Source organism: Hypanus sabinus, chromosome 9, assembly GCF_030144855.1.
Source record: "Hypanus sabinus isolate sHypSab1 chromosome 9, sHypSab1.hap1, whole genome shotgun sequence".
Lineage (NCBI taxonomy): Eukaryota > Metazoa > Chordata > Chondrichthyes > Myliobatiformes > Dasyatidae > Hypanus > Hypanus sabinus.
The window spans coordinates 9,296,523-9,584,880 of NC_082714.1; the positions used below are offsets into that span (position 1 = coordinate 9,296,523).

Here is a 288,358-nt window from a genome sequence, read left to right on the forward strand (position 1 = left end):
AAACAGTTCTGCTGAATCGTACAAAGCTACTTTTTCTAACTAATCAATAAAGCGACATTAGCAAATGGCAGAAATTACTTTCTTTGTCACATGCACTAAGTGCACAGAATCATAATCAGAAGCACAATGAAGGTTTCTTCTCACTGACAGATACTCCGTGGCCACTTTATTAAGTATCTGTACACCTGCTCGTTACTGCAAGTATCTAATTGGCTAATCATCTGGCAGCAACTCAATGCGTAAAAGCACGCAGGCCTGTTAAGAGGTTCAGTTGTTGTTCAGACCAGACATCATAACGGGGGAGAAATGTGATCTCAGTGACTCTGACCGTGGAATGATTGCTGGTGCCAGATGGGGTGGTTTGAGTATCTCAGAAACTGCTGATCTCCTGGGATTTTCACATACAGCAGCCTCTAGAGCTTACAGAGAATGGTGCAAAAAACAAAAAATACCCAATGAGTGGCAGTTCTGTGGGCAAAATCACCTTGATAATGAGAGAGATCAGCGGAGAATGGCCAGACTGGTTCAAGCTGATAGGAAGGTGACAGTAACTCAAATAAACACATTGTTGTGCAGATGAGCATCTCTGAATGCACAGCATGTCGAACCTTGAACTGGATGGGCTACAGCCGCAGAAGACCACGAACATGCTCTCAAAGGGCACTTTATTAGATTCAGGAAATAGACAATAAAGAGGCCACTGCGTGGCTATCATTGTGAAATTTGTTATTTTGTGGCACCAGTAGAGTGCAATACATAAAAAATACTGCAAGTTATGTACAATAAGAATATATAAAACTCATAAGCTGAAATCCACTTCTGAAATCAGAATTGGTCACCATGGAGTGTTTCAGACCGAAATCCTTGACAATTCCTTCCCCTCCGCAAACAATGCTCAACCCCCCTGCGTCCCTCCAGGAGATTATGTCTTCTTTTCTCATGCTGGTGTTGAGGGTAGCAATAAAGATCCTCAGTCTGGCTTTGGCCACTCAAATGTAGAAGGATTCTTCATGGCTGTTTCCATCACAGTTTTGTTTTACCCATCAGGGTTGTTAACCCTGAGCCGAACTCCCGAACCTGGAGGACTGGTGGACCGCTGTTCGTCTGGCCTCTACACTTCGACCTGTTTGACATGGGCGGTCCTATCAACAGCCAAAGCACAAAGCTTGAAGTAATAGTATTTTCTTATATTTTATTGTCTGTAAGGAGTTTGGATGCTCTCTCCGTGACTGTGTGGATTTCCTCCAGGTGCTCTGGTTTCCTCCCACATATTAAAGATGCACTGGGTAATGACCTTCTCATCCAGCCAACAATCTCCTTGACCCCCTACCATCAGGTTGGAGGTACCATCGGGCATTAGGACAAAAACTGTTAATATGGGCAACGGCTTATTTCTTCAGGCCACGAGGCTACTGAACTCCCTGCCACCAGCCGGGTCTCATCACATATGAAGCGCCAGTAGCGTTATATAGTTTACTTTTTGACCTGTACTTTAAATGACCCTTATTATTTGTTAGTTATTTGTGGTAATATAATTTTGACTCTGCTGAAGAAGAATCAAAACAGATTCGTGGTGTCCCTGAGAGTGAGGGAAGTCCTGGTGACTGATCGAATAAAAGGGCCAACGCGAGGAAATCTGCAGATGATGGAAATTCAAGCAACACACACAAAATGTTGGTGGAACGCAGCAGGACAGGCAGCATCTACAGAGAGAAGCACTGTTGATGTTTCGGGCTGAGACCCTTCGTCAGGACTAACTGAAAGGAAAGATAGTATGAGATTTGGAAGTAGGAGGGAGAGGGGAAAATGTGAAATGATAGGAGAAGACTGGAGAGGGTGGAGTGAAGCTGAGAGCCAGAAAGGTGATTGGCAAAAGGATACAGAGCTGGAGAAGGGAAAGGATCATGGGACGGGAGGCCTAGGGAGAAAGAAAGAAGGAGGGGAGCACCAGAGGGAGAACAGGCAGAGTGATGGGCAGAAAGAGAGGGGAAAAAAGGAGGGGGGGATAAAAACTAAATATATCAGGGATGGGGAAAGAAGGGGAGGAGGGGCATTAATGGAAGCTAGAGAAGTCAATGTTCATGCCATCAGGTTGGAGGCTACCCAGCCGGTATATAAGGTGTTGTCCCTCCAACCTGAGTGTGGAATAAAAGGGGCCGATTTGGTAAGATTTGGTACTGGCTGAACCGTGGCACCAGGGTTCAGCCCCCAGAGCAGTCCAAGAACGAGGAACAACCCAGTGTGTGGATTATTCAAGTGCAGGACCAGATTGAGAAGGTCAGGGACTCAGTACCAGAGGTGAGGTGAGGGCTGGTTCTGCTCAAGTTACTCTGCAACGTTTACTCGGCTTTGCGATGAATTGAAGCTGTGGCCTGCTCCATCTGCAGTGATGCCTGCCTTTGAATCTTTGGTCAAATTTCAATTCTGAAACTTTTATTGTTTGCACAGTTTGTTTTGTTCTCTTTGAGTATTGGGTGTCTGGCAATCTTTTTTAAGGGTTCTCTTGTGGTTTGTCTGTTTTGTGGTTGTCTGTAAGGAGATAAATCTCAAGGCTGTATAATGTATACATACTATAATAGTAAATATACTTTGAACTCTTGAACGTTGAAGTTTGAACTTGGGATTTGTGTGTGAGTTAAATGTTATATATTCTGTGTTATCTGCCTTGGTCTGGAAGAATGTCGTCTCGTTTGGTGGTATAGGTGTATAGAGTTAAATGACAATGAAGTTGAACTTGTTCGTAAGTTATTTGTCACATGGGTGTTTAATTGGGTGGTGCAGGCTCATTAATCTGACTGTATCCCTATATAGAAACAAATAGCAGAATGCAGAATAAAGTGTAATAGCTGCGGAGAAAGTGCAGTGCAGGCAGACAGTGAGGTGTAAGGTCATAATGAAGTAAACTGTACGATCAAGAGTACCCAGTGGCAGTTAAAGATGGACAATAAATATTCCAACAAAGTCCAATTATGTAAATGAACTAAAAATGAAGAATTGAGAATACAGTAAACTTCTCCTGCAGGACATAATAAATTAAAAAGTATCCCCTGTAGAGGAGAAAGCAACTAAAAAATAAACCAAGAAATAAATAGAAAAACATAAAATTAAAATAATATTACTTCAAGTGTCTGCTCTTGTGCACTAGAGGATGTGAGTCTGAAGACTCACACTCTATGACTTAGAACCCCCCTCTACCATTGGATTTCTGAACAGGCCATGAACCCATCTCATTTTTGTGACTTTATTTTGTGGATATAGCACAGTCAACCATGGGTAAAGCCCTCCCAAACACTGTCACAGGAAAGCAGCATCCATCATCAGGGACCTCCATCACCCAGGTCATGCTCTCTTCTCACTGCTGCCATCAGGCAGGAGGTACAGGAGCCTCAGGACACACACCACCAGGGTCAGGATCAGTTACTACCCCTCAACCATCAGGCTCTTAAACCAGAGGGGATAACTTCACTCAACTTCACTTGCCCCATCACTGAAATATTCCCCCTTTCACAGACTCCATCTCATGTTCTCAATATTTATTGCTTATTTATTTATTATTATTCCTTTCCTTTTGCATTTGCACATCTTGTTGTCTCCATGCATTCTGGTTGAGTGGCATGGTCTTGCGGTGAACTACGTATACCTGTCTGGACACGCCCCCTCCCCCCCCCACTGACTGCTCCTGTGGCTCCTCCCACTGATCCCGGTATAAAGGTGATTGGGGCCTGAGCCCTGCCCTCAGTCTCCAGGATGCAGTGTGGTGGTCAATTGCTGCTTGTTCTTTCTTCCAGCCAATAAAAGCCTATATCTCGCCTCACGTCTCTAAGAGTTATTGATGGTGCGTCAGGTCTATCATTGATTTTAATATGGCTTTTATTCGATTATGCATTTATTGAGTATGCTCACGAGAAAATGAATCTCAGGGTTGTGTATGGTGACATATACTTACCTTGATAATAAATTTACTTTGAACACGAATTACATTCTTTTAAGCACTATTTATTTAATTTGTAATTATAGCAATTTTTAAATACTTTTGCACTGTACGGCTGCCTCAAAACAACCGAATTCAACCCTGGTCACCAGCATAGCTTTGCACCACTATGATCACTGTGCACAAATAGGGGCTTGGTTTGTTTTCTACTAATTACTGTGCTTTTTCTCTTATAAAAATTGTCAATAATTTACACTTAATTTATGTTTTCGCATGAATGCTGCTTATGCGTTTCTATGTTCCTGTGATTCCGATGCAACTGAGTTTTCTCATTGCAACTGTCCAATGAATAAAACTGTCCAACACACCACTGGCACCGGCCTACCCATCGTCAAAAACCTACAGAATATCCAGAAAAGGGCCAGTAACATCATGAAGAATCCCACCCTCCCTGCTCATGACTTTTTCTCCCACTCCCAAAGGGAGGAGGCTACATAGCATCCACACCAGGATCACTAGAGTCAGAAATGGCTACTTTGCCCAAGTAGTAAGGCTGATCAACACCTCCGCCCACCAACCTGTTTCCCAGGGATGAAATGTCTAATACCAGAGGACATACATTAAAGGTGGGTTCAAGGGGGGTGTGAGGGGTAATTTTTTTAACTCGGTGGATGTCTGGAATGTGCTGCCTGGTACTGTGGTGGAGGCAAATACATTAGAGGCTTTTAAAAGACATTTGGATAGGCACGTGAATGTAAGGAAGATGGAGGGAAATGGACTTGGAGCAGGTGGGAGGGTTTAGTGTTTGCTTTTTAGCTTGTTTAGCACAACATTGTGGGCCGACTGGCCTGTTCCTGCGTTGTATTGTTCTTTGTTCTATGTTCTAACCCACCCCTCCACACCCCCAACCACCACTACTTTATCATTTCCTGTCAGCCACCTTACATTTAGACACTCCTGCGCCTGCCATCACTTTATGGACATACAATTAATCTATGCATACAAGCTATCTTACGTTCTTATATTTATTGATTTTTTTTTATTGTCATCGTGTTCTTTATCTTTTTGTGTTTCCTGTACTGCATCTGATCTGGTGTAACAATTATTTTGTTCTCCTTTACACATGTGCACTGGAAATTACATTAAGCAATCTTGAACCTGCATGTATTTGTGTACACTATTTGACAAAAGAAAAACTCCACTTTGATTTTGACTTTGATAAAGAACCTGTTTCCAATCCTGATACAGAGTGCCAAGCGTCGAACAGCCTGTGGCTGGTGCGGGTGATGTGAACCTTTAAGTATCAGGGATCTTTCTAAGCAAGGAACTTTGATGCTGGAAATAACTACTTCAAGTATTCCGAAAGTGGGCCAGTCTCTGTAAAATGTGCCGTGTGTTATAAACAGAAAACATCAATAAAGGATGTGGTTTACCGTTTGAATCCCACAGAAACCAGGCAAACCCTATGGCCTCATTCAATGACAGGCTCAGTGGAGTTCCTCCGATCTTAATGTCAGCAGTCTCCAGGAGAACTGTCTTTTCCATAAGTGGTGATATATGATCTGTAATTAAATGCATCCTGCTTTGAGTAAATGAGAGAGCAGAGCAGTAATCTGGCCAGTTGTCTGAGATGCAAGGCTTTCCTTTTTCCCTTTCTGCCCTTCCGGCCCTTCACACTTGCGCCGCACAGCAATCCCCCGATTTAACCCCAGCCCAATCACAGGACGATTTACAGTGACCAATTAACCAACCAACAGGTATGTCTTTGGAATGTGGGGGGAAACTGGAGCACCCGGAGGAAACCCGTGCAGTGACGAGAAGGATGTACGAACTCCTTACAGACTGCAGCGGTAATCAAACCCGGGTCACTGGTACTGTGCTCACCTCTACACTGCCACGCCACTTTAGATGGCGGGGTTGATTTTCAGTGGTTGACACCAAGCTTAGCTGGGGACATGAACATTTTCACTGCAACCATTCCCTGTCCTTTCACACAATCAATGTCACACTGCTACCAAGGCCAGTATTTATTCCACCGTTCCAGGCTCCACAGACTAGAGTAACAAACAGCCTGCTAAGGGAATTCAGTGGGGTCCAGCAACATAAGACCATAAGACATAGGAGCAGAATTAGGCCACCTGGCCCATAGAGTCCGCTCTGCCATTCAATCATGACCGATCCTTTTTTTTTAATCTCCTCCTCAAACCCTGTTCCCAGCTTTCTCCCTGTAACCTTTGATGCCAGGTCCAGTCAAGAACCTATCAATCTCTACTTTAAAAACACCTAACGACCTGGCCTCCACAGCTGCACGTGGCAACAAATTCCACAAATTCACCACCCTTCGGCTAAAGAAATTTCTCCACATTTCTGTTTTGAAAGGGCACCCCTCTATCCTGAGGCTGTGCCCTCTTGTCCTAGACTCTCCCACCATGGGAAACATCCTTTCTACATCTACTCTGTCCAGGCCTTTCAACATTCAAAAGATTTCAATGAGATCCCCCCTCATCCTTCTGAATTCCTGCGAGTGCAGACACAGAGCCATCAAATGTTCCTCGTGGGATAACCACTTCATTCCTGGAATCATCCTTGTAACCCTCCTCTGGACCCTGTCCGATGCCAGCACATCTTTTCTAAGATGAGGGGCCCAAGTCTGTTCACAATACTCGGTGAGGCCTCACCAGTGCCTCACATCAGCATCACATCCTTGCTCTTGTATTCTAGACCTCTTGAAATGAATGCTAACATGGCATTTGCCTTCCTCACCACCGACTCGACCTGCAAGTTAACCTTCAGGGTTGCTCTGCACAAGGACTCCCAAGTCCCTCTGCATCTTAGATTCCTGGGTTTTCTCCTCATTTAGAAAATCGTCTGCACATTTATTTCTATTACCAGTGTGCATTTTCCAACATTGTATTTCATTTGCCACTTTCTTGCCCATTCTCCTAATCTGTCTGTCCTTCAACACTACCCGCCCCTCCACCAATCTTCATACGATTTGCGAACTTGGCAACAACTATTCCGTCATCTAAATCATTTATATACAGCATAAAAAGAAGTGGTCCCAACACCGACCCCTGCGGAACACCACTAGTCACTGGCAGCCAACCAGAAAAGGATCCTTTTATTCCCACTCGTTGCCTCCTACCAATCAGCCAATGCTCTAACCATGTCAGTAACTTTCTTGTAATACCATGGGCTCTTAACTTGGTAAACAGCCTCATGTGTGGCACCTTGTCAAAGGCCTTCTGAAAGTCCAAATATACAACATCCACTAAGTTCCCTTTATCCATCCTACTTGTAATCTCCTCAAAAAATTCCAACATACCTCATGGAGAGCACGACAATGCAGAAAAACATCGTTCAGCCCATCTAGTCTGTGCTGAACAATTACTCTGCTTAGTCCCATTGCTCACGTTTGGACCATTGGCCTTATTCGGATTGTCGAAAGTCGTCTTGTCACGATTGGTTAGTTTAGGAACTGATACTGCCTTTCCCATTGGATAGCTGCCTGGTGTCCAGTTCCAAATATCCTGGGTATATAGAGAGCACGTGTGGGAGATTCTCTCTCTTTCCTTTGTTTAAAATGTGGCATATAGCCATTGGGAAGGCATACTCTGCACATGCGTTTAACCGAGTATGATTCTTAAATGTATGTATATTTGTTGAATATCCAGTTTTCTAGTTTCTGCAACTTGGGGAACAAAAATGTTTGGTTGAATTTTTACTGATTGTAAATAAATGATTAACATACCTATTCACAGAGAATGCTTTCTGTCTCACTTGCTAAACCCGCGGCCCTGATTCAACATTACAAACATTGTCCTCCAGATGTATGACAGAAATATAAGAAAGACTGCATAGGAATGTTAGAGAGCATTAGGAAACCAGGTGTGCCTAAAGATTAAAGATCTTGTGTCTTAAATAAATAAATTGTCTTGCTGAGCTATTCCAGATAGCTTAAAAACAAGTGTAGATTTGTGTTTAAGAAAGACTGGGTAAGAATGGTAGGTGAAGAGGGCAATAGTAAATCTTATCAGCTTTTGTAAATAGCTGGTAGTTTTACTAGTCAAGTTTTTTGTCATATGCACGACCCACCACCAGGTTCAGGAACAGTTCTTACCCTTCAACAATCAGGCTCCTCAACCAGTGTAGAGAACTTCACTCACCTCAACTCTGAACTGATTCCACAACACATGGACTCACTGTCAAGGGCTCCACAGCTCATGTTCTCAGTATTATTTATTTTTTACTTGCACATTTTTTGTTCTTTGTGTGAAATTTTTCAATAATTCTATTCCTTGAATGCCTGTAAGAAGATGAAGCTCAAGGTTGTACATGGTGACATAGGGATGATTGTCCATCATGTCCAACAATGTCAGGAAATCTGTGCGGGAGAGATTTTAAAGTGGAAAAGCTGTTGTTTTGGGGCAGTTCCACTCCCTCAACCCCTGAAGTCTGGATCCAGTGGTACAAACAAGCGTCACAGACTGCTGTCTTCCTTGGTTGCAGTGGATAACCATGACTTCTCCTGTGTCTTGTCGTCCCCTTCGCTTTGCATGGAGCATTGTAGTGCTGCCTGCCTGGCTGGTGGATTTCACTATAGATCTCCATCAGCCCAGTCTGCTGGAGCCGACTTCATGTGCTGGGACGGGCGTGTCCCTGTCTCACCAGGAGCATAAGACCAGCAGCTCCCCTCACCTGGTTGAGCCCACCTGGCAAAAGGTGTGGCGGCTAGTGCATGCAAACAGCTTCTTGGAGCCACAGGTGGGAGCTGAATGAATGTTGGGGGTGGGGGGGCAAGCCTAAGGTGAATGAGTTGTCCCAGAATGGACATAACAAGCCCCTTCACCAGAGGTGCTACCCCTCCCTGGATATCTCACACACCCATGGTGACATACACATACTTTGATAATAAATTTATTTTGAACAAGTATGTTATGCACAGATGCGATGAAAAACTTACTTGCAACAGCAATAGGCACAAAGCATCGGATAAGCAGTATTCACAAAAAAATATCAATTATACACAGTTTGTATAAGAATGAACATGGGTTAAGGGTGAAAGATGCAATATATAAGGGCAACCCAAGGGCCTCCTTCTTTACTCAGAGTGTGGTACGAGCAAGTGATGAATGTGGCTTTGATTGCAACATTTAAGAAATGTTTGGATAAGGGGTACGGAGGGTTACAGTCCAGATGCGGGTCACTGGGACGAGGCAGAATAATAGTTTGGCATGGACTCAATTGGCCAAGTGGCCTCTTTCTGTGCTCTATGACTCAACGATTTGAATTCATGCCTGCAGATAATCGCCCCAGTCTTCACTAACACAGTTGTAGAGTTATACTGTACCAGTGGAAAACATCAAGTTATGGAATGAAAGTTTTTCGAGGTCTCAGTGGAGGAAGAGAATGTGCGTTACTTTAGAACAGCTTGCCAGTATTTCTCAAGAGTTTGTGAGCCATGCAAATACTCCCTTTATCCCACACTGAGCAGCAATTGCTTCTATTTTCACTGCAAAGTTTGTCAACGTCATTCTTTCTAGCAACCCCCCTATAGCTCTTCCTAACAGACACATCCTCTCTCTCGCTGTACTGGTTGAAGTAGCAAAGAGTTTTGTGGTTTCAAAGTGCCAATGAGAAGTTTGCATAGATTTTGGCAAGTCATCAAAAACTTCTATAAATGCAGCGTGGGGAGTATCCTGACGGGTTCCACTGTGGCCTAGTATGGGAAAACAAATACCCAGGAATGGAAAAGTCGACAGAAAGTGTTGGATACGGCCCAGTCCATCACAGGCAAAGCCCTCCCCACCACTGAGCACATTTACAAGGACTGCTGCCACAAGAAAGCAGCCTCCGTTATCAAGATCCCCCACCATCCATCCAGGAGATGCTCTCTTCCCACTACTCCCATTGTGCAGTAAGTCCAGGAGCCTTAGGTCCCACTCAACAGCTAAAACCCTACAGCCATCAGCCTCCTGACTGGTATGGATAACTTCACTTACCTCAACACTGTACAGATTTCACACCCTATATTCTCACCTTCTAGGCCTCTACAACTCATCTTCTCAGTATTATTTATTTATTTGCATAATTTGTCTTCTTTAACACATTAGTTTGTCTTTATGTATAGTTTTTCACAAATTATATAGCATTTCTTTATTTTCCTGTAAATGCTTGCAAGAAGATAAACCTCAAGGTAGTGTATTGTGACATAAGACCATAAGAATGTAAGATATAGGAAAAGAATTAGGCTGTTTGGCCCATCGAGCCTGCTCTGCCATTTCATCAGGCTGATCCGTCCCTCTCTCAGCTCCGATCTCCTGCTTTCTCCCCATATCCCAACATGCTCTGACTAATCAAGAATCTATCAACCTCTACATTAAATATCCCCAAAGACTTGGAGTCCATAGTAGCCTGTGGCAATGAATTCCACAGATTCACCAATCTCTGGCTAAAGAAATTACTTCTCATCCCGGTTCTAAAAGGATGTCCCTCTATTTCGAGGCTGTGTCCTTTGGTTTTAAATTCTCCCACCATAGGAAACACCTTCTCCATGTCCACTCTAAAGAGGCCTTTCAACATTTGATAGGTTTCAATGAGATCTCCCTCATTCTTCTGAATTCCAGTGAGAAGAGGCCCAGCACCTCATGTGGTGAGCCTGTCAATCCTGGAATCATTTTTGTGAACCTCCTTTGAACCCTGTCCAATGTCAGCACATTCCCTTCTTAGATAACATACATGTTACATATGCATACTTTGATAGTAAACTTATCTTGACTTTGAAATATTTCCTTTACTTCACACTAAGTTACAGAGTGGCATTTCCTTCTATCTACATTGAATTGTTTGGAAATGTTATTCTTTCTGGCAAGCCACCTATATTTCTTCCTAAAGGATTTAAGACCACAAGGTGTTGGAGCAGAATTAAGCCATTCAGCCCGTCGAGTCTGCTCTGCCATTCAATTGTAGCTCTCAACCAAATTAACTATGATTTTTTATTCCTCTCAATCCCATTCTCCTGCCTTCTCCTCAAAACCTTTGACACCCTGACTAATCAAGAGCCTATCAACCACAGTTTTAAATATACTTGGCCTCCACAGCATTCATGGCAATGAATTCTACAGATTTACTACCCAACTGGCTAAAGGAATTCTTCCTCATCTCTGTTCTAAAGGGACAATCTTCTATTCTGAGGCTGTACCCTTTGTTCCTAGGCTCTTCCACTATAGGAAACATCTTTTCCACATCTACTCTATCTAGGCCTTTCAATATTCAATAGATTTCAATGATCTCCCACCTCATTCTTCTCAGCTACAGTGAGTACAGGTCCAGATCCTTCAAAGGCTCCTGATACATTAACTCTTTCATCGATTATTCTTGCTTGCTAGATTGATTGAATTGTCCCTTGAGGTAGCAAAGTGTTTTGGTGGAATCAAAGTGCCAATTGACCTGTAGTATTGTGTAGGGGAGACAATAGGATACATAAGAAATGAGATCTCCTTAAGGAGGCTAATCAGGACCTGTCGCTTGTCACCCTGAACATTTAATAACTCACGATGTACATCAAAGAACAGAGATTTCAGAAGAATTTTCCAAAGAAAAAGGATTTACTTGACAATGTTTCAAAATCCATTATATTCAAGTAGGTTGATCGTGGGAGGATGCATTGTTCATTAAAGGAATGTTAAGCAGCGTGTAAAATCTAGACAATTGTTGCAAATATCTAAATTCTATTTCTATTACAGATCATTCTGGGATTTTAATTGTTATTAAAAAATTATGTTTCTTTACTGCAAATACTCTTCTCTGAAAATCTAATATGAACAATCTATACTTAAAGTCATAAAGTCATAGACTACCACAGCATAGAGAGGCCCTTAAGCCCATTGGCCTGTACTAAACTATTATTCTGCCTAGTCCCATAGACCTATACTTGGACCATAGTCTTCCTTATCCCTCCCATCCATGTACTTATCCAAACTTGGCTTAAATGTTGAAATCAAACCCATATCCATCACTACATACACAATACCCTCTGAATGAAGAAATTACCCCTCATGTTCCCCTTAAATATTTCACTTATCACCCTTAACCCATGTTAAGGCTCCAGTGAGGCACTTAAGACAAGTTCTAGTCTCACCTAACCTCGGTGGAAAAAACCTGCTTGCACTTACATTATCTATACCCCTCATAACTTTAAATAACTCTCATAAATCTCCTCTTATTCTCTTAAGCTCCAGAGAATAAAGTCCTAACCTATTCAGCCTTTCCCTCGACCTCAGATCCCCAAGTGCTGGCAACATTCTTGTAAACTTTCTCTGTAATCTTTCAATCTTATTGGTAACTTTCCTGTAGGTTGGTGACCAACATTACACACAATACTCCATATTAGGCCTCACCAACGCCTTATGTAAATTCAGCAGAACATCCCAACTCCTGTACTCAGTGGTGCCAAACATATTCATACAGTGGTATGTACTCTTTGTTGCCTTCATGTAAAAACAATGGGTACCAATAGGTAGTGTGACACATGGTGAGTTTGTTATATTTACATCACCTTCAATCTAGCTTTGTGAGATGCTATTGTTGTCACACAAGCAAAATCACCAAAGAAACACAGAAGCTGATGGATATAGAAGTGTTTTATTCAGCGAAAGCAAACTGCAGGCATTTTATTGAGACACTCTTAGAGGAAGAGGCCTCCAGACCCAATATTACATGACATTTTTATATGCTAAATATCAACGGTAATAGCAGGACAATTTTACAGCTACAATGTATCTACACTGCTTCCTTTGAATTACAAGTAGTTTTCACACACCTCCTTCTTAGCACCCACACTCCAGACACCCAAAATGAATGTTAATTAGGGTTGTCTGGTTTGCAATCAACTCCAGTCCTCAGTTGCAGGAAAACTATTGTTTTGGGATGCATTTTAAATTCAATCTACAATCCACATACATGTCTGAAGCAACACACACAAAATGCTGGTGGAACTCAGTTAGTCCTGACAAAGGGTCTCAGCCCAAAACGTCAACAGTGCTTCTCCCTATAGATGCTGCCTGGCCTGCTGTGTTCCACCAGCATTTTGTGTGTGTTGCTTGAATTCCCAGCATCTGCAGATTTCCTCGTGTTTGCATGTCTGAAGATTGGTTGCTGGTGAAATTAATATTTGACATATACCCTAACTCCAGAATACACCCCAACAACATTGCAAAGTATATCTGTTTTCATTGTGGACGTTAAAGATATCAGATACTGAAAAAAAATGGCAATTGGTTTATTTCCCATCACGCATTTTAACACAAAGTTCACCAGTCCTCTCTTTATATCCCTTACTTAATTACACTGAATTAGGTTTATCTAGACTTATTATTAGTAGTTACTTTAAGCAATCTCCTTAGTTTTGTTTTCTATATCCCTGACTCTTCCACTCAATATCTAGTTGTACTTTGAAAGATTGAGCAAAGCTAAGTGCATCCAGGGAATGTCAACAGCATTTCCGAGGAACAAGTTAGTCTGCCTCTATGAAGTAAAGATGCACTGGTTGGAGGATCAAGGTGACCAGGCCCAAGCCTGCTTCGGTTCTGAGATCAAGAGGAATTGTGCACTTCTGTTCAGGGTACCATTCTCCGAGGATCGTCACCTTGTCATGGTGGAGGCGCTTGTGAATTCCTGAGGTCCTGCGAACGATATCGTCCGGGGCCTAGCTCCTGGTGGGGGTCACCCGTGGTGGTAAGGATTCCAACAAAGAGCAATCCAACCAAGACCTCAATGGTGGAGCGGGCAGATGATGATAACACATCGCAAGGGCTGTGAAGGCGGGGGAAGGCAGCAACAGTGAAGGGTCCCCAGTCACCTTGCACTCCATGTCCCTGGACCCTGACCCCGATCTCTCAAGGACCGTGTGCTGGCTGTCCGTGCATCAGCCACCCACATTAAACAAAGTCACGCACAGGCGCTCTCTGTTAAGGGAATAATAGACAACTCCTTAGGAGGACATCATACCCGACTCGAGTGACCGCATTACTAATTACTACCAACAATTCACTTCCTTCTGACAGCATCATATTGATAGTACAAAAACATGGAACTGTACAACACAGGAACGAAGTTCAAAGGAAATTGATTACCTAATTACATATATGTCACCATCTACTACCCTGAGAGTCATTTTCTTGCAGGCATTCACAGTAAATACAAAGAAACACAATAAAATACACACAAAGATGGACAAACAACCAATGTGCAAAAACAAAAATAAAGAAATAAAGATAACTTAATAAATAATGTAGCGAACATGAGCTGTGGAGTCCTGGAAAGTGAGGTCTATAGGTTGTGAAATCAGTTCACTGTTGGGGTGAGTGAAATTATCCACACTGGTTCAGGAGCCTGGTGATTGAGGAGGTAATAACTTTTCGTGAACCTGGTGGTGTAGGACCCAAGGCTCCTGCACATCCTTGTGTTTGTGCTCAGTGATGTGGAGGACTTTATCTTTGAAAGCCCTTCACCCTATAGTGCTATGCCAAATATGATGCCAAATTCTTTCTGCTTTTATATGATTCCTGTCTCTCCACTCTCCAGTTCTAAAGACCTCTTAAATATTACGGTTGTAGAATACCATACAATACTATATCACGTCTGGCAACACCTGTGTACAAAGCTTGCCCCAAACATGCACAAAATACTCAAGGAATTTAGCAGGTCGAGTAGCATCAATGGAGAGGAACTAGCAGCTGACGCTTTGGGCCAAGACCCTTCATCACTTCCTGAACAGTTGAAACGATGACTGTTTATTCCTCTCCACAGATGCTACTTGACCTGCTGAGTTCCTCCAGCATTTTATTTATTCACTTATTCATTAAGATACAGTGTGGAACTAGTCCTTCAGTCTACAACCTCCAGCAGCCCCCAATTTAACACTAGTATAATCACAGGACAACTTACAATGGCCAATTAAACCAACAGCAGGTGCACCTTCGGAACGTGGGAGGAAACCAGAGCAGCTGGAGGAAATCCACGTGCAAACTCCTTGATTGTACCTGGGCCGCTGGTGTTGTAAAGTGTTGTACTGACCCTTAATGTGTCACCCCTTTGTGTGTTTTACTCTGGATTTCCATCTTCTGCAGCATCTCTTCAGTTTATCCTTTAAACTTTCGCTGTCTCATCTCAAATGCATGCCTTTCATAACTTTATATTTCTAACCCAAACCCTCAAGGTCCTGCACCAACGTGGATAACCTCAACACTCAACACTGAACTGATTCCACAATATACAGACTGATTTTCATGGACTCCAAACTAATGTTCCTAGTATTGTTGATTTTTTAAAAAATTTTCACAGTTTGTCGTCTTTAGGAGATCATGTAGTTTTTCATAAATTCTATTGTATTTCTTTATTTTAAGACCATAAGTTACAGGAGCCATTGGTCCATTGAATCTGCTCTGCCATTCCATCATGGCTAATCCATTTCCCTCTCAATCCTAATCTCATGCCTTCTACTCGTATCCCTTCATGCCCTGACCAATCAAGAACCTATCAGCCTCTGTCTTAAATATACCCAATGACTTGGCCTCCACAGCCATGTGTGGTAATGAATTCCACAGATTCACCACTCCATGGCTAAAGAAATTCCTCCTCATTTCTGTTCTAAATGGACAGTCCCTCTATACTGAGGCTGTGCGTTCTGGTCTTAGACTCCCCTATCATAGGAAACATCCTCTCCACACCCACTCTCTTGAGGCCTTTTACCATTCGATAGGTTTCAGTGAGGTCACCCCTCAATCTTCTGAATTCCAGTAAGTAGAGCCCCAGAGCCGTCAACTGCTCTTCATATGATAAGCCTTTCCTGTAAATGCCTGCAAGAAAATGAATCTCAAGGTAGCATATGGTGACATATACATATTTATTTGATAATAGATCTACTTTGAATTTTAAACTTACTTTGATTTTTAACCCTGGGAAGTAGAATTCTATCAGGATTCCTCTCAGCCTCCAACACTGTTGAATAAACAAACTACATTTGTCTGACCTCTCCTTACAACTCTTGCCCTCTAATCTGGCTGAAAAAAAAAGCCCTGTTTTTTCTGTTCAGAACACCTGACTTGCACTCCAGTGACTGGAGTGTCGAAGCTTGGTCTGACTCTTACCCAGAAGCACACTCCATGTAGCTATGTGAAAAATGTAGAATTGTTGAAGATAATTGGATCTGAACTCTGAATAATAAACTATTCTGACGTCCTCATTTGGCCAATATGAAAGATTTACAACCACAGTAAAACATTGTTGGAAAATTCCAAACAGCGTGAACACTGCCAGGATTTGCCAAGGCAGTCATTGTCCAGAAGGCAATGATTTAACATAATAATGACTGCCAGGTGGGACCAATCAGACCCAGTAATTCAGACCAACAATCAATCGCATAAAATGCTTAAAGCCTCAACACCTGATTGTAATTCTGTGCAGTTCGACAAATAACTTGTTCCAGTATAACCTGCTTACTAAACCAGCTGAATAGTCCATGAACGCTACCCCGTGAATTCTCTTTTACAATGTTATTTATGTTTATTGTAACTTCAAAATCAGAAGCAGACTCAGATTTAATACCACTGGCACATTGTGAAATTAGTTCTTTTGCTGCAGCAGTGCAGTACATAATAATAGACTATAAATTACAGCAAGAAATATATGTTAAAAGATTAAGTGAATTAAGTACTGCAAAAAGAGATAAAAAGAAAGAAGGGAAAAATAGTGTGTTAGTGTACATGGGTTCATGGCCCATCCAAAAATGTCAAGGCGGGGAGGAAGAAGCTTGTCCTGAGATGTTGTGTGTGTGTCTTCAGGCTCCTGTACCTTCTCCCTGATGATAGTACAATAATAAGAACAGGGAACTTACAGTAGATTTTGTGTTTTGCATTGTACTGCTGTCACAAAGGAACACATTTCATGACATACAGAACTGTTTAAAAGGCTTAGGCACATATATAGGACTTTTGCACCATACTGTATTTGTCAACATGGAGTGAAGTTTGTAAATCTGGTGTGAACAATGGATATTCAGAATGGTGAAGGGTGAGAGACGGGTAGCAGAGAGGGAGTGCCAGGGACAGGGGAAGGTGAGGGTGCATACACGCCCAGCCCTGAGACACCAGTCAAGGACATTTGATTCCAAACAATTGGTTTATTGACCGTTACAGAATGTCTCTCTGGTGCTTCCCACTCCCTTCCCCTCTTTCCAACCATGATTCCCCTTTCCCTGACCCCTTCCCACTCTCAATCAACAATAGACACCCATATCAGAATCAGGTTTATCAGCACTCACATATGTCATGAAATTTGTTTTTGCAACAACATTACAGTGCAATACATAAAATTACTACAGTACTGTGCAAGAGTCTTAGGCACCCTGGCTATATGTATATGTGCCTATGACTTGCACGGTCCTGGTGTCAGTGATAATAAACCTGATTCTATTTCCTAGAGAACTGACTGTCAGACAAACACCTACATTTTTGTTTCCTTCCTGTAAGATGGTGAGAGGCATAGACAGAGTGAACAGCCAATTTTTCAAAGGGTCGAAATGTCTGATACCAGAAGTGTGAAGGGGAAAGTTCAAAGGAGATGTGCAGGGTGGGTTTTTGACACAGAGTGCGATGGGTGCCTGTGTGGTGGTGGGAGGCAAGGACAACAAATGTGTCTAAAAGACTCGACGGTTGAACATGAACGGTAAATCTGTGGAATTTGATGCCAAAGGCGGCTGTGGAGGCCAAGTCATTGGGTATATTTAAGGCAGAAGTTGAGAGGTTCTTGATTGGTCAGGTCATGAAGGGATACGGGTGGGGGGGGGGGAGGTAAGCAGTTGGGGCTGAGAGGGAAATGGATCAGCCATGATGAAATGGCGGAGCAGATTCGATGGACCAAATGGCTTAATTCTGCTCCTATATGTTATGGTCTTACGGAATATGCAAACAATGGAGGGATAAGGACATAGTGTAGGTAGAAAGGGATTGTTTTGTATGGCATTTAAATTCTAATTTAATTAATTTGGCACAAATAAAGCTAATTTCTGCACATTGAGCATTGTATGATACATAGAAAGACTCCACAGGAAAGAGGGTTAAGATATTACAGCAATGAGAATAACTGATGAAGAAAAATATTTTAAATAAAATATTTCTTTAAGGATATAGCACAGTAACAGGACTTCCTGGCCCAATGAGCCCACACCACCTATTTACACTCAATGACCAAATAGCATACTAATTATAATTGGTTGGCATTGAATAATGTTGTTTTGAGGCCATCCAGACAGATTATTCTACAGAGACACAAGGGATTCTGGAAATCCTGAGCAACACACACAAAACGCTGGAGGAACGACATACGCAAGTAGATCGAGGTAGTACAAAAGGAAAAACAAGGGAAAACCGCCATTGGTGGCCACTTTATTTGGCATCTCCTGTTACCTGATAAAGTAGCTACTAAGTGTTCACGGTCTTTTGCTGCAGTAACCCATCCACTTCAAGGTTCGACATGCTGTGCGTTCAGAGATGCTCTTCTGCACACCACAATTGTAACGTAGTTATTTGAGTTACTGTCACCTTCCTGTCAGCTTGAACGTGTCTGGCCAAACTTCCTCATTAACAAGGCATTTTCACCCACAGAATTGCTGCTTGCTGGATTGTTTTTTTTTGTTTTTTGCACCATTTTCTGTAAATGCTTGGGACTATTGTGCATGAAAATCCCAGGAGGCCAGCAGTTTCTGAGATACTCAAACCACCCTGTCTGTCACCAACAATCATTCCGTGGTCAAAGTCACTTAGATCACATTTCTTTCCCATTCTGACATTTGGTCTGGACAACAACTGAACCTCTTGACCATGTCTGCATGCTTTTGTGTATTGAGTTGCTGCCACATGATTGGCTGATTAGATATTGGCATTAATGAGCAGGTATACAGGCGTACCTAATGAAGTTGCCACTAAGTGTATAACAGAATACAGGATGAAGTGTTACACTTACAGAAAGAGTGCAGTGCAGGTCGACGATAAGGTGCTTGGTTATGATCAGATAGATTGGGAGATCAGGAGCCCTTTATCAAACAAGCGGTCCGATCAAGAATCTTATAACATTGGGATAGATGCTGTCCTTGAGCCTGATGGTGCGTGTTCTTAAGCTCTTCGATCTTCTACCCAATGGAAGGGGAAGGCAGAATGTCTGGAGTGAAAGATTATTGAAATCAGAATCAGGGTTAATATCGCTGACATTTGTCGTGAAATTTGTTAACTTTGCAGCAGCAGTACATTGCAATACATAATATATTTTAAAAACAATTACTGCATATTTTTAATAGTTAAGTTAAGTAGTGCAAATGTAGAAATAAAAAAAGTAGTGAGGTGGTGTTTGTGTGTTCAATGTCCATTCAGAAATCAGATGGCAGAGGAGAAGAAGCTGTTCCTGAATCGCTGAGTGTGTGCCTTCAGGCTTCTGTACCTCCTCCCTGATGGTAAAATTAATGAGGGTTTTCCCTTCTCATTGTCACTGCTTTTTGGGGCTTTCCCAAGGCAGTGGTAAGTGAAAGCAGGGTCAATGTTGGGGAGGCTGCTTTTCGCGATGGACTGGGCTGTGTCCACAGCTCTCCAGAATTCACTGGTACACCACAAAACTCCTGGTTCTATAACCAATCCTGAATCAACAATAGCACATGGTTATGTCTTAGAGAGCAATATCTTGGCAGAAGATATCACTGATGGTTTGGCTATTTTAAACAAAATGATAAATCGGGCCTTGTGTAAAGCTCTCATCAGATCGCCTCTGGAGTAAAGGCTGCACACCTCAGGATGAATTAATTGGTCCGAGAACAAAGTTAGTCCACTCCCACCCCAATGACATCAAACCTGCACATGAGAAACGAGGGCAGATGGGCAGCAGTTGGCTTGAAATCCACTGAATTCAGCACCTTAATTAAGTCAAAAAATGATTAATTTCATAAGAAGGGATAGGATAATGAAATTAAACAGAACACGCTTGAAACACTCAGTAGGTTGGCCAGAGCCTGTGGAGAGAGGATCAGAATTAATGTTCCAGGTCAATGGCAAAGAAACAATGAAAACTTCACAGTGATGGTTCTTGAGTTTCTAATACAGGGCTGTGTGCAACTATGCACACTGTTCATCACAGTAAATGCTTAGGGTGGGTGAGAGGCAGACTGGAACCTTGTGCTCAGTTTCCTGGTCTAGATTGAGTGGAAGGTGGATAGGTGTGATAAACACAAAGAACACTGCATATACCATCTGGGTAGTCTCCAGCCCCTTGGTATGAACATTGAATTCTCCAACTTCCGGTAATTCCCTCCCGCTCTCTTCCCCCATCACACTTTCACTCTGTCTCCTCTTCTAGCTGCCTATCACCTCTCATGACTCACATAGTGCTTTCCCCTTAGATTCCTTCTTCACCTTTCCTGCCTTTCCCCTCCCCCACTGCTTGATCTTTACTCTGATTGATTTTTAACCCGGCACCTACCAGCCTTCTCCTTCCCACCCTCCCCCCCACCTTCTTTATGGGGCCCCTGCCCCCTCCCTCTTCAGTCCTGACAAAGGGTCTCGGCCCGAAACGTTGACTGCTCGTTTCCACGGATGCTGCCCGACCTGCTGAGTTCCTCCAGCTTGTTTGTACAGATAGATGTGATAGGATTGAAAAGCCTAGAGAGTGGATGTCAAGAGGATGTATCCTGTAGTGGGTGGGTCTAGGACCAGAGAGCACAGCCTCAGAGTAGAAGGATGTTCCTATAGAACGGAGATAAGGAGGAATCACTTTAGCCAGAGGTTGGTGAATGTGTGAAATTCATTGCCATGGATGACAGTGGAGACTCATTGGGTATACTTAAAGCTGAGGTTGACGGGTTCTTGATTAGTCAGGGTGTCAAAGGTTACAGGGAGAAGGCAGGAGAATGGGGTTGAGAGGGATAATAAACCAGCCATAATGGAATGCCAGAGCAAACTCCATGAGCTGAAAGACCTACTTCTGCTCTGCTACCTTGTGGTCCATTGTGTGGTAGATAGATGGAAGCTAACAGAAGTAAAAGGAGGAGCAGCGAATGGAATCAGTAAGTGGGAAGGAGGAGGGTGAAGGTGGAGGCAGTGAGTGAAAGATGATTAACAGGACCATGAAGGCTACTGGTTCTGGAATCTGATGAGTAAGGAAGGTGATAAGGGCTCAAAACATCAACAATTCCTTACCGTCCCACCATTGCCAGCAGATGCTGCTCAAAACATTTAAGTATCTCCAGCAGGTTCTTTTAGGAGGACCATTGATGTAGGGTTTGGTGCCTGGTGTGTCTCAATAACCTGGAGAGCTACGTTGGCTGGAGTCAGGGCTTTGTGCTTTAGCTCTTGGTAGGGTCACCCATGCCAAACAGATCAAAGGGTAGAGGCCAGACTAAGAGTGGTCCACCAGTCCTCCAGGTTTGGAGGTTCAGCTCCAGGCTAAAAACCCTGAGTGGTAAAACAAAGTTGTTACAGAAACAGCAATGAGGAATCCTTCTACATCAGAATGTGACAGTATTCCTGAGTCTCCATCCAGGTCTTGCATAGCTGACAGCTGTGAAAACCGAGAGGGAGCTATCAAGACCAAAATTGATTTTGATGACCAAGGACAGAAAAAGATGGAGGACCTTCATTGCTGGCACTAAATGTCAGTGGCATAACAGGCAGTAGGCTAAGCTCCAGCAAGTTATTTCTTGCTCCAGATTTTAGCGGTCTCTTGTGTCTTCTTCCCTTTTTATTCAGGACACATTTGTAATTCTGTTCCAATAATTAACAACTTTTGTATATTCAAGTGTCACTTTTCTGTTTCAGACTTTCAAAACACAATCATGTTCCAAGTTTATATCTTTTATTTGGTCTATTTATTTATAGATTTTCATAAATTCTATTGTATTTCTTTATTTTCATCTAAATGCCTGTTCAGACAAGGTGACATATACGTACTTTGATAATAAATTGACCTTGACTTTAGAAGTTCAAAGTTCAAATTAAATTTATTATTAATGTACAGATACTGTATTTCACCATATACTACCTTAAGATTTATTTTCTTGCTGGTATTTTTCTTGCAAAGTTAAAGTTTTGGCAGGATTTGACTTTGACATTAATAAATATGTTGCCTGGTGAACACAAAGCGGAAGAGGCGGAAAGATTTCTGATATCAGTACACCAATGGTCAAATGGTTCAATTGTTCAATTTAATATCAGAAAATGATGGAGTGGAGAGTCCGTCATCATGCCTGACGCCGTCCCCCTAGGCCCGAGTCAACGTAGTAGTAGTATACAGTACATAACCTGAAATTTGTACACTTCACAGACATCCATGAAACCGAAAAAAACCAAAAGAATGAATGACAGAAAACATTAGAATCCCAAAGCCCCCTCACCCCCCCCACTGCACAAACAGCAGCAGAAACATTAACCCTTGCCCTCCCCACCACATGGTCCAGAGAAAGCATCAAACCACCCCCTCCCAACACCACACACCATGCAAGCGATCGCAAAACCCACAGAAACCCTGACCATCAACAGCCTCTGTCCATCCCAACACTTCGACGCCTCAGAAACTGCTCCTGCCACAACGAGAAGGCGGCTTGCTGTTTCCACATTACAATCTGCCACGCCGCTTGCCCAAATTCCCCTGATTCGAGAATCAGTGGACTGTCACTCGCCAGTGACATTAAGTTACTGTGGGTACACTCAAATATCCTGTTGTGCGTGAGGTGTTCAGTGGAGTGTGTACGATAATGGCGTTTTATCAGTTACTATAGGTGAAGAAGCAATTTGGTTTGCAACCAGCTACTGTTGTTGATGTTATATGACTATATACCCTCTGACAGAATAGACTATCTCATCTGCTAATGCATTCTCAGATGCAACAGTAAAAGTCAACAATTGATATATTCGCAGACACATTGGTCTATATCTTTTATTAATACATTGTCGGATGGTGTTCTATTTGTCGTGAGTTAATATATCCCCAGACAAAATGTCATACTTTGTGTATTTATATAACGCCAGACACAGTCACATATCTCGTGCTTTGTCATTCCATCAAATGCACCATACTCGTGAGGAGTAAAGAATTTTTTGAGAACTTTTTCTTCAAAGGATGGGGGAGGGGTGATCCGGAACTCGCTCTTAGAAAAGGCAGTGAAACAGCGTTGGTAATATAAGTTTAATTTTATTCCTGACACTGTCTATAAGGAGTTTGTAAGTCCTCCCTGAGGAATGTGTGGTTTTCCACGGGCTGCCCAGGTTTCCTTCCACAGTCCAGAGACATACCATTTAGTAGGTTATTCAGTCATTGTAATTGTCCAGTGATTCGGCTAGGGTTAAATTGGAAATTGCTGGGCGGCCCAGCTCAAAAAGTCAGAAAGAACTACTCTGCATAATAGGTAAATCTCAATAAATAAATAAAATAAATTGCCATTCAACCATGCACGTGTATACAGCTACATGAAACATTCTTCCTCTGGGACCAAGGTGCAAATCACAGTACACACCGTCACACACATCATATAGTTACAATCCAGCGCATAGTCACAAAATAATATCAGCACAAGTCCCTGAGTGACATGGCCTGAAGATTGACAGGCTAGCATAAAGTCTGAGGTTAATAGAAACATAGAAACCCTACAGCACAATACAAGCTCTTTGGCCCACAAAGTTGTGCCAAACATGTCCCAACCTTAGAAATTACTAGGCTTACCCATAGCCCTCTATTTTTCTAAGCTCCATGTACCTATCCAAAAGTCTCTTAAAAGACCCTATCGTATCCGCCTCCACCACCGTTGCCAGCAGCCCATTCCACACACTCACCACTCTGAGTAAAAAAATTTACCCCTGACATCTCCTATGATTTATGTTTATGATAGACAGTACAATGTTAATGGCACTATTATAATAAAACAAACACTTGTATAAATATGTGAAACAGCAGCAATAAAAGATGAAAAGTGCCCAGAGCAGGACGAGAGTGAGTTGGGGAGTGAGGGTGGGGAGGGGGGCAGTCGGACAGGGTGTACATGTGTGCTGGATGGCAGCGGGGTGTTAACAAGTCTAACAGCCTGGGGTAAGAAGATGTTTCTCAGCCTGATAGACCATAAAATATTGGAGTACAAATGGGCTATTCAAGCCATCAAGTCTGCTCTGCGTATACAATTTGCAATATGATATAGATAAATATCAGCACTTTAAGCAGTGTGTTAAAGGACTGTGAAGAGAGAGCTGGGAAGGGAGAGAAATCTAAATATCTCCACTCTCAAAGTCAAAATAAACTTATTAACAAAGTAGGCATAACTAGTACATGAGATTCATTTTCTTGCAGGCATTTACAAAAATATAAAATAGAATTTATGAAAAAAGAACATAAGCTGTAAGAGGAGAATCTGGCCTTCGACCCCATTGAGTCTGCTCCACCACTCTATCAACCCCATTCGCCTGACTTCTCCCTGTAACCTTTGATGTCCTTGCTAATCCAGAACCTATCAACTTCCATTTTAAATATACCCAATGATATGGCCTCCGCAGTCCTCAGTGGCAATGGATTCCACCAATTCACCATCCTCCGTCTGAAGGAATTCCTCCTCATCTCTGTTCCGAAGGGACATCCTTCTATTCTGAGGCTGCGTCCTCTGGTCCTAGGCTCCCTGCACGAGCCCTATGGACCTCTGCAGCTTGAGTAGAGCACTGGATTTCCAGGTTTCTCAGCTAGCTGTATTCACTAATTGTTAGAGCTGTTAAGCCCTGGTGGTTTCCGTTTAATATTGTCAAGTTAATTATGACTGGCACAGGTTTTCCACTTTCTATAATTATTTAAAGGGGACTCTTGTTTACCACTGGGTCAAGGTCCTTGCGTAAATGGAGAATGATTTGTCTCATGGTGTTACTCGGCTCTGTTGGTTCCTATTTCTAACCGTTTGTTTCCAGCTCTACGTGGGCGTTGGCTATTCCTCCCCACCCCCCCCAGATTGAGTCATTGCCAGCACTCCACCATATCAGAGGTTGCTGTTCCTCCGCACCTGGGTCCAGTTCTGCGAGCGCACACCGTGACAGATGAAAAGATCGATATACAAACAAGAGATGACAAACAACCAGTGTGCAAAAGAAGACAAACTGTGTAAATAAAAGCATAGGTAATTCTGAGGACATGAGTTGTAGAGTACGCAAAAGTCAATCTGTAGTGTGGTGTAGTTTTGCTGAGTGAAGTTATCCAAGCTGGTTCAGAAGCCTGATGGTTGAAGGGTAATAACTGTTCCTGTTGTTGTGGGACCTAAGGCTCCTGTACCTCCTCCCTGATGGCAGTGGCTGGATGGTTGTGGACTAGACCAGTCACGATGGGCTGATGGTCTCCTTCTGTTTCCTAAATGTCATGGTTTCATCACGATTTATGAACTATTCACCATTAGGTTCAAAGTACAACAAGCGTTACTTCATGCTCAACATCTGACTTTCTGTAGATATTGGTTCATTATAATTAAGCCATCAAAAATAACCTACAAAAATTGAGTTATTGTTGTGTGCACTAATTGTACAATCACTTGAGTCAAGTACAATGTTCTCCTAAGGGGTTGTCTATTGGTGGGATTTCAGAGGACTGTAGAAGCTGATCCAGGATCCACATGTTCTGGTGCAGTGTGGGCAGAAATGGCAGCTGTGGTTGTGGTTGGGCCTTATGGTAGTTCAGTCTGTCCTTTCACAGCCGTCACTTGTTCTCTGGGGCACAGCGGAGGTCACTCTCCTACAGTGCAGCTCCCTCTTGAACAGATTTCCTCCAGGTGCATCTGCGGAGTGCAATGTCTTCCCAGTTTTTAGATTTATTGAGATACCGTGCAGAGTAGGTCCTTCTGGCCCTTTGAGCCACACTGCACAGAAATCCCCCAATTTAATTCATGCTTAATCAAGGGACAATTTATAATGACCAGTTAACCTACCAACCGTTGTGTCTTTGGACTGTGGGAGGAAACCGGAGCACCTGGAGGAAACCCACGTGTTCATGGGGGAAACATACAAACTCCTTACTGGTAAGGGTAGGAATTGAACCCAGGTCACCTGTGTTGCAAAGCGTTGCACTATGTGACGGTGTCGCCATTGGTTTTCTTCAGGCTGATTTTGACATTATGTTTAAGACACTTCCTTTGCCCACCAGGGCCTTGCTGACGTGCCTTCAACTGGGAGTAAAGGATCTGTTGAGGGAGACATGCTGACGTGATCTCGCCATCAGAGACGGCGTTGCATTATCGCGGTGGAGATGCTGTTCCTGTTGACCTCCTCCAGTGGTGTGTCTGTCCTTCCAGCAGATCCACAGAAGCTTTCAGAATGATCGTTGGTGGTACTAGTTTGCAGTAATACAGTGAGGTACAGACACAATGAAAAGATTGCTTGCGGCAGCCTCACAGACGTGTAGGTACAGCCAGTGCTCAGGACATAAATACGTACATCGTACATCAAATTATACAAGACAATGAAAAGAACTACGCAAAAACAAGGTATCAGTCCAAAAATAAGAGGTCAGTTATTTGAGAATAAGAGGTCAGTTATTTAAAACAGAGTTGAGGAAGAGCTTCTTCTCCCAGAGAGTTGTGGAGGTGTGGAATGCACTGCCTCGGAAGACGGTGGAGGCCAATTCTCTGGATGCTTTCAAGAAGGAGCTGGATAGATATCTGATGGATAGGGGAATCAAGGGATGTGGGGACAAGGCGGGGACTGGGTATTGATAGTGAATGATCAGCCATGATCTCAGAATGGCGGTGCAGACTCGAGGGGCCGAATGGTCTACTTCTGCACCTATTGTCTATTGTCTATAAAACACAATCAGAGACAAATCCAAAATAGTGCAAGGGGTGCTCTCTCTCCAATGTTCTGTTGCTGAGGTAGGGTAAGGTCCATTCAAGAAACTGTTCCCTGTTGGAGTGTAGCTGTCCCTGAACCTCATGGTGTGGGACTTCAGATTTCCGTACTTCCTGTCCAAAGTGGCAGTGTGAAGAGGGCACGGCCCAGATGGTGAAAATCTTTGATGATGGAAGCCACCCTCTTGAGAGAACAGCTCCTGTCGATTTTGTCAGCGGGAGGGAGGGCTGAACTCCTGATGAACTGCTCATCCAGCTGAATGTGACAGCACTTGATTGGCCGTGTTACTAGAGAATGTGTGAATTGCTGCATCAATGCAAGGTTCCCCTTCTTGTGTGACATCATTCCATTTACCCTTATCTAGGTTGGGCGGAGAAAACAGACTCCTGGGGGTAAAAGGCAGACTCTTGGGGGGGAAAATATTTAAGTCCAAATAACAAAACTGAAAGTCAAAATCAAAGTTCAATGGTTCCGTTTATTATCAGAGAATGTTTACAATATACAACCTGAAAGACTTGGTCTTCACAGACATCCACGAAAAATGGAAGAACTTCAAAAGAATGAATGACAGAAAAATATTCCAACTGCAAAGTCCCCTCAACCCCCCCCCCCCGCACAAAGCATCGACCCCTCCCCCTGGCTCATTTCAGAAAAAGTGTCAGTTCCACCACCCACCAAGCAATAGCAAAGCAGCCAAAGAGAGACCATGTTCTCCAGTCAACAAAAACTATTGCAGTTTATCACACCACAGGCTCCCTCTCTCACCGCAAGAACCAGAGACGTCACCCATTTCACAGTGACAGGGGAGACTGACAGTCGCTGTTATGATATCACAGCCTCTGACTGCAGATTCTCTGATTCTCCAACTCAAGAATCGCCAGCAAACTCTCCCACCATCAGGAGAAAGAGAGAATGCGACCGCTTGACTACAGAGGCTCCGCCCGTACACCCGTCGCAGCAAAATCCTGATGCTCTATCTCCCACGATGCCTCAGTCAGCAACGCCGGCCTAAAATCAGTCATTCACAAGGCTGCACAGGACTGCGTCCGGAGGCGCCATCTTCCAAGCCATGCCTGGAGAACGTTGGAAAACGGTCGTCAGGCAAACTCCAGAAACAGAAACTCATCCGCCATTTTAAAAAAAACTCAGTTTCAGGACCGCGATAGAACCTCAACCGCCTTGAAAGGAAAAAAAAGAGGCATTAAAGAGGGGAATTTAAGCTGTTTTCCGCAGGTGAGCTGCAAGAAACAGCCACTTGGCACCATCTTAACTCCACCCATTTATAATCAAATACAAACAGTATGTGTGTGGTGAACTACATATACCTGTCTGGACATGCCCCCCCCCCCCCCGCTGACTGCTCCTGTGGCTCCTCCCACTGACCCCTGTATAAAGGCGATTGAGCCCTGAGCCCTGCTCAGGTCTCCAGGATGTAGTATGGTGGTCACTCACTGCTTGTTCTTTCTTCCAGTCAATAAAAGCCGATATCTCGCCTCACGTCTCGGAGAGTTATTGATGGTGCATCAATGTGTACCATATACTGTTTAATTTTCTTGCAGGCATTTGTGCTGGAGGACCGAGGCAGGTCAGTCAGCATTGATAGAGGGAAATGTTTATGATTTGCTGCTCCACTTTGAGGACTCTGAGGTATGCCTATGCAATTTCTCCCTTTAATAGGAGTTCAGTGAGACCTCTCTCACTGCTCCCCCTCCGTCATCTCTGCTGCTCTCTAACTCTTTAACCATGTGCTCACCCAGACTTGCTACAGTTCCTGACTTCCAGCAGTGGGAAATATCCATCATATAGTCATAGGGTTATCTTACAGTCTAGATGAAGCGTCTCAATATGAAATGCCAACACTTCATTTCCCTCCATAGACGCTGCCTGACCTGCTGTGTTCCTCCAGGACTGTGTGTGTGTGTGTGTGTGTGTGTGTGTGTGTGTGTGTGTGTGTGTGTGTGTGTGTGTGTGTGTGTGTGTGTGTGTGTGTGTGTGTGTGTGTGTGTGTGTGTGTGTGTGTGTGTGTGTGTGTGTGTGTGTGTGTGTGTGCATCTCTTGTGTTTATGATTTTGTTAAGACATAGATTACGTAAGAGGACTGTGAGAACTGGAATACACCCAGTGCCCATTTTATTACCTACCTCCTGCACCCAATGAAATGGCCACTGAGTTCATGGTCTTCTGCTGCACTTTAAGGTTCAACGTGTTGTGGATTCCGAGATGCTCCTCTGGACACCACAGTTGTAACACGTGGTTTTTTTAGTTACTGTCTCCTTCCTGTCAGCTTGAACCAGTCTGGCCATTCTACCCTGATCTCTTTCTCATGAACATGGCGTTTTCACCCAGAGAACTGTCACTTACTGGACTTTTTTTGTTTCTTTCACCATTGTCAGTGAACTTTAGAGACTGTTGTGTGTGAAAATCTCAGGAGGTCAGCAGTGTGTGAGATACTCAAACCTCCCTGTCTGGCACCAACAATCATTCCATGGTCAAAGTCACTTAGATCACATTTCTTCCCCATTCTATTGTTTGGTCCGAACACCAGCTGGACCTCTTGACCATGTCTGCATGCTTTTACATATTGAGTTGCTGCTACATGATTGGCTGATTAGATATTTGCATTAACAAGCAGGTAAATGGGTGTACCTAATAAAGTAGCCACTGAGTGTATAGTGAGTGACTGCAGTGAGACAAGTTTCCTATCATCCTTTGTTCCTCCAAAGACAGAAATTGCTAAACAATAACAGCCTAGCCTGTTGTACATGTGTCTGGAAAGAAAAATGCCCCAGGCAATTTTAAGAGAGGCATGGAACTCTTGAAAGCTTACCTCGTTTAATTGCAAAGGCAAGAGGTTAATGATTCCACAGGATTTATTGCTGCCTATACCATGCTTTTAGCTGGAGTTTTGGAAATCGCTTTTGGGCTGATTGCCAATGTGGCAGATAGAGGGAGGAATTTATTGCTCCCTCACTGAGTGTAATGGGCAACGAAGCAGGATTTCCTACTGAATATACACTCAGAGGCCACTTTATTAGGTACACTTGTACACCTGCTCATTAGTACAAAAATCTAAGCAGCCAATCATATGGCAGCAGCTCAATGCATAAAAGCATGCAGACGTGGTCAAGAGGTTCAGTTGTTGTTCAGACCAAACATCAGAATGGGGAAGATCTGAATGACTTTGGTTGTTGGTGTCAGACAGGGTGGTTTGATTGTCTCAGAAATTGCTGATCTCCTGGGAATTTCACACACAACAATCTGGAGAGTTTACAGAAATTGGTGAGAAAAACAAACAGTCCTGTGGGTGAACGGCAGTTCTGTGGGTGAAAGTTCCTTGTTAATGAAACAGGTCAGAGGAGAATGGCCAGACTGGTTCAAGCTGACAGGAAGGCGACAGTAACTCAAACGACCAAACGTTACAACAGTGATGTGCAGAAGAGCATCTCTGAATGCACAACATATGGAAAATTGAAGTGGATGGGCTACAGCAGTAGAATACCACGAAAATACACTCCGTGGCCACTTTATTAGGTACAGGGGCACTGAGTGTACAGTTACCATTACACTTTTCATTCACAGAATAAACAAATGATATAATTTGTTAAGCAAATTAATATTTAACAAAATGTGAATTTTTGTTAAAGGGGGATTCCTTTTTCAGGAAATGGCTGAGAAACTTAAGAGAGTTAAGACGGAGCGGAGGACTTCTTAAGAAGAATGAAGAAAGTATCAAAGACAATGAAGCTCATCGGTTTCAACTGGATAATTTATGGGAGTAGTCAAGATTCTAATCAGGATAATTTATGCTAATATAGAGGAGACTGTTAAAATCATTTGGATAATTATGCTAAATTGAAAAGCTGATTGGGTCTACCAGGATAATTTATGTATATACTGAGACAATATTCAACAATATCGATGCTAATATTGGGAGGCCAGTTGGGTTTATTGGGATAGCATGCTAATATTTGGGCTTTTCAGTATAATTTATGCCAATATTACTTTTGTGCGTGTATCTCAAAAATGCGTGTGAATACAGAGAAATTGTCTGTGTCGGAACCATGTGGGCCCGCAGAAAAAGAATCTCGGTTGTACGCAGTGACATGTACGTTCCCTGATAATACTGAGGTTTAAAACGAGAAGCTAATGGATGCCCTGATATCGTGGCGAATGTTTACAAACAGCCGACTGGGGCAACGTGCCAAACGTCAGCCTCGGAAGTTTGGAAGTGAGTTCCACGCGTCTTTTTTTAACGAGTTCAGACGTGGGTCGCTGCAGAGCCGAGGACTGAGGCGCACTTGGCTTTAACGCAGACATTACCGCCCCAGTCTCTGAATCATGGATCAGTTCACTGAACAGATAAAATGTACGATGTCTGTCGTTGAGACTTAATTACAGATTCTCCGCTGTCGGGATTACGTAGATCGCAAAAACTTTAACCCAATCTCTTCCTCGCCGTGGGAGAAGTTAAACCTTTTCAGCGGGCCAACTCGGCTGAGGAAGCCCCTCAATTATTGTAATGTGTCACCCCAATGTGGCCACAGTCCGTTTGGTTTTAAGGAATGAAATAGAACACGGTTGAAAGCATTGACTATGAAATGTGAGAATGAAAGAGCATGGTGCTGTTTGCTCTTGCAAATATTTTCATTAGGAATTCAAGATTCAAGGGAGGTTCAAGACTGTTTAATGTCACTTCCAATACACAAGTGTAAAGGAGAAATAATTGTTAATTCGGATCCACACACAGAACACGCCAAGATAAAGAACATAATTTTTTAAAAAACAATATAAATAGATAAGATAGCTTGTATACACAGCAACGCGCACAAAATGCTGGAGGAACTCAGCAGGTCAGACGGAATGAATGGAAGGGAATAGTCGACGTTTCAGACTTTCTCCGGACTTAGATACATAGATTGATTGTGCACATAAAGTTTATTTTAATAAAAACGTTTCCATCTATTACGCTGCATTTAAGAGTTACAGTAAACTGTGGCGGAAGGGGGTCTGGATCTCGTCCCGAAAGGGCAACTTTGCCTCTGTAGCCGCTGCTCGATCTGCCGAGTCTCTCCTGCCGTCACGATGAAGGGTCTCGGCCCGAAACGTCAACAGTTTATTCCCCTTCATACACGCTGAGTTCCTCCAGCACTGTCTGCATACTCTTGACACGTCGATTAGGAAATGTTAAAGGATTTAAGAGCGCAGAGGAAGGACAGAAATGTAACCAAGAGCCAGAGAGAGCGAGGGGATCTGGTGGAGATACCGAGCAAACCTGTATGTTCAGGAACCCGCGCGTAACCAAACTACCATCGCCCAAAGAACTGCCTTCGCCGTTTTGAGTTCAGGCAAATAAAAATCAGTTCGCCCGCTTGAACGGAATCAAACAAGCAGACTGTGGCAAGTACAAAACAAACAATAGACAAGGGGGGAAACTTGGGACATCACGGTCTGGTGGGCAGGCTGCGCCCGTGCTTTCCGCTGTTGGCAATGTACTCGGGCCGCGTTTCGATCTCAACTCGAAATATATATTCAGCATATAAATCATTTCCTCCCGTGTGGGCTGATCGGGCGGCTGGCGGTGAGACTTGCTCCTGGAACCAGCTCCGCACAAGGCGGCTGTGCCGGTGCCCTAACGCGGCCGGCTCCCTCTGCCGCTTACGTCTCTCTCTCCAAAACCTCACATCTCTTCCTCTCTGACTACCCCTCCACTGGCCTGGCTGCCTTCTCTCCCCCAATCACCCCTTCTCTAACCGTCTTCTCCGCCCCCACCCCCGTCACTCCCTTTTCCTCCTGTCTCTCATTCACTCTTTGTCTTTCTCCTGTCTCTACCCCAAATTCTCTTTCTTCAACACTCTCTCTTTCGCTGTCACTTTCACATTCTCTCAGTCCCTCTCTCACCCTTTGTCCCTCTCCCACTCTATACCCCCTTTCTCCCCCGATTACTGTATCACCGTCTCTCACTTCATTTTCTTTCCTGTCACCGTCCTTCTCTCTCCCCCCTCCTATGTCGACCCTCCCCCTCTCTGTCTAGTCTTCTCTCTGTCAGTGATTGCTCTCTCTCTCTTCTGTCCGTCAGCCTCTCCCCTCTTCCTTCCGTAGCTCCCCTATCTCTAACATTCTCTCTGCCACGGTGAATCTCTCTATATATCTTTGCCCCCTAGTTATTATCTGTATTGTGATTTCCCCCCTCTCGTTCCCTGACGGGGGAGGAGGAGGAGGAGGGACGAAGAGGTGGGTGGGGATTAAAAGCCGCCCCTTCGCTCTGATTGGAAGCGGTGGACCATTGCAAGTGGCCAGGGGTGGGGGAAATCTTCCAGCTCCGGGGATCATCCCCACCCAGATCTTTCCCCCTTCCCACCCCCTCTTTCTGGGACAAGACTCCGCCGGGACGGGAGAGCCGATTGGGGTACAGTTCGTCCAGACAACCCCTTCTTACCACCCCCCCCCCCCCGTATCCCTGTCTCTGGAGAAAGGTAGGGTTGGCTTTGTGGCGGGGAGTCACCATTACTCCTCCCATCCAGGGGAGGGGAGAAGGTTGAGAGTGTATGTGTGTGTGTTCGGTCTACTCTCCCCGACGCTGCCGGAGAGAGCGGCCGCCGGATTTCCAATCAGTGAGTGGCTCTGCGTCTGATGCACCTTCTCGGAACCCGCTGGCAGGTTGAGAGCGAGAGGGAGACACTTCCACACACACTGCGCCAAGACAGATGAGCCAGGAGCGCCAGGACTTGGAATGTGAAGCCGCTTCCAGATGACACGGCGCTGATCGGAGCGCTGCCCGCCGGTTGAGGGTTTGGAATCCCGCCTCCCTCCCCTCCTCTTGCTTCTCGTCCAATACCTCCTCTCTCTTTTTTTCCTCTCCCTCTCTTCCCATTTCTCCTCTCACTCCTTCCTTTTATCTCCCCGTCCCTCATCTCTTTTTTCCCTCCCCTCCCCTCCTCTCCCACCCTCCATCAGACAACGATGCTGCCGCGGAGGTTCCGGGTATTGGTCGTAACCGTCTTCCTGGTCGCCTGCACCATGCACATCCTGACGGACTTGCTGCCCCGCCTGGAGAGGAGGTCGGCGGGGGGAGCCTCCGGCGGGCCGGGGGCAGCTGCGGCGGCCGGGGGAGGAGGGGGTGAGGCCGGCTGCCCCTGCCAGCAGCACCGCCCGCCCGGCTGGAACAAGCACACACTGCGCATCCTGCAGGACTTCGGCACGGCGCCGGCCGCTAACCGCAGCGGCAAGCGGCTGGTGTCCGAAGGCGAGCCGCGGGCCGCCGCTCGAAGCCGCCCCTCCAAACTGGCCGCCCTCTTCGGCCACCCGCTCTACCAGAGGCCGCCGCCGGCACTCGGCACCCAGGACATCCTCTTCAACGTCAACTCGGACATCAGGTTCAACCCCAAGGCCGGCGACCCCCGAGACTGGTAAGTCCTTGAGAGGCTGGGGTGGGGGGTGTAGGTGGTGGTGATGTTTGTTCCTTTCTTGTCGGCTTTCGGCCCATCGGATTAGTCCGGGTTTCTCCCCTTAACCTAACATTCCCCTCAAATTACACCCGCACCCACACACATTTGGGACAATTTATAGTGTTAACCTACTCCGTACAAATCCTGTGTTTATTCCCCCCCCCCCCCCCCCCCCCACTATTAACTCCCCTCAAATTCCACTATTCGCCTCCACACTCCGGGCGAGTAGCAGTGGCCGATACACCGGCACTGATTTCTACTTCATTCTCCCGAAGTTTGCATGATTCTCTGCCCAACCTGCACGCTGGAAGCAGTTCACAGCGGCCAGTGAACCGGCACTCACTGTGACACCCACTTTCACCTTCCCGTCAATAGCCCCAATTGGCTTAAACACTTGGGTCAATTTACAGTGGTCATTTTTAAGTTACTCTCCCTATGATCCTATAAACTTCCCCACCCCACCCCCCCCCAAAAATTCTACCCTTTACTAACCCGTTAGTCTGTTTCTCTTTAGCAGAGAAACAGGTCCTTTGGCCCCAAACCAGGGCTAATTTATTCTACTTTAATATAATTATTTGGTTATCTATCTGCCTATCTATCTATCTATCTATATATCTATCTATCTATTTATTTATTTATTAAGAGTGGGGTCCCCATCCTTTTTATGCCATGGACCCCTACCATTAACTGAGGGGGTCTGTGAACCCCTGATTTAGAGATACAACATGGGATAAAGCCTACGGGCTCAATGAGCCACATGAACCAACAGCCCACTTATTTACTCCAAGCCTAATCGCAGGACAATTTACAATGACCAATTAAACTACTAACCGGTCCGTGTTTGGACTGTGAGAGGAAACGGGGAAACCCCACGCGGTCACGAGGAGAATGTACAAACTTTCTGACAGAGGATGCTGGAATTGAACTCTAAACTCTGATGCCCCAAGCTGTACCTGTGGCATCTTCCCCCCCCCCCCCCCAGAGTCTACCCCTCACTTACACACTTGAGGTCTGTAACCGATACTTATTCCATTTCATCCTCGCCACGTCCCCATCGACTCTCCCCAGGTCCTACCCTTCACCTACACCCAATATAATCTGTTCTTTCTTAAGGAACTTTCAGTCCCAATTTTCCTGCCATCCACCTGCACAAAATTTAGTGTCCAATTGACCCAAGACCTGCACACACCTCCTGTGGGGGGAACTGGAGTTCCTAAGGCAATGTCCCTTTAAAACAGAGACGTCCTTTTAGAACAGAGATGAGGAGAAATTTCTTCAGCCACAGGGACGTGAATCTGTGAGACTCATTGCCTCGAATGGCTGTGGAGGTCAAGTGGTTAGGTATATTTAAAGTGGAGGTTAGCTTGTTTTTGGTTAATCAGGGTGTCAAAGGTTACAGAGAGAAGGCAGGAGAAAGGGGTTGAGAGGTATAAAGCAGTTATGTTGGAATGGTGGAGCCGAGTCCACTGAACCAAACGGTTTGATTTCCGCTCCCATGTCTTATAGTTTTATTGAACCTCCCCCCCCCCCCCCCACCCCGTCAGAGGGAGAATATGCAAACTCCATGCAGTCTGCTCCCAAGGTTGAGACTGAACCAGTGTTTCTGGAGTGCTTTGTCTCTGGTTACGACAGTGTACCCCCTTCTCACACCCGGAGTATTCAGAAGATGAGGATCCAAGAGGAGAGAGTCGGCAGGCATGAGGGTTGAGTGTTGGTCTTCCCGATCTATCGCTCTCTGCTGAAGGCAGAACAACCAAAAGTGAGGAGGAAGAGATGTTTTGTCGACTCGCTGAGTGGTTGGGGGCAGGACGACAGATGAGTGGAAAGACGAAAGGGTTTTGGACCGAAGGCAGATGAAAGTTGAGTTGACTGGATGGAGGTGAACTGTGGGGTGTGGCAGTTACGTAGCAGTTAGTGCCACGTTGTTCCAGCTCAGAGTTCGGAGTTCAGTTCCGGCGCAGTCTTTGTGGAGTTTGCTTGTTCTCCCAGTAAGCACATGGGTTTCCTGTGGTGCTTTGGATTCCATTCACAGCCCAAAGACGGACTGGTTAGTATGTTAGTTGGGCTTTGTAATTAGACCGGCGTTTAATTGGGGGTTGCTGAACAGCACGGCTTGAAGGGCCCAAAGGGTCTGTCCCATGTTGTTATCTCTAAATAAATCAAAAACTTATTCCCTGGTGAGAAGGGAGAAATAACAATTACAAGAGAGCATGATTGGAGCAAAGTATGGGGTGGGGTGGGGGGGGGATGATGTCAGAGGTAGTATTTTCACACGGAGAGGTGGGTGGGTAGGAAACGATGCCAGGGGTGGTGGTAGAGGTAGAAACATTAGAGAACATGGAGCACTACATTTGGCCCATGATGTTGTGCTGACTTTTTAACCTATTTTAAGATCAATCTATATCTTCCATCCAAAATAGCCTTTCATTGTTCTAATGGAACAGAGACATTTAAGAGCAATGTTCCCTCTTAATATTTTTTTACAGCTGTGCGGACTAACCGCTGCTCTGCGCAGGAAATTTTTACATGGCCGGAAAACTCTGCAGCACTTTAATTTTTTTTTTGGTAACGTGTACAATGTATATTTAGAATGAGTAGCTGTGTGGTAACAAAGACAAAGTGCACAAGAGCATTTTAGTTACTGCGCTGCCGCGCACCTGCATAGATTAGAGGGATAAGAGACTCATAGGTAGGCACATGGATGACAGAAAAATGGAGGGCTATGTAGGAGAGAAGCATTCAATTAATCTTCTTTTAATAGGTTAAAAGTTTGGTGCAACTTCATGGGCTTAAGTTGTACTGTGCTGTATTGTTCTATGCTCTAAGGCAGCTGATGAAGACAGACAGGGTTGTTCTAACATAGAACCAATACTGCCTCGATGGGCAGAATGGCCCCTGTGTTACTTTTAACCTTGTGATTCAGAGTGGAGGGAGGGATCCCAGTTTGGATCTAGGAGCAGAGGGAGAGAGAGAGTATTCTGTCACCTCTTTCAGTCTATAGAGAGACTGCCTCAGACTTCTCTCTGCCTACTCTGACTATCTCTCTCTTCCTCTCTCGTCTTACCTACTCTCTCACAATCCCTCTTTCTCCCTCACTCCCCCTTACCCCCTTGTTCTCTCTCCCCCTTGCCACCTCTGCCTCTCAAACTTTTCTACCCCTGCCCCTTCTCTCCTCTGTGACCGCTCTCCTATCCCTGCACCCCCACTCTTCCCCCCCCCCCACCCATCACAGAGATTTAGAGTCCTCGGTGGTGAGGACAGACTGGAAAGGCTGAGGCTCGTATACCTTCTTCTGAATGGTAGCAGCGCAAGGAGACCGTGACCTGGTTAGTGGTGGGGGTCTTTGATGATGGATGCTGCTTCCATGTGGATGTGTTTGTGGTTGGGGGGGGGGGCTTTACCCATGATGGACTGGGCTGTATCCATTACTGTGTAGAAACATAGAAAACCTACAGCACAATACAGGTCTTTCGGCCCACAAAGTTTGCCGAACATGTCCCTACCTTAGAAATTACTAGGGTTGCCCGTAGCCCTTCATTTTTCTAAGCTCCATGTACCTATCCAAAAGCCTCTTAAAAGGCTCTATTGTATCCGCCCCCACCACCATTGCCAGCAGCCCATTCCACGCACTCACCACTCTCTGAGTAAAAACTTACCCCTGATGTCTCCTCTGTACGTACTCCCCAGCACCTTAAACCTGTGTCCTCTTGTGGCAGCCATTTCAGCCCTGGGAAAAAGCCTCTGACTATCCACACGATCAATGCCTCTCATCATCTTATACACCTCTATCAGGTCACCTCTCATCCTCCATCGCTCCAAGGAGAAAAGGCCGAGTTCACTCAACCTGTTTTCATAAGGCATGCTCCCCAATCCAGGCAACATCGTTGTAAATCTCCTCTGCACCCTTTCTATGGCTTCCATATCCTCCCTGTAATGAGGCGACCAGAACTGAGCACAGTAGGATTTTGTAGGATTTTCCTGTAAAGAGCATTGGTGTTTCCATACCAGGCTGTGATGCAGCCAGTAAATATACTCTCCATCGCACATCTATAGAAATTTGGCAAAGTTTTAGATGTCATGCCAAATCTTTGCAAACTCCTAAGGAAGTAGATGTGTTGCCATGCTTTCTTCATAGTTGCACCTGCGTGATGGGCCCAGGACAGATCCTCTGAAACGATAATTCCAAGGAATTTAATGGTGCTGACCCTCTCCACCCGTGGCTCATGGTCTTCTCGGTTTCCTCCTCCCGAAGTCAATAATCAGCTCTTTACGTCTTGCTGATAATGAGTGACATTGAACTGGCAGTCAGGAAGGGGGAGAGGAGGCAGAATGTTCTATCACATTTGCACAGGATTTGAGAAAGCCATGAACTGCGAGGCTGGAGATTGGGATGAGTCTAACATTCAGATGATGGACTGAGTGGCCTCCTCTGTCTCATGAACATTCAGTGATACTATGTTGAAACACTTAAGGGGAAGGTGAGAAGCATGTTTTGCACAATGGTGAGAGGACACTTCCTTGGAAGGGTGGTTTAGACTGGGTCCTCTGTGAGCTTAACCATGATGTCTTACTGCCAACATGGGTTGGAACTGGGGTTAGGAGATATGAGAGACTGCAGAAGCTAGAAACTGAAGAAAAACCTAAAAAATGCTGGAGGCCCTTTAAGGATCTCGATTCAAAACATCTCCCTTCGTGGATGCTGATTTCCCCTAGCTTTGTAAATGTTGCTCTGGATTCTAGCCTCTACAGTTCCTTGAAAGGCCTTGGCCGGAAATGTCAACTGGTTATTTCCCTCAATAGGTTCCCATTCGGTTCCTCCAGAGCTTTGTGCAGAATTAGACTTCGTCGGACTGAACCTGATGGGCAGCACCTCAGTCTCCCCTGCTGTTAGAAGAGGCAGAGGGACCGGGGAGAAAGAATGGGGGGGGAAGAAAAAATTAGATGGGGGAGAGAGAGAGAGAGAAAGGAATAGAGATGGAGAGGGAAGTAGAGAGACAGATAGGGAAATGGGAGGGAGGGAGAAAGATGGAGAGAGAAAGGGAGGGGAAAGAAAGAAGGTGCAAGAGAGACAGGAGGGAAGAAAGAGAGAGAGAAAAGGGGGAGAGACAGAAAAGCAGAGAGAAATAGTCAGATGAGACAGAGAGAGATCACGAGAGAGAAGGGCAGAGAGGGAGAGAGGAGGAGACAGCTGGAAAGAGGGGGTTAAAAGTGACAGGGAGAGGGTAGACAGTTGGAAAGGAGAGAGGAGCAGATATCTTGGCCTGAAATCTACAGCTTGTCCCAATCTTATTTTTCTTGTGTGTTGTCCTTGGTGATGCTTTGACACGGAGACAGTCACTCCCCCTGCTCTCAGTCTCCTCTGGAAAGGACTATTGTTCTTTCTGGCTTCAGCGCTTGCCTTCCTTTATTGAAAAAGACTCGTATTCTGTAGCCTGGTGGCAGCAGAGGCTGGATCTGGGAACAAACTCTGCTTGTCAGTCCCTGTGGCAGGCAACAATTCATCTTTGGGTTAAATAAACACAGACATTTCCCATTCTCTCTCCTCCACAGATCTGTCTCTCTCGCTCTATCACAGTCCCCACTGTGCTCACTTTGCAACCCCCACCCTCTCGCACTCTTGACCCTCTCTCTCCTCTGTCACATCCTTCAGTTACCACAGGCAGCCAGCCCGTGTCCCTGTCTCAGGCCTCTATCAGTCTGGTCATCCCCCTCTCTTTCTCCCCCCTCTCCCTCTCTGCCCCCTCTCTCCCCCCTCACCCCTTCACCCTCCCTCTCTCTCCCTCCTCTTCAGTTTTCTGCCTCTCAACTGATCACCCCCCTCCCTTCCGACCTCTCCTCGTGGATCACAACGTAACCCCTCTCTGAACCCTGCTCTGCCTCTCGACCCTTCACTGCTCCATCCTACTTTACCCCAGGCACCTCTCTCTCCTCTCCTGTCACCCTGCGCTCCCTCTCTCATCCCTGCCCACTGCCCACATGGGTATCACCCCTCCTCACTGCCCCTTTTTCTCTGACTATGGCCCCATTTTTGACATTGGGATTTCCCTGTCCACCATGTGTGTTATTACCCTGTCAGGTAGGTTGAAGAAACAAGGTAAGTGTTGTCTTCAGTGGGGACAACTTCCTGACTGAATTTGCAGCCTCTGTCCTTCCTCAGTGTGACATTGGGATCCGAGGACAGGTTGTCAGATTTTCTAGCCACACGCTCAAAGCTCTCATTCCTTTTCCCCAGAACGTAGGCTCTGTATAATTTTCCAATGACAGATCATTTGCTAAATCTGGCGCGACGATCATTTGTGCAAGAGTCTCTCCTGTTACGTTCCTTTTCAACATCCCTTCCCCACTTCTCTCTTTGTGCTTGTTCCTTCTCCCTGCCACGTTTCCATCTTCCAATCTCTTCCCCTTCCCCCACCCTCACTCCATTTCTCTTTCCTGTGTAGAGTCACAGATGCTCGCTCGTTAGTAGGAGCACAGTGATGTTAAGAGCCTCGTTACATTATTTATCTGGAAACAGAGTGCGGAATAACCCCTTTGAGCCAGGCCGCCCAGCAACCCTCTGCTTTAACCCTAGCTGAATCACAGGACGATTAATAATGACCAATTAAACTTCTAAAGCGTACACCTTTGAATGTGGGAGGAAACCGGAATGCACACGGGAAGGACCGCTCAAACTCCTTACGCACAGCGACAGGAATCGAACCCGGGTCACTGGGGCTGTGAAGCGAGGCGCTGACCATTTCGTTACCCCACCGCCACCCTGAGTGACAATCTACACTCCAATCCAACGGCTGTTACCATGCTGCGATTGAAACTCGGGCCTGAAGGTTCCAGTCTCAAGCTTCTGTATTGCTAGTCAGCTGACTTAACCAATAACCAGCCACTGCACTTGTGGGCAGTGCTATTGGCATAGTAGTTTCTGTGAAGTTATTAAAGAGCCAACAACCCATTGGTGTCGTCCAGGCTCTCCGGTTTTTCTTTCACGTTCCAAAGACATACAGGTTAGATTTAGGGTTAGTGAGATGTGGGCATGCTATGGTGACATCAGAACATACATTTGCCTTTACTTAAGGTGGTACAGTTGGGTGGGGGTGGGATGTGGCAATGTGCCTCTTCCACAGGACGTGTAAGGTGCCTCTTTCATCTACAAGCCTGCAAGTCACTCTTGGGCAAGGTGTAGCACCTGCTTAGCCTCCTGATCGGGGACATCGTGAAGCCATGGGAGCAGGTGGTGGATTGTTTTATGAGTAGATGATGCATATGACAAGTCCTGGTTCTGTGACCACTAACACCAGGCAGACAATCTCTGAAAAGAATTGATAATGGCTGGGGCAACTTCTATAGATAAATTTGCCAAAAACAATCATTGCCACAGAACGACCATGATTGCCCACATCGTACGACATAACGATCAGTAGTGTAACAGTAAATGTTATGTTATTACAGTGTCAGTGACCCTTGTCTGTAAGTAGTTTGTATGCTCTCTGATTCGCTGTGTGGGTTTCCTCACGGTGCTCCAGTTTCCTCCCACATTTCAAAGACGTATGGGTTAGTAGATAAATTAGCCTTGTGCGTATGATTGAGTGGAGTGAGATTGTGCTGCAAGGACCTGTTACCGTGGGTATAATTGGGTGGAGTGAGCTGATTGTTCTGCAAGGACCTGTTACCGCGGGTATAATTGGGTGGTGTGAGCTGATTGTGCTGTAAGGACCTGTTACCATGGGTATAATTGTGTGGCGTAAGCTGATTGTGCTGCAAGGACCTGTTACCGTGGGTATAATTGGGTGGTGTGAGATTGTGCTGGGGGGACCTGTTACTGTGGGTATAATTGGGTGGTGTGAGATTGTGCTGCAAGGACCTGTTACTGTGGGTATAATTGGGTGGAGTGAGCTGATTGTGCTGTAAGGACCTGTTACCATGGGTATAATTGTGTGGCGTAAGCTGATTGTGCTGCAAGGACCTGTTACCGTGGGTATAATTGGGTGGTGTGAGATTGTGCTGCAAGGACCTGTTACCGTGGGTATAATTGGGTGGAGTGAGCTGATTGTGCTGCAAGGACCTGTTACCGCGGGTATAATTGGGTGGTGTGAGCTGATTGTGCTGTAAGGACCTGTTACCATGGGTATAATTGTGTGGCGTAAGCTGATTGTGCTGCAAGGACCTGTTACCGTGGGTATAATTGGGTGGTGTGAGATTGTGCTGCAAGGACCTTTTACTGTGGGTATAATTGGGTGGAGTGAGCTGATTGTGCTGTAAGGACCTGTTACCATGGGTATAATTGTGTGGCGTAAGCTGATTGTGCTGCAAGGACCTGTTACCGTGGGTATAATTGGGTGGTGTGAGATTGTGCTGGGGGGACCTGTTACTGTGGGTATAATTGGGGGTGTGAGTTGATTGTGCTGGGGGGACCTGTTACCATGGGTATAATTGTGTGGCGTAAGCTGATTGTGCTGTAAGGACCTGTTACCGTGGGTATAATTGGGGGTGTGAGTTGATTGTGCTGGGGGGACCTGTTACCGTGGGTATAATTGGGGGTGTGAGTTGATTGTGCTGGGGGGACCTGTTACCATGGGTATAATTGTGTGGCGTAAGCTGATTGTGCTGTAAGGACCTGTTACCGTGGGTATAATTGGGGGTGTGAGTTGATTGTGCTGGGGGGACCTGTTACCGTGGGTATAATTGGGGGTGTGAGTTGATTGTGCTGGGGGGACCTGTTACCATGGGTATAATTGGGGGTGTGAGTTGATTGTGCTGGGGGGACCTGTTACCGTGCTGTATCTCTGAACAAAAGTAAAGCCTTCAGCAGGTCAGGCCGCATCTGTAGAGATAAATCAGAGTTAATGTTTCAGATCTGACACCCTTCATCAGAACCTGCTTCTCATACCTGGAACATCAACTCTGCTTCTCTGCAGATGCTGCCTGACTCAATGAGTACTTCTCACATTCTCACCACCCTCTGAATGAAGAAATTGCCCCTCAGGTTCTCTTTAAGTATTTCACCTTTCACCTGTGACGTCTATTTCCACTCTCACTCAATATTAGCCTTCTTCCATTTACCCTTTATAATTTTGTATCCCTCTATCGAATCTCTCCTCAATCTAGTATGCTCCAGGGAATGAAACCTAATCTATTTGACTGTTAGGTCCTCAAATCAAATCCCGACAATGTCCTCCTAAACTTTCTTTGTTCTCTTTCTACGTCCTTCCTGTGGGTAAGTGATAGGAACTACACACATATTCCAAATTAGGCCTCGCCAATGTTTAATACAACTTCAACATAACATCTCAACTCCTGTACTTTGATCTACCTATGAAGCCACTTCTAAGGATTTATGGATCTATACTCCCTGATCACTTTGTTCTTGGCACTCCCCAGTGCCCTATCATTCGCTGTGTAAGTCTGACCCTGCTTTGCCATCTGCAGTGAATGCGGGACGGTACCTACTTGGTCACGGTGAGAACATACAAACTCCACACAGACAGCACCAGAGGTCTGGATCAAACATGGCTCACTGAAACTGTGAGGCAACAGGCCTACTAACTCTGCAAATTTTGTCACCGCAAATCCCCTTTGCCAGCGTGCCCTTGAAAATTGAGTCCTGATGAAGGGTCCTGATGCAGAACACCAGCTGTTTATTCCTTTTCGGAGATGCTGCTGAGATCTACTGAGTTCCTGCACTTTGAAAATGGATTGACAGGTTTGACCGTCTAATCCTTTCTGTTTTCAGGGCAAACGAAGAGGAAGGTGACCTCTCGGCCCCCAGTGAAACGTCAATCGACTCGTACCCCAACTGGTTAAAATTCCACATCGGGATAAACCGTTATGAGTTGTACTCACGGCACAATCCGGCGATCGAGGCTTTGCTAGGGGACCTGGCCACTCAACACATCTCCAGTGTGGGTGAGAAAATCTCTCTTTCATTTATCAACTCTACCCCTCTATCCCTAATCACTACAGTGGAAACACAGCACATATAATGTGTCTTTGTAAGGAGATAAGTTGAGAAAGTGACTTTGCAATTTCGGATCTCTCTGTGAAGGTATGCATAGCGGTGTCTTTATTAGGTACACCGGTATATCTGCTTGTTAATGCAAATATTTAATGCGACTGAAAGTCAGTGGATAGAAGCACGCAGACGTGGTCAAGAGGTTCAGTTGTTATTCAGGCCAAACATCCGAATGGGGAAGAAATGTGATCTGAATGACTGTAACTGTGGAATGATTGTTGGTGCCAGACAGGGTGGTTTGATTATCTCAGAAAGTGCTGATCTCCTGGGATTTTCACAAGTAATAGTCTCCAGAGTTTACAGAGAATGGTGCAAAAAAAAACCACAGAACATCCAGTGAGTGGCAGTTCTGTGGGTGAAAGTTCCTTGTTAATGAAACAGGTCAGAGGAGAATGGCCAGACTGGTTCAAACCGACAGAAAGGTGACAGTAACTCAAATAACCACACATTACAACAGTGGTGTGCAGAAGAGCATCTCTGAATGCACAACACATTGAACCTTGAAGTGGATGGGCTACAGCAGCCGAAGACCACAAACATACACTTTATTAGGTAAAGGAGGTGCCTAATAAAGTGCCATTGGGCGTAATCTGTCTTTGTAAGGAGATAAGTTGTCCCTCTGAGAAAGTGACTTCGAGATTACAGATCTGTGTGAAAATAATTCCTTGTCTTATTACCTCAAATAAAAAAAAACTGCATGAAGATGGAGGCGAATGAATAAAATCATTCTGGGACTAGCCAGTCCAACAGAGTGATTAAAGACTGATGTCTCAAGGGAGAGGTGCTAACAGATATAGCAGAATACCATTACAAATGCACCTTAAGTTAAATTTGCTGAAATCGTGGGCCAGATAACAAGCACTGGCAGTTGAGAAAACAATATAAATGCCTCCAATTTACACAATGCAATATTCTAAATAACATCAGGGATTGTGTCAAATTAAAGTTGTTTCTCAAAGAGCCAACATATTTATTCTGAGGCAGTGTTGAGTCAAGAGCTGAATTGCATACAGAATGTGCTGCTATTCCTCATGTATTATTATGGGGAGCTAGAATATTATTCATTATTATGTATTTTTTGTGGCTGGCATGATGGTGGTTAGCACAATTGCTTCATGTCGCCAGTGATCACTGGTCAGCACTGCTCCCTCTAAGCTGCATAGTTACATGGCTGCACAGGAACCACAATGCTCCCACACACATAGCCTTCATTGTCACATGGCTGGAATTTTCTGTTATATATTGTGAACATAATTTTAAATTGTGTTAATATAATTTTGAAATCTACATTAATATAATTGTGAAACACCCTGTAATTAATTATATATTAGTAAATACAATCCATAAGTTTTTAAAATAATAAATGTATCACAACCCTTACTTTGAAACATTTTAGAGCTTTTATGTATTTGCATTCTCAGTGTTTCAAGTTACAACACTGTTACTAAACAAGAACCTATCAATCTGTGCTTTAAATATACTCAATGGCTTGGCCTCCACATCCGGCTATAGTAATAAAGAAGTGATTGGGATTTGAAGGACACTCTCGGTCGAAGGCAATACTGACACACTGTTCCTTCTAAGTCACGCAGTCACACAGTAACTAAAAAGCTCCCGAGCACATAGCCTTCGGAATAAAGGCAGATGAGAAAATGCATACGAAATGTGGAAGATTTTCTTTGTGCTGTATTTCTTTATACTCTTGAATTAATAAATAAAATCAAAAGTATTTGATTTTTCAATTTTCATTCTTAGTACGTGTAGAATGCATATATCAAAAAGCACATTTAAAGTGCCACGCAGTTTTCAAGCTGTGTAAAAAATTTCCTGGTTAGAGCAATGGTTGGTCCATGCAGCTGTAAAAACAATTAGCGGGAACGTTGCCAATCATGGTTGGATTTCCAGTGCTGTCTGTATGGAGTTTATATGTTTTATTTAATTAATTAATTTGTTAATTCAGAAGCAGAATAGGATGCACCAAACCACAACAATCAGCTACCCACCAAGTTAACCTCAGTCTAATCACAGGAGACCTTACAATCAGCCCACTAACTGCTACATCTTTGTTCTGGGAGATGAAACTGAAGCACCTGGAGGAAACCCAGCCACGCACAGGAAGAACATAGAAACTTTCTTACAGCGGACGTCGGAATTGACCTCCGATGCCCCGAGCTGTAACAGTGTCACGCTGACCACTGTGCTATAGTGGTGCCCCGTGACTGTATTGGTTTCCTCCGGGTGCTCGTGTTCTCTCCCGCGTTCCAGTAGGTTGTGGGGGTGCTATGTTGGTGCTGAATCGTGGTGAAACTTGCTGGGCTGCCCCAGCATGTCTGCAATGCAAGTGCTGTATTTCATTGTATGTTTTTTGATGTACATGTGACCAAGTAAGCTGATCTTTAGATCTTGAATCGTTATTTTGTATGAAATGGGAGGAGATTCAATCTATTGAATCAATGCCAGCTTTCAAAGGAATCCCATCAATCTCACTTCCTGTTTATTCTCTCTCGCGTGCCTCTAAACTCCAGCCCAATTATTCTATTACCCAGCTACACAAGGGTTAATTTTCAATGGGCGATTAAACTTCCAACCCCCATACCTTTAGAGTGTGGCAGGAAATCGGAGCACTGTTGGGGGGGGGGGACGCACAAACTCCACACGGACAGCACCTGAGGTCCAGGATCGAATCCACGTCTCTGGAATTCTAAGGGAGAAGTTCTATATGTCATCCCACTGACATTTCGAGCAGAGAAGGCTGAGAGGGGCCACAATGGAGGTCGATACATAAGAAAATAGTCATACAAACAAAATGCTGAAGGAGCTCAGAAGGTCAGGCAGCATCTATGGAGAGGAATTTTAGCCCTTCACAGCCTAGGTCGACAACCTAAAATCGACATTTTAGCCCTTCACAGCCTAGATGAGATGAGGCCTGCGGTGGCTGACCTGCTTCAGGCCTCAACTCCTGTGTCAGTTTCCCACAGCCTTCAACGCCTTGATCTTTACAAAATCTGTCTGCTTCCTCACTAAATCCAGGCACGGCCCTCTGAAGCAGAGCATTTCAGGGAAGCACCACCCTCTGTGAGAAGACGTTCTCATGCACTGCAGCTGTGTAACACTGTCCCATCGTGCGAGCATCACTTGTGAAGTCAGAAGTGGAAAGAATGAGCAATTTCAAGTTCCTGGCTGTCCACAGCTATGATAACTGAACCTGGCCCCACCATACCAACGCAGCTATAAATAAGGCAAGGCAGCAGCTATGTTTCATTCGGAGTTTGAAGAGATTTGGTTTGTCCCCTAAAACACTCAAAAACATCTGCAGATATGGTGTGGAGAGCATTGTGACTGACGGCATCACTGTCTGGTATGGGGTGAGGGGCGGGGGGGCTACTGCACAAGATCGAAGTAAGTGCAAAAAATTGTAAGCTTAGTCAACTCCATCGTGGGTACTAGTCTCAGAAGTATCCAAGACAATTAGTCTTCCGAAACACTTGTTGCACCTGTCAGCTACTTGTAATTCATGACCAAGCACACCTAGTTCTCTTTGTAATTCACACCTGCAGTCTCTCATTTAGACAATAATCTGCCGGTGGATTCCTCTCACTGAGTTGCGTGATCTCACACTTCACCATGTTATGTGCCATTTGCCAAGTTTTCAATGACTCCCTGAACTGACAAATAACCTGTCACAGTGTTCACAACATGTTCTTTCACCTGCTTTCATGGAAACCTGATAGTTCTCCCCTTCCATAGGTCATGAATATAAACTTGCAGGTCAAGATCTGACCCTTCAGCTTGAAGAAGATCAATTGTATAGATACACGAGCTGCTGGAAATCTTGAGCAAAGCGCAAAGTGCTGGAGGAACTCAGCAAGTCAGGCAGCGTCTGTGAAGGGGAATCCAAGAAGGGAAGCTGGGATAATCCTGGCAGAAAACAACGATGGTGAATCAGAATCAGGATATTTATCACCGGCATGTGCCTTGAAATTTCTTAACTTAGCAGCAGCAGTTCAATGCAATACATAATCTCGAAGAAGAAAAAAAGTAATACATAAATAAGTAAATCTTACTCAGTAAGATTTACGTATATTCACGTATATTCAATAGATTAAAAATAGTGCAAAAAACAGAAATACTATATATTTTTTTAAAAAGTGAGGTAGTGTCAAAAGGTCCAATGTCCATTTAAGAATCAGATGACAGAAGGGAAGAATCTGTTCCTGAATCACTGAGTGTGTGCCATCAGGCTTCTGTACCTCCACCCTGATGGTAACAGTGAGAAAAGGGCATGCCCTGGGTCCTGGAGTTCCTTAATAATGGATGCTGCCTTTCTGAGACACCGTCATGGGTACTTTGTAGGCTGGTACCCAAGCTGGTGGTGGTAGAGGCAGGAGCTTCAATGACTTTTAGATAGGTACATGAAGATGAGGTAAATGGAAGAACATGGACATTGTGTAGGCAGAAGAGATTAGTTTAGTTGGCTATTTGATTATTATTTAATTGTTTTGGCACATCATTGTGGGCTGAAGGACCTGTTTGGCGTTGTACTATGTTCTAAATAGTTGATGCTTTGGGGTGAGACCCTTTAATAGGCCTGCCCTGGTGAAAGGTTTCGCCCCAAGATGTCCACTGTTTATTCTTCTCCATACTTGCTGCCTGAACAACTAAATCCCTCTAGCATAGGGGTTCTTAATCTTTTTTTTATGTCATGATCCAGTGAAGTCTATGGAACCCTTCTCAGAATAATGCATTGTAACAACTGTAATATGGTATGAAAATATCTGTGATTTCTATTGGTGACAAAGTCACAGCCACTGCTAATACTACCAGGCTTTGCTGCCTACATTCATCATTGAAGAAAAAGCTAAATTTCAGTTAGAGATCAGGGAAAATAAAGAGGTAAATTTTCTCCCGTCCAAGTTTGTGCGCCCCAGGTTAAGAAACCCTTCTTTAGCACTTTGTGTGTGAAGACTCATTATATCCGCTTGTGTGAAAACCAGTCTTCAATGCATGTTCATAAACTTCTATTTGTAAGGTCGCAGCCCCAAACATGCACTATCTATTTCCCTCCATAGATGCTGCCTGACCTGCAGCGTTCCCCAGCATTTTGTGTGTGGTGCTCTGGATTTCCAGCATCTGCAGAATTCCTTGTGTTTACAAGCTATTTATACAATTAGCAGTTGCCTTCTGGGTAGAATGTCGAACAGTGCAGCATGGGAACCTCACAATTAAACCAACTAAATTAGAAAATAAATGTCCAATGAAACTAAAGCCTTCCACCTACACAAGTTCCATAGCCTTCCATTCTCTGAACATTCACGTGTCTAAATAAACACCCCTATTGTATTTTCCCCCGTCACCACCCCTGGCTGCACATTCCATACACCTGCCACTCTCTGTGTATAAAAAATACTTGCCCTGTGCATCTCCACTGAACACCACCCCCACCCCCACCATCACCTTAAATGCATGGCCTCTAGTTTTAGACATCTTTAAGAGATTCTGACAACCTAAGCTATCTATGCCTCTCATAATGTTGTGAACTTCTATCAGATCTCCTCTCGGCTTCCGCCACTCCAGAGGAAACAGCTTGTCAAGCTCCCTCTTACAACTCATACCCTCTAATCCATTTAAACCTCTTCTGAACACTCTCCACATCCTCTCTATATTAAGACTATCCTCCCCGTAACTTTGACGCCCTGACTAATCAAGAACCTGTCAACCTCCGCTTTAAATAGACCCAATGACTTGACCACCACAGCCGTCGGTGGCAATGAATTTCCCAGCTTCACCACCCTCGGGCTGAAGAAATTCGTCTGAAGTGCACCACTGTAGCGTAGCGGTATGTGCAATGCTCTTACAGCTTGGGGGGTTCAGAGCTCCATTCCAGCTCCCCCTGGGAGGAGATGCTGCGTTCTTCCCCATGAGCGTGTGGGTTTCCTCCCACAATCCAAGGGCGTACCGATTTTTAGGTTAATTGGTCGTTGTAAATTGCCATGTGATTAGGCTGGGGTTAAATAGATGGACCAGGAGGGCCTGTTCCAAGCTGTACCTCTAAATAAATAAATAAAATGATGCCCTTGTATTCTGAAGCTGGACCCTCTATTCCTACAGTCCTCCCCTATTGGAGTCATCCTCTCCATGTCCACTCTGTCGAGGCCATTCAATATTTGGTAAGCTTCAATGAGATCCCCCCCCCCCTTTCATTCTTGGAACTGAATGCACTTTATTAAAATCCACTTCCTTATGAAAATCCATTTGGTGCTGATAGAGTTAACTGAAGAGCAACTGTTTTGGAGGCAGACTACAGGAAAAGACAAGGATCTAGGTTGATTTGGCAACATTTGTGGAATACCCCCTGACAGTGAATTATGTTATAGATTGCCTAGCTCATCAGGAAAGTGGAAGACCATTCAACAGAATGTGCGAAGGACAATTGGACGCATGCTTAGTGAGAAAATGATGGGGCTTCAAGGAAAGGGGAGGGCATTGGACTAACTGAATAGCTCTACCAGAGAGCGTTAATACTCATTTTATTTATTGGCTTCCTTCTCTGTATTGGTGGAGCACTGAAACAGGCCAATTTTCCAACTACATTACAGGTTCATAGGTTGAACTTCACACCGTTCCATTTAATCCCCTCTAATACTGGTATAGATTACCAACAATTGTATATCTGCTTTTGAATTGTACACATTCATAACAGGTTATAATCAGATTGGATTTATGTCAGCAAGTTTTCTTTTACCAATTTAAATTCAAGCAACATTTGCTACAGAATTCAGTAACAGAATTGTCTGTTTTGCTGATGATGGTGATTTGTGGCGTTTCTTTGTGCTCCCTTGTGTAAGCTATCATAATGAGTAAGTTCACTCTATTAGTTACTTGATATTGATTGACTGTGCTGGGCATTGTTCATTAAGTGGGGCGTTTCTAAGATTAATGTGCACAAGTCAGGCAGCATCTATGGAGGAATAAAGAACTGGCATTTCGGGCTGAGAAGAAGGGTCTTGGCTCAAAATGTCGCCTCTTTTATTCCTCTTCCTAGATGCTGCCTGACCTGCTGAGTTCTTACACATCTTGAGTGTGTTGCTCTGGATTTCCAGCATCTGCAGAATCTCTTGTGTTTGTATTTCTAAGTTTGTTGCCCATCTCCTAACTGGGTACCTAATTCCACCCACTCATCAGTCTAAGCTCACCGATCTGCTGGGTAAACCAGCCTCATGGAGAGGGTGAGCAATTTCAACTTAGTGGGTGTCAATATCTTTGTGGATCTAACCTGGTCTCAATATACTGAAGCAGCTATAAAGAAGGCAATTCATCAGGGATTTGAGGAGATTTGTTTTGTCGCCTAAAATGCATGAAACCTCCACAAATGTACTGTGACAGGCTGCATCATTGACTGGTATGGTGGTGGGGGGGGGGGGGGGGCTACTGCACAGGATCGAAAGAAGCTACAGAAAGTTGTAACATTACTCAGCTCCATCATGGGTACCAACTTCCATTGTATCTAATTCATCTTCAAGGAGCAGTGCCTCAGAAATGCAGCATCCGTTACTAAGGACCCCTATCACCCAGGATGCACCTTCTCTTTGTTACCATCAGGGAGGAGGTACAGATTCAGGAACAGACTCTGCCCCTCTGTAGTCAATTTCTAAATGGGCATTGATCCCATGAACACTATTATTTCTGTTTTTGTGCTATTTTTAATTTAGCTATTTAGTAGACATATATATTTTACTGTAATTCATTGTTTTCTATATTTATCTTGTACTGTTGCCACAATATTTGTCAGTGATATCAAACCTGATTCTTGTTTGGATTCTGTCTTCTAGGTCAGAAACATATAGAATTAAAACTCCTCAACTATGTTTCAGATCTCTCCTTGGTCTCATCCTTCCCCCTCTCTCTTAGCTTCAGCCTGTTGTGTAGCACCCTGTCTCTAGGATTTCCTCTAGATCTCCCAGGTCTCTGTGCTGCTTTTTTGGCCAGTTACACATCTCTGATTGTTATTGTCATGGAGTCGTTTGTCTCTTCTGCACAACATGTTCATGCCATCCTTATCTCAGTTGCCAATACCTGTCCTGCACCAACCTTGAATCCATAGACCCCTCCATTAACGGTAGGGGTCCATGTCATAAAAAAGATTGGAAAACCCTGGTCTGCAAACTATCAAATGCTCTGTGTGTCTTCATCACTCCCTCAGGACGGGTACTCCAGATTCCAACCAAACATTTGATGTTCTTCCTCAGACCCCTTCCAGATTTAATTTCCCTCCCACATAGCTCTCCATTTTTCTTTCATTGCCTACCTAAGAGGTTCTTAAATGCCCCTAATATATCTGCCTCTACCACCACCCCAAGCAGGCCATTCCATGCATTCACCACTCACTGTAATAAAATCTATCTCTCACATCCCCCTATACTCTCTTCCAATTCTGCCCTCTTGTATTAAAGTTTTCTGCCCTGGGAGAAGTCCCTGGTTGTCCATTCTATCTATGCCTTTTATCAACTTGTACATCTCAATCAGGTCACTTATCCACCTTGGCTCCAAAAAGAAAAGCCCTTTCTCACTCAAACTTTCCTCAGAAGACATGCTCTTGATTCCAGGCAGCATCCCTGGTAAATCTCCACTTCCTCCTCTCTAAAGCTTCCACATCCTTCCTTTCAAGAGGTGATCAGAAATGAATACGGTGCTCCAAGTGTGGTCTAACTAGGGTTTTGCAAAGTCGTAACGTTACCTTGCAGCTCTTGAACTTACTCCTCCTACTAATGAAGGCCAACTCACCATGTGCCCTCTTAACCTCAAAAGTCTTCACCTAACCAATCTCCTTATTCTCATTTTCTGTGGGTCAGCTAATGAAAGCAAGGATTCTTTATGCCCTCTTGTTCAAGCTGTGTATGAGTGTTGCATCTTTCAGAGGTCCCTGGAGTTGTACACTACGTTCTTCTTGTTTCTCAAAGCCTTCTCAGTCTGTACTGTTCCTTGTGTCTGTTCTATTGTTAATAGTTCTCCCAGAGTGCATCACCTTGCACTTACCAACATTGTTCAAGTTCATTGTCATTCAACCATACACATGTATACATTCCTCTGTAAAACACAGCATATATATCACATGCAGTACATAAAATAATCAGAATCAGGTTTAGTGTCACCAGGATATGTCGTGAAATTTGTTTTAACGTGGCAGCAGTACAATGGAATGCATAGTAATAAAAATTATTATTGTAAATTATAGTAAGAATTAAACACATATTTAAAAAGTTAAGTTAAATAAATAGTGCAGAAAGAGGAAATAAAGTAGTGAGGTAGTGTTCATGGGGTCAATGTCCATTCAGAAATCGGATGGCAGAGGGGAAGAGGCTGTTCCTGAATCACTGAGTGTGTGCCTTCAGGCTCCTGCACCTTCCTGACGGTAGCAAAGAGAAGAGGGCATGGCCTGGCTGATGGGGATCCTTAATGACGGATGCTGCCTTTTTGAGGCATCGTTCCTTGAAGATGTCCTGGATGCTGGGTAGACATGCCCATGATGGAGCTGACAGAGTTTATAACTTTCTGCAGCTTATTTCAATCCTGTCCAGTGTTCCCCCCCCCCCCCATACCAGAGAGTGATGCAGCCAGTTAGAATATAAACACTGAAATAATATTAGCACAGTAACATTAAGAGATAATTGAAAGGATCTGTTGATGTACAAGTTGACATAAAGTGCACAGATGACTGTCATGTTCTGTTATCTACCCATTTGTTCAGTATCACACCATAGTCTACAACTATCCTCCTTTGTTATCAGCAACACCATCAGCTGTTCATATCATCTCCATTTTGGACTTTCTCTTTCCCCCTTCCCATCGGGCAGAAGATACAAAAACCTGAAATCACATAACACTAGGCTCAAGGACAGCTTCTACCCTGCTGTTAACAGACTATTAGACAATTTACTAGTACAATAAGATGGATTCCTGACCTCACAATCTACTTCCCCTCGCCCTTACTGTCTGCCTGTAACTGTTACACTTTTTTTTTTAACGGACTGATCTGATTACATCTGGATGGCATACTAAATAAAGTTTTTTTTATTGTACCTCAGAACATGTGTACAATTCTAAAACAAGGAGTAATTTGCAGTCATATGGAATCCATTCACTTTACGTCCCCGTGGCACGTACCACCAATTGCTGACAGGTTTCCAAAAGCAGCCCTCCACCATTACCCTCTGCCTCCTATTAATCATCAAATATGACAACATGTCCAGGACACGACCGTAGGGATATTGAAACACGCAGTGAAATGCGTTGTTTCTGTCAATATCCTGAGGGCACCGTGCTTCTGGCTCCAGCAAGGGATGCCCACAACTCACGAACTTTAACCTGGATTGAGAGAGGAATTTGGCGCACCCAGAGGAAGCCTGCAGGGTCGCGGGGTGAATGTACGAATTCCCCGAGGCAGGGGTGGGAGTTGAACCCTGATCGCTGTCACGGTATGCAGTCCATTATTAGCTTAGTGTTGTCATGTGTCCCTTTTCGCATTTGGCAGAAGATACCGAAGCCCGAAAGCACATCGTGCGAGGCTCAAGGACAGTTTTCACCCCGCTGTTAAAATGGTTCCCTAGTACAAAGGAAATATAAGTTCTCATAGAAGTCATGAACAAATCACTTGGCACCTCACTGGGGTGCAAGTCCATAAGGAGTTTCTGTGTCCCCCCACCCCTGATCGCGTGGATTTCCTCCTGGTGCCCTGTTTCTTCCCACATTCCAAACAGAAATACAGGTTAGCGTTAGTAAATCGTGAGCACTCTATGCTGGTGGCCAAAGCATGGCGACAGTTGCAGGCTGCCCCCAGCGTGTCCGCAGACTCTGTTGGTCGTTGACGCAAACGACACATTTCACGAACACAAGAAGCTCTGCAGGCGCTGGACATCCAGAGCAACAGACACTCACACACTAAGTGCTGGAGGAACTCAGCAGGTCAGGCAGCATCTATGGAAATTGATAAACTGGCAACGTTTCAGGCCAAGACCCTTCATAAGTGCTGATGAAGGGCCTCGGCCTGAAACGCCATTTCCTAGATGCTGCCTGACCTGCTGAGTTCCTCCTGCATTTTGTGTGAGTTGCGACGCATTCCTCTGTATGTTTCGATGTTTCAATATACATGTGATGAGCAAAGATGATCATCATCTCTCTTTAAGGTCTTGCCCTGCAATGTATTGCCCCACATAACACTGACTGGAAACGGTTTCTAATCAAATGCATTTCGGTCTGAATTAGCCATCGACCGCGGCAAATAATTTTTCTAAAAAAAAAGAATCCACCACATGGATGGTTGAAAAGAAATGCATTCTGTTTGCCTGCAGCAAGTCGCACAATACAGGGTAATAATATTGCCGGCAAGCTATCTTCAAAGGCAGGTATAAAATAGCAAAGTAATGGAAATAAAATGGGAGTTAGGAGGTTGCATTTCAATCAGGGTGTTTTAATTTCACACCCATCTGCGAGAACGCAGGTCACAATGCTATCTGATGGAATAGGTGCTGTTTGTGATTTTGAATTAAAAAATAAATTGGGAGCGCACTGCTGTTAGAGTGCAGGCTTTACGGGGACTGGTTAGCATGCTGCTAATGACATGACACTGTGGTTGATTCAACATCTTGCTGATGGACAGACTGTAACTGGTGATTGGCAGATGGGTTCAAGGCGACAGAATGACGGTGACCTTGTCCTGAATTACCGTCAGTTCTGACATTGTAGAATTGCTAATTCTCCCTCAGACTATATTTCCTCATCTTACACTAATGCTGTTCTTTTTTATTGCTTTTTAATCATGAGCGTAGAGCATAGAACATAGAAGTCACTTTCAAGGACTCTTCATCTCATGTTCTCGATATTTATTGCTTATTTATTTATTATTACTATTTGCTTTTTTGCATTTGAATAGTTGTTGTCTTCATCACTCTAGAGAACACCCTAGTTAGGTAGTCTTTCATTGATCTTGTCAAAGTTATGACTCTATAGATTTATTGAGTATGCCTGCAAGAAAATGAAAATCAGAGTTGTATGTGGTGACATATATATACTTTGTTAATAAAATTTACTTTGAACCTTGAGCATTACAACATAGTACAGGCCCTTCAGTCCACAATGTTGTACCAACTACATAAACTACTCTGGGATCAAGCGTCGCCACGCTTCTAGCACCAATGGAGCATGCCCAGAACTCACTAACACAAACCCTTCTGTCGTTGGAACGTGAGAGGAAGGCAGAGCATCTGGGCAAGCCCACGCGGTCATGGGGGAGTCCGTACAAACTCTTACAAGACAGCGGCGGGAGTTGACTCTCTACTGCTGTAAAGATTATTAGGGCATGTACCTTGTCATGCATCATGATCTCAGAGTAAGTCATAAAGTCATAGAACATTATTGCACAGAACCAGGCCCATCAGCCCACAGTGTTACACCAACTTTACAAACTTCCCTTCCACATAACCCTCCACTATTCTATCATCTGTGTGTCTATCTAAGAGTCTTTTAATGCCCTTAAATGTACCTGCCTCTACTACTGCCCATAACGGGGTGTTCTATGCACCCACCACTCCGTATAAAAAAAATCCTACTTCTGACATCCCTCCTTTCCTTTCCTCCACTCATCTTAAAATTATGACCCTCATATTAGTCATTTTTGCCCTGGGAATAAAGTTAATTTATGAATTAAAAATTTGTTGTGAATTACTAATCTATAATTAATTTATTTCTTGTTAATTTATGAATTAAATTAATGTGTGTTAATTTAAGTTGATGTAATTTATATCTGTAATGTAGTGACCTGCTGCTGCAGAAGGCTAATTTCAGTGGTATTTGTACCCTGGGTATTTATGCCTACAGCAATGAACTTGATCTGGATTCAAGGGAGGACAGCCCTTTGGACTTCAACTAGTCCTTCCAGTCAGCTAAATCATGGTTGATATATGTCACAAATTCATGTCCAATCTCTGCCCCAAGTCCAACCTGCACACACGTCCCTGCCTATGTCCAAGACTTTCAGTGTCCATTTACTACCCAGAGCTCAATATTAACATCATCCAATCTCTGTCTTGCCTCCAGCCTGCAATCCAATCCCTGGCCTGTGCTCAACACTGCTATCCAATCAATCTCTGTCTTGTCCCCAACACTGACATTTCCCAATCCCTGCCCTGAGCTCAACACTAACATCATCCAGTCACAACCCTGAACCTAACACTGCTGTCCAATCACTACCCTGTGCCATATCTTGCAGTCCAATCCCTGCTTTTAACCTCAAAACTTACATGCGATCCCTTCCCTGAGCCCAACACCGCCATCCTTTCCCTGCACTGTCCAACACTGCAGTCCATTCTCTTCCCCGAGCCCAACAATGCTGTTATCCAAAACTCCAGCAATGCCTTGGTTCAGCCTCCCCTGCACTGGATGTGCGGAGGTACGTGCGCTGCCGAGGACCCGTGACTCCGCCTTCAGAGCAGGCGGCAAGGCAGCCCTAACAACAGCGAGGGCCAAACTGTCCCGGGCCATCAGAGGGGCAAAGCGTGCACATGCCCAGCGAATCCACAGCCACTTCCAGGACAGTGGCGACACGCGGCGCATGTGGAAGGGCATCCAGGACATCACCAATTACAGGACAACATCACCTGGCTGTGCAGGTGATGCCTCCATCCCAGATGCGCTGAACAACTTCCATGTTCGTTTTGAGGCGGAAAATGACGTGACAGTGAGGAAGTCCACACCTCCTCCTAATGACCAGGTGCTGTGTCTCTCCATGGCCGATGTGAGAAGAACCCTGTGCAGGGTCAACCCACGGAGGGCTGCTGGACCAGACAACATTCCTGGCAGAGTGCTCAGAGGATGTGCAGAACAGCTGGCAGATGTTCTCACTGACATCTTCAACATCTCCCTGAGCAGGTCCAACATTCCAACGTGCTTCGAGGCCGCCATCATCGTCCCCGTGCCGAAGAAGTCTTCAGCGTCCTGCCCCAATGACTACCGTCCCGTTGCACTCACATCCATCATCATGAAGTGTTTCGAGAGGCTCATCATGAGGCATATCAAGACCCTGTTTCCCCCCTCACTGGACCCCCTGCAGTTTGCGTACCGTCCCAACCATTCAACAGACAACGCCATTGCCATCACCCTCCACCTGGCCCTGACCCACCTGGACAAAAAAAGGCACATTCGTTCGAATGCTGTTCACAGACTTCAATTCAGCATTCAACACAATCATCCCTCAGAAACTGATTGGAAAGCTGAGCCTACTGGGCCTGAACACCTCCCTCTGCAGCTGGATCCTAGACTTCCTGACTGGGAGATCTCAGTCAGTCTGGATTGGGAGCAGCATCTCCAACACCATCACATTGAGCACAGGGGCCCCCCAGGGTTGTGTGCTCAGTCCACTGCTGTTCACTCTGCTGACCCACGACTGTGCTGCAACACACAGCTCGAACCATATCATCAAGTTCGCCGATGACACGACCGTGGTGGGTCTCATCAGCAAGAACGATGAGTCAGCTTACAGAGAGGAGATGCAGCGGCTAACGGACTGGTGCAGAGCCAACAAACTGTCTCTGAATGTGAACAAAACAAAAGAGATGGTTGTTGACTTCAGGAGGGCACGGAGTGACCACTCCCCGCTGAACATCGACGGCTGTTGGGTAGAGATCGTTGAGAGCAACAAATTTCTTGGTGTTCACCTGGCGGAGAATCTCACCTGGTCCCTCAACACCAACTCCATAGCAAAGAAAGCCCAGCAGCGTCTCTACTTTCTACGAAGGCTGAGGAAAGTCCATCTCCCACCCCCCCCCCATCCTCATCACATTCTACAGGGGTTGTATTGAGAGCATCCTGAGCAGCTGCATCACTGCCTGGTTCAGAAATCGCACCATCTTGGATCGCAAGACCCTGCAGCGGATAGTGAGGTCAGCTGAGAAGGTCATCGGGGTCTCTCATCCCGCCATTACAGACATTTACACTACACGCTGCATCCACAAAGCAAACAGCATTATGAAGGACCCCATGCACCCCTCATACAAACTCTTCTCCCTCCTGCTGTCTGGGATAAGGCTCCGAAGCATTCGGGCTCTCACGACCAGACTATGTAACAGTTTCTTCCCCCAAGCTATCAGACTCCTCAATACTCAGAACCTGGACTGACACCAACTTACTGCCCTCTACTGTGCCTATTGTCTTGTTTATTATTTATTGTAATGCCTGCACTGTTTTGTGCACTTTGTAAAGTACTGGGTAGGTCTGTAGTCTAGTTTTTTTCTGTGTTGTTTTTATGTAGGTCAGTGTATTTTTTGTACTGCTTCATGTCTTATTTTTACTGTGTATGTACCAGCAGTTATGGTCAAAATGACAATTAAAAAGTGACTTAACTTAACTTCCTTCCTTCTCATATGAGGGGTCTCAGCACAGTGATGGGATGGGGAGGTGGACAGTAACTCTACCGCAGCGCCCTTTCCTTCCCAGACAAGAGGGTAATTTGTTGACCTCCCCAGTCCCCTCTCAACATTCCACAAACACCGAGCACCATCAACGCCTTCTGATTCATCACCTTTCATCACTTCCAGCTGGAACCTCTGTCTGTGCTAAGGTTTCTGTCACACTTCCCAACCTTCCTGAATCATCTCCTCCCTTGGAGTCAGTCAGTTTGTGTACCCTCCCTTCGTACATGTAGTGACCCACCTTGCTGTGTTCCCGCAGCGCGTACCACTCCCTTTGTATGATTATTAACCAGAGCATAACAAATCTCAGCAGGCTGAAGAATGAATTCTCTCCTCCACATGGCAACAGCAGAACAGAATCGGGCCCTTTTGCCTCAACAAACTCATGTGAGTGTTTCTGTCTCCTCCTGATTTCCTTTCCCTCTAACACCACGTCTCTATACCCCTTGTGTTTACTGAATACACCACCCCCACACCCCTGTAAGAAATCTATAGGGCTCAGCCTGCCCCTAGGAGTGAGTTCCATCCTTTCTCCACACTCTCCTGAATTCCATTTCCGGTTTTTAATGGCATGTCGAAACATTTCACACTCACCCAGTTCAAATGTGTTTATAATTTCATACATCCCTCTCAGGTGCCCTTCACAGTTCTTCCTCTTAGAGAAAGGCATTTCCAACTTGTTTAATTCCTCCCCATGGGATTGATTTCCTTTCGCCGTTACGTTTCCTGAAAACAGTTTCAAACCTGTCCCAGATCTGTGTGTTGTGAAGGAGACTGTTCACAGTGTTCAGCTGTGGTTACAGTGACGGGCCGTAGTGAGTCTCTGGGCAAGGTGTCCAGCTGCGGACATGCTGGGTGCGGTGTCCGGCCGTGGTCACTCTGGCTGGGGGTCTGGCTGTGGTCACTCGGTGCAGGATCCAGCTATGGTCAATCTGGGCACTGTATCTGGCCGTAGGCATTCTGGGTGTGGTGTTCGGCCATGGCCGCTCTGAGTGCAGTGTCCGGCCGTGGTCACTCTGGGCACAGTGTCCGGCCGCGGGAGCTCTGGGCACGGTGTCCGGCTGTTGCTGCTCTGGGCACGGTGTCCGGCTGTTGCTGCTGTGGGCACGGTGTCCGGCTGTTGCTGCTGTGGGCACGGTGTCCGGCTGCGGTCCCTCTGGGCATGGTGTCCGGCCGTGGGAGCTCTGGGCACGGTGTCCGGCCGCGGTCGCTCTGGGCACGGTGTCCGGCCGCGGTCCCTCTGGGCACGGTGTCCGGCCGCGGTCCCTCTGGGCACGGTGTCCGGCCGCGGTCCCTCTGGGCACGGTGTCCGGCCGCGGTCCCTCTGGGCACGGTGTCCGGCCGCGGTCCCTCTGGGCACGGTGTCCGGCCGCGGGAGTTCTGGGTACGGTGTCCGGCCGCGGTCCCTCTGGGCACGGTGTCCGGCCGCGGTCCCTCTGGGCACGGTGTCCGGCCGCGGTCCCTCTGGGCACGGTGTCCGGCCGCGGTCCCTCTGGGCACGGTGTCCGGCCGCGGTCGCTCTGGGCACGGTGTCCGGCCGTGGTCACTCTGGGTGTGGTGTTCGGCCGCAGGAGCTCTGGGCACGGTGTCCGGCCGCGGTCCCTCTGGGCGCGGTGTCCGGCCGCGGTCCCTCTGGGCGCGGTGTCCGGCCGCGGTCCCTCTGGGCGCGGTGTCCGGCCGCGGTCCCTCTGGGCGCGGTGTCCGGCCGCGGTCCCTCTGGGCGCGGTGTCCGGCCGCGGTCCCTCTGGGCGCGGTGTCCGGCCGCGGTCCCTCTGGGCGCGGTGTCCGGCCGCGGTCCCTCTGGGCGCGGTGTCCGGCCGCGGTCCCTCTGGGCGCGGTGTCCGGCCGCGGTCCCTCTGGGCGCGGTGTCCGGCCGCGGTCACTCTGGGCGCGGTGTCCGGCCGTGGGAGCTCTGGGCACGGTTGTCCGGCCGTGGGAGCTCTGGGCACGGTTGTCCGGCCGTGGTCACTCTGGGCACGGTGTCCGGCCGTGGGAGCTCCGGGTGTGGTGTCCGGCCACGGTCACTCTGGGCACGGTGTCCGGCCACGGTCACTCTGGGCACGGTGTCCGGCCGTGGGAGCTCTGGGCACGGTGTCCGGCCTTGGGAGCTCCGGGTGTGGTGTCCGGCCACTGTCACTCTGGGCACGGTGTCCGGCCGTGGTCACTCTGGGCACGGTGTCCGGCCGTGGGAGCTCCGGGTGTGGTGTCCGGCCACTGTCACTCTGGGCACGGTGTCCGGCCGTGGGAGCTCTGGGCACGGTGTCCGGCCGCGGGAGCTCTGGGCACGGTGTCCGGCCGCGGGAGCTCTGGGCTCGGTGTCCGGCCGCGGGAGCTCTGGGCACGGTGTCCGGCCGCGGGAGCTCTGGGCACGGTGTCCGGCCGCGGGAGCTCTGGGCACGGTGTCCGGCCGCGGGAGCTCTGGGCACGGTGTCCGGCCGCGGGAGCTCTGGGCAAGGTGTCCGGCCGCGGGAGCTCTGGGCACGGTGTCCGGCCGCGGGAGCTCTGGGCACGGTGTCCTGCCGTGGTGTCCAGCTCTGGTCACTCTGGCCGAGGGTCCAGCCGTGTCCATGATGCCATGGGAGCAGGTGGTGGACGGTCGTACAAGCAGCCAGTTCATATCACAAGTCCTGGTTATGCGACCACTGATGCCAGGCAGACAATCTCTGAAGAGTATTGATCATGGCTGGGGTCACCTGTCTTGTAAAGACACTGCCTAGAAGGCAATGGAAAACCACTTGTGTAGGGAAAAGTTGCCAAGAGCAATCATGGTCATGGAAAGACCATAATTGCCCACGTCAGACATAATGAAGGAACCAGAATTTGTCCTTCAGCATGGTAGTATGTGCTTTCAAGGTTTTGTATCTTCTGCCTGACGGGAGAGGGGAGAAAACAGAGTGACTGAGTTGGGAGGGGACCATGACCATGTTACCTGCCTTGCTGAGGCAGTGGGAAAAGGCAACGGGTCAATGGAGAAGACGTTGGTTTGCATTCACTCGGCAGTGCACTCAAAATACTCAATATGTCTAAGACTTTTCCCCAGGTATGGTAAAAATTCTCTGCAGTGTCCAGATGTGTTGAGGCTGCATACAGTCCAGATAAGGTCATAGAATTTGCGATGTCCAGATATGAGCCATTGGTGGTGTCCAGGTTTGTGCAAGTTGTTCGCAGTGTCCAAATGGGATTGAACTGTTGATGGTGTCCAAGCTAAAAGGATAGTTTCCTAGAACAATAAGTTTTGGAGCTAACAGGAAAGAGGCAGTCTTAGTTCTGGTTATGATACAGAATGAGTCGAGGTCAAAGTGGAGTTTATTGTCATCTGCACAAGTACATATCTGATACCGGTGATGCTGCTGGGGTCTGCATTGCACCTCTGCATACATATGACCTGCCTCTGCTCCTGTCTTATTCAAAGATTCAAGGGACATTTATTATCAAAGTATGTGTACAGAATACAACCCTGAGGTTCGTCTTCCCACAGACAGCCACGAAACAAAGAATCCATTTAAGAAAACATCAAACACATTGAGTAAACAGCAAGAAGTGAGCAAACAACACATGGAATATGAAACAGCAAACCACGATAACAGGAGTATTCAGTCCAGCTCAGTTTAATTGGGTTCAGCGTCGCACCGCTCACTGACTGCCGGCCACGGGGTCTTACCTATGCACAGATGCAATGAAAAACTTGCTTGCAGCAGAACACAGGCGCAGAACGTCAGATAATAGCATTGACAAAAACATCAATTATATAATTTAATAAAAAAACATAATGAGAGCATTTGGTTTCTATTAGTAACTGTGTTGGTCACTGTTATTGTCTCTGTCTTGGTCAATTTATTGATTTGTTTTAGAGATGTAGCACAAAACAGGCTCTTCAACTCACAGCACCCACCTACTTAACCCTAGGCTAATCATAAGACAATTCATTCATTTATTTATCTATCATCTCTCTCTGTCTCCGTCTCTCTATCTGTTTCTGTTTATTTATTTATTCATTCATTCGTTCGTTCAGACAGACACACAGTGTGGAACAGGCCCTACAGTCCAATGAGCTGTGCCACCCAGAAACCCGGCTATTAACCCCAGTCTAATCGCAGGACAACTTACATTGACCAGTTAACCTACTAACTGTTATGTCCTTGGACTGTGCGAGGAAACCGGAAGGAAACTCACAAGTACACAGGAAGAATTCACAAACTTCAAGTTGTCACTTTTATTGTCATTTTGACCATAACTGCTGATACAGTACATAGTAAAATGTCAGGACCATGGTGTTACATGACACAGTACAAAAAACTAGACTGAACTATGTAAGAAAACAACACAGAGAAAAAAAAACACACACAACTACACTAGACTACAGACCTACCCAAGCCTGCATAAAGTGCACAAAACAGTGCAGGCATTACAATAAATAATAAACAATAGGGCAGTAAGGAGTTAGTCCAGGCTCTGGGTATTGAGAAGACTAATAGCTTGGGGGAAGAAACTGTTACATAGTCTGGTCGTGAGAGCCCGAATGCTTCGGTGCCTTTTCCCAGATGACAGGAGGGAGAGGAGATTATATGAGGGGTGCATGGAGTCCTTCATAATGCTGTTAGCTTTGCGGATGCAGTGTGTAGTGTAAATGTCTGTAATGGTGGGAAGAGAGTTCCCGATGATCTTCTCAGCTGACCTCACTATCTGCTGCAGGGTCTTGTGATCCGAGGTGGTGCAATTTCTGAACCAGGCAGTGATGCAGCTGCTCAGGATGCTCTCAATACAACCCCTGTGGAATGTGATGAGGATGGGGGGGGGGGGGGGTGGGAGATGGACTTTCCTCAGCCTTCGTAGAAAGTAGAGATGCTGCTGGGCTTTCATTGCTATGGAGCTGGTGTTGAGGGACCAGGTGAGATTCTCCGCCAGGTGAACACCAAGAAATTTGGTGCTCTTAACGATCGCTACTGAGGAGCCGTCGATGTTCAGTGGGGAGTGGTCGCTCCGTGCCCTCCTGAAGTCAACAACCATCTCTTTTGTTTTGTTCACATTCAGAGACAGGTTGTTGGCTCTGCAGTTCTTACGGAGAATGCCAGGATTGGACTGCAGACTCTGCTACCCTGGGCTGTAATAGCATCTTGCTAACGATGGCACTTCTTGGTTGTAGTATTGTAGAATGTAATTTGTAAAACACGTCAGAATCTGAAGCAATAAACAATCTGCTGGAGGAACTTAGCGGGCTGAGCAGCATCAATGGAAGCCCCTGCTTTAGAAGGTGATAGGTGAAGCCAGTTGGGTGGGAAAGGTCAAAGGCTGGAGAAGAAAAAATCTGTCAGGAGAGGTGGGTGGCGCAAGGGGAAGAGGAAAGGAGGAAGGGAACCGGGGGGAAGTAACTGCAAAGTAAGAGGTCTGAATGGGGAATAGAGGAATGGGGGCACTTTCTGTAGGGAAGGCAGTTTCATTCTTCCCACTGATACAGCTCAATCCACTAATTTCCCCAGCAGAGTGTGTGTTGCTACAATGCAAATTTCTTTCTTGTAACAAAGAAGAGAGACCTGGGTCTCAACTCCATTGCTGCCTGTAAGGAGATTGTACATTCTCCCCATGACTGCATGGGTTTCTTCTGGGTCCTCTGGTCCCCCCCCCCCCATTCTGAAGACCTGTGGGTTAGTACAAACATTTACAGGTTAGTTCGTCACACTGGGCAGCACAGGCTCATTGGGCCAGATGGGCCAGTTACAGTACTGTATCACAAAATAAGACATTTCAACCGTCCCCATTAAGACAGTAATGCTGGGGTTGCACTAAATACTATCACCATCATCTGCTCCTTCGTTATGATGTAGGCGATTATGATCTTTCCTTGACTGTGATTGTTCCTGGCAAATTTTTCAACAGAAGTGGCATTGCCTTCTTCAGGGCAGTGTTTTTAAAAGATGAGTGATCCCAGCTATTATCGATATTCTTCAGAGATTGTCTGTCTGGTGTCAGTGGTCGCATAACCAGGACTTCGATCTGCACCAGACGCTCATATGACCATCTACCACCTGCTCCCATGGCTTCACATGGCCCTTACCAGGGGATAAGCAGGTGCTACACCTCACCCAAGGGTGACCTGCAGGCTAGCGGAGGGAAGGAGCGCCTCACACCTCCTTTGGTAGAGACACATCTCCATCCCACCACCCATTGTACAATTGATATTAGGCATGTTTTGGCACATCTGAAGGTTTTAATCCTGATAAATGCTTTGGCTCAGATGGCTTATATACTAGGCACTTTATGAAGTGTCCAACAAATTAGTGGATATATTAGTTATAATATCCCAGACATCCCCAGGTTCTGGAGAAAAGTCAGGCCAAAAAGGCTGGCAATGTTACATCAGTGTTCTATGTTTTAGGGACAGCTTCTTGCCCTCCGCCATCGGATTTCTGAATGGTCCATGAGCCACTATAAGACGTGACTGAGGCTTTGGTTAGACAGCACACGGAGAGTTGTGAGCAGTCTTACAAACATCGGAGGAGAATTGGGCCATCGCGTCAGAAGTGCACGACTGGCAGTGGAGACTCAGGAATACCATTGCACTCAGATGCAGGATTCTTCATTGCTGCTTCAGTAACAGTTTTGTTCAAGGGTTGGTAGTCCTCGAACTTGGAGGACCAGTGGACCACTCTTAATCTGGCCTCTATCTTTTGGTCTGTTTGCCATGGGTGACCCTACCAAGAGCAGAGCACGAAGCTCTGATTCCAGCCAGCTTAGCTCCCTGGGTCGTTGAGGGACACAAGCCTCGAAAACCAAAGGCTGTAGTCCTCTTGGAGGATGTTCTTCTATATGAGGAAATGAGTGAGAAGCTCCAGCTGCATTCCTACAACGTGCAGGTCTTTCCCAGCTCATCATTACCTGAAGCTCATCGAACTGAACATCACCAACAGCCTGTCCTGATCCAGCCACATTGATATCATGGCCAAGAAAACTTATCAACGCCTCTACTTCCTCAGGAGGCTAAAGAGCTTTGACTTTTCCCTGTTGACTATTACTGATTTTTGTCGAAGGACCATAGAGAGCATTCTGTCTTGGACGGCAACTGTTCTGCCCATGGCCACAGGAAACTGCAGAGAGTTGTGGGTGCAACTCAGCACATCACAGGAGCAAGCCACACCCCTCCATGGACTACCTATATTTCTCATTGCCTCGGTAAGACAGCCAGCACAATCCAAGACACCACCCACCAGGGCATTCTCTACTCTCCCCTCTCCCATCGGGCAAAAGATACAAAATTCTGAAAGCTCGTACCACCAGGCTCAGGGACAGCTTCTAAGCCACTGTTATCAGACTCTTGAATGGACTTCGTGCAATGAGATAGATTCTTGACCTTACAGTCTACCTCATTATGATATTGTTTCCACATACTGCAACTTTTTGGTAGCTTTTGCACTTTGTTTGGCATTGTTACTGGTTTCTTATTCTAGCTCAATGTACTGTGTAATGATGTGACCTGTATAAACATCATACAAAACAAGCTTTTCACAGGAGGATCTCCATACATGTGACATTAATAATCCATACCAAAACCAACACCAAAGCTAAGCCTCCCTTGACATCCTTACAAGGATGTTGCCAGAATTTGAGGATCTGAGGGGTAGGGAAAGGTTGAGTAGGTTGGAACTTTTTCCTCCAGGAGTGTGGAAGGATGACGGAAGGCATACCAAATAAATAACTATATTGGTTTATTTATTGATTGATTGATTGAGATACAGCGCAGAATAGGTCCATCTAGCCCTTCGAAATGTGCCCTCCCGCAACCCCTGATTTAACCCTAGCCTAACGACGGGACAATTTACAAAGAGCAATTACCCTACCAATCAGTACGTCTTTCAAATGTGGGAGGAAACTTGCACAGTCACGGGGAGAACGTACAAACTCCGTACAGACAGCAGTGGGAATGGAACCTGGGTTGCCAGAGCGTTGTGCTACCGTGCCAGGTACAGATAGGATAAATGCAAGCAGGATTTTTCCACTGAGTTTGGGTGACCCTTGAACTAGGTTCAGGGTGAAAGGTGAAATATTTAAGCGTCAGAGGGTGCTGAGAGCGTGGAATGAGCTGCTGGCAGAAGTGGTTTAATTTTATCATGTAAGCTAAATTTGAATGAGAGGCATATGGTCCAGGTGCAGCTCAATGGGACTAGGCAGAATAACAGTTCAGCATAGACTAGATGGGCTGATAGGTCTGTTGATGTGCTGTCCGTTTCTATGACTCGAAGTGAGTGCAATATCAGAACAAGTTCATGCTCGACATGGGAGTTGGCCAAACCAGCTTTAAGAACTGCACAATGCGGTCTCAAGCCCTTTATCTTCATGTGTTGCAAGCAATGAGTTTTGTCAGTAAACTGTGCAAATAAATTTCACGTTGAAAGGTTACCTTTGTAGGGCTGGGAGCCAAGTACTTTCCCTAAAGACTCTGAATCACAGATGAGGGAGTAATATTTGAATCTTCTGTTGGTACTGAGCTCCCGCTGAAACCTGCCCAGACAGACCTCCAAAGAAATCAGCTTTATTTACATAAAATTATCCAGCCATTGATCCTGCTTACCTAGGGTCTCATTGTAGACTTTGGACCGTGATCCTCTTGCATGCAAGCCACATCTTTTTTGGAAAGGAGATTGCTTTAACCTGTGCAATAATTACCCAGCAAATCATTAGAATTGAAGCCCTTGTTTGAAATTCACTCCCTACCCCTCGGTAAGGGCGGCATGGTAGTGTTAGCAATTAACGCAATGCTTTACTGTGCTGGCAATCAGGGTTCAATTCCTGCCGCTGTCTGTAAGGATTTTGCATGTTCCTCCCAGGACCAAGTGGGACCTGATGAAGGGTCTCAGCCTGAAATGTCAGCTGTTCATTCCCCTCCATAGAGGCCTGCTGATCTGCTGAGTTCCTCCAGAACTTTTGTGTGTGCGAACTGCTCTCAGTACTCCAAGTGCAGTCTAACTAGTGCCTTATAAAGCCTCCACATCACATCCTTGCTCTTATATTCTAGTCCTCTTGGAATGAATGCTAACATTACATTTGCCTTCCTCACCACTGACCGAACCTGCAACTTTAAGTTTCCCTTTAGGGAATCTTGCAGAAGGACTCCCCTCCCCGTCCACCTGTAATTTTTAAATTTTCTCTCCTTTTAGAACATAGTCAATGTCCTTATTCCTTCTACCAAAGAGCATGACCATACACTACCCTGCATTATATTCCACCTTCCATTTCTTTGCACATTTTCTGTTTCCTCAACTACAGCTGTCCCTCCGCCCATCTTTGTATCGTCTGCAAACTTGGCCACAAAGCCATCAATTCCGTCATCCAAACCATTGACAGGAGATGCAAAAGGAAGCGATCTCAATTACCGACACCTGCAGAACACCACTAGTCACTGGCAGCCAACAAGAAAAGGCCTCCTTTATTCTCACTTTTTGTCTCCTGCCAGTCAGCCAAAATTCCATTTATGCTTTACTTCCCGAATATAACTTCCCTTGGCTTGCTTGGTTGCATGCCCTGCCAGGTAGGAATGCCAAAAGGAGCAGATGGTCCCACAACTAAACCCAGGCAGCATTTAAGTAGATAGCTATCACGTAGAGTAAAGTAAAAAGCAACGGCCATCTCAGAATCATAATCATGCTTATTATCACTGACACATGACAGGAAATGTATTATTATGCAGTAGTAGTGCAATGCAGTACAGCCTCAAACTTACAAGTCACAAAATTAAATACATAGTGCAAAAACACGAATAATGAGATAGTGTTCGTTGGTCCATTGACTGTTCAGAAATCTGATGGTGGAAGGGAAGAACAACACTGAGTTTGTGCCTTCAGGCTCCTGTACCTCCTCCCTAATGGTAGAAGTGAGAAGAGGGTTTGTCCTGGATGATGAGCCTCCTTGATGATGGATTCCACCTTCTTGAACTACTAACTCAAGGGCTGACGAACAAGGAACCTAATATGAAAAGACAGTGGACCATAGAAGAAAAGGAATGAAGAAGGGAACGAGAGGAAAGTGATGGACAGGTGAGGAGAATGACTGAGAGGAAAATCAGAAGAGGAATTGAAAAAGGGAGAAGGTAGGAGAGAATAATGGATCATTGACAAAAGGGCTGCTTACTTTTTCTCTCCTTTCCTGCCCACCCAAATTCCCCCTCATCTGGTCTCACCCATCAGGACGGTTGCAAAAGTCTTAGGCACTGTAGCTAGACTGCCTAAGACTTTTGCACAGTGCTGTATTTGTCAATGTGGAGCGGAGAGCGAGTTTGTAAATCTGGCGGGAGCAAAGGATGTTGGGAATGGCAATGGTGGAGCACCATGGGAGATGGCAGAGAAGGAGTGCCAGGAGTGAGGGGGTGGGGGTGCAGACACACCCAGCCCTGAGACACCAGGCAAGGTCATTTCATTCCAGACAATTGGTTTATTGATCATTATAGATTGTGTCTCTGGTCATTCCCGTTCCCTTCCCCTTTTCCCAACCATGGTTACCCCTCACCCTGCCCCCTTCCCACTCTCAGTCCACAATAGAGACCCGTATCAGAATCGGGTTTATCATCACTCATGTATGACATGAAATTTGGGGTTCTTTTGCAGCAGCAGTACAGTGCAATATATAACATTTCTACAGCGGCTGTCTGTCATGTCTGACAATACAGGAGACCTGTGTGGGAGAGTTTTTAAAGTGGAAAAGCTGTTGCACTGGGGCAGTTCCACTCTCTCGATCTCAGAATTCCAGGTCCAGTGGTACGAACAAGAGTCACAAACTGGGGTCTTCCCTGGTGGCGGTGGACGGCCATGACATCTTCTGAGCCTTGTCATGCTCTGCATACACGGAGCGTTGCAGTACTGTGTTCCTGGCCGTAGGACCTCGCCGTAGGTCTCATCCGCCCAGTCTGGGTGGAGCTGACTTCACAGGCATGTCCCTATCTCACAGGGGTATGAGGCCTGCTGGCTACCCTCACCTGGTTTAAGTCCGCCTGTCGGAGCAGTATACCGGGGAGTGGCCACGATCGTGTGCAGACAGCTACTTGGAACCACAGGTGAGAGCTGCGTGTCCGGTAGGGACCAAAGGTAAGCAAGCTGCCCCAGAATAGCTGATACAGTGCAAAAGCTCAGGCCCTTAGCAGAATATATGTGCCTAAGACTTTTGCACAGGATTGTGTATAAAATTGTGAGAGACATGAATAGAGTAGTCACAATCTCTCCCATGCTAGGCATATCAAAAACAAGAAGGCAGAGTTGTAGTATGAGAGGGAGGAGTTTTAAAGAGGATCTGTGGGATGAGGTCTTTTTTTATACAGAGTATGGTTGATATCTGTGAATGTTTTAGCAGAGCTGCTGTATCACTGGATTTAGAGTCCTGGGTTCAGATGCTGTCTTTGTGGAGTTTGCACTGTAGGCATTTTATGTTTAAGAAAAAACTATAACAACTCATTTATTGAACTCCAAAAAACTGAAAACAAGGTCTGCACAGAAGCGCCAGCTGTAAGATTGGGGTTCAATTCCGCTGCTACCTGTCATCATCATTATGTGCCGTGTCATATGACATCATCGTCATGTGCCATGTCATATGACATGGACAGTCATGGTCTTTCCATGACCATGATGTTCTTGGCAAATTTTTCCACAGAAGTAGTTTGCCATTGCCTTCTTCTGGGCAGTGACTTTACAAGACGGGTGACCACAGCCATTATTAACACTCTTCAGAGATTGTCTGCCTGGCATCAGTATTTTCATAACCTGCACTTGTCAAATGCACCAGCTGCTCATACGACCATCCACCACCTACTCCCATGGCTTCACAGGACCTGGTGGGGGATGTTAAGCAGGTGCTACACCTTGCCCAAGAGTTACCTGCAGGCTAGCGGAGGGAAGGTGTGACTTACACCTCTTTTGGTAGGGACTTATCTCCACCCCACCACCCAAGCCCGTAAGGAGTTTATACATTCTCCCCGTAACCTCACGGTGGCTCGGGTTCCTTACACACTTCAATGACATCCAGGTTGGTGTCAAAGGTCACAAGCTGGTAACAGAAGTATAAAAACCTACGTGGGCTGCCCCCCACAACTCACCCCGAGTGCGTTGGTCGCTGACACGAATGACACATTTCACTGTATGTTTCGATGTGCGTGTGACAAATAAGGTGAGCAGAGTTCGGCCATTGAGTCTGTTCCACCTTCAACTATGGCTGATTGATTAACCCTCTCAACTCCATTCTCCTGCCTTCTCTCCATAACCTTTGACATCTGGACTGATCAGCCAACCTCTGCACTTCCTCTGCATCATGTTCCATCTGCCAACCCACACTGCCCACTGCGGAAGCAAAAGAGGAAGCCATCTTGTCTTCTAATCTATATTATCTTGGGCTGCGCAGTTGCTACAGCTGGTAAAGGCGTTGCCCCCTGCGTTCTAACTTCAGGGGTATTGGTATTGTCACCAATATACAGTGAAAAACATGTCCTGTTTATACTGATCAGATCATTACACAGTGCATTGAGATAATACAATAAATATTCAAAGTAAAATTATTATCAAAGTACATATCAAAGACCATATCCTACCTGAGATTCATTTTCTTGCAGGCATTCATAGTAGAACAAAGAAATACATAGAATCAACAAAAATCTACATACAAAGACTGACAAGAAAGAAAGAAGACAATCTGCAAATTTAAAAACTAAGTAATTAATAAATGAGTAAATTAATAAAACTGTGAACATGTTGCAGTTTCTTTGAAAGTGAGTCCATTAGTAGTGTGGACAACAGGATGTCTCCACACATACACTGATGCCTAAAATCAAAGTAAACACTGATGCAGGAGAGAACAGGGTTCTGTTCAAAAGAAAAGAGTTAGCACCATGGACCAACACCACTTGTACATTTTATAAATCATCCATTGCTGGCTGATGGTGCAGTGGTATCAGCACTGGACTTTGAGCCAAATGGTCCCGAGTTCGAATCTGGCTGGCTCCTTGCATGCTTTCTATCTGTGCTGTGTAGTGCTTGCAATTCAGCCTCATTAAAAAAACGGTCAAATGATTTTTGACAAAAATGCTGCCCCATGCACGAGAAGGAACAACAACAACAAGAAATCGTCTGATGCGACATCAGATCAGGAGGCCCTGTGCTCAGTTGCCTGGTTTGCTTCACTGATTCTTCCAGGGATATCCAACTTGTCTCCAGTTAATTAAAGATGACATTTTCATCTCCGGAGAACAGAGCACAGATTGCTTTTCTCTCCCCTAAGGTCAGCTGCTAATATCATATGCTGCATACGAAGGGGAGAAAAGCCTGCTGTAATATTTATAAAGCCCACCAGCCGATCTCCATCTTCCCCATCATTACTGAGTGAAGATAAGAGATTATATACATTGGCAAAATGCCAGAGTCAGCCTGCTCTAAATATGAAAATCTATCTTTTTAATCTTAACATGAACAAGGATGTAATGCTCAGGCTTTCTGATGCATTGGTCAAACTGCATTTGGAGTATTGTAAGCAGTTTGGGGCCCCTTATCTAAGAAAAGATATGCTGACACTGGAGAGGGTCCAGAAGTTCTGGACCTTTTCTTGATAGAGTTTAGAAGAATGAGAGGGGATCTTATTGAAATTTATCAAATACTGAAAGGCCTAGATAGTGTGGATGTGGAGAGGATAGTTCCTGTAATTGGTGAGTCTACACCCAGACGACACAGACTCAGCTAAGACCATAAGATATAGGAGTAGAATTAGGCCATTTGGCTCATTGAGTCTGCTCTGCCATTTCATGATGGCTGACTCAATTTTCCTCTCAGCCCCAATCTCCTGCCTTCCCCATCTCCCTTCATTCCTTGACCAATCAAGAATCTATCAACCTCTGCCTTGAATATACCTAAAGTCTTGGCCTCCACAGCTGCCTGTGACAAAGAATTCCACAGATTCATCACCCTCTGGCTAAAGAAATTCCTCCTAACCTCTATTCTAAAGGATGTCCCTATATTCTGAGGCTGTGTCCTCTTGTCTTAGATTCTCCCACCATAGGAAACATCCTCTCCACATCCACTCTATCAAGGCCTTTCACCATTCGATAGAATTCAATGAGGTCACTGCTCATTCTTCCGAATTCCAGTGAATGAGTGGTGACCTCATTGAAACCTATCAAATGGTGAAAGGCCTCGATAGAGTGGATGTGGAGAGGAGGACATTCCTTCAAAACAGAGCTGAGGAGGAATTTCTTTAACCTGAGTGTGGCAAATCTGTGGATTCACTGCCATAGACAACTGTATTGGCCAAATCTTTGGGTATATTTAAAGCAAAGGTTGATATGGTCTTTAATAGGGCATTAAAAGTAGAGAAGGCAGGAGAATAGGATTGAGAGAAATAATAAATCAGCCATTATAGAATGGTGGAGCAGATTTGATGGGCTGAATGGCCTAATTCTGTTCCTATGCTTTATGGTTGTATCGTCCCATGGTATAATTTTATGTTGGATCCCCAGTCCCTTGGCTAATAGTTATCCCATATCAATATTTCTTCAAAAAGAAAGCTCCTTGTTGATATCAGGGCTGAGATTGAGGATCAGTTAAGTTTGCTGTTTTTTGATAGATCTTGCTATGTAGAGTTTGGGGCCTGCATTTCCCACATCTCGACCTTATCTACATTGTCTGTCTACACTGCACTTTCTCTGTACCTGTAGCCCCTTATCCTGCATTGTTACTATTTTCCCTTATATTACCTCAATGGGCTGATGTAATGGATGGTGTGTAAGACAGTGGATTTTCATCGTACTTCAGTGCACGTGATAAGAAACTGATTAAATTTACCTACGTTTCCACAATAACAACAAACAAAAGATTCTGCATTAGTGTGTCAGTAAATTTAATATCAAAGTATGTATTTTTCACCAGAAAAATAAAAAAATAAATTTTATGAAAAACTATACATAAAGACTGGCAAACAATCAATGTGCAAAAGAAGACAAATTTTGCAAATAATAAACAATAGTACTGTGATCTTGATTTGTAGAGTCTTTGAAAGTGAGTCTGTCGGTTGTTGAATCAGTTCAGTGTTGAAGTGAATTAAGTTATTCACACTGTTTTAGTAGCCTAATGGTTGTAGTTAAATAACTGTTCCTGAACCTGGTAAACACAAGAAGCAAAATCAATGCCCACAAAATGCTGGAAGAACTCAGCAGGTCAGGCAGCATCTGTGGAAATGAATGAACAATTGATATTTCGGGTCTACAGGGGCACAATTGAGAGCATCCTGACTGGCTGCATCACTGCCTGGTATGGGGACTGTACTTCCCTCAACCGCAGGACTCTGCAGGGAGAGATGCAGACAGCCCAGCGCATCTGTAGATGTGAACTTTCCACTATTCAGGACATTTACAGAGACAGGTGCATAAAAAGGGCCCGGAGGATCATTGGGGACCTGAGTCACCCCAACCACAAACTGTTCCGGCTGCTACCATCCAGGAAACAGTACCACAGTATAAAAGCCAGGACCAACAGGCTCCAGAACAGCTTCTTCCACCAGGCCATCAGTCTGATTAATTCACACTGATACAATTGTATTTCTATGCTACATTGACTGTCCTGTTGTACATACTATTTATTACAAATTACTATAAATTGCACATTGCTCATTTACAGTAGACAGAAACGTAATGTAAAGATTTTTACTCCATGTATGTGAAGGATGTAAGTAATAAAAGTCAGTTCAATTCAATGAACACTAGAAAATCTGCAGATGCCGGAAATCCAAATAAAACACACAAAATTCTGGAGGAACTCAGCAGGTCAGGCAGCATCCATGGAAAAGAGTTCAATCAACGGGCCGAAATGTTGAGTGTGCCCTTTTCCATAGACGCTGCCTGGCCTGCTGAGTTCCTCCAGCATTTTGTGTGAGATATTTCGAGTTAAGAATCTTGTGGTGTGGGTCCTAAGGTTTCTGTACCTCCTTCCTGATGTCAGCAGGGAGAAGAGAACATAGCCTGGGTGGTGGGAGACCATGATGGTGGATGCTGTTTCATGTAGATGTGCTCAGTTTGGGGGAGGGCTTTACCTGTGATGGACTGTGCCATATCTACCACTTTTCCATTCCATTAGTGATTCTATACTCTATCGGATCTAAGAAAGTTCTGGAAGGGTTGTGGATTGCTCTATGGAATTGCAATTCACTTTCTTCCATCCTCAGCTTGCTGAATATCAGTTTACTCTTCATGCATTTTAGTTAACTCTCACTTTTTTTTGCCCCTTACAGCCATGAAATCCGGAGGCACGCAGCTGAAACTTATCATGACATTCCAAAACTACGGACAGGCTCTCTTCAAACCAATGAAGTGAGTACATTTCAGTGTTTTCTATTTGTCCACCAAATGTACTGGTCAACAGATGCATATCAAGTTCAAGTTTAATTGTCGTTCAACCATACATGAATACTCATGAATACAGTACAAATGAAACAGCATTACTCCGGGACCAAGGTGTAAAACACAGTACCAACAGTCACACACTGCACAAGGCACACATAGCACATGTAAGACAGCAGTCAAACACAGTCACACAAAAAATAGTCCAAGTCCCTCAATCCATGAATGTTGCGGTAGTCTGCAGTTGAGCATAATATACCGAGCACACACCACCCCCCCCCGACCCTGACACACCACCCCCCCCGACCCTGACACACCACCCCCCCCGACCCTGACACACCAGAGAGCAGCACCCAATCCAACGTGCATGCTGCACCACACCACCTCTGGCACTCCACTGGAGCACCCGACCCTGACACACCACCCCCCCCGACCCTGACACACCACCAGCCCCCCGACCCTGACACACCACTCCCCCCCGACCCTGACTCACCACCCCCCGACCCTGACACACCACCCCCCCGACCCTGACACACCACCACCCCCCCGACCCTGACACACCACCCCCCCCGACCCTGACACACCACCCCCCCGACCCTGACACACCACCACCCCCGACCCTGACACACCACCACCCCCGACCCTGACACACCACCCCCCCCGACCCTGACACACCACCACCCCCCATCCCTGACACACCACCACCCCCCATCCCTGACACACCACCCCCCCCAACACTGACACACCACCACCCCCGACCCTGACACACCACCACCCCCGACCCTGACACACCACCCCCCCGACCCTGACACACCACCACCCCCGACCCTGACACACCACCACCCCCCCCGACCCTGACACACCACCACCCCCCATCCCTGACACACCACCATCCCCGACCCTGACACACCACCCCCCACGACCCTGACACACCACCACCCCCGACCCTGACACACCACCACCCCCCCATCCCTGACACACCACCACCCCCCGACCCTGACACACCACCCCCCCCGACCCTGACACACCACCCCCCCCGACCCTGACACACCACCCCCCCGACCCTGACACACCACCACCACCCCCGACCCTGACACACCACCACCCCCCGACCCTGACACACCACCCCCCCCGACCCTGACACACCACCACCCCCGACCCTGACACACCACCCCCCCGACCCTGACACACCACCCCCCCGACCCTGACACACCACCACCACCCCCGACCCTGACACACCACCCCCCCCGACCCTGACACACCACCACACCCGACCCTGACACACCACCACCCCCCATCCCTGACACACCACCATCCCCGACCCTGACACACCACCCCCCACGACCCTGACACACCACCCCCCCCGACCCTGACACACCACCACACCCGACCCTGACACACCACCACCCCCCATCCCTGACACACCACCATCCCCGACCCTGACACACCACCCCCCACGACCCTGACACACCACCCCCCCCGACCCTGACACACCACCACCCCCGACCCTGACACACCACCACCCCCCCATCCCTGACACACCACCACCACCGACCCTGACACACCACCCCCCCGACCCTGACACACCACCCCCCCGACCCTGACACACCACCACCACCCCCGACCCTGACACACCACCCCCCATCCCTGACACACCACCCCCCCGACCCTGACACACCACCCCCGACCCTGACACACCACCACCCCCCCGACCCTGACACACCACCCCCCCAACCCTGACACACCACCCCCCGACCCTGACACACCACCCCCGATCCTGACACACCACCACCCCCCCGACCCTGACACACCACCCCCGACCCTGACACACCACCACCCCCCCGACCCTGACACACCACCCCCCCCGACCCTGACACACCACCCCCCGACCCTGACACACCACCCCCCGACCCTGACACACCACCCCCCCCCGACCCTGACACACCACCACCCCCGACCCTGACACACCACCCGCCCCCGACCCTGACACACCACCACCCCCGACCCTGACACAACACCCCCCCCGACCCTGACACACCACCCCCCCGACCCTGACACACAACACCCCCCCGACCCTGACACACCACCCCCCCCGACCCTGACACACCACCACCACCCCCGACCCTGACACACCACCACCACCCCGACCCTGACACACCACCCCCCATCCCTGACACACCACCCCCCCGACCCTGACACACCACCCCCCCGACCCTGACACACCACTACCCCCAACCCTGACACACCACCACCCCCCCGACCCTGACACACCACCCCCCCCGACCCTGACACACCACCACCCCCGACCCTGACACACCACCCCCCCCGACCCTGACACACCACCACCCCCGACCCTGACACAACACCCCCCCCGACCCTGACACACCACCCCCCCGACCCTGACACACAACACCCCCCCGACCCTGACACACCACCCCCCCCGACCCTGACACACCACCACCACCCCCGACCCTGACACACCACCACCACCCCGACCCTGACACACCACCCCCCATCCCTGACACACCACCCCCCCGACCCTGACACACCACTACCCCCGACCCTGACACACCACCACCCCCCCGACCCTGACACACCACCCCCCCCGACCCTGACACACCACCACCCCCGACCCTGACACACCACCCCCCCCGACCCTGACACACCACCACCCCCGACCCTGACACACCACCACCCCTCCCGACCCTGACACAACACTCCCCCCCGACCCTGACACACCACCCCCCCCGACCCTGACACACAACACCCCCCCGACCCTGACACACCACCACCCCCCCCGACCCTGACACACCACCCCCCCCGACCCTGACACACCACCACCCCCGACCCTGACACACCACCACCACCCCCGACCCTGACACACCACCACCACCCCCCCCCCGACCCTGACACACCACCCCCCCGACCCTGACACACCACCACCCCCCCCGACCCTGACACACCACCCCCCCGACCCTGACACACCACCACCCCCGACCCTGACACACCACCACCCCCCCCGACCCTGACACAACACCCCCCCCGACCCTGACACACCACCCCCCCCGACCCTGACACACCACCCCCCCCGACCCTGACACACCACCACCCCCGACCCTGACACACCACCACCACCCCCGACCCTGACACACCACCACACCCCCCGACCCTGACACACCACCCCCCCGACCCTGACACACCACCACCCCCCCCGACCCTGACACACCACCCCCCCCGACCCTGACACACCACCCCCCCCGACCCTGACACACCACCACCCCCGACCCTGACACACCACCAGCCCCCCGACCCTGACACACCACTCCCCCCCGACCCTGACACACCACCCCCCCGACCCTGACACACCACCACCCCCCCCGACCCTGACACAACACCCCCCCCCGACCCTGACACACCACCCCCCCGACCCTGACACACCACCCCCCCCGACCCTGACACACCACCCTCCCCGACCCTGACACACCACCCCCCCCGACCCTGACACACCACCAGCCCCCCGACCCTGACACACCACCCCCCCGACCCTGACACACCACCCCCCCGACCCTGACGCACCACCACCCCCAACCCTGACACACCACCACCCCCCCGACCCTGACACACCACCCCCCCGACCCTGACACACCACCACTCCCGACCCTGACACACCACCCCCCCGACCCTGACACACCACCCTCCCCGACCCTGACACACCACCCCCCCCGACCCTGACACACCACCAGCCCTCCGACCCTGACACACCACTCCCCCCCGACCCTGACACACCACCCCCCGACCCTGACACACCACCCCCCCCGACCCTGACACACCACCACCCCCCCGACCCTGACACACCACCCCCCCCCCGACCCTGACACACCACCCCCCCGACCCTGACACACCACCACCCCCCCGACCCTGACACACCACCCCCCCGACCCTGACACACCACCCCCCCCGACCCTGACACACCACCACCCCCCGACCCTGACACACCACCACCCCCCCGACCCTGACACACCACCCCCCCGACCCTGACACACCACCACTCCCGACCCTGACACACCAACCCCCCGACCCTGACACACCACCCTCCCCGACCCTGACACACCACCCCCCCCGACCCTGACACACCACCAGCCCTCCGACCCTGACACACCACCAGCCCTCCGACCCTGACACACCACTCCCCCCCGACCCTGACACACCACCCCCCGACCCTGACACACCACCCCCCCCCGACCCTGACACACCACCACCCCCCCGACCCTGACACACCACCCCCCCCCCGACCCTGACACACCACCCCCCCGACCCTGACACACCACCACCCCCCCGACCCTGACACACCACCCCCCCGACCCTGACACACCACCCCCCCCGACCCTGACACACCACCACCACCCCCGACCCTGACACACCACCACCCCGACCCTGACACACCACCCCCGACCCTGACACACCACCAGCCCTCCGACCCTGACACACCACCAGCCCTCCGACCCTGACACACCACTCCCCCCCGACCCTGACACACCACCCCCCATCCCTGACACACCACCACCCCCGACCCTGACACACCACCCCCCCGACCCTGACACACCACTACCCCCAACCCTGACACACCACCACCACCCCCGACCCTGACACAACACCACCCCCCGACCCTGACACACCACCCCCCATCCCTGACACACCACCCCCCCGACCCTGACACACCACCCCCGACCCTGACACACCACCACCCACCCGACCCTGACACACCACCCCCGACCCTGACACACCACCACCACCCCGACCCTGACACACCACCCCCCATCCCTGACACACCACCCCCCCGACCCTGACACACCACTACCCCCGACCCTGACACACCACCACCCCCCCGACCCTGACACACCACCCCCCCCGACCCTGACACACCACCACCCCCGACCCTGACACACCACCACCCCCGACCCTGACACACCACCACCCCTCCCGACCCTGACACAACACTCCCCCCCGACCCTGACACACCACCCCCCCCGACCCTGACACACAACACCCCCCCGACCCTGACACACCACCACCCCCCCGACCCTGACACACCACCCCCCCCGACCCTGACACACCACCACCCCCCCGACCCTGACACACCACCCCCCCCGACCCTGACACACCACCCCCCCCGACCCTGACACACCACCACCCCCGACCCTGACACACCACCACCCCTCCCGACCCTGACACAACACTCCCCCCCGACCCTGACACACCACCCCCCCCCGACCCTGACACACAACACCCCCCCGACCCTGACACACCACCACCCCCCCCGACCCTGACACACCACCCCCCCCGACCCTGACACACCACCACCCCTCCCGACCCTGACACACCACCCCCCCCGACCCTGACACACCACCCCCCCCGACCCTGACACACCACCCCCCCCGACCCTGACACACCACCACCACCCCCGACCCTGACACACCACCACCACCCCCCCCCGACCCTGACACACCACCCCCCCGACCCTGACACACCACCACCCCCCCCGACCCTGACACACCACCCCCCCGACCCTGACACACCACCACCCCCGACCCTGACACACCACCACCCCCCCCCGACCCTGACACAACACCCCCCCCGACCCTGACACACCACCCCCCCCGACCCTGACACACCACCCCCCCCGACCCTGACACACCACCACCCCCGACCCTGACACACCACCACCACCCCCGACCCTGACACACCACCACACCCCCCGACCCTGACACACCACCCCCCCGACCCTGACACACCACCACCCCCCCCGACCCTGACACACCACCCCCCCCGACCCTGACACACCACCCCCCCCGACCCTGACACACCACCACCCCCGACCCTGACACACCACCACCCCCCCCGACCCTGACACAACACCCCCCCCCGACCCTGACACACCACCCCCCCGACCCTGACACACCACCCCCCCCGACCCTGACACACCACCCTCCCCGACCCTGACACACCACCCCCCCCGACCCTGACACACCACCAGCCCCCCGACCCTGACACACCACCCCCCCGACCCTGACACACCACCCCCCCGACCCTGACGCACCACCACCCCCAACCCTGACACACCACCACCCCCCCGACCCTGACACACCACCCCCCCGACCCTGACACACCACCACTCCCGACCCTGACACACCACCCCCCCGACCCTGACACACCACCCTCCCCGACCCTGACACACCACCCCCCCCGACCCTGACACACCACCAGCCCTCCGACCCTGACACACCACTCCCCCCCGACCCTGACACACCACCCCCCGACCCTGACACACCACCCCCCCCGACCCTGACACACCACCACCCCCCCGACCCTGACACACCACCCCCCCCCCGACCCTGACACACCACCCCCCCGACCCTGACACACCACCACCCCCCCGACCCTGACACACCACCCCCCCGACCCTGACACACCACCCCCCCCGACCCTGACACACCACCACCCCCCGACCCTGACACACCACCACCCCCCCGACCCTGACACACCACCCCCCCGACCCTGACACACCACCACTCCCGACCCTGACACACCAACCCCCCGACCCTGACACACCACCCTCCCCGACCCTGACACACCACCCCCCCCGACCCTGACACACCACCAGCCCTCCGACCCTGACACACCACCAGCCCTCCGACCCTGACACACCACTCCCCCCCGACCCTGACATACCACCACCCCCGACCCTGACACACCACCCCCCCCGACCCTGACACAACACTCCCCCCCGACCCTGACACACCACCCCCCCCGACCCTGACACACCACCACCCCCCCGACCCTGACACACCACCCCCCCCCGACCCTGACACACCACCCCCCCGACCCTGACACACCACCACCCCCCCGACCCTGACACACCACCCCCCCGACCCTGACACACCACCCCCCCCGACCCTGACACACCACCACCCCCGACCCTGACACACCACCACCCCCCCGACCCTGACACACCACCCCCCCCGACCCTGACACACCACCCCCGACCCTGACACACCACCACCCCCCCGACCCTGACACACCACCCCCCCCCGACCCTGACACACCACCCCCCGACCCTGACACACCACCACCCCCGACCCTGACACACCACCCCCCCGACCCTGACACACCACTACCCCCAACCCTGACACACCACCACCACCCCCGACCCTGACACAACACCACCCCCCGACCCTGACACACCACCCCCCATCCCTGACACACCACCCCCCCGACCCTGACACACCACCCCCGACCCTGACACACCACCACCCCCCCGACCCTGACACACCACCCCCGACCCTGACACACCACCACCCCCCCGACCCTGACACACCACCCCCCCCGACCCTGACACACCACCCCCCGACCCTGACACACCACCACCCCCCCGACCCTGACACACCACCCCCCCCGACCCTGACACACCACCCCCCGACCCTGACACACCACCCCCGACCCTGACACACCACCACCCCCCCGACCCTGACACACCACCCCCCCCGACCCTGACACACCACCCCCGACCCTGACACACCACCACCCCCCCAAACCTGACACACCACCACCCCCCCGACCCTGACACACCACCCCCCGACCCTGACACACCACCACCACCCCCGACCCTGACACACCACTCCCCCGACCCTGACACACCACCCCCCCCGACCCTGACACACCACTCCCACCCGACCCTGACACACCACCACCCCCCCGACCCTGACACACAACACCCCCCCGACCCTGACACACCACCACCCCCCCGACCCTGACACACCACCCCCCCCCGACCCTGACACACCACCACCCCCCGACCCTGACACACCACCCCCCCCGACCCTGACACACCACCACCCCCGACCCTGACACAACACCCCCCCCCGACCCTGACACACCACCCCCCCGACCCTGACACACAACACCCCCCCGACCCTGACACACCACCCCCCCCGACCCTGACACACCACCACCACCCGACCCTGACACACCACCCCCCCCCGACCCTGACACACCACCACCCCCCGACCCTGACACACCACCCCCCCCCCGACCCTGACACACCACCACCCCCGACCCTGACACACCACCATCCCCCCGACCCTGACACACCACCCCCCGACCCTGACACACCACCACCCCCGACCCTGACACACCACCCCCCCGACCCTGACACACCACCCCCCGACCCTGACACACCACCCCCCCGACCCTGACACACCACCCCCCGACCCTGACACACCACCCCCCCCGACCCTGACACACCACCCCCCGACCCTGACACACCACCACCCCCGACCCTGACACACCACCACCACCCCCGACCCTGACACACCACCACCACCCCGACCCTGACACACCACCCCCCCCCGACCCTGACACACCACCACCCCCGACCCTGACACACCACCCCCCCCCGACCCTGACACACCACCACCCCCGACCCTGACACAACACCCCCCCCGACCCTGACACACCACCCCCCCGACCCTGACACACAACACCCCCCCGACCCTGACACACCACCCCCCCCGACCCTGACACACCACCACCACCCCCGACCCTGACACACCACCACCACCCCGACCCTGACACACCACCCCCCATCCCTGACACACCACCCCCCCGACCCTGACACACCACCCCCCCGACCCTGACACACCACTACCCCCGACCCTGACACACCACCACCCCCCCGACCCTGACACACCACCCCCCCGACCCTGACACACCACTACCCCCGACCCTGACACACCACCACCCCCCCGACCCTGACACACCACCACCCCCGACCCTGACACAACACCCCCCCCGACCCTGACACACCACCCCCCCGACCCTGACACACAACACCCCCCCGACCCTGACACACCACCCCCCCCGACCCTGACACACCACCACCACCCCCGACCCTGACACACCACCACCACCCCGACCCTGACACACCACCCCCCATCCCTGACACACCACCCCCCCGACCCTGACACACCACCCCCCCGACCCTGACACACCACTACCCCCGACCCTGACACACCACCACCCCCCCGACCCTGACACACCACCCCCCCCGACCCTGACACACCACCACCCCCGACCCTGACACACCACCCCCCCCGACCCTGACACACCACCACCCCCGACCCTGACACACCACCACCCCCCCCGACCCTGACACAACACTCCCCCCCGACCCTGACACACCACCCCCCCGACCCTGACACACAACACCCCCCCGACCCTGACACACCACCACCCCCCCGACCCTGACACACCACCCCCCCCGACCCTGACACACCACCACCCCCGACCCTGACACACCACCACCACCCCCCCCGACCCTGACACACCACCCCCCCGACCCTGACACACCACCACCCCCCCCCGACCCTGACACACCACCCCCCCGACCCTGACACACCACCACCCCCGACCCTGACACACCACCACCCCCCCCGACCCTGACACAACACCCCCCCCGACCCTGACACACCACCCCCCCGACCCTGACACACCACCCCCCCCGACCCTGACACACCACCCTCCCCGACCCTGACACACCACCCCCCCGACCCTGACACACCACCACCCCCGACCCTGACACACCACCACCACCCCCGACCCTGACACACCACCACCCCCCCCGACCCTGACACACCACCCCCCCCGACCCTGACACACCACCACCCCCCCGACCCTGACACACCACCCCCCCGACCCTGACACACCACCCCCCCCGACCCTGACACACAACACCCCCCCGACCCTGACACACCACCACCCCCCCGACCCTGACACACCACCCCCCCCGACCCTGACACACCACCCTCCCCGACCCTGACACACCACCCCCCCCCGACCCTGACACACCACCAGCCCCCCGACCCTGACACACCACCCCCCCGACCCTGACACACCACCCCCCGACCCTGACGCACCACCACCCCCAACCCTGACACACCACCACCCCCCCGACCCTGACACACCACCCCCCCGACCCTGACACACCACCACTCCCGACCCTGACACACCACCCCCCCGACCCTGACACACCACCCTCCCCGACCCTGACACACCACCCCCCCCGACCCTGACACACCACCAGCCCCCCGACCCTGACACACCACTCCCCCCCGACCCTGACTCACCACCCCCCGACCCTGACACACCACCCCCCGACCCTGACACACCACCACCCCCCCGACCCTGACACACCACCCCCCCGACCCTGACACACCACCCCCCCGACCCTGACACACCACCACCCCCCCGACCCTGACACACCACCACCCCCCCGACCCTGACACACCACCCCCCCGACCCTGACACACCACCCCCCCCGACCCTGACACACCACCACCCCCCGACCCTGACACACCACCCCCCCCGACCCTGACACACCACCACCCCCCCATCCCTGACACACCACCACCCCCCCGACCCTGACACACCAGCACCCCCCCGACCCTGACACACCACCACCCCCCCGACCCTGACACACCACCCCCCGACCCTGACACACCACCACCACCCCCCGACCCTGACACACCACCACAACCCCCCGACCCTGACACACCACCCCCCCGACCCTGACACACCACCCCCCCCGACCCTGACACACCACCCCCCCGACCCTGACACACCACCCCCCCCGACCCTGACACACCACCACCCCCCCGACCCTGACACACCACCACCCCCCCGACCCTGACACACCACCCCCCCCGACCCTGACACACCACCACCCCCCCGACCCTGACACACCACCACCCCCCCGACCCTGACACACCACCACCCCCCCGACCCTGACACACCACCACCCCTCCCGACCCTGACACACCACCACCCCCCCGACCCTGACACACCACCCCCCCCGACCCTGACACACCACCCCCCCCGACCCTGACACACCACCACCCCCGACCCTGACACACCACCCTCCCCGACCCTGACACACCACCACCCCCCCGACCCTGACACACCACCCCCCCCGACCCTGACACACCACCCCCCCCGACCCTGACACACCACCCCCCCCCGACCCTGACACACCACCACCCCGACCCTGACACACAACCACCCCCGACCCTGACACACCACCACCCCCCCCGACCCTGACACAACACCCCCCCCGACCCTGACACACCACCCCCCCGACCCTGACACACCACCCCCCCCGACCCTGACACACCACCACCCCCCCGACCCTGACACACCACCTCCCCGACCCTGACACACCACCCCCCCCCGACCCTGACACACCACCACCCCCGACCCTGACACACCACCACCACCCCCGACCCTGACACACCACCACCCCCCCGACCCTGACACACCACCCCCCCCGACCCTGACACACCACCACCCCCGACCCTGACACACCACCACCCCCCCCGACCCTGACACAACACCCCCCCCGACCCTGACACACCACCCCCCGACCCTGACACACCACCCCCCCCGACCCTGACACACCACCCTCCCCGACCCTGACACACCACCCCCCCCGACCCTGACACACCACCAGCCCCCCGACCCTGACACACCACCCCCCCGACCCTGACGCACCACCCCCCCGACCCTGACGCACCACCACCCCCGACCCTGACACACCACCCCCCCGACCCTGACACACCACCCTCCCGACCCTGACACACCACCCCCCCGACCCTGACACATCACCAGCCCCCCGACCCTGACACACCACTCCCCCCCGACCCTGACACACCACCCCCCGACCCTGACACACCACCCCCCCCCGACCCTGACACACCACCACCCCCCTGACCCTGACACACCACCCCCCCCGACCCTGACACACCACCCCCCCCGACCCTGACACACCACCACCCCCCCGACCCTGACACACCACCCCCCCGACCCTGACACACCACCCCCCCGACCCTGACACACCACCACCCCCCGACCCTGACACACCACCCCCCCCGACCCTGACACACCACCACCCCCCCATCCCTGACACACCACCACCCCCCTGACCCTGACACACCACCACCCCCCCGACCCTGACACACCACCCCCCGACCCTGACACACCACCACCACCCCCCGACCCTGACAGACCACCCCCCCGACCCTGACACACCACCCCCCCCGACCCTGACACACCACCCCCCCGACCCTGACACACCACCCCCCCCGACCCTGACACACCACCACCCCCCCGACCCTGACACACCACCACCCCCCCGACCCTGACACACCACCCCCCCCGACCCTGACACACCACTCCCCCCCGACCCTGACACACCACCCCCCCCGACCCTGACACACCACCACCCCCGACCCTGACACACCACCCCCCCCGACCCTGACACACCACCACCCCCGACCCTGACACACCACCCCCCCCGACCCTGACACACCACCCCCCCCGACCCTGACACACCACCACCCCCCCGACCCTGACACAACACCCCCCCCGACCCTGTCACACCACCCCCCCGACCCTGACACACAACACCCCCCCGACCCTGACACACCACCACCCCCGACCCTGACACACCACCACCCCCCCGACCCTGACACACCACTCCCCCCGACCCTGACACTCCACTCCCCCCCGACCCTGACACACCACCACCACCCCCGACCCTGACACACCACCAGCACCCCCGACCCTGACACACCACCACCCCCCCGACCCTGACACACCACCCCCCCCGACCCTGACACACCACCCCCCCCGACCCTGACACACCACCACCCCCCCGACCCTGACACAACAGCCCCCCGACCCTGACACACCACCCCCCCGACCCTGACACACAACACCCCCCCGACCCTGACACACCACCACCCCCGACCCTGACACACCACCACCCCCCCGACCCTGACACACCACTCCCCCCCGACCCTGACACACCACTCCCCCCCGACCCTGACACACCACCACCACCCCCGACCCTGACACACCACCACCACCCCCGACCCTGACACACCACCACCCCCCCGACCCTGACACACCACTCCCCCCCGACCCTGACACACCACCCCCCCGACCCTGACACACCACCACCCCCAACCCTGACACACCACCCCCCCCGACCCTGACACACCACCACCCCCGACCCTGACACACCACCCCCCCCGACCCTGACACACCACCCCCCCGACCTTGACACACCACCCCCCCCACCCTGACACACCACCCTCCCAACCAACCAAGCGGTGCAAACAGGTGACACCACGGCTTGAAGCCCATCTTCACCACCACATCTGCCCCCACCGTTCACCACCAAATCAGTGAATCGAACTTGCAGCATTCCACCTTAACAATATCCCGCAGAGTCGTGCGATCAGTAGAAAAAGGAACCTGGACAATGACTCACTTTTGGGGGGGGGGGGGGAAACACCAGCTTCGCCCACCAACTCCGAGTTTCCCACACAGGGGCAGCAGCACGATCTGCACCAAGTCCAGTTCCATCGGTTTCTCCGCCAATAAGCAGCTCATTGATGGGATAGATCCGCAGTAGTTTAAGTTCTTAATCTCCAGCAGGGTCTTGCTATAATAAAAAATACATTTAAGGGAGACTATAATGCCTTTGGTTGTCCCATTGAAGCCGCTGCTTCCGACTGCGTCACCATCTAACTATCTTATCAATAACGGTGCTCCTTTGATGTTACTTCCAATTACTCTTCCATTCAGTTCATCAGCCAATACTCTTGCTTTCCTCGTGTTTCAAGTTGTTTGCACAGTTTTCTTGACAACAAAAGCTTGCATTTGCATAATGCTGTGTGTCTGGGTGAGAAAATTACAGAGCAGTGTAGCCGGCAGAGTCCTACCTCAGAACTTCAGGCACCCGGATTCAATCCTGATCTCTGGGGCTGTCTGTGTGGAGTCTGCACGTTCTCCCTGTGACCATGTGGGGTTTCTTCTAAGTGCTCCAGTTCCATCCCACATCCCAAAGACATGCAAATTGGTCAGTTAATTGGCTGCTTTAATCAATTTTTCTACCTCTTCTCTTTTCCTCACCTGCCTATCACCGTTTGGTGCCCCTCCTCCATCCCTTTCTCCCATGGTCCACAATCCTGTCCTATCAGATTCCTTCTTCTTCAGCCCTTCACCTTCACCTATCTCCTCCCAGCTTCTCACTTTATGCCACTTCCTCCACCCACCCACCCACCTATCTTCCCCCTCACCTGGTCTCACCTATCTCCTGCCAGCTTGTACGACTCTCCTCCCACCATCTTATTCTGGCTTCTTTTCCCTTCCCTTCCAGTCCTTGATGAAGGGTGTTAGCCTGAAACGTCGACTGTTTATTCATTTCCTTAGATGCTGCCTGACCTTCTGAGTTCCTCCAGCACTTTCTGTGTTGTTCTGGTCTGTTGTTGCTGCTGTTTGTGTCATTGTGTGTTGTGTCATTGTTGTAGTCATGTTGTAGTTACATTTCCGTAATTGCTGCCTGACCTGCCGAGTTCCTTCAGTATTTTGTGTGTGCTTCCATCATCTGCAAAATCTCTTGTGTTTTCCCTTAGTGTGTAAGCGTTGGTAGCCTGGGGCGAGTGTTAATGGGAATGTTGGGATGCTGGCAGTTGATGAGAGGAGGCACAGCAGCACAATCTCTTTATAGCGCCAACGATCATTGATTTGGGTTTGATTCCTGCCGCTGTCTGTAAGGAGTTTGTATGTTCTCCCTGTGACCATGTGGGTTTCCTCCAGGTGCTCTGGTTTCCTCCCGCAGTCTAAAGACTTACGGTTAAGATTAGTGAGTTGTGAGCATGTTCTGTTGACGCCCAAAGCTTGGCGACACTTGCGGTCTACCACGAGTACAATCCTCGACGATTTGGTTTGATGCAATGGACACATTTCGCAATATGTTTCGATGTACGTGTGATTATTAAAGCTCATCTAAAGAATACTTATTTAGAGATACAATGCGGAACAATGAGCTGCACTACCTGGCAACCCACTTATTTATCTGTAGCCAAATCACAGGACAATTTACAACGACCTATTAGCCTACTGACCAGTACATCTTTGGAATGTGGGAGGAAGCAGGAGCACCTGGAGGAAACCCATGCAATTACAGGGACAACAAATGGACTCCTTATTTGAGCTCTGAACTCCAATGCCCCAAGCTGTGACAGAGTCACACCAACTGCTACGCTACTGAGGCGAGACTAAAATAGGATTCGGAGCGACAAGCAATCTGCAGGAGGAACACAGTGAGTCGAGCAGCATCTGTGGGGGAGGAGAAGAATTATCCATGGTTCACGTATTTAGAAGCTGCATGTGTGACGTAGGGACCCGTAGGGAAACTTCTCTAGCAGTTTCTTGCTCCAGGTTCCCACATCTGCTGCCTCTTGCATCTCCTCCATAGAAAAGTATAGGTGTGTGGGATTGAGTGGGATCAGGATAAGCCATGTGGCAAAGCAGACTCGATGGGCTGAATGGCCTAATTCTGCTCCTTTGTTGTATGGTCTTATAAGAGCTGTTTCCATGAGCAGGGGTCCAAGGACCATTGGGGAAAAGATTTAACATTTTAAGATAAAAATATTGGGGTGAGTGTGAGCAAGATCTTTGACTGTGCAGTCAATAATTACTGTCTGCAACTTCTAACTTTGGTGTGCAAGGTCATAGTTCTCTGCAGGGAGCAACACACATCAGGCCATCACCCTACTGGGGATTGGCTGTTGATGACAGCTCACCAGAGTCCTCTGCCCTGGGCCAGTCCTTCAGATTGCCAAGGTTCAGAAGCCTGGAGTCGGAGCATGAGCCCACGATCGATTCCGTTTCTTGCCGACTGATGTGTCGAGGAAGATTGAAATCAATGAGGACGAAAGCAGAAGGCAGGCAGTTGTTCAGCATCGTCTGCCTGCATGTGTCCGCTTTCTCTCTCCCTCTCTCCCCCTCGCTAGCTGCTCCTGTAGGACCTGACGGTCTCTCTCCTTTTTGCCCACTGTTCCCAGAGGAAGTTCCCTGCACACGAGTGGTCTCTCTCTCCCCCCCGCTCGATGCTGCTGGAGTCCTGAGTCTTGGGCAAGTTTTAATCGATGCCGTTTGTGCATTGGACTCCATAGTTCACGTAGTGACGTGTTTCTGATTTCCAGTCACTCCTTTTCTTTGTTGCTATTTTGATTGGGCCAGACTGGCTTTGCATCCTGCGGACAATGAACCACACAGCATCAGATTGCTCTGAACTGAATATGCCTGGACTCTGTCGATGGCTTTATGATGTTTTAAAATCGTTTAATTTAGCGTTTCCACAATTTGCTTTTTGTGCACTGAGGGTTTGATGTGTTCCTTTGAACAGGTTTCGTGGTGTTTCTTTGTTTCATGGCTGTCTGAGGGAAGACAAATATCAGGGTTGTGTACGGCATACGTAGTTTGATAATAAATGCACTTTGATTCCTTGAACGAGTCGCCCATCCTGTCGTTCCTCTACCATGGATGAGGTCTTTGAAGCTTCTGGCGTTCTGGGCTTTTACAGGATGGGGTTGCTGGCCCCATGCAAAGCCCTCCTCCAAGCCCACAGCCGGGCTTGGGACCGTCCTTGTCAGAGTTGATCGTGTGGTAAAGGAGGCATACGGCACACTTGTCGTCAGTGGTCAGGGCACTGAGTATAAAAGTTGGCAAGTCATGTTGTGCCAACATAAAGGTTTCATTCAGCATCAGATTAGTTATCACCGAGTGGCGTGAAATCTGTTATTTTGTGGTAGCCATACAAAATAAAAGTACAAAATTATGATGAATTACACAAATAAATAGTGTAAAACAAAAGGAATGATGTGGTAGTGTTCATAGACCGTTCAGAAATTTGATGGCAGAGGGGAAGATGGTAGTGTGGTCACTCTAGTCGGGTGTGATGTACTCTGAGGAGGTTGTCTGTTGGTGGCCAGTCCAGATTCCACGCATTGTTGTGCAGTGTGGGAGTGAGCTGTCCCTGAATGAGTACATGTGGATCTTCAGGCTGCTGTTCTTCTACCTCCCTAATGGTGGTAATGAAAAGAGGTGACCTGGTTGCTGAGAGTCCTTGAGGATCGATACCACTTTCCTGAGGCGCCTCTTCTTAAAGATCTCCAAATCACAAAGAGAAGTTTTCTAGAATCTAGCACTCAGCAGGTCAGGCAGCGCCAATGTTCGCTCTAATTTTTCCCTACAGCCGTGCAGACCAGCCATTGCTCCGAGCAGTCTGAAAACTGTACAGCTCTTCAATGAGGTATTATATTAAATAAATTCCATCCGGGCGGTAACAAAGGCTATGTGCGCGGGAACATTTCAGCTTCTGCGTGGCCATGTGCCTGTGCTGCTTAGGCGGAACGGTGGAGGTCGAAACAGATTTCACGTTTCAGATGAATGATGCTTCATCGGGCCACGGGGTGCAGTGGGTCTGTTTCCAAGTGTGTGACTCCGACTGGAAACGTGAGAAGACAGGTGTATTTAAGATGCGAGGAAGGCCAGAGAGGTTTGTCCATGAGAGTCTGGAGACCGAGGGTGCAGATGACATTGTGGGGAGAGGGAGAGGGAGAGAGAGAGAGGGAGAGAGAGAGAGAGAGAGAGAGAGAGAGAGGGAGAGGGAGAGGGAGAGGGAGAAAGGGAGATATGAAATGCAGAACGCAGCAGTTGCTGGGAGAGAGAATGTAGCAGAACTGACAGCTTCTGTGCTCAGACAAAAAACTGGGCTAACGTTACGTCTCGGTGATCTCACTGTGACAGCCGGCCAGTCCTGACTCTAGCAGTAAAGGACGGCCATCTGCAAAGGGGTGACCCACTGTCTGCGGATGCTTGCCGTGCCCCAATCACGGGCTGAGCTCTGAAATGCCACAGACCCTGCAGTGAGACAGCGAGGGGCTTCGCAGCACTTCTGGCGTGGATGTCCTGTGAACTGTAGAGGAAGGAATCACAAATTCAAGAGATTCTACAAATGCAATAAGCAAACACAAAATGCTGGAGGAACTCAGCAAATCAGGCCGCTTCTATGAGAGGAGTCAACAGCAGAAGCTTCGGGCCGAAACACTTCATCCAGACTGGAAAGGAAGGGGGAGGGATCCAGAACGAGAAGGTAGGGGGCAGGTAAGGTGCTCAAGCTGTTAGGTGAGAGGGAAGGTGGAGGGTGGAGGAGGGGATTGGTGGAAGAGGTTTAAGGGCTGAAGAAGAAGGAATCTGATAGGTGAGCAGAGCGGGCCAAAGGGGTAAAGAAAGGAGGGGCATCAGAGGGAGGTGATGGGCAGGTGAAGAGAAGAGAAAGGGTGGGAGGGTAGTCAGACTGGGAATGGGAAAAGAGGGAAGGGGGGTGAAATTATCAGAAGTTAGAGAGCTGATGAATAAATGAACTATTCATTTGTGAGAAGCATGTACATCTTCAGCATGTATCAGCTAACGTGACCCAACGTGGAAGTTTCCGATGATACAACGTCAGCATGTTTGCACCATGGCACAGGCTGGTGGTCACTTTAACCTTCACATCTTTGTTTTCTTTGCTTCCTCACTCTCTGCCCCAGTTTGTTCTCCCTCCCATCTTGGCTCCCGGCCAGCGTTGGCTTATCAACTGCTGCTGGTGTAGATTAGAGAAGGGTTGTCCACCTGGTGCTGGCACTGCGTGGAGAAGCGAAGGTGGGAGGGGGGGGGAGATTGGGGGAGTGCAGAGAGAGGTCCAACACAGAAATGGGCCATTTGGCCCATCGAGTCCAACCTGACCATCAGCCATCCATTTCCATTCATCTCTGAAGCTGCATTGTTGTCTGCCTTGTTGTACCTCAGTGCACCATGTAATGATCTGATCTGAATGAACAATATGCAAGACAAGCTTTTCACTCAGTAGATGTGACAATAATAAAGCTAACTAAACCAAACCAATCCTACACTGTCTCTATTCTCCGTGCATTCTCCCCAACTTTCTCCTAACACTTCACCGACTCTTCCCTTTACCCGAAGGAACGTTATTCAGTGATTACAGCAACACAGCCTTACAGTATTACAGTGAAAAGGGATCTCGTGCTTTCACACGTTTCAAAGGTACATTTAATGTCAGAGAAATGTATACAATATACATCCTGAAATGCTTTTTCTTCACAGCCATCCACTAAAACAGAGAAGTGCTCCAAAGAATGAATGACAGTTAAATGTTAGATCTCCAAAGTCCTCCGCAGATCCCCCCCCACACGTAAGCGGCAGCAAGCAACAATCCCCCCCCCCCAGTGGCAAAACGAATCATCAGCACCCACCACCGAGCACGCAAGCGTGCAGCAAAAGCAACAGCAAAGACACAGACTTGCAGTGCTCCAAAGATAATGCGTTCACCCAGTATACGACATACCACAGGTTCTCTCTCTCCCTAATAAGGGAGGAAGAGGTGTCTCCATTTCACAGCGAGGTGGGGGAGACATAACAATGTTAAAAGTCCGTTGCGTCGCTTTTTCCGAGCTCTGTGCCCAAAGATCTCGGGCCTCTGGGCACACAGCCAAAGGTTTTCTGGCTCCCATGACACTCCGGGTCTGTCGGGACACCGCCCGTCTCCAGATCCCCGAGGCCCTAGGCTTCCAAAGGTGAGCCCGACTCTTAGGCCGCACCCTTGGCATGTCGGATAACGGCCCGAGTGCGGGTCATATTCCCACAAAAAACCGTAGTCAGTGTGTAACTCCAGATCAGAGTCTTCAAAAGAAAGGGAGAAATAGAGATATTAAAGATGTAAATAGAGCTGTCTCTGAAGATGCAAGCAAAGGAGTCGCCATTTAGCGACATCTTGACTAAGTTCCACCCTCCGAAACTAAACTCGCCCTCTGAATATATTCCTGGCATACATGACGAATAAACTCTTCTCGGGCTTCCAGCCTGGTATAAGTATTGATTAGAACTGACATTCCAATGACTAATCTTCATCAGGATGCCTGGGCATGGCTAGTCCAGTGGAATTTATAACCCTGTAGTCTCTCCTTCCTGATTGGTGAGTCCTCATCCAATCAGGTTTCTGCTCTTCCACCTTGTTTACAATCAAGTTTCAGTTCTTACTTTGAGCGAGACTTTCGTCTTTGTTAAAAAATAAATTTCTTAACAGTGCTCCATGATTCACATTGTTTACAGTTTTCAAATTATAACATAGTCATCTCTATCAAAGTCAAATTTATTATCAAAGTACGTATCCACTTAGTGGTCACTTTATTAGGTACACCTGTACACCTACAATGTTAATATCAAGTCAGCCAGTCATGTGGTAGCAGCTCAATGCAGACATGGTCATGAAGTTCACTTGCTGTTCAGACTAAACATTAGAATGGGGAAGAAATGTGATCTAAGTGGCTTTGACCGTGGAATGATTATACATGCCAGATGGGGAGGGGGGCGGGGTCTGACTTTCTCAGAAACTGCTGATCTCCTGGCATTTTCACACACAACAGTCACTAGAGTTTACAGAGAATGGTGTGAAAACCAAAATAAAAACATCCAGTGAGCAGCAGTTCTGTGGGCAAAAATATCTTGTTAATGAGAGAGTTCAGGGGAGAATGGCCAGATTAGTTCAAGCTGACAAGAAGGCGACAGTAACTCAAGTAACCACACATTACAACAGTGGTGTACAGAAGAGCATCTCTGAACGCACAACATGTCGAACCTTGAAGTGGATGGGCTACAGCAGCAGAAGACCATGGGCATGCAGTCAGTGGCCACTTCATTAGGTACAGGAGGGACCGAATGAAGAGGCTACTTAGCACAGTGAAACGCACCGTTTACGTTAACAGTCAAAGCACCTGAGGGATGCGCTGGGAGAAGCCCTCGGGTGTCACCACACAGTCTGGCATCATTATAGCCTGCTCCACAGCAGAACAACATGAGGGATGACCTTCTCACACTCAGACAGTTGTGTGAATGAGGAATGAGGAAATGCCTGAGGCAGGTACCACAACAACTTTTAAAAGTCAGTAGGATGAGTACATGGATTGGAAAGTTTCAGACGGGTATAGGCCAAATGCAGGCGAATGGGATTAGCTTGGGTGGGCATCTCAGTACTCAACGTGTTGGATGACTCTGTATCCCTAGACCCCCAAGGGCTGAGGCTTTACAAGGCAATGGTTAGACCGTACCTGGAGTACTGCGAGCAATTTTTGGCCCCTCGTGTCCAGAGGAGGTTCAGGAAAACGATCTGGAGATGAAAAGGGTAATGTACAGGACTGTGCAAGAGTCTTTGGCACATATGTATAGTTAGGGTGCCTAAGACTTTTGCACAGTGTTGTAATAATGGTACGTACTGCTGCTGCCGCAATAAAAAAAAATCGAATTTCATGATATGCGTGAGTGATGATAAACCTGATTCTGATATGGGTCTCTATTGTGGACTGAGGGTGGGAAGGGGACAGGGAGAGGGGAAGAAGAAGGAAGTGCCCAGAGAGTCTGTCTGTAATCATCAATAAACCAATTGTTTGGAATCAAATGACCTGGCCTAGTGTCTCAGGGCTGGGTGTGTCTGCACCACGCCACCCCGTGCTCCTGGCACCCATCCCACTCCACGCTCCGCACTCGCAATTCACAATATCCTTTGCTCCCGCCTGATTTACAAACTCACTCTCCTATCTATTGTGGACTCGTCTTAGCTACACTAGGTAATTATATCTCCTCAGTACTGTATGAGGAGCATTTGATGGCTCTAGGTGTTCACTTGCTAGAGTTTAGAAGAATGATAGGTGGAGGGGAATTTCATTGAAACCTGTCGAATTTTGGAAGGCCTAAACAGTGTGGATGTACAAAGGATGTTTCCTATAATGGGAGAGTCTAGTACCAGAGGGCACAACCTCAGAATAGAAGGACGTTCCTTTAGAGATGAGGAGGAATCCCAGTAGCTGGGGGATAGTGAATCTGTGGAATTCATTGCCACAGATGACTGTGAAAGCCAATGTGTTGAGTATATTTAAAGCAGACCTTGATAGACGTTTGATTAGTTGGGGCATCAAAATTATGGACAGAAACCAGGAGAATAGGGTTGAGAGGGATAATAAATCAGCTCTGATAGAATGGTGGAGCAGACTTGATGGGCTGAATGGCCTAATTCTGCTCCTGTCTTATGACTTTGACAGTGAGGGGACAGTGCACAGAGTGGAGATGACAAAGTACAGTTATGATGAATAATTTCTTCTCAGGCTTCCAGACAGGTACAGATATTGATTTTAACCGACATTTTGTTGATGAACTCCACCATCTCCATCAGGGCTGAAGCCTGGGCATGTCTAGACCGGAAGTATTCATCCCCCCCATCATCCACTCCTTTTGATTGGTTAGTCCTCATCCAATCAGGTTTCCGCTCTCCAACCTTGTTTACAATTGAATTCCAGTTCTTACTTAGAGCAGTGGTCCCCAACAAAGCATGTGCTACCGGGCCACGAGGAAACGATATGACTTGGCGATGTGAAATGATATGAGTCAGCTGCACCTTTCCTCATTCCCTGTCATGCGCACTGTTGAACTTGAACCCACGCGAGGTCACTACCCACGTGTCGTCCATGTCAGCACGGGAAGAAGATCATCTCCTCAAGCTCGCAAATGATGGTAGGGTGAAACGTATGTTTGACATAACATCTCTGCCGGCATTCCAGATCAAAGTCAAGGCTGAATGTCCTGACATAGTCACAAAAGCACTGAAAACATTGCTTTCATTTCCAACATCATATCTCTGCGAAGCGGGTTTTTCTGCAATGAATGCAACAAAAGCTAAATTGCGGAATAGACTGGACCCCTTCGAGTATCACTGTCTCCTATCACCCCTCGATGGGACCGTCTTGTTGCAGGGAAACAAGCCCAGGGCCCGCACTGATTCAGCGATATTGGTGTGTTGCAATGATTTTATATATTCATAAGGGGAAAATATGCGAAAATATTAAATTTGTTAGATAAACCTTTTTAGAAATGAAATTAAGTGTATTAGCCACTTATAAGTGACAGTTGACTTATCATCTATATTCCAGTCATGATTAGCCCCACCCCCACTCCACCGGTCAGCCGGTCCGCAAGAATATTGTGAATATTAAACCAGTCCGTGGTGCAAAAAGGTTTGGGACCCCTGACTCAGAGCGAGACCTTTGTCTTTGTTACAATTCTTTTCCTCTAGTTTTATTTCAATGTCTTCCTTCACCAGGCAGTCCCAAAGGCCATTGGCGCGGCACAGTAGTCTTGTTCTGGTGAAATCAGTCCTACAGCCATTGCAAATACAATATTCTGCTACCGCTGATTCCTCCGGGTAACCCAAGTGGATACACCTCCTGTGCTCCTGGATGCAGGTTCCCATCTTGTGTCCTGTCCACACTGCTCCACTCTCACAGGGAATCTTGTACATGTCAGCTGACCTGAGTCCCAGGTCATCTTGGTCCCACATAAGCTGTGATTGGAGCTTCCTTACCAGTTTGTGGATGGCATTCATCCGGAATCTCTTCAGGATCCTAACCAGTCAGGAGGGATAGACTGTGGGGTACAAATCAACCAGACTAGCCATACCCAAGCATCAGTCCCGATGAAGGGGGCATAGCTTGTCATTGAAATGTCAGTTAAAATTGGTACCTGTCGCTGGCTGGAAGCCCAATAAGAATTTATTTGTCATATTCACCAGAAAAGCACTGTATCCTTTTTGACGATAATGATGTCACCTTCTCGCCAGGCAACCAATGGGAACAGATACTGGAACGGGTTCCTATCCCCTGCCCAAATTCTGTCCCCCTGAAAGTGCAGCCAGTGAACGGTGCGATGTTTGAATTATATCACAGGCCCTCAGTGTAACGCCAGTGTGTTACTGCAAAGTAGAAAACTCAGGGAGAAAAGATTGCATTGTGAGCAAAGTGCCCTAGGGTTGGTGTGGCACCAAGCCAAAACATCTCAAATAACGCCTCAGAAGATTAACTCTAAGATGCTTGGACTAACATTTTGACAGCATTCAAACTGACTTTTAGTGGTATAGAACTGCAGCTGTGCCGAAGGCTGTTCAGCCCATTGAGTATATGCCTTGCCCTTGTGAATCATGTCCTATCCTCCAGCTCATTTCGTAACCGGATCATCCAGTTTTCTTTGGAAGGCTGCAGATGAACTTGCAAATGAATTGTAGCCTCCTATCTGGTATGGAGACGCCACTGCACAGGATCAGCAAAAGCTGCCGAGAGTTGTACCCTCGGAGTTTATCTTCAATAGGCGATGCCTCAAGTAGGCAGTCTCCATCATTATGAATCTTCACAGTCCAGGACGTGCCCTCACTAATACCCATGCCGCCCTCTTGAGGCAAGGCCTTTGAAAATGCCCTCGATGGTTGAGTTAGTTAATTAGTTGACCCTAATCCACTGCAGCCTCTTTCGGTCCTGTGTATTGGACCCTTCTTAACAGGTGGTGGTACAGCAAGTTGGAATACTCTGCATGCATCACGTGGAGAAATTTGCTAGAGTATTTGGTGATTTGCCAAATCTCCTCAAATCATAGTGACTCACTGCCCTCCAGCTCTTCCACTAGCTCAGCGCCACCTTTGTCGTGGCAATTTGGCCCATTGCTCAAGGCCCTAACAAAAAGGATGTGATGGCGTCAGTAAGGGTGCAGAAATTTTCAAGTATGTTGCCTGGGTTGGAGAATAATAATGACTAGGAGAGACTATCTAGTGTGGAGTTGTTTTCTATGAATGAATGAAGGTGATGAGTGATTTGTAAAACTTGGAGAGGCTTAGACGAGGTACACAGACCTAATTTATTTACCTAGTTTTCAGTAGGAGGGATTTGAACAAGCAGAAAAAGTTATAAGACAAGGTGTTAGTATTGTCTTCTTCTGTACAATTGCAATGCTACACAATCAGAATGGCCTCCTTCCTATGGCCTTAAAGTACAAGTGGATATTACATTGTTTGATAAAGTGCCACCGAAAAGATTTGCCTTGTCAGTTTCCATATCAAATCTCTTATGTGGCCTCCCGATGTGAACTGGCAGTCCTGAGTTCTTAAGGCCTTTGATCTATTTGATTATTACAGGGAGGTTATAAGTGCACAGCTTTTCTTTGAAGACTGATTTCCTTTTGAAATAATGAGCTAAAAAAACAAGCTCTTCTCACTGGGGAAGGAGGTACACTTGGGCCCCACAGCACCGGGTTCAGCAACTGCTATCACCCTACAACCATCAGGCCCTGAACCAGTGTGATAACGTCACTCACGGCAGTGCTAAACTGATTCCACAACCTACTTTCAAGGACTCTGTTGAGAAAGGAATGGGCTCACCCACCAGTGGTTGGAAGGGAACCAGACCAGGTATTAGTTAGAAGAGCCTTGATCTGCAAGACCACAGACTGAGAGATGGGAAACAGGGCAATCTAGGAGGCAAGTCTTAGGCTGCCATGAACAGGATTGGCTGAATGCCCTTCTGTGCCATAAATTTCTCTGGCGTTGCCCGAGCATCATCGCCTTGTTGTGGTGGAGAGGTCTGTGTGCTCCTGAGATCCCAAGAGTGATGAGGTCTGGAGTTTAGCCATATGGCATTAAGTTCCTGGGTGGGTCACCCATGGTGGTAAGGTCAAGGGAGAGGTTCCAGACAAAGAACAATCCAACCAAGACCTCAACGGTGGGGCTGGTGAGAGATGATGACACATCACAACAGCAGTGAAGGAGGAGGAAGGCTGCAGTGAAGAAGGGTCGCCAGTTACCTTGCACTCCATGCCTCTGGACCCTGTCCCCGATCTGTCAAGGACAATCCGCCTGTGCAACAGTCTTCCCACGTTAAACAGTCACACACAGGCATTGTCCATTAAGGGAAATCCCTTCATACTCAACTTAAATGATCGCACCAGTTCAGGTTTAATGCCATTCAACTATATACATGTATACAGCCAAATGAAACAATGCTCCTCTGGACCAAGGTGAACAACGCAATACATATAACTTTCACACAACTCTTAAAATAATATTACCACAAATAACAGCAAATAATGAAATATATTCCAGAAAATTTACATTAGCATAAGATGACTCTACATCATTGTCTTCATCATCATCATCACCATGCGCTGTGTCATATGACATCATCTTTATGTGCAGTGTAATAGGCGATCATGGTCTTTGACCATGATTGTCCTCGGCAAATTTGTCGTCAGAAGTGGTTTGCTAATGCTGCCTTCTGGGCAGTGTCTTTACAAGACGGGTGACCCCAGCCATTATCAATACTCCAGAGATTGTCTGCCTGGCGTCAGTGGTCGCATAACCAGCTGCTCATACAACCATCCACCACCTGCTCCCATGGCTTCACATGTCCGCGATCGGGGTGCTACACCTTGCCCAAGGATGACCTACAGACTAGTGGAGGGAAGGAGCACCTTACACCTCCTTTGGTAGCGACTTATCTCCACCCCACCACCATTTAGATAGATAGATAGATAGATAGATACTTTATTCATCCCCAAGGGGAAATTCAACATTTTTCCAGTGTCCCATACACTTATTGTAGCAAAACTAATTACATACAGTATTTAACTCAGTATAAATATGATATGCATCTAAAATCACCCTCCCAAAAAGCATTAATAAATAGCTTTTAAAAAGTTCTTAAATAGTTTACTAAAGTGCATTGAGAGGAAACTTAAGCTCAGTCCTAACCCCGGCACTTTAACATGTCTTGCCCCTGGTGGTTGAATTGTGGAGCCGAATGGCGTTGGGGAGTAATGATCTCTTCATCCTGTCTGAGGAGCATTGCATTGACAGCAACCTGCTGCTGAAGCTGCTTCTCTGTCTCTGGATGGTGCTGTGCAGAGGATGTTCAGGGTTTTCCATGATTGACCGTAGCCTACTCAGCGCCCTCCGCTCTGCCACCGATGTCATACTCTCCAGTTCTGTGCCCACGACAGAGCCCGCCTTCCTTACCAGCTTATTAAGACGTGAGGCGTCCCTCTTCTTAATGCTGCCTCCCGAGCACGCCACCACAAAGAAGAGGGCGCTCTCCACAACTGACCGATAGAACATCTTCAGCATCTCACTACAAACATTGAATGACGCCAGCCTTCTGAGGAAGTACAGTCGACTCTGTGCTTTCCTGCACAGGGCATCTGTGTTGGCAGTCCAGTCTAGCTTCTCGTCTAACTGCACTCCCAGATACTTGTAGGTCTTAACCTGCTCCACACATTCTCCATTAATGATCACTGGCTCCATATGAGGCCTAGATCTCCTAGTCCACCACCATCTCCTTGGTCTTGGTGATATTGAGACACAGATAGTTTGAGTTGCACCATATCACAAAGTCCTGTATCAGTTTCCTATACTCTTCCTCCTGACCATTCCTGACACACCCCACTATCGCCGTGTCATCAGCGAACTTCTGCACATGGCAGGACTCCGAGTTATATTGGAAGTCTGATGTGTACAGGGTGAACAGGACCAGAGAGAGCACGGTCCCCTGTGGCGCTCCTGTGCTGCTGACCACCGTGTCAGACCTACAGTCTTCCAACCGCACATACTGAGGTCTGTCTGTCAAGTAGTCCATTATCCAAGCCACCATGTGTGAGTCTACTCCCATCTCCGTTAGTTTGTGCCTTAAGATTTACAACACTAGTTAAAAAGTAAACAGTATAACAATATTGTGCTTCATATTGGTTAGACCTCAAAGGCTATAGGGACAGATACGATAGTTGTTTGAGAGTCTCTTAGGCTGCATCCACACTAGACTGGATCATTTTGAAAATGCCGGTTTCACATAAAAACGATAGGTGTCCACACTGTGTGTTTTTAAAAGTATCTCTCTTTACATTAAAAAGGAGATTTCGGCATATCTCCTCCTACTGTGCATGCACAGGACACATCTACCGAAAACAAGCGATGTGTTTGGTGTCGAATCTTGGTGTGAAAGTGCACATTTGTGTAGTTACAGAAAAACTTAAAACAATAGACAGCTGTTGGATCTCACGCAGGAGAACTTAAAAGTGAAAAAAAGATACTGGAGTGTACGGAGGCAACCGACAGGGAGTTCACGGACAGATTGACCTGGCTGACTACGAACATTGAAAAACTGACTATCTCTATTACATTAATAAAGCACCTTGTTAAATGCTTAAAACATGTCTGCATCAGTGTTATCTTGTATTTCCATATAATGTTACATTAGGCTGTTACACATCTATTGTCAGAGAAGTACTTGCATAAATAGGTAAACCACCTTCATACGAGCAAGGACAGAAAACAGGGCAAAGTGAGTAAACTTATTTATTCAGTAAGTTATGAGTCAAAGTATTTGGTGAGTACATTTCTAACTCTTCTGGTGTCACTTTCATTGCCCTCTGTTCTGAAATTGTTAGGTTGCGTTCAAGAAAACAATGAAACAGCGCGCTGCCATCTGACAGCGTTTTCAGAAGTCTCCGGTTACCCCGTCCACACTGATCTGCCCGAGTAACATTTTCAAAAATACCCACCCTGGAAAGCGTTTCTGAAAAGCTCTGGTTTTGGGGGAACAAAAACGCCGTTTTAGTGTGGACGGAGGGTAAAAACGAAGAGAGAAAGCTTCGGTTACGGATTTATCCGGCGTAGCGTGGACGTAGCCTTAGACAGATACAGTATATGAATGTGCAGAGAATGCAAGGATGTGGATCATGTGCAGGCAGAAGGAATCAGGGTAATTAGACATAATTATCTTAATGAGTTTGGCATAACTTCTTAGGCAGAAGCATCTGTTTGTTTCATGGTCTTTCTGTTTACTGATTAGGAATGCAAGTAGCACGTCAGGACATGGGTGCCCACTGGCAAACTGGTCGATTGGTTTACTATCGCTGAGAAGTGATTACATGGAGGTGTGTAAGACGATTAGAGGCATAGATTGAGTGGATGGCCAGAGACTTTTTCCCAGGATGGAAATGGCGAATGCTGGTGGGGGGGGGGGGGCATAATTTTAAAGTGATTGGTGGAAAATATAGCAAGGATGTCAGTTTTTTTTTACATAGAGAGTGGTGGGTGCATGGTAGAGGCAGATATATTAGGGACATTTAGGAGATACTTAGGCACGTGGATAGTCAAGTTTATTGTCATTTAACTTTATAGAGGTATACCGCCAAACAAGATAACTTTTCTCTGAACTAGGGTGTAAAGCACACAGTAACTTAGGAAAGTAAGAATAAAGTCTGCAAATGAATCATGCATAAAGAAAGTGCATAAATTACATATTATAGGGTACAGAACAAATTAGCAGTGACACTTTGAATCACTTTGTATGGATGATAGAAAGATGGAGAGCTCTGTGGGAGAGATGGGTTAGATTGGCATTGGAATAGGTTAAAAAGTTGGCACAACATTGAGCCCTGAGGTACCTGTACTATGCTGTAGTGTTTTAAGTTCTGTCGTCACATGTACTGACTTGCTGTGAAAAGCGTTGTTTGGCATGTCACACAAAACAGATCATTTCATCACATCAGTGCATCGAGGTGGTACAAGAAAGATCAGAACAGAGTGCAGAATGAAGTGTTACAGTTACAGAGAAAGTGCAGTGCTGGCAGACAATAAAATGCAAGGTCACAACAGGTAAATCAACAGCCCACCTTATTGTACTAGGGACTGTTCACTTAGTCTTATATCAGTGGGGTAGAAGTTGTGTTGAGGCTGGTGTTTTGGGCTCATCTACAAGGAACAGTGCTACAAGAAGGCAGCACCCACCATCAAGGACCCCCACCATGTTGACCATGTTCTTGCCTCGTTGCTGTCATCGGGCAGGAGGTACAGGAACCTTAGGTCCCACACCACCAGGTCCAGAACCCTCAACCATCAGGGTCCTGAACCAGCATTGGTAACCACTCACCTAAACTCTGAACTCATTCCATTACCTGTGGACTCACTTTCAAGGACCTCATGTTCTCAGTGTTAGCTATTTTTATTTGCAAAAGGTGTCTTCTTTTCCACCTTGGTAGTTGGTCAGACTTTATTTCTGTATAATGTTTTAATAAATTCTATTGTGCTTCTTTATTTTCCTGTAAATGCCTGCAATATGCAATAAGTTGATTCTCAAGGTAGTACACGGTGACATATTCGTACTCCGATAATAAATTTACTCCAGCTTTGGTGGTCCGTGCTTTCAGATTTTTGATTGTACGGGGTAATGTTCACGAGTGCAGATGAGGGGCAGGTTTTCAGAGGCCCAGGGTCAGGTGAATCAGGCAAGTTGTTAATACTCCTGGAACAGCAATGAGGCCCAGACAGTCAGCTGTACATTCCCTGCCCCAAACCTAATCCTCACAGTAAAAATGGCCCCCTAAAGAGTCATCACATTAAGCAATTTAGTATGTGTTGTTAAGTAGCTGAGTTGTTGGTCTGTAGTGTTCTCTCTTTGTGCCTGAGCTGACATAATATATCTTCAGCCTGTATGTGGAGCAAGGTTCCTTTCTGTAAATGAACAGCCAGTCTGAGCCAAAATGTGGAGCCAGGATACACAGCCAGAAGCTGGAGCTGGATTCCTTTCTGTAAGTCAGCAGCCAACCTGAGCCAAAACGTGGAGCCAGATTCCGTTCCATATATCTGCAGCTAATCTGAACCAAAACCTGGAGCCAGGGCAGAGGGCCTGAATCTAGAACTGGGTTCCTTTTTGTAAATGTGCAACGTTCGAGAGTTCAAAGTAAATTTATTATCTCATACATACAATATATGTATGTCACCATACACAACCCCAAGATTCATTTTCTTGCGGGCTTACTCAATAAATGCAATTACCATAATAGAATCAATGAAAGACTGCAGCAACTGGGCATACAACCAGTGTGCAAAAGACAACAAACTGTGCAAATACAAAATGTAACAAGTAGTAAATGAATAAATTAGCAATAAATATCGAGAACATGGGATGAAGGATCCTTGAAAATGAATCCACAGTTTGTGGAAACAGTTCACTGTTGGGATGAGTGAAGTTGAGTGAATTTGTCACCTCTGGTTCAAGAGCCTGATGGTTGAGGGGTAATAACTGTCCCTGAACCTGGTGGTGTGAGTCCTGAGGCTCCTGTACCTCCTTCCTGATGGCAGCTGTGAGAAGAGAGCATGACCTGGGTGGTGGAAGTTGCTGATGATGGAGGCGACTTTCCTGTGACAGCACTCCATGTAGATGTGCTCAGATATGGGGAGGGCTTTCCTTGTGACAGACTGGGCCACATCCACACTTTTTTGTAGGACTTTCCGTTCAGGGGCATTGGTGTTTCCATACCAGGCTGTAGTGCAGCCAGACTGAACTAACTCTGGAGCCAGCGAGCTGGGTCTGGTGTTTTAGGACAGCAGTAGTATTTTTGTTCTGCATTCTGCTATAAAGCATTTGATCTTTTTTTTCCCTCCCAGATGATCTGAGACACGTGGGTTGGAAAAGCTGTGGACAAATTGCTAAACTTACGGTGGCTGAGCTGAATGTTTGCATTTTCTTTTTGAGCAAAACCGTGCACATCTTTAAATGAAAAATGACAGTAGTGTATCCACAGGAGACCGTTAAACCCAGATATCTAGTCCCAGTTTCCATAAGACTATAAGATGTAAGGTCAGAATTAAGCCATTCAACCCATTGAAATGCTCCGCAACTGAATCATGACATTTTTTTGCCCCCATTCTCCTGCCCTCTCACTGTAACCCTTAATACTTCTATCACACAATAATCTATTAATTTCTGCATTAAGTACACTCCTCAGCTGTCTGTGGCAATGAATTCCACAGATTCACCACCTTCTAGCTAAAGAAATTCCTCCTCATTTCAATTCTAGAGGGACATTCTGAGGCTGTGCCCTCAGATCCTAGACTCTCCCGCTAATGGAAACATCTTCTGCACGTCTGCTCTATCCTGGCCCTTCAGTATCCAGAAGGTTTCCGTGCGATTCCCCATTATTCTTCTGCACATCAAGTACGGGCCCAGAGCCAATATACACTCCTCATACATCAAGCCTTGCATTCCTGGGCTCATTCTTGCGAACCTCCTCTGAATAATTTCCAGAGCCAGCTCATCTTTCCTTAGATGTGGGGCCCCAAACTGCTCTCAATATTCCAAATGTGGTCTGACCAGCATTTTATAAAGTCTCGGCAGTACACCCTTGCTTTCTACGGCAGAGTAACAGGCCCTGTACCTACTTAGTTCATGCCAACCTCATCTTCTGCCTAATCCCATCAACGTGCATATATTGATCCCATCAATATACGGGTCCAAACTTCTTCTACATTCTCGTCCTCTCGAAATGACTACTGCCGTTGTATTTGCTTACCTTACTGTTGATTCCAGCTGCAATTTCATGGTCAGTGAATGCTGAAATAGCTCTCTTTTCTCCTCTGATTTCTGAACCGTGTCCAGGGTAGAGATGGTCAGCACTTCCTTTGGAGTGGGGGGGTGGGGTGGGTGTCCAGCAAGTGGGAGGGTAATTAGAGTAATTTCCTCATTTAGCCTACATCTTTATTCTTCCAGCCAAAGTGCTTAATACCACACTTGGTGGCTCAGGCATAGTTTCTTCATAGGCTCAGTAGGCCATTCAGCCCTTCAAGTCAGCTGTAACCATTCGATCATGGCTGAGTTATTTTTCCTCTCAACCACATTCTCCTGTGTTGGCGCGTGCAAGTGGTTAAGGCTTTGGGCTGGCAATCTGAAAGCCGATAGTTCGAGCCTCAGCCAAGGCAGCGTCTGTGTCCTTAAGCAAAGCACTTAACTACACACTGCTCCTGCACGTTTATAGCCCAGTGGTGGCGGCTGGTGCAGTATGGTCAAGACAAGACTGCCTCCTCCCCATAACCTTTGACACCCTGACTAATCAAGTACCTATCAAACTCTGCTTTGATAAAATGATGAAGGGTATAGATAGCGTAAATGCAGGCAGGCTTTTTCCATTGAGGTTGGGTGGGACTACAATCAGAGGTCATGGGTTAAGGGTGAAAGGTGAGAAGATTTTAAGGGGAAAACGAGGGGAAACTTCTTCATGAGAGGAGAGTGTGGATTGAGCTTCCAGCACAAGTGGTGCACGTGAGCTCAATTTCAATGAAGTGAAGTTTGGATCAGTACATGGATGGTAGGGGCATAGAGGGCTATGGTGCTGGTGCAGGTTGATGAGAGTAGGGGGTTTAAATAGACTTGGCATGGACTAGATGGGCCGAATGTTCTGTTTCTGTGCTGTACTTCTCTATGGCTCTAAATATACCCAATGAATTGGCCATATGCCATATGTGGTAATGATTCCATAGATTCACCTCTATCTGGCTAAAGAAACAACTCCTCATCTCTGTTCTAAAGGGACGTCATATTCTGAGGCCATGCCCTCTGGTTTCAGACTCTCCCACTATTGGAGCCGGTGTCTGAAATAACATACGATTTATTATGAAGCTGGTGTGCACAGGAGACAAGTCGAAACTGCTCTACCTGAGCATGAATTTGGCAGAGCTTTCACATTCTCAGTGAGACTACATTTTGATAACAGAAGGTGGCTATTGAAAGACTTAATTAAGTAACAAACTAGGTCATGATTACAGAAAAAAATATTATTCACAGGTCCACTGCAAATCCAATTTTCTATTACAACAATGGTGCGCGCTGTAACACAATTATTGAATTTCCTGGAACGGAGGTGTCCTGAAGTGTCACTGGACAATAGTCAGTGAGGCAGGTTTGATGGAGGTATCTCAATGGGGGGGAGATTTGATGGAGGCATACAAAATTATGAGAGGTATAGGTAGGGTAAACACTGCCATTTTCCAGTGAAGTTAGGTGAGACTAGAACTAGAGGTCATGGGTTAAGGGTGAAAGGTGAAATATTCAAGGGGAACCTGTAGGGATCTTATATACTCAGAGGGTGGTGAGAGTGTGGAATGAGCTGCCAGCAGATGTGGGTTTGACTTTGAAGTTTGGATAAGTACTTGAATGAGAAGAGTATGGGAGGGTAGTTGGGCTATGGTCCAGGTACTAGTTGGAAGGACTAGGCAGAATAATGATAGCTCACAGACTAGATGGGCTGAAGGATGTGCTTCTGTGCTGTAGTGACTGTATGATGCTGAGATACATCCTGGAATGTGCTGGGACACATGATCAGTGATGTAACCTGGAGTCATCAGGTCTTTCATCATTAGACACTCTCACCCAGGCACCCAGCCAGGGCTGATCAGGCCCTGGCTTGTGTCCCAGCAGGTCCATAGGTCACACCTCTTGATCCATAGCCATCTGGAGGCTCGCTTAGCAGCCTCTGCGACGGTCCTGATGGCTCTTCGCAGCCCCCATAATGCCAAGGAGAGAGCAGGTTCTGTAGAGCAAGCAAAACCTCTGCATCCCAACCTCGATATGAGTCAATGTGTTGCCTTTTGAAATCTCCCATGAAATGTGTCTCCAACTCCTCTTCAGCTGTTTTTTTGCTAACCTCGGTGTGCCTCTAGGCAGGGGAATTGCTACAGATGCTCAGTGGTGTTAGACTGGGAGGGTGCAGTGCAAAGTGACGTTCGATAACTGATTTGGTAATTGGTTTATTATTGTCACATATACTGAGATACAGTGAAAAGCTTGATTTACATGCCATCCAGACAGATCATGTTGCTCAGAAATACAGTGAGTAACAGAGAAGGAAAAAACAAGAACAGTTATGGAAGAAGCACAGTGCAGGTTGGCACATCAGGCCCACCTTGAGGCAGAGGAAGAGGTCAAGATTCACAATGGTTTAATGCCATTTCTTGTACGCAAGTGTAAAGGAGAACAAAATAATTGTCACTATGGATCCGATGCAACACAAGATAAAACCACAATAAGATAAAGAACACAAACATAAAAAAACACAATAAATATACATAATAGTTTATATGCAGAGATCGATTGTGTGACGTCTGTACATAAGAAGACTGACCTTCGGAAGAGTTCATCTTTACTGCAGTTGAAATCCATTCAAGAGTCTGATATCAGCGAGAGAAAAGTTATCCTATATTCTGTGTCCTATGTTCTGTGAGTGAGTCATCCATAAAAGACCATAAAACATTACCAAACAGTACAGGCCTTTTGGTCTGTGATGTGCTGACCTTTTAACCTACTCTAAGATCAATCTAACACTTCCCTTCCAGATAGCCCTCCATTTTTCCATTAACCATGTGTTTATCTAAGAGCCTCTTAAATGTCCCTAATGTACAATACTGTGCAAACATCTTAAGCACATATTGTGCCTATAAAAAGTATTCACTCACCCCCCCCCCCCTGGAAGTTTTCAGGTTTTATTGTTTTACAACATTGAATCACAGTGGATTTAATTTGGCTTTTTTGATTCTGATCAATAGAAAAAGACTTCCATGTCAAAGTGAAAGCAGATCTCTACAAAGAGATTAAATTAAATACAAATACAAAACACAAAATAATTGATTGCTTAAGTGTTCACCCCCTTTAATATGGCACACTGAATCATCACTGGTGCAGCCAATTGGTTTTAGAAGTCACATAGTTAAATGGAAATCACCTATGTAGTCATGTTGTTTCAATTGATTGTAGTAAAAATACACCTACATCTGGAAGGTCCAACTGCTGGAGAGTCAGTATCCTGACAAAAACTACACCATGAAGACAAAAGAACACTCCAAGCAACTCTGTAAAAAGGTTATTGAAAAGCACAAGTCAGGAGATGGAAACAAGAAAATGTCCAAGTCACTGAATATCCCTTGGAGAACAGTTAAGTCATTCATCAAGAAATTGAAAGAATATGGCACAGCTGTAAATCTGCCTAGAGCAGGCCGTCCTCAAAGACTGAGTGACCATGCAAGAAGGGGACTAGTGATGGAGGCCACCAAGAGACCTGTGACAACTCTGGAGGAGTTATGAGCTTCAATATCTGAGATGGGAGAGACAGCATGTTCAACAATTGTTGCCCGGGTGCTTCACCAGTTGCAGCTTTATGGGAGAGTGGCAAAGAGAAAGCTTCTGTTGAAAAAAATTCACATGAAATCTCGGCTAGTGTTTGCCAGAAGGCATCTGGGAGACTCTGAAGTCAGCTGGAAGGAGGATCTATGGTTGGGTGAAACCAAAGTTGAGTTTTTTGGCCATCAGACTAAACGCTATGTTTTGGCGTAAGCCAAACGCTGCACCTCATCAAAAACACACCATCCCTACCGTGAAGCATGGTGGTGGCTGCATCACGCTGTGGGGATGCTTCACTGCAGCAGGCCCTGGAAGGCTTGTGAAGGGAGAGGGTAAAACGAATGCAACAAAATACAGGAAAATCCTAGAGGAAAACCTGGTAGTCTGTAAGAGAACTGCATCTTAGGAGAAGATTTGTTTTCCAGCAAGACAATGTATCCGAGCATAAAGCCAAAGCTACACATGAATGGCTTAAAAACAACAAGCTTAATATCCGTGGGTAGCCAAGTCAGTGTCCAGACCACAATCCAGTTGAGAATTTGTGTCTGGACTTGAAAAGGGTGTTCGTTCACGATCTTCATGCAATCTGACAGAGCTTGAGCAGTTTTGTAAAGATGAATGGGGAAAGGTTGTAGTATCCAGATGTGGATTGAGACCTACCCACACATATTCAAGGCTGTAATTGCTGCCAAAGGTGTATCTACTAAATATTAACTTGAAGGTGGTGAATCAATTATTTTGAGTTTAATATTCGTGATTAATTTAGATCACTTTGCAGTCATCTGTTTTCACTTTGACATGGAAGAAGTCTTTTTCTGTTGATCAGTGTCAAGAAAGGCCAAATTAAATCCATTGTGGTTCAGTGTTATAAAACAATAAAACATGAAAACTTCCAAAGGGGTTGAATACTTTATGTCAGTGTATATATAGCTACGATGTCTATATATATATATGCTGATCCTTAAACCCTGCCTCCCATATAACCCGCCCACCTTAAATTCCTCCGTATACCTGTCTAGCATGCTTACAGGAAGATGGAGAGCAGAAGTGCATGTGGTAGTTCCAACTTGGATCTTGTGTACAGTACGGTGACTCGTGTACAGAACTATTTGCCAACATAGACCGGAGAATGAGTAAATCTGCTGGAGCAAAGGATGTTGGGAGTGGCGAGGGTGGAGGGCCACTGACAGGTGGCAGAGGCTGCTTGCAGACAATCCCATTTCTGAGACACCAGGCAAGGTTTGTTGATCATTACAGAATGTCTCTCCGGTGCTTCTCTCCCTTCTCTTTTTGCCAAGCATGATTCCCCATTCCCTGTCCCCTCCCCACTCTCAGTCCACCATAGAGACCCATATCAGAATCAGGTTTGTCATCACTCACGTATATCATGGAATTTGTTTTCTTTTGTAGAAGCAGTACAGTGCAATGCATAAAATTATTACAGGACTGTGCAGAAGTCTTGGGCTCCCTGGCTATATACAGTATGTGTGCCCAAAACTTAATACAGTACTGTAATTTTGAGATTATGCTAATATAATTGTGAAAAACCCTGTAGTTACGGCTACATTTACAGATCCCGCAACCCGCCTGGTTCTTGGGGCGCTGTACAGACGAGTGCTGCACCAGTTGCCTCCATCTCTCATCGCTGGGGGCGAGTGCCTGGGCTGTGGCAAAGCTCTCTCTGGTCCACTCTGTGATGTTGTCTGTTCACTTCTTCCTCTGTCTGCCCCTTTTTCTTCTCCCCTGCACCGGTCCCTGAAGAATGGTCTTTGAGAGTCCACTTGATCTTCTTATGTGGCCGTACATTCTCAATTTCCTCTTTTTTTTACTGTGGACTGTAGATCTTCGTAGTGTCTCATGGGCTGGGTGATGGTTCTCTGTACTGTTACGTACCCCTGGAACTGGGTCACTTACCAGCAAAGATAGAGAGGTCCGTTGAAGTCTGATGGAACTATTTTTAACGGTATTTATTGATAAAAGTACACAGAAATAATATCAATGCAAACATGCATATAATATACGTCGTCAATACTAAATCTAAAAGCGCGGGTATAATAATAATCAATTAGAAATAGCTCTATCGTTGTCTAGGGGATAATGTATTGTCCGATGGAAACATAAAAGTCACTTTAGTTCATTCAAGCTGTAGCTTTTGGTTGGAGAGAGAGACGGATTAAAACTTGCCCATTCCTTTTATGATGTCAATCCTTCGAGAGTCGTTGGGGCTGAATTCCCCAATTGGGGAATTGGCCCAATTGGGCCGCCTTCCGTGGTAGGGCCTCAATCCCGGGGCAACGGGAAAGGACACACGTGGGCCCTCCACCGGCGATTGCTATTAAACGCCTTCACGGAACTTCTGGCGTTTCTTCTGGTGCGTCTAAAGGGGCTGTTCCCCAGACCCTCTTTTATCCCCACTCATGGGGTCTCAGATGTCAATCAGGGTGGAATGATGCCATCCCCCAACCAGCCCATGTTGCCTGAGGGCTTCCATGAAGTACAGTATTCAATACACAATTCCGTCTCCGAGAGACAATGACCTGTTCCGTGGCTTTGTATCGCTGAGGGCCAGGACATTCCAAATGTCTCTCTCTCACTTCCTGGGTCTCCTGCCCCGACTTAATAGCGATCTTGCGATTCTCAAAAAGGAGGGGGGGTGCACAGGTGTAACAGTACTTCGTCAGTTGAGAGATGATCTGTATGGAGGTGCCAAGGGGCCTTTGGAAGCTTTGCATAGAACATAGAACAATACAGCACAGTACAGGTTCTTCGGCCCACAATGTTGTGCCGAACCCTCAAACCCTGTCTCCCATATAACACCCCCCACCTTAAATTCTTCCATATACCTGTCTAGCATGCATACAAGAAGATGGAGAGCACAAATGCATGCAGTAGTTCCAACTTGGATCTGAGGGCCATGTTATTGTCTCTGCAGATTGGTTTTAGTTTAGTCAGCATTGCGATCATTTGGGCTGTCCTCACAAGGACTTAAGGCTTTGATCCTTCTTGGTTGATGATGGCGCCAAGATACCTGTAATTAGTTATGTTAATGAATATAATACATAGATTTTCAAAATAATAAACGTGCCATAACCTTTATTTGAAACATTTTAGAGCTTCAAGGTATTTGCGTTGTCAGTGTTACAAGTTACAACACTGTTGCAAATTGTAACAATAAACACAGAATGGAAGTCGGTAGCTCATTGCTAATAAACTGCCAGCCTCCCGAAAGCTGATGCCATCAGGCGAGATGACGTTTATGAATGTGAAAGATTTTCTTTGTTATATTTTATTTCATTGTACCCTTCAATTCATAAATAAAATCAAAATCGTGATTTTTCAATTTTTGTTCTAAATATTCATTTGGAATGCAAACTACAAAAAGAAACGTTTAAAGTGCCGTGCAGTTTTCAGGCTGTGTAAGAATTTCCTGCTCAGAGCAATAGTTGGTCCGCGCAGATGTAAAAAAATAGAGGGACCTGGTGATTAGCACTTTGTCGGTTAGTTCAAGAGCTAAGTGGTCGAAGAGAAGTAGCTGTTAAACATAGAACAGTGTAGCTCTTCGCCCCATGATATTGTGCTGACTCTTTTACCTACGCTAAGATCTATCTGACCCTTGTCTCACACGTAGTCCTCCGTTTTCTTTCATCCATGTGCCGAATCTATCTGCCTCCATCACCACCGCTGGCAAGACATTCCACACAGCCACCACTCTGTGTATTTTTTTTAAAACTACCTCTCTACGCCCTCCCACACTTTCCTCTAATTATCTTAAAATTATGTCCCATGTCTTATCTCATACACCTCTACCATGTTTATTTATTTATTTAGCGAGACAGTGCGAAGTTGGCTCTTGTGATCTTTCGAGCCACGGCATCCCAGCAACCCCCAACAAACGCAATTAACCTAACCGTGGGGCAATTTACAATGGCCATTCGGCAAACCCACTACGCCCTTGGACTGTGGGAGGAAATTGGAGGACCAAGGGGAAGCTCACACATTCCACAGAGGGAATATAAAGACTCCTTTCAGAATGGCACCGGAATTGAACTCCACACTCCAGAACACCCGGAGCTGTAATGGCGTGGCACTATCTGCTAAGTTAAGCTTGAATCTGGTGGTATGGGGTTTCAGGCTTCCATATCTTCTACCTGGTGGTAACTTCGAGAAGATGGCATTGCATGGATGGTGGGTGGGGCTGTTTGATGATGAAGTTGCCTTCTTGAGGCAACACCTCCCAAAAGACATACAGATTAGTCATTAATTGGCCCAGGTAAATTGCCCCAAGAGCGTAGTAGGTGGTAGAACCTGTCGGGAGATGTGTGAAGAATGTGGGATTGGAATTACCTACCCAATTTGGAAAGGCCCGTATAGACGGGATGCATTGAGTATGATCCCGGCAGTAAAAGGGTCCAGGATCTAAGGCAGTGGTTTGCAACCTAGGGTGTGTGGACCCTTGGTTAATGGTAATGGTCCATGGCATAAAAATGGTTGTGAAGCCCTGATCTATCCATATACCTGACAAAAGGATCAGCATCAGAACAAAGGGACATTTTTTTTAGAACTGAGGTGAGAAGGAATTTCTTCAGCCAAAGGATGGTGAATCTGTGGAATTTATTGTCAAGAGTTTTGGGGGTTTAAAACCAAAAGTTGATACGTCCTTGATTGGTAAGAGGGTTAAAGGTCTTGGGGAGGCAAGAGAATGGGGTTCAAAAAACAAGCTTGATTGAATGGCAGTATAGACTCGATGGGCCTAACGGTCTAATTCTGCTCCAATATCTTATGGTCATGTAGTGTGAGTAGTTAGCACAGACTGATGGGCAGAAGGGCCTGTTTTGTATTTTTTGGTGATTTGCAGAGTGTCACAGCCCAAGGAATCCTTCCAATTGAGAATCGATGATTGTTTGGGTAACATCATTGATTGGCAAAATTGATTCTAGTCAGCTCGGCTGCTTTCTAATTGGTTAGTTAATTAGTCAATGACTAGCAGCCAGAAGGTAAACGAGCAATGAACACAGGGTGGGATGTGAATATCGTTGAGCATTAATCAGTAGCTTAGAGAGTGGGCTGAATAATAATTGGTATGTGGATGCTTCATGCTGTAGTATGAAGCTCCTGTGAAATGTGTTCAGTTCAAAGTTCAAAACAAAGTTGAGTTTATTGTCATGTGCTGGAAAAACTCAGCAGGTCAGGAGGCAGCTATGGGCAGCACGTTAGGGTAGTGGTTAGTACAACAGGTGATTGGGGTTCAATTCCTGTTGCTGCCTGTGAGGAGTTTGTACATTCTCCCCGTGACCACGTGGGTTATCTCCAGGCGCTCCGCTCCAGTTCCTTCCCACAGTCCAAAGACGTACTGGTTGGTAGGTTACTTGGTCATTGTAAATTGTCCCGTGATGAGGTGAGGGTTAAATTGGGGGCTGCTGGGCAGCGTGATTCGAAAGCCAAATCTTTATGTATATTTAAGACAAAGGTTGATAGATTCTGGACTGGTCAGGGCGTGGAGAGATATGGGTAGAAGGCAGGAGATTATGGCTGTGAGGAAAATTGGATCAGCCGTGATAAAGTGGCAGAACTTGCTCGATGGACCACATGGCCTAATTCTGCTGCTAAATCTAATGGTCTTATGATCTTATTATATTTAAAGTGTTGATAAGCTTGAGAATAGTGAGGGCATCAGATGTTATGGGGAGAAGGCAGGGGAATGGGGTTGGGAGGGAAAATAAATCTGCCTGGATTGAATGCCAGGGCGGACATAATGAGCCAAGTTGCCTAATTCTGCTCCTATATCTTATGGTATACATTTCAGGTAAGAATTCAAGGGAGATGTGTGGGGCTGTGTGATTATAACAGATTGACGGGTGTCAGAGATGGTGGTGGAGGCAGATACAACAGATTCAGATTTAGTTACCTCGTGTGCATCGAAACATAGTGAAATGTTTTGTGTTAACGACCCACACAAGCAGCAGGTGTACAGGGGGGCAGCTCGTAAGTGTCAGCTCACATTCCGATGCCAGCACCGCATGCCCACGGTGTTCAGCAGGATGACACAAGCAATGACAACAACGCAACAACAGAAACGAAACAAAACAACAGGCAGACCAAGCCCCTTCCCTCCCTCGCACCCAGCCACCCATACACGGATGGGCCTTCAACCCTGGGGCAGGCCACCGCTGTGCCTCCTGCTTCCAGTGGACCCACAGACATCGGGCCTCTGACTCCCCCAGTGGACTCGCAAAACCAGGGCGTTGGCGACTGGGCCTCCAGGCGCACTGATTTCGGCCTTCGACCTACTTCAGTATCAACCCTAGGGCGCACTGATGACGGGACCCTGAACTCGGGGCCTCAAACGGACTCGACAGCTTGCTAGCCCAGAAGGGCACTGGACCTCGTGCCTCTTCCCTCCTTTAGGAGCCTCTCATTTACATGCATGAAGCAACATGGACATTGTGTAGGCAGGAGGGATCAGCTTCGTTAGGCATCTAATTTCCAGTTTAATTACCTCTGCGCCATATCGTGGGCTGTAGGGCCTGAGCCTGTCCTGTACTGTTACTCATTCTCGGAATCCAGAGAATGCGTCACCAAAGTCTGATCAACCCTTTCATAGAACACTGAGTTAATTCTTCTGTGAATTATAACTTGCAGGGAAAAAAACAACAAAATGGACACATTAATAAGGGAAAGGAGGCAAGTCTTCCCTGAAGTGTTATCTCATTGGCGAATTTGATACCTTCATTAGGAACTGCCTCTTCCCCTCCCTCCTCTCTGTCAGATTTCTGAGCAATCCCTGAATCCATGTACACTACCTCACGTTTATTTTGCTCTCTTTTTGCACCACTTAAAGTTTTTAATCACAGTTCAAAGTTCAAAGCAAATTTATTGAAGTTATAACAGTGCTGTTTACAACCTTGAAATTCATCTTACATATATATATATATTTCGTATTGCAGTTTATTTTTTTATTATGTATTGCATTGTACTGCTGCCGCAAAACAACAATTTTCATGACATATGCCGGTGATATTAAACCTGATTCTGACTTTTCTGAATTTAATTAAGCCATACAGTTTGAAAAACGATGCCCTGGTGCAGGACACTGGGCATTTCTCCTCAGCAATGTAATTAAATTAAGCCAAATGCCCAGCATTGTGATGGGTTGACTGAATTCAGAATGGCACAGTTACAACCAGTGAATCGCTGTTAGGACATCCTGGGTTACAGGCTTAGGTTCTGAGTGCCCTGTGGGGTCAGTCTCCTTGCTCGGAGCAGAGCGCTTAACCAGCCTGTATAGTGGCAGACCCACAAACAGTGTGTGGCACCAGAGGGGATAACTTCACTCAGCTTCATCTGCCCCATCACTGAAGTGTTCCCACAGCCAATGGACTCACTTTCAAGGACTCTTCGTCTCATGTTCTCGATATTTATTGCTTATTCATTTATTAATTTTTTCCCCCTTTTGTATTTGCACAGGTTGTTGTCTTTCTCACATTGGCTGTTTGTCTGTCCTGTTGAATGCAGTCTTTCGTTGAATCTGTTGTGCATTTTCTTGGATTTATTGTGTATGCCCGCAAGAAAACAAAATTCAGAGTTTGTACGTACTTTGATAATAAATTTACTTTGAACGAGAGGGGCGCCAGCAATTGTGTGCAGGACTGGAGGTGATTTTAGGCCAAGAAACCCCAGAAACAGACATGGATTCCAAGTTAGAGTTACAGAGTTATAAAGCACAGAAACAGGCTCTTCGGCCCCACTGGTCCAGTAACAACGATAGGAGGCTATGTCTTTGAAGGTGGGAGTCCTTGATAATGGATGTTGCATTCTTGAGGCAGTGATCGCTGTACGTAGATGTGCTCAATGGTAGGAGAGGTCCTCCTGTGATGGACTTAGTCTGATAAATAGAGATAAAGATTAGTTTTATTTGCACATGTGCATCAAAACATGCAGTGAAATGCACTGTTTGCATCAAGTCAAATCAGCAGGGATTGTGCTGGGGGCGGGCCGCAAATGTTATCCATGCTGCCAGCACCAGCATGGCATACCCACAACTCACTAACCCTAATTTGTATGCCAGAGCAGACTGGATGGGCTGAATGGCCTGATTCAGCTCCTGTGTCTTATGGTCTTTGGACTCTAGAGGGAAATTGGAGTGCACAGTCTCGGGGGAAAAGAGGGTAGTAAAGAAAAGTGGGCATGCCCTGGATTGGGGGGGGGGGTCCTTAATGATGGACGATGCCTTCTTGAGGCATTACCTTTTGAATATGTGCTTGTTGGTGGGGAGGCTACTGCCATGATGGGCCTGGCTGAGTTTACAACCCTCTGCTGCTCTTTACGATCCTGAGCATTGACGGCTCCATTCCAGACAGTGATGCAACAGGTCAGAGTGCCCTCCCCAGTCCCAATGTGCCTGGCCTCTCAGGCACTGTGAGATCCCAACGTTGAACTGCTGCGGTCTCTGACCTGCCCTAACCTTCTGGCTCAAGCTGTGTGGGTCCTGAGCAGAATTTATACAGAGTCTTTCAAACGCACTCACATTAAAAAGGCGAGATAGTCTCAGGGCCCTGTGGGATCCATCCAATACAGAAACAACTCTAATTGTACTTTGGAAGCAAGTGTAAGGGGAATCTTCAGAGCACAAGGACAGACGATTCCAGCTCCCTGGTTGATAAACTATTTCACTTGAATTTCTCAGTTGAGTTATTCTGCTGAGTTGTGAGAAATCAGCCAAAACTGGTGAACCCAATGTTTAATCCTCTGGCTGTCATACCACACCCGGTAATTGTTATTCCATATTTTGCATGCCACCGTTTGACTTTTTTATATTTTATTGAAGCTGGTCTTTATTTTGAACGTTTTCACTGTGTAAGGCGATGCTGGAGGTGTCTCCGGTCTGAATTGCCTGCAATCTCTGATGGTTGGCTTGTGTCCCCCTCAGGCCTCTGACCCCTGCTGTCAGACACCGAGAGGAGACAGGACAATGTTGCTCATTCCTTAGCAACACAGCAGTCTCACATACACACACACACTCACACTAAACCAGATCCATCTATCGATCTCCTCTCTCTCACATACACACACATACGAGATCTATCTATCGATCTCCTCTCTTCTCTCTCACATACACAAACACTCACACACCAGATCTATCTATCTGTCGATCTCCTCTCTCTCTCTCTCTCTCTCTCTCTCATACACACACACTGGCATACCAGATCTATCTCCTCTCTCTCTCTCGCTCACTCGCTCGCTCACTCACTCACTCACAGTCACACAAAACCAGATCTATTGATCTCCTTTCTCTCTCTCTCTTACTCACACACACTCACGCACACATACACCAGACCAATCTGTCAATCTTCTCTCTCTCTCTCTCTCTCACACACACGATTACCAGATCTATCTATCTCCTCTCTCTCTCTCTCGCTGACTCACTCAGTCACACAAAACCAGTTCTATTGATTTCCTTTCTCTTTCTCTCTCTCTCTCTCTCTCACACACACACACACACACACATATACACAGTCCCCTCTCTCTGTATCACTCACTCTCTCTTATATATACACGCTCTCACCTACATATCACACTCAAACACACACCTTCTCTCACAATCCCTCTCACGCACACAGACTCATTAAAATACACAAACAAGTATACACAGACACTCATAAACATGGGCACATATATACGTAGGCACACACATACATTTGAACTGAATTGACTATTATTTATATCCTTCACATATATGAGGAGTAAAAATCTTTGTTATGTCTCTGTCTCAAAGTGCAATTTGTAGTAATTTATAATAAATATTATGTACAACAGGACAGTTAATGTCTTCCTGGTGGAAGAAGCTGTTCTGGAGCCTGTTGGTCCTGGCTTTTATGCTGTGGTACTGTTGCCCGGATGGTAGCAGCTGGAACAGTTTGTGGTTGCAGTGACTCAGATCCCCAGTGATCGTTCGGGCCCTTTTTACACACCTTTCTTTGTAAATGTCCTGAATCATGGGAAGTTTACATCCACAGATGTGCCGGGTTGTCTACACCACTCTCTGCAGAGTGCTGCAATTGAGGGAAGTACAATCCCCATACCAGGCAGTGATGCAGCCAGTCAGGATGCTCTCAATTGTGCCCCTGTAGAAAGTTCTTAGGATTTGGGGGCCCACGCCAAACTTCCTCAACCGTCTGAGGTGAAAGAGGGGCTGTTGTGCCTTTTTCACCACAAACAGGCATACGCACACAAGCACACGAGAGATGCATATATATATATATATATATACAGACACATTCAAAAGGGAAGTGTCACAGACACACATTTTCTCCACCTCTCTCTCTCAGACACACACATGCAGACGTGAAGGGACGGGACTGTGCAGCCTGTGAGACTGGCTGACCTCTCACTGCAGAGTGCGATCCCGGCTCGCCAGCACCACCCAGTGGCAGGCCGGGAGTCCAGCAGCGTCCGGGTACCAGCGCCCTGGCTGGATGAGGAGAACTGAGTCCGCACATTCCTGGGTGGGGTCTGTGCCTTATCACACAGCACTTCCACTGACAGCTGCTTCCAAAGTCACTCCACTAGTAATTGAAAGGATAAAAATGCTTACAAAGATTAGCTTTATTTGTCACATATGTATCAAAACGGAAATGCGTAATTTGCTTCAACAACCAACACAGGTGAGAACGTATTGGGGCGACCCACAAGAGTCACGGTGCTTCCGGGGTTAATGCAGCATGCTAGCAGCTCGCTAACCCTAACCCTTATATCTTTGGAAAGTGGGAGGAAACCCACATGATCATGCAAACTACCAACAGACGGTGGCGGGATTCGAACCTTTCTCACCGGCACTGTGACAGTTTTACAGCGCACTCATCCCCCAGTCCAACGGTGCCGCTCCAGATTTTAAACTCTACTCTCTGGAATGGGATTAGAACCCGCAGTCGTTTGACTCAGAAGACAGAAGTGCAAACCGCTCCACCCCCAGCTGACACCCAGACCAGAGCTGTCAGTATTTGATTTAAAGCGTTCACTCACTTCGCAAGCATTTAAGTCCCCACGGTGGAGCAGTTGTTAGGAAACTCATGTGCTGTGCCGGGGACGAGCCAGTGGTAAGGAGGCACCAGGCAATATTCTCCTCCACCCAGCTCGATCAGCAGGGACATGACTGATAGAGTGGTGTAAGAGACCCCGGTTCGGTCCCCACCTCCTGCGCTGTCTATGTGGAGTTCGCCCTGTGCCCGTCCTCGTTTCATCTTCACTACTCTGGCTTCCATAAGACATAGGAGCAGAATCAGGCCATTTGGCCCATCGAGTCTGCTTTTCCTAGTTACCTTTGACATCCTGACTAATTAAGAACCTATCAATGTCTGCTTTAAGTATACCTAATGACGAAGTTTCCACGGCTGTCTGTGGCAATGAACTCCTCAGATTCAACACCCATCCCAAAGATGTGCGAGGAAGGAGATTATTTTTTCCACGTAGAAGATGTGTTCTTGAATTCTGATATCATTGCTCCACAAATTCAGAATCAGAATCAGGTTTAATATCACCGGCATATGTCATGAAATTTGTTGTCATTTGTGTCATACAATGCAATGCATAAAAATTTAAAAACCTGTTTTTTTTTGGTAAATTAATTAAGTGCAAAATGGCAAAAGAAATAGTGAGGTAGTGTCCATGGGTTCAGTTAGTTGGTTAAAGTCTGTTCCAGTGCATCAGGTGCTCATGCTGGTTTCCGTGGTGTGAAGCGACTGGCACTCCCCTCCCCCAGATAGGACATCAGTCTATCGTGAGGTTAATCCCCAGCATTTTGCCAGTCCATTTGGTGGACTGGAGTAATGTGTGGTTCAGTGCCTTGCTCAAGGATACAACAAGCTGCCTCAGCTGGGGCTCAAACTCACAACCTTCAGATCACTAGTCCAATGCCTTAACCACTTGGCCACACGCCACACATGGGTTCAGTGTCCATTCAGAAATCGGATGGCAGAGGGGGAGAAGCTGTCCCTGAATCTCTGAATGAGTGCCTTCAGGCTTCTGTACCTCCTTCCTGATGGTAACATTGAGAGGAGAGTATGTCCTGAGAGGTGGGGATCCTTAATGATGGACATCGCCTTTTTGAAGCCTCACTCCTTGAAGATGCCCTGGATACTATGGAGGCTCGTGTCCATACTGAAGCTGACAGACTTGTCAACTTTCTGCAGCTTATTTCAATCCTGTGCAGTGCCCCCTCCCCCATCCCCCACCTGCTAGATGGTGATGCAGCCAGTAAGAACGCTCTCTGGTACATCTGTAGAAATTTGCAAATGTCTTTATGACATACCAAATCTAATAAAACTCCTAATGAAATGTAACTGCTGTCCTGCCTTCTTTGTAATTGCATCAATATATTGGGATCTGGATAAATCCTCAGAAATGTTCTCTTGCCAATGCTACAAATTTATCTTCTGGCACGTTAGTGGGTATGAACTCCTTAAAGACAGTGGTGGGAATTGAACCCTGATCGCTGGCACTGCAAACCTTTGCACTAACCACAGTGCCACCGTGGCCATGGGAAGAGAAAACTTTTGCATCTTCTGCCATGAAAGGGGGAACAGTTATTACTCTTCAACCATCAGGCTTCCGAACCAGCACGGACAAGTTCACTCACCTCAACTCTGAACTGATTCCACAGCCTCTGGACTCACTCTCAAAGACTCCACAACTCATGCTCTCAGTATTATTTATTTATTTACTCGTTTATAATGATTGCATATCATAGTATTTGCACAGATTGTCTTCTGCAAATTGGTTGTTTGTCAGTCTTTGTAGATCTTCACTGATTATTATATTTATTTATTCTACTGTGAATACGTGTAAAAAAAAATGCATCGCAGGGTAGTGTATGGTGACACTCCATGGTCCTGGAGAAACGTCGTTTCGTTTTTACTGTGTACTGTACCAGCAGTTTATGGTCGAAATGACAATAAAAAGCGACTTGACTTTGATAATAAATTGACTCTGATCTTTTAAGAAGAGCAAATGACAGGGATGGAAAGAGTCCTTGATTGTGTTCACTGCTACCCGAGGCAGCAGGAAGAGCTGACAGAATCCATGTAGGGGAGGCTGGTTTCCTGAAGTTTGGAAGGTTATGGGTCAAACATGGGCAAGTGGGATGACCTTAGATGGCCGTTCAGGTTAGCATGGACCATTTGGGCCGAAAGGCCTGTTTCTGTGCTCTGTGACTGTAATTTGGATTCCAAGTCATTTATGGACTCAGGGTCTTGGGCTAATACTGTTTTTTTGTGTGACTGCATTTTACTGATGTCTTATATTTGCTATATGTACCCTTGTGCTGTGTATGATTGTTGGTACTGTGTTTTGTACATTGGACCCCGGAGTAACGCTATTTCAGACAGACAGACGTACTTTATTGATCCCGAGGGAAATTGGGTCTCGTGCTGTATTCATGGGTGTCCATGTATGGTTGAGTGACAATTAAACTTGAAACAATCACCTTCAGTCCTGAATACAGTCTCTGGTCCCCCTCCCTCACAGGAGCTTGGTGCCTTGCACTGTTTGTGGGTCTGCTGCTATACGGGCTGGTTAAGCACTCTGCTGTGAGCAAGGAGACTCACCCCACAGGGCATTCGGAACCAGGAGATTGAAGTACAGAGGTTCCTGAGGTTCCCACACAGTCTGGATGTGGAGAGGATTTTCCAGGAGAGAACCCTGAGGTTCCCACACAGTCTGGATGTGGAGAGGATTTTCCAGGAGAGAACCCTGAGGCTCTCGATAGGCTCGATGTGGAGAGGATATTCCAGGAGAGAACCCTGAGGCTCTCGATAGGCTGGCTTGATGTGGAGAGGATATTCCAGGGGAGAACCCTGAGGCTCTCGATAGGCTCGATGTGGAGAGGATATTCCAGGAGAGAACCCTGAGGCTCTCGTTAGGCTGGCTCGATGTGGAAAGGATATTCCAGGAGAGAACCCTGAGGCTCTCGTTAGGCTGGCTCGATGTGGAGAGGATATTCCAGGAGAGAACCCTGAGGCTCTCGATAGGCTCGATGTGGAGAGGATATTCCAGGAGAGAACCCTGAGGCTCTCGATAGGCTCGATGTGGAGAGGATACAAGATTGTTTAATGTCATTTCCAGTACACAAGTGTAAAGGAGGCAGAAATAATTGCTACTCCAGATCTGATTCAGGACAAAAAAAAACACGATAATTTAATAATATAAACATGAGAAAGTCTGCCAATGCTGAAAATCCAGAGCAGCACACACAAAACACGGGAGGAACTCAGCAAATCAGAGCGCATCTGTGGAAATGAACACACAGAAGACGCTTTGGACCGAGGCCCTTCTTCAGAATGGAAAGGAAGGGGGAAGAGGCCAGAATGAAAAGGTGGGGAGAGGGGAAGGAGGACTGGCTGGGTGGTGATAGGTGAATCCAGGTGGGTAGGAAAGGTAAGGGGTTAAAGAGGAGAGTGTAGAGAAATATAAATACATTGGATAGCCTATACAGAGATCGATTGTATATCCATAAAGTGACAACGGGCACAGGCTTGTACATTGGATGACACTGACAGGAAATGATAACGCAGTGATCGTGGGGCATATGGAGGAGTGGGTAGTGGGCAGAGATGTTGATTAGCCTCACTGTTTTTGAGGCTGGTGATCCTGGTGTGGATGCTACGTAGCCTCCTCCCTGATGGGAGTGGGGCACACAGTCCGCGAGAAGGGTAGATGAGATTCTACATGATATTGCCGGCCTTATTCCTGAACCGTTTCTGTATATATGGCCATGGTGGGGAATAGGCTGGTGCTGGTGATGTGTTGGTTAGTTCCTGGTCAGCTGCAAGGTAGATTGATTGAGGCAGATGCAGTAGGAGCACTTGGATAGGGGCAGGACTTTGAATGATCTGGACCAAGCACAGGACATGGGGACTAGCTGGTTGTGCTCTGTGGTCAGCATGGATTGATGGGCCGAAGGCTCTGTTTCTGAGATGTTGTTGCTCCATGACTCTATAGCACATTGAAAGGTAAAGTAGAGGCCCTTTGGCCCATTATGACTGTTCTGACCATGATCCCAATTTAAACCACAGCACTTCTGCCTGAACATAGTCCATCTTCATCCACTCACTGCCTGTTCATGCGTCTGTTTAAATGCCCCTTAAAGTGACTCAAGAAGGTAGCATCTATCATTAAGGACCCTCACTAATCTGGTCATGCCTTCTTCTCGTTACTACCACAAAGGAGGAGGTATAGGAGCCTGAAGACACGCATGCAGTGTTCTCCACCATCGGATTTCCAAATGGGCAACAAGCCCATGAATGCTAACTCGCTACTTTTCTTTTGCGCGATTTGTTTATTCACTTGTTTGTTTGTTTAGAGATGCAGCACGGAACACCCAGCAACCCCCCCCCCCCCCGATTTAATCCTCACTTAACCACAGGACACCGACCAATTAACCTACAACTGGTCCGTCTTTGGGATGTGGGAGGAAACCGAAGCCCCCGGACGAAACCCACACTCTCATGGGAAGGACGTACAAACTTCTGTCAGATGGCATTGGAATTGAACTCTGAACTGCACTGCCCTGAGTTGTAATAGCGTCGCACTATCCGCATGCTGCTCTTCTACGATTTGGTTCAGTTCTGCGTCTTTGTACCGTGTTCCTTTTGAATTAGAATATTTAATCAGTGTATTTATGCAGAGATACTTTCCGAATTTTACTGTAACTTACAGTAATTTTTTAATACGTTGCACTGTACTGCCAGGCTTGGCAGTGTACTGCTGCCACAGAACAATTTGCATGACATACGTTTATAGCTGGGGGCCTGAGACTTTTACACAGTGCTGTATTTGTCAGTGTGGAGTGGAGAACGAGATTGTAGATCTGGGTGGAGCAAAGGATGTTGGGGATGGTGAGGGTGGGGTGACATGGGAGCGGTGTAGGACACGTGGCAGAGAAGGAGTGCCAGAGGTGGTGGGGGGGGGCGGTGGGCAGTGGCATGGGTGTAAACACATCACGCGCTGAGACACCAGGCAAGGTCAAATGATTCCAAACAATTGGTTTATTAGTCATTACAGAATGTCTCTCTGGTGCTTCCCACTCCCTCCACAATAGAGACCCATATCAGAATCAGGTTTATCATCACTCACATGTCATGAAATTAGCTTTTTTTGAGGGGCAGCAGTACAGTGCAATACATAAGATTACTAGAGTGCTGTGTAAAAGTCTCAGGCAGCCCCTAGCTGTACATACAGTATGCGCCTAAAACTTTTTCACAGTACTGTGTGTCAGTGATTCTAATTCCGGCTCTTCTGAACAATGACAGATGGGATTTACTGCTGACAGATGTGAAGCAATGGACTTGGAAAGGTTAAGTGGGCTAGGACATGCACAGTAAATGGCAAGACCCCAGGGAGCGTTGATGAACAGAGGGAGCTTGAGGTCCCTGAAAGTAGCAGCACGTAGGTAGGGTAGTGAAGAGTGCATATTAACATATATTTTAAATATCTTGAATGTTTCAACCTTCAGTGACTGCGACAGAGTAGAAGAGCAGGGACAGCCTGTTACAGTTGGTTAGGCCACACCTGTGATGTTGTGTGGAGTTAGATTCATAGATTAATACAGGCGCTTCAGCCTATCTAGCCCATGCCAACCATGGTGCCCAGCAAGGTAATACCTCTTTCTCATGTTAGGCCCATATCCCTCCACAGCACACTCGTGTGGTGGCTGGCACAGCGCTTTAAAGTACAAGCAACCCAGGCTCACTTCCTGCTGCTACCTGTAATGAGTTGGTACATTCACCCCATGACCGCGTGGTTTTCCTCCCACAGTACAAAGGCATACTGGTTAGTAGGTTAATTGGTCACGATAAATTGTCCTGTAATTCGACTCTGACCAAATTGAGGAAATTGCTGGCCAGTGCAGCTGGAAGGGAAAGAAGGGCCTATTCTGCGGGGTATCTCAATACAAATAAATAAACCCCTCCCATCTAAATGTTTTGAATGTTGCTATTGGTATCTGCCTCAACCATTTTCTCTGACAGCTCAATTCATATATGCACCGATCTCTGAGGAATTTCACACACACCCTCCACACAGGCCCATTTTAAATCTTCACCCTTTTGTCTTAAACCGATATCCTCTAGTTTTTGGCTTCCTTTCCCTGGGAAAAAAACTGTGCATTCACCCTATCTATGGCCCTCATTATTTAACAAACCTTCTGGTCGCCCCTCGGCCTCCTAGATTCCAAGGAATAAGGCCCCGGCCTGTGCAACCTCTCTCTATAACCAAGGCCCAGGAGTCCTGGCAGCATCCTCTGCATTCTTTCCAGATGAACGATGTTTCTTTATCACCGTTCCATTCACGCTGCTGTAGAATGTGGGTGATGAGGGTGGAGCAGAGATCCAGCGCAATGCAGGGTTTCGACCTGAAACGTCGGCATTTCCTTTCCCTCCACAGATACTGCTTGGAGTTGTTCCGGCTATTTTTTTCTCTCACAGCAGAAACAGCCTCCCCCCCCCTCATCTGCTCTCACCAGCAGTCACTCATCACCTATTGGTTTCTACTCCCATTCCAACATGTCAGTCCATGGGATCCTCTACTGTCACGATGAGGACACTCAAGTTGCAGGAGCAACACCTCATATTCCGTCTGGTTAGCCTCCAATAATTTCTCTCCCCTCCCTCTTTCTTTTTCCATTTCCCATCCCGGCTCACCTCTCACCCCCTCTCTTCTCACCTGCCTATCATGTCCCCCTGGTTCACCTCCTCCTTCCGCTTCTCCCATGGTCCACTCTCCTGTCCTATCAGCTTCAGCCTTTACCTATTCCACCTGTCACCTGCCAGCTTCATACTTTAACCGCATTCCACCCCCCACCCACCTTCCCCCTCACCTGGTCTCACCTGTCCCCTGCCAGCTTCATACTTTAACCGCATTCCACCCCCCCCTCACCTGGTCTCACCTGTCCCCTGCCAGCTTCATACTTTAACCCCATTCCACCCCCCCCACCCACCTTCCCCCTCACCTGGTCTCACCTGTCCCCTGCCAGCTTCATACTTTAACCCCATTCCACCCCCCACCCACCTTCACCCTCACCTGGTCTCACCTGTCCCCTGCCAGCTTCATACTTTAACCCCATTCCACCCCCCACCCACCTTCCCCCTCACCTGGTCTCACCTGTCCCCTGCCAGCTTCATACTTTAACCCCATTCCACCCCCCCACCCACCTTCCCCCTCACCTGGTCTCACCTGTCACCTACCAGCTTCATACTTTAACCCCATTCCACCCCCCCCCCACCCACCTTCCCCCTCACCTGGTCTCACCTGTCCCCTGCCAGCTTCATACTTTAACCCCATTCCACCACCCACCCACCTTCCCCCTCACCTGGTCTCACCTGTCCCCTGCCAGCTTCCTACTTTAACCCCATTCCACCCCCCACCCACCTTCCCCCTCACCTGGTCTCACCTGTCACCTGCCAGCTTCATACTTTAACCCCATTCCACCCCCCACCCACCTTCCCCCTCACCTGGTCTCACCTGTCACCTACCAGCTTCATACTTTAACCCCATTCCACCCCCCACCCACCTTCCCCCTCACCTGGTCTCACCTGTCACCTGCCAGTTTCATACTTTAACCCCATTCCACCCCCCACCCACCTTCCCCCTCACCTGGTCTCACCTGTCACCTACCAGTTTCATACTTTAACCTCGATCCACCCCCCCACCCACCTTCCCCCTCACCTGGTCTCACCTGTCACCTGCCAGCTTCATACTTTAACCCCATTCCACCCCCCACCCACCTTCCCCCTCACCTGGTCTCACCTGTCACCTACCAGTTTCATACTTTAACCTCGATCCACCCCCCCACCCACCTTCCCCCTCACCTGGTCTCACCTGTCACCTGCCAGCTTCATACTTTAACCCCATTCCACCCCCCACCCACCCTCCCCCTCAACTGGTCTCACCTGTCCCCTGCCAGCTTCATACTTTAACCTCATTCCACCCCCCACCCACCTTCCCCCTCACCTGGTTTCACCTGTCACCTGCCAGTTTCATACTTTAACCCCATTCCACCCCCCACCCACCTTCCCCCTCAACTGGTCTCCCCTATCGCCTGCCAACTCCTACCCCTTCTCCTTCCTCTAGCTTGCTATTCTGACTTCTTTACCCTTCCTTTCCATCCTTGTGATGGGTCTCGGACGCGAAACACTGACTGTTTTTTTTCCCTCTCTATGGACGCTGTCTGACCTGCTGAGTTCCTCCAGCATTCTATGTGTGTGGCTTCATTTGTTTTTCTGCCGAAGATTCCGGTCTCTTGTGTTTCTGCGAGGATGTTAACCCGGGGAGGAGCATTTCAGTTTAAGGAGAGATGGGATAGACTGGGTTTCTTTTCCATGGGGTGGAAGGGATGCGTGACAAAGTTACATAAAACTATGAGGGAGATACGTAGGTATAGCATGAAATGAACGAGAAGATTGGTGCTCAGGTTGTTTGCCGAGCTTGGAGGTTTGGTCACAATTGTTTCATCACTAGACGAGTGTGGGTTTTGCCGAGTGCTTGTGTTTATCTGGGTCTGACTCATTGATCTGGTTGGTTGACTGTCACACGAACAATGGTCTTACCAATGGTCCAATGGTTCAATTAGCAGGGTTCAATGCTTTAGAAAGCCTCAAGGTCCTGATAGAAGAAAGGACTATTTCTGTGCTGAATCTGAAGTTTGGGGGGGGGGGGGGATAGGGCAGGGTCACAGCTTAAAATTAAGGGATCCCAATTTAAGACATAGTTTAGCAAGATCACATATCTTTGGAACTCGGGATGTCACGTGTGTAAGGAAGAGGCGGAAGGATTCGTGAAAATCATGAGGATGAAAGGTGGGCGGGAATGCAGAGCTGAGGTTGCAACTGGATCAGCCGTGACTTGACTGGATATTGCAGAAGGTTGAAGGATCTATGTGGCTCCCTGCTATTTCCTGAGCGAAGTTTGGATAAGTACATGGATGGGAGGGGTTTAGAGGGATATGGTCCAGGTGCAGTTAGACGGGACTAGGCAGAAGATTGGATCAGTATGCTCTAGATGGGCTTAGGGGCCTGTTCCTATGCTGTAGGGTTCTATGACTCTATCTGTAACTGCCTCTGGCTCCCAGCTTCCAACTATGGTTCAGATTTTAATCGCATTAAGGCATGTGTGGGTGACCCCGTACTGCACCGGAAAGCAGGAACTGTTTTGTTCAGCAAGAAATTGTATATTTGCATTCTGCTAATAACCATATAACAATCACAGCACGGAAACAGGCCATCTTGGCCCTCCTAGTCCGTGCCGAACCCTTAATCTCACCTAGTCCCACCTACCCGCACTCAGCCCATAACCCTCCACTCCTTTCCTGTCCATATACCTATCCAATTTTACCTTAAATGACACAACTGAACTGGCCTCTACTACTTCTACAGGAAGCTCATTCCACACAGCTATCACTCTTTGAGTAAAGAAATACCCCCTCGTGTTTCCCTTAAACTTCTGCCCCCTAACTCTCAAATCATGTCCTCTAGTTTGAATCTCCCCTACTCTCAATGGAAACAGCCTGTTCACGTCAACTCTATCTATCCCTCTCAAAATTTTAAATACCTCGATCAAATCCCCCCTCAACCTTCTACGCTCCAATGAATAGAGACCTAACTTGTTCAACCTTTCTCTGTAACTTAATTGCTGAAACCCAGGTAACATCCTAGTAAATCGTCTCTGCACTCTCTCTAATTTATTGATATCTTTCCTATAATTCGGTGACCAGAACTGCACACAATATTTGGTTTCTACAGTTATATTATATTAAAAGCAAGAGGATAGTGAGGGATAAAATTGGCCCCTTAGAGAATCAGAGTGGTCAGCTATGTGTGGAACCGAAGGAGATGGGAGAGATTTTGAATGATTTCTTCTCTTCGGTATTCACTAAGGAGAAGGATATTGAATTGTCTAAGGTGTGGGAAACAAGTAAGGAAGTTATGGAACCTATGACAATTAAAGAGTTGGAGGTACTGGCGCTTTTAAGAAATTTAAAAGTGGATAAATCTCCGGGTCCTGACAGGATATTCCCCAGGACCTTGAGGGAAGTTTGTGTAGAAATAGCAGGAGCTCTGATCTTTAATATGTCATTAGAAACGGGGATTGTGCCGGAGGATTCGCGTATTGCTCATGTGGTTCCATTGTTTAAAAAGGGTTCTAGAAGGAAGCCTAGCAATTATAGACCTGTCAGTTTGACATCAGTGGTGGGTAAATTAATGGAAAGTATTCTTAGAGATAGTATTTATAATTATCTGGATAGACGGGATCTGATTAGAAGTAGCCAGCATGGATTTGTGTGTGGAAGGTCATGTTTGACAAACCTTATTGAATTTTTTTGAAGAAGTTACGAGGAATGTTGACGAGGGTAAGGCAGTGGATGTAGTCTATATGGACTTCAGCAAAGCCTTTGACAAAGTTCCACATGGAAGGTTAGTTAAGAAGGTTCAGTCGTTAGGTATTAATGCTGGAGTAATAAAATGGATTCAACAGTGGCTAGATGGGAGATGCCAGAGAGTAGTGGTGGATAATTGTTTATCGGGATGGAGGCCGGTGACTAGCGGGGTGCCTCAGGGATCTGTTTTGGGCCCAATGTTGTTTGTAATATACATAAATGATCTGGATGATGGGGTGGTAAATTGGATTAGTAAGTATGCCGATGATACTAAGGTAGGAGGTGTTGTGGATAATGAGGTGGATTTTCAAAGCTTGCAGGGAGATTTATGCCGGTTAGAAGAATGGGCTGAACGTTGGCAGATGGAGTTTAATGCTGAGAAGTGTGAGGTTCTACATTTTGGCAGGAATAATCCAAATAGAACATACAGGGTAAATGGTAGGGCATTGAGGAATGCAGAGGAACAGAGAGATCTAGGAATAACTGTGCATAGTTCCCTGAAAGTGGAGTCTCATGTAGATAGGGTGGTGAAGAGGGCTTTTGGAACGCAATAGAAAACTCAGTTTCAATAATTTTGTCAGAAAATGGTCATCTCTGTCTCGTCCCTCATCACGCTCATTCCACTACATTAATTTACAACCCCCCGAATTAACAGAGCAATTCCGACCTCTCCTGGTGAGTTGCTGCTGCTGGCAACTCCGGTTGTGAAGTTGGCATCTGAGCCTCATCATTATCACGCAGAAAGGTCGTCGAAGCGAATTTATTATCAAAGTACGTATGTGTCACCAGGTCCTACCCTGAGATTCACTTTCTTGCAGGCATCCACAGGAAAGTACAATTTCTAAAAACTGTCCAAAAACAAAGACTGACTAATAACCACTGTGCAAATGAAGACAAATTATGAAAGTAAAAAAATAAAATAATAATACTGAGGACATGGGTTGTGGAGTCCTTGAAAGTGAGTCCAGAGGTTGCAGGGAGGAGGTACAGGAGCCTGAAGGCACACACTCAACATTTCAGGAACAGCTTCTTCCCCTCTACCATCCTCGTTCTGAATGGACATTGAACCCATGAACACTACCTCACTACTTGTTGAATTTAACTATATATATATTTACTGTAATTCACAGTTTTTCTTGTTATGTATTGCAAAGTACTGCAGCCCATTACAACAAATTTCATAACATCTAGAAACATAGAAAATAGGTGCAGGAGTAGGCCATTCGGCCCTTTGAGCCTGCACCGCCATTGAGTATGATCATGGCTGATCATCCAACTCAGAACACTGTATCTGCTTTCTCTCCATACCCCTTGATCCCTTTAGCCACAAGGGCCATATCTAACTTATCTACTGGTGATATTAAACCTGGTCCTGACCTGTTCAGTGTCGAGATGAGTGAAGTTAGCCACACTGGTTCAGGAGCCTGTTGGTTGAAGGGTAATAACTGTTCCTGAGCCTGATGGTGTGGGATCTCAGGCAATTACACCTCCCTCCTTCTGAATGGTAGTAGTGAGAAGAGAGCATGGCCTGGATGCTGCATTTATAATCTCATTGACACCAGCCTTTGTTCCCTCCGTCAGGGAATAAACTGCTCTTTTCCTTAAGGAAGTGCCTGGGTGGCTTTTACCTCATGCAGAGGGTGGTGTGCTTATCTCTCTGCTCTACTCCCTTTACACTTATGGCCATGTGGCCAAATAGAGCTTCAAAGTCATATTTAAGTTCGCTGACGACAACCACTTTCATCGGCAGAATCAAAGGGGGTGATAAATCAGCATACAGGAAGGAGATTGAAAATCTGGCTGAGTGGTGCCACAACATCAACCATTTACTCCATGTCAGCAAGACCCAGGAGCTGATTATTAACCTCAGGAGGAGGAAACCAGAGGCCCATGAGCCAGTCCTCATTGGAGGATCAGAGGTCAGCACCTTTAAATCCCTCTGTGTTGTCATTTTGGAGGACCTGTCCTGGGCTCAGCATGTAAGAGCAATTATGAAGAAAGCACTGTAGCTCCTCTGTTTTATTAGGAGTTGTGAAGCTTCAACATGCCATTAAAACTTTGACTAACTTCTATAGATATGTGGTGTAGAGTATATTGACTGGCTGCACCACACTCTGGTAGGGGAAACACCAAAATCCTTGAATGGAAAGTCTGACAAAAAGTTGTGGATATGGCCCAGTCCGTCACAGGTAAAGCCCTCCCCACCATTGAGCAGCATTGTTACTGGAAAATGGCATCCATCTTCAGGAACCCCACCACTCAGGACATGCTCTCAACTTGCTGCTGCCATCAGGAAGAGGGTACAGGAGCCTCTGGACTCACTCCACCAGTTTCAGAAACAGTTACTATCCCTCAGCCATCAGGCTCTTGAACCAAAGGGGATAACTTCACTCAACTTCACTTGCCCCATCATTGAATTGCTCCCACAACCTCTGGGCTCACTTTCAAGGTCTCTTCATCTCAGGTTCTCGATATTTATTGCTTATTTATTATTATTATTATTATTATTATTATTATTGTTGTTGTTGTTGTTGTTATTGTCATCCTTATTTCATTCTTTTCATATTTGCACTGTTTGTGTCTTTTGCACACTGGCTGAATGCCCAAGTTAATGTGGTCTTCCATTGATTCCATTATGCCTTTTATTCTGTTATGGATTTATTGAGTATGCCCACAAATAATGAATCTCAGGGTTGTGTATGGTGACATACATACAGGGCTGTGTAAAAATCTTAGGCACTATAGCTAGATATATGCGCCTAAGGCTTTTGCACAGTACGTACTATCTTGTCAACGTGGAGTGGAGAGCGAGTTTGTAAGTCTGGCAGGAGCAAAGGATGTTGGGAATGGTGAGGGTGGAGGGGTGAGGGACAGGTAGCAGAGGCGGAGTGCCAGAGGTGGGGGTGGCGCGAGTGCAGACACACCCAGCCCTGAGACAGCAGGCACGGTCATTTGATTTCAAACAACTGGTTTATTGATCATTACAGAATTCCTCTCTAGTGTTTCCCACTCCCTTCCCCTTTTCCCAACCATGATTCCCCCTTCCCACTCTCAGTCCACGACAGAGACCCATATCAGAATCAGGTTTATCATCACTCCCATATGTCATGTTTTTTTTTATTTTGCAGCAGCAGTACAGTGCCATATGTAAAATTGCCACAGTACTGTGCAGAAGTCTTAGGCACCATAGTTTTTGCCCAGTACTGTATGTACTTTGATAATAAATTTATTTTTCACACTTTTAGTAAAAGTAAACAGAGTCTCCTGCCACAGACATGTCTCGTTAAACCTTAGTGTTTTTTCCAGGCAAACCAGGGAGCAGGAGACTCCTCCTGACTTCTTCTACTTCTCCGACTATGAGAGACACAACTCGGAGATTGCTGCCTTCCATCTGGACAGGTAAGACTTCCGCACCTCGCACCGTACAGCACAGGAACAACCCTTTGGACCACAAATCTCTTCTAGGTTCATACAACATCGAAATGAAAACACAACAGCGCAGTACAGGCCCTTCAGCCCACAATGTTGTGCCGACTCTTTAATCTACTCTAAGATCAATCTAACTCTTTCCTCCCACATAGCCCCCCATTTTTCTATCATCTATGTGCATACCTAAGAGTTTCTTAAATGTCGTTAATGTACCTGGCTCTATCACTGCCCCTGGTAGAGTGTTACTCGTGTCCAACACTGCGTAAAAAACCTACCTCTGACATCTCCTGTATGCTTTCCTCCAATCAGCATTAAATTATGAGCAAGACAGCCAAAATGCTGGAGGAACTCAACAGGACAGGAAGTATCTCTGGAAATGAACTAACAGTTGATGTTTTAGGCCGAGACCCTTCAGGATTGAACCATCATCTGTTTATTCCCCTCCATAGATGCTGCCTGAGCTGGTGAGTTCCTCCAGCATTTTGCGTGTGTTGTTCTAATTTTCAGCATCTGCAGAATCTCATGTTCACCTTAAAATTGTGCACCTTGGTGCACTTTAAAATTTTTCCATCCTGGGGAAAATAATCTCCGTATGTCAACTCGAACTTTGCCTCTTAACATCTTGTACACCTCTATCAAGTCACTTTTCATCCTCCTTCACTCCATAAAGAGTAACGCCCTATCCTCATAAGCTATGCTCTCTAATCCAGGCAGCATCTCCCTCCATTCCCTGCACCTTCATGTACCTATCGGAAAGCCTCTTAAATGCCATTATCACATCTGCTTCCACCATTACCCTTGGCAGCCCATTGCTGCCCCCAACACCTTCTGTGTAAAAACCTTTCCCTGCAATATCTGTAATCTTTACCCCTCTTCACCACTAGTTGCCATTTCTACCTGGGAGAAAGATTCTATACTTCTCATAGTTCTATCACCTTCTGCAAGGTTTCTCCTCAGCCTTTGATGATCTGAAGAAAACAGCTCAAGTTTAGAACCATAGAAAAGTACAGCACAGAACCAGGCCCTTCATCTCCTCTAGTCCGTGCTGAACCATTTAAACTGCGTATTACCATCAACCTGCACCAGGACCAAAGCCCTCCTTAACCCTACCATCCATGTACCTATCCAAACTTATTTTGAACATTGACATCGAGCTTGCATACACCACTTGCACTGGGAGCTCGTTCCACACTCTCATAAACCTCTGAGTGAAGGCGTTTCTCCTCATGCTCCCCTTAAACGTTTCCCCTTTCACCCTTAACCCATGACCTCTGGTTGTAGTCCCACCCAACCTCAATGGAAAAAGTCTGCTTGCATTTACCCTAGCTACACCTCTCATAACTTTGTGTACCTCTGTTGAATCTTCCCTCAATCTGCTACATTCCAAGCAATAAAGTCCTAACCTAATCAATCTTTCCTTCTAACTCAGGCCTTCTAGTCCTGACAACATCCTTGTAGATTTTCTCTGTACTCTTTCAACCTTATTTACATCTTTCCTAACCGGCTCATAGCTCAACTCCTCTAATGCAGGCAGTGTCCTGATAAACCCCTTCTGCACCGTGTTAAGTGCCTCCGCATCCTTCCCGTAATGGGGTGACAAGAACTGCACACAGTATTCCAAGTGCGGCCCAGCCAAGGTTTGATTAGCTGCAATATGGCTTCCGTGCACTTACCCTCCAATGGAGACAAGTGCCCCATGTGCCTTCTTTACCACCCTGTCGAGAGTTAAGTGCGACTGAGGGTTTATTTTGCTGTATTGATTGTGCCACCCCCTTTTTCCCTTTTGAAGGATCCTGGATTTCCGACGTGTGCCCCCGGTTGCTGGGAGACTGGTCAACATGACGAGGGAAATTCGAGACGTTACCCATGATAAGAAACTGTGGAGGACATTCTTTATCTCACCAGGTGAGGCCCTCGCAACGCCACATCCCTTCTCTGCATCGCTCCTCACTCACGTCAGTAGGTAGACTAGGGATAGAGGGGAGGGGATTGTTGGAGAGGAGTGTCTGAGTGGCCTCTGGCCGAGTCATCCTTGGTGAATCAGTTGAATCAAACTGCAGAGAAGCACACCAAGGTCTCTAATACTTCAGAAGATTGAGGAAACTTGGCTTGTCCCTGATAACCCTCACCAACTTTTACAGATGCACCTTGGAAAGTATCATGTCTGGATGCATTATGACTCAAGACCACAACAAACCCAATCTATCACACAAAACTGCTCCCTCCATGGACTCCCTTCACTGCCTCAAGAAAGCAGCCAACATTATCTAGGACCCCTCCTATCCTGGTCATTCTCTCTTCTCCCCCCTTCCATCAAGCAGAAGATACAAAAGCTTGAAAGCACATACCACCAGGATTTGAGTCATCACTATATGACGTGGGTGATACGGTCTTTCTATGACCATGTTCCTTCTTGGCAGAGTTTTCTACAGAAATGGTTTGCCATTGCTTTCTTCTGGGCAGTGCCTTTAAAATATGGGTGTCCCCATCCATTATCAATACTCTCGAGAGATTGCCTGCCTGGTGTCAGTGGTTGCATAATCAGGATTTATGATCTGCACCGGCTGCTCCCATGGCTTCACGTGACCCTTATTTTTTGGGGGGGGGGGGGGGGTTGCTAAGCAGGTGCTACACCTTGTATATGTAGCAAATCTATAGAACAGTAACCATAAACAGGATCGATGAACACCAAACTGTGCAAATGCAAATATAAATAAATAGCATTAAATAATGAGAGCATGAAATAACAGGATAAAGAGTCCTTCAGTTGGGAAACACTAGATGTAGAATGAGTGTAGCACTCTTTGAAGGTGTCCTGGATATTATGGAGGCTAGTGCCTGTGATGGAGCTGACTACGTTTACAACTGTCTGCAGCTTATTTCGATCCTGTGCAGTAGCCACCCCCACCCCCATACCAGATGGTGATGCAGCCTGTCAGAATGCTGTCCTGTCTTGTAAAGACACTGCCCGGAAGAAGGCAGTGGCAAACAAGTGTTTTACACAGAGAATGGTAGGCACTAGAAGGCAGTGCCAGCGTAGGTGCTGTACACGGATATAAGAGGCAATTAGACAGCCCCATGAATGTGCAGGGAACGGGGATATGGATCATGTGGCAGCAGAATAGATGGGTTTAATTCGTCATCATGGTGAGCGCAGATATGATGGGCTGAAGGGCCTGTTCCTGCAGTTCCATACTGGCATCCACCCGCTTCCCATGTAGGAGCCCACGATACATTTATCCCCTCCACACGCCACCTGTGGTAACCTGGCTGACTGGCACCCTCCCTCTTTCTCTCTCTCCTGGCCCCCCCCCCCCCTTACCAAACCCCACCCCTCCTCCCCGAGCAGCCAACAACGTCTGCTTCTACGGAGAGTGTTCCTACTACTGCTCCACCGAGCACGCCCTGTGCGGGAAACCCGACCAGATCGAGGGATCGCTGGCGGCCTTCCTGCCGGACCTGGCCCTGGCCAAACGGAAGACGTGGAGGAATCCCTGGCGACGGTCCTATCACAAACGGAAACGAGCAGAGTAAGTCTGGTGGGGAATATGGTGCACGCAGTTTCCGAAGGGACTAAAGTGGGAGGGGAGGTGACAACAAAGATGGCGGCTGTGGTGTTCCGGTGCTTTATTCAATAATAATATCCGTTGATCCTCTCGGGATTACATATTCATGGGAAATGCTCTTGTACATTCATGGATTTATCCACATTTTATTCCACATATATACCCACACACACTTTAATCTGTAAATTGATTTTTATATAATTCTTTATTCTTTATAATGGTTAAATGTTGATGTTTTCTATTACATGTCACACCAACACACCACAGCTAATTACTAATATATGTAAATGTATCAAGTTGATCGTTGATCACTGAGAGAGTCTTATCCACTGTCAATGGGCGATTAGACTTGAAGGGCTTTGGAGCGACTCAGATCACGTGCAGGCTGAAGGGATTAGTTTAATTTGTCACCACAGTCAACACAGACATTGTGGGCCAAAGGAGTTGCTTCTCTGTCCTGTTCTATGTTCTAAGTATGTTAGACATTGTACAATTCACTGCTGATTTTCCATTATTGATGCATATTTAACAAAACTTTATCTCAAGCTAGGAAACTGAAAAGAGTAAAAACAAATACTGGAAATGGTTACTGGAACCTAATGCATTTCGAAACTAGAATGTGGTTTTATTATTTAATTTTGACCTAAAGTTCAATGGGGAAAAAGCCTTAAACCCATGGGAGGGGGGGGGGGGGTGATTTCCTAGCACTGAAGTCCATAACAAAGCAGGAAGTGGTGGGGAACATGAAAGGGGATCTTATACTCTAGTATGAATTATATACCAGATAATACTGTAAATAAACCCTGGGATAAACGGTTGGAGGAAGAAAGGCAGGGAATAATTTATACATCTGTATGACTTATATACCAAACGTTATGGTAATAGACCCAGGCATCTGGTGTTGTTGTTAGAGGGGGTAGGGTTGCCAAAATAGATTATATACATCAGTGTGCACACTACAGTACTGTGCAAAAGTCTGAGGCACATCTATATAGTTCGCGAGCCTAAAATTTTTGCACAGAACTGTATACTGGTTAAAATAGGAAGGTGGTTGGGAAACAGAATTAAGACTATTTAGTTTTGCGTTAGCTTAGTAGTATTAAGTGTAATTTGGTAATTGGAGAGGCATAACATACAGAACTGTGCAAAAGTCATAGGCACCCCAGCTGTATATATGCCGAAGGCTTCTGCACAGGCCTGCACTCCGGATGTTACAGTATTAAAGGTCCTTGGATAGACCTTGGGCTGTTATATACCTGGGATTTATACACTAGATGTCACGTTAAGTAGACACTGGGATCAGCAGTTGTTTGTTGGAGGGTCATCTTATGCTTAGTATGGCTTATACAACAGATGTTATGGTACGTAGACCCTGGGGAGCAGTTTTTGCTGGGATAGAGAGCAGGGGTGACTTATTCAACAGATGTTGTGGTACATAGATCCTGGGGATCAGACAGGGGTTGACTTGCACACCAGTGTGACTTATACAACAGATGTTAATGACATTTAGACCCTGGGGAGCAGTTGTTATAGACAATAGACAATAGGTGCAGAAGTAGACCATTCGGCCCTTCGAGCCTGCACTGCCATTCTGAGAACATGGCTGATCATCTACTATCAATACCCAGTTCCTGCCTTGTCCCCATATCCCTTGATTCCCCTATCCATAAGATACCTATCTAGCTCCTTCTTGAAAGCATCCAGAGAATTGGCCTCCACTACCTTCCGAGGCAGTGCATTCCAGACTCCTGCAACTCTCTGGGAGAAGAAGTTTTTCCTTAACTCTGTCCTAAATGACCTACCCCTTATTCTCAAACCATGCCCTCTGGTACTGAACTGTCCCAGCATCTGAAACATATTTCCTGCCTCTATCTTGTCCAATCCCTTAATAATTTTATATGTTGCAATCAGATCCCCTCTCAATCTTCTTAATTCCAGCGTGTACAAGCCCAGTCTCTCTAACCTCTCTGCGTAAGACAGTCTGGACATCCCAGGAATTAACCTTGTGAATCTACGCTGCACTTCCTCTACAGCCAGGATGTCCTTCCTTAACCCTGGAGACCAAAACTGTACACAATACTCCAGGTGTGGTCTCACCAGGGCCCTATACAAATGCAAAAGGATTTCCTTGCTCTTGTACTCAATTCCCTTTGTAATAAAGGCCAACATTCCATTAGCCTTCTTCACTGCCTGCTGCACTTGCTCATTCACCTTCAGTGACTGATGAACAAGGACTCCTAGATCTCTTTGTATTTCTCCCTTACCTAACTCTACACCTTATAATACACCAGATAATAATCTGCCTTCCTGTTCTTACTCCTCACACTTATCCACATTAAACATCATTTGCCAAGTATCTGCCCACTCACTCAGCCTATCCAAGTCACCCTGAATTCTCCTAACATCCTCATCACATGTCACACTGCCACCCAGCTTAGTATCATCAGCAAACTTGCTGATGTTATTCTCAATGCCTTCATCTAAATCGTTGATGTGAATCGTAAACAGCTGTGGTCCCAATACCGAGCCCTGTGGCACCCCACTAGCCACCACCTGCCATTCCAAGAAACACCCATTCACCCCTACCCTTTGCTTTCTATCTGCCAACCAGTTTTCTATCCATGTCAATATCTTCCCCCCAATGCCATGAGCTCTGATTTTACCCACCAATCTCCTATGTGGGACCTTATCAAATGCCTTCTGAAAATCGAAGTACACTACATCCACTGGATCTCCCCCGTCTAACTTTCTGGTTACATCCTCGAAAAACTCCAATAGATTAGTCAAGCATGATTTGCCCTTGGTAAATCCATGCTGGCTCGGCCCAATCCTCCCACTGCTATCTAGATATGCCACTATTTCATCCTTAATAATGGACTCTAGGATCTTCCCCACCACCGATGTCAGGCTGACAAGTCGATAGTCCTCTGTTTTCTCCCTCCCTCCTTTCTTAAAAAGTGGGATAACATTAGCCATTCTCCAATCCTCAGGAACTGATCCAGAATCTAAGGAACGTTGGAAAATGATTACCAATGCATCCGCAATTTCCAGGGCCACCTCCTTTAGTACCCTAGGATGCAGACCATCTGGACCTGGGGATTTGTTAGCCTTCAGTCCCATCAGTCTATTCATCACCATTTCCTTCCTAATGTCAATCTGTTTCATTTCCTCTGTTACCCTATGTCCTTGGCCCATCCATACATCTGGGAGATTGCTTGTGTCTTCCCTAGTGAAGACAGATCTAAAGTACTTATTAAATTCTTCTGCCATTTCTCTGTTTCCCATAACAATTTCACCCAATTCATTCTTCAAGGGCCCAACATTGTTCTTAACTATATTCTTTCTCTTCACATACCTAAAAAAGCTTTTGCTATCCTCCTTTATATTCCTGGCTAGCTTGTGTTCATACCTCATTTTTTCTCCCCATATTGCCTTTTTAGTTAAGTTCTGTTGTTCCTTAAAAATTTCCCAATCATCTGTCTTCCCACTCACCTTAGCTCCGTCATACATTTTTTTAATGCTATGCAATCTCTGACTTCCTTTGTTAACCACTGTGGCCCCTTTCCCCCCTTTGAATCCTTCCTTCTCTGGGGGATGAACTGATTTTGCACCTTGTGCATTATTCCCAAGAATACCTGCCATTGCTGTTCCACTGTCTTTTCTGCTAGGATATCCATCCATTTAACTTTGGCCAGCTCCTCCCTCATGGCTCCATAGTTTCCCCTGTTCATCTGCAACACTGACACCTCCGAGCTGCCCTTATCCTTCTCAAATTGCAGATAAAAGCTTATCATATTGTGATCACTACCTCCTAATGGCTCCTTTACTGCAAGATCACTTATCAAATCCTGTTCATTACATAACACTAAATCCAGAATAGTCTTGTCCCTGGTCGGCTCTCGTACAAGCTGTTCCAAGAATGCATCCCGTAGGCACTCTACAAACTCCCTATCCTGGGGTCCAGCACCAACCTGATTCTCCCAGTTCACCTGCATGTTGAAATCCCCCATAACTACTGCGACATTACCTTTGCCACATGCCAATGTTAACTCCCTATTCAATTTGCATCCAATATCCATGCTACTGTTTGGTAGCTTATAGACAACACCCATTAAGGTCTTTTTGTCCTTACTGTTCCTCAGTTCTATCCACACAGACTCTACTTCTCCTGATCCTATGTCCCCCCTTGCAAAGGACTGAATCTCATTCCTCACCAACAGGGCCACCCCACCCCCTCTGCCCACATTTCTGTCCCTATGATAGCACGTATACCCTTGTACATTCATTTCCCAAGAAATGAATTGTTGCTGGATAGAGAGGAGGGGTTAATGTATACCCTATACAGTAAATGTTGTGGTACAGAGACCCTGGGAAGCAGTTCCCGATTCACTGAGAGGGGTTTGCGTGTGATTTGTACAGCAGATGTTACGGCAGAAAGACTTTGGGATTAGGGGGCTGGGGGGTCGGGAGGGGCAGTTCGGTGTGAGGGAGATTTGCGAGGACACTACAATCACTGGCTGTGCTACTAACAGGAGTCTCTGTTTCCCCCGAGCAGATGGGAGGTGGATCCTGACTACTGCGAGGAAGTCAAACAAACGGCACCTTACAACTCCGGCACACGGCTCCTCGACCTCATCGACATGACTATTTTTGACTTTCTCATGGGTAAGGAAGGCTCTCTGTATGTGGTGAGATTGTACAGGATGGGAGTTGGCCCTCCGGGCTATAGGGCCAAGCACCGTGCACTCCCAGTAAATTATGGTGTTCTTGCCTGGTGACGATCCCTGCTGTGATTGTGCTAAATCATCTGACATTCGGCAGCCTCAGAGATCAGCTGGTGGGTATATTGAGTTATGAGAGGTACAGTATTGATGGGCTGAATGGTTTCCTCTTGTATATCAGCTGACTTCTGAAGGGATAGAAGCAGGGGCAGGCCATTTGCTGCTCAAACCTTGATAGATTTTGGGATATGCAGGGTATAGTGGTTTCTTTCGAACTAATGGTTTTTTAACATCTTTGGACAATTTTTACTGTGCCCATGGTCTGTTTTTTTAATCAATTATGCTATTGTTTGCACTGTTGTAACTATGTGGTTTTGTGCAGGTCTTGTAGCTTTAGTTTTTGGTCTTGTTTTTGTCTGGTGGATTTGGAGCTCCTTTCCAGGAAATGCGCTAAGATGGTAGCGCGATATTAATACGCAGCAGCCTCTCCGGACTCTGGATTGGGGATTGCCAAACTTTATGTGGATTTTCTGGTGTAGTCTGTTTTGTCATGTGCTTTTGTGATATCATTCTGGAGGAACGTTGTCTCATTTTTTAACTGCATTGCATTTGTGGTTTCTAAATGACAATAAACTGAATCTGATCTGATCAGATCAGACATGTTTTGAGGAATAATTTGTGTGGTTTAGGGGAAAGAGTAGAGGAAACTGATCATGAAGGCCCTGTCTTTGGCTGACTGTTTCTCTGCTGCTCTCTCAACAGGTAACATGGATCGGCACCATTACGAGACATTTGAAAAGTTTGGGAACGATTCATTTATCATTCATCTAGACAACGGCAGAGGGTAAGGAGAGGGAGATATTCTGACTTCCAATGGGACGGGCAAAAGTGTGTGCATGTGTATACGTGTGCATGCCTGTGCGTATGTTATGTGTACGAGTGTGTGTATGTCTGCATGTTCACCTGTGTGTGTGTGTGATTGTGCAGCTGTGAGTGAACACATGACAGACCCAGAGAGAACTAGTGCTACCTTCATACATAAAATGACAGCATGGGTTAACAATTCACATATAGGTGCAATAACATAATTAGTTTACCACAAAACTATCTACTTTAGCTGTTGTTGAATCCAGTAAGTCACCTCTCCAGGTCAGTCTCATACATATTTCAAAGTACATTTATCACCAAAGTGTGTGTCTGTCACCAGATACAACCCTGAGAGTCATTTCCTAAGCACCATTCGGAGTAAGAACGAAGAAACACAATACAATCATTGAAAAATGCACACAAAGCCGAACAAACAACCAATGTGAAGAAAACATCAAATTGTGCAAATACAAAGATGGAAAAACAGAACACAAAGGAAAGAGATCTGGCCTGTATCCTGTTCTATGTAATCATTTCATTAGCATAATTACCAGTGTTTGTGAAACAATTAACTGCCCTTGTTTTTAATATAACTTACATAAAGCTTAACATGAACATATATGAACAAATTGCTAGAGGAACTACGCAGATCATAAGAGGTAGGAGCAGCATTAGGCCATTCAGCCCATCGCGTCTGCTCTGCCATTTCATCATGGCTGATCTATTATCCCTCTCAACTCCAATTTCCTGCCTTCTCCCTGTAACCTTTGGCACCCTGGATGATCAAGAACCGATAACTTCTGCTTTAAACATACCCGATGGCTTGGCCTCCATAGTGGTCTGTGGCAATGAATTCCACAGATTCACTCAGACGCTGCTTGACCTGCAGGCCAGGGGTTTCCATTCTTTTTTACGCCTTGCACCCCAGCCATTAACCCGGGGTCTATGGACCTCAGATTGGGAACCTCTGCTCTAGAAATTTGTTTTTGTTGCTCACAATCTCCAGCGGCTGCAGAGTCTCTTGTGTTTAACATATAGTATGATTGATAGGCACATCAAACACTACCTGACCTGCTGAGTTCCTCCAGCATTTTGTGTGCATTTCTCTTAATATCGCTGACATAGATTGTGAAATTTGTCATTTTGTGCCATAGGTACAATGCAATATATAAAATATACAATAAGAAATATATAGAATATAACTAAGTAGTACAAAACCACAGTAGCGTAACAGTTAGCACAAGGCTACAACTCAGGGCATCCAAGTTCAGAATTCATTTCCAGCGTCATCTATAAAGAGTTAGTATGGCTTTCCTGTGGAATGCGTGAACTTCCTGCAGGTGCTCCAGTTTTCTCCCACAGTCCAAAAACGTACTGGTTAGTAGATCGTATTGTAAATTGTCCTTTGATTAGGCTCGGGTTAAAATTGGGGGTTGCTGGGCAGTGCAGCTGGAAGGGCCAGAAGGGTCCAGTCAATGCTGTATCAATTAATCAATCAATAAACAGCAAAAATAGGTAGTGTTCATGAGGTAGACATCATATAAAAGTATCAATCATTTCATTCTTCTTTACACTAGGGTAGTGACAAATAACAAAGAATTTTGAATCTCAAACTGGTTCATTAGATGTATGATGTACTTAACACAGTTCTGATCAATTCCTTTCAGAGGAGGTGCATGTGCCTTTAGAGGGAGCATGGTTAAGGTTCAGGAGACTGAGTCCTGGGGTGATGGGGACTGTCACATCATGAAGGATTGGATCAACTAGGCATGGCGCTGACAGAAATTGAGTACAGGCTTTGGAAAGTTATGTTGACAATGTATGAGATTTTGGTGAGGTCAGATTTGGAGTACTGTGTGCAGTTGTGGTCACCGGGGAGAGCTTGGGTGGGGGGGAGGCGGGGCAAGAGTTCTTCATGTGGAGGGGAGGAGGGGTTAGAGTGGAACAAGCTGCCAGCGGAAGTGGTGGATTCCAGTTTCATTTCAACATTTAAGAGACGCTCGGCTAAGTACATGCACCGCGGAGGGCTATGATCCGGGTGGAATAGGTAGAATAACAGTTCGCCAAAGGACCAAAGGGCCTGTTTCTGTGACCTACCATCAGAAAGACAGCAATAAGACTGAAAAAGTACAGAGAAAATTTACAAACATGTTGCTGAGACTTGAGGGCCTGAGTTACAAGGAAAGACTTAAATACATTAGAGCTTTATTCCCTGTGTTTGGCTAGCAGCTTCATCTAGGGGAAGACAGCCCCCGGCCCAGCGAGACTTAAAGAAACCTTGTTTGGGTGGATGCTGTGTGATGTGTTCCCCTGTTACAAATCAGTTCCATGAAATAACAAACAGTACACAATATGCGATTAAATGATTGAGCTTTTTAACTCTTAATTTGACTGTATGGTTAATAAAGAAACAAAAAAAGGGCCCATTCTCATGAAACTGTCTAATGCGCAATGTTGGAGCTCACGTTTCTGTTCATTTGTTCCCCGTCGACCTTCTCCAAGCGTAGCTGACCCTCGGACCCTCACTCCAAGTCCACTCCATCCAGCGGTCTACCAACTCTCTCCATTCGCGTCTTCTCTCTTCAATTCTCCCCGACAAAAGACCGCAAGATCCCTACTCTCAGAAACATGCCTCTCATTGGATAGCACACATTCCAAAGCCCCCATTACCTCCAGTCATAACCCAAACACTGCTGCTACAGACGATTACCTTAGCAGTGAAACCTTACAACACGTTACTCCTGGAGTGTAAGGGAATGTTGTTCCAATCTTTTAACCTACTCCAAGATCAATCTAACTCTTCCCTCCAGCATAACCCTTTATTTCTCTATCACCCATATGCCTATCTAAGTCAATTAAATGTCTCTAATTATCTACCTGTCCCACCATCCTTGGCAGGGCATTCTAAGCACCTACCTTTTTTTACACTGTGTGTAAAAAGAAACCTACCTGTGACATCTCCCCTAAACTTTCCTTCAACCACCTCAAAAGATGTCCTCTGGTATAGGACAGAGGTGACAACAAATATCTTGACTCAGAGGGAGGTGGTCCTGTGGAATTATCTCCTTGGAAAGCTGTGAAGATCAAGTCTCTGAACACATTTCTGAAAGAAGGTGGATTGTGTATTAGGCACAGAGATAATAGACAATAGGTGCAGAAGTAGACCATTCGGCCCTTTGAGCCTGCACTGCCATTCTGAGATCATGGCTGATCATCTACTATCAATACCCGGTTCCTGCCTTGTCCCCATATCCCTTGATTCCCCTATCCATAAGATACCTATCTAACTCCCTCTTGAAAGCATCCAGAGAATTGGCCTCCACTGCCTTCTTTTTTTTTTAGATTATTTTTTTGATCTAATCTAATAACTATAACTAATAAGTAATATAAAAGAAAAAAAAACAAAAAAGAAGAAAAAAAAAACGGGCTGTTTATAATATCTCACAAAAATAAGTATTCATCAATGCCGTCACTTCCGGTCCTCTCAAAATACATAAGCTGAAAACTGGGAAATCAAATGAACTTGGCACAGGGTCATATTACATCATATGAAAATGTTGAATAAATGGTCTCCATAACTTTTCAAATTTAATAGAAGTCTCAAAAGTACCACTTCTAATTTTTTCTAAATTTAAACATAACATAGTTTGAGAGAACCAATTAAATACAGTGGGAGGATCAATTTCTTTCCAATTCAACAATATAGATCTTCTAGCCATCAGAGTTAGAAATGCAATCATTCGACGGGCTGAAGAAGATAAATGCAGTGAATCTAACATTGGTAAACCAAAAATTGCGGTAATAGGATGAGGTTGTAAATCAATATTCAAAACCGCAGAAATAATATCAAAAATATCTTTCCAATATTTCTCCAAAAATGAACACGACCAAAACATGTGAGTTAAAGACGCAATTTCAGAATGACATCTATCACAAATAGGACTTATATGAGAGTAAAAATTAGCTAATTTATCCTTGGACATATGGGCCCTATGTACGACCTTAAATTGTATTAATGAATGTTTGGCACATAACGATGATGTATTAACTATTGAAGAATTCTATCCCAATTCTCACTAGAAATACTAAAACTAAGCTCTCTTTCCCAATCCTGTTTAGTCTTATAAAGAGGCTCTGAACGTATCTTCATAATTATATTATAAAGTTTTGAAATAAGCCCTTTTTGAAAAGGGTCTAATTCAAATAAACTCTCCAAAGTATCTGAAGGCACAAAATTTGGAAACGTAGAGAGTACAGAACTTAAAAAATGTCTAATCTGTAAATATCTAAAAAAATGAAATCTAGGCAAGTTATATTTGTTGGATAATTGTTCAAAAGACATGAAACAATTATCTAAAAATAAATCAGAAAATCTTAGTAATCCCTTAGTTTTCCAAGCTGAATAAGCTTGATCTATAATGGAAGGGTGAAAAAAACAATTAGATACAATAGGACTATTTAAAACAAATTGAGTCAACCCAAAAAATCTCCGAAATTGAAACCATATACGCAATGTATGTTTAACTATCGGGTTGTCAATTCGTTTCGGCAAGTTAGAAAGAGCAAAAGGGAGAGAAGTCCCTAAAATAGAGCCCAAAGCATAAGCTGATACCGATTTAGTTTCTAAACTCACCCAACAAGGGCCAAAAGATCCACCCCCATCTTTCAACCAACATAACAAATATCTAATATTAACTGCCCAATAGTAAAATCTGAAATTAGGTAATGCTAACCCGCCTTCCTTTTTTGTCTTCTGTAAATATGTTTTACCTAACCTGGGATTTTTATACTGCCATATATATGAAGAAATTTTAGAGTCAACATTAGTAAAAAAAAGATTTCGGGATAAAAATTGGTATCGCTTGAAAAATATATAAAAACTTAGGTAAAATAACCATCTTAATAGCATTAATCCTACCTATTAGGGATAGAGACAAAGGTGACCACTTAGTAAACAAACCTTTAATCTGATCAATTAAGGGTAAAAAATTAAATCTAAACAAATCTTTATGGTTTTTTGTGATTTTGATCCCTAAATAAGTAAAAGAGTCATTAACTAATTTAAAGGGTAAATTTCCATAAATTGGGACCCGTTTATTCAATGGAAACAATTCACTTTTATTAAGATTTAATTTATACCCAGAAAACTCACTAAATTGAGCCAATAATGATAAAACTGCTGGAATGGATTCCTCCGGGTTAGAAATGAATAATAATAAATCATCTGCATACAAAGATAACTTATGAATATCTGTCCCACGATTAATACCCAAAATATCCTGTGATTGTCTGATGGCAATTGCCAAAGGTTCTAAGGCAATGTTAAATAGTAATGGACTAAGAGGACATCCCTGTCTAGTGCCCCGAAATAGGCGAAAAAAGGGAGATCTTTGATTATTGGTAACCACTGAGGCTACTGGAGTATGATAAATCTATTTAATCCATGATATAAATATCGGACTAAAATTAAACTTCTCCAACACATTAAATAAGTAAGGCCATTCAACTCTGTCAAATGCTTTCTCCGCATCTAATGAAATCACGCATTCTGAAGTATCATGTGAGGGAGTATAAACAATATTCAACAATCTCCTAATGTTAAAAAAAGAATAACGATTTTTAATAAAGCCAGTTTGATCATCTGAAATAATTTTGGGTAATACCTTCTCCAATCTAGATGCCAGTAACTTAGAAAAAATCTTGGAGTCTACATTCAATAAAGATATAGGTCTATAAGAAGCACAATTAGTAGGGTCTTTATCTTTCTTCAATATTAGAGAAATGGAAGCTCTATAAAAAGATTGTGGCAAATTCCCTAATCTAATGGCCTCCTCAAAAACCTTACCTAACCAAGGGGAAAGAGTAGCGGAAAAAAATTTTAAAAATTCAACTGTATAACCATCTAGACCCGGTGCTTTCCCAGAATTCATTGAGGAAATAGCCCCCTTAATTTCTACATCCGTAATAGGAGTATCCAATATCAAAAGATCATCAGATGATAACCTTGGAAAATTTAATTTTCCAAGAAAATCATACATGGTATTATAATCGAGGAAATTCAGATTGATACAGGGAGGTATAGAAATCTTGAAATGCTTTATTTATCTCATCATGATTAACTGTCAGATTCCCATTCTGCTGACCAATCTTAGTGATTTGACGTTTAACCAGAGCATTCTTCAATTGACTAGCTAACAGTTTACCAGATTTATCTATGTATATAAAAATCAGATTTAGTTTTCATTAATTGATTTTCAATCGAGGATGTAAGTAATAAACTATGTTCCATTTGAAGTTCAACCCTTTGTTTGTAAAGCTCCTTACTAGGAGCAATCGAATATTTCTTATCAATCTCTTTAATTTTATCAACCAATAAAAGAGTTTCCATCTTGATACGTTTCCTCAAACCAGCAGAATAAGAAATAATCTGTCCACGTATATAAGCTTTAAAAGTGTCCCAAAGTGTTCCGCAGGAAATATCATCTGTAGAATTAGTTGAGAAGAAGAAGTCGATCTGCTCCTCCATAAATTTTATAAAGTCAGAGTCTTGCAACAAGGTAGAGTCAAATCGCCATTGTCTAGCATTAGAAGCTGTATCCGTAAATTTCATAGAAAGTAATAACGGAGCATGATCAGAGATAGCTATAATATCATAGTTACAACCGATTACCAATGGAATAAAACAAGAGTCTACAAAAAAATAATCAATTCTTGAATAAGAGTGATAAACATGTGAGAAAAAAGAAAACTCTTTGTCTTTAGGATACCGGAATCTCCAAATATCAAAAACTCCATTGTCAGTCAAAAAAGAGTTAATACAAGTGGCCGACTTATTAGGTAAAGTCTGAATAGATAAAGATTTATCCATCAGAGGATTTAAACAACAATTAAAGTTACCACCCATTATTAACTTATATTCGTTTAGATTGGGTAAAGAAGTAAATAAAGACTTAAAAAAGTCAGGACAATCCACATTTGGAGCATAAACATTAACCAAAGCAACCTTTTTATTACAAAGTAAACCCGTAATTAACAAAAATCTGCCATTCGGATCCGAAAAAATATCATGTTGAACAAATGAAATAGAGGAGTCAATAAAAATTGAAACTCCTTTTACTTTAGCATTCGAATTTGCGTGATACTGTTGACCCCGCCAAAATCTAAAAAAACGAAATTTGTCCTCCCTCCTCACATGAGTTTCTTGTACAAAAATGATATGAGCATTAAGTCTTTGGAATACTTTGAAAATCTTCTTTCGTTTAATTGGATGATTTAAACCTTTAGTATTCCAAGACACAAAATTAATGGTCTGAGCCATAATTCTAAAATCAACCCTTTGGTATAGAAAGGGTTAACCAACTTATAAACTCATGCACCCGGAAGAGGAACAAAAGTAGTGAGAAAACCCGGAAGTGACGACAACACAGACATATTTGAAGTTCAAAAACAGCCCGAATAAAAAAACTAACACAAACTGGTACAAAAAAAATAGAGTTAGAAAACAGACCATCCCCCACCCCCCGAGAAAAAGAGAAAAAGCCAAAATATGACTTAAAAAGAGAAAAAGTAAGACTAATCCTACCCCCATGTCAGCTGAAGAACACTCCATATAAAAAGGATATATATAAAAGAATCACCCCAACTTTAAAAATAAAATCGCTATAATAAAAACCATATTTCTAAGTATAGTTAGTTGTAAAAAGAATAAAAATATAATCACTAAAAAACAATTATAACTCGGGCTCTGGCCCAGACAAAACAAAAAATATTTAAGCTAAGATAAGCGATGCCTTGTACGGAAGAAACGCGAAAAATATAAACATAATGCCATCTTAAGCAAAACCAAAAATCTTTTCCAAAAAACCACCATCTTAATCAAGGAAAAATTTACCTTCAAAGAATTAAAAATATACCTTCAAAGGAACAAAATTAATAGACAAGTATGTAGTTAAATGATTAAAGTGTATAAGGCAAAACAATTAGCATGACGCAAACACACTTTAACTTGAGTATAAAGTGAAGGATGAACCTACACCAATAACCAGATTTTAATTCTGGTTTAAGAGATCGAGAACCATCTTACACGATCAAAATCATTCATTTATTAAAGACTAGTGTCTGTAGCAGTAGGGAAGTTCTCCTCCAGATATTTTCTAGCTTCTGAAGTTGAAATGAAAACCTGTCGTGGAGCATTCGACGGAGAAATTCGAAGCTTCGCAGGGTATAGAAGCGCAGGTTTCAGATTTTTCTCATAACATTCAGCCATCAACGGTTTAAAAAGAAGCCTTCTTTTTAAAAGATCTGAACTAAAATCTTCGATCAGGCGGAAGCAAAAATCTTTGATTTTAATCATTCCTACCCGACGAGCTGCTCTTATAACTTGTTCTTTGTCATGTACATAATGGAACCGGACAATTACCACCGAAGGTTTGTCTGTAACACTCGGTGATCGACGCCGAATTCTATGTGCCCGATCCAATAAAGGGGGGTTATTCGGGAAAATCGTCGGAAACGCTTCTTTTAAAAGTTGAGTAAAATATTTCGAAGGCTCATCTTTTTCTATGCCGTCTGGAAGACCAAGTATACGTAAGTTCTGTCTTCTGGACCGATTCTCAAAATCGTCACTCTTGGCTTTAAGGGCTTCCATCAGCTTAATGGTCGAAATTAAATCCTGTTGCAGTTTTCCAATAGTCAAATCTCGCTTCCGAGCTTCTTCTTGCAGAGACGCAATAAGAGCTTGTTGCTGTTTAATTACTGAATCCATCTTAACCATGTACTCTTGAAAAGCCTTTATATCTTCTTTAAAAAATTGTTTTAGTTCAGCAAATTTTTCATCCAAAACCTCCATAAACAATTCAAAAGTTAATTGTGTTTGTTGTGTCGGAGCCTGCTTTTTTCCGTTACCGTTCGGATTACGTCCGGGATCCCGTCCCTTAGACCTGAGAGACATTTCTGTTTGCATATCTTCAAAAGTTCACAACAAACTCTTGGCAGTAAATCCAAAAAAAAGAATAAAGAAACTTTCGATATAGGTAAAAATAAGCTGAATAAGGGTGATCAAAGGTTAAAAAAAAGTAAAGGTTATGGAGCGAATCCAAAACGGTACTCACTCCATGAGCGTCTCCAGTGCATCTTGAAACGAGGAAGTCTGAAGATGTTGGAAATCCAAAGCACCACACACAAAATGCTGGAGGAACTCAGCAGGTCCGGCAGCATCTATGGAGAAGAGTAGACAGTCAACGTTTCAGGCCGAGACCCGTCAACAGGACTACTCCTGACAGAGGGTTTTGGCCAAAATGTCAACTATTTGTTCATCTCCACAGATGCTGCCTGACCTGCTGAATTCCTCCAGCAATTTGTGTGCATTGCTCAGGATAGCTACACTCGGTACACCCGTGTACCTGTTCGTTAATGCAAATATCTAATTAGTCCATCACGTGACAGCAGCTCAATGCATGAAAGCACACAGGCATGGTCAAGAGGTTCAGCTGTTGTTCAGACCAAACACCAGCATGAAGAAATGTGACCAAAGTGACTTACATGATTGGTGCCAGACGGGGTGGTTTGAAAATCTCAAACTGCTGATCTCCTGATTTCTATGCAGAACAATCTCTCGAGTTTACAGAGAGTGGTGAGAGAAACAAAAAAACAAAATCCAGTGGGCAGCAGTTCTGTGGGTGAAAATGCCTTGTTAATGAGGGAACGGCCAGACTGATTCAAGCTGACAGGAAGGTGAAGGTAATTCAAATAACTACACATTACACACAACACGTTGCACCTTGAGGTAGATGGGCAACAGCAACAGAAGGCGACAAACGCACACTCAGTGGCCACTTTGAACAATGTGGCCAGAGTGTGTGTCACTACATACTACTTTGAGAGTCATTTTCTTGCAGGCTTATACAGGGAAATAAAGAAATACAATAGAATTTATGAAGAACTATACATAAACAAAGACTGAGAAATAACCAATGTGCAAAAGAAGACAAATTGCACAGATAATTTTAAAAAATACTGATAACCTAAGTTGTAGAGTGCTCAATAGAGAGTCTGTGGGTTGAATCAGTTTGGTCCCAATGGATAGCAGAACAACTTTGAAGGGATGGTTTTGTACTTGTCTGTAGCATCCCAAATTCACGGCTAATGTGGTCCCTGTGGGTTTCCTTGTTGTTCATGCAAGTCACATCTCTCAGGCGAGACAGAACGGAACAGACTCTACTGAAGCCAGCCATCCGCCACAGCTAAAGAGCGGTAACAAGTACAACAATGATTCAAGGTCACAACAGAGGGTACAATCAGTTTTTGGAGGTCATCCATTCTTCTCCACAGTGCGAGTGCCTTTTTGTGTGTTTGTGAATGCTGATAAAATCAGTGTTTAATGTTCTTAACCTGATGGCTTGGCCACTGTTTACCTCTGAGACACGTCTGCAAAACTGGATGAAAGGTAAATACTGAGGCCCTGGGTGAAGCAAACCCAGATATTGTTCAATTGCCAGTGTCTGATGCGCTGCTCACCTCTCAGACTGCACTTGGAGTATCATGAACAGTTTTGGGCCCCTTATCTAAGAAAGGATGTGCTGGCATTGGAGAGGGTCCAGAGGAGGTTCAGGAGAACGATCCCAGGAATAAAAGAATTGACATATGAGGAGCGTTTGATAGCTCTGAACCTGTATTCCTTGGAATTTAAAAGAACAAGGGAGATCCCATTGAAACCTATTGAATATTGAAAGGCCTTAGAAAGGATGTTTCCTGTATTGGGGGAGTCTAGGACCAGAGGGCACAGCCTCAGAATAGAAGGCCATCCCTTTAGAACTGAGAAAAGGAGTAATTTCATTAGCCAGAGTGTAGTGAATCTGTGGAATTCATTGCCATAGGCGGTCATGTAGGCCAAGCCATTGGGTATATTTAAAGCAAAGTTTGATAGGCTCTTGATAAGTCAGGGTGTCAAAGGTTATGGGAAAAAGGCAGAAGAATGGGGTTGAGAAGGATAATAAATCAGCACTGATGGAATGGTGGAACAGACTCGATGGGCTGAATGGCCTAGTATTGCTCCTGTGTCATTTGCTATTATGGCCTTGTGGAAAGAAAGATTCTAAAATATTTCCTCAAGGTATACCTTTAAAATTCCTGTTGCGAAGGAAGCCTGCTCTGAGGTCTACTGGGTCACCATGGAGACTGAAAGTTCTTGCCTGGAGGATTTCTGACCCTGTATAATACCACTCACAGCAGTGGGCTTGTATGTCACTTGCACAAAATGCTCAACACATTTAATTGGCCTGAATCACTAGCCAACCATCAGGAGAGTTAACCCCGGGTAATTTCAATCCCGTACATCTTGGACCCTCTGGTTTGTTCTGTCCCCATTCCAACCAGTCCCACGATGGGACAGATCTAGGACTGTCTCAGACTGCCCTTGAAACTTGAAAGATGGTCCCAGACATTGTTTAATCCCTGATGCTATCAAACAGCTAACTCATTGCATCACTGGTTATGATTATCTGCTCGACTGTGAAATCTCCCTGCCCGCCCTGAAGAAGTTTTTATCTTCTCAGTCAGACCCTCTCTCACTGCTATTCATCTGTGGTCTGTGCTACCCTCCAACCCTTTGACTACATGCTCACCCGGACTCGCTCACCTTATCACTTGTAAGTTTGTATTTTTACCCCTCCCCACACCCTTCTTATTCTGGTTTCTTCCCCCTTCCTTTCTAGTGATGATCAGACCAAAGCATATTCATTTCCATAGATGCTGCCTGACTTGCTGAGTTGCTCCAACATTTTGTGTGTGTTGCTCAAGATTTATAGCATCAGCAGAACCCTGTGGTTGTGATTTGCTAGCTAAGTAAATTTTGGAGAGAGCGTCAGGGCTCCTACGCAACAAACTGTTCCTTGATGCTATATGTTAACGTCACCTTATGACAGTGTAGGCAGCCATTTAGCCCATGAAATCTCTGCCTATCTCTATCATTCTCATTCAAGATTGAAGTTTATTTGTCTCACGTACCGACAATGAAACAGTGAAACATGTCATTTGCATTAACAACCAGCATACCAGAATTACACATTTTGGTGCCAGCATAGCATACCCAACATGCTTGGCATAACAACACAGAACACAAGCAACAAAACAACATCAAAAATAAGCCCATTCCTGCCTCCCACCTACACATATACACAGTTCTTTAGCCCCAGTACAGTTCTCCTACTGATTTCCATTTAGACCATAAACATGCATCACCACCCCCAGCTTCTCCTGTTTACAGAAAAGTCAATCTACAGGAAATGAGATAAAAGCTGGAAATCAATAAAGTTTCAGGCCAGTTCTGAAACACTAGGTCTGCTTCCCTCTCCACAAATGTTGCCTGACCTGCAGAGTATTTCCATTGTTTTCTGTTTTTATGATGGACAGTTTTATTTAACATGTGAAACACTTGTCTGCCATACTGTTCATTAATATCAGCTTCCATCACACCAGGAGCTTTAATGGAATTGGGACTGGAATTGGCATTGGGTTTGGAATGGGGATTGGTGTTGGGATCAGGATTGGAATGGGGACTGGGATTGGTTTTGGGATTCAGATTAAAATTGAAATTGGGAAAAGGATTGGAAATTAAATAGGGATTAAATAGGTGATTGTTATTGGGATTGGGATGGAATTGGAGCAGAGATTAGAAATGGAATTGAGAATTTGATTGGGATTGTGATAGGGATTGGAATTGGTTTATTGTTATTGTACAGAGATGTATCTCACGTGTATGGAGATACAGTGAAAAGCTTGTCTTGCATACTGTTCGTACTAATCAAAATAATAGCTGAAAGATTGAGCTAGAACAATGCGATGGATTCTATTACATCATTGTACGACAATGATGAATTGTCTATTGGTTCAATTCCCACAGCTGTCTGTAAGGAGTTTGCACATTCTCCCTGTGAACTGTTACCATACTGTATCTCTGATGAAGGTTAGGCTGGAGGAGCAAAACCTCATATTCCATCCGGATAGCCTCTAACCCAGGGGTTCCCAACCTGGGGTCTATGGACCCCTCGGTTTATGGTAAAAAAGATTGGGAATTCTTTCTCTAACCTGATGGCATGACCATTGATTTATCCCCCTACGCTTCTCTCTTTTTTCATTCCCCATTCTGGCTCCCCTTTCACCCCTTCTCCTCATCTTCCCAACACCACCTTCTAGTCCCTTTCTCCATGGTCTATTGTCCTTTCCTATCAAATTCCTTCTTCTTTAGCCCTTAACCTCTTCCACCTATCACCTCCCAGCTTCTCACTTCATCCCACCTGCCCCCTCACCTGGTCTCACCTATCTCCTCCCAGCTGCTCACTTCATCCCACCAGCCCCCTCACCTATCTCCTGCCAGCTTCTACTCCTTTCCCTCGTCTTTATCTGGCCTCTTCCCCCCTTCCTTCCCAGTCCTGATGAAGGATCTCAGCCCATATTGTCGACTGTTTATTCCTCTCCAGATGCTGCCTGACCTGCTGATTTCCTCTGTCATTTTGTTTGTATTACCCTTAAATTGTCATTTTGTCAGGTTCTGCCGCTCACCCGCAACCTATAAAAGTTCTGCGTAAAAATTGCAGAGGGAGTACTCCTTGAAGCCAGTCCCAGATTCAGCATATCTAGGATGAAGGTTGCCTGGGAAGAAAAATAATTGTTTCGTGGTCTCCTTATGAGACGCAGTTCTCCTGCATATCAGCCAGATCTGTGAAAGGGCTTCCTAATGTTTGACTTTGTTTCCTGCACAGGTTTGGCAAACATTCGCACGACGAGCTTTCCATCCTCGTGCCCCTGAGTCAGTGCTGTCGGTGAGTCCTGAGGGCGTATCGGAAACTGGTTTATGATTGGGTTGGCTCGTGATAGGAAGGGTGGAGAAGAGGTTTACCAGGATACTGCTTGGATTAGAGGGCACGTGCTGTAATGAGAGGCTGGACAAACTTGGGTTGTTTTCTCTGGAGCGGCAGAGGCTGAGGGGAGATTTGATAGTGTCACGACGTGTGCTGGCAATATCAGAACCCGTGCAGAGGAAAGACAGACTCTGATGAAGAGAGGGCAACGAGAGTTTATTTATAATAATTCCAACAGAGCATCGACGGCTTGACCAAGCAACACCGTAAAAAGGAACATTCTCAAAGCTAGGACCCCACGATCAGCACTAATCAGGCAATCACCTAAATATTACAAGTAATAGGGAATCCCCAAACCTATCAAAGTAAACTCAAGCTTAAACAGAAAACACCAGGAGACTACATTATAAAGAGCGAGTCACTCAAGAAAAACACAAGGAAATCTAAACAATCAATGGCTCTCGTTAAACAAAAATTAACCATTTCAGGTGCTCTAATGACCTCAGAGCCCAACTGTCTCCAGCACCCCACACAGGTCTGAAGAATTCAAGGTTTGTAAGATTTTGAGAAACATAGACAGAGTAAACAGACATTATCTTTTTCCTGGTGTTGTAATGTCTAGTGCAGCGAGCATGCATCTCAGCTGAGAGGGGACTCATTTCAAAGGAGATGTGAGAAACAAATTCTTGTTTTACACAAAGTAGTGGGAGCCTGGAACACACTGCCTGGGATGGTGGGAGAGGCAGGTACATTAGGGCAGGGGTTCTGACCTTTTTTATGCCATGGACCAATGCCTTTAAGCAAAGGGTCCATGGACCCCCAATTGGGATCCACTGCATTAGAGAATTTTATGAGACATTTAGATAGGCAAATGAGGGAAATGGAAGGATATGGACATTTTTAGGCAGAAGAGATTAGTTTAGTTGCTCATTTGATTACAAATTTAAATGGTTCAGTGCAATGTTGTGGGCTGGACACCTGTCCCTGTACTGTACTGTTCTATTGTCATGCCTACCAAGAAACAATAAAAAGCTTTAGTTTGCACACAACCCATACAGATTATTCCATAGCTAAGTACATCAAGACAGTAGAAAGAAAAAGAGGTTTGCAGGTTCAGAGAAAGTGCAGTGCAGGGGCTGCAACAAGACAGATTGGGTGATCACGAGTTCATCTTCCAGTGTGTGGGAGGAAGAGTCTGAGAGCAGTGGGATAGAAGCTGATGGTACGTGTTCTCCGTCTTCTGTACCTTCTGCCCGATGGGAGGGTGGAGAAGAGAGTATGTTCCGAGGTGAGAGGAGTCCTTGATTATGTTGGCTGCTTTCCTAAGAGAGTGGGAGGTGCAGATGGGGTCAGTGGTGAGGAGGCCGGTTTGTGTGACGGGCTGGGCTGTGTACACACCTCTCCACAGTCCGGGGCAGAGTAGTCACCAAGCCAAGATGCGATGCATCCCGAGAGGATGCTCTCTGTGGCTCACTTGTGAAGATTAGTGAGGGTCTCTGTGGATCTTCTTAGCCTTCTGAGAAAGCCCTGTTGGTGTGCTGTTTTAGACGCAGCTCCCATGTTGCTAGACCAGGACAGGGAACAACAGGGATGGTCCCGGGGACAAGGACATGGTGGGAAAATAAAGGCATGGATTCGAAAAGCAAGGCCCAGGGACCAGTTTGGGTTTGTGGGCACAGGGGGAGGAGAGAGAGTGGGCTTGGTGTGGTGTGGGAGACAGCGTCCGGAGAGGTGGGAGAACTTCAGTGTTGATAGGGGCTGGGCCGTGAATTTTCAGAGCTAACACCCCACCTTCTCCCACTTGCGTAGAATCAAGCAATCGACATACCTTCGACTGCAGCTCCTGGCAAAGGAGGAATACAAGCTGAGCGATGTGATGGAAGAGTCGCTGATGAGAGACAAGCTCTCTCCGATTTTGATTGACGCCCACCTGAAAGCAATGGACAGGAGAGTGAGAATTGTCTTAAAGATGGTCAATGACTGTGTGGAGAAGGAGGGTCACAACAACGTGGTGGCAAATGACATAGACTTCAAAGTCAATTTAGCCTCCTCCAAAAGGTAGTAGAGGGACCCCAAAGACACCCGTCTTTTTTTTTTACGCATCTAAGTAAAAAATAGAAAGTCTTGAAGAGACTGGTGATCTATGTTACTTTTTGAATTCAATGAATTCAGAACAAAGATGTAATTGTTTCCAAATATGTAAAGTATAGACTCTGGCGCAGATTATTATAATGAAAAGTTTCTAAGTTAAGGCACTTACTTGATTTCTTTTTCACTATTGAATCCAATCCTAAGATGTGAATATTGAACAGCTGTGCAATTCCAAAACAGAAGAAGCAAAAGACTTTAAAATATATAAATCTTTAAATATATATATATATATAAATGAAAGGAAAAGGACTCTTCCCGCTGTGTGAAAACTTGAAAGTCGGTTTCATTGGCCTGAGAAAACTGGGCTCGCGTTTGAAGACAAGGATGGCGTGGGGAATCTTCCTGACAGATTGATACCAGTGTTGTTCTTAACTCTTTGTGTAAAGGTAGGGACGGGGGCGGCTGATGTCTGCGTCTGTGGCTCCAGCCGACTCCGTTAACGGTGTTCCTCAGCTTTAATTTTGTGGTAATTGTTTTTTGCGACCTGGTGAAAAGTGCAATAAAAGTAATGGCAACAACTCGCTCCTGTCCCGCGTCTCTTGAGGTTCAATTCGAGGCGAGCGGCCCTGAGGTGGGAGGCCGGTGAGGTTACACTGCTCTTTCAAGATACGGACACAGGAGCAACATGCACAAAATGCTGGAGGATTCCAACAGGCCAGGCAGTGACTCTGGACCGGCCCGTATTTTGTGCTGAGACTCTTCATCCAGAGATCTTCTTGGGAACACTCACCTTCTGTGTGCGTCCCAGAGGCGCAAGAGGCTGCAATTGCTGGAGTCCGGAGAAGCGCACGCACACACACACACATACAAGTAACATACTAGAAGAACTCAGCAGGTCGGGCTGCATCTGTGGAGGAAAATGGACAGTCAACAAGGGGTCCCTACCTGAAAGGGGAAGGACTTTTGAAATTATCACTTGGATTCGGATAGCTATGCCCTAAGGAGGCTCTGGTAAGGTGTGTTAAGTAAGTAATTCCGCAAACACATGGCCATTTGTTAAATGCAACTATCAAAATATGCAGCCATGTCAGACACAGTGAGAAGCTTCACAGGCAAGTAATCCAACAGAAATGGACTCCAGACACAATCAGAGATCCTAGGGCAGTTGAGCAGAAGCTTGACCAAGGAGGTTGGTTTAAGAACATAGAACATTACAGCACAATTCAGGCCTATCAGCCTGTGATGTCATGCTGACCTCGTAACCTGCTTTAAAATCAGTCAAACCTTTCCCTCTCACATAGCCCTCCATTTCTCTATCATCCAGGTGCCTATTCAAGAATTTCTTAAATGCTTCTAGTATATCTTCCTCAACTACCACCCCGGCAGGATGTTCCACACACTTACCACACTCTGTGTAAAAACCTACTCCTGACATTCTCCCTATACGCTCCAATCACCTTAAAATTGTGCCCCCTTGTATTAGCCATTTCCATCCTGGGAATCGATCTCATCTTGTACAGCTCTACCAAGTCACCTCGTCACCTCTCATCCTCCTTCACTCCAAAGAGAAAAGTTCAGCATATCCTCATGCTCTCTAATCCAGGCGGCATCCTGGTAAATCTCCTCTGCACTCTCTCTAAAGCTTCTACATCCTTCCTATAATGAGACAACCAGGACTGAACAGAATATTCCAAGTGTGGTCCGAACAGGGTTTTATGGTGCTACATTAACTTGTGGTCCTGAACTCAATCCTCCCACTAATACACCTACACCTTCTTAACAACTCTATCGACTTGCATGGCAACTCTGAGCGATCTATAGATGTGGATCCCAAAATCCCTTTGTTCATCCACACTGTTAAGAATCCAGCCAATAACCCTGTATTCTGCTTTCAAATTCTACCTTCTAAAGTGAATCACTTCACGCTTTTCAGGGCTGAACTACACTTTTCACAATTCTACCAACCTTTGTGTATTATGCAAATTTACCAACCTGCCCTACCACTTCCGCTTTCAAGTCAATTATAAAAATCGCAAAGAGCAAAGGTTCAAAGGTGCAATTATTATCAAAACATGTATCCAAACACAACTCTGAAATTTATCTTCTTCAGATAGCCCATGAACATGAAAGTCGTTCAGAGAGAAGCATCAATCCCCCCCCCCGCACAAAATGGAACAAGAGCATTGACCCCCAAAACATAAAAACTAACAGAACACAACTGAACATCAACCCCCAAACCCCCACCGCTCGCTCAACAAAATGGAACAGAACAGGCACCAGAACAGATCCCTGTGGAGAAACCTCTGGCCACTGATCTCCAGGCAGAATATACCCCATCTACAACCACCCTCTGCTTTCTATGGACAATCCGGTTCTGTATGCTCACCTAAGTTTCCCCAGATCCCATACCTCCTGTCTTTCTGAATGAGCCTATCATGGGGAACCTTATCAAACTCTTTACTAAAATCCACGTACACCACATCCACTGCTCTGCTTTGTCACATTCCCAAAGAATTCAATCAGGCTCGTGAGGCATGACCTGCCTCTCACAAAGCCATGCTGACTATCCCTAATCAGACTGTACTCCAAATGCTTATAAATCCTGCCTCCAAAGTCTTTTTGAACAGTTTGCCCACCACAGCTGTAAGACTCACTGGTCTATAATTCCCAGAGTTATCCCTATTCCCTTTACTGAACAACATTTGCCACCCTCCACTCTTCTAGAACTACTCCTGTGGCCAGCAGTGGCAAAAAATTCATTGCTAAAGGTGCAGCAACCTCTTCCATCGCCTTGCTAGGTATATGCCACCTGACCCCAGGGACTTGTCTATCCTAATGATTTTCAAAAGGTCCAGCATGTGGGAATCTTGGTCAGCATAGACCAGTTGACCCAAAGGGCCTGCTTCTGTTCAATCTCACTCTGTTTCTATGACAACGATTTGAATTGCCAGGACAAAACATGCTAAGGACTAGGCAAAATAACAGTTTAGTACAGACTAGATGGGCTGAAGGGCCTGGTTCTGCGCTGAAATGCTCTATGACTTTAGGACAGTGCTGGTGAATGGGATTAGCTTAGATTGGTACTTAATGGTTGTAACAGACTTGATAGGCCGAAGGGCCTTTTTCTATACTGTAATGTTCTGTGATCTTCTACCATTAATCACATAAAGCTAGGCTCATGCTAATTGAAAGGAGATGTAAAGGGCTTTGTAAAGCATTGTTTTGGGGTATATTGTTAACTAGTTTTAGATTCAGATTTATAACTTACATCGAAACAGAGTGAGATGCAACACACACAAAATGCTGGTGGAACACAGCAGGCCAGGCAGCATCTATAGGGAGAAGCACTGTCGACGTTTCAGGCCGAGACCCTTCGTCAGGACTAACTGAAAGGAAAGATAGTAAGAATTTTGAAAGTAGGAGGGGTGAGGGGGAAATGCGTAATGATAGGAGAAGACCGGAGGGGGTGGGGTGAAGCTGAGAACCAGACAGGTGATTGGCAAAACGGATACAGAGTTAGAAAAGGGAAAGGATCATGGGACGGGAGGCCTAGGGAAAAAGAAAGGGGGAAGGGTGCACCAGAGAGAGATGGAGAACAGGCAGAGTGATGGGCAGAGAGAAAAAAAAATACTAAATATGTCAGGGATGGGGTAAGAAGGGGAGGAGGGGCATTAACAGAAGTTAGAGAAGTCAATGTTCATGCTAACAGGTTGGAGACTACCCAGCCAGTATATAAGGTGTTGTTCCTCCAACCTGAGTGTGGCTTCATCTTGACAGTAGAGGAGGCCATGGATAGACATATCAGAATGGGAATGGGATGTGGAATTAAAATGTGTGGCTACTGGGAGATCCTGCTTTTTCTGGCGGACAGAGCGTAGGTGTTCAGCGAAACGGTCTCCCAGTCTGTGTCGGGTCTCACCAATATATAAAAGGCCACACCGGGAGCACCGGACGCAGTATACCACACCAGCCGACTCACAGGTGAAGTGTCGCCTCACCTGGAAGGACTGTCCGGGCCCCTGAATGGTGGTGAGGGAGGAAGTGTAAGGGCAGGTGTAGCACTTGTTCCGCTTACAAGGATAAGTGCCAGGAGGGATGCATCGTTTGCATTAACAACCAACACACCCAAGGATATACCTGGTGCAAGTTTCACCGGACATTCTGACACCATCGTAGCTTATCCACAACGTTCAGCAGAACAACTCAAGCAGCAACAACAGCAAATCATAAATTTGTAGTTTCCTTCACTGAGGACCCTCTCCATCTGGGACATGCCTTCTTCTCATTACTGCAAACAGAAAATGAAGACCCACACTCAACAATTTAGAAACGGCTTCTTCCCCTCTGCCATTAGATTTCTGAATGAGTCAAGATGAAGGGTCTTGGCGTCTTGATGAAGGATCTCAACATCCATGGATGCTGTATGACCTGCTGAGTTCCTCCTGCATTTGTGCGTGTCCAATAACAGTAAAATGAGCCACTTTTTCATCCACAGACAGGCCTCCATTGACACACACACACAGGCAGGCCAACAACCCCAGGACAGGCCTCCTGTCCTTGGCTCCAGGTATCAGGCCTCAACCTACTCCAGGACTTGCTGATTATGGGACTTGACCTTCAGGCCTCCACCCTGGCTGCACGATATTGTACATCACACATGGTTTTACCTATCCCTTTTCAGCTCAGTGATAAAGAAAAGGAGAGGCATTGAACTTTCCTGGAACACCACTGTAAATGAATTCCTGCCTACGTGTGGCTTAGCACCCTAAGGAACACGTTACATCTTCACCGTAGCTGCAGCACACACTGGACTGGTCTAATAAAGGAAGTTGATGAAAACGTAATGGATCTCCTGGAGTGAGGTACAAGTTCAGATCTAATTGAGAACATCAGATGATTTGATATAAATCACTGGCAGGAGTTCAAATCATTTATACACAGAATAATGGATATAATTAAGACTGATTACCAAGCAATAACCAAATTGTGCAGGTACAGCTGATACTATGAAATATAACTGGAGAGTTTGAACAGTTTATTACTGACATCCAAACTCAGTGATGGATTATAATCTTCATCCCCCCCCCCCCCACCCCATGGTTGTCCACTGGGTCATATCTTGAATTAGACACTACAAGCTCCATGTGACCTGTCCTTGGTGACCTCCCGTAGAAAAGCTGCAAGATTGAAGTGCGATTAGAGGGATTAGTTATCAAATTCACAGAGCATTGATCACTCCATTCCCTCACCCCTTCCCACTGCAGGCCAGTCTTACTTCACTGTCCAACTCAGCCAGCTCCTTCGGGGGCACAACCCTCCCCATCATCGAGGGCATCTTCAAGAGGCAGAATCCATCACTAAGGATCCTCATCACCTGAGACATGCCCTCTTCTCATTGCTACCATCAAGGAGAAGACCCGCACTCACTGACTCAGTAATAACTTCTCTTCAACCATCAGATTCCTGAACAGCCTGTTTTCGTTGTTCCTTTTTTTTTGCACTTTATTCATTCTCAGAGGACACTTTATTAGGTACAAGAGAGTATTCAATCAAGTGGCCTGTTGATGCTCTTCTGTTGCTGTAGCCCATCCTCTTCAAGGTTCAATGTTTTATGCATTCAAAGATGCTCTTCTGCACACCACTGACTGTAACATATTTGAGTTACAGTCAGCTTCCTGCCAGCTTGAACCAGCCTGGCCATTCTCCTCGGACCTCTCTCATTAACAAGGCATTTTCACCCACTGAACTGCCCCTCACTGGATTTTTTTTTTGCACCATTTCCTGTAAACTCAAGGGACTGTTGTGCATGAAAATCCCAGGTTCTGAGATACTCAAACCACCCCATCTGGCACCAATAATCATTTCACAGTGAAAGTCAAATCACAATTCTTCCTCATTGTGATCTTTGGTCCGACCAACAACTGAACCTCTTGACCAAGTCTGCATGCTTTTATTCACTGAGTTTCTGAAACATGATTGGCTGATTAGGGACTGCATTTGCGTTAATGGGCAGGTGTGCGTAATAAAGTGGCCACTGGCTGTATTTTGTAGTCTGTGGTAAGTTTGCCTTCGCACTCTACTGCTGCCACAAAACAACAAATTTCACATCATCTAAGTTGTGAAAGTAAGCCTGATTCTGATCCTTAGCAAGGCAAGACTACTGCAGATGTTGAAAACCAAATGAATCTCAAGGTGTATATGGTGACATACGCATACTAAGAACTTTGAAGATTGGACTTTGAAGGTCAAAGGAGGAAAACTCAATGGATCAGGCATCATCTGGAGGGGAAACAGAGGGCACATTTTCCATCAGCCAACAAGAGCTCACAGAATTGGGCAGATGGATGAAGGCAGTTTCTCACTCAAGGGTGCTCAAGGACCAGGGGCTCAGGTTTAAAGTTGTGGACAATGTTTTTTGGACACATGGATATCAGAGATGATCAGGGTCACTCCTCTGCAGGGGGCCGGGGAAATACGAGATCAGCCCAACATCAGGGGCCATAGGGCCACCACTATATTGTAATATTCTACACTCGGTGGCCACTTTATTAGGCACACCTATACACCTGATCATTAATGCAAATATTTCATCAGCCAATCACATGGCAGCAACTCAATGTATGAAAGCAGACAGACATAGTCAAGAGGTTCAGTTTTGTTCACCAAGTAAATATGATTCTGATTTTGGTCCCCTGGTAACAATATTGTTTAATGTCATTTCCAGTGCAGAAGTGACACTGAGTGAAATAATTGTCACTCCAGATCCGACGCATCACAAAAAACTCATGATAAGATAAAGAACATAATAATAATAAAGCACAATAAATATAAATATGCACATAAGATAGCTTTATACATTGATTTATTGTATGTCTCTTTGGAAAAGCTAATTATTTATGTAGAGATACAGCATGAAGAGGCCTTTTCAGCCCACCAAGCCATGCCAATTTATCCCTAAATCTAATCATAGAGTAAGTTGCAATGACCAATTAACCTACTATCCAGTACGTCTATCAACTGTAGAGGAAACTGGAGCACGTGGGAGGAAACCCACGCACACATGGGAAGAATGTATAGACATTTGTACAGGGGATACCAGAACCAACATCCTGAGATTTAATACTGGAATTGAATTCTGAACTCCGATGCTCTGGGCTATAATAGTGTCGTGCTAACCGTTACACCCTGGGCTGTAATAGTGTCACATTAACCGTTACACCCTGGGCTGTAATAGCATTGCACTAACCACTATGCTTCCCTTATATTTCCATTGAATGTAGTTCAGGATCACGGGTTGTCTCCTGACAGAGGATTCAACAGCTTTAGCCTTTTTTCACGAGAGAAATAAAAGGCCAACTTATTGAGACAGAGAATTTGACAAATTGGATGCTCAGGAGGTTTACTGATTGAAGTCAGACAAACACAGCAGCAGGGATTTGAGAGAGGGCTTTGACCAGAGGCCCTGTCAGCCCCCTAGCAGAACAACATAGATGACACATCCCAGAGTGGCACAGTGGCACCATTAGTAAAATGGATGACTCCACAGTTCCGGCGTGCCTGGTTCGATCCTGACCTCGGGCACCAACTCCGTGGCTGCATGGAGTTCCAAAGACATGGAGACAGGGAGGTTAATTGCCCCCTAGTGACTGGTTGAATCTGGAGAGAGCTGATAAGAACATGAGGAGAGTAAGGTTGGCACAGTATTGTGGGCCGAATGGCCTGCTCTTTGCCTTTATGTTTTACGTTCAAATATAGAATATGGTTACTGTAGACGGTGGTTGATGGTTGGCATGGACACTGTGGGCCGAAGGGCCTGTTCCCCTATTGGATCTCTCTTTGACTACGTCTCCCTTCCAGGAAAACCTGGAACTTGGGACAGTGTTTCAGAATAAGAAGTGATCTGATTAAGCTGGAGATCAGGCACTATTTCTTAACATAGAACATAGAGCACCACAGCACAGTACAGGTCCCTTGGCTCACAATGCCATGCAGACCTTTCAAAGTACTCCAAGATCAAACTAACCCTTCCCTCCCACATAATCATGAGGTAGGAAGATTCTAGGCAGTTTCTAGAGTAGTTTACATGGTTGGCACAACATTGTGGGCTGAAGGGCCTGTAATGTGCTGTAGTTTTCTGGGTTCTATGTTCTAGTCACCCTCCATTTTTCTATCATCTATGTGTCTAAGAGTCTGTTAAATGTCTGCCTTTACCACCACCCCGGCAGGGCGTTCCACACACCCCCCACTCTGTGTGAAAACCTACCCCTGACATCTCCCCTATACTTACTTCCAATCACCTTAAAATTATGCCCTCTGGCCGACTGGTGGCTTAATGGCATCAGCACTGAACTTCGGGGCAAGGGGTCCTGAGTTCAAATCCAGCCAGCTCCCGTTAAGAGCTGGTGATCTCTTAAAAAAAACCCTCACCCAGCAGAAGGCAATGGCAAACTGCTGCTGTAACTTGCCTAGTACACGATCTCCCAATACGTCAGAGTGGCGTGGAAGGAAATCGTCCCCTACCTGGAAATAATTCCGGATACAGCATACCTTTTTTTTTAATTAGGAATCCACCCTGGGAACAGGTCTCTGGCTGTCCACTCTGTCATGCCTCTTACTAATTCTACATCTCCGTCAAGTCGCTTCTCATCCTCCTTCGCTCCAAGAATGTCATAAATCTCTGCGCAGAACATCATAAACCTTTAACATGAGAAAGTTTGCAGACGCTGGAAATCCAAAGCAACGCACACACACAAAATGCTGGAGGAACTCAGCAGGTCGGGCAGCATCTATGGAGAGGAGTAAACAGTCGACATTTTGGGCCGAGACCCTTCTTCGGCACTCATAAAGCTTTGGAACTTTGCCCCAGGAAACTATGGGTTCGCTGAGCATAGTCAAGATGAAGCTGGGTAGATTTTGAACTTCATGGCTTAGAAGGGCCAGGCAGGAGAGCAGAGCTGAGGTGAAGATCATATCAGTAGTAAACAGGGGAAACAAAGGTTCCACCTAATGTCCAAATCCTTGCTCCTTTTTCTATTTTACTGTCCTTAACAAGAGCGAATAAAATAATTGCAAAACAAAATGCTAATGTTTGGAATGACAGGACTGATTTAATTTACTCTGTATTGTCCGCGTGTGGATGTGCTGTCAGATTTATGTATTTATCTGTACCTGACTGGCTTCATTCGCCTCAGCGCTGAACTGGCTGTGCGGCCGTGGACTCAGTTTCGCGGACTCTGCGGTTTATGATCTGTGTGTAATTCATATGCTTTTTCGTATTGTGTTCTTTTTTCACATATTGGATGATTGTCAGTCTTCGTGTGGGTTTTTTCATGGATTCTATTGTGTTTCTTTGTTTTATGGTTACCGACATGAAGATGAGTCAAGGGTGGATATGGTGTACTCTACATGCATTGATAATAAACTTACTTTGAAATTGAACTTGATTCCATTTATACGTGACTTTATTTCTGCCCAAGTCTGATTACCTGGCTTCTCGTACTCAAGTAAATCTGATCACTTTCACGTTAATCAGCACCATAGAAGGAAAATAGTGCAAACTCGTGTTGTAAAGTGTAACAGATGGGATTAAGTACTTCACATGATGACCCCTGCTGCCCTGGTTGGTGCCCCTACTGCTTGCGCGTGAGCGCGCGCACTCACACACACACAGAGTCATACTGCACAGAAATAGGCCTTACAGCCCATCTGGTCTATGCTACCCAAATTGCCATCCATGTTAGCCCCACCTGCCTGATTTTTCCCCATATCCTTCTAAACCTCCCCTATCTATGTCCTGCTCAACTGTACTTTAAAAGTCATTATTGCACCTTCCTCGACAATGTCCCGTGGCAGCTCATTCCACATACACACCACTGTTTATGTAAAGCAGTTGCCTGAGTTCCTACTAAGTCTCTCCCCCTTCACCTTAAACCTGAGCCCTCTTGTTCTTGATTCCCCAAGCCTGGGAAAAAGACTGTTTGCCTTCATTGTATATGCAACCTTCATGATTTTACCTCACCTCTATAAAATCACCTCAGTCTCCTCCACTCCAAGGAATAAAGTCCTTTGTCTCTCCAACGTCTCCTTATAACCCAGTGCCTCAAATCCTGTCAACTCCTTGTAAATGTCCTCTCGTTCTTTCCAATTCAATAACATCTTTCCCAAAACCAAGCACAATGCTCCAAAATAGGAAAATGGAGGGCTATGTAGGATGGAAGTATTAGATTGACCTTAGGGTAGGTTAAAGGGTCAGCACAACATTCTGGGCCGAAGGGCCTGTACTGTGTTGTAATGTTCTACACTCAGTGACAACTTTATGCCTGTATACCTGCTTGTTAATGCAAATATCTCATCAGCCAATCATGTGGCAGCAGCTCAATGCATACAAGCATGCAGACGTGGTCAAGAGGTTCAGTTGTTGTTCAGACCAAACGTCAGAATGGGGAAGAAATGTGATCTAAGTGATTGCTGGTGCCAGACAGGGTGGCTTGAGTATCTAAGAAGCAGATTTTTACCCTCAACAATCTCTAGAGTTTACAGAGAATGGTGCAAAAAAGTTTTTTAAAAATCCAGTGACAGTGGTGAAAATGCCTTGTTAATAAGAGAGGTCAGAGAAGAATGACAAGACAGGGTCAAGCTGACGGGAAGGTGACGGTAACTCAGATAACCATGTGTTATTACAGCAGTGTGCATGTCTGAGCACTCAGTGCATTGAACCTCGAAGACCAACAGAAGACCACAAACCTATACTCAGTAGTGACTTTATTACATACAGGAGGTACCTAATAAAGTGGCTACTGAGTCTATGTCCTATGTTTTAAGTGCATATCCTCAGCAGCACCTTGTACAACTAATCAGGAGTAGTGGGAAACAGAGTGACTCTCCAGCCTTCCAGGGACTCAGAAGGTGAGGAGAAGTCCCAGCCAGTCATTCAGAGGCTCCAGTTGTAAAGGCAAAGATTGCAGGTTAACATCAATGCATATAAATACCATCGACAATGGGGAGAAAGGTAGCCACAATGAGCTAAATAAATTTGGAAGACCATCAAATTTGGATCATTAACTTTTATTGTATTAGTATGTAAGGTAATTAGTTACAAAGGGTTCAGTCTTAGCGAATAGCAATGTAAGCCAAGAGTGTCATTAGTGTGATAAATTACTACCCCTGCTTCTGAAACTACACTTAGTGGCCATTTTATCAGGTACACATGGCAGCAACTTAGTGCATAAGACCATGCAGACAAGTTCAAGAGGTTCAGTTGTTGTTCAGAGCAAATATCAGAATGGGGAAGAAATGGGATCTAAGTGACTATGGCTGTGGAATGATTGTTGGTGCCAGATGGGGTGGATTGAGCATCAGAAGCTGCTGATCTCCTGGGATTTTCATGCATAATGGTCTCGAGAGTTTACAGAGAATGGTGAGAAAAGCAAAAACTTCTGGTGAACGAGAGTTCTGTGGGTGAAAACACCTTGTTAATGAGGGAGGTCAGAGGAGAATGGCCAGACTGGTTCAAGCTGACAGGGTGACAGTAACTCAGATGACCACACGTTACAACAAGAGGTGTGCAGATGAGCATCTCTTAATGCACAACATATAAAAAACTTGAAGTGGATGGACTACAGCAGCAGAAGACCACAATTTATTAGGCACAGAAGGTACCTAATAAAATGGCTATTGAGAGTAGTTTCAACTGCACTCAGTGGAGCTGAGTTTTGGAAGCAGAGTTTAATGCAGAAATATTATAGGAAAAGGCATATAAACTCTTCTGGGCTTCCAGCCAGGTACAGGTGTCGATTTTAACCAACATTTCGATGACAAACTCTGCCAGCTTCATTAGGGATGATGTCTGATCAGGTGGTGTATATATACTCAACTCCCATCGTCTGTCCCTCCTGATTGGTTAGTCCTCAACCAATCAGGTTTCTGCTGTCCCATCTTGTTTAAAATCATGTTCCAGGTCTTATTTAGAGTGAGATCTTCATCTTCTCCAGTCTTATTTCAATGGCTTGCTTCACCAGGCAGTCCAAAAAGCCATTGTTCAGTCCCATTGAAGTCAGTCCCATGACATTGCGAATACAATGTTCTGCTACTGCCGATTTCTCCAGATAACCCAAACAGATACACTTCCTATGCTTCTTGATGCGGGTTTCCACCGTGCATCCCATCTGGCCGATATACGCATACTGCGTATTCACAGGGAATCCTGTAAACGCCGGCTGACCTGAGTTCCAGGTCATCTTTGACCCTCATAAGCTGTGATTTGAGCTTCTTTATGGGTTTCTGGATAGTATTGATCTGGTATTTCTTCAGGATCCTAGCAATCCTTCCAAAAAGCATGGAATTATAGGGAAAACAGGCAGTAGGGATGGGTTCCTCCTTGTTGTTAGATTTCCTGGTTTTTACATTGGCCTTTTTAAAGGCCCTAATAGTCATTCTGTAGGAACATCATGTATCATTGTCTTATTTCCTCCGGGAGACTCTCCAGATCTGAAATAGCTTTCACACAGTTAGTCAAAGTAGAAAGAATCACTCTATGTAGGGAGGTATGATGGTGACTGTTATTGTTGGGGTACAAGTCCGTATGCGTGAGCTTCTGATAGATGCCATGTCCATGGCTTTTGGGACCACCTGAAGAAGAAAACTATTGAAATAAGGTTAAAGGCTGAGAATTTCAACGAAGAGGTAAATTCACTGAATGTGCACCAGGTGGTTTGTGAACAGGACTTGAACCATTTGTGCTGTCCTTGTATCTTGTAGAGAAACAACAATGTCCAAAGACATGAAGCTTTTGAAGATTTCAAGGCCAGGCTTTATGCCTCGTGGGCAGTCATGGGCCATCTAGCCTGGGCAACACAAGATCAAGTTACACCACCAAGACTGTGGTATTGTCTTAGAGTTTTGAACTCTTGGAGATCATAATATCAGAGACTGTACTGAGGGAGCAAACCCAACATCAGATTTATTATATTTGCAAGTATACTGGAGGAACTCAGCAGGTCTGGCAGCATCAGTGGAGGGGAATAAACAGTTGCCGTTTCAGACCAGATCCTTCATTAGGAAACATTGACTATTTATTTCCTTCCATAGATGCTGCCTGACCTGCTGAGTTCCTCTCGCATTTTGTGTCTGTTGGTCTAGATTTCCAAAATCTGCAGAAACTCGTGTTTATGGTATGCACAGATGCAATTAGGTTCCTTAAGGTTGTTAGAGCCGGGGGGTGGTAATGGAGAAAGCTCCCACTACCGATTAATGCTCCCAATGGCATGTGTCTCAAATAGCCTCTGACAAACACATCCCACTCCCGCCCTTCACGTGTGGCTTAGCCACTAAGCCTGGCAGAACCGTTTCTACTGACAGGAGAGAGGGCAAAGGCTGGTAACTGGCGTCGTAATCCAGTCACTTCGGGCAGATGGGGCTCATCGAGGAGAACGAAAACTCTGATCTCAAACCTCCGCTGCCTTGTGGCTATACCCCCTCAGGAGTAAACCCTGAGGGAAAGATCTGGAGCTGGAATCGCTAAGGCAGTCCTACACTGAGTTCAATGTTGACTGGCAACTTCCGTGACACTGCTGGTACCAAACTATCAGTCTCTGCTTTTCCTTCGGTTCATCAGAGGTGTGGAGAGGGGGAGCTTGTTACATGGGCAACAGCTTGCCCTCCATATTGTACTGCCCGGGCTTGCATATCTAAACAGCTAGGATGCCACCTCCATGGTTGACCCTGACCGACGGAGGCCAAGAAGAAGAAGTAGATGCAATTAAAAGCTTGCTTGCAGCAATATCGCAGGCACAGGTCATCATTCTCAAGAAAAACATCAACAATTATTACTAGAAAGAAAACAATTAACACATAAATGCAATTTTAGTGTAAAGTAATCAAAGTGGTCACCGTATTTTCAAGGTTTTGTTTTAGAGGTTTAGAGTTACAGCACGGCAACAGGTTATTTGGATACAATGATCCTACACCATCCAGTTACACCATGCGACCAATTAACCTACTAACCCTAACTGTACGTCTTCAGAATGTGGGAGGAAACCAACCCAGTCATAGGGAGAACGTACAAACTCCTTACAGGCAGCAGTGGAATTGTTGTTAACCTATCGTAATTGGGGTTTTGCCGGCAGGTTCAAAGAGTTAAAGATTTAATTATTAGCATTATTCGTCACACGTACATTGAAACATACAGCAAAATGTGTTGGTTTTGAATCAAATCAAATCAGCAAGCATTGTGCAAGTGCACCAACATAGCATACCCATAACTCACCTGGACTATTTCCGAGACTAAACAACCTATCCAATCTTCACAATGGCTCCAATCCAGTCAACCACAGAATGGTGGAGCAGTACAGTTCTCTGGCCCTAGAGTGTGACCTACTCTAACATCAGTCTAACTCTGCCAACAATTTTTCTATCATCCATGTTCCTTTCTAACATTTTCTTAATAGTTTCCAAATATATCTATCTTTATCCCTGGCAGCACATTCCACACACCCACCACTCTCTGTGTGTAATACCTACTGCAGACGTCCTCCCTGTACCTTCCTCCAATCACCTAAAAATTATGCTCCCTCATATTAACCATTGCACCCTGGCAAAGAAGTCTCTGGCTGTCCACTTGATCTAAGTCACATATCATCTTGTAGACCTCCATCAAGTCATCTCTCATCCTTCTTCACTCCAAAGAAAAAAGCCCTAGCTCACTTGCTGTATCACCTGCCCATGCCCCGGCTATCATTTCAGGACATTTTACAGTCCCTCCACATTCTTTCTGCAACATTCTCCATCCCAGGGTTCACCATGATCATGGCTGATCCATGCTGGCTCCAATTACCCTCTGTGTAGCTGTCTGTCTGACTTTGTGCTGTGTTGGTTGTTTGGGCATCTTCGTTGTGTGCAATTCTTCATTGATTCTATAGTGTTTCTTTGCGTTTACTCTGCATGGCCACAAGAAAATGAATCTGAGGGTAGTATATGTTACGAGTATTTTGATAATAAATTTACTTTGACCTTTGAATTTTGAAGTGCCTCGTTCCAAAACATCAATTGTTCATTCCCCTTCATAGACCTGCCCAAGCTGCTGAGTTCCTCCATCACTATGTGCGTGTTGCTTGAGATTTCCAGCGTCTGCAGAATCTCTTCTGTTCATGATTTCATGACCTGAGATGCCTCTTCCTCTCTTATTTTGTAAGTGTATGTGTGCGCGCGCGCGTCCTTAACTCCTGGTGGAGTCGTCGGGGCGTCATCATGACAAACTTTTTGCAGCGATCTTTTTGGTGATTGCTCATCATACAGCTTGTGTTGGGCATCTGAAACCTGGCAGAGCCCCTCCCTCTCCAGGTTTTTTTGGTAAAGTGGTAAGTGTTGGTATTTAATAGTCCTGCTACTCTTTGTACTCTGCTGTGGGATGGCCAACATCTTTGGTCGATGCAGCTGAGTACTGGCTCTTCTGAGAAACTGCAGTCTGATAGCTCCATCTAGAGCTACAACCAGGAAAGAGTAGCCACAGAACAAAATCCAAATCCTTTTCCACAGAGTAACCGGCAAACTGAGAGGCTGATTAGGCAAAACTGACCTTTCATTTCCTTCTTCAGAAGCTACCTGAGCTGCTGAATTTCTCCAGCACTGTTCCCTCTAAGCTGAGCGGCTGTGTGGCTAAATGAAATTCTCCCCTGGACATAGACTTTGCTGCCAAGCAGCTGGAGTTCTCTTTTACATAATGTTAATGTTAATATAATTGTGAAAAACCCTGTAATTAATTACCTGTTAATGAATATAGGATGGCGAGGTACAGGTATGTCCCTACCAAAGGAGGTGTAAGGCACTCCTTCCCTTCGCTTGCCTGCAGGTCACCCTTGGGCAAAGTGTAGCACCTGCCAAGCTCCAACACCAACGCCCCCCAACCCCTACCCACTGATCAGGGTCACATGAAGCCTTGGGAGTAGGACGTACAAGCAGCTGGGGCAGATCACTGACACCAGGCAGACAATCTTTGAAGAGTATTGATAATGGCTGAAGTCACCCGTCTTGTAAAGACACTGCCCAGAAGAAGGCAACGGCAAACCACTTCAGTAGTGTTATGAGAACAGACCTGATGGAAATGGGGTGCAGAGTTAACCATTCCCCCCCCTTTTGAGAATTATGAACTATTGCTATTGCTATGCTGCTAATGAGAGAGAGAGATGAAGCAGAGAGGCAGGAACATCAGCTACAGATAAGAGAGAGAGAGACAATTTTGATTTATGTATTATGGCTTCTTCCTGGATTGTTTACCTTTCACTGCAAGGACATTACTTTGCTCTTTAACATTCTTACGGAGACAGCAGGAGTGGCCTGATTTGATGGACATGGTCATTTTGAGTTGATGGATGGCTGATACCCCGTCAGTGGGGATAAAAGACAGGTGTGGGGAGACAGCCTCAGACACACCAGTGGACACCGACTGAGTGTTGTGCACCCACAGGAAGGTGGGGGCTTCAAGGACCGAACCAGGAAATCGGTCAGCAAAGCTCACAGTGTGACAGCAGGGCCAGTGGGGACTTGTGTGAGTGTCCACGCATGCCAGAGTGACGAGTCCACCACAGAAGAATGGTCTAGCCGAGGATGGAGGGGTCATAACTGAATGACCACAACCGTACAACAGAATCAGAATACAACAGAAGGTTTGCTGGCTGCAATCTTTGTGTCTACATGACTGACCGCTTGCTTAAAAAGCGAGACTAGGGAAAGATCCCTTAAAGTCCTAGGGTTGGATGTCCGCTAGGAATATGATACATAACTTAGATTATGACAAAACTAAAACACAAGGATAGCTGTATAGACAAGCAGCATTGTAGTAAAGAGAACAGGTTCAAGTGCAAGTTTAATTGTCATTCAACTATGCACATAAATACAGCCAAACAAAACAGTATTCATCCGGGGTCAAGGTGTAAAATGCAATACCAGAACATAGTACACAGCACAAAGCACGTGAAGCTATAATAGCAAAAAAAACATATGGTCACAAAAGAGTCCCTGAGGAGAGTCCCCTGTAGATTGATGGTTCATGGAATGGTGTCCCAGATCCATGTTTCTGCAAGAACCAGCACACAACAGTTCCTCCTCACACAAAAGAGTGGCTGCAGGCAAACACAGCCCAGCTTCCTTCCACCCAGCAAACACAGGGGAGTTGCGCCAATGGGCGGGTCCAGCCTCCAACCCAGCGCGGACTCCAGCTGTGGCTCTGCTCTCTCCCACACTGCCTCTACTGTCTCCTCCCCTGGGTGGCCATGGCACGAGGGCCTGGTCTGCACAAAAACCGATGCCACACAGCTCCCTGTTGTTGATCTTTCCGATGAACCAAATTTGTAGCATTCCACATCACTAATGTCCAACAGGGTCCTGCGATTACAAGAAAAATGTCCGAGACAATCACTTGCACAGTTTGATGGACCGCGCACCACCTCTGATGGTTTCATTCCTGGGTGGCTGTAGCAGGCAACAACACAGAAAGCAACAATTCCAGCTCCATCAATACTCAGCAACTCACTAGTTGGGTGGACCTGCAAGTACTGTTGTTGTTAATATTCAGCAGAGCCTTGTAATCATTAAAGAGATGGAAAGGACGAAAGGTTACACCATTGGTTGGACCAGGAGAGGCTGCTGCAACCAAATGCATTGCTATCTTACCACAAGATCTCACAGCATTTGTAAACCAAAGGCCATGGACTTTCTCACATGCACTGGCTAATTATAGGGACTATGGTACAATGGTAGTTAGCCTGCAACAGACCAATCATGGAGAATTTTCTGATACTTTCTACCACTGGGATAGAGTTTAAGGAAGAGCCAAGACTGCCTATTTTATCACTGACGGTCACATGTTTGCAGTATTTGTGGTATTGGGGTATTTCTGTACCAGCTGAATCAGTCTTCATAATACAAATTTTATGACTGTCCAAAGCATTTGCCTTCAGAAGCTTTTAGAACTTTGGTGTGAATGATCAGAATGAGGCTCATTATCAGGTTTATGTACTGTGTCATATGACATAAGTGATCATGACCTTGACCATCACAAACAAGAGAAAATATGCCAGTGCTGGAAATCCAACCAACACACACAAAATGCTGGAGGAACTCAGCAGGTCAGGCAGCGTCGATGGAAAAGAGTAAACAGTCGACGTTTCAGGCACCAGCTGCTCATATGATCATCCACATCCTGCTCCCTTGGCTTCACATGACCCTGATCGGGGGCTAAGCAGGTGCTACACCTCGCCCAAGAGTGACCTGCAGGCTAGCGGAGGGAAGGAGTGTCTCACACCTCCTTTGGTAGAGACGCATCTCCACCCCACCACCCTAAAAACATTACTATAAATTGTAAAAAAATAAATAAATATCACAATAGTGGTGTAATGAGGTAGTGTTCATAGGTTCATTCAGATAGCTGATGGTGGAGGGGAAGAACTCAGCCTTTTCTCTTTGGAGCGACAGAGGATGAGAGGTGACCTGATAGAGGTGTACAAGATGATGAGAGGCATTGATCGTGTGGATAGTCAGAGACTTTTTCCCCCCAGGGCTGAACTGGTTGCCACAAGAGGACACAGATTTAAGGTGCTGGGGAGTAGGTACAGTGGAGATGTCAGGGGTAAGTTTTTTTAAATATACACAGCAGGTGGTGAGTGAGTGGAATGGGCTGCCGGCAACAGTGGTGGAGGTGGATACGATAGGGTCTTTTAAGAGACTTTTGGATAGGTACATGGAGCTTAGAAAAATAGAGGGCTATGGGTAAACCTAGTAATTTCTAAAGAAGGGACATGTTCAGCACAACTTTGTGGACCGAAGGGCCTGTATTGTGCTGTAGAGTTTCTATGTTTCTAGCCCCTAATTGCAGATGCCACCTTCTTAAGTCACTGCCTTCTGAAGATGTCCTCAGTGGTGGGGAGATGGTGGAGCTGGCTGAATCTCCAACTCTCTGCATCCTCGTGTGATCCTACACATTGCAGCCCCCTTCCCAGTGGTGGTGCACCAGTCAGAATATTCTCCACTGTACATCTACATTGTTTGATGGTCTTGTCAGTTAAACTGTGCTCCCACTATAAACTTGATGGAACTATTCATCTGCACCTGAAGTATTAAACTTTGTAATTCTAGCTATTAAAATTGCACTCAATAACATGCCATTATCTTTGTTCTTAAGGAATATAAAAAGGCCATGTACTTTTGAGTTCAAAGAGATTCTCACAAGGGTTTTCCTCAGGCGACCTACCCTCCATTTCTCCTAATGAACACCTGCTTGTGTATCTGGTCGAGCCCCAGTATCTATGTGGTGCACTTAAAGTCACAATGTTATGAGTGAGGGACAGACCTGATGGACAATGGGGTGCAGAGTTAACCATCCCCCCTCCCCCCGAGAACTACGAACTATTGCTGTTGCTATGCTGCTATTGAGAGAGAGAGATAAAGCCCAGGCAAGAACATCCGCTACAGATAAAAGGGGGAGAGAGACTGTTGATTTACTGTATTTTGACTCTTCTTGGATTATTTACCTTCCACTACAAGGACTTTACTTTGCTCGTTAACATTCCTCAGGAGACAGCAGGAGTGGCCTGATTTGATGGTCATTCAGAGTTGATGGATAGCTGAGACCCCGTGAGTGGGGATAAAAGACAGGTCTGGAGAGACTCCCTTCAGACACACCAGTGGACACTGACTGAGTGTTGGGAACCCACAGAAAGGTGGGAGCTTCGGAGACCAAACCAGGAGATCGGTCAGTAAAGCTCACAGTGTTACAGCAGGGCCATTGGGGACTTGTGTGTGTGTGTGTGTGTGTGTGTGTGTGTGTGTGTGTGTGTGTGTGTGTGTGTGTGTGTGTCCACTCATGCCAGAGTGACGAGTCCACCACAGAAGAATGGGCTAGCTGAAGACCAGAGGGGTCATAACTGAATGACCACAACAATACGACGGATTAAGAAAGCCACAAAAGGTTTGCCTGCCGCAGCTGTTGCTGTTACATCTCTCTCGCTCTCTCTCACAATTTCAATACAACAACTATAACCACCTCAGCATTTATGAACTGAACTCTATACTTTCCTATGACAATTCATTTACCCCTAGACATCGATAGAGCTTGTTTATTATTGATTATTATTATTCCTACACTTAGGTTTATTACTGCTAACTTGTTTTATATGTATATTTGCATTTTTGATATTGTATTGTGTAGTTTACTAATAAACACCTTTAGTTTTGGTACCACCAGACTCCAACAGATTCTTCTTTCTCTGCTGGTCAGACACCCAGTTACAGGGTACGTAACAACAGCAAGCCTTCTCCACCAACGTGGCTGGTCTCTGATCACACTCTCCTCCTCCGTCACTGTGAAGTTCAATCACTGTAGGCAAAAATTCTCTGTCAGCCTCAGATATAGAATATTACAGAGAAATACACACATCTATGGAAATGAATAAGCAGTCAAAGTTTCAGGTCGAGACCCTGCATCAGGACTGGCAAGGAAGGAGAAAGATGCCAGAGTAAAAAGGTGGGAGGGAAGGGAAGGAGGACAAGCTAAAAGGTGATAGAACCATAGAACATTACAGCAGAGAAACAGGTCTTTTGGCCCTTCCGGGTGAAGCTAGGTAGATGAAGATAAAAAGCTGGAGAAGGAGGAATCTGATTGGAGAGGAAAGTAGACCATGAGAGAAAGGGGAAAAAGAGGGGCACCAGGGGATGGTGATAAGTGAGGAGAAGGGGTAAGAGGATAGAGTGGGGAATAGAAGAGGGAAGGGTGAGGGAAAGAAAAATTATCAGAAGGGGAAAAAAATTCAACCATCATGTTGGAGGCTACTTAGACAGAAAATGAGGTGTTGCTCCTCGATACTGAGAGTGGCCTCATTGTGGCAAAGGAGAAGGGCATAGACCATCACATCAGAATGGGAATGGGGATAGGAATTTGGGAAATACCACTGTTGACAGATGGAGAACACTCCAGCACTGTACAGACCACTTGGCTCACATTAATGTGCTGACCTTTCAACTTACTTCAAGATCAATCTAACACTTACTTTCCACATTTCCCTCCATTTTTCTGTCATCCATGTGCCCATCTAAGAGACTTTTAAATATCTAATGCATCTACCTCTACACCCTGAAACGGTGTTACACACACCCACCTCTCTCTGTGTAAAAAAAACAGAACTCTTAACATTACCCTATACTTTCCTCCAATCATCTTAAAATTATGCATAGCCATTTCCATTCTTGGAAATGTATTAGTCATTTCCATTCTTGGAAATAGTCTCTAGCTGTCCACTTTATCTATGCCTCTTGTACATCTCCCATCCTCCTTCACTGCAAAGAGAAAAGCCCAAGCTTTTCCTCATAAAATATGCTTTCTAATCCAGGCAGCATCCTGGTAAATCTCCTCTGCACTCTCTCTAAAGCTTCCACATCCTTCCTATAATGAGGATATAGTTAATGTTTTAGTCTCTGAGATACTGAGTTCCAAAGGCACATGACACTCAGAAAGAAAAACTTCTGCCTTACCTCAGTCAGCTTGGTGATCCCAAATGCTAAGCCCTCTAGATCTACACTCAGTGCCCACTCATTAGTTACACCTGTACCCCTGCTTGTTAATGCAAATATCTAATCAGTCAAGTGTCTGCAGCTCAATGTAAAAAGCATACAAGCATGGCCAAGAGGTTCAGCTGTTGTTCAGACCAAACATCAGAATGGGGAAGAAATGTGATCTAAGTGACTTTGACTATGGAACGATTGTTGGTGCCAGATGGGGTGGTTTGAGTATCTCAGAAACTGCTGATCTGCTGGGATTTTCATGCACAATAACCTCTAGAGTTTCAGAATCAGATTTAATATCACTGGCATACATCATGAAGTTTGTCAACTTTGTTTACAGAGAATATTGCAAAAGGTTTTTTTAAAATCTAGTGAGTGGCAGTTCTGTGGGTAAAAATGTCTTGATAATGAGAGAGTCAGAGGAGAATGGCCAGACCTGTTCAAGCTGACAGAAGCTCAAATAGCCACATGTTACAAAGTGGCGTGCAGAAGAGCATCTCTGAATGCACAAGACATCAAACCTTGCAGAAGATTGACTATGGCAGCAGAAGACCACGAACCTACACCCAAAGGCCACTTTTACAGGAGCTACCGAATAAAGTGACCATTAAATGTAGATCTCCCATCAGGGAAACATGCTCACAGCAGCTCCCCCATGAAGGCCCCACAGAATCTTAACAAAATGTTGAAGTGAGACTACATCTTATTCTTCCTAGCTGGATAGATAGGATAAATTACGGCATAAAGGCATATATGACACATACTTGGAAATCATCACAAGAAAGTGCGAAGCTTGGAAGATGTGTTCAATGGAAACTTTCTAATACCCTCAGGGTAAACCACAACACTGCTTTGAAACAGATATCACAGAAGATTCTTGAGAGATAAATCAGTCAGAGGGATTGAAAATAGATTCTAAATGTACAAAGTTAATCAGAAAATGAGAGAATCTACAACATTAGTTAAACTTAACTTTTGGAAAAACAATTCAAAAGTATTTTTATGAGGAAACCCAGTAAACATTCAATTGCCTAAGCATCAGAGAAAAGCAATTAAGTTAACGAAGTTTCCGTGTAAACTATGAATTCAATCTGGTGTTCATCAAGCATATTTTATGGTATACAACATTGTAGAGAGGTGAAATTAGACTTTGAGCATTCAGAAGAGAGGCATTGTGCTACACAATGACTGAAAATTATCCTGTGGAACAATTTAGAAGGAAAGTACTTCCTCAAGATTGTAAAAGCTACAGAGGATGGTAGGCTCAGCCATAGTCATGGCTGAAACAATCCTCCCCAACATCAAGGGCATCTACAAGATGCAGCATCTACCATTAAGGACCCTCACCATCCAGGATGTGCCTCCTTTGCACTACTACCATAAGAGAAGAGGCACAGAAGCCTAAAGACTCATACTCAATGCACTAGGAACATCTTCCCCTTTACCATCAGATTTTTAAATGGTCCATAAACTTAATAGAATCTAATCTAGTGCCCATGATTGGAGCTGGCTGAGTTTACAACTTCCTGCAGCTTTTTTCAATTCCCCTTTTCCCTCTCTCACCTTATCTCCTCACCTGTTCATCGCCTCCCTCGGGTGCTCCTCTCCCTTTTCTTTCTTACATGGCCTTCCGTCCTCTCTTATTAGATTCCCTCTTCTCCATCCCAGTATCTCTTCTACCAATCAACTTTCCTGCTCTTAACTTCACCAGTTCCACCTATCACCTTGTGTTTCTTCCTCTCCCCACACCCCCTCCACTTCTAACTCTGACTCCTCATCTTCTTTTCTCCAGGCCTGATGAAGGGTCTGGGCCCAAAACATCGACTATTTGCTTTTCCATCGATGCTGCCTGGTCTGCTGAGTTCCTCCAGCATTTTGTGTGTGTTGTTTGGATTTCCAGCATCTACAGATTTTCTCTTGTTTGTGGTCCTTCTATTCCAGGTGGTGATGCAACCAGTTAGAATGTTCTCTATGGGACATCTGTAGAACTTTGTAAGATAGCAAATCTTAACCTCCCCAAATCGGCTCGGCACCCAAAGTGATCTAATTTCACCTGATACTTGACACCCTGCCTTTCTGCCTATCTGGGCCAGCCTTTAGATTATCCAAACAGTGTATTGTACACATGAGGAAATTTACAGGTGCTGGAAATTCAAGCAACACACACAAAATGCTGGTGGAACGCAGCAGGCCGGGCAGCATCTATAGGGAGAAGCACTGTCAACGTCTCGGCCCGAAACGTCGACAGTGCTTCTCCCTATAGATGCTGCCAGGCCTGCTGCGTTCCACCAGCATTCTGTGTGTGTTGTCAGTGTATTGTACCTTGCCTTAGGATCTGGGCCTCACTGCAGTGAATCACTCTGGGCCTGGAACATACCGTCCAATGGTTTGCTTCAGACCTGGATTTTGCTGCCATTTCCCATTGCTCTCTCGGCCCGAAACGTTGACTGTTTACTCTTGTCCATCGATGCTGCCTCTCCTGCTGAGTTCCTCCAGCATTTTGTGTGTGTTGGTTGGATTTTCAGCATCTGCAGATTTTCTGTTCTTTCTGATTGGATCTGCAGAATCTCTTGTGTCTTACTCCCTTACTACCTTTCCTTTCAGTTAGTCCTGACGAAGGGTCTCGGCCCGAAACGTCGACAGCGCTTTTCCCTATGGATGCTGCCTGGCCTGCTGTGTTCCACCAGCATTTTGTGTGTGTGCTAGAGTTTCCAGCATCTGCAGATTTCCTCGTGTTTGTCTATGATCCACTGGTTCTATTTGCATATTTTCCCCAAGACCTTTTCCACCCATGTACTTGTCCAAAAATCTTTTAAACATTGTATTTGTTGTACCCACGTCTAACACTTCCTGTGGCAGCTTATTCCATACACCCACCACCCTTTGTGTGAAAAAGAATCCCCTCAGATCCCCTTTAAATCTTACCCTTAAACTCCCCTACCCTCTAAAAAGACAGCAACCTTATCTATACACGTCCCGGTCATTTACACCTCTCTCTTCAGCCTCCTATACTCTAGGGAATATAGTATCAGCCTATCCAGTCTCTCCATATGACTCAAGCTTTCCAATCCCATTAACATCTTCATGAATCTTTTATTTATTTCTATCTTATTTTTCATTTAGAGATACAGTGAGCCCTTCCAGCCCAATGAGCCACACCTCCCAGCAACTCACCCACTTAACCCCAGCCCAATCACAGGACAATTTACAATGAGCCAACTAACCAGCTTGTCTTTGAGCTGTGGGAGGAACCCGTAGCACAGGAGGAAAACCACACGTTCACAGGAAGGATGTACAAACTTCTTACAGAGGACGCTGGATTTGAACTCTGATACCCTGAGCTGTAGTAGCATCGCGTTAACTGCCATGCCATCATGGTGCTTCCTATTCCCATGTAATGACATCCTTCCTAAAGCTGTGTGACCAGATTTGCAGACAGCACTCAAAGTGTGGTTAGCGAACGACTGGCACAAGTTACAACATGATGTCCCAATTCCTGTAGGCCTTATGGGCATTGACTAAATTACAACAGTGACTTCATTAGGGAGCAACATCATTAGCTGTGAAGTCTTCTTCCATCAAAGCATGATGGAAACCATTCTTTGATTCGGATTACTCTCTCTCCAACTGAGGATGAGCCGTTTCCTTCTTATTGTGGAACAGATGGATGGCTAACTCGTTCAATCTGTTCTGAGCATACTCCATTAGCAGTCCAAGGTTTAAATCACTTTAAGATGTGTTTGTTTATATGCTGACATATAAAACCAGCAAACATCACCCAGTATGAATATTGTGATGAGGTTCCAATTCTATTATCCAGATCTTCTCTTCTGCAAGAACCGCTTAATAACAGTTTATATTAAACTGAATGAAATTAGTGTACTTTCATTAAAAGTTCAGGAAAACTTTCAACCTTTGGATTTCTTTCAGTTGATTTTACTAGGACTTTTTCTATTGAATTCCAAATTTGGAAGGTTGATCAGAGGTCAGGAAGTCAGGAATTTGAGGCCCGATGACAAGAACATGGGTCCTCGTATCTCTGTGCCTCCGCCGGAGAAGTCAAGACCCAGCGTTGCCAATCCACAGGTCTGGTGGAGACCAAAGAAGATGGCTTGCCTTGGCAGTAGAGGACTATGCTTGTGTGCAGGCTCGGGGGGAGGGAGGAGGAACAGGGCTTGTTTTGCTATTGTTGTTTTGCTGCTTTGTGTGTTCTCTTTTGTTCAAGTTCAAGTTGAAGTTCATTGTCATCTGCCTGGACATATACACAACCAAATGAAACAACATTCCCCAGGGTCATGGAGCACCCACACTACATATATCACACACAGAACATAAACAAACTATTACCACTAATAAGTTGATTAAATATAATTCAAAGTGTTGTAGTGTGTAGCACAGGTAAACAGTAAACAGCTCACTGTCCTACTGATGAGAGCTTGGTGATGGCAGGGTATTCATCAGTCTCACAGCCTGAGGGAAGAAGCTGGTACCCAGTCTGGCCGTCCTAGTCCTGATGCTCCTGTATCTCTTTCCTGATGGGAGTTGGTCAATGAGTGGTAGGGACCCTCAACTATGCTTCAAGCCCTTCATATCTAACACTTCTGGTAAAAGTCACAGATAGTGGGAGGGAGATCCCGATAATCCTCTCAATAGCTTTTACTGACCCTTTGTAGGGTCTTGTGGCTAAGGTTGTGTCCTGAGTTGTTCTGCCGAGCGTTGTGGGTATGTGACGTTGACACCAGAGTACCTGGTGACAGTTATGGGCTGCCCCCAGCACATCCTTGTTTGTTTGTTTGTTAAAGCATTTCACTGCGTGTTTTGATGTAAAACATCTGTGATAAATAAATCTGAATCTAAATCTAAATCTAACTCCAGCATTAGATAAAGGAGTTAATATTCATTGAATGTAATAAACAATAACAGAGACTTGCACTTAGAGGACCATAGCATCATTAGGCCATTCAGCCCATTGAGTTTGCTCTGCCATTTGATCATGGATGACTTATTGTCCCTCTTAAACCCATTCTCCTGCCTTCTCCCTGTAAGCTTTGATGTCCTGACTAATCAAGAAACTATCAGCATCTGCTTTAAATATACCCAATGACTTAGCCTCCACAGCTGCCTGTGGCAATGAATTCCACAGATTCACTACACTCTGGCTGAAGAAATTCCTCCACAAGGGATGTCCTTCTATTCTGAAGCTGTGGCCCCCCAACTTTGCCCCCCAACTAAAGAAAACATCCTCTTCACATCCACTCTTTCAATGCTGTAAAACTTCTCAAGATGACCTCATCGAGAAGCAGAAAGTGAATATAAAGAGATTGGAAAGTGGCAACCCATCTCTTGTTAAATGTGGATCAGAAGATTCCGTCTGAAGGCCATTGCTAAGTGAGTCAAAGCTGCTCTGATCCACTGAGAGGACAAGGAAGGCATGTGTAAGGGACTTGTTGTTGGACATTCAGTTGGAAACATAGTACGTAGTCATGGAAATTTACAGCACAGAAACAGGCCTCTTGGCCCATCTGGTCTGTGCAGACCATCCATTTACACTAGTCCTAATTAGGCGCCATAAGACCACAAGACATAGGAGCAGAATTAGGCCATTCAGCCCATCGAACCCACTCCACCATTTCATCATCATAGCTGATCCCAGATCTCATTCAACCCCATACACCTGTCCTCTCACTTTATCCCGTAATGCCCCGACCAATCAGGAATCTATCAACTTCTGCTTTAAATATATGCACGGACTTGTCCTCCAACACAGACTGTGTCAGAGCATTCCACAGATTCACCACTCCTTGGATAAAAATATCCCTCCTTAGTTCTGTTATAAAAGGTCAACCCTCAAATTTGAGGCGGTGCCCTCTAGTTCTGGATACCCCCATCAGAGGAAGCATCCTCTCCACATCCACCTTATGTAGTTCTTTCAACATTTGATAGGTTTCAATGAGACCCTCACACAGTTCTCTAAATTCCAGTGAGTACAGGCCCAAAGCTGCCAGACGCTTCCCATATATTAACCTCTTATTTCCCATATTCATCCTTATGAACCTCCTCTGAACTCTCTTCAATGACAACACATTCTTTCTGAGATATGGGGCCCAAAACTGTTGACAATACTCCAAGTGCTGTCTGAATACATTTACACACTTAGTCCAGGCATCGTGGAGCATACGGATCCCTTCTTTGTAGAAGTCGGCGTCTTGGATCTCCAGAAGTGGTCCACAGCGGGGGGTGATTGATACGTTTGTGGCCTAAGGTAGGAGATGAGATATACAGCAGTTCAACTGAGTGATTATGCAGAAAGTTTAAAGTTAATAACTCATCTCCTTCTATCTTATAATGCTCACCTAGCAAATGGAACCCATCCCACCACCATTCTGCTGGCTTCACTCACCTCAGCGCTGAACTGCCTCTGCGGCTGTGGGCTCACTTTCGGGGATTCTGGGCTTCACGTTCTGTGTGCTATTTGCATACTTTTTTTAATGTTTGCATGATTTATTCTTTTTCACACACTGAATGTTTGTCGGTCTTTGTCGTGTGTGTTTTTTAATGGATTTTATTGTGTTTTTTTTTATGGCTGCTGCAAGTTGAATCTCAAGGTTGTATATGGTATCCCTACTTTGATATTAAATGTCCAGTACTGTGCAAAAGTCTTAGACACATATATATTTAGCAAGGGTGCAGTGCAAAAGTCATTTTATGTACTGCTGCCACAAAAAAAACAAATTCCATGGCATCTGGGACTGACAATAAACCTGATTCTGATATGGATCCCCACAGTGAACTGAGAGTGAGAAGGGGGCAGGGAGAGGGGAATCATGGTTGGGAAAGGGGAAAGGGAGAGGGGAGGAGTGGGAAGCACCAGAGAGACATTCTGTATTGGGCAATAAGCCAATTGTTTGGAATCCAATGACCTTGGGGCTAGTGTCTCAGTGCTGGGTGTGTCTGCATGCGTGTCACTCCCCCCCCCACCCCAGCACTCCTTCTCTGCCACCTGTCCCACACCCCTCCTGCAGCGCTCCACCCTCACCATTCCCGATGTTCCCGCCAGATTTACAAACGCGCTCTCCACTCCACTCCACATTGGCCAGTGCAGTACTGTGCAAAAGTCCTAGGCTCCCCAGCTGAATATACAGTGCCTGCCTAAGACTTTTGCACAGTTTTGTACTTTCAGCCTTGCACTTTGAGCACTCCTGGCTCACGCGTTTACTGCCAAGGCATAACCTCAGTGCCTCACCCCAGGCTACAGATTATCAAGTGCTTTTTAACACAGGCACTGACAATGGCTTCAGTCTGTTTTTGCTCTGGCCATTAGCATCATCTGAATCGGATTCAGGAGACGAAATCTGATGCCTATAAATGGAGAATTAAATAACACAGATATGATTACTTCAATGAGATGAAATGACCGTAACTCCAAACCAGCCTTAATTTTAAAACCAATAATAGGGTTGTATACCTTATTCCTTCAATCAAATCATGGCTGTTAAACTGCACTGAAGTGATTGTATATTTTAACTGGGGATAAATTGTCTCATTTCAAAGTGTAGACTTTAAGTTTATTATTGGAGGATGTGACATGGCTCTTAATTAAAAATAAATGCCGAGAAGCTAAACAATGAAGGAAGATAATCTGTTCAGAGCCAAAGCCTCAGAAAATACTCTAAATATGGCAAAAAATTTCAAGACACCAATCCCAAAATAAACTAACAAGCCAATAAGTTAAAGGAATCTGAGTTATAGGGAAAGGTTGAATAGGTTAGGACTTTATTCCCTACAGAATGAGGGGATAAAGTCTAAAGTGCTGGAATTGAACTCTGAACTCTGGAACACCCCGAGCTATGATAGTGTCAGCTAAAGTACTGGGGAGAAATGTACATAATTAACAAACACTGACGTTGAGATGGGGTTTCGCTTTAAGAGGCTCGTCATACATGATGACCTTGTGACGTAAGGATTTTTAGCGCGCTTTGGTTGTGTAGGTTTCGGACTTCAGGAATACGTGTTACAGGTTTCGTTAAACATAAAACTCCTCACTTCATCTTAATTGCCTAAACCTATATGCTAGGCGCTACACTTTTGACGCAAACCACCATAAGATCACAAGACCATACGGCATAAAAGCAGAATTGTGTCTTTCAACCCTTCGAGTCTGCTCTGCCATTCCATCATGGCTAATTTATTATCCCCCTCAACCCCATTCTCCCACTATCTCCCCATAATCTTTAACACCCTGACTAATTAAGAACCTATCAACCTCCACTTTAAGTATACCCAATGACGTGTGCTCCACAGCCATTCGTGGCAATGAATCCCACAGATTCAACACCCTCTGGCAGCACAATGCTGTACTGGTTAGCACAACCCTTTACAGTACCAATGACCCGGGTTCAATTCCCACCACTGCCTGTAAGGAGTCTACATGTTCTCCCCATGACCACGTGGGTTTTCTCTGCGCGCTGCAGTTTCCTGCCACAGTCCAAAGATGTACCAATTGGTAGGTTAATTGGTCATTGTCAATTGTCTGTGACTCTGCTAGGGTTAAATTGGGGTTTGCTGGGTGGTGTGGCTCAAAGGGCTGGAAGGGCCTATTCTGTGCTGTATCTCAATAAATAAATAAATACGGAAAGAAATGCTAACTTGTTTAAGAAATTCCTCCTCATCTTTGTTCTAAAGAGAAATTTTACTATATATTTTGATGTACCTGTAAAAAAAAGATAATCTAAGGTAATCTGAAATATTCTAATCTAATAATTGACTATTTTACAATCTTTTGAACCAGAATGAAATAAATATTTGAAAGAAGCTGTCAGCATCCACTCTGAAGTACCATCCCAGTCAGCTTTCTCCATGTTGTAGTACGTTTATTCCAAAGAGAGTGCTAAATAAAAGAAGGGTTAGATAATCTCCCTCTCACAAGATGCTCACTTCAACCTGAAAAATGGCCCAATAGCCTTTGGCTAGCAATACCCTGGAACATCTGCATCTTCTGTCACAGTTGAAAGTGGGAAGGAAATTGATGCTAACATTAGCACGGAGATCAAAGGAGGAACGGGATATTGGAAGGCTCGGCTGGTGGAGGTCCTGGAAGCCCAGCTGTTACTCACAGGATGAGTGAGATTGAGGTTATGCCAGCTTGGAAATGCTTTCTGCTGTGAATTACGACACTCGGGACCATGATTGAGGGCAAGTAGCCGTGGGCATGCTATGTTGCCACGGTGACACTTGCTGGCTGCCCCCAGCACAGTCCTCACTGATCTAATTTGATGAAAGCAACTCATTTCACTGCGTGTTTCGATGCTTCCATGTACAGTACATGTGACAAATAAAGACCGTAAGACCATAAGAAATTGGAGCAGAATCAGGTCATTTGGCCCATCTAATCTGCTCTGCTATTTCATCATGGCTGATTCTTTCCCTCTCAGGCCCAATCTCCTGTCTTCTCCGTGTATTCTTTCATGGCCTAACCAATCAAGAGTCTATCAATCTCTGCCTTAAATATACCCAATGACTTGGCTTTCACAGTCAACTGTGGCAAAAAATTCCACAGATTCACCACTCTCTGGCTAAAGAAATTCCTCCTCATCTCCTTTCTCCAGTAACTACCTGCACAGCAGGTCCACTGCATCAGTGGACTGCTCATTGTTCAGAGCAGCCAGCCGGGGTGTCATAAGAGCCAGCCAATAGTTCAGAGAAGGCTAGTAGGCCCGTTGGGTCGATTAAGTTGAGAAGGCAGTTGGGCCGTAGAGTTCAAGTCGGCCCATCGGCCTGGAGATTTGAGCCAGGCCATCAAGCTGGCCTGATGTTGGATCAGTGGAATTACAGGCCTGACTGCCTGGAACCACTAATTTGCAGGACTTGTACTCGGGGACGTGGACTAAAAATTTGTTTTCTTATGTGACTACGTTCTCTTTTTCCCTTTCTCGCTATTTTGAATGCACCTGTGTCGTTTTTGCATCTTGGTCCCACAGGAACGTTGTCTCATTCAGCTGTATGACAATTAAACCTGATTTGATTTAATTTGATTCTCAATGGACGTCCCTCTAGTCTGAGACTCCCCCACCATAGGAAACATCCTCTCTATCGATGCCTTTCAACATTTGAGTCGTGACGAAGGGTCTCGACCCGAAACGTCGACAGCGCTTCTCCTTATAGATGTTGCCTGGCCTGCTGTGTTCCACCAGCATTTTGTGTGTGTCCTTTCAACATTTGATAGCTTTTAATGAGATCCCCCTACATTTTTCTGAATTCCTGTGAGTACAGGCTCAGAGCCATCAAACACTCTTAATATGACAAAACATTCAATCCTGGAATCGTTTTCATGAACCCCCTTTGAACGTCTCAATGTAGTATGTCCTTTTTTTAGATAAGGGGCCCAAAACTGCTCACAATAATACTACAAGGGAGGCCTCACCAGCGCCTCAACATTACATCCTTGCTGTTATATTCTAGTCCTCTCAAAATGAATGTTAACAATTGCATTTACCTTCCTTATCACCGAATCAACCTGCAAATTAACCTTCAGGGAATCCTGAACAAGAGCTCCCCAGTCCCAAATAAAGCTGATCTTATCTCTTTAGCAGTGATGCACCATCAATAACTCACTCTGAGACGTGAAGGTGAGATATCGGCTTTTATTGACTGGAAGAAGGAACAAGCAGTGGTTGACCACCATACTACATCCTGGAGACTGAGAGGCTGGGCTCAGGCCTCGATCGCCTTTATACAGGGGTCTGTGGGAGGAGCCACAGGAGCAGTCAGCAGGGGGCGTGTCCAGACAGGTGTATGTAGTTCACCACATTCACCACCCCCCCCCCCACCTTTGGTTTTAAAAAGAGTCCCCATGTGGCGAAGTTTCTTACAGGTTAAGTCTATTGGGTGGTCGAATCTGTCGCTGTGATCTACGTAGCACCGGCTGTGATTGCACAGGTGCCGGTGGTGGTGATTACACAGATGCCGGTGGTGGTGATTACACAGATGCCGGTGGTGTTGATTGCACAGGGGCCGGTGGTGGTGATTGCACAGGAGACGGTGGTGGTGATTGCACAGGGGCCGGTGGTGGTGATTGCACAGGGGCCGGTGGTGGTGATTGCACAGGTGCCGGTGGTGGTGATTGCACAGGAGACGGTGGTGGTGATTGCACAGGGGCCGGTGGTGGTGATTGCACAAGAGCCGGTGGTGGTGATTGCACAGATGCCGGTGGTGGTGATTGCAAGGAGACGGTGGTGGTGATTGCACAGGGGCCGGTGGTGGTGATTGCACAAGAGCCGGTGGTGGTGATTGCACAAGAGCCGGTGGTGGTGATTGCACAGGTGCCGGTGGTGGTGATTGCACAGGTGCCGGTGGTGGTGATTGCACAAGAGCCGGTGGTGGTGATTGCACAGATGCCGGTGGTGGTGATTGCAAGGAGACGGTGGTGGTGATTGCACAGGAGCCGGTGGTGGTGATTGCACAGGTGCCGGTGGTGGTGATTGCACAGATGCCGGTGGTGGTGATTGCACAGGGGCCGGTGGTGGTGATTGCACAGGGGCCGGTGGTGGTGATTGCACAGGGGCCGGTGGTAGTGATTGCACAGGGGCCAGTGGTGGTAATTGCACAGATGCCGGTGGTGGTGATTGCACAGGGGCCGGTGGTGGTGATTGCACAGATGCCGGTGGTGGTGATTGCACAGATGCCGGTGGTGGTGATTGCACAGGGGCCGGTGGTGGTGATTGCACAGATGCCGGTGGTGGTGATTGCACAGGGGCCGGTGGTGGTGATTGCACAGATGCCGGTGGTGGTGATTGCACAGATGCCGGTGGTGGTGATTGCACAGGGGCCGGTGGTGGTGATTGCACAGATGCCGGTGGTGGTGATTGCACAGATGCCGGTGGTGGTGATTGCACAGATGCCGGTGGTGGTGGTTGCACAGGTGCCGGTGGTGGTGATTGCACAGATGCCGGTGGTGGTGATTGCACAGATGCCGGTGGTGGTGATTGCACAGGTGCCGGTGGTGTTGATTGCACAGGGGCCGGTGGTGGTGATTGCACAGGAGCCGGTGGTGGTAATTGCACAGGTAACGGTGGTGGTGATTGCACAGGAGCCGGTGGTGGTGATTGTACAGGGGCCGGTGGTGGTGATTGCACAGGAGCCGGTGGTGGTGATTGCACAGGAGCCGGTGGTGGTGATTGCACAGGAGCCGGTGGTGGTGATTGCACAGGGGCCGGTGGTAGTGATTGCACAGATGCCGGTGGTGGTGATTGCACAGGTGCCGGTGGTGGTGATTGCACAGGAGCCGGTGGTGGTGATTGCACAGGTAACGGTGGTGGTGATTGCACAGGTAACGGTGGTGGTGATTGCACAGATGCCGGTGGTGGTGATTGCACAGATGCCGGTGGTGGTGATTGCACAGGGGCCGGTGGTGGTGATTGCACAGATGCCGGTGGTGGTGATTGCACAGGGGCCGGTGGTGGTGATTGCACAGATGCCGGTGGTGGTGATTGCACAGGGGCCGGTGGTGGTGATTGCACAGGAGACGGTGGTGGTGATTGCACAGATGCCGGTGGTGGTGATTGCACAGGGGCCTGTGGTGGTGATTGCACAGATGCCGGTGGTGGTGATTGCACAGGGGCCGGTGGTGGTGATTGCACAGATGCCGGTGGTGGTGATTGCACAGATGCCGGTGGTGGTGATTGCACAGGTGCCGGTGGTGGTGATTGCACAGGTAACGGTGGTGGTGATTGCACAGGGGCCGGTGGTGGTGATTGCACAGGGGCCGGTGGTGGTGATTGCACAGATGCCGGTGGTGGTGATTGTACAGGATCCGGTGGTGGTGATTGCACAGGAGCCGGTGGTGGTGATTGCACAGGTGCCGGTGGTGGTGATTGCACAGGAGCCGGTGGTGGTAATTGCACAGGTAACGGTGGTGGTGATTGCACAGATGCCGGTGGTGGTGATTGCACAGGGGCCGGTGGTGGTGATTGCACAGATGCCGGTGGTGGTGATTGCACAGGGGCCGGTGGTGGTGATTGCACAGATGCCGGTGGTGGTGATTGCACAGATGCCGGTGGTGGTGATTGCACAGGAGCCGGTGGTGGTGATTGCACAGGGGCCGGTGGTGGTGATTGCACAGATGCCGGTGGTGGTGATTGCACAGATGCCGGTGGTGGTGATTGCACAGGTAACGGTGGTGGTGATTGCACAGATGCCGGTGGTGGTGATTGCAAGGAGACGGTGGTGGTGATTGCACAGGGGCCGGTGGTGGTGATTGCACAGGAGCCGGTGGTGGTGATTGCACAGATGCCGGTGGTGGTAATTGCACAGGGGCCGGTGGTGGTGATTGCACAGGTGCCGGTGGTGGTGATTGCACAGATGCCGGTGGTGGTGATTGCACAGGGGCCGGTGGTGGTGATTGCACAGGAGCCGGTGGTGGTGATTGCACAGGAGCCGGTGGTGGTGATTGCACAGGAGCCGGTGGTGGTGATTGCACAAGTGCCGGTGGTGGTGATTACACAGGAGCCGGTGGTGGTGATTGCACAAGAGCCGGTGGTGGTGATTGCACAGGAGCCGGTGGTGGTGATTGCACAGAGGCCGGTGGTGGTGATTGCCCAGGGTCCGGTGGTGGTGATTGCACAGATGCCGGTGGTGGTGATTGCACAGGGGCCGGTGGTGGTAATTGCACAGGTGCCGGTGGTGGTGATTGCACAGGTGCCGGTGGTGATTGCACCGGAGACGGAGGTTGTGCTGGTTCCGGCCTAACTGGAAGTGTCAGCCCACTAGGCGTCAGTGATCCCTCATGCATGTGCGAGGCGCCTGGTATATACGCGTACAAAATGCCCGGTATATGAGTGTTGTGAGGAGTCTGTGTAGGGCCTGGTGTGCGCGGTGTCACCTCGGGTACGGGGTTCATAGTTACCAGAGAGTGTTCAGGGTAGTGGTCTGCTGCTCCTGCGAGCACCAGGTCGCGGACGGAGACCGTGTCCTCCCACCCATCAGGTAAGACCATGTAGGCGTACTGGGGGTTCGCATGTAGAAGGTGAACCCTCTCGACCAGTGGGGAGTATTTAGTACTCCTCACATGTCTCCGGAGCAGCACTGGCCCTGGGGACATCAACCAAAATGGTAGGGTGGTCCCAGTGACAGACTTCCTGGGAAAAGAGAATAGGCATTCCTGAGGGGTGGACGTACATAACAGGGAGAGGATAGAGTGGAGTGCCTCAGGGAGGACCTCCTGCCATCGAGAGACCGGCAACCCTTTTGACTTAAGGGCTAAAAGTGTGGCCTTCCACACTGTGACATTCTCCCTCTCCACCTGTCCATTTCCCCGGGGATTATAACTCATGGTCCGACTAGTAGCAATGCCCCTAGCTAGCAGGTACTGGCGCAGCTCGTCACTCATAAAGGAGGACCCTATATCACTGTGGATATAGCAGGGATACCCGAACAGAGTGAAGAGCTGGCGCAGGGCTTTTATGATGGACGTGGCAGTGGTGTCGGGGCAGGGGATGGCAAAGGGGAACCACGAGTACTCGTCAATAACATTGAGAAAATAGACATTGCGGTCGGTAGAGGGAAGGGGGCCCTTAAAGTCAACACTCAGTCGCTCAAAAGGGTGGCCTTGACAAGTTGTGCAGTTTCAGGACGGTAGAAGTGCAATGCTGCGGACTCGTGACACGGCCGGTAAGTCAGAGGATCACTTTGGCTTCTGGGTCGCATTCCACAGACATCTGGGTGGGTTGTGTAGCGACATTGGTGGTGCAGGGCACAGAATATCAGAACTTTGCGCTACTGGTCATGCCTCAACTGTGCGCGCCTGTGCTATTGGGGCTCGACTTCCAGAGAAGCATGCAAGCCAGAGTTCAAAGGCAAGAGCTGCTTCAGGGTCCTGGGGGTCCAAATCCAATCTTTCCGGACGTAAAATGCTTTCCATGTTTTAAAACTTCCAGTCAATAAAATTGATGCACCATCAATAACTCTCTCTGAGACATAAAGGCAAGATATCGGCTTTTATTGACTGGAAGAAGGAACAAGCAGTGAGTGACCACCATACTACATCCTGGAGACTGAGAGGCCGGGCTCAGACCTCAATCGCCTTTATACCGGGGTCTGTGGGAGGAGCCACAGGAGCAGTCAGCGGGGGGAGCGTCCAGACAGGTACATGTAGTTCACCACAAGCAGTTTATCAGGGAGACAAAGAAGGCACACAGGTGGGTTTCTTCATATATAGCGCGATAACCTTCCAGGTGAGCTAATCTAGCTGGAATTCTGCAAGGGCTGCTCCTTGGTTTTGGGTAACAGTTCAGCCTCACACTCCTGATCTCGGGTCACCTCGTGTGGAGGTGAATGGGCCGCTCGGGGGATCTCCTCCTTGTCAGTTTGCTCCTGGGGTCTGGCCAAGGTGGCTGCCCAGGTGATGGGCAGTCAGTTAGTAGGTTAATTAGACACAAGGGTGCAATTGGGCGGTGTGGGCTCATTGGGAATGGCCTGTCACTGTGCTGTGTCTCTGAAAACTAAAACTTTTAAAATGACAATTAATTAATCCACTTTCAGGGAGGTGAAAGGGGCTACATATCTACCGTGGGTTCATTAAACCAGAGCTCAAAGTTCAAAGTAAATTTATTAACAAATTGTGTACATCTCATATACTACCTTGAGATTCATTTTCTTGCAGGCATTTGCAGGAAAATAAAGAAATACAATAGAATTTATGAAAAACTGTAAATGAATAAAGACTGATAACCAACATGCAGAAGAAGATAAATCATGCAAATAATAAAAAAGGTAAATAAGTAATACTGGGAACATAGGTGTAGAGGCCCTGAAAGTGAGTTTGTAGCTTATGCGGTCCGTTCAGTGCTGGGGTGAGTGAAGTTATCCACATTGGTTCAGCTTGGTGGCTGTAGAGTAATAACTGTTCCTGAACCTGGAGGTATGGGACCTGTGCTGAACTACATATACCTGTCTGGACACTCCCCCTGCTGACTGCTCCTGTGGCTCCTCCCACTGACCCCTGTATAAAGGCGATTGGAGGTACTGCTCCTCCCTCAGTGTCCGAGATGTCGTGTGGTGATCTCTTGCTGCTGACTGCTCTCTTCCAGCTAATAAAAGCCTATCTCGCCTCACGTCTCCGAGAGTTATGCACCATCAGGACCTGAGGCTCCTGTACCTCCTTCCAGATGGCAGCAGCAAAAAGGGAGCATGTCCTAGATGTGAGGAGAAAGAAGCTTTCAGCCTGTTCACTCTCAGGATGCAGACATCACGGACAGCATGAGTATTTATTCCTTTTAAAATGAGGAGGCAGATAAGACTCAACAATAATGAACAGCGGAGTCACAAACAGGCCAGTCCATTTATCCAAAGTTTCAAGGTTATTGTCATGAACTACATTTTAAATAAATGCAGATTTTCTTTGATTACTTCATTAAATTCTTTGGCTACTTCTGCAGAACACAGACTCATGTGTCTGGATTGAAGATCTAGACATGGGGTTGTTAGTCTGGTGACTGTTCCAGTCTGTTACTCAGAATTCCAGGAGTCTTTTGGACCATTAATCTGTCCTTTTCTCAGCAGCCCTCCAACTCCTGGCCGAAGTAAACCAGTAAATTTGCTTATTGAGGTAACAGGCACCAAGGTTCAGTGACAAACCGTTCCTCCTGTCATCCATCCAGATAATTTCATTACGACAGTGCATTGAGCTAGTACAAGAGAAAACAATTACAGAATGCAGAATAGAGTGTCACAGTTGCAGAGAAAGTGAGGTAGAGAGTGAGGTGCAACACCATTATGAGGTAGCTTGTGAAGCCAAGAGTCCATCTTATTGTAGAAGGGGATTGTTTAAGTCTAATAACAGCAGGCTGAAAGCTGACCTTGAGCCAGGTGGTGAGTGTTTCAGGTTGTTGTACCCTCTGTGTGATGGGATAGGGGGGGAAGAAATAATGACCCTGGAGGATGGGTTCTTTGTTTACACTGGCTACTTAACTGAAGCTGTGAGAAGGATACAGAGTCCATGAGGAGAGCTGGTTGTGGCTTGGTGTGGCAAGTGTAGTCAGAGTTCATGGAGAGGAGGTCGGTCACTGTGATGTGCTGAGTAGAGTCCACAACTCTCTGCAGTCTCTTGCGGTCACGACAGAGCAGTTGCCACAGCAAGCTGTGATGCAACGAGATAGGATACAGACAAGAGAAAATCTGCAGATGCTGGAAATCCAAGCAACACGCTAAATGCTGGATACTTACTCTGGTGGGCGCAAGACGTTCTCAGTGCTTCTATCACTCAAACTTGCAAATACGTAGAGAACATTCCTCCTCATCGTCGTGTTGTCTGACACGGGCGATCATGGTCCTCCTACTCTTGGCAAATTTTTCTGCAGAAATGTTTTGGCGTTGCCTTCTTCTCGGCAGAGTCATTAAAAGGCGAGTGACACCCCCTCAGCCATTATCCATATTCTTCAGAGATCGTCTGCCTGGCGTCAGTGGTCACGTAACCAGGACTTGTGATCTGCACCGGCTGCTCGTACGACCGTCCACCACCTGCTCCCGTGGCTCCCATTGATCAGGTGGGGGGGGGGGCTAACCCAGTGCTACATCTTCCCCACAGGTGACCTGCAGGCTAACAGAGGGAAGCAGCACTTTCCACCACCCTTGGTAAAGACCATAAGACATAGGAGCAGAATTTGGCCCATCCAGTCTGCCCCACCATTCAATCATGGCTGATCATTTTTTCTCCCTCCTCAGCCCCAGTTCCCGGCTTTCTCTCCGTAACCTTTGATGCCATGTTCGAACAAGAACCTATCAAGCTCTGCTTTAAATTCACTCAACAAGCTGACCTCCACAGCTGCCTATGGTAACAAATTCCACAAATTCACCACCCCCTGGCTAAAGAAATTGCTCCGCATCAGTTTTAAATGGACGCACCTCTATCCTGAGGCGTATGCCCTCTACCCTCTTGTCCTAGACTCCCCCACCGTGGGAAACATCCCTTCCACAACTACTCTGTCCAGGCCTTTCAACATTCAAAAGGTTTCCATAAGATCCACCCTCAGCCTTCTGAAGTCCAGTGAATACAGACCGAGAGTCATCAAGCGTTCCTCATATGATAACCCTTTCATTCCCAGAATTATCCTTATCAACCTCTTCTGAACCCTGTCCGATGCCAGCACATCTTTTCTTATTTGAGGAGCCCAAAACTGTTCACAGTACTCAAGGTGAAGCCTCACCAGTGCCTTATAAAGCCTCAGAACCACACCCTTGCTCTTGTATTCTAGACCTCTTGAAGTTAATGCTAATGTTGCATTTGCCTTCCTCACCACTGACTCTACCTGCAAGTTAACCTTTAGGGTGTTCTGCACAAGGACTCCCAAGTCCCTCTGCATCTTAGATTTTTGGATTTTTTCAACATTCGGAAAATAGTCTGCACATTTATTTCTACTACCAAAATGATTAACCATGCATTTTCCAACATTGTTTTTCATTTGCCATTTTCTTGTCCATTCTTCTAATCTGTCTTTCTGCAGCCTCCCTGTTTCCTTAACTCTACTCACCCCTCTAACATTCTTCATATCATCTGCAAATCGGACAACAAAGCCATCTATTCCATCATCTAAATCATTGATATACAGCATAAAAAGATGTGATCCTGACACTGACCTCTGCGGAACACCACTAGTCACTGGCTGCCAACCAGAAAAGGATCCTTTTACTCCCACTCACTGCCTCCTACCGATCAGCCAATGCTTTAACTGTGCTAGCAACTTTCCTGTAATACCATGGGCTCTTTACTTGGTAAGCAGCTTCATGTGTGGCACCTTGTCAAAGGCCTTCTGATAGTCAAAATATACATCATTCACTGCATCCCCTTTATCTATTCTACTTGTAATCTCCTCAAAGAATGCCAACAGGTTCATCAGACAAGACTTTTGCTTAAGGATACCATGCTGACTTTGTCCTATCTTGTCCTGTGTCAGCAAGTACTCCATAACCTCATCCTTAACAATTAACACATTGAAGACTGATGCAAAATACTCATTTAATTCATCTGTCATCTCCTTGTCCCCTGTTATTATTTCTCCAGCCTTGTTTTCTAGGGGTCCTATATCCACACTCATCTCTTTTTTTATTTTTTACATACTATAGTAACCTCCCTATTTGCTGGAGAAATTGTGGAAATCAAAGTGCAAATCATTATCATATTTTTTGGGACTGCCCTGTTATCAAAAACTATTGGAGGGGGATACACAATGCCCTTCAAGACATCTTTAAATGTGAAATACCCTTGGAGAATAAGACCATATATTTTGGATATATACCTCAAGAACGGTTGAAAAGAGATAAATATTTAATGAATATATTGTTAGTGGCTGGTAAAAAGACTCTTACTAGGAAATGGTTATCACAGGAGAGCCCAACTTTAAATACATGGATGGAAATTACAATGGACATTTACAAAATGGAGAAGATAACAGCATCTGTTAATCATAAGCTGGAACAATTTGATTCAAACTGGGAAAAAATGGTTTAACTACATAATGCCTCATAGGCCTGTTTTTATTCTCACAAATCAATGACTCTGTTGTAAAAAAAAAGATCACTCCCTACTTGTACAGAGTTCTTTCCTTCCGCTTGTTTTTTCTTTCCACTCTTTTCTATAAGTGTATATCTCAGATAAATACTTTGTGGAGATTTGTGATATATATGATTATATGATATATATGTACAATGTCTGAAATACATCTTATGGAAATATTTGTTTGATGAACTTCACCCACTTTGATATTGTTTGCTCACTTGCTTTCATATTTCATCTTTTCTCTCCTAATAACTCTTTTAGTTGCTCTCTGTAGGTTTTTAAAAGCATCCCAATCCTCTGTCTTCCCACTAATTTGTGCTTTGTTCTATGCCCTCTCTTTTGCTTTTACACTAGCTTTGACTTCCCTTGTCAGCCACGGTTGTACTATTTTGCCAGTTGAGTATTTCTTTGTGTTTAGAATACATCTATCCTGCACCTTCCTCATTTTTCCCTGAAACTCGAGCCATTGCTGCTCTGCTGTCATCCCTGCCAGCATCCCCTTCCAATTTACTTTGGCCAACTTCTCTCATACCACTGTATTCCTTTACTCCACTGAAATACTGCTTTGTCAGTCTTTACTTTCTCCCTATCAAACTTCAAGTTGAACTCAATCATATTGTGATCACTGCCTCCTAAGGGTTATTTTACCTTAAGCACCCTACTCACCTCCAGTTTGTTACATAACACCCAATCCAGTATAGCTGATCCCCTAGTAGGCTCTATGACAAGCTGCTCTAAAAAGCCATCTTGTAGGCATTCAACAAACTCACTCTCTTGAGATGCATTACCAACCTGATTTTCCCAATCGGCCTGCATGTTGAAATTGTGCATACTGGACCTCCACCCCAGACCCTAGAGAACACTGAAAGGTTAAAACAGAGGTTCCCAGCCTTGGGTCTCTGGACCCCCTGGTTAATGGTAGGGATCCATGGGCTAAGAAAGCTTGGGAACCCCTGGATTAAAATATAAGAAATTGACAAAATTAAACCTGGAAGGTATATCGATAGAGTAAATGAAAGCAGACTTTTCTACTGAGGCCAGGTTAGAAGAGGAATGGGTGAAAGCTGAAATGTTTAAGGGGAAATGTGAGAGGGAACTTCTTCACTCAGAGAGTGATGAGAATGTGGAACGAGCTGCCATAGAAAGTGGTGAATACAAGTTCAATTTCAACACTTAAGACTAGTTGGGATAAGTACATAGATGCGAGGGGTGTGGAGTGCTATGGCTGGGTGCAGCTCAATGGGACTAGGCAAAATAATATTTTGGCTTGAACTAGGTGGGCCAAAAGGCCTGTTTCTGTGCTGTAGTGTTCTATGACTCCAAACTTCTCTTGAGTAAAAGCAGAGAAACGAGGGTCACGTATCAATTCATCTTGGTGGGCTTCCTGACTACCTACTTCTGGCTTGCTGTGACTTGTGTCATTGCCCTCAATATGGCCCATTAAAGCTCACTAATTGCATCGGTGGGAGCGGTCACCTCCTCACTGCGTTTGGTCCTTCCTCAAAGAGCGTTTTCCCATTCAGGCATTGGGAACTGCTCCTGTACAGTCCAGTTTAACTTGCTCTCGTTCTGACTGCAATATGTTTCCCATTAGCAGACATGGTAAACAACAGCTTTCATTAGTAGCATTCCTTTGGTAACAACGAGCAATTACTATTAAACTCTGGAGGTTCTGCCAGCTCACATTGGAGTGACCAACAGGATCCACTTATGGCCAGGCTTCTTGAGCATGTTTGTTTGCTGTTATGTTTGCCGAACCGCGACTGTTCCTGCCGCTTGCAAGTCAACCCGCTCCATTCTAAAACGTTGCGAACCCAGCCATTCTGAACAACTCAAACATGGTGGGTGGCAACATTGCCGGTTCTCAGACAGCACGTTGTACATTTGGCGGTCCTCCTGGGCTAGAACTTCTCAGAAAGTCAGGCCATTCTGCCCATTGTGTCCAACCTGGCCAGACAAAAGTAAGATCAGTAAATCCTAAACACAAGAGGTTCTGCAGTTGCTGGAAATTCAGAGTAACACACACAAAATGCTGGAGGAACTCAGCAGGTCAGGCAGCATCTATGGAGGGCAATAAGCACCATCTAGATGATACTCTCCTCCTGCTGCTACCATCAAGAAGCTGATACAGGAGCCTTAGGTTTCACACCAGCATGCTCAGGAACAGTGATAACCCTCAACCATCAGGCTCTTGAACCAAAGGGGATAACTTCACAAAACTTCACTTGTCTCACTGAAATTTTCCCAGAACCTATGGACTCAATTTCAAGGAGTCTTCGTCTCACATTCTCGAGAGTTACTGCTTATTTTTTATTATTATTTTTATTTCTTTTTGTATTTGCACAGTTTGTTGTCTTTTTCACACTGGCCCCACTCCACTCCACTCCTGTCTTCATCAAGTTGCCCGATGAAGAGAGAAGCAATGGAATTGATCATGGACTTGCTCCTTCAACGCCTCAATCTGAGAGAAGCAATGGAATCGATCATGGGCTCACACCCTCGATGCCTCAATGGGATATAAGCAATGGAGTTAATCATGGGCTCACACCACAGATCCAGACCACCAGGTGCAGAGGATGCACATTCCGCTCCAAACTTCACTGAACTCCCTTAGAGAAGGCAAAGTGCCAGATCGCTCAATCGGCCCAAAAGCACACCGTCAAAATGTAAATCACAGGTTCCAATGGCTCACAACTTAGTAAAAGAATCATATTTGAAAGAAGAAGAAGTTCTGTCAACTGCCTGCAGGATGTTACTGATGGTCATGCTGTTTGCTGGTGCCATCTTGGAGAACACAACAAAAGAACCAATCACTAACTACTTACCTCACCCCAATATGTGGATCTCAGATCAGCCTCTACAGCCACCTGAGGACCCCCCAAATTACAACCTCTTTGGAGAACATCGTACTCCACTCAAGTGATTGCATTACTACCTCTACTTGGTAACAATCGAGAATGAAATCACTGGAGGATTTGGAATTGGATTTGCGAACGGTTTATTATTGTCATGTACTGAGATACAGTGAAAAGCTTAGCTTAGCCTACCATCTGTGGAATCCAGGACATCTTCAAAGATGCGATGCCTCAAAAAGGCAGCATCGGTCATTAAGGACCCTCATCACCAGGACATGCCCTCTTCTCATTGCCACCATCAAGGAGGAGGTACAGGAGCCTGAAGTCACACACTTAATGATTCAGGAACAGGTGGGAGAGGAGAGGTTGATGCTTAGGATGGTGGTGAATATTGGTATCCCGGGTTGAGGCGTTGGATGTCGCAGTGTTTATACCAAGTTCAGTAAATTAGTTTGAAAATGTTACATTCCGGTCAAGGTGATATCTTCAATGCCCTGTTCGCTTGTCTTGGTCCTGATTGGCTACCCCTTCAGCTGACATTTGAATTCTATTGGCTCACCTTTCCTTGGCCCTTCGGGGTTCGTAGATGTTGTCTATTTTGACATTTTTTTACGCAGTTATCAGAAGTGAACCACATTTCTGAAAATTCTCGTGCCTGCCTTGTGTTTGCCTACACCCGAACCTCCGCTGTGTCCCAGTTAAAGTAATGTCCTTCTCAGCCTTTGTGTAACAAGATCAGCGACAGTGGATCATGTCTCTGTACGGCCACAGTACTGAGGGAGTGCGGTACTCTCACTGATGAGGCACTGGGCAAAGCACCACCTACATACAGTTATACAGAAACGTGCTGAGAAAAGGCCAGCAATATCACAAAGGATCCCACCCACCCTGTTTGTCCCACTCCCTTCAGGGAGGAGGCTACATAGCATCCACGGCAGGACCACCAGACCCAAAAACAGTTGCTTTGCCCGATCAACACCTTCACCAATTAATCCACCCAGACTACCCACCACTACATCCACAACTGAGCTTTACCTTATGTACATAAATAGTCAACGTATATAACAATTATTTGAACATTGTGTTTTATAGGATTGTTTTGTAGGAGGTCTTTCCAGCACTTCAAGCTGCAGCGACCCCCGATTTAATCCTAGTCTAATCACGGGACAGTTTACAATGACAAACTAACCTACCAACTGGCAGGTCTTTGCACTGCAGGAAGAAACTAGAGCACCCGGAGGAAACTCCTGTGGTTATGGGGAGAAAATACAAACTCCTTACAGGCGGCGGCAGGAATTGAACCTGGGACACTGGCGCTGGAAAGAGTTGTGCCTCCTTTATGCTAATTGTGTTTTTATGCTGTATTGGATCAGGAGAAGCAATCATTTCGTTCCCCTTTAACCTTGCTTACTGAAGAATGAGAATAATAGTCTTGAATCTTGAATCCACCTTTTCTGATTCCATGGTCCTAATTAAAGAAAGACTTTCATTTTCATCATGCCTGACACAGCCTTCAATATCAACCCAAGCTCTTTGCAACCACAGACGTAATTTGGAAGAACCATTACTATTGGAATGTCAGAAGAAAAGGCATGTGTCGTCATGGTGACACAGATCGTATCCCTAGCAACCCAATGGAAAGCATTGGGGAAATTATGACTGTACACTCTCCCCTTTGTCTCACAAACACTATCCCTCAGAACCCATACATTTAGTTCCCGGGGTTTGAAGAGATTCAAAATTTCAAGAGATTCTGGAGATGCTGGAAATCCAGAGCAGCACACACAAAATGCTGGAGGAACCCAGTAGGTCAGGGAGCATCTGTAATGAAGGATGTGAGCCCAAAACGTCGACTGTTTACTCCCTCCAGAGATGCTGCCTGACCTGCGATGTCTCAAAAGGGGGGCATCCATCATCAAGAACCCCCACCACCCAGGACATGCCTTCTTGAGATTGCTACCATCAAGGAGGGGGAGCAGGAGCCTAAAGGCATACGCTCAACTTTTTAGGAACAGTTTCTTCCCGTCTGCCATCAGATTTCTGAATGAACAATGGAATTATGTAGACTACCTCATTATCTTTTGTTCTCTTTTTCCACTACTTATTTTAATCTCTTGCTCTCTTGTTGCATCATCATCGTCGTTGTTTGAACCCTCAGTGCCTAAGTGGCACACAGGGCCTCGCTCTCTTGTTGCACTACTTATTTAATTTTGCACACTCCTGTAGTAATTTTATGTATCGCACAGTAATGCTGCAAAAACAAACAAATTTCATGACATGTGTGAGTGATGATAATCCTGATTCTGATATGGGTCTCTATTGTGGACTGAGAGTGGGAAGGGGCAGGGAGAGGGGAATCGTGGTTGGGAAAAGGGGAAGGGAGATGGGAGGGAGCAGGAAGCACCAGACACACATCCTGTAATGATCATTAAACCAATTATTTGGAATCAAGTGACTTTCCCTGCTGTCTCAGGGCTGGGTAAGTCTTCTCTGGTACCACGCAACTCCTGGAGAAACCTCCTCTGCTATCTGCCCCACACCCCTCCCACAGCACTCCAACCTCACCATTCCCAACATCCTTTGCTCCCGCCAGATTTACAAACTCGCCCTCCACTCCAGGTTGTACTGTGCAAATGTCATAGGCACCCTAGCTATACATATGTGCCTATGATTTTTGCACGGTACTGTATATACACTGCCTATACAGTATATCTTAATGTAATTTATATTTTTTTATTATGTATTGCAACGTACTACTGATGCAAAACAGCGTATTTGACGACTGTGATATTGAACTGGATTCTGCTTTCTGATTTGAAGTAAGTTGAGTTAAGGAGAGATGTCAGTACAAAAGTCAACAGCTAAGGCTTTGCTGATTTATCCAAGTTCAATAGAAAACAGGGGAAGAAACATGATTTGTGTGATTCCAAACGAATTAATAAACCTCAAGCCACAACAGAAGGTCTGGAATCACTGAACCATTGTAGATCGTAAAGGAATCTGCTTCCCATTATTTTTGCTCATGTTTACTTTAAATGGGCACTGAAGGCTTGACTGCTCTTTAAGGGGCTGTTTGTTGACCATTCCACAGACTCAGGAAAAATAAGTCAGAAGAACTTGATGTGGGGTCAAGGAAAGTTATGAGAGACAGAGAGGCACTTTACACAAATGCGTTAAGAATCCATGCACTAATAACGACCACTGAAAGTTCAGAATAACACTGGAATTTGTAAACACAATTGTCCAAACATCTGGAGGATACAGTAGAAGTCATTGAGCATGGCCCACCAAGTCTCTGCTGTCTGTCACGCTAATCCAACGCCAATTAAGTTTACCGCTCACGAGATTCTGTAGACTATGGAGGTCCAGAGCAACACACGCAAAATGCTGGAGGAACTCAGCAGCATTCATGGACATCTTTCGAGCCAAGATCCTTCTTCTGCACTGGAAAGGAAGGGGAAGGTGCCAGAATAAAAAGATGGGGGGGAGGGGAAGGAGGACTAGCCGGAAGGTGATAGATGAAGCCAAATAGGTGGAAAAAGTAGAGGGTTGGAGAAGAAATAATCTGATAGGAGAGGAGAATGGATGATGGGAGAAAGGGAAGAAGAAGGGGCACAATGGGGGAGGAGATAAGCAGGTGAGGCAAATAATTAAATCTAGTTAAATATACTCTCACTGCCCACTTTACTAGCTACCTCCTGTATGTATGAGGTCTTCTGGTAGTGTAGCCCATCTTTTACAAGATCGGATGTGTTGTGCATTCAGAGATGCTCTTCTGCACATCACTGTTGTAACACATGATTATTTGAGTTACTGTCGCCTTCCTGTCAGCTTGAATCAGTCTGGCCGATCTCTTCCGACCTCTCTCATTAACAATGTGTTTTCTCCCACAGAACTGTCCTTCACTAGGTGCTTTTTTTCATTTTTCACACCATTCTCTGTAAACTCGAGAGACTGTTGTGTGTGAAAATCCCAGGAGATCAGCAGTTTCTGAGATACTCAAACCTCCCCATCTGGCAGCAACTAACATTCCATAGTCAAAGCACCCAGCAAAACGTGAGGTCAGTATCTCTGGTGCTGAATGTCAGTGGCTCTACCAGTCCTGCTGCTGTGTCCTTAATGATGAATGCTGCCTTCTTGAGGAATTGCCTCCTGAAGATTTTCTAAAAGCTGGGGAGACTAGTACCCGTGATGGAGCTGACTGAGTTTACAACTTTCGGTAACTTTTTCTGATGCTGTGCAGTGGCCCCTCCATGCCAGATGGTGATGCAACCAGTTAGAATGCAATCCTGCTGCCAAGGGGGCTAGTTACCTCACTGGACAACTGTGATGTGCGAGTCCCTCCAGTTTGTTCTCCGTAAGTGCAAGCAGGCTTTTCCCACTGGGCTTGCGAGGGACTACAACTCGAGGTCTTGGGTTAAGGGTGAAAAGTGAAAAGCTGATGGGGAACATGAGGAGAAACCTTCAATCAGAGGGTCGTGAGAGTGTGGAACAAGCTGCAAGTGCAAGTGGTGGATGGGAGCTTGATTTCAATGTTTAAGAGAAGTTTGGATAGGTATATGGATAGTAGGGGTATAGAGGGCTATCATCCAGCTGCAGGTCAATGGGAGTAGGCAATTAAAATGGCCCAGCATAGACTAAATGGGTCAAATGGCCTATGTCTGTGCTGTACTTTTCTATGACTCTATGACTCTAAGTCAGCCATGATGGAATGGTGGAGCAGAATTGATGGGCCAAATGGCCCACAGTTATGTCTTATAGACTTATGGCCTATGGTCATTATGGCCATACCAGAAATCACCTACAAGCTGCAAGGCCTTGCTTGGCTGGCATTAAAAGGAGCCTTCCTTCCTGTACAGTTCAAATATCATCCCCAATGCACGCTGCCCTCAGGCCGGTTGGGCAGAACAAGAGGCGGTCACCCAACTCTCTGCAGGCTGTGGATTTGCTAAGAGAGTTGGAGGTGGACGCAAGGATCCGTGTCACCGTTCGGCCCCAGCAGTTGTGTAACAGAGGACCTACAGGCTGCTCTCGGAAAGATATCAGGTGCTGCTGGAAGATCACTCACTTGGTGAAGAATGAAGAATGCCCTTTGGTCAAAAGACTGGCTTATGACTTTAAAAAGTGTTAACACTATTGACCAAATGGCACTAAGAATGCAAAATGTTTTTCTGCAGTGTTTACCTTTATGTACTGTATATATATTTCAATGTGAATAATGTTTATTTTTGAAATTAAACTTCCCTCCACACCTGTTGCCTTACCCATTGAGTTCAAACAAGGATGGTGCCATCTGTTTGAAGTTTTTTTTCTCCCCATGGTGACGGGGATTTTCTCTGGGTGCTCCAGCTTCCTCCTGCAGTCCAAAGATGTATTATTAGTAGTTTTATTTGTCATTGTAGATTGTCCTGTGATTAGGCTAGTGTTCAATAGTGGGTTGCTGGGCAGTGCGGCTTGTAGGACTGGAAGCACCCATTCCCTGCGTGTCTCTATATAAGTAAATAAATAAGTTAGCAGTGTCTCAGAAAGGCAGCTTCCTTTATTAAAGACCTCCAGCACCCAGGGCATGCCCTTTTCTCACTGTTACCATCAGGGAGGAGGTACAGAAGCCTGAAGGCACACACTCAGTGATTCAGGAACAGCTTCTTCCCCTCTGTCATCCGATTCCTAAATGGACTTTGAAGCTTTGGACACTACCTCACTTTTTAAAGTATAGAGCATTTCTGTTTTTGCACATTTTTAATAATCTATTCAATATATGTAATTGAATTACTTGTTTATTTAGTATTATGGTTTATTTGATTTATTTTTTATTCTTCTTCTCTCTCTGCTAGATTATGTATTGCATTGAACTGCTGCTGCTAAGTTAACAAATTTCACGTCACATGCTGGTAATAATAAACCTGATTCTGATTCCGACTCTGGTTCTGTGTTCCTCCTGCATGTTGTTTGTGTTACAAACTCACAGTTTTAGTTGAGTTAGAGTTGATATCATGCAGCATTTATTCTTAGAGAGTAGCTTTGTTTGTCATGTACAGTGAAACGCATTGTTTGTTTCAAATCAAATCAGTGAGGTTTGTGCTGGGCAGCCCACAAGTGTCACTATGTTTCAATGGCAGCATAGCGTACCTGCAACTCACTAACCCTAACCCATACGTCTTTGGACTGTGGGAGGAAACCGGAGCACTCGGAGGAAGCCCACGTGGTCACAAGGAGAACGTATAAACTCCTTACAGGCAGCAGAAGGAATTGAACCCTCTTTTGGTGAACACTGGCTGATTTTGTAAAGCAATGTGCTGACCACTATGCTACCATGAGTTTCTTAGTCCCACCTCGGACTTACTCTACCCCTTTGTTCTGCACCCATTAATGCTTTGCAGCATCTGCTCCTTCACCCAGATACTTGGGAACACCTTCCACAATTTCTTATTGTCCGTGCCTTAGGGAGGTAAGTACAAGAGATCAAAGTCAAGTTTATTGTCATACTGTATGTGCAAGTACATGCAAGCACAGGTGAAATGAAAACCTTAATTGTAGCAGCTTCACGGACACGTAGTGTTATAGAAACAGCAATCACAAGAAAAACATACTAACAACAAAAAAATAAACAAAATTATACAAAAAAAACACAATTAGAGCATACTAGTAACTATAATGCAACTAGTGTTAGTTTTAGTTTGTTGGTATTGAAAGAAATGCTCAAGGATTAGACTATCAAACCATCAGACATAAGAGCAGAGTTAGGCCATTCAGCCCATCAAGTTTGCTCACCATTCCATCTTGGCTGATTTATTATCCCGCTCAACTCCATTCCCCTGCCTTTTCCCTGTAACTTTGACACCCTGACTGTATGCCAGGGTGTATCGGGTAGGTTAATTGGTCATTGTAAATTGTCCTGTGATCAGGTTAGGGTTAATCAGGGTTGTGGGGTGTCATGGCATTAGGGGTCTGAAGGGCCAACTCCACACTGTAATCACTAAATAAATAAATAATATAAATTAATAATCTAGCAAGCCTTTCTTTAAATATACCCAATGATGGCCTCCACAGCTGCCTGTGCCAACAAATTTCACAGATTCAGCACCTTTTGGCTAAAGAATTCCTCCTCATCTCTTTTCCAAATAGATATCCCTTTTTCCGAGGCTGTGTCCTCTGGTCCTAGATTCACCCACAACAGGAAACATCCTCACCACGTCCACTCTACCTAGGCCTTTCAATATTTAATAGATTTCAATGAGACTGTCAACACTGCCCCACTCTTCTAAACTCCAGCCAGTACAGGTCCAGAGCCATCAAATGTGTCTCATACATTAACCCTTTCATTCCCAGAATCATTCTCGTGAACCTCCTCTGGATCCTCCCCAATGGCAACACACCTTTTCTTAGATCAGGGGCCCAAAACAGCTCACAATACTCCAAGTGCGGTCTGACCAATGCCCTCAAAACCCTCAGCATTACATTAATGAAAAACTACAGATGCTGGAAATCCAGAGCAACACACACACAAAATGCTGGAGGATCTCAGCAGGTCAGGCAGCATCTATGGAAAAGAGTAAACAGTTAACATTTCAGGCCAAGACCCTTCTTCAGGACTGAGAAGGAAGGGGGAAGATGCCAGAATAAAAAGGTGGAGGGAGGGGTAAGAGGCTAGCTGAAAGGTGATGGTTTTTAAAAGCTTCTAAATCCTCAACTCACTAATTATTGCTCTATTATATACCCTCTGTTTGGTTATTATGTTGGCTTTGACCCCTAGTCAGTCACAGTTGTGTCATCCTACCTTTAGAATACTTCTTCTTCCTTGGAATATGTTTATCTTGCACCTTCAGAATTACACCCTGAAACTCCAGCCTTTACTGCCCTGCTGTCATCCCTGCTAGTGTACCTATAAAGTCAGTTTAGACAACTCCTCTCCTCTCCTCTCTGTATTTCCCTTTACTCCACTGTAATACTGATACATCTGACTTTAGTTTCTCTTTCTCAAATTGCAGGGTGAATTCTATCACATTCTGATCACTGGCCCCTAAGGATCTCTAATCAGCTCTGGTTCAATGTACAACACCCAATCCAAAATAGTTGATCCCATAGTGGGCTCAACCATGAGATGTTCTAAAAAGCCATTTTACAAGCATTCTACAAATTCCCTTTCTTGGTATTCAGCACCAACCTGATTTTCCCCATCTACCTGTATAATGAAATCCCCCATGACTATCTTTTGGATGTGCATTTTCTACTTCCTGTGGTAATTTGTAGACCACATCTTTGTTACTGTTTGGAGGTCTATATATAACTCACATCACAGTAATTTTATCCTTGCAATTTCTTAGTTCTACCCACAATGATTCCACACTTTCCAATATATGTCACTTTTTTTCTAAGGATTTGATTTCTTTTTTTGCCAATGAAACCACCCTTCCCCATCTGCCTGCCTGCCTGACGTTTTGATATGATGGTGTATCCTTGAATATTAAGCTCCCAACTGTGATCTTCTTTCAGCCACAACTCAGTGAGGCCCACATCATATCTGCCAATCTCTGACTGACAACAGAAGGCACCAAAAAAGCCAGAAGGTGAGAAAAGATGAAACGTGAAAGCAAGCTCGACAATAATAGAAAATAGGATATCAAAAAAATTTCAGAAATATGAAAGTAAAAGAGAGATGAGAGTGAATATTGGACCTCTGTAAAATGGTGCTGGAGAGGTAGCAATGAGAAACAAAAAAACTGGAGGCAATCTTAGTAAGCGTTCTGCAGCAGCCTTCACTCTACTACCGGTATGCCAGAAATTCACCAGTGTCAGGGGGCAGAAGTGAATGTGGTTGCTATCACTAAGGAAAAGGTGCTGAAAGGTCTGCAGCTAGATAAGACACCTGGACCAGATGGACAACATCCCAGGTATCTGAAAGAGGTGGCTAAAGAGATTGTGCAGACAGTACTAGTGATCTTTCAAGAATCACCTGATTCTGGAATGGTTCTGCAAATGTCACTCCATTCTTTAAGAGAAGAGGAGGCTGGGTGAATGAGGAAAACGAGGTGTTGCTCCTCCAACCTGAGCATGGCTTCCTTGAGAAGATCACTGACTGATGTGTCAGGACGGGACCAGAAACATCTACACATTCATATCACTGAAAGGAATATTAATTTCAATGAAATAAAAACAGAACAAGCTACGATTCCCCAAACATGAACTGCTTCTCTCTCCGCTGATACCGCCCGATCTGATGAGTGTTGGTGGCATTTTCTGTTTATATTTTGGGTCTCACCTGCCCTTTACAGATTATAGTACAGGGGAGTCACGGAGTCATGGAACACGACAGCACAGATACACTCGGAGAACTCTTGTAGGTGATGCACCATCAATAACTCACACTGAGACATAGGCGAGATATCGGCTTTTATTGACTGGAAGAAGGAACCAGGAGTGAGTGTCTATCATACAAGGTCCTGGAGACTGAGGCCGATCTTCAGGCCGCAGGTCTCCTTTATACAGGGGCCTGTGGGAGGAGCCACAGGAGCAGTCAGCAGGGGCGTGTCCCGACAGGCACATAGTTCACCACAGTAGGTAAACATACCAGCATCGAGGACATTTTCAAAATGCGGTCCCTCAGAAAGGTGACGTCATTGAGGACCCCCATCAGCCAGGACAGGCACTTCCCATCACTACCATCAGGGAGGAGGCTCAGGGGCCTGAAGGCAACGACTCAACGTTTTAAGAGCAGCTTCTTCCCCTCCACCATCATATTTCTGAATGGACTTTGAACCCGTGTACACTATTTCACTTTTGCACTTTTTGGACTATTTATCCAATTTATTGTTATATATATAATTTGTATAGTATTTTTATAGTTTTATAAATTATGTATTGCACTGTACTGCTGCGGCAAAACAACGAATTTTGCGACATGTGCCGATGAGACTAAATCTGATTCTGATTCTAATTTAGCGTGGAGCGGTGAAGGTATTCAATAATCTCGACTCAAACAAGGCAGGCTTTTTGTTTTATGCGGTTTACAGACGCAACGGCAGACACAATGATTCCTGGATAATTATAGATAAAATTAATCAGAGATATGCTTTTGATCTCAAGCATTTTACGCTTGAAGTGGCGATAAAGCAAATACCGTAATAGAGCGGTGGAAGCTTTCATAAACATTTTAAATATATTTTACTTTTTTACTCCAACTAATGCAGACTCGCGGTTTTCTCAACAATGCTTGGTGGGCGTGTGTTTTGATCGCTGTTGGCGTCCGTTCTATTAATTTAATGTTGTGAAATTAAATTTAATTTATAACCAGCCTCAATGGAACCAAATTATGAGCAGCAAACACCGCGGATCAACGTGTGCCTGGCTTGACATGACTTTCTCAATCGGTAGTGCCTCCGGCTATCGTTGCCTTTTAATACGCGGACACACCGCTATTAGAACCTGTGTCATTATTTAGAGCAGAAATTATTTTTCACAGCACGCCGGCTCATTTCCCTCGGTTTCTTACCCCCCCCCCCCCCCCCCCGCCACCGAATCCCCAGCCTGGCGCCGAGAACTTTTCTTTCCCCAAGTATAGTTGTTCTCAGATCTACGCGTTCTCACGTTTAATTGTTCATTCTTTGGGGCACTTCTCTGTTTTCGTGGATGGTTGTGAAGAAAAAGCATTTCAGGATGTGTATTATATACATTTCTCTGACATTAAATTGGACCTTTGAACGTTTGCGCCACGCTTTACAGACACCTCGCCAGAGGAGGGCATACATGCTGGAGGAGCTCAACAGGTCGGGCAGAGGAACGGTTCGGGCCGAGACTCTTCATCAGGACGGGAAAAGGAAGCGGGCAGGAGCAAAAATAGAAAGGTGACGAGAGGGGATGGAGGTGATTGGAGAGAGACCAGATGGGGGGGGGGGGAGGGAGGTTTGATGGGTGGAGGATGAAGTGAGAAGCTGGGAGGTGATAGGTGGAAGGGTTAAAGGTCTGAAGGAGGAGGAATCTGATAGGAGAGGAGAGTAGACTGTGGGAGAAAGGATGAGGGGCACCAAAGGGATGTGATGAACAGGTGAAGAGAACAGAAAGGGTAACGGGGAGCCAGAATGGGGAATGGAAAAGGCAAGAAGGGGGAAGGACTGAGAGATTACAGGGTTAGGATGTTCCTGCCATCAGGTTGGAGGCTACCCGATTCACAGCATATGAAGTGTTGCTCCACCAGATGTGGGCATCCGATGTAGACTCCAAAGGATCTAACAGTCTGCTGAGATTCTTACTGAGGCAAAATAAAGAGGTATAATGCATTCAGATAAATACTAAAGAGTTTTAAAGAGATATACTGTTAAAACACATTACAGTGTAAGTTACTATAAGGTATGTCATCTCTTTTGTCTTGTTCACATTAAGACTCAGGTCACTATGGGGTAGTGCAGTTGCTGGGTACTCTCAGACACAAATATAAAGGAAGTAGCTTATGAATTAGAGACAAGAAGCCTCTTTACAAGAGACAGTAGGCCATTCAGCCCCATGATGCTACCCCACCATGGGTGAACTTGGACCTGGTTTAAACTCCCAGATGGTTACATCTATAATAATCCTTATTATAGAATATAGGATTATCCTCATGGAGTGGGGATGGGGCGCCACCGTGGTGTAGCAGTTAATGTAATGCTTTACAATGCTAGCAAGTCAAGTTCATTTCCTGCTGCTCTCTGTAAGGAGTTTGCATGTCCTCCCCGTGACTGCATGGGTTTTCTCCGGGTATTCCAGTTTCTTCCCACAGTCCAAAGATGTATGGATTAGTAGGTTAGAGGCCTTCATAGAGTGGACGTGGGGAGGATGAGAGAGACTAAGACCAGAGGACACAGCCTCAGAACAGAGGGGTGTCCTTTTAGAATGGAGGTGCGGAGGAATTTCTTTAGTCAGAGTGGTGAATCTGTGGAATGCTTTGCCACAGGCAGCTGTGGAGGCCAAACTTTTATGTATATTTAAGGCAGAGGTTGATAGATTCTAGACTGGTCAGGGAATGGAGGGATACAGGGGAAAAGCAGGAGATTGGGGCTGAGGGGAAAATTGGATCAGCCATGATGAAATGGCGGAGCAGATTCAATCAGCCAAATAGCCTAATTCTGCTCCTATATCTTACAGTCTTAATTGGTCACATGGGTGTAATTGGCCAATGTGAACACTTTGGTCCAGAAGTGCCTGTTCCCATCCTGGGCCTCTAAATAATAAATAAATAAATAGAACAGGAGAGTGTTATGTAAATGTGCAGGGGAAGAAGATTCAATGGGAATTTTCAAAATTTATTTTATGATATCACAGTACCTCTGAACAGAAGGCCTCAAATTCTTGTCTCGTACAGTCGCGTACATAGGGGGTAACTGATATGGAATTAATGCAGGCAAATGGGATTGGTATCGAGAGGTATGATGGTTAGCGTTGATGCAATGGGCAGATGGCCGGATTCAATGTTGGACATCTCAGGACTCCATAAACACACAAACTAGATTAGGCCACATGGCCCCTTACGTCTGTTTCCCCCAGTCAGTGGCTGATGTAGCCCACAACTTATCCCTTCTTCTGAGCTTGTTTTCCATTGCCCCCAATTCCCTGATCTTTCAGAACTGAACCTATCTCCCCTTCAAATCCCTCCAATGACCACCCTCTCTGAGAAGAAACTCCTCCATGCCTCAGTTTTAAATGACCATGCCTTAATCTTACAATCTCTCATTTTAGGAACCCCCCTCCCCTTTGGTCATGTGACACCTACCTGTTTCCCTGGCTTTAGGAAGAACTTCTTCCCCTCTGCCACCTGTACAGTCCTTGAACCCATATGAACACCACCTGGTGTTTCTCTTCGCACTATTTATTTGTCTGTCTGTCTGTCTAAACACCCGAGACTGTGCAGATGCTGGAAAGCCTTAGTAACACATACAAAATGCTGGAGGAACTCAGCAAGCCAGGCAGCATCTATTGCAGTTAAATAAACAAGTTTAAGTTTATTATCATTCAAACAGAAGCGTTTATACAACCAAATGAAACAATGTTCCTCCAGAACAAGGTGCACAACACAACACATACAACTCATACACAATATATACAGTAATATAACCACACTTTAATTAACAATTAATATTCCAGAATATTGACATGTAGCCTAAGATGCAGTTACAACACACTTTAAAAAGGAAGCAGTATAATGTCACTGGCACTTCGTACATGATGAGATCTGGGAGGTGCAGGGACTTCAGCAGTCTCACGGTCAGGAGGAAGAAGAGGTTTTCCATCCTAACAATTCTTGGCCTAATGCTAAGGTACCTCCTGGCTGATGATAGGGGGATCAAAGAGATAGTTGGAATGGTGGGAGGGATTATTGACAATGCTAACAGCTCTGGGTGTGCAATGCACCTGATAAGTATCTCTGAGGGTGGAAGAGAGACCCTGATGATCCTCTCAATAATTCTCACAATCCTTTGGAGGATCTTGCAGTCTGATGCCTTGCATTTCCTGTACCAGATGGTGATGCAGCTGGTCAGGACGTTCCTGTAAAAAGCTGTTTCATTGTGTCCAGATATAATTGTCTGGTCTGACACCAATAGAGAAATGGTTATTGGTGAACTCACTGTCCCCTGGGAAGACAACATTGATGAAACCCAAGAGCGCAAGTTAACCAAGTATGCAGAATTAAGATCAGAGTGTAGAGAGAGAGGGTGGAAGGTCTCATGCTATCCATTCGAAGCAGCTTGCCATGGCTTAATTGCATTCTCTTTCCAGAAGTGGCTGTGTGACCTTGGCTTCACTAGAAGAGAGATCAAGTCAACCAGCAGGGCTGTAACTGAGGCAGCAGAGACGGGACCATCATGGGTGTGGACTAAGTACGTCCAGAGGGGCAGATAGTCGGACAGTGTCCCCATCTTTTGCAAACCCTTCAGTAGCTGCATAGACCTCTGAAGAGTAGACTATCTGTTGGATGGAAGCGACCAACAACTCTGATAGAGGCCGATGCCAAGTTTTTATGCTCACCAGTGGGAGGTGGTGCTTTAGTACTGCTGGCCCACCACCTCGAGGGGGTCTTGATCATAAGCCGGCCAAAACTCCTGAAGACAGGTGGCAGATCAACTGGTGATCCCACTGATGCTAGCACAGGACAGTTAAGATCTTAGTCCACGTGTATTTACAATTCTTAATTCTCTCTATCTATTGTTTATTATAACCTAGTCATTTTTGATGTCTTGCCCTGCACCACTGCCCCAAGACCACAGATTTCATGACGTTGTTTGATTCTGATTCTGACTTGAAGACAGAGTGGGAAGGGATATACTGGCAGGAACTCTCGGCCCAAAGAAGCGTCAGTTGTTTATTCCCTCCATAGATGCTGCCTGACCCATTGAGTTCCTCCAGTGTTTCGCGTGCGTACTAGATTGGCATTACTGCGAGGAATGGGAAGAAAATGGGAAAGCTGCAGGCTGAGTCAGAGTCCGAATCATCAGCACACAGTATATCGTGAAATCCGTGGTCTCTGCGGCAGCAGTACAATGCAATACACGATAACAAGGGAAACGGTGAATTGCAGCATATACATGCATTAAATAGTTAAATTAAATAAGTAGGGCAAAAATAGAAATAAAAAGTAGTGAGGTAGCGTTCGTCCATTCAGACTGGCAGAGAGGAACTAGATGTTCCTGAATCGATGAGTGCGTGCCTTTAGGCTCCTGTATCTCTTTCCTGACGGTAGCAATGAGGACAGGGCATGTCCTGGGTGATGGGGGGTCCGTAATGTTGGACACCGCCTTTTTTGAGGCATCGCGCCCTGAAAATGCTCTGGATACTACAGAGGCTCGTGCCCATGCTGGAGCCGATTAAGTTCACAACTCTCTGTGGCTTTCTTCGATCCTGCGGTGTAGCCAGCTCCCCCCATATCAGACAATGATGCAGCCAGTTAGAATATTCTTCACTGCACTGCTGTTGAAATTTGCGAGTGTCTACACCAAATCTCCTCAGACTCCTAATGAAATACAGCCGCTGTCCTGCCTTCTTAGTAGCTGCATCTATATGTTGGGTCATCAGGTCATAGGTCATCAGATGTACTGACAGCCAGGAACTTGAAACAGCTCACTCTCCCCACTTCTGATCCCTCTGTGAAGACTGGCGTGCGTTCCCTTTCTGAGGTCTCTTCCGACAATTCAATGACCTGAAATCCGCCAGCACAACAGATCTGGCTGGGAACAAACTGGGGGGGGGGGGGGGGGGGTCCTCTCTTGTATATTCTCACCCAGCCATTAGTTTAATTCTTTACACAGATCAAAAGCCACACACAAACAGGAATACTTCCCCTCCGGGTGTTTCTCTTTCAACTTTTCCCATTTGTCAGAAATCACTGAAATTCTCTGTTCCGCCGGCTTTGAACGCAAGATTCTGCCTTAGTCACGGAAATACAATTTGTGTCTATTATCTTGCTTTGCAGATTGCATCAGACCCGCTTGTGTTACTCGCTGGTGCTGGACTGCAGAGTGGGGCAGAATGGATGTAAATACACATTTGCCAAACGATGGGTCTTTTGTATTTTTCCTTTTTACATATCAAAGCAAGACAAGAAAAACAACAAATAACGGCGCTGCTTCCTAATATCGGGCGCAGGGAGCTCGCGTCTTGAATTGGTACGGAGATGATCGCGTTATCGCGTTAGACCACCCACCGAGAGCCCAGCCACTGGTTAAACACGGCGAGTTCAAAGGTTCATGCGAGAATTAACCAATTTAATAAGTTATTGCCAGTCTTATAGGCAGATTAAATAGTAGATAGAGAAGGCCCTCCACGGACCTCGAGAGAACTCCGATTATAAGCGAGCATTTCCTCTTTCGCTGAAAAAAAAAGTTCCCCACTGCCCTGGAGTGACTGGGTGTGCATGTGTGGATCATTTGAGTCGAAGTTCGCTCTCACTGTATGAGAAATGTTTGACAATTCTCAGTATCCCTACAACTGCTTCAATTACGATGGTGATGACTATCCGCCCTGTGGCTCTGGCGAGGAGAAGAAGACGGTGTCGCGACCTGCCTACAGGTAACTCTTGGGCGCTTTGGGTGGTGGGGGTGGGGTGGGGGGTGATGAAGATGGGAGAGACTAACGCCCGCTTCCTGCTGTCTTTTAGTTACATCGCTTTGATTGCAATGGCTATTCAGCAGAGTCCCGGCAACAGGGTGACGCTCTCCGGAATCTATGACTTTATCACCACCAAATTTCCCTACTACAGGTCCAACCAAAGAGCATGGCAGAATTCAATCCGCCACAACTTGTCTCTTAACAGCTGCTTCGTTAAGGTGAGCTTTCGGGATGGGGCTGCGCCGGCCGTCAAGTTCCATATTGGAGAGACGGGGACGGGAGCTTGGAATTACTCACTCCCTGCACTCCCCAAATATTAGATTGGCTGGGTACCTTATCTTCCACGCAACCCAATTCGACCTGAGCAACACACAAAGTACTACTTACTGAAGCCCATCACCTCTACTGGGGCAAAGTCTGCCGACAGCAGCTTGTCAGAGTCCTCAGTCCTGGGCCAGATTTTCACCTCTGATCGATGATCCTCCCTCTCCCGGGGATGAGGTGGTTGGGGCTTCTGCTGGCGTTTTTTCAAGCTGCAGATGCTAGCCCCCATGCCCATCCCTCCCCCTTTCGCACCCGGACTTGGGACGGACAATGGAGGGTGCTGCTGTCGGCGGTATATGTCCCAGCAGAAGGGATGAGGCTTAAGTGAGTTTCTGGAATAACTTTTGTGTGCGTTGCTCCGGATTTCCAGCATCTGTAGAATTTCTTGTGCTTCCAATTCGATCTGACTTTTTTTCCAAATATGCAGAACTTTGTAATTTATACTTTATTGGTTCCAAAGCATTTTATATTGCCGAGGTTATCGATGTTTCTTGATGGGTTAACTTTAAACAACGCATTATCTTAGTGACTACGGATACTGGGATCTGGACCAACGCGCAGTCTGCTGGAGGAACTCAGCGGGTCGGACAGCATCTGTGAAGGGGAAGAGGAATTGTTGACCCTCGGTCGAAACTTTGCATCAGGACCGGATCGAGAAACCGGGGTTGATAGCACGGGGGCGGGGGGGGGGAGGTAACAGTGAGATAGAGTCTCACAACTGGCGACGGAGTTAACTTTTTCAAAGTCGACATACTTTGAAGAGACTTCGTAGTGGAGTAGTATAGTGGAGACTAGAGGGATACAGGACTCTGAATCCAGTCCTGATGTAGGATTCCGACCCGAAGTGCAGACAGATCACCCACCCCCACAAGACGCCGAGTCCAACAGACGCCGCGTTGTGTCATCACAGCCGGAGACCGCGTTACATTCGGGATTACAGAATGATCTGAAGACAGAATGGAAATAACCACTGAGTACATTTAAAGCGAAGGTTGATAGATTCACGGTTAATCAAGGTGTCAAAGGCTACGGGGAGAAGGTAGGATGATGGGTTGAGAAGGTTAATAGGTCAGCCATGATTGAATGGCGGGGAAGACTCCGAGGGCCGAATGATCTAATTCAGCTTTTTATGCCTTATGGACTGCAGGGAATGGCCTCTTCCGACCGGAATTCCCCAGGGCAACAGTTCTGGATGAAAAATAAAAGTGTGAGGGAGCTTGGAGACCAGCGTTCGCTCACTGCCGAGGGTGTTCCCTTTACACGGACTTTATTAGCAATAATGGGGTTGGTGATATGATGTATTCTGGGTCAGAGCTGAGTTGGTTTGAGTTCCTATAAGCCAGTAAAAAGTATCATCCGTTTTCCAAGGCGCCATCGCGAAAGGCACCGAAAGAGTAGATAGTCATCCCTAAACACAGGAGATTCTGCGAATATTGGAAATCTAGAGCAAAAAGCACAAAATGCTGGAGGAACTCAACACCAAGTAGGAAAGTGAACGAACAGTTGACGTTTTGGGCCGAGAACCGAGTCCTGATAAAGAAATAGTCCTTTTTTTTCCTCCCCGGTGTACAAGCGTCAAAGGTTTAAGGTGAACGGGGGAGATGTGCGGGTTCAGTAATTTATACAGACAGTGGTGGGTGTGTGGAACGTACACTACCGTGAGAGGTTGTGGCCGGAGTGAGGGTAGTGGCGTTAAAGTTACTATCAGACAGACACATGAAACTGTAGGGAACGGAGGCGCAATGTGCAGGAAGGAGAAAATTAGTTTGATTTGGAATCATGTTCGGCAGAGACATTGTGGACCGAAGGGCCTGTTCTTGCAATGTCCTGAGTTCTAAACATAACGAACTTTTCCCAATTCTTTACGGAACCCAGGTACCAAGACTGGAAGGGAACGAGAGGGGGAAAGGAAACTTTTGGACATTCGCGTCGGGGTGCGAATCGATGTTAGATCTGTTCGAAAACGGCAACTATCGAAGGAGGAGAAGGAGCGTGAAGAGATTCCAGAAATATCACTCCAACAAAAGCGCCCCGCCGCTGTCTCTCGACCACGGGGCAGCGGACAGCGGGTTGCTGGAAGATGGGGCGGACGGTTGTCGGACTGGGCTACTGAGCCCTGAAATATTCCTCCGGAACGAAAGCCCCAGCAGACAACCTCGGGACACCGGAACGGGACAGAAAGCAGGGTCCGAAATCAAATTCAGCATCGATTACATCCTGTCCTCCCCGGACCCTCTACCCGGCCTCCGAGATCAGAGCAGCTCACAAAGGAACGAGCTGCTCATATTGGACGAACAGTTGTGGACAGTGAGCCCGTTTCGCCGTAAGTAACGCCGTTCGCGCGTTAAATCTGTGCTTTTCAGGAACCGTTCGTCCCCACTTCAGCTCCGATTGTGCCGTGCACTGTGCCCGCGTGTCTGTTCCGCCAACCACACGAACGCTCCAGTCCCAGACAGACGCGAACCCCTTTGTTAAATCCTTGGGCTGAGTTTTTTTTTATAAAGCATCTCGGCACCGGACATCATTCCCCCCCCCCCCCCCATACTCAACACTCTCCAAGGATAACTTGGGGTGGGGGACAGAGTCGTGAACCGTTACTTCCGTGGACTTGGAGGGAGAGATGTCACAGTGTAGAATCTCGCCTTGTACTGAGAACCGTCTATGTATTAAGGAAATAAATAGATTTGACTGAAAATACCCAAGTGGAAGCCGTTTTCAAGTTCAAGTTAAAGTTTATTGTCCTTTAACCGTGCACATGAACACCACCAAACGAAATAACGTTCCTCCGGACCAAGGGGCACAGCACCGTGCATGTAACGCACACAGTACACTTAGATTAATATTACCACAAATTCATTAACAAATAATAAGGTGCATTTACGACATATTGAGGCCGCCCGTGGGTCGGGTTTGACCGCGGATGTTGCGTCCTAGCCGTCTGCGTGATACGGAGCAGGCTCCCCCAGAAGAGCCCAAAAAGGACGGCAAAGAGCGACACAGTTTGGTCCCAGAAGTTGAACTCAGAGTAGTAGTTACTCACTGTTTTAGGGACTCCAGCTCCGGATTTTTCCCCTCGGGGTTTACTCCCGAAGCCTTCCCCATGAGCGGGTTTTGCCACAAGTCGGTGGGGGTTTGAGGTCTGAGATGCCCTTCTGCTAGATGAGCTGCCAACCAATGCTGGCGAGCCCCCCCCCCTCCCCGCCCGCCCGAAGCGCCAGTAACCCACTTCGGCCCTTCACATGTCCGTAGAAACGGTTCCGATGGGCTTAGCCAAGCCTCGCGTAATGAGCAAGAGTAATGAGTAATGAGTTGCTTGTCAGAGGGTATATGAGTCTTTGGGAATGTTTAATAGGAGTTTATCCTCTTTACTATCCCCGGCTATAACAACCCAAGGAACTGCTCACGATACAAGCCAAGGGTAACCGGTATAACACTACTGACACAAAGTACACTGCAGATGCTGTGGTCAAAGCTGGAACACTACTGATGCTCTATACGTGATGAGGCCTCGGTGGTGACAGGGAGTTCCGCGGTCTCGTGGTCTGGGAGAAGCTGTTTCCCATCCTAACAGTTCACGTCCACGGCAGCTCCTGCCTGACTGTGGGGGTTGGGGGGGGGGTTGGTCAAAGATATTGTTGGATGGATGGGATGGCTCATTGACAATGCTAAGAGCACTGCGTAAAGGCGCTCCTGGTAAATATCAGGGATGGGAGGAAGAGGGATCTCGATCATCCTCTCAGCAGTTCTCGCAATCGCATAACTCATTCGTTGCATTTTACCTCTGGGGCTGCTGGAGATGAGCCCAACTGAGGCTTGAATGGGCCAACGGGAAATATCACTTTCAGAGGAGTTTCTGGTCACGTGCACCAGGGCGCCATGGAATTCCTTACCGGGTGAAGCCCACAGCGTAATCTGCACATACGGTCATAATAACACGCCCAGGGATGGGGGCAAAAACAACGGGTTGCTGCCAATTATAGTATACTAAACTGTAGAACTGCAAATAAAATGCTTAATTTGCTTAGGTAGGGTATATACACTAGGGTGAATGTACAGTCTCCTTCCCCAGCGAAAGGAAACCAAAAGCTAGGGGTCTTGAATTTAATGTGAGAGGGAAAAGATTTTAAAAGACACTTGAGGGGCAACTTCTTCACGGAGAAGGTGGAACAGGCCGCTAGAGGAAATAATCGAGGCTATTACAGCTCGGGGGTAAGAGTTGGGAGGTCCATCCTACGCCGGCTGAAAGAAGTTTTGACGTCCTCCTCGTGACCGCGTGGGTTTCCTCTGGGTGCCCCGGTTTCCTCCCACAGTCCGAGGACGTACTGTCCATTAGGTTAATTGGTCACTGTAAATTGCCCTGTGATTTGGTTAGGGTTAAATAGGTGGGTCGCTGGACTGTGAGGCTCGTTGGGCCGGTAGGGCCTGCTCCGCCCTGTATCTCTAAATAAATAAACATACAAACAAGTAAGTAAATAAATACAAACAGTTCCAACTGCAGAAATCGGGGTTTGATTCCTGATGTACATTCTCCCCATGACAGCGTGGGTTTCCTCCGGGTGCCGTGCTTTCCTCGCAGATTCCGAAGACAAACCGGTTGAGGTCAGTGGGTTGCAGGTGCGCTCTGTTGGCGCGGGAACCGTGGCGACACTTGGCACTTTGATTTGATTTGATTAAAAATAACGCATTTCAATCCTGTATATCGATGAGAGCTGACGTAGAGTGCGAGACCGCTTCGCCTAGCACCTACCCCGAAAAAGCGGGATCTCCCATTTTAATTCCACTTCCCATTCCCATTCAGATATGTCAATCTATGGCCTCCTCTACCATCGCAATGAGGCCACACTCAGGTTGGAGGAGCAACACCACATACTCCGTCTGGGTAGCCTCCAAATTGATGGTAGGAACATCGATTTCTCGAACTTCCGGTAATACCGTCCCCCTTCAGGTTTCCTCATCCCCCTTTCCCTCTCTCCCCTTATCTCCTTGCCCGCCCATCACCTCCCTCTGCTGCTCCTCCCCCTTCTTCTTTCTTCCATGACTTTCTGCCCTCTTCTATCAGACTTCGCATTCTCCAGCCCCGTATCCCTTTCGCCAATCAACTTCCCAGCTCTTTATTTAATCTCCCCCCCCCCCTTTCAGGTTTCACCTATCACCTCTCTCCCGTCCCCCACCTTCTAAATCTACTCATCACCTCCCCCACCCCCCCCCCAGTACTGCCGAAGGGTCTCGGCCCGAAGCGTCGACTGAACTTTTTTCCATAGATGCTGCCTGACCTGCTGAGTTCCTCCAGCACGTTGTGTGTGTTGCTTGGATTTCCAGCGTCTGCAGATCTTCTCTTGTTTGTGAACGCATTTCAATGTACACGTGAATTATAAAACCAACTGAGGCAGGTGCAGTACAATTGAGGGACGTTTACGTAAGTTTTCATATAGGAAGCACTTTGTGGGATAACGGGCCAATGTGGGCAAATGGAATTAGCTTAGATAGGGACATTGGTTAGCATGGATTTGCTGGGCCGAAGGTCTTGTTTCTATACTTTATGACAATAACGGAACAGGCAGGATTGAGAGTACGTGAATGTGGTAGCACCAGCGGGAAGGGGTTGTGCGAGAGGTGACTGGATCTGGAGGCTGGCAGCAGAGGGGGCAAAGCTATTCCCGGGTCTGGTTGTCCGGGATTTCAGCCTCCTGTATGTTCCCCCAGAAGGCGGAGGAGACACAGTGGAACGGCCGGGCTGACGGGCACCCGTGACAATAACTGAGCAACGCGCACTAAGTGCTGGAGGAACTCGGCTAATCGGGTAGCACCATTGGACATTTCAGGCGGACAGGTTAGACTTCCCTGAAGTTGGACTGGTGGAAGAACAATTTCAACAAAACTTGGACCATTAGACCATAAGAGTAGAATTAGGCCTTTCGGTCCGTCAAGTCTGTTCCGCCATTCTAACATGGCTGGTTAATTATCCCTCTCAACCTCGTTCTCCTGCCTCGTCCCTGTAGTTTTTGACGCTCTTTCTAATCAAGAATCTATCAACTTCCGCTTTAAATATACCCACTGCCGTTTCGGGGAATGAATTCCACAGATACAACGCCTCCTGACTAAAGAAATTACTCTTCATCTCTGCTCTAAAGACACGACTTTGTACTGAGGCTGTGCCCTCTAGGCCCAGTGTCTCCCACTTTGTCTTGGCCTATCGATATTCGATAGATTTCAATGAGATTCCCGCTCACTCTTCTGAACGCCAGCGAGTACGTTAACCCTTTCATTCCCGCTATCAATCTCGTGAACCACCTCTAGACCCTCTACAATGCAAGAACGTCCTTTCTTAGATAAAGGACTGAAAACTGTTCGAAATACACCGTGCAATCCAACCAGTACCTAACAAAGCCTAGGCTCTTATACCCTAGTCTTCTCGAAATGAGTGCTAAGCTAAAACTTTTGAAACAAAATGGAAAGAAGCAATTGTTACTCCGAATCGGATGCTGCATATAAAAACACACAAAAAGAACACTGTTTAAAAACACAATAAATATAAATACATACATACATCGATTGATTGTATGTCCACTTGTGACGCTAGGCACAACGTCTGTAAGGTGATTGACAGGAAGTGATAAAGTAGTGGTTGTGGAGGGGTGGGTTAGTGGGTGGAGGTGTTGATCAGCCTCACTGCTTGGGGAAAGTCACTGTTTTTGAGTCTGGTGGTCCTGGTGTGGATGCTACGCAGCTGATGGGAGTGGGACAAACAGACCACAAGTAGGGTGGGTAGGAGCCTTCATGCTATAGCTGGGCTTGTTCCGGCACCGTTCTGTACATACGCCCTGGTGTGGATGGGTACCAGAGTGCTATACAGTACTTGCCCCCAGGACAGCTATCACATTCCTTGTGGTTCTATTGCGATGTATCATCTGCAAATCAACTCAATTACCCCGTATCGTTGGGCGGCCCTGCGCAGACCGACTCTCCCCCGATTTAACCTTTAAGTTCGGTTTTGCATCGTTAAGCCTGAATAGCGTTTAATAGGGGAGCGAACGATACCCACCCCAGGTGTAAACCTCCCTCTCTCGATTTAAATGCGCCCACCCCACGTACAAAGTTATTAAACATTAAAGACTGCGTACTGCTCTTCGCAAATTATTTGATCGGTCAGTGATATTAACACCAACACCGCGAGCGATGAGTGTTCTGGATCGCCGAATTTCCACTAAGGAAAATAGCAATAATGGGGATTTTTATGTAAATTAATCCATCGTAGTTTAAAAAAAACATTAAGCACAGGGACGCAACATTAAGAGTAAGTCGTGCAGTTGATTAACTTAATCAACAGGTTGTAATTTGTATATTGGAAATCTGATACAATACTATGACCGAGATGCCATTTTATCAGCTCGAGGCGTCTTAACTAAAATTACATTTTATTTGTTAAAAAGTGTGCGGCGGTGTGTGACACTTCTCATTACATTTCTGAAACCTCTTTCGAGTATTGCCCTGACTAATTAAGAACTCATCAACCTCCGCTTTAAATATACCCAATGACTTGGCTTTCACAGCCACCTGTAGTAATACATTCCACAGGTTCGCCATACCACCTGCTAAAGAAATTCCTTCTCATCTCTGTTTTAACTGGATGTTGCTCCGAGGTTTGGTCCTCTCGCCCTAGACTCCCCCTCCCCCAATTGGAAACATCCTCTCCACGCCCGCTCTTTCAATATTTGAAAGGCTTCAATGAGATCTCTCCTTTCTTCTAAACTCAAATGAGCAGATGCCCAAAGCCATCAAATATTGCTTTGATCTGTGAAGGGCAAGGGGCGCGGAGGGGAATGGAGAGGTTCCAACCCGCCTCCGAGGAGCCGTGTGTTTTGCCTAAAGGAGTCGCTACGAGGCAATGGAGGTCTGGGCCCAAGGGAGCCTCTGGGCTCCATGATGGAGGTTTGGAGGTCCGTTACTGCAGGGTGCTGGGGAATTGAAATTGCATTTTCCAGGGACCCTACACTTCATTAACAACTTTCATCCCATCTCTCTGTGCCCATGTTGAACCATAAGACAAAGGAGCAGAATTAGGCTGATTATTTCTATTTCTCCTCCTCAACCCCAGGTCCAGGCCTTTGATGCCATGTCCAATCAAGCACCTATCAATCAACATTAAGAACCTATCCATCTCTGCCTTAAATACACCTAATGACTTGTGTAATGTCACCTAACCACCATCAACACACCCAATGACCTGTGTTTAGTTTTGGGCTCCTTATTTTAGAAAGGATATACTGACATTGAAGAGGGTTCAGAGCAGATTCATGAGAATGATTCCAGGAATGAAAGGGTTACTGTACGAGGAACGTCTGGCAGCTCTTGGGCTGTATCCCCTGGAGTTCAGGAGAATGGGGAGGGGGGGGATCTCATAGAAACATCCCAAATGTTAAAAGGCCTGAACAGATTAGATATGGCAAAGTTATTTCCCATGGTTGGGGAATCTAGGACAAGAGGGCATGACTTCAGGATTGAAGGATGTCCTCTTAGAACAGAGATGTGGAGAAATTACTTTAGTCAGAGGGTGGTAAATCTGTGGAATTTGTTGCCACGAGCAGCTGTGGAAGCCAAATCATTAGGTGTATTTAAGGCAGAGATAGATACGTTCTTGATTAGCCAGGCCACAAAGGGTATGGGGAGAAAGCACGGGAGTGGGGATGACCGGAAGAATTGGATCAGCCCATGATTGAATGATGGAGCAGACCCGATGGGCCAAATGGCCTACTTCTGCTCCTATATCTTATGGTCTTATGACCTGGCCTCCACAGCTGCATGTGGCAACAAATTCCACAAATTTACCACCCAGAGCCATCGTTCCTTGTATGATAACCCTTTCATTCTTGGAATCATCCTTGTGAACCTCCTCTGGACCCTCTCCAATGCCAGCATCGTGTGGATAGTCAGAGGCTTTTTTCCTGGGCTGAAATGGCTAACACAAGAGGGCACAGTTTTAAGGTGCTTGGAAGTAGGTACAGAGGAGATGTCAGGGACAAGGATGAGTGCGTGGAATGGGCTGCCAGCGACGGTGATGGAGGCGGATACGATAGGGTCTGTTAAGAGACTCCTGGATAGGTACATGGAGCTTAGAAAAATAGAGGGTTGTGGGTAACCCTAAGTAATTTTCAAAGTAAGTACATGTTCGGCTCAGCATCATAGGCCGAAGGGCCTGTATTGTGCTGTAGGTTTTCTATGTTCTGTGTTCTTCACTGAAATACTGCTACACCAGACTTTACTTCCACCCTATCAAATTTCAAGTTGAATTCAGTCATATTGTGATCACTCGTTCTTAAGCTGCCTAATCGCTTCTGGTTCATCACATAACACCCAATCCAGTATAGCTGATCCCCTAGTAGGCTCAATGAAAAACTGCTCTAAATAGCCATCTCATAGGCATTCAACAACTCACTCTCTTGAGATCCATTCCCAACCTGGTTTTCACAATCAACCTGGATGTTAGAATCTCCCATTGCCCTTTTGACTTGCCTTTTCTATTTCCTGTTGTAATCTGTGGTCCACCTCCCAGTTTTGTCGGGAGGCCTGTATATAACTGCCATCAACGTCTTTTTACCCTTGCTGTTACTTAAGTCAACCCACAGGTATTCAACATCTTCTGATCCTATGTCACATCTTTCTACTGATTTGATGCCATTCTTTACCAGTAGAGCAACACCACCCCTTCTGCCTCCCTTCCTATCACTCCGATATAATGTGCAACCATAAGACCATAAGACAATAAGACAAAGGAGCAGGTCGGCCTTTCGGCCCATCGAGTCTGCTCCGCCATTTTATCATGAGCTGATCCAATCTCCCCTTTAGTCCCATTCCTCCGCCTTCTCACCATAACCTTTGATGCCCTGACTACTCAGATACCTATCAATCTCTGTCTTAAATACACCAAATGACTTGGCCTCCACTGCCGCCCATGGCAACAAGTTCTATAGACACACCACGCTCTGGCTAAAAAAAAATTTTTGCATCTCTGTTCTGAATGGGCGCCCTGCAATCCTCAAGTAATGTCCTCTCGTACTAGACTCACCCACCATGGGAAACAACTTTGCCACATCCAGTCTGTCCATGCCTTTCAACATCCAAAATGTTTCTATGAGATCCCCCCTCATTCTTCTAAACTCCAAGGAGTACAGTCCAAGAGCGGTCAAACGTTCCTCATATGTTAACCCTCTCATTCCCAGAATCATTCTAGTGAATCTTCTCTGAACCCTCTCCAACGTCAGCACATCCTTTCTTAAATAAGGAGCCCAAAACTGCACACAGTACTCCAAGTGAGGTCTTACCAGTGCCTTATAGAGCCTCAACATCACATCCCTGCTCCTATACTCTATTCCTCTAGAAATGAATGCCAACATTGCATTCGCCTTCTTCACCACCAACTCAACCTGGAGGTTAACCTTAAGGGTTTCCTGCACGAGGACTCCCAAGTCCCGTTGCATCTCAGAACTCTGAATTCTCTCCCCATTTAAATAATAGTCTGCCCAGTTATTTCTTCTGCAAAGTGCATGACCGTACACTTTCCAACATTGTAATTCATTTGCCACTTCTTTGCCCATTCCCCCGATCTATCCAAGTCTCTCTGCAGACTCTCTGTTTCCTCAGCACTGCTGGCCCCTTCACCTATCTTTGTATCATCAGCAAACTTAGCCTCAAAGCCATCTATTCCATAATCCATTCCATAATCCATATTGTTGATATACAATGTAAAAAGAAGCAGCCCCAACTCGGACCCCTGTGGAACACCACTGGTAACTCGGCAGCCAACCAGAATAGGATCCCTTTATTCCCACTCTCTGTTTCCTGCCAATCAACTAACGCTCTACCCACGTATGTAACTATCCCATAATTCCACGGGCTCTTATCTTGTTTAGCAGCCTCAGGTGCAGCACCTTGTCAAAGGCCTTCTGAAAATCTAAATACACAATATCTGCTACATCTCCCTTGTATAGCCTACTTGTAATTTCCTCAAAAAATGGCACTAGGTTTGTCAGGCAGGATTTTCCTTTAAGGAAACCATGCTGAGTTCTGCCAATCTTGTCATATGCCTCTAGGTACTCCATTACCTCATCCTTGACAATTGACTCTAACAACTTCCTTGGACATTCAGCTCCCAACTACAGCTTCCTTCAGCCACAATTCAGTTAACCTTTGCACCAGGACTCCATCTCAGATTTGCATCTCAGATTTTTGGATTTTCTCTCCGTTTATAAAATAGTATGCACATTTATTTCTCCTACCAAAGTGCATGACCATGCATCTTCCAACATTGTATTTCATTTGCCACTTTATTGCCTATGCTCCTAATCTGTCTAAATCCTTCTGCCGCCTACCTGTTTCCTCAGCACTACAAGTCCCTCCACCAATCTTTGTATCATCTGTAAACTTGGCAACAAAACCATCTATTCCGTCATCTAAATCATTTATACACAGCTTAAAAAGAGGTGGTCCCAACACCGACCCCTGCGGAAAACCACTAGTCACGGCAGCCAAGTGGAAAAGGATAATGTTATTCCCACTCACTGCCTCCTGCCAATCAGCCAATGCTCTAACCATGCTAGTAACTTTTTTGTAATACCATGGGCTCTTAACTTGGTAAGCAGCCTCGTGTGTGGCACCTTGTCAAAGGCCTTTTTGAAAATCCAAATATACAACATCCACTGCATCCCCTTTATCTGTCCTAGGTGTAATCACCTCAAAGAATTCCAGCACATTCATCAGGCAAGGTTTTCCCTTAAAGAAACCATGCTGAATCTGTCTTTCTTATCTTGTCTTGCGTCACCAAGTACTCCATAACCTCATCCTTAAAAATTAACAACATCTTCCCAACCACTGAGTTCAGGCTAACTGGTCTATAATTTACTTTCTGCTGCCTCCCTTCTTTCTTAAAGCATAGAGAGGCATTTGGAACCAAAACTCGCTCAATGCGTTACTGGTATCAACCTACCCACCATTAAGGACGTATATACAGAAAGGTGCCAGAAAAAGAATAAAAGATTCCCCCCCCCAAGTTGCTCATGGAATGTTTGTCCCACTCCCATCAGGAAGGAGGCTATTTAGCATCCATGCCAGCACCACCAGACTCAAAAATAGTTACTTTCCCCAGCACCTCCTTCCAAAAGCACAACCCCACCACCACTACCTTATCATTCCCTGTCAGAGTCACCTTATATACAGATATTCCTATGCCCGGCATCACTTTATAGACATACAATCTATCTATGTATATAAGCTATCTTGTGTATTTACATAATTGTGTGTTCTTTATCGTAATGTGATTTTTATATGCTGCATTGGACCTGTGTTAACAATTATTTTGTTCTCCTTTACACTTTGTGTACAGGAAATGACATTAAACAATGTTGAATCTTGAACGTTGATGTGCGACCTATTACTTTCATTTATTACTCCGTGTAAAACAAGGACAACCCCTGCATCTTGGACGCATGAGATAAAGTCAACATCAAAGTCAAGTTTACTGTCATTTGCACAAGTACATGCATGCATGGGTGCAATTAAAAAATGCGCTTGCAGCAGCATCACATCTGCATAGCATGAAGGACACAACATTCTCAATAAAAACCATAAGTTATACACAATTTTTACAAAAAAGAGGAAAAAAGATAAACATCCATTGTTATGCTAAGTGGCTGTAATGTTGCTAACTGAGGTTGAGGTTAGAGTTATACTGGCTGGGTCAAGAAGCGAACGGTTAAAGGGAAGTAGCTGATCTCAGACCTGGTGGTGTGGGACATCAGGAGACTGTACCCAATGCTCGATAGTAGCTATGAGAAGATGGCATGGCCCCGATGGTGGGGATCGCTGTTGATGGATGTCTCCTTCTTGAGGCAGTATCTCCTGTAGATGCTACCGATAGCAAGGAGAGGTCGGCCAGTGATGTATTAGGCAGAGTCCACTAATCTCTGCAGCTTCTTGTATTCCTACATATTCAAATTTCCACACCAGATCATGATATAACTAGTCAGGATACATTCAACAGTACATCTGTTAGAATGTTTGGTGACAAGCCTGACTTTTATTCTGGGCTCTTCTCCCTTCTTTTCCAGTCCAGAAGAAGGATCTCTGCCTGAAACTTCCACTGATGCTGCCTGACACGCTGAGTTCCTTCCGCATTTTATCTATGTTGTTTTGGATCTCCAGCATCTGCAGAATCTCTTGTGTCAGTAGTTTTGAGATTGTTCATGCTTGTCACAAATATAAGCAGCTAATGCATGGTACTATAGCAGTTAGTGAGATGCTATTATAGCATCAGTTGGGCTGAAAGGCCTGTGCCATATACCTCTCTGATTCTGAAGGGGGAATTTGAAAGGCAGTGGCATCTAGCATCACATTCCTTCCCTAAACCAATTTGCACAGCCCTCAACACTATAGATGAATAAAACTGGCCACTCTGATCACTTTGCGTTTTGTGTGATTCAGTTCTGCTGCTGTCTGTAAGGAGTTTGTATTTCCTCCCTGTGACCACAGGCATACAGGTTAGTCGGTTAGTCGGTCACAAAGATGTAACTGGGTATTGGATCAGACTCTTTAATAGTTATTTTCTTCACAGCTTTACAAATAATTATCTGCTTGTATTTATATAACTACTTAGTATATACATGTAACTATTTAGTATGCTTCCTAGTGGTCACAGAATGTATATGCAGTTGTTCAATAAGTCCTCTAGTGGTTATAGTTCTCTGTATCATTCTGGAAAGCTCTGAATAGAATCTATGTGATTGGTTAACTCTTACGGAATATTTTTTATCTATGGAGGTATAAAAAGAGCTGATTACATGGTGCCACCACCTTTTGCTTCTTTTATCCCTTCCGCTACTAGCCTCTGCTCATACTACCGTCAGTTTCCAATTTTCTTTGTCTATTGGTGCTTAATAAAGCGATCATGAGGCAACAAATTGTGTGCCTCTTTCCTTACTTCTAAAAGAACCCTGGATTAAAAAACATGAGAATCTGACATGGGCCAGAAACATAGAAAACCTACAGCACAATACGGGCCCTTCGGCCCATTACTATGCTGTAACTCTAAATAAATGAATGAGCATTGACATCTGATTTGGTAGAGAGCATCGACCTGCAGCCATCTGCCTCTGTGTCTCTCTCATTGTAGTGTTTCACTCTGCTTATTGCTTGTGACCACAGCAGCAGAGTAGGACATGGCCTCTGCAGAGTGATATGCCCATGGCTCAGGAGATTCAGAGCACAGGACACCATGCGTGCCAACTATTATGTTGAGAGGGTGAGTTGATGCCTTACACAACTGAGATTACATGTCTGCCACCATTGAGGTCCTCTGTACCACCATGGCAGCGTTCTTACTGAACAGTCCATGAACCACGTCATTATTTCTTTTACTGCACTGTTCATTATTTTGTAATTTATAATTGTTGGCATGTGGCCTAGTGGATAAGGCATCAGTCTAGTGATCTGAAGGTCACTGGTTCGAGCCTCAGCTGAAGCGGCATGTTGTGCCCTTGAGCAAGGCACTTAATAACACATTACTCTGCGACGACACTGGTGCCAAGCTGCTTGGGTCCTAGTGCCCTTCCCTTGGACAACATCGGTGGCGTGGAGAGGGGAAGGCTTGCAGCTTGGGCAACTGCCGATCTCCCATACAACCCTGCCCAGGCCTGCGCCCTGGAAACCTACCAGAGCGCAAATCCATGGTCTCATGAGACTGACGGATGCCTATCTATCTACCTAGCTAATTTATAATTATTTTACAGTACTGTGCAAAAGTCTTAGGGCCTTATGTATAGCTAGGGTGCCTAAGACTCTTGCCCAATAGAGTATTTGTAAATGTGGAGCAGAGAGCGGGTTTGTAAATCTGGTGGGAGCCAAGAATGTTGGGAATGGCGAGGGTGGAGTGCCTCAGGAGGGGTGAGGGACAGATGGCAGAGAAGGAGTACCAGGGGAGTGCGGGTGCAGCCACACCTAGCCCTGAGACACCAGGCAAGGTTACTTGATTCCAAACAATTGGTTTATTGATCATTACGGAATGTCTCTCTGGTGCTTCCCGCTCCCTCCACTCTCCCTTCCCCTCTTCCCAATCATGATTCCTCTCTCCCTGCCCCCTTCCCACTCTCAGTCCACAATAGAGACCCATATCAGAATCAGGTTTATCATCACTCACATCTGTCATGGAATTTGCTTTTGTTTTTTTGTGGCAGCAGTACAGTACAATACATAAAATTACTACAGTACTGTGCAAAAGTCATAGACACCATAGCTATATACATGTGCCTAAGACTTTTGCACAGTACTGTGTGTCATTCCACTGTACTGCTGCTGCAAAACAGCAAATTTCACATCACATAAGACATGATAATAAAGTAACACACACAAAATGCTGGAGGAACTCAGCAGGTCAGGCAGCATACATGGAAAAGAGTAAACACCTGACATTTTTGGCCAAGACCCTTCTTTAGGACTGATAATGAAATTTGTTTCTGATTCTGATTCAGCTGTGACCTCCGCAGTTTTGGGAATTGCACAAAACCTGTTTTAATGTAGGAATCGGGGGTGAAAACTACCACCATGCTTCTTTTTAATGTAAATTTGAGGATCAACTGATCAAGCAGCATCTGTGAAGAGAGGAACAGATTGGACGTTTCAGTTTGGAGACCTGTCCAGGCTCGAAGGGCCGAATGGTCTACTTCTGCACCTACTGTCTATTGTCTAAGGACACTTAAAACAGACAGAAAATGGCTTGATGGGAGTGCATAGGACGTACCCGTGAGAAGGTAGAGACCAAGAAAAGAAAATGGATGCATTAACAGCAGCAATCAGAGAGTGCTATTTGTGGGAATTTATAAATGCACATTTCTTACATGATCAGGCGACCACACGAGTTAGCCGAACCCAGGGGTTCCCAACTTTTTAATGCCATGGACCAATACCGTTAAGCAAAGTGTCCGTGAATCCCAGGCTGGGAACCCCTGGTTTAACTTGTTCTGGGCAAATGTGTATCGACGACAGAAGACGTGTGAGAGGGCAGGTGCTGGAATCTGAATCAACACAAAAAGCACAGGAGAAATCAGAATCAGAAGAAGATGTATCTTCACCGACGTAAGTCGTGAAATTTGTTGCTTTGTGGCAGCAGTCCAGTGCAATACATAAAAAATACTGTAAGTAGCAATGAGAAATAAAATAAATTAATGGTGCAAAAGATGAATAGTGAGATAGTATTCATGAGTTCATGGACCATTCCAAGATCTGATCGTTATGCCATATTTAAGTTTGCAGACAACACCATTGTTGTTGGCTGATCAGGGGTGATGATGAATTTGCATATGGCAGGAATGCTGACAATTTGGCTGAATAATGCCACAGCAACAACATCAACATCAGTAAAACTAAAAAGCTGATCACTGACTACAGGAAGAAGAACCTGGAAGTCTATGAGCCAGTCCTCATTAGAGGATCAGATGTGGAGAAGGTTGGATTCTTTTTTATATACTCAGTCAGTTCCATCACGTGCACAACCTCCCCACCTTTGATGATATCTTCAGAAGGCAGCATCCATCACTAAGGACTCTCATCATCAGGAATGGGTACGTCCCTCTCTACTTCCGATCCCTAATGAGGACTGGCTCATGGACCTCTGGTTAACCTACTGAGGTAAATTCCCTGGTGCTATCATATCAAAGGATCTGTCCTGGGACCAGCACTCAAGTGCCATCACAAAGAAGGCACAACAGCACCTCTACTGTCAATGATTTGGCATGCCATCTAAAACCATGACAAATTCATACAGATGTACAGTGGAGCATTTCCTGACTGGTTGGAGATACCAAAGGCCTTGAATAGAAAAGCCAACAAAAAGCCTAGTCCATTACGGGCAACGGCCTCCCCTCCATTCAGTACATTTACGAGGAGTGCTGCCACAAGAAGGCAGCATCCATCTTCAAGAACCCCACCATCCCGGCCATGATCTAGTCTTACTAGTGCCATTGGGAAGAAGATACTGCACAGGAGCCGAAGGTAACACCTTATCGGGTTCAGGAATAGTTATTATCTACCATCATCAGGCTCCTGAACCAATGTGGATAACTTTACTCACTTCAACTCCGAATAGATTCCACAACTAAGGACACTTTTTCAAGGATTCTACAACTTATGTTCTCAGTATTATTTATTTATTTTTATATTTGCAGTTTGTCTTCTTTCGCACGTTGGTTGTTTGTCCATCATTGTTCGTGTGCAGTTTTTCATTGATTCTAGAGCGTTTCTCTATTTTGCTGTGAATGTTTGCAAGAAAATGAATCTCAGAATGGTATACGGTGATGTATCCGTATTTTGATAATAAACTTACTTTGAATTTTGAACTGAGATGCGGAGGCGAAGAAGCTGTTTCTGAAGCATTTAAGGTAGGTCTTCAGGCTCCTGTACCTCCTCCCTGATGATAGCAATGTGAAGAGAGTATGTCCCAAATGGTGAGAGTCAATAAACTCCACAGAAAGCTGTGGAGACCAGGTCATTGAGGATACTTAAACCGGAAGTGGATAGATACTTAAATAGTAGGGGTGTCAAAGTTATGGGGAGAAGGCAGGAGGATGGGACTGACTGGGAAAATATCTCAGCTGTGACCAAATAGTGTAGTGGAATTTTGTTGGATCAAATGGGCTAATTCTACTGTAATGTCTTGTGGTCTTATGTCATAGACATTTTGGAAACTGGCTCTTCAGCCCAAGATGCCATACCAACCATCAAGAACCCATCTGTACTAACCCATTTATAGGCAATTAGAGTCATAGAGTACTACTGGACAGAAGCAGGCCCTTTGGTCCATCTAGTCTGTACCAATGCACAAAATGCTCGAGGAACTTAGCAGGTCAGGCAGCAACTATGGAGAAATAGATAGTCTATGTTTCTGGCCAAGAGCCTTCATCAGGACTGAAAGGAAGGAGGCAGAAGTCAGAATAAAAATGTGGGGGAGAGGGGAAAGAGTACAAGCTGGCAGGTGATAGGTGAGACTAGGTGAGGGGGAAGATAGGTGGGTGGGGGGATGAATAAGAAGCTGGGAGTTGATAAATGGATGAGGTAATTGTCCGAAGAAGAAGAAAACTAATAAGAGAACAGTGGACCATTGGAGAAAGGGAAGGATGAGGGGCACCAGGGAGAGGCGATGAGTAGGTGAGGAAAAGAGAATTGGTGGGAGTGGACTAGAACGGGGAATGGTAAAAGGAAGAAGGGAGGGGGGAGAAATCACCCTGAGTTAGAGAAATGAGTGTTCATGTTGTCAAGTTGGAGATACAAGGATGGAATATGGTGTGCTGCTCTTCCAACTTGAGGGTGGCCTCATCATGCATTATGACCGTAGAGGAAGCCAGAGACCACAATTTTGAAATGGGAATGGAAAGTAGAATTTAAATGGTGGCCACCAGGAAGTCACACCTTTTGTGGCGCACAGAGCATATTCCATCTGGGTACCCTCCAACTTGATGGTCCGCTGTCCTTGCCCTCATCTTATTCTCAGTAGTTTCTTCTTCCATTCCAGTCCTGATGAATGGTTTTGGCCCAAAACACCGACTGTTTATTCCAAAACGTAGTGTTTTGAGAGGCTGGTGATTAAAAAAAAATCAAATCCTTCCTGAGATGCGGCTTGGATCTGCTCCAACTTGCCTACTGGAGCGACAGGTCCACAGCAGACACCATCTCACTGGCTCGACACACAACCCTGGAGCACGCGGACAACATCATCAGAATGCTCCTTATTGATTACATCTCAGCATTTAACATCATTATCTTCTCAAATCTAAACAATAAACTCCAAGACCTTTGCCTCAATACCTCCTTGTGCAATGGGATGCCGGATTTCTTCACTAGTAGACCCCCAGTCAGTTCAGATTAGCAAAAGCATCTCTACAATCAGCATAGGCTCACTGCATGGCTGTGTGCTTTGCTCCCTGTTCTTCTTGCTTTAAACCTACGATTGTGCGGCTAAGCACATCTCTAACACCCATATTCAAGTTTGCTGATGACACCACTGCTAAAGGCCGTATCAAAGGTGCTGATGAACCAGCATACAGGAGGAAGATTAAAAATTAGGCTGAGTGGTGTCATAACAACCTCTCACTCAATGTCAACAAGACCAAGGAACTGATTGTAGACCACAATTCATCTTCCACTATTGACTCCCTCCTCTGACCTCAGACCAATTTTCAGTCAAAAGGAGCCAATCAACAAGTGAAGAAAATCTAACCCTTCCACATGGGAGAAGTACCTGCTCTGGGCTGAATTGTCTCACAATCTACACACCTCCTCTGCCACAGGTATGCCTCCCTTTGAAGTGCTTCATGGCTACTAATCATTGTTGCTCCCCGCAGAGGACCAAACCATGGAGGCCCCGCTCACCAGCTCCACGCGCTCTTGCCCTGGTTCGTCAGTCACTGTACGATTACCCATTGCATCAGCCCAGTCACTTACCTGCTCCAACTGCAACCACCCCTCAGGGTCACACCTACCTTCCATGAGTCCTGCCTCAGGCTCATTGTCCATGGATCACAATCCACCTGAGCCTGTGCCTCTGGAACCTGGACGGTGGAAGGTGGTCCAGTGTACCACCGGTGTGAAGTACCTCGACAACTGGGAAGGGTACGGCCCAGAGAGAGGTCTTGGGTAATGTCTAGTTTTATCTTGGATGCATCGTTCATCGTGGAGTTCCAGAGACAGACACAGAAACTACTCTTAATAATTTCTCCTTTGGCTCCTCCCACTTCCTTCAAACAAAAGCTGTAGTCACGGGCACTTGTATGGGTCCCAGCTATGCCTGTCTGTTTGTCGGCCATGTGGAACAGTCAATAGAACATAGAACATTACAACACAGCACAGGCCCTTCGGCCCACAATATTGTGCTGACCTTTAACCTACTCCAAAGATCAATCTAACCCTTCCCTCCCACATCGTCCTCCATTTTACTTTCATTCATGTGCCTATCTAAGACATTCTTAAGTGTCACTAATGTATCTGTCTCACCCCACCTTTGGCAGGGTGCCCCACATACCCACCACTCTACAGGTGTGTGGGTAAATGACTTACCTGGGAGAGTTCTGGAAGAAACAGCAGAAAGGTTGGCATGGACACACTAGGCCACGGGACCTGGTTCTGTCCTGAACATTCGATGACTCTGCCCTTATCATATTATAGGAATCCATGGCTCACAGCAACCAGAATGGAGAACAAGAATAGAACATAGAAGATTAGAATATGACAGTAGAGGCCCATTGGCCCATGTTGTTGTACTAATGATTTAACTTTCTCCAAGATCACATTAACCCTTCCTTCCCACATAGTCCTCCATTTCTCATCCACTCATGTGCCTATCCAAGAGCCTCTTAATTATCCTTAATATATCTGCCTCCATTACCACCCCTAGCAGCATGTTCCATGTACTTTCCTCCAATCACTTTAAAGTTATGTCCCCTCGTATTACCTGTTCCCACTCTGGGAAAAAAAAGTCTCTGGCTGTCCACTCTGTCTATACATCTTGTACTGCTCTAGCAAGTCACCTCTCATCTTCCTTCACTCCAAAGTGAAAAGCCCTAGCTCACTCAACCTTTCCTCATAAGATATGCACTCTAATCCTGGCAGCATCCTGCAAATTTCCTCTGCAGCCTCTCTAAAGCTTCCACATCTTTCCTATAATGAGGTGATCAGAACTGAACACAATACTCCAAGTATTGGTCCAGTCAAGTCGTCACTTTTTATTGTCATTTCAACCATAACTGCTGGTACAGTACACAGTAAAAATGAGACAATGTTTTTCAGGACCATGTTGTTACATGACACAGTACAAAAACTAGACTAAACTATGTAAAAAACAACACAGAAAAGAAAACTGCATTAGACTACAGACCTACCCAGGATTGCATAAAGTGCACAAAACAGTGCAGGCATTACAATAAATAATAAACAAGACAACAGGGCAGTAAGGTCTCAGTCCAGGCTCTGAGTATTGAGGAGTCTGATAGCTTGGGGGAAGAAACTGTTATATAATCTGGTCGTGAGAACCCGAATGCTTCGGTGCCTTTTCCCAGACGACAGGAGGGAAAAGAGTTTGTATGAGGGGTGTGTGGGGTCCTTCATAATGCTGTTTGCTTTGCGGATGCAGCATGTAGTGTAAATGTCCGTAATGGCGGGAAGAGAGACCCCGATGATCTTCTCAGCTGACCTCACTATTCGCTGTACGGTCTTGCAATCCGAGATGGTGCAATTTCCGAACCAGGCAGTGATGTAGTTGCTCAGGATGCTCTCAATACAACCCCTGTAGAATGTGATGAGGATGGGGGGTGGGAGATGGACTTTCCTCAGCCTTTGCAAAAAGTAGAGACGCTACTGGGCTTTCTTTGCTATGGAGCTGGTGTTGAGAGACCAGGTGAGATTCTCCATCAGGTGAACACCAAGAAATTTGGTGCTGTTTACGATTTCTACCAAGAAGCCATTGATGTTCAGCAGGGAGTGGTTGCTCTGTGCCCTCCTGAGGTCAACAACCATCTCTTTTGTTCTGTTCACATTAAGAGACAGGTTGGGGACTCTGCACCTCCTCTCTGTAAGCTGACTTGGCGTTCTTGCACTAACCAGAGTTTTATAGAGCTGCAATATTATCCCACAGCTCTTGAACTCAATCATACAAATAATGAAGGGTAACACTGCATACACTTTCTTAACCATCCTACCAACTTGCGGTAGGGTGAGAAGCCGATGTCTGCTCGAAAGAGATCTCCAGCTCTCTCTAACTCTGATACGGATTTCAAGCATCTGCGGTCACCTGCTCCAACAAGGCAGATTCTGATTGGCATGATCCTTGCAAGATCGTGTCTCATTGACCCGAGGGAGCTTTGCTCCTCCTATCCTCTTTGTTACACCACAGTGCTTTTGCCCCTCAGGTTAGGTGAGACTGGCACTAGAGGCTGAAGGTTAAGGGTGAAAGGTGAAATATTTAAGCAGAATCTGTGGTAGAGCTCCTGCACTCAGAGGATAGTACGAGTGTGGAACAAGCTGCCAACAGTTTTTGAGCACCTTCTCCCTTGTAACAGTAACTGCACTCACTTCTCTTCCCTCCCACCCTTCAGCATCTGGCACACTGCTAGTGTCTTCCACAGTGAAGACCGATCCAAAGTACTCATTTAGTTCATCTGCCACTTCATTGTTCCCTATTATTAGTCCTCCAGCCTTACTTTCTAGTGGTCCTATATCCACTCTCATCGTCTGTCTACTTTCATATACTTGAGAAAGCTTTTTCTATCCACCTTGATACTGTTGCTATCTTTCTTTCACATTTCATCTTTTCCTTCCTGATGATTCTTTTAGTTGCTCTCTGTAGGTTTTTAAAAGCTTCCCAATCCTCTGTCTTCCCACTAATTTTTGCTTTGATGTATGTCATCTCTTTCGTTTTACATTAGCTTTGACTTCCCTCGCCAGTCATAGTTGTACTATTTTTCCATTTGAGTATTTGCTTTTGGAATAGATCTATCGTGCACCTTCCTCATTTATCTCAGAAACACAAGCCATTGCTGCTCTGCTGTCATCCCTGCTAGCACCTCCTTCCAATTTACTTTGTCCAACTCCTCTTCACATACCACTGTAATTTCCTTTACTTCATTGAAATAGTGCTAGGCAGACTTTACTTACTCCCGATCATATTTCAAGTTGAACTCAATCATATTGTGATCGCTGCCTCCTAAGGGTTCCTTTCCTTAAGCTCCCTAATCAGCTCCGGTTCATTACATAACACCCAATCCAGTACAGCTGATCCCCTGGTGGGCTCAATGACAAACTGCTCTAAAAAGCCATCTCTTAGGCATTCAACAACTCACTCTCTTGGGATCCATTACCCGCTTGATTTTTCCAATTGACCTGCATGTTGAAATCTCCCATGGCTGTTGTAAAATTGCCTTTTTGACTAGCATTTTCTATTTCCTGTTGTAATCTGTAATCCACATGCCAGCTACTGTTTGGAGGCCTGTACATAATTGCCATCAGGTGCTTTTACCCTTGCAGTTTCTTAACTTAACCCACAAGGATTCAATATCTTCAGATTCTATGTCCCACCTTTCTAATTATTTGAAGTCATTCTTCACCAGCAGAGCTACACTACCCCGTCTGCCTACCTTCCTATCCCTCTGATACAATGGACACTCAGCTCCCAATTACAACCATGATTCAGTGATGGCCACGTCATACCTGGCAATCTGTAACAGTGCAACATGATCATCCACTTTATTTCTTATACTCTGAATTGAGACCATACCAATTTGATTACTGTATTTGCTACCTTTTTTAATTCTGCAACCCTAATGCACTGATACTCACCCTGCTGACTGAAATTTTTGTCCTATCATCTGCCTGCCCTTCCTGACAGTCTGACTACACACTATCTTTGCTTTTTTTACATCCGTCCTATCCTGAGTCCCTTCACTCTAGTTCCAATGCCCTCGCCAAATTAGTTTAAACACTCCCTATCAGCTCTGACAAACTTGCCTGAGAGAGTATTGGTCCCCCTCACTGGCACATGGCATGGGTAGTAATCCAGAAATCTCGCTTCTCAGCTTTCTGTTCCGCTCTCTAAATTCTCTCTACAGGACTTCTTTGCTTTTCCTTCCTACATCATTGGTACCAATACGTACCAAGACATCTGGCTGTTCTCCCTCCCCCTCCAAAATGTTGTGAATGCACTCAAAAGGTAAAGATGGAATGTAAGAGTAAGCTAGCCAATAAATTAAAGAGGAAACCAAAAGTTTCTTCAGATACATGAAGTGTAAAAGGGAGGCACGAGTGGATAATGAATCATTGGGAAACAATGCTGGAGAGTTAATAATGGGCGACAACGAAATGACAGATGGACAGAATTTGTATTTCACATCTCTGTTCTCTGTGGAAGACACTAGCAGTAAGGTGGAACTTCCAGATGTCAGGGGTCATGAAGTGTGTAAAGTTACCATTACTAGAGAGAAGGTTCTTGGGAAAGAGTGTTTTGAAAGAGGTGGCTGAAGAAATTGTGGGGGTATTAGTAATGATCTCTGGAGAATCACTAGATTCTGGAATGGTTCCAGAGGACTGCAAAATTTCAAATGTCCTCCACTCTTCAAGGAGAGAGGAAGAAAAAAAGGAAACTGGCCAGTTAGTCTGACCTCAGTGGTTGGAAAGATGTTGGAGCTGATTATGAAGAATAAGGTCTCAGGGTACTTGGAGGCACATGATAAAATAGGCTGCAGTCAGCATGGTTTCCTCTAGGGAATTTCTTGCCTGACAAATCTGTTGGAATTCTTTGAAGAAACAACAAGCAGGATAAACAACAGAAAATTGGTTGATGTTGTGTCCTTGGACTTCAGGAAGGTAAGACGAAGGGACACATACCAATCCTCATAGAGGGATCAGAAGTGGAGAGAGTGAGCAGCTTCAAGTTCCTGGGTGTCAAGATCCGAGGATCTAGCCTGGTCCCAACATATCGATGCAATTATAAAGAAGGCAAAACAGCAACTATACTTCAGTAGGAGTTTCAAGAGATTTGGCATGTCAACAAATATGCTCAAAAACTTCTATAGTTGTACCATGTAGAGCATTCTGACAGGCTGCATCACTGTCTGGTATGGAGGGGCTACTGCACAGGACAGAAAGAAGCTGCAGAAGATTGTAAATCTAGTCGGCTCTATCTTGGGTATTAGTCTACGAAGTACCCAGGACATCTTCAAGGTACAGAGTCTCTGAAAGGCAACGTCCATTATTAAGGACCTCCAGCCCCCAGGGCATGCCCTTTTCTCACTGTTACCATCAGATTTCAAGGTTTCAAAGGTACATTTAATGTCAGGAAAATGTATACAATATAAATCCTGAAATGCTTTTTCTTTGCAACCATCCACAAAAACGGAGGTGTGCCCCCAAAGAGTGAATGACAGTTAAATGTGAGAACCCCAAAGTCCCTCCCAGCTCCCCTCCCTCCTGCACATAAGCAGCAGCAAGCAACATTCCCCCTTCCCCACAATGGCAAAACAAAAGCATCGGTACCCAACACTGAACACTCAGGCATGAACAAAGCAACAGCAAAGACACAGACTTGCAGTCACCCCAAAGACTACTCGTTCACCCGGTATTCGACATACCGCAGGCTCTCTCTCTCTCCCTAATAAGGGAGAAACATTTGTCTCCATTCCACAGCAGGAGGGGAGACACAACTCTCTGGTTTATGATGGTAAGAGGTATAGAACCCTGGAGACACACATTCAGGAACAGCTTCTTCCCCTCTGCCATCTGATTCCTAAATGGACATTGAACTCTCCAACACTACCTCATATTTTAAAATATATATTATTTCTGTTTTTCACACGATTTTTAAGCTTTTCAATGTACGTACACTGTCATTTATCTAGTCTTCTATAGTATGTATTACATTGAACTGCTGCTGTTAAGTTAACAAATTTCACGACACATGCTGGTGATAATAAACCTGATTCTAATTCTGATTCTGGGCCCTTTGACAAGGTGCCACACATGAGGCTGCCCACGGTATTACAGGAAAGATTCTAGCCTGGATTAAGCAGTGGCTGATTGGCAGGAGGCAAAAGAGTGGGAATAAAGGGAGCCTTTTCTGGCTGGCTGCCGGTGACTAGTGGTGTTCCACAGGGGTCTGTGTTCTGTTTTACATTCTATGTCAATGATTCGGATGATGGCTTTGTTGCAAAGTTTGCAGATGGTACACAGAGGGGCAGGTAGTTTTGAGGAAGTAGAGAGGCTACAAAAGGAATTATTCAAATTAGGAGAACATGCAAAGAAATGGCAGATAGAATACAGTGTCGGGAAGTGTATGGTCATGCAGTTTGGCAGAAGAAATGAAAGGGTTGATTATTTTCTAAATGGAGAGAAAGTACAAAAAATTGAGGTGCAAAGGGACTGGGCCTCCACAGGTTAATTAACCCTAAAGGTTAATTTTCAGGTTGTGTGTGTGGTGAGGAAGGAAAATGCAATGTTAGCATTCATTTCAAGAGGATTAGACTATAAAAGCAAGGATGCAATGTTGAAACTTTATAAAGCACTGGTAAGTCCTCACTTAGAATATTGAGAGCAGGTTTGGGCTGCTCTCAATATTCTGTTAGAGCAGAATTATGTTAGAAAGGCTGTGCTGAAACTCCAGAGTTTCAAAGGAGATTCATGAAAGTGATTCCAGGATCGAACAGTTTGTTATATGAAGAGTATTTGATGGCTTTGGGCCTGTATTCACTAGAATTCGGAAGAATGAAGTGTGACCTAATTGAAACCTCTGGAATGGTGAAAGGCCTTGATAGAGTGGAAGTGGAGAGGTTGTTTCCTGTGGTGGGAGAGTCCAGATGACACAGCCTCAGAATAGAGAGATATCCTTTTAGAACGAAGATGAGGAGGAATTTCTTAAGCCAGAAATTGGTGAATCTGTGGAATTCTTTGCCACAGGTAACTGTGGAGGCCTAGTCTTTGTGTATACTGAAGGCAGAAGTTGATCAATTCTTGAAGGCATGAAGGGATACGGTGAGAGGCAGGAGACTGGGGCTGAGAGGAAAATTGGATCAGCCATGATGAAATGGGCCATATGGCCTAATTCTGCTCCTGTATGATCCTGCAGTCTTATTTATCACACGTACATCAAAGCATACAGCGATATGTGTCGTTTGCACACCCGAGGATGTGCTGGGGGCAGCCTGCAAGTGTGACCACTCATTCCGGCACCAACACAGCAGTCCCACAGTATTCAGAAGAACAACACCAGAACACAACAAGCAACAAAACAACAACAGCAGAACAAACCCTGTTTCTCCCACCCACCTACAGAGTCCTTTAACCCTCAGACAGTCTGTATTCTTTGACCTTCAGTCCACCCAAATTCCAGCGCAGACCTGTAGGCATTGAGCCTTTGACTATCCCAGCAAACTCACAGAGGTTCACAGACCTGAGGCTCTAGATCAGTGGAAACAGCTTCCCTGCCTCTATCTTATCTACCCCTTTCACGGTAGCCACAGTCATGTAGCCGCTAGCGTGACTCCATTACACCCCAAGGAGTTCAGAGTTCATTTCCGACACCGTCTGTAAGTTTGTGTGTCCTTCCCGTGAATGCATGGGTTTCCCCCAGGTGCTCTGGTTTCTTCCCACAATCCAAAGATGGACCAGTTAGTAGGTTAGTTGGCCATTGTAAATTGTCCTGTGATTAGGCTAGGGTTAAATAGTTTGGTTGTTAGATGGTGCGGCCAGAATAAAATAAATACATAACCTCTAAATAAAATAAATATAAAATGCGGCATTGTTTCTTTTAGATCCCCTCTCATTCTTTTCTGAAATTCCAGCAAATATAGTCCCAGGCCACTCAGTGTCTCCTCATGGGTTAACCCCCTCGTCTCTGGAATCAACATGGTGAACCTCCAGTGCACCATTCTTTGGAGAAAAGGGCATCTTAGTTCAAGTGAGGAGACCAGGACGGCACCCAGTTCTAGTGAGGTGAGACCTCCCCAGTATCCTGTACAGTTGCAGCATAACCTCCCGGCTCATAAATCAGGGGTGTCCTGAGTTTATGTATGATGCTGTACACCGATTCTCCTCAGCTTACGAGCACCCCGTACTTACAAATGAGCACTTGGGAGGTGGGCAGGACGGATTTGCTGACAGATATGAGACTGCAGGTATTTCTGAGTCACCAACACTTCTCATCCTAACCGCAGGAGGATGTCCAGCCGGAGAACTTTTCTTCCGTAACTCTCCCACCTGCACGGAATTAATTCTGTATTTAAGTTGTAAAGGGGGTTCCTGTGGAAAAATCCACAAGGCTGAAGATCAAATCGCTGTAACTGGTCTCTCCTTCCATGCAGAAGTGTTGAGAGCCGAGTGTTAAGACCATAAGACCTAGGAGCAGGATTAGGCCATTCAGCCCATCAAGTCTGCTTCCCTATTCCATGATGGCTCATTTATTATCCCTCTCAAGCTCATTCTCCTACTTTCTCCCCATAACCTTTGATGTCCTGACTGATTAAGAACCTATCAACTTCCGCTTTAAATACACCCAATGACTTGGTTGCCAAGACCACCTGAGACAATGAATTCCACAGATTCACCATCGTCTCCTTCATTCGTCATGTGCCATGTTGCATGATGTGCACGATCAGGGTACTTCCATGACCATGATTGTTCATGACAATTTTTTCTATGCAAGAGTTTTGCCACTGGCTTCTTCTGGGCAGTGTCTTTACAAGACGGGTGAACCCAGCCATTATCAATACTCTACAGAGATTATCTGCTTGGTGTCAGTGGTAACATAACCAGGACTTGTGATCTGCACCAGCTGCTCGTACGACCGTCCACCACCTGATCCCTTGGCTTCACACGGCCCTGATCGGGAGGCTAAGCAGGTGCTACACCTTGCCCAAGGGTGACCTGCAGGCTAGCAGAGGTCCCTGCATTCGAATGGTCTCTCTCCCTCCCGTGATGTTATCGGGGCTGATACTGAAGTTTTGGGGTCTGCGGTATGTGGATTGGACTGTAGTCTGGTCGGACTCTTTCGATTTTGTGTTTTTATATTCTGTGTTCCCGCTCGTTCCTTCTTGTTGCCATTTGCACAATTGTTATGGGAGACAGGGTCATTCTAGGCAGCTTCTAGAATAGATTATATGGTTGGCACAACATTACGGGCCAGAGGGCCTGTAATGTGCCGTAGATTTCAATGATTCTATGATATGATTTTTGCGTACAGGGCGTTTAATATTCTTGCTGCCATTCACGTGATTTGTTATTTGCATGTGGTGAGTTAATGTTCTTGTTACCACTTAGGTAATTTGTTCTGTTGTGATGGGGAGGGGGGAGTTACGTTCTTGTTACTGTTTGTGAGATTTGTTTTTTCATACTGGGGGGCGGGAGCTGTCGAAGACCTTAATGCAGCTCAGATTCTGGTTTTGGAAAATGTTCCTCAGTTCACTGCCTGACCACCAGATGGCAGTACAGTGTCAGCTATGGTGACATTGTATGTGGCACATCAATGCAGGGTTTTAAATAGTCTTCTATAAAATCCTGCTGGCATTTTCCAAGATTCAAACTATCAAGCAAGGTCACTTGATTCCAAACAATGAGTACAAAATGTCTTTCTGGTACTTCCCACTCCCATCCCCTCCCTTCCCCTTTTTCCAATCATGAATTCCCTTCTCCTTGCCCCCTTCCCACTCTCAGACCACAATAGAGACCCGTATCAGAAAGAGATTGATCATCACTCATATATGACATGAAATTTGTTTTTTGCTGCAGTGCAATACATAAAATTACTATGGTACTGTGCAAAAGTCTTAGTTTTATAAACATACTTTTAGCACAGTAGTGTGTGCACAGGTGCAGTGAAAAACTCACAACAGTATCACTGGCACATAGCATCAGGTAACCATGTAACCATATAGCAAGTACAGTATGGAAACAGGCCATCTCGGCCCTTCTAGTCCGTGCCGTACGCTTACTCTCACCTAGTCCCACCGACCTGCACTCAGCCCATAACCCTCCAAAACCTTTCCTGTCCATATACCTATCCAATTTTACTTTAAATGACAATATCGAACCTGCCTCTACCACTTCTACGGGAAGCTCGTTCCACACAGCTACCATTCTGAGTAAAGAAGCTCCCCCTTGTGTTACCCCTAAACTTTTGCCCCCTAACTCAATTCGTGTCCTCTTGTTTGAATTTCCCCTGCTCTCAATGGAAAAAGCCTATCCACGTCAACTCTATCTATCCCCCTCATAATTTTAAATACCTCTATCAAGTCCCTTCTCAACCTTCTACTCTCCAAAGAATAAAGACCTAACTTGTTCAACCTTTCTCTGTAATTTAGGTGCTGAAACCCAGGTAACATTCTAGTAAATCTCCTCTGTACTCTCTATATCTTGTTGACATCATTCCTATAATTCGGTGACCAGAACTGTACACAATACTCCAAATTTGGCCTCACCAGTGCCTTGTACAATTTTAACATTACATTTCAACTCCTATATTCAATGCTTTGATTTATAAAGGCCAGCAAACCAAAAGCTTTCTTCACCACCCTATCCACATGAGATTCCACCTTCAGGGAACTATGCACGATTATTCCTAGATCACTCTGTTCTATTGCATTCCTCAATGCCCTACCATTTACCATGTATGTTCTATTTTGATTAGTCCTACCAAAAGGTAGCACCTCACAATTATCAGCATTAAACTCCATCTACCATCGTTCAGCCCACTCTTCTAATTGGCCTAAATCTCTCTGCAAGCTTTGAAAACCTACTTCATTATCCACAACACCACTTATCTTAGTATCATCTGCATACTTACTAATCCAATTTACCACCCCATCATCCAGATCGTTGATGTATATGACAAACAACATTGGACCCAGTACAGATCCCTGAGGCACACCACTAGTCACCGGCCTCCAACCTGACAAACAGTTATCCACCACTACTCTCTGGCATCTCCCATCCAGCCACTGTTGAATCCATTTTACAACTTCAATATTAACACCTAAAGGATTGAATCTTCCTAACTAACTTTCCATGTGGAACCTTGTCAAAGGCCTTACTGAAGTCCATATAGACAACATCCACTGCTTTACCCTCGTCAACTTTCCTAGTAACCTCTTCAAAAAATTCAATAAGATTTGTCAAACATGACCTTCCACGCACAAATCCATGTTGACTGTTCCTAATCAGACCCTGTCTGTCCAAATAATTATGTATACCATCTCTAAGAATACTTTCCATTAATTTACGCACCACTGACGTCAAACTGACAGGCCAATAATTGCTAGGTTTACTCTTAGAACCCTTTTTAAACAATGGAACAACATGAGCAATACACCAATCCTCCAGCACCATCCCTGTTTCTAATGACATTTGAAATATTTCTGTCAGAGCCCCTGCTATTTCCACACCAACTTCCCTCAAGGTCCTAGGGAATATCCTGACAGGACCTGGAGACTTATCCTGACAAGTATATCCTTTTCTTTAATCATCATAGTTTCCATAGCTACCCTACTTGTTTCCCTTACCTTACACAATTCAATATCCTTTTCTTTAGTGAATACCAAAGAAAATAAATTGTTCAAAATCTCCCCCACCTTTTTTGGCTCCACACATAGCTGTCCACTCTGATTCTCTAAGGGACCAATTTTATCTCTCACTATCCTTTTGCTGTTAACATAACTGTAGAAACCCTTTGGATTTATTTTCACCTTACTTGCCAAAGCAACCTCATATCTTCTTTTAGCTTTTCTAATTTCTTTCCTAAGATTCTTTTTAAATTCTTTATATTCCTCGAGCACCTTATTTACTCCATGCTGTCTATATTTATTGTACATCTCTCTCTTTTTCCGAACCAAGTTTCCAATATCCCTTGAAAACCATGGCTCTCTCAAACTTTTAACCTTTCCTTTCAACCTAACAGGAACATAAAGATTCTGTACCCTCAAATTTTCACCTTTAAATGACCTCCATTTCTCTATTACATCCTTCCCATAAAACAAATTGTCCCAATCCATTCCTTCTAAATCCTTTTGCATCTCCTCAAAGTTAGCCTTTCTCCAATCAAAAATCTCAACCCTGGGTCCAGTCCGATCTTTCTCCATAATTATATTGAAACTAATGGCATTGTGATCACTGGACCCGAAGTGCTCCCCAACACATACCTCTGTCACCTGACCTATCTCATATATATTTCATATACATACAATCAGGCTTTTGTACCTTCTGACTGATGGGTGGGGGCAGGGAGTCCTAAGTTGAGAGTAAATGTATTATCGAAGTACGATCACATCACCATATACAACAGTGGCGTACGAAAAAGCATCTCTGAAGGCACAAGATATCGAACGTTGAAGTGATGGCAGGAGACTAGGAACATTCACTCAGTGGCCGTTCTATTGGCACAGGACTACCTAATAAAGTAGCCGCTGAGTGTAAATCACATATAAAACTATATCATACTGGGGAAGAAAATGACTGTGCAAAAGCAAGTTTTTAGTGCTAAAAAACAGATATAGTGGAAGTCCCGATGAAGGGTCTCTGCCCAAAACATCAGCAGTTTATTCCTCTCCATAGGTGCTGCAAGACCTGCTGAGTTCCTCCAGCATCTTGTGTGTGTTTGCTCTGGATTTCCAGCATCTGCAGAACCTCCTGTGTTTATAATCCAAGCCTTGGTAATAATGCACTTCATGGATACTTTAACAAACATAGACACATTGCTGTCTTGGATGCATTAATCAATGCCCAGGCTAACACTCCAAAGGGGTTAATGAGGGGTCAGGTAATGAGCCAGTGATAATGAACAAGTTGACTCTAACCTATGGATTCACCCCTGCCAAATTGACCACTGACGGAACCGGGGCAGGAATGCAAGTTACATATATGTTGTCAACAGTCGACTGGCCGTACCTCCTCCGATTCCTGATCAAATCTGTCTTATCAAGGGTAAATTTATTCACAGTCTTCAATCAGAATTGGCGACATTTAATGGCTATTTACCTTCGGATAGAGTGGGGGCCTCTGTCCCACCAAGCCGCGTCTGGCTGATGCTGATTTGAACAGGTTTATTGTGTTTTAAACCAGCCAACTGTTTACAAGTGCTTCAGCTCGATTAGATAAATAGTTTCAGGGTTGTTTGATTGCTAATTGATTTGACATTCAGCCATCTTTCAGCACCGCTCAACCTCACATTTCCTGCCTCCAAGTGAGCAAACTTGCTTTTCCCCATCGCGTATTTATCTTGCAATCACTGAAAAATGGGATTTGCTGAAGAGGTGTAGATGTGTACGGAGGGAGGGAGGGTTGCTGGGGGGATGGTTAAGGTGCTATTGGCAATAGTCAGAGTCCCGCAGCATGGAAATGGGTCTTTCAAAGTCAAAACTGGAATCAGATTGACTATCAGAAGCCGCAGAGGGTTGTAAATCTAGTCAGCTCCATCTTGGGTACCAGCCTACAAAGTACCCAGGACATCTTCAGGGAGCGGTGTCTCAGAAAGGCAGTGTCCATTATTAAGGACCTCCAGCACCCAGGGCATGTCCTTTTCTCACTGTTACCATCAGTGAGGAGGTACAGGAGCCTGAAGGCACACACTCAGTGATTCAGGAACAGCTTCTTCCCCTCTGCCATCCAATTTCTAAATGGACATTGAACCCTTGGACACTACCTCATTTTTTTCAATATAGAATATTTCTGTTTTTTTGCACATTTTAATCTATTCAATATACATATACTGTAATTTATTTATTTTCTTTTTTAAATTTGTTTATTATTTTTTTCTCTTCTATATTATGTATTGCATTGTGATGCTGCTGCTAAGTTAACAAATTTCACGTCACATGCCAGTGATAATAAACCTGATTCTATCACCAACATACACTCGGTGGCCACTTTATTAGGTACACCTGCTCAGTAATGCAAATGTTGAGCGATTTGATCGGGGCTTTTGCGGTAGACTGGGGCACTTCAGTGAAGAATGGCTCTGCGTTCAGCACACATTGGATACTGAACTAAACTGTATACTACTGGACTCCTGGTTTGTCCTTTATGCGTTGTCAGCTGCTTCTTGCCATTTGTGCTATTTGTGTTTTATTCGCGCGTTGGATGCTTGATGTTTCCTTGAACGGGTTTCATGGCGTTTCTTTGTTTTGTGGCTGCCTACGGGGGGAGCGAATCTCACACTTGTATTCCGTATTTAAATCACAAAAAAGAGAAAAGCTGCAGATGCTGGAAGTCCAAGCAACACACACAAATTGCTGGAGGATCTCAGCAGGCCAGGCAGCGTCTACGGAAAAGAGTACAGTCAATGTTTTGGGCCCAGACACTTCGGCAGGACTGGTGCTGCCTGGCCTGCTGAGTTCCTCCAGCAGTTTGCTTGTATTCTGTATGCATACATTGATAATAAATGTACCTTGAACCTTTGAATATAAGCCTCTCTTAGGTTGGAGGAGCAACACCTCATATTCCATCTAGGTAGCCTCCAGACTGACAGCCTGAACAGCGATTTTTCTAACTTCCAGTAAGTTTTCCCTCCTCCTCCTTTCCCCGTTCTGTCTCCCCTCTTACCCTTTCTCTTCTCCTCACCTATCCAGCCCCTCCATCGGATGCCCCTGCTTCTTCCTATCCTCCCACGGTCCACTGACCTCTCCTATCCAATTCCTTCTTCAGCCTTCTACCTTTTCCACCAATCGCATCCCAGCTTCTTACTTCAACCCCTCCCTTCCCCCCCCCCACTTCCCTCTTATCTGGTCTCACCTATTATCTCCCAGCTCGTGCTCCTTCCCCTCCCTCACCTCCTTATACTGACTTCTCCTCCCTTCCTTCCCAGTCCTGATGAAGGCTCTTGGCCCAAAATGTCAACTGTTTATTCCTCTCCATAGACGCTGCCTGACCTGCTGAGTTCCTCCGGCACTTTGTGTGGGCTGCTCTGGATTTCGAGTGTCTGCAGACTCTCCAGTGTTTGAGTGTAGACAGAGCCCGTGGTTTCCATGACATGCTGAGCTGTGTCCACAACTCTGCAGTTCCTTGCAGTCAGAGCAGTTACCATGCCAACCCTCGACGCACCTAGATAGGATTCGTTCTACTGTCCATGGATAGGAGTCGGTGGGAGTCAAAGGACACCCACTGAGGAAGCAGAGGCACCGCTGCATTTTCTTCTTCATGTCTGTATGGTAGGACCAGGAATCGCATGGCCTGCAAAAGAGCGGGGGCCAACTCCCACCAAACCGCAGCCAAAGCTTAGCCCTCGATCCACATGATTTCAAAATCCAGTCAGAGCATTACTGTGGTGCTGCGCGTGGGATCTTGCTGTCTACAGATCGTTCCCCTCGCACTGCCGGCATTATAACAGGGCTCGCAACGCATCGGTGGAAATAGAAATAGAAGCATTCCGTTCAGCCTGGAATGCCGGGGCAGAAAGGAGAAACCATTCGGATTTCAGCTTGTAAATCCGCACCTGACAGGAACTCCGGACAGAATCATAGAACACTGCAGGCCCCTCGTTCCACGAAGTTATGCCAATCTTTTCATCTACTCTGAATCAATCTAACCCTTCCCTCCCACGTAGCCCTCCATTTTCTATCATCCTTGTGTCTGACTAAGACTCTCTTAAATGTCCTGCCTTTACCACCACCCCTGACAGGATGTTCTGTGCACCCACCACCCTCTGAGTTAAAAATAAACCTCACATCCCCTCGATACTTCTCTTCAATCACTTTAAAATTATGCCCCGTCATGTTAACCAGAGGGTAGTGAATCTGTGGAATTCATTGCCACGGACGACTGTGGAGGCCAAGTCATTGGGTATATTTAAAAAGGGGATCGATAGGTTCTTGATTAGTAAGGGCTTCAAGGTTTACCGGGAGAAAGCTGGAGAATGGGGTTGAGCCATGATGGAATGGCGGAGCAGACTCAATGGGACAAATGGCCTAATTCTGCTCCTGTGCTTGTGGTCTTATGGATCACTGGGAATATTGAAGCTCATTCACTGTGGAATGTGGACACAGAAGCTATCACACACCCACCTCCGTCCCAAAGCACAATTGTGTCTCCTTGTCTCTTGTCCTGTGGTCTTTTGCTGCTGACTGAAACACCAAGATTAAGGAGATGTAATGGGATTAGTGTATGCACTGCACACATGATAAATCCTGAATCGCATCTTGCTGCTCCAATACAGACCACCCAAGTAGATGTGACTCCATTCACTTCGCCCCAGTCTTCTTCCTGACCTGCATTGGCCCTTCAAAGTTTCATAATACACTTATCATACAGAGATTCGTCCTCCTGCAGGTAGCTACGAAACTAAGAGAAACCAATTAACGAAAACATCAAACACCCAACGCACGAAAGAAAAGAACAGATCACGCAAAAAGCGAGCGAATAACACACGGAACATCAAACCGCAGGGTCCTCAAAAGAGACAAGGAGTGACAAGCCACCGAGTCAGCTCAGTTTAGCGATCTGTTGATGACTGCAGGTCTCGGCCGCGGAGTTAGTTCCGTGCTGAAACGCCTTGATCAAACTGCAAATAGCAGAATAAAGAGCATCCAGACACACAGCGAACATGAATCGCAGAGTCCTCGAAAACTGAGTCCACAGCCGTGGAGCACATTCAGTCCTGAGGACATTAATCATCAAACAACAGAGTCCCCCAGTCCCACAGCCACAAAAAGGTCAAACCTGCACTTTGCTCTGGAGGCAGTGAGAGAGAAACCAGTCAAACACAGGCTGATGCCACTGAACCCTCGTTCGTCTTCTGCTCTTGTCCTCGTCGATTTCAATCTTGCTCGATGCTTTAAATGGAGAGGGGGAACGGAGCCGACCATGGTTTTGCGTCCCGCCGTTTTAAGCGACGGTCACACACTTTGCTCTCGACCTCACTGGGTTCCCCAGTTTACAGCGAAAGCACCAGGTAGCTCGGTCGGCCCAAAAATACATCATCAAAGTGGAAACGACAGGATCACCCATCAGGAGGAGAAGCAAACTTAAAAGAAGAAGAAATGGAAGTAGTTCCGCGAGCCGTCTGCAGGATGTCACTGTCAGACGTGTTGATCTTGTCACCGGCTCAGTTTCTCAGGCCAATTGAGCAACCTGGAACTTCACTGTCTCCGAGAGGGTTCCGGGCGGGGGTTGAGCAGCCTCCACAAGGCCAAGAAGCTCGAGCCCATGATTGACTCCATTTCTCGCTGATCACTACCAAATAAAGCACTGAGGAAGATTGAAATCGTCAAGGTGAGTGCAGAAGGCGAGGAGCATTCGCTGTCGTCGCTCTCTGCTGCCGGGGAAGGTGTCTACGTGAGATGGGACTCTCTACTCCTCTTGCTTGCTGCTCCAGAAGGAAGGCCCCTGGGTTTGAAAGCTCTCTCTCCCTTCCTTGACGCTGCTGGGTGCCAGATTCAGGTTTAATCTACAGGCTTTGTGCGTTGGACTGTAGTTCACATCATGACGTGCTTGCGGGCTTTGAATTGGGGCAGCCTGCAGATAATGAACACTGAGCCGGCCTGAATATGGACTCCTTTGTTTTTCTGTTGTATATTCTGTCTTTTCACTCGTTCTTTCCGTTGCCATTTCTGCGATTTGTTTCCTGCACGTTGGGGGATGGGGGTTGGTTGGTGTTTTTCTTTGAATGGGTTCAATGGCTTCTTTTGTTTCATGGCTGTCTGTGGGGAAACAAATCTCAGGGTTGTATACTGCATGCACACTTTGATAATAAATGTATTTTGAATCCTTTGAAATGAGTGAAGTTTCATATTCAAGTCCTACTATCCCTCCTGCTCTCTGTACTCTCAGTCATTCCACGCACCCACCACTCTCCTTGTAAAAAAACCTACCTCTGACCTCCCCCCTCCCCATATTTTTTTATAATCACCTTAAAATTATGCCCTCTTATCTTAGCCATTTCCACCCTGGGAAAAATTCACTAGCTGTTCACTATCTGTGTGCCTCTGATTATCTTGTACCCCTCTATCAAGTCACCTCTCATCCTCCTTTGCCCCACAGAGAAAAGCCCTCACTCGCTCAACCTTTCCTCATAAGACTTCTCTAATCCAGACAGCATCCTGGCAAATCTTCTCTGCACCCTCTCTAACACTTCCACATCCTCCTTACAATGAACTGCCAGTGGAAGTCCTGCATGCAGGCTCGATTTCCAAAATTTAAGTGAAATTTGGGCAAGCACAGGTCCACGATCCCTTATCTGAAAGTCCAAAATCCAGCAAGCTCTGAAAACCAAAGTTTTCTCGCCAACAGCTGGCGTCACCCAGGTGTGACGTGGCTGCACCAGCAGAGGCCGCCAGAGGTCAGTTGTGGCTCAGCGCTCGTACTGGTTACACGTGCGTTTGCTGTTCGCTGATATTTTGTGTTCTGTGTTGACTTTGTGTTCAATTTCACTGTGATACCCCTGTGGGTAACAATGAGCAAAAGAGAAGGAAGCATCTATCATTATCAATAACGCAGAAAGTGGAGTTATTGCAGAAGCTTGATCGTGGTGTGTCTGTGCGGCGTCTTACTGAAGAATATGGTGTCGGAACTACCACTGTATATGATTTAAAGAAACAGAAAGACAAGTTACTGAAGTTTTATAGTGACAGTGATGTTCTGCATTAATTACAATAAGTCATTTACCATGATTTGGTTCATTTGAAGCTGTATATTTTTATGTTTTATTGAATGTTTTTGTTGGAAAAAAATATTTTTATTGTCATTACTCCCTAAACTAGACAATATAACAACTACTTCCATAGCATTTACATTGTATTAGGTATTATAAGTAATTTAGAGATGATTTAAAGTAGACGGGAGGAAGTGCGTAGGTCTGGAGCTCCGCCAGGTCCTAAAGTCCACCCTCACCGGGACAGGTTAAATAAGGGACTTGAGTATATGTGATTTTTTGTATCCACAGGGGGTCCCGGAACCAAAAAGGAGGGATTCTGAAATCTGAAAAATTCTGAATTCCGAAATGCAATTGGCCCCAAGGATTTTGGATGAGGGATTGTGCACCTGTACATGGATGGGAGGGGTATGGAGGGTGCAGGTCCAGATGTGGGTTGATGGGACTAGGTAGAATAATAGTTTGGTACAGACTAGATGGGCTGAATGACGTGTCACTGTGCAGTAATAGTCTATGACTCTATGACTCTAACATTAAAACATACTGCACAGTACAGGCCCTTCAGCCCACGATGTGATGCAAGCCCTTTAACCTTCTCCAAGATCATCCTAAGCCTTCCCTCAATCATAGCCGTCCATTTTTTCTATCATCCACCAATCCATCCAGGATTTGCATCCATGTCTCTACTGCTTTGGGTTAGGATTGGGATTTGCAATGGAAAAATCAATGGGATCGGGAATTGGGATTGGCACTGGAATTAGGGCATGTTTGGATGGCCAGGACTGTGGTTCTAACTGCCATTGGGAATTGCAGTGGGAAAGAAAATAGGAGTGGGGATTGTTATTGAGATCGTGATTTTTGCAGACACTACTCAGCTAACAAACTGTCTTTTCCAAAAGCTCCATTTTGGAGATCTCGGTAGGGCTATTATATGTCTCTTCCCCCAGGCAGTTAACCTGATCAAGCATTCTAGTTATCCCTCTGTTATTAACACAATCACTGCACTGTGCTGTAAACACTACAAACCACTTTTTATAATGCTGTTTATATTGTAAGTACATGTAGGTATTTATGAACATTTCATTCCATGTCTGTCCTTCTATTGTTTTTATATTATTCTTTGTAATTGTTGAATGTTATTGTTCTTCTGTTGCAAGTCACACCCTGACCTACACACCACAGCAAATTCCTAATCCATGTAAATGTATGTGGTGAATAAAGTTGATCCTTGATTAGGACAGGAGCATGGTTTTGGCTGCCAGTGCTATGATTCAGCCTCCTTTTGAGACTCTTCGTTATCATCTCCCTCCCATTCCTTGGTTGGGTTCACACAGAGGATCTACATTGCCAGAATTCCATTAGTTCTGTTTGATCTTGGCCCTCAGAGAGCAAAGGCACAGATGTCTCAGGAAGGTGGGTTGGTCCCAGTTATCGGAAAGTTCAAGGTTCAGTTTTGCATTTTTGCAGCTGTGTGCGTTACTGACTCAGACTTTGCCTTCCAGCCAGCCTCCCGTAAGGTCTGAGCAGATGACTCAATGACGGGAAGCTCTCTCCGTCCCCCTTGCACAACGTGTCTGGTATTTGGTTATCAAGTGAATGCCAGTTGCCCTTCCAGACACATTGATCATCAAAGTAGAGGCAACATCAGTTCCTTGCTCGCCTGAGCAGAATGGAAAAAGAAAGCTGTCAAGGTCAAAAATAATTTCAAGGTTCACGATTCAATGTTCAATATTGTTCAATGTCATTTCCAGGACGTGACTGTAAGGGAAATCCAGGATCAGAATCAGGTTTATTGTCACTGGCATTTGTCGTGAATGTAAGAAACAGGAGCAGGGGTCGGCCGTCTGGCCTGCAGTTTGTACTTATGTGCCAGCAGCACACAGTACAGTGAATACTAAAAACAGTAAATTACAGTAAGAAGTATACACACAGTATATTTAAGAAGTTACATTAAATCAATAGTGCAAAAAGAGAGAAAAAATAGTGAGCTAGTGTTCATGGGTTCGATGTCTATTCAGAAATCAGGTGGCAGAGGAGAAGAAGCTGTTCCTGAATCGCTGAGTGTGTGCCTTCAGGCTCCTGTACCTCCTTCCCGAAGGTAACAGTGTGAAGATGGTTAATCCTGGGTGATGGGGGTCCTTAACGATAGATGTAGCCATAAATAATTGTCACACTGGATCTGATGCAGCGCAAAATAAATGCAATAAGCTTAAGAACACAATAATAAAAATCACCTTAAATATAACTGCATAAGACAGTTTCAATACATGGACTGATTGTACATTCATAAAGAGATGCCAGGCACTGGAGTGTCTGTACCTAAGGTGGCTCTGACTGGAAATGATAAAGTGGTGGCTGGGGGTGCGAGGGGTGAGTTAGTGGGTGTAGAAGTTGATCAGCCTGACTGCTTGGGGGAAGTAACTGTTTTTGAGTCTGGTGGTCCTGGTGTGGACGCTACACAGCCTCCTCCCTGATGGGAGTGGGACAAACAGTCTTTGAACAGGGTGGATGTGATCCTTCATGATGTTACTGGCCCTTTTTCAGCACCTTCTTGTGCATACATTCCTGAAGGCAGGTAAACTTTCATTATCAAATTGCAAACACGTCACCAAATACCACCTTCAGAATCATTTTCTTGCAGGTGTTTAGAGGAAAACAAAGAAATACCATGTAATTTGTGAAAAACTATACGGAAGCAAACAACCAACATGCAAAATAAGACAAACTGTGCAAATGAAAATAGAACTGAGAACATGAGCTGTCGATTCCTTGAAAGTGAGCCTGCAGGTTGTAGAATCAGCTCAGAGCTGTGAATTCACCCCCACCAGTTCAGACACCTGAATAAATTCCGGAACTGGGGATGTGGGCCTGAGGCTCTTGTACCTTCTTCCTGGTGGCTGCAGTGAGAAGAGAGCATGGTCTGGATGGTGGGGTCTTGACAATGGAAACTGCTTTCTTGTGCCAGCGCTCAGTGTATGCAGAGCTAAGGATGTTCGGTCATTGGGAGCATCGCTAGTTTTTGAGAAAACACAAGAGATTCTGTAGATGCTGGAAATCAAGAGTGATGCATAGAACTCAGTAAGTCAGGCAGTATCTGTGGAGAAGAATATTTATCTCTTTACATAGATACTGCCTGCCGAGTTACTAGTTTCTGCTCACTGACCTAACGCGGAAAGGGTGAGACTTAATGCAGATGACCTGCTGCACCAGATGGAACAGCAGACCAGGCTCAATGGGCCTAATGGCCTGTTGCTAATGACGTTTATCATTTTTGGGGAAGTTTTTCCAAGCGTCAGAGAACTCAGGAGAAAATTAATGTAGTTCTCCCTCTGAGCACATGGTGGCAGTGTAAGCAAACAAAGCAGGAGGAGGTGACTTGCTCACATTTCTTTCTGTGTAAAACTTGCTTTGAGGGCACCACTGGACACAAGGGCACATAGAACATTACAGCACAGTACAGGCCTTTCAGCTCACAACTTTTAACCTACTCTGAAATTCTCTCCTACATAACCTTCCATTTTTCTATCATCCACATACCTGTCAAAAAAATCTCTTAAATGTCCCTAATGTACCTGGTCTACCACCACTCTTCACAGTGTGTTCAATGCACCTACCACCCTCCATGGAAAAAAGCCTGCCTCTAACATCCCCCCTATCCTTTCCTCCAATTGCCTTAAAATGATGCCCTCTCACACTGACCACTTCTGCCCTGAGAAAAAGGCACTGGCTACCCACTCTTTCTATGCATCTTATCATCTTGTCATCTCTATCAAGTCACCTCTCATCCTCCTTCGCTTTAACAAGAAAAGACATAACTTGCTCAAACTTTACTCATAAGACATGCTCTGTAATCCTGGCAGCATCCTGGTGAATCTTCTCTGCGCCCTCTCTAAAGCTTCCACATCCTTCCTATAATGAGGCGACCAGAACTGAACACAATACTGCATGTGTGGTCTAACCAGGGTTTTATGGAGTGCAACATTACCTCATGCCTCTCAAACCCATTCCCCTGACTAATGAAAGCCAACACACCATACACATTTTAACTTTATTTTACTTTACTAGAGTGTACAATCACAGTGATATTTGATTCTGCGCTTCGCGCACCCTGAAGTACAAATCGAAGTAAATATAATAAAAATTTAAATTATAAATCGTAATTAGAAAATAGAAAAGGGAAAGTAAGGTAGTGCAAGTCAGGTCTGGATATTTGGAAGGTACGGCCCAGATCCGGGTCAGGATCCGTTCAGCAGTCTTATCACAGTTGGAAAGAAGCTGTTCCCAAATCTGGCCATATGAATCTTCAAGCTCCTGAACCTTCTCCCAGAGGGAAGAGGGACAAAAAGTGTGTTAGCTGGGTGGGTCTTATCCTTGATTATCCTGGCAGCACTGCTCCGACAGCATGCGGTAAAAAGTGAGTCCAAGGATGGAAGATTGGTTTGTGTGATGTGCTGGGCTATGTTCACGATCTTCTGCAGCTTTTTCCGGTCTTGGACAGGACAACTTCCGTACCAGGTTGTGATGCAGCCTAGAAGAAACACCCTGTCAGTTTGGAGGGATCTATTTGGACGTAGATGCCAAGATCCCACTGTTCCTCCACACTGCCTTGAATCCTGCTATTGACCTTACACTCTGTCTTCAAGCTTGACCTTCCAAAGTGAATCATTTCACACTTTTCTGGTTGAATTCCATCTGCTTGACTGGCACTGGGAATCTTGTGTCCGTGAGTTGGGAACTCATGGAAGCATTACATAGAGCAGAAGGAACCCAAGCTAGCCGCCCTGTCAAGCCCCACCTGCGGTAAAGTCTATGAGTCCCACTCATAAGCAGCCTCTGAACTCATAGCCAGCCAGATGGGTGATTCTGGAATTACGTCCGTTCAATATAGAAAGAAGAGATTCAGACCTCAAGGGAAAGGAGGTTGTCCTCAAGAAGGAAAGGGAGCAAAGGTTTTAGTTCTGAGTCAGATATTTGTGGGTTCAAGTCTCATTCCAGAAACTTGAGTACATAGTTCAAACTTTCACAGCAGTGAAGTGATTGCTGCAAACTCGGGTTAGACCACCCTTGTGTTCAGATCTGGTCACCTCATTACAGGAAGAATGTGGAAGCTTTAGAGTGGGTGTAGAGGCGATTTACCAGGATGCTGCCTGGATTAGGGAGCATGTCATATGGGGATAGGCTGAGTGAGCTCGGGCTTCTCTCTTTGGAGTGAAGGAGGATGAGAGATGACTTGATAGAGGTGTGTTAATAGATGATAAGATTCATAGACAGAGTGGATAGCTAGTGTCTTTATTTTTCCTAGGGCAGAAATGTCTAATATGAGAGGGCATAATGTGGAGAAGATGTTTCCTATGGTGGGAGTCTAGAACCAAACAACACAGCCTCAGAATAGAGGGGCGTCCTTTTAGAACAGAGATGAAGAGGGATTTCTTTAGCCAGAGAGTGGTGAATCCATGGAATTCATTGCCATAGGTGGCTGTGCCCATTTCAGTGTCCTTCTAGATGTCCATTGAACACAGCTCTACATTCTCATGGAGGCTATGAGAATGTTTTTGATGATTTTTCTCCCTCTTTCAAAAGTCTCCTCCTGTGATAAAGCTTGGAGTGAACTATCCATTTTTGGAATCCGGCACTGGGCAGGTAAACGATGCTATCGGGCTACTGGAGTCCATGTCCATAAGTTTCTGAAATTGGCTGTCCAGGTCAACAGGATATTGAAGAAGGCGTATGTCATGCCTGCCTTTATAGGTCAAGGTACCAAGTACAAGAGTCAGGAAGTCACGTTGTAGCTTTATCAAACTCTGCTTGAGCCTCATCTGGAGTACTGCATTCAGTTCTTGTCGTCCCATTATAGGAAGGATATGAAGGCTTTGGAGAGAGTGCAGGAGACGTTTACCAGGATGCTGCCTGGATCAGAGGGCACGTACTGTAAAGAGAGGTTGGATAAACTTCCTCAGAAGTGCAAAGGATTTTCTGGGGCATTGGAGACATGGTGAGGCATCATCGATGCCTGTCTTCTCATGAAAATGGTGACTCAGTGGTAAGAGTCCCATCCACAGAACCTCCCAATGTGATGAGCTATCAACCAGTAATGGGAAAATCCTGCTGTCACATACTTTGGGACTGTTGGCAATGATAGCTGGTTGAATAGATTAACTAGTTAGTCATCCCAGCCCACTTCTATCTATTACCTCAGTCACTGCACTGTAAACACTTAAAACCACTTTTTCTAATGCTGTTTACATTGTAAATACACATTGGTATTTATTCATGGATTTATGCACTTATTTATTTATTTGTTTTGACAAATAGTGCAGAGTAGACCCTTCGAACCGCACTGCTCCGCAGCCCCTGCTTAACCCTAACCGACTTACAGGACAATATACAATGACTAATCTGCCCTTTCAAACTGAACGTTTTACTGGCCTTCCGAAGGAATCCATTGACACACTTCCGCTTGTTCAGAATGTCTCTGCTAGACTTCTAGCCAAAACCAGGATGAGGGAGCATATCACTCCCATCCTAGCTACTCTGCATTGCCTTCCTGTGCCCTTTTAGAATTGATTTTCAAGTTCTCTTACTTGTTATTAAACCTCTCAATAGTCTGGGGCTGGAGTGCATCACAGAATCGGTTTTGTTTTATAATCCTGCTCGAACTCTCAGGTCTTCTTCCTTCGGTTTCTTACATTTAAACCATCTCCCTCAAAAGATAATTGGCAGGTCAGCTTTTTTTGAACTCCGCGCCTAAACTGCGGTAATGCAGCAGTCTGTGCATTACTTCACAGCAGCAGCTGTAAGAGGGGTGTTCGATTCCTCCCGCTGTCTATGAACTATAAGCTACGCAAACTCAGATGACGCTTCAAAGCAGCTCAAAACCTATTTATTTAACTTTGCTTTTAGCTAGCACCTCTTTGTCTTTTATTTTATGTTAATTTTTATTTCAATGTTTGCGCTTTGAACTACATCATCTGTATGAAAAGTGCTCAGTAGATAAAGTTTTAATTACCCGATACAGCTTTGGACTGTGAGAGGAGTCGGAAGCACCCGGAGGAAACCCACACATTCCACGGAGATTCCCTTCAGATGATACCCCCAGCTCTGATGCCCTGAGCTGTAATAGCCTCATGCATAAGTGATATGTTTTATTCAAATTCAAAAAAAAATTGTTGAATTTTATTCCATACCCATGCTCTAAGTTTGTTTATAATTGTTGAATGTTGTTGCACGTCGAGCCAACACGTTACAGCAAATTCCTAATCCATGTAAGTGGATTGTAAAAAGTTGATCCTTGGGATTAATGTGTTTTCCTGGAGTTTTTTAGATCCCTGCTCTCACCTTTTGCTGTCCTCATACAACATCCACCAGATCATTCACGTCCTCAGAAGACAGACACATCCCTTTAGAACAGTGACGGGGAGGAATTCCTTCAGTGAATCTGTGAAATTCATTGCTCAGGAACAACTGTAGAGGCCATCATTGGGTATATTTAAAACGGAGGCCGACTGGTTCTTAATTAATCAGAGAGTTAAGGGTTACAGGGAGAAGGCAGGAGAATGGGGCTGAGATGGATAATAAAGCAGCCATGATGGAATGGTAGAGCAGACTCGAAGGGATGAATGGCCTTATTCTACCCCCACGTCTTATGGTCTAACATTCTGGTTCGACCCCTCAACATTATCCAAAGGGGTTGGTGTTGGGGTAGTTCCAACTTACTCAGAATGAGGCCATTTGGCCCATCCAATACATGTAGGCAACCCCCTCAGTCCTATTCCTTGTCTCCCAGTTGCCCTGGAATTTGGTGTCATGGAGTTATAAAGCACACAGACCCACCTCACTCAAAGCAGCCAAGTTACCCAAGTGAGCTAGTCGCATTTACGTGTGTTAGGCCCAGAAGTGTTCCTACTTGTCAAAACAACTTTTAAATGTGACTGTAGCCACCTCTCATTCCATATGCCCAGCACCACAGTTTCCTTTAAGCTGCTCCTTTAATATAATGTTTTATTAAAGTACGGCACAGTTTTCAGACAGTATGAAATTTTCCTACTCAGGGCAATGGTTGGTCTGCACAGCTGTAAAAAGATTTAGAGGGAACGTTGCCCATCTCCCTTAGAATAAAATACTTGCCCCTTTTAAATCTTTTGCCCCTCATCTTAAACCTATGTTCTCTAGCTTTGGACTCCCTTATCCTGGGATAAGACTGCGCCCATTCACCGTATCTATGCTTTTATCGATGATTTTGTGAAGTTCTGTAAGGTCAACCTCTAATGCTGGAAGGGGGCAGTTCGAATTTAACAAAAATATGTGATATGTGATAGTGCAAATTCTCTCTCTGTGTCAGAGGTTCCATTTCATGCATATATAATTATAAACAGAAATATGGGCTGACATTTCAGTCCTGAGGGAGTGCCACACATTGAAACGAGCTTCCTTTCACATGAGTTGCCAAACTAAGACGATTTTTAAGGGACCTGGACCCGGCACGTAAGTGCCAGCACATCTACTTCCATAGGGACTTGTGCAGACCCAGCATGCCAACTAAAACTCTGACCGACTTCCACAGAAGCCTGTCCGAGACACTGGAGAATGCCATTCTACAGAGCAGCCAGGACTTTCGAGGAATCCAGAGAGCGACTGCTGAAGAGAAGAGGAGACGCGGGAAGGATCCTACTACTCAAGCGCCCACATCCCAGCTGTTGCCGTGTCCCTACTGCTCCAGAGTCTGCAGGTCCAGAACTGGCCTCTACAGTCGCCAACGACTGTGTCATCGCTCCTGAGGACTTTTCTTCCCTCCTGATCTTCACAAGTGAAGAGCCAGCCAATATCAGATGCACAGTGGAGAGTATCCGGACTAGTTGCATCACACCAATGCCCAGGAATGGAAAAGCCTACAAACAGTGGTGGATATGGCCCAGGAAAAGCTCTCCTCACCACTGAGCACACCTACAAGGAGTGCTATCACAAGGAACCAGCTTCCATCACCAAGTATCTCCACCATCCAGGCCACGCTCTCCTCTCACTGCTAGCATGGGGAAAGGGGCAGGAGCCTTAGGACCCACAGCTCCAGGGTCTGGAGCAGTTATTACCCTTCAACCATCAGGCTCCTGAACCACTTCACTCACCTCTACTCTGAACTGATTCCACAACCTGTGAACTCACTTTCAATGACTCAACAACTCAAGTCCTTGGTATTATTTATTTATGTATATATGTACCATGTACAGGAAGTGCAAAAGTCTTAGGCACACACACACACACATATATATATATAAAAATACATACCTAGGGAGCCTAAGACTCATGCACAGTACTGTGTTGGTCAACTTGGAGTGGAGACGAAATTTGTAAATGTGGTGAAAGCAAAGGATGTTGGGAATGGTGAGGAAGGGTATAGGACAGACAGACAGACAGACAGACTTTATTGATCCCGAGGGGAAATTGGGTTTCATTACAGCCGCACCAACTAAGAATAGTGAAGAAATATAGCAATATAAAACCATGAATAATTAAATAATAATAAGTTAATCATGCCAAGTGGAAATAAGTCCAGGACCAGCCTATTGGCTCAGGGTGTCTGACACTCCGAGGGAGGAGTGGTAAAGTTGTAAGCAGGGGGCAGAGGAGTGTCAAGGACGGGGTGGGGTGGTGGTGGTGGGGGTGCAGACACGCCCAGCCCTGAGACACCAGGCAATGTCATTTAATTCAAAACAATCGGTTTATTAATCATTACAGAATGTCTGTCTGGTCCAGTCGATCTATGCCTCTTATCATCTTCTACACCTCTATCAAGTCACCTCTCCTCCTTCACTCCAAGGAGAAAAGCCTTAGCTGGCTCGACATATCCTCATAAGACATGCTCTCCAATCCAGGAGAATTGACTGAAGCGACACACACAAAATGCTGGAGAAACTCAGCAGGTCGGGCAGCGTCTACGGAGGATATAGAACATGAAACTTTGCAGCATAGCACAGGCCCTTCAGCCCACGAAGGTTTGTCAATCTTTTAACCCACCCTAAGAACAATCTGACCCTTTCCTTCTACATAGCCCTACATTTTCCTATCCTCCATGTGCCTATCTAAGAGTTTCTTAAGTGGCCCTAATGCATCTGCCTCCACAAACAGCCCTGATTGAATTGGGAATTGAACCCTGATTGGTGATGGCGGGTGATTTAATGGTATTAAGCTAACCGTATCTCTTCCATATTCTATTTATTTATTCACAGGTGCAGCAGGAAACAGGCCCTTCCGGCCCAATGAGCCTCACCGCCCAGCAGCCCCTGATTTAACCCCAGCCTAATCACGGGACAGTCAGTTTACAGTGACCAGTTAACCTACTGACTGGTCTGTCTTTGGACTGTGGGAGGAAACAAGAATCCCATGCAGTCACGGGGAGAACGTGCAAACTCATTACAGACGACGTCGGGATTGAAATCCGACGCCCCGGGCTGTAATAGCGTCGCATTAATCTCTCCGTTACCGTAGCACCGATAGTCCTCACATTCCTTCCAGTGGAGGTTGAGAGTTAACTTTTCAAGTTGATCACCTTTCTTCAGACGCTTCTAAATGCCCGTCTTCTGATTAAGTAAAGGTACAGTTGTATATTTTTTACGCCTGTTTGCTTTCTTGCGGGCACTTGCTTTAACTTGTTGGCTGATAAATGCGTCAGAAGCACAGTTGGGTGTGGGATACACTGTGCCGTTGTTTCGTTTTTTTAATGCTCCACATAATGAAGGAGTGCTGTTTATAATTTTCATAGTCTGAAGGTCATGGCTAAATGAATAAAGAATGACTCGGTCCCTGGGTAGGTGTGATTTTTTTTTGCGGAGGAGTCTTTCTAATGAAGTTGGATTGAAGTCCATGTGCTGAGGAAAGCACATTGTAAGTTTCTACCAACAGAAACAAGGTGCCCCAGACAAGCTGAGACATAATTCTGATAATGACCTTATGCTTGCCAATTGGACAGGAAGAGAAACGTTTCTCCACTCGCCTCTCATCAAAGCCAACTCTGACAAATTTCTACAATGTACCGTGCAGAGAGTGCTGACTGGTTGATTCACCATCTGCTGCGGGGGGGCTCAATGCGGAGCACTGGGAAAAGCAGTAAGCCCAGCCGGCTCCATCACAGGCAGCAGCCTCCCCAGCAACGAGGACATCTTCAAAAGGCAATGCCTCAGAAAGATACCATACGTCATTAAGGATTCCCGTCACCCTTGTCATGTACTTCTCTCATTGCCACCATCAGGGAGGAGGTCACCATCATGATTACGTGTTACTTTGCATCATGTGGACGATCCGGTCTTCCACCGGTCTTAAATCTGCTTATTCTTCTCTCTATGCGTAACCATGAGAGTTCTTGGCAAATTTTTCTACAGAGGTGGGTTGCCATTGCCTTCTCCTGGGTAGTGTCAGAAGGTCTAAGGTATTCCTTCCCCCGGTGGTCTGCAGGTCACATTTGGGCAAGGTGCCGCACCGGCTTATCCCCACTTCCCCCCCCCCCCACCCCCGATTACATCAACGGTCACACGGCCATGAGAGCAGCCGGTGCAGATCACAAGTCCTGGTTATGTGACCACTGACACCAGGCAGACAATCTCTGAAGAGTATTGATAATGTCTGGGGACACCCAACTTGTAAAGACACTGCCCAGGAGAAGGCAACGGTAAACCACTTGTATAGAAAAATTTGCCAAGAACAATCATTGTCATGGAAAGTCCGTGATCACCCACGTCATACGACACGGCACATAACTGATAAACGAATGTTCATGGGTTCTGTGTCTAGTAAGAGATCTAATGGTAAAGGGGAAGAAGCTGCTTGTAAATAGCTGGATGTTTTCCTTCAGGCTCCTGTGCCTCCTCTCTGATGCTAGATTAAACTTATCCCTTCTGCCTTCACATGATCCACACCCCTCCGTTCATGTGTTGATCTATCTTGAGGGCACAATCATTTCTGTTGCCACCACCGCCCCAGATACTCACCACCCTCAGTGGAAACAAAATTGCTCCACATGCCTCCTTTTTGAATGGTGGTTTACAGGGAAAGAAGGTTCCACTGACAGAGCCATAGAGTCGTAGAACACTACAGCACAAAAACAGACCCTTCGGCCTATCTAGTCCATGCCAACCTATTATTCTGCCTAGTCCAATCGACCTGCATGTGGGCCATACCCTTCCCATCCGGGCAGTTATCCAAACTTCTCCTAAGTGTTGAAATCAAACCTATGTGTACCCCCTCTGCAGGTAGCTCATTCCGCCCTCTCACCACCCTCTGTGAAGAACTTCCCCCTTAGGTTCCCCTCCAATATTTCACCTTTCGCCCTTCGCTATGGAACATTTCACAATCGTCAGAATTAGCTGTTTCTCTTCCCACTGACCTGCTGAGTGAGTCTTCCTTTTTTTTTCAATCTTATTTCATCTTTCCAACATTTGCAGCTTTTTTTCTTCAGTCACCGCTCGTGTACGTCTCCATCCTCCTTCGGACCAGTGCTCTGGGATATTTTACCTGCACCTGTGAGGGCAGCATCGGACTTGAAATGATCCTTGGGTGAATGGACCCTAGAGGAGGCATCACGCTAGGCTCAGCCAGCATCTCCAAGGTGTTGCCTTCCTCCCGATGACACGTTCCACAAATTTATCTTCTTATCTCATCTGTAGCATGGAGCGGAGCTATGGTGGCACTTAACAGCGACTCATTCGAGCTCATGTGCAGAAACAGCTTAATTTCTTCCTTTCGCATCTCTCTTTTTTTCCCTTTCGGGGTGAGTGGGTTTCGGTTGAAGACCCTGACCTAAATTACTCTCAGACTTTGTTTCTTTGCAGTGGTGGGACCTGTTCCTGGGCTCTCATGACTGGCTGCTTTTCAAACTCCCAAGAACACAGAAGACGAGAGCACCTTTGGGGTTTCTGAGGCTTTGCCGCCCCGGGGATGAGTTGGTTCTACGCCAGCAGCACCAATAGAAGTGTTGCAAAAGTGACCAGAGCATCAAGAAGAGCGGGTCAGCTGTCGACAGCTCTGTGCTCAGCGAGTCGTGCTTCCTCTCTCACTCATCCATGAGGAGAACTTGTTGCCAATTCTCCAGCAGAAAGAAGCAACACAGCAGACTTCATCCTCGCAAGTCAATGAGTTGTACTGTTATGTCTCCCATCTCGCTATGAAAGGAGGACACCTCACTTTCCCCTTATTAGGGAGGGAGAGAGCCTATAGTACAGGTGTCTCCCCCCCCCCCTTTACAAAGGTAGAGCATTCCTATGAAACCTTTCTTAAGCCGGAATGGCGTAAAGCGAAGAACCATTAACTTATGCGGGAAAAATTTTTGTAAAAGCGAAAATCCTCATTGTGGTGTGAAAACAGGTTACTAATGTAGGGCTTTTGTGAAAGCGAACATTCGTAAAGTGGGGGACACCTGTATATTGAATTGTCGGCTGAACTATTAGATTTTGTTGTACTGCTTATCATGGTCTTTCTTGGAGACTTCGCTATTGCATGCTTGGAGGGTGGGGGGGTGCTGATGCTTTTTTTGCTGAGGCAAGTGGGGGAGTGGGAGGGTCGATGCTTTGCTACCGCTTGTGCATGGGGGGGTGAAGTAGGGGGGCTTTGGGGTTCTAATGTTTTTACTGTCATTCATTATTTGGGGTACTCTTCTGTTTTTGTGGAGATCTGCAAAGTACAAGAATTCCAGGATGTATATCACATACGTTTCTCTGATTTTGAACGGAACTATTGAACTATTGCCCTCCTTCATGAAATCAGAAGCACTGAAGATGTTTGGAATCTGAAATAAAATCAGAAATTTCCAGAAATGTTCAGCAGTGCGGGCAGCATCTGTGGAGGGAGAAAAATAGATAACATTGCAGGCAACACACAAAATTTTGGAGGAACTCAGCACCTCAGGCAGTAGCTATGGAGGGAAACGGATAGTCAACATTTCAGGTTGAGACCGTTCAACTGGAGCTTCTGTCAATACTCTTCAGAATCAGAATCATGTTTATTATCATTGACATACATCATGAAATTTGTTTAAAATTGGAATCCATATTTCATGACATATGAACTCCAGATTTAGGGTTTTGACCAAAACATCCACTGTCCATTTCCCACAGGAGCCGCCTGACCCACTGAATTCTTCCAGCATTTTATGAGTGGCTGCAGATGCCAGCATCTCTTGTGCCTCCAGTTAGCACAAGAGATGCTGGAATCTGAAGAGCCACAGACCTGAAACATTTAACTCCTTTTCTCTTTCCTTTGATGGGTTCGCACCACTCTCTGATTTAATTCCTTCGTTATAACACTGGGCCAGGCTTGATTCTGGAGTTCAAACCTCTTTTGACCTACAGTAAAGTATCCTGACTGGTTACATCAAAGCCTGGTATGGAAACACCAATGTCCATAAAAGGAAGAGTCTACAAAATATTGTGGATACAATGGTCATATCTTCTCAGTCAGATCGCCGGGGGCACCAGGCTCCAATGCTCCTTCTCCCTAGATTATTGTAGATTATTTTCACCTGTGTCTTGTTTTAGCTACCAGCGGCCTAGAGTCTTATTTTGCTTCTCTATTTAAGTATCCTCTTTTTTGTTTGTCTTTGCTCAGTTTTGGTTTACCTACCGAGTGAGTAGTCATTCTCAAGTCCTGAAACATGTTCTGTACTAACCTGTCCACAAAGAATCTTCTTTCAATTCCATCCTTGTCTCTAGTCTCCTCAGCAATTGGGTTCATCTGGCCTAAGTCTCTCCCGGCACTCCACTAGTTAAAGATACGGAACTTCGCCATAGCAAGCCTGGCCCCAAACCCAGCATGGCAACCACTCCTGCTTACAACAGTCCAGGCCATCACAGCCCAGCCCAGCACTGAGCACATTTACAAAGCATGCTGCCCCGAGAAAGCAGCATCCATCATCAAGGACCCTCAGCATCCAGGCTGTGCTCACTTTGTGCTGCTTCCATTGGCAAGGAGGAACAAGATCCTTAGGCCCCACACCACCAGGTTCAGGAACAGTTATTACCCGGCAACCATCAGGCTCCTGAACCAATGTGGATAACTTCACTCACCACGATCAGCCTCAGGTCCCACACCACCAGGTTCAGGAACAGTTATTACCCGGCAACCATCAGGCTCCTGAACCAGTGTGGATAACTTCACTCACCACGATCAGCCTTAGGTCCCACACCACCAGGTTCAGGAACAGTTATTACCCGGCAACCATCAGGCTCCTGAACCAGTGTGGATAACTTCACTCACCACGATCAGCCTCAGGTCCCATACCACCAGGTTCAGGAACAGTTATTACCCGGCAACCATCAGGCTCCTGAACCATGGTGGATAACTTCACTCACCTCAACATTAATTGCACAACCTATGGACTCACTTTCAAAGACTCTACAGCTCATGTTATCAATATTATTTATTACTTGCTTGTTTATTATTATTATTATTATTATTGTGTTTCTATTCGTTTTTGCAGTTTGTCACCTTCTGCACATTGGCTGTTTGTCAGCCTTTGCGTGTATTTCTTTGTACATCGTGCAAATGCCCACAAGAAAATGAATCTCAGGGTAGTATATAGTGATATGTACATACTTTGATGATAAATTTACTTTGAATGTTCTTCCAGTGGCCGTGTGGGTTTCCTCTGGGTGCTCTGGTTTCCTCCCACAATCCAAAGACGTACCGGTTGGCAGGTTAATTGGTCATTGTAAGTTATCCTGTGATTAGGCTAGGGTTAAATCAGGAGGTGCTGGGCAGTGTGGCTCATTGGCCGCTGTATCTCTAAATAATAAAAAAATTAACATTGAACTTTTAACCACTACTTTCTGCCTCAGACAGGTAGAAGTGCTTCTTCCGAGTGACATCCGTGTTGGTAGACGTTGCTCCGGTGAAACGAGACCAGGTTCACAAGGCCTTCTCGCCTGGCAGCTCCTGAACAGATCAGTGACTCCACAGGCTGAGATCCCAGTCCGATAGTACCCAACGTTCCAACCTGCCACACCAGTTGAGTGGTTTGCAAATGCATTCAGCTGTTACTGGAGCAGAATGTGTGTGGAAATAATGCTGTCTTTATAAGTTCCGGGATTCACTCCCCAAAACCACATCCCCACTAAAATTTACAGTGATCTGCAGATATATGGGAAGTGCAATCCAGTCGGTGTACACCGCCCTTTACATTTACTGTGCTTATCAAATGAATACAACTCTGACAGTTGTCCAGTGCTGCCCACATTTTCCCATCTGAGGCCTGTCCCAGCACCTCCAGTGCCCAGGGAGTGACGTTTGCTGCGGCAAGAAAGCATTGGTGTTATCATTTCAAAGGACCTGTACTGAGCCCATGCAGTACAAAGCAAGCACGCAGCGCCTCTACTTCCTTAGGAGTTTGCGGAGATTTGGCATGTCAACTAAAAGTTTGTCAAACTTCTATAGATGTGTAGTGGAGAGTATATTGACTGGCTGCATCGCAGCCTGGTATGGAAACACCAATGCCCTTAAAAATAAAATCATATGTTGGTACCAGAAGCACTTGCGGACTATGTTGGTCATTGACGCAAACATCACACTTCAATGTACAAATGACAAATAAAGTTAATCTTATCTCATAGTGTTCCATAAAATTCTGTTGCATCTCTTTTTTCCTGTAAGTGCGTTCAAAAAAATCCCAAGGTAGTATATATATAAGTACTTTAATAATAAATTTATTTTGTACTTTGCACTTTAATCCCAAACCGTGGTCCTTCCCCACGGAGCCTTTGCATCTCCAGTTCATCCCTCGAAAGGGCGCAGTTCCCCATGCACCTCAGTACCCTCATCGGTGCCCAGGCTGGCTGCATTATCAAGCTAATCCTGTGCTCCCCTGGACTGGATCGCACCCCTGTAGGGATCCATGTAGCACGGGGATTACTGCACGCTATTACAGCTCGGGACGTCAGAGTTCATTTCTGACGTCATCTGTACGTCTGCCCCGCGAAGGTGTGGGTTTCCTCCCGCAGTCTAAAGATGTACGAGTTGGTAGGTTCACTGGTCATTGTAAATTATCCCATGATTAGGCTAGGGCTCCAGGCGTATCTCAAAGTAAGTAAATAAACAAACAATCAAATGAGTAACTAAGCAAGCAAATAAATAAATAAGCAGATGATTAAATGGAAAAAAACACTAGCTGCAGAGTCAGCTGGAATGGTACATGCTGGAATTCAGAAGTATGAGAGGGGAGCTTGTAGAAGCATATAAAATTATGAAAGGGATAGATAGAGGCAGGAAAGTTGTTTCCACGGTAGGTGAGACTAGAACTAGGGGACATAGCCTCAAGATTCGGGGGAGTAGATTTAGGATGGAGATGAGGAGCAACTGTTTTTTCCCAGAGGCTGGTGAATCTGTGGAATTCTCTGCCCAATGAAGCATTGGAGGCTCCCTCAGTAGATATATTTAAGACAAGGTTGGATAGATTTTTGCACAGTAGGGGAATTAAGGGTTATGGGGAAAAGGCAGGTCGGTGGAGGTGAGCCAGATCAGCCATGATCTTATTGAATGGCGGGGCAGGCTCGATGGGCCGGATGGCCGACTCCTGCTCCTGTTCCTTAAGTTTCTGAGTGGATCGGCATCCATTTCCCGCTGCTGTCTGTAAGGAGTCTGTACGTTTTCCCCATGACTGCATTGGTTTCCTCCAGGGACTCCGCGCTGATCTGATTGCAAATGACATGTATCACTGTATGTTTTGAAGTACACGTGATGAATAAACCTAATTGAGGTGAAAACAGTGGGTGAGGTAGATGAGGAACAACACGAGGAAATCTGCAGATGCTGGAAATTCAAACAACAACGCACGAAGGGTTTCGGCCCGAAACGTCGACAGTGCTTCTCCCTGTAGATGCTGCCTGGCCTGCTGTGTTCCACCAGCATTTTGTGTGTGTTGTTGTTTACAGGTAAGGGACGCTAAGGTAGAAAAGATTTAGAGCTGCATCTCTCAATAAATAAGGACCTGCACACGATATTCCAGGGTGGTTTTGCCAGTTTCAATGTAACACCTCAACTCTTATATTCCATGCCTGATTCTATGAAGCCAGCACGCTGTGAGCCTTCCTTGCCATCCTGTCTGCCGGTATTGGTGCTTGAGTGGAAATGTTTTGGAGAAACCATTGGCTCAGACAGGCCAAGTGACCTTTGTCTTGTGTAAACTCTGTGTCTTGCTCCCAGTGGGCAGTTTGGTATCGACCTCCTGTACCTAATAAAGTGGCCACTGACTGTAGGCTCATGGTCTTCTGCTTCTGCTTCAACGTTCAACGTGTTGTGTTTTCAGGGATGTTCCTCTCCACTTCACTGTTGTAACACGTAGCTATTTGACTTCCTGTCAGCTTGAACCAGTCTGGCAATTCTCCTCAGACCTCCCTCATTAACAAGGTGTTTTCACCCACAGAACTGCCACTCACTGGATTTTTTTTTTATTTCTCACACCATTCTCTGTAAATTCTAGAGACTGATGTGTATAAAAGCCCCCAGGAGATTAGCAAATGCTCAAACCACCCTGCCTAGCACCAGCAATCATCCCACAGTCAAAGTCACAGATCACCTTTCTTCCCCACTCTGATGTTTTGTCTGAACAACAACGGAACCTCTTGACCACGTCTGCATGCTTTTATACATTGAGTTGCTGCCACATGATAGACTGATTAGACCAGCGGGTGTACCTAATAAAGTGGCCACTGAGTCCCTTTGTCTACAGTGTGTTGTACATGATGATTCGTAACAATGATAGTTGACTCTCCCGGTCACAAGTGTGATGGAACAGTGATAGAAAAGGAGCAGGTGACAGAAACAGGAAATGGAATTTGAAGATATTTCTTCCTGCCTTTGTATCGCAGACGCAAGACACTAGGAGCTTCATTGTGTCGACACAGTAAATAAAGAACTCTTATTGTCAACAAAGGGCTCTTCATTGAGGGTTTTTTTCAGAGCTGTGGATGAAATAGAACGAGCACAACAGGTAACTTGTTCTCTTCTGGAAGCTAGTCCCCGAGGATAGGATTTACCCCGGTCACGGTGCTACGCTGTCAGAGTTAGTCTTTCAGACGAGACTGTTAAGTCAAAACCTCACCCGTTCCCTAAGATGACACCCTGTGACACCTTCGCGAGCTGCTCCTATGTCTTGGCCACTGTATAACCATGAATCAGATTTAGTACCACTGACATGCATCATTAAAAACAAAATAAATAATGCGAAAATAAATAATTAGTGCAAAAAGTGAGGTGGAGTGCATGGCTTCATGGACCATTCAGAAATCCGAAGGTGGAGAGGAAGAAGCTATTCCTAAAACACTGGGTATGTATAAAGGAAGGAACCTCAAAGTAACACTGCTTTGTTCGGCTGTATTCATAAGTGATTGATTGACAATTAACCTTGAACTTGAATGTTACCAGAATCAGGTTTATTATCACTGTATACAGTTTTGTGCAAAAGTCAGCACACATAGATATAGCCAGGGTGCCTGAGACCTTTGCACAGTACTGTGGTAATTTTATGTATCGCACTGTACTGCTGCCACAAAAAAAATCATGACATGTGTGAGTGGTGATAAACCTGATTCTGATATGGGTCTCTATTGTGGACTGAGAGTGGAAAGGAGGCAAGGAGAGAGGAATCATGGTTGGGAAGGGAGCAAGAGAGAGAGAAGGGAGTGGGAAGCACCAGAGAGACATTCTGTAATGGTCAATAAACCAATTGTTTGGAATCAAATGACATTGTCTGGTGTTTCAGGACTGGGCGTGTCTGCACCCACACCACCACCCCCCCGCCTCATCACTCCTTCTCTGCCACCTGCCCCACACCACTCCCGCCAGATTTACAAACCCGCTGTCCGCTCCATGTTGACAAATACAGTACTGTGCAAAACTCTTAGGCACCCTAGCTGTAGATACGTGCCTAGGACTTTTGAACAGTACAGTAAATAATTAAATTTGTTGTTTTGTGGTTGCAGTACAGTGCAAAGCATAACAAACCGTTATATAAAAAAATAAATAAGTATTGCAAAAAGAGAGCAAAATGCATGGAAATGTTCATGGGTTCATTGTCCATTCAGAAATCTGGTAGCAGAGGGGAAGAAACTGTTCCTGAGTGTGTGTCTTCAGACTTCTATACCTTTCCCTGATAGTAGCAATGAGAAGAGGGCACGACCTAGATGATGGGGGTCCTTAGTGATGAATGCTGCCTTTCTGAGGAACCATCTTTTGAAGATAAGGGGAAGCAGTGGCTGTGACGGAGCTGGCAGAGTTTACAAACCTTTTTCCGATCCTGTGCATTGGGCCTCCCTATCAAATGGTGATACAGCCAGTTCGAACGCTCTCCACAGTACATCTGTAGAAATATTACAATAGGAAATATACATACAGTGCTTATAAAACTTATTCACCCTCCCTTGGATGTTCTCATGTTGTATTGTTTTACAACATTGAATCACAGTGGATTTACTTTGGCTTTTTTTGACACTGGTCAACAGAAAAGACTCTTTTATATCAAAGTAAAATCAAATTTCTACAACTGGTCTAAATTTATTACAATTATTAAACACAAAATAACTGATTGCATAATTACTCACCTCCTTCAAGTCAGTATTTAGTAGATGCATTTTTGGCAGCCATTGCAGCCTTGAGTCTGTGTGGATAGGTCTCTATCAGCTTTGCACATCTGGACACTGCAAATTTTCTTTTCAAATTTCTTTATAAATCTGCTTAAGTTCCATCAGATTGAATGGGGATCGTGAGTGAACAGCCCTTTTCAAGACCAGCCACAAATTCTCAATTGGATTGAGGTCTGGACTCTGACTTGGCCACTCCGGGACATTAACTTTGTTGTTTTTTAAGCCATTCCTCTTTAGCTTGGCCATTGTTTTGCTGGAAAATAATTCTTCTCCCAAGTGGCAGTTCTCTTGCAGACTGCATCAGGTTTTCCTCTAGGATTTCCCTGTATTTTGCTGCATTCATTTACCTTCACAAGCCTTCCAGGGTCTGCTGCAGTGAAGCATCCCCACAGCACAATGCAGCCACCACCGTGCTGAACAGCAGGGATGGTGTGTTTTTGATGATGCTCAGTGTTTGGTTTATGCCAAACATAGCGTTTAGTCTCATGGCCAAAAAGCTCAATTTTGGTTTCATCAGACCATAGAACCTTCTTCCATTTGACTCCAGAGTCTCCCACATGCCTTCTGGCAAACTCTAGCTGAGATTTTATGTGATTTATTTTTCGTCAGTGGCTTTCTCTTTGCCACTCTCCCATAAAGGTGTGACTGGGCAACAGTTGTACGCGCAGTCGCTCCCATCTCAGTCACTGAAGCTTGTAACTCCTCCAGAGTTGTCACAGGTCTCTTGGTGGCCTCCCTCACTAGTCCCCTTCCTGCACATCACTCAGTCTTGATGATTGATTAACTGTACTCAGAGGGATATTCAGTTACTTGGAAATTTTCTTGTACCTGCCTCCTCGCTTGTGCTTTTCAATAACATTTTTGTGGAGTTGTCTTTTGTCTTCATGGTGTTGTTTTTGCCGGGATACTGACTCACCAGCAGTTGGACCTTCCAAATACAGGCGTATTTTTACTACAATCATTTGAAACACTTGACTGCACACAGGTTTATATATATATATAGCTTGGACTTCTCAACTAAGTATGTGGCTCCTAAAACCAATTGGCTGCACCAGTGATGATTTGCTGTGTCATACTAAAAGGGGTGAATACTTATGCAATCAATTATTTTGTGTTTTATATTTGTAATTTATTTAAATCACTTTGATTTAAATCTGATTTAAATCTTTAGATCTGTTTTCATTTGGACACCAAAGTCTTTTTCTGTTGATCAGTGTCAAAAAAGCCAAATTAAGCCAGTGTGATTCAATATGGTGAAACAACAAAACATGAAAACTTCCGGGGGGCGGGGGGGGGGGTACTTTCTATAAGCAGTGCAAAAAAGAGAGCAAACGAACTGGTGAGGTAGTGTTCATCGGTCCATGACTGTTCAGAAATCAGACGGTGAAGGGGAAGGAGCTGTTTATAAAACACTAAGTGTCTGCTTATAAGCTCTTTTCCTCCTCTCCGATACCAGACAGGAGAAAATCTGCAGAGGCTAGAAGTCCAAGCAACACACACGAGATGCTGGAGGAACTCACCAGGCCAGGTGGCATCTATGAAGAAGAGTACAGTCGACGTTTCAGGCTGAGACCCTTGGGCAGGACAGTCCTGCTGATTTCCTCCAGCATTCTGTGGGTGGTCCTCCTCTCTGATAGCAGCAATGAGAAGAGGACATGTCCAAAGCCTCAATCAATGTAACTAAAACTGGGAATAGTTCCTTTTTCTGTCCCTATTGGTGGGAGCTTGCCCTGTGTGGCTTAATTGCTGCATTTGCTCTATTACACCAGAGGTCGTGATTCAGAAAACATTACCTTTTGCTTGTGGTGTGGGAATTCATGCTGTTGCATCTCCTGCTTCGCCCGGACGGTACTGTCAGTGGGTGCTACAGAGAGACGGCACTCATGTGTTTTGAATTCTCTTTAGTGCCTGTGGTTGGGGATCTGCATTTGGAATGTGTTTGGGGAGGGGAAGGTGCCAAGGCGCAGGAGCACGAAAAGCTGCTGAGAGTAGTGGCCATGCCCTGATCCATCACGGACATCATCAGACTATGCATTCGAGCAGAATTAGGCCATTTGGCCCATCGAGTCTCCTCTGCCATTCCGTCATGGCCGATAGATTATCCCTCTCAAGCCCATTCTCCTGCCTTCTCCCCATAACCTTTGACACCCTGACTGATCTAGAACCTTTTAACCTTGTACCCAATGACTTTGTCTCCACAGGCATCTGTGGCAATGAATTCCACAGATTCACCACCTTGACAATCAACATTAGCTATCATTATCAGATCACTAGCTGTGGGATCAAACCAGCTGAATCACTTGCTGCAAGAACGGCTGCACATCCAAATTGGTCTCATCGTGCCTATTTTTACCTCACTTTTCCTCAATATTTTTGCTCTCATTTTGAACTCCATATTTAATTTAATCTTTATGCATTTATTTATTATTATAATTTATAGCATTTTAATGTATGACTCATCTACATATGGAAATAATCCAGAGGCTCGGTGATTGATGTTTTGGGTTCAGTTGTTCTCCAATCTCGGCAATTTACTTGCAAATGTTTCATCATCGTGTGAGAAGACATCGTCAGTCTGCTCGATTCTGATCCGTCCTCCAAATGCTTGTACGTTAAGCATCACACACAAAATGCTGGTGGAACACAGCAGGCCAGGCAGCATCTATAGGGAGAAGTGCTGTTGACGTTTCGGGCCGAGACCCTTCGTCAGGACTAACTGAAAGAAAAGATAGTAAGAGATTTGAAAGTAGGAGGGGGAGGGGGAAATGCGTAATGATAGGAGAAGACCGGAGGGGGTGGGGAGTAGCTGAGAGCCAGACAGGTGATTGGCAAAAGGGATGCAGAGCTGGAGAAAGGAAAGGATCATGGGACGGGAGGCCTAGGGAGAAAGAAAGGGGGAGGGGAGCACCAGAGGGAGATGGAGAACAGGCAGAGTGATGGGCAGAGAGAGAAAGAAAAAAAGGGAGGGGAAGAGAAAAGAATCCCCTCCCCCTCCTGCTTTCAAATCTCTTACTATCTTTCCTTTCAGTTAGTCCTGACGAAGGGTCTCAGCCCAAAACGTTGACAGCGGTTCTCCCTATAGATGCTGCCTGGCCTGCTGCGTTCCACCAGCATGTTGTGCGTGTTGCTTGAATTCCCAGCATCTGCAGATTTCCTCGTGTTTGCTTGTCCTTTATATACTTTTCGAGCAATTTATGGCATTTTTATGTATTACTTCTGAATGTGTATATAATTGTAATTTATAGTATTTTTATATATTACACTGTACTACTGCCACCAAACAACAAAGTTTGCGATAACTATTTGTGATATTAACCTGATTCTGATTCTGAAGTGGTTGAACTTGTCCGGACTCTAGGAAAGGTGCTATAGGCACATATATCTCTCTTCCCTGCCACCAAGAGGACCTCGGTCTACGCTCATGTTAAGATTCAAGATTGTTTAATGTCATCTCCGGCGTGGAAGTGTAAAGGGAGAACAAAATTATTGTTACCCCCAGATCCGATACCACAAAAAAAAAACACACACATACACACACACATTAAGATAAATAGAACATAGAACAAAGAATAGTACAGCACAGTACAGGCCCTTCAGCCCACAATGTTGTCCCGATCCTCAAACCCTGCCTCCCATATAACCCCCCACCTTAAATTCCTCCATATACCTGTCTAGTCATCTCTTAAACTTCACTAGTGTATCTGCCTCCACCACTGACTCAGGCAGTGCATTCCACGCACCATCCTCTCTCTGAGTGAAAAACCTTCCCCTAATCCCCCTTGAACTTCCCACCCCTTACCTTAAAGCCATGTCCTCTTGGACTGAGCAGTGGTGCCCTGGGGAAGAGGTGCTGGCTGTCCACTCTGTCTATTCCTCTTATTCCTCTTAATATCTTGTACACCTCCATAAAGAAGAGAATAATTTAAGAAAACACATAAGATAAATACCTAAGATAGCTTATATACATAGACTGATCGTGTTTCCATAAAGTGATTCTTGTTACAGGAGTGTGTGTACATAAAATATTTAATTTATAGGCTACAATGACAGACTTGCTTTTATAAGGTGCCATTAAAGGCATCACTCAGGGTTTTACAAGGCCAGGTCAAATGATTGAGTTTACTGTCATGTACTCTAGCAAGAAGAAGTACATATACAACGAAGAACTTACTTCCAGCAGTATCACAGGCTCCCAGATTCAAACAATGTAGAAAACATAAATTATACACAAGACAGCGAGGAGAAAAAAGATATGCACCACAGGGCGTTAGAACCAAAACCAAAGACAATTGGAGACAAGTGGTCTGCAGTGTTCTGTTGCTGAGTTAGGGTCAGGGTGAGGGTTGCGCAGGTCAGTTTCAAGGATCTGATTGTCATCAGAACGTAGCTGTTCTTGAACCTGGTGGTGTGTAACTCCAGGCTTCAATACGTCCTGTCCGATGGTAGATGAGAGAAGAACGTATGAGTTGGATAGTGGGGATGGTTGGTAATTATGTCTTATGGGGTTGTGGTTTGGAGTTAAAGAGGGGACAGGTCATTGGAAGGGTTCCCATTCCAACTGGTTCTTTAGTTAAATACTGTACATGAAAAGAGAGAGCAATCCTTCCGTCTCCAACCGCTCCTGCATCACAGCCTCATGAACATCAGGACCCTGACAACATAAAACGTAGAACCAAGAAATTCTGCAGATGCTGGAAATCCAAAGCATCACATACAAATACTGCAGGAAATCCATGCGTCAGGGAGCGTCTATGACAGGGAATAAACGGTCGAGGTTTCAGGCCAAGAATGCCGACTGCTTATTCCCTTCCATAGATGCTGCCTGACCTGCAGAGTTCCTCCAGCATTTTGTGTGTGGTACATAGAACATAGAATACTACAGCTCAGTACAGGCCCTTCAGCCCACAATGCTGTACCGACCCCTTAACCTACTCTAAGATCTATCTAACCCTTCCCTCCTACATAACCCTACATTTTCTTTCGTCCATGTGTCTATCTCAGAGCCTCTGACATGTCCCTAATGTATCTGCCTCTACCAACACTCCTTGTAGCGCATTCCATTCACCCACCACTCTCTGTGTAAAAAACCTACCTCTGACATTCCCCCAACATTTTCCTCCAGTCACCTTAAAATTATGCCCTCTTGTATTGCCCTTTGCCACCCTGGGAGAAAGGCCCTGGCTATCCACTTGACCTATGGCTCTTATCGACTCGTACACCCGTATCACACCACCTCTCATCCCCCTTCGCTCCAAAGAGAAAAGGAGACACAGACGATAGTTTGAAGTTGACCTCAGTGTTTGTGGAAGAAGGTAAGAGAACCCATCAGTCTCTTGTGCCAGTGACGTAATGCCCACGCTACCGGAGCAACAGAAGGCTATGGACCATCTCTTGCAATATCAAGTGCTTTGCACTGATGTCTAAACTTTCACAGTAAGTCGGCCAAGACTCTCACAAGTTTCTACAGGTGTACCTTGGAGACTGTTCTAACTGCCTGCTGTACTGTTATGGAGGGGCTCACTGCACAGGGTCGGAAAAAGCTGCAGAAAGTAGCAAACTCAGCAAGATCCACCATGAACAGACACAATAGGAGAAGAGCTTAGGAGAACGATGGCACCTAACGGCGACTGCTTTGCTTGCATCTCCGGTAACAGATTTCCATCTTTAATATCTCTATTTTCCCCTTTCAGGGTTCTTTTGAGGACCCTGACCCGGAATTACACATGGACTTCGGTTCTTTGCCGGAACGGGACCCGCTCTCGGGGTCTCAAGACTGGCCGCTATTCGATATGCCAAGGACGCGGCCTAGAAGACTATTCTGCCCTGGGGGTTCCGGGATTTCGTGGCTCTGGAGGCGGGTGGACTCGAGGTCGGTGCCGCCGCAGAAAACTGGAGAGTCGTGGGAGACAGAAGATCGCAAGCAGTGAGCTGGCTGCCGGCTGCGTGCCCAGAGTGCCGTGCTCTTCGGGCATAGAGCTCAGATGAGGCGACGCAACAGACTTTTAATGTGATAAACCAGCGAGTTGTTTCTTATGTCTCCCCTCTCGCTGTGAAACGGGGACACCTCTTTTTCCTTTACTGAAGAGAGAGAGAGCCTGCGGTATGTTGAGTTACCCGGTGAACGAGTAGTCTTTGGGGTGCTGCGTCTGTGTCTTTATTGATGCTTTGCTGCACGTTTGAGTGCTCGGTGGGAGGTGCCGATGCTTTTCTTGCTGGTGGGGGTGGAAACTTTGGGGTTCTAACATTTAACTGGCATTCATTCTTTGAGGGCATTCCTCTGTTTTCGTGGATGTTTGCGAAGAAAAAGAATTTCAGGATGTATATTGTGTTCATTTCCCTGACGTTGAACGTGCCTTTGAAACCTTCAAAAGGTGATGCCTCAAAAAAGCAGCATCCGTCATTAAGGGTCCCATGGGCTTGGACCTGCCCTCTTCTCACATCACTACAGGAGGTACAGGAGCCTGAACAGGTTCTGCCCCTACAGCATCAGATTTCAGAATGGACAATGGACCTGTGAAACACAAACTCACTACCTATTTGGCTCTCCGTTTTCACTTTGGGAGGTAATTGTGAGCGGTCGGATGCTCCTTCCCTCCGCTAGCCTGCAGGTCCCTCTTGGGCAAGGTGTAGCACCTGCTTAGTCCCCCCGCCACCGCACCCCCCGAGTCGGGGTCACATGAAGCCATGGGAGCAGGTGGTAGATGGTCGTACGAGCAGCTGTATTTTTATTTATTTGCAGAACAGTCCCTTCCAGCCAATAAGGCGCACCGTCCAGCAACCCATTGATTCAACCCAATGACCATGAACCTACTAACCGGTATGTCTTTGGACTCTGGGAGGAAACCGTAGCACCCGGCGGAAACCCACACAGGGAGAATGTACAAACTCCTTACAGACGGCACTGGAATTGAACTCTGAACTCCAAAACACTCCGAGCTATAATCCTATTGCGCTAATCGCTACTCTACCATGGTGCCACTTGAAATAGAGATCTGTCTAGGCCAATATCCAAGGTACACAGAATATATAGACAGAGAGAGTGAGGGAGAGAGAGGGTGAGGATGTATGTGGACACTGCACCAAGACCACAACTCTCACATCTCAATCATTGCTACTTAGAATATAGTTAGAAGGATGTTCTGCCCATTGTGTCCACATCAATCAGATACAGGTTGCCGAGACCGGTCCCAACCCCTGCCTTCAGTCAGGAGCCCTCTGGATGACAAAACAAGAACCTAAGAACGTGAGAACCTAAAAAGCAAGTGCAGTATTAGGCCATTTGGCCCATCCAGCCTGATCCACCATGCAATAAGGTCATGGCTGATCTGTCTGTGGACTCAGCTGTCTTGTCCCCATAACCCTGCTGTGCAAAAATCTAACTAATAGGACATGCCCTCTTCTTATTACAAACATACCACCATCGGGGAGGAGGTATTGAAGCCTGAGGACCCACACTC

At 46.2% G+C, this 288,358-nt stretch overlaps 2 protein-coding genes across 2 annotated transcripts; both read left to right on the forward strand.

Moving 5' to 3' along the window:
• Positions 1-33,463: 33,463 nt before the first annotated feature.
• Positions 33,464-162,382, forward strand: fam20cb (FAM20C golgi associated secretory pathway kinase b). The gene is made up of 10 exons (XM_059979024.1): positions 33,464-34,231; positions 43,995-44,167; positions 75,971-76,049; positions 136,581-136,673; positions 138,493-138,608; positions 140,053-140,233; positions 144,825-144,934; positions 145,753-145,834; positions 159,615-159,674; positions 161,523-162,382. Exons 1-10 carry the CDS (start codon positions 33,786-33,788, stop codon positions 161,773-161,775), a joined length of 1,593 nt encoding a protein of 530 aa, XP_059835007.1. The 5' UTR covers positions 33,464-33,785; the 3' UTR covers positions 161,776-162,382.
• Positions 162,383-221,673: 59,291 nt separating this feature from the next.
• foxl3 (forkhead box L3) lies at positions 221,674-224,671 on the forward strand. The gene is made up of 3 exons (XM_059978626.1): positions 221,674-221,783; positions 221,872-222,040; positions 224,022-224,671. The coding sequence occupies exons 1-3, from the start codon at positions 221,674-221,676 to the stop codon at positions 224,475-224,477; spliced, it is 735 nt and encodes a 244-aa protein (XP_059834609.1). The 3' UTR covers positions 224,478-224,671.
• Positions 224,672-288,358: the final 63,687 nt, after the last annotated feature.

What these genes read in the sequence shown, in the direction of transcription:
- foxl3 (XM_059978626.1), top strand. Translation starts at nt 221,674, where the DNA reads ATGTTTGACAATTCTCAGTATCCCTACAACTGCTTCAATTACGATGGT. An exon ending in GTGTCGCGACCTGCCTACAG is followed by an intron (nt 221,784 to 221,871) that starts GTAACTCTTGGG and finishes GCTGTCTTTTAG; the next exon opens with TTACATCGCTTTGATTGCAA. An exon ending in TTAACAGCTGCTTCGTTAAG is followed by an intron (nt 222,041 to 224,021) that starts GTGAGCTTTCGG and finishes TACGGAACCCAG; the next exon opens with GTACCAAGACTGGAAGGGAA.
- fam20cb (XM_059979024.1), top strand. Translation starts at nt 33,786, where the DNA reads ATGCTGCCGCGGAGGTTCCGGGTATTGGTCGTAACCGTCTTCCTGGTC. An exon ending in TCAACACATCTCCAGTGTGG is followed by an intron (nt 44,168 to 75,970) that starts GTGAGAAAATCT and finishes TGCCCCTTACAG; the next exon opens with CCATGAAATCCGGAGGCACG. An exon ending in TATTTTTGACTTTCTCATGG is followed by an intron (nt 144,935 to 145,752) that starts GTAAGGAAGGCT and finishes CTCTCTCAACAG; the next exon opens with GTAACATGGATCGGCACCAT.